The sequence below is a fragment of the Echiichthys vipera genome, assembly GCF_963691815.1.
Source record: "Echiichthys vipera genome assembly, chromosome: 16".
Classification (NCBI taxonomy): Eukaryota; Metazoa; Chordata; class Actinopteri; order Perciformes; family Trachinidae; genus Echiichthys; species Echiichthys vipera.
This window is the reverse complement of record NC_139841.1, coordinates 13,818,303-14,106,660: the sequence shown is the minus strand read 5'-3', so window position 1 is coordinate 14,106,660 and position 288,358 is coordinate 13,818,303. Positions and strand designations below refer to the sequence as shown.

Below are 288,358 nucleotides of genomic sequence, written 5' to 3'. Positions count from 1 at the left end.
GTTGAGGTGCTACAGTCTGTATTCAGAAACCGTGACTTTAAACGAGCCGTCAGGACTTCTGTATGGTTTTGATGTCACAACTATATATAGGTAGAAAGTGTCTGTAAATTGCTGTTACAGTCATTGCAATGACGGTGCAGACATGTGAAGAGTGCAGGTGTGGAAGACCCATAAATGCTGACCAATCATAGTAGACTAGGCCTTTTTGTGGCGCTGAAATGTGTTTCAGACAGAGTGAATACAGGTATATTCAGACAGTATGAGATGTTTTTTGAACATCAGGTCAGGTATTACAGCAGACAAAGGGCATACAAATGGACACTATGCGTTGTGTTATTGTTTGTTAATTTTATACTAATTGCAACAATTAAACAGCCAGAGGCGGAGTGGCCATTGGGACAACCGGAAGGTTCCCCGGTCGGCCGATAGCCAATAAGCTCATTTGAACCGGCCAGCAGACTGCCCTGTGCAGCCGTGTGATGTTCATGACCGGCCCATTGAGTTAAAACTCTCCAGAATCAAACACGTTCCTGTGAAAATCTCAGAAATCTCTGTAAACCGTAGATACAGAGAGACCAACCACTATATATAACACTTGTTGTGTCTCTACATCTCACTCTTGGTTGCTACAGTGTCACACTCATTAATCCAGCCTACTGATTTTTGTTTAGCCTCCTATCTTGATCTAATTATTTTTATTCAAACGTTACATAACTTTCATGACCACAAATATAAAATGGCCAACGATTGAATTTGTTTTTTTGATCATAAATTAATGTAGAATGGTCGGAGCAAAGCTTCATGGGAAATGCGTTTATCCAATGAACGAACAGGGATGAATGAGCGGCTGTCAAACAGAGAGGAGGCAGGCAGGGTTGAAGTAGTGGATTTTCTTACAGAGGATAAGGAATCGGATTTTAGTGTTTGATTTGCTCAGCTACACCTGATGGAGGGCAATAAGAGAAAGGAGAAAGGAGGGGCTGAAAAGGCCAGAATGAAGAAGAAGCAGATGCTGGAGGAGAGTGCATCAAAATGGTAAAAAAATCACAGATTTATTTTGAAACAACCAGGCGTCAACTAGTGATGCAGGTGAGTTGACAGGAAAACGGTTAGCTCAAGCTTTGAGATTGTTGTGAATTAGCAAAACATTTGATTTGAGTTCTTCATAGCTCCTCCTCAGTGGGGCGGTGTTGTCATATTACGGTCTGTACCGCAAGATTTACACACACACACACACACACACACACACCCACCCGGCCACCCCTGTCCTGGTGGAGGGGATGGGTTGGGCCTGTTGTGGGCCGGTGCAGTCAGAATTGTCCCGGTGGATTTTTGTGTCCCACTCCGCTCATGAAAACAGCAATATAGATTTTACACAAACTTTATTTTTAGAGCACATTATAAACGACCAAGGGTCAAAAAAAGTGCTGTACAGTTCAGCAACAAAATACAACACAACTAGAATAAAAAATATACACAAAATACAGTAGACGGGTGTCATGCTCAGCTTGAATTAAAAGCCATGGAAAACAGGTGGGTCTTCAATAAGGACTTAAAAAAGTCTCGGCCCCCTCTGGATTTCAGTCTGGTCCTGGGGACTTCCAGCAGCATTTGATCAGCGCTCTGGCTGGAGTGTGACAATGTAGGAGTTCAGTTAAGTAGAGCGGTGCCACAATGCACAATTATGCACAATTGTAAAGGATAGCCAAGGCTGCCTAAAAAATCAATCCATCTTTGGTGTATATCTGCACACATCTGTTCAAGGAGAAACCCTTCAAAATAACTTCATAAACTGATAAATAAAACAAATTTCATTTCATTACTCAGCAAGTGTCTCGCCTTGATACTGTGTGATGACACATGGGCCAAAAAAATTCAACAAGCAGTTCATCTGGCCAATTCAGCGTGTGTGTGAAAAGACATTTATTTTATTATTTCTGTCCTTTTTATCTGTCTGTACAGCTGCAGTGGCTTTGATAAGGAATGCGAGTGATGCCTTATGCAGCATTTTTCAACGGGTAATTGTGCGCTACCACTGAGGAATAGATAAGTATGAGTCAGGCAGAGTCTAGTGAGAAAGATTTATATGCTGGATGAGCCCATATCCTTTTATTACCAACTCAGATAGTCTTCTAAGCACATATGAAGTCTGTGTAACGTTCAGCTCTTTTGGTCCTTATTCCAAATGTCAAAAGGAGATGATGGAAAGGTTGTTGATACAGTGGACGAGCGTTTGCCTCAGCATATCTTACTCTCTTCCTTCTTCACATGTTTAGCATCCTAGTCGACTGATTATTCTTTTGTAACTGCCGCTATAAATCAGGCCTACAAGGTTAAAACATGCTTGTAGGGTTAATTGCTGGCATATACTGGCAAATGGCTGTAAAAATGGAGGGGAGTACATCTTAGCACTGGATAAACAAGGTCATCCTGATCTCTCCTTGTCTCTTTGGAAACTCAAGTGTCATTTTCAGGTCCTCTAATTGAGTGCAGAGATGATAAGGAGGAACAGGAGAAATAAGAACTGTCAGTGGTCCGGTCCAGCACGACTTAAGTAGTCTACTTCATGATATGAGGAGTAAAGTTTGATACATAGAATTACAGCAGGTGTTGTAATTAAAACTCTAGGACCCTGCAGACCTCGCATTAGCATGAGTCTTGGGTGTTCCGATCACAGCACACATTAGAACACATGGCTAATTTAGCAGACGCTGTGATGTAAGATTAAAGGAATGTCTGTAGTTATATTATATTTGTGAATTTGAGTAAATTCACAAAGTTCCTCTGTGTTTATATGACTTATACTTGACGCACCCGTAATGAATCTCTATGGGTTTTTCAAACATGAACAAAGCCAGTGAATGAGGACGTGCCTCCACATACACAGAGGACGTTAGTTGAGTAGGAAGTCCTTTATCTTGACCCAGGAAAAATTCATGTGCAAACTGCTCCCTTTTTCCGCACAGAAGAACTTCGATCACTCAAGACGCATGTCAATATCAGGTCTGAACACGGCCTGGGACCTTGCAAACATCTCGTAATTCAGGTCAACTGTTTAACTGCAGGTATCCATAGCAACAGTATTTGCTACAATAAGCTGCTTGTTGGTAGTTAAGCTAATAATAACTCGAAAAAAATGACTATAGCCATTGGTTTGATTGCTATGTCCACTTTAAAATGGTCAATATTTGTATGTTAACAATGGATCATGTGACTGTGTGAAAGTGGTTGCTTGTAGTGATGGACCCACAGAAAATGATCCCCCGTTTTAGCATCTTTTAGCAATCGATGCCGTTTTGAATACAGCTTATTTTCCCTGTGCAATGAGTGAGCATGGTGTTATACACACCACCGACATGTCAGGTCATAGAAAATACAGCTTTTCCATCTTCTTGTCCACTATCAGAACACCTCATGCGGTATCCTCACTTACTTAACACTGAAAGCCTACATTAAAAGGAACCGAACAAATTACAGAAATCCAGTTGATCCTGACACCAACTAAAACTGCCAGAAACATCAAAGTTCTTGCAGGAATACAGAGTTCACTCTAAGCCTTAGATGTAAAAAGAAAAAATGGAGACAATTCTGAAACAAATGTTGAAACATCACAAATTAAAGTGAGATCATATTTATTTTCTAACATCTCACATCTTTAGAAGACTGGCAGATGTCCAAAAGTCTTTAGATTGACATATTAGAGCAGCATCAAAAATCAAAACAAATAAGTTATGTGAATAGCCACTTCCGTCTTGCCTGTTCATAATGCTGTCACTGGTGACAATAATAACCACAATGCCCCAACCGAACATTAAATCACAATTTTATATGTAATCAAATCAAGTTCACATCTGCATTGATTGATTCCAGACTAAATTGCTGCCTGACATTAGCAATTTCATTAACTCACGATGGCAGGGAAAGATTGTGTGTGTGTGTGTGTGTGTGTGTGTGTGTGTGTGTGTGTGTGTGTGTGTGTGTGTGTGTGTGTGTGTGTGTGTGTGTGTGTGTGTGTGTGTGTGTGTGTGTGCGCGTGCGTGCCTGTGTGCATGCGTGTGTGCATGCGTGTGTGCATGCGTGTGTGCATGCGCTGAAAGCAGAACGGGAGAGCATGCAGGACAGGGGAAAAGTGACTCAGGCAAGTAGTTAGAGAGCAACATGAGGGCAAGGGAGTGATTTGTTTGTTTTACGGGACCTGAACGCATCGTAATTGATTCAGACATCTGAAGAGATGGCGGTAGAATAAAGGAAATTTGTGTTGATGAGGAAGGGTTTCCGTTCCAAAATGCAATTGATGTTTATTAAAAACAATATTACTCTATATTCATGACTTTATAGCAGAACATTAAGACGATTAAATCTTCAGTCTAATCTTTGTTGTGGGTAGGTATTGAGCTTATACAGCAAAGTCAACTGGTTTAACTCAGTGACAGAACAGGATGTGATGTGATGTTGATCTACTTTATGATTCGCAGTTTCTGGCTTTAGAAACATGCTGTACCAAGAGTGTCAGCATGGTTAAGGAAGTATATTTAAGGGGTAACTGAAGTGGCTTTGACAGATGTGGTCTGAACGCCAACGAGAGGATCTACTGCACATGCAGTGAGGGCACCTTGGCCCCAGACAGAGACACAGTGGTCTAATTAAGACATGTGGCAGAAAGGAAGAGAGCAGACTGGCAGAAGTCCCAGTGGTAAACAGGCTCTAGGATGAGACAGATGTAGAGATTTCCCCTGTGTCTGTCTGTCTGTCTATCTATTTCATAAACCCTCGGTTTAGTTCTACGCCCTGTTTACCACTGGCGAGACCAAGAGTCTGAGACTTATTTTGCATTCCTCTCTGCCTTGTCGCCATTTGTCTTAATTAGACCAATGTGTCTTTGTCTGGGACAAAGGTGCCCTCGGTCTTCACTAAATGCAGCCGCTATACCTGATGACTTAACATCTGTCCGACTCACAGCTACCTCCACATCCATCATAGATAAAGGGATATTTTGCCAATTTTAAACTATGTCATGGTAGTGAGCGCAGTGAGCACAGATCAACAGTGTTTGGCTTCCTTCCGCTGCGGAGCTCCCCACTGAGGTCCTTCAGAGGACACAAATATTTTGCGTCATCTGCCGGATTTCCGCTGCTCCAGTCCTCAGATAGGTCTGCCACAGTTGGATGCCAAACACCGGTCATCTGCACACATGACCCTCACTGCCTTGACATGGTTTAAAATCAGCAATGTTTCCTTTTAATGTGTTTGCACATTGTTGTTTCTCCATCATAGGTTGAGCTGAAAGGGCAGTTTTATTTAATAAGCATAGACCTGCTGTATGGTGTCAATGTTTATTTACACACTGCCTAACTGTTAGTTTAACCACTGACACAGCTCGATTTACACCTCTTTGAAGCTAAAGGTAATTTGTAGGCTGCAGTAACTGCACATTCACATGGCTTCGCACCAACTGGCTGATGCCACTTTAGTATGGGATCTCATGCCTTCAGAGAACCTTCTGGGGACTTGTACAAATGTAATCAGAATGCATTATTTGCACTATCATTGTTGAGTGTTTCATTTTACATAGAACAACTAAAAAAAAATAAAAAAAAAGTCTGCCAGAATGTGTAAATGTCCTTTTGAGAAAAAAAAGGTGTGTCCAACCCTGCTCCTGTAGAACCACACCCTGCACGATTTAGGTTTCTCCCTGCTGAAACACACCTGATTCTAATGATTTACAAACCTGTGACAATGATAACAAGCAGGGAGAAACCTAAAACATGTAGGGCAGTGGCTCTCAAGGAGCAGGGTTGGGCACCCCTGCTATGGAGCATCCAAAGATGGTCATGCTGGGGTTGAATGTCTCTGGAGTGGACTTTTGAGAGCCACTCAAAAATGACTGTCCAGAAACTGTGCAATGTGGGGCAGTACCAGGAAAGAGGTGCCAGTGATCCTTCAGCAGAGCAACATTTGTCACATTCAGGAGACACTGATGGGAAAATGCAGTTCAGTTTTGTTTTCGAGAGTAGTGCAGTGAAAGAATGATCATATGATTTAATATAATTCCTCTGTCTTCCACTTTCAGTTTCAGTTAAAAGCTTTATTTGTTTACTCACCCACTCCCCTTCTTTTGTGCACTCTTGCTAGTGCTATCTATTTGTCTTTCTCTGTCTTCCTCTCACTGACTTTTCTACTAGGTCCCAGTTCTTATCTATATCTGTTGAATGGGGGGATAAATATAGCCAGATGTTTTTTTTTTTAACAAGCATGCACCTGCACTGCAGTTACACATGCTTCTAATGTGCTACCCAGTGTTTTTTCACTAGGGTTCTGGAGTCAAGGTTTAAATTACTATTGACAGAATGACATGGGCAAGGGCTTCAGATTAAGTACCTTTTAATAGGTTTTTAACCTAAACCAGTCTCATCTGCCCACTCAGCCCTCCCTTGTTCCCTCATCAACCTCCCATTGTAAACAGAGGCCAGTCTTCAGCGCCTTGCTTTATGTGCCTGTGTTGTCTTAGCGTATGTCCGCTTCTTGTTGCCTGTCTAAAATCAACTTTTTTGCTCCTACTCTTACGACATAGCTGACCAATGAATCTGAGGAAGATAAACTTCATCTGTTTATTTTCTACTTTGCAGAGTTAAATTTAAAATGTTTCGTGAAGAAAATACCACTATGTGTAGAATTGGAAAATGTCTGACTGTGGCAACATGCGGTGCCAGAATCCAAAATAACACCGGCACAAATGTCTTTAACAGCACAGCATCTTAACTGTACATTACAGTGCAGTTGTATTACATTGAGACGAAGGGGCTGAAATTGACACAGACGAGATAAGATAATGCTTTATTCATCTGACAGTGGGGAAATTAGCACTGTATAATGTTTCTACATTAAAGCCTATGCTATTCTCACTAATACTGAAAGCTACTCAATATCCCTCTGAATTCAAATTAAAGATGGAAAATGTTTGAATCTCAGGTTAAACCTTTCTTCGCAGGGCTTCAGTACATCATGCAATATTACACGTTCACCAACACTCGAGCGCTGCCAGGGCCACACTTCTGTGGAAGCTATTGAAAGAGAAGTGCTCAGGAGTAAATGGCGAATTATTAGGATAGATAGAGAGTGCATTCTGCTTTACCCAGCCATATTTTCCGACCCACTGCTACTGACAAAAGCCCATTGCCTACCCCTGTGCATTTAGCCTGAACCACAGATCTGTGGTATGTACAGTATTCCTGTTTCTGTGAAGGTTATGATGAAAAAAAAAACACATTTGTTAGAAATCATTCCCTCAAACATGTGTAGAGACTCAGACGCCTAGATTGTATCCTTCGATACCGGCAGTGTGACAAACTGTAAAACACTCATAAACACACCTGCCGTCACTCTATTTATATTAAGTCCCATCACATCCCTGTCTTCCTGCAACCACACCAGGATGATAGCCCCCGGATATGAACGTCAACATCTTTTCTTTTTTTTTCACAATAATCAGAAAATAGACACAATGTAGAAAAAAAATGAGTGTGTGCCAAGAATCTCAGTCCAAAATTATTCTTATCTTTGAATAGGGGATTTGGAAGACTGACATCCCTGACACACTTGATTGTATGGTGTAATTATGATAACTTGAGTTGTGTCCTGTGAATCCTTTCATCTAATCTTGGCTCCAGTGGTGCCAAACAGTTAGCAGCTATTGTCTGCAGTGAACTGTTATCATCACAACTCTCTTGTATGTCTCCACAGCACAGTGAATACAAACTGGAGCTGTCCCCAACCACAAGTCATCATCTAGGTTTATGCTGCTACCACAAATGGCAGCGAATGAAACGTTACATTTAAATGTTTTTTATTGGGCTTCCCATACAGGAAGTATAATAAAAAGTCTTTTTTAGGTTTATGCTTGTATTTTGGGTTTCTACAAGAACATGTTTACTACTTTAATATTAAAAAAAAACACATTATTTTTCCTCAAACTGTCTTTCTGAATAAACCTGTATTCACCCTGAAATGCTCCATTTTAGCGCCTGTCTCTTTAAGCCCCCCCTGAAAATGCCCCATCTGCTCTGTTTGGTCAGCGTTTATAGGTCTTTGCATTGTTTTCTTGGCTCTTGGCGTCTCTGCACCGTCATTAGGGAATAAGCCATGGAATTATTTTAACAGCACTGTACTTTCTACCTACATGTTTATCTAGTATTGTGACATCACAACCGTACAGACGTCCTGACGGCTCATTTAAAGACACCGTTTCTAAATATGGGCTATGTGCATTTCTCTGTGGAATGATCATTTTGATACTTTCACAGAATTTATATAGCACCTCAACCTGCTTTCTAATAAAAAAAAGACATGGAAATATCACTTTTTACAATATGGGACCTCTAAAATCTTTCCTGGTACTTTATGATGGATGATGTCATATCTCTTACCAATGCAGAGTTCTTATTGCTGACTGGTGTTCAATCCTGAAATCTTTTTTAGGAGAATATTAACTAAAAAGAAACTGAAAAAAATACGTTGACAGTGCCTTTCGTGGTAATGCAGGTAGTCAGTTCAGGCTGCTTACATCCTCAACAACCTTCAAACAAAGTGAAGTTAAAAAAAAAGTCCCTAAAGCACCACTTACTGCTACTCATTGAACTTGTTGCTGTGAGCATACAATAATAATTGAGGCGAATAAGATGATTGTATCAACATTTCTATCAGATCAGATCTCCCTTTTTGGACTGTGGTGGATGGGCAATAAGAGAACAGTATTAATTTTGTAATGAGAAATCTGACTTCCGTGAACTGAATTTCCTAAAGGGCAGTCGGTCAACAGCTTTTTTTTTTCTGGGCCAAATTTACATTTCAATGGGCTTGGCAGAGGTCCTAGTTTCAGAGAGGTGAGACGATGAACACTAGAGATTTGCTTCTTCTGGTCTTTGCCCACATTTTATTAACAGCAAGCAAGAAACCGAGCACAGGATTAATTTTGTTCGGTCGGTGTTTGACCTTTTGTGGTTTAATTTAACTCTGTGAAGAAGTGTCCTTTTCATACACCTTCCAGGCTGATATATGTGAGGCAATTCAAAAGATACATGGCAGACAGTCTCTCTCTGCTTACCAACCCTAGAGCCCCATCTGCCACGGAAAAAATTGAACTAGTCAAGGCTTTTTAGACCTGGCATTAACGTGTGTCTTTGGTGATCAGATCATAAGTGGACAGCTCTGAATGTGTATATTCACGCCCTGGATTAGAATATGTCTCATGTGTCTTTGGTCTTGTGTCACTTGTGATCCGATCTCACTTCCCCACTCTAAATGCAGATTAACACATAAATCATTTCCATTTGCATAAACAACAACAAAAAAAATGAATGAAAGAAATGTTCCTGCCGCTTTTTGTAGGCAACCGTGGCTCACAGAAGTCCAGAGGGCCGAGGATAAGAGCAGGCGCGGACACATCACCGATCCATCAACGCAAGATTCACAAGATAGTTAGTGTGACTTGAGAAATACTTTCAAAATGCTATTGTTTAATGATACAAAAATGGCCAAAATATAGAGCTACCTAGAGATCAGATGTCATGGACAAAACCAGTGAATGTAGTACATAATTCTGCTTACAGATGAGTAGTCACCTTAGTGTGGCCTAGGACACTCACACGTACACACTGCAAAAAGCTATATGAACAATCAGATCTTAATGCATCCCGGGTGCATTCACAACTGTACTTAGAGCTGTCCTCTTGCGATGAGATCACTCAGGATGGATTTTAATTCCAGTTGTGAACAGGGCCCTAGAGAGATATGGAAGAGGATTTAAGTGCCATTCGCTGCTGAAAGACACTGACACAGAACTCAGGAAGAAGACTAGTGTTTACTGTGGAGAATATTTGCCGTTGGTAATGATGCTTGCAGGGAAAAGATGAAGGGCAGTCTTCTCTTCACTGCTGAGAGTAGCAGAGAAAGCTGTCAATGAATATATAATAGGCTGCTATTTGGGAGCTCAGCATAGCACAATAAGTATGAAGTTTGAGGTCAGCCGGTATGGATTTTCGTCCAAGATATAATCAATTTTTGTCAGTGCTGTCTCTGAAAGTCGGCGGTGTTATTGACAATAAGATTACCATTCAATGAACTCCTATTCTTACTTTCCATGTGATCTGATCTGGACCACATCCACACTAAAAGTACAAAAGTTTTACATCCACGCAAGCAATTTCAGAGGGTTCATCTTCCCTGTGCGTCATAAAACAATACGCTTAGCTATGTTTCAAATCTCAAATCACATATGTAGTTTGTTTTGTGTTAGACTCAGTGGTGGAGGGAAAATTCTGATCTTTTACTGTGAAAGTATTAATACATACATAATATTAGTACTACAATATAAAGATACTCAGTCACAAGTGAAGTTCTAGATTCAAAACCCTACTTAAGTATAAGTGCAGAACAGAAGGAAGTGACGCTTGTTACCTGTTATAAGGAGCTGATTCTGAACAAATGATTAAGGCTTTCTAGCACGTGTTTAGTCAATGAAATGTACACACAGCAGTACATATTTCACCACTTTTTTTTTTTTTTGGTGACATTTTAGGGGAAGCTGAGCGTCACTTGCAGTTTTAGAGCAACTGCCACTGGTACAGAAGTCTTAACAAAATTGTCGCCTGTGACTGATATATTATTATTTATGACATTATTAAAAGTTTTTATACTGATTCATCCATATGTAAGCAGTATTTTACTGCTGTAGTTGGTCAAGGTGGAACTAGTTTCAGTGTTATACAGTTAGCCAGTTTAGTCCAGTGGTTCCAAACCTAGGGGTCAGGACCACTCAAAAGGTTGTTTTGCTACACACATCTGTAGCTCTTTCTTTTCATTTTCTCTAATCTTTAGAGGATAAATCCCTTGTGGAACTGATAACACCTCATAAACCATTGAAATATCAGAACAAAGTCTGGTTTGATCTTTAATGATATATTTCATCTTTTTAAGCTTATTATATATTTTTAAAATCTTTATATGGAAAAGTACTGTCAGATGTCAGATATGTGTAGTGGAGTAAAAAATGCAATAATTTCCTCTAATCTGTATAGGGGGACAAGTACAGTATAAAGTCGAAATGTTCAAGTAAAGTAAAAGTAACTACTTTTTTTTTTTTACTGGAGTTCATTATAGTGATTGTACTAACATGTAGGTCATAAGATAACTGTAGTGTATGTGGGAGGTCATAATAAACTTCTGTACAAAGATTAATGTGGTATGAAATGTGTATCAAACTGACCACGATCATAGGTGACAAAGTATACTCACACTGTACAGTATGCTCATATCAATCTTTCACAGCATACAATAGATATGATGAATGAAGATGATCCATCTAATCTCTGACCACTCACAGCGAGAGCTGTGTCCGGATCCTCTGCAGTAAGTCGGATTCATTCCCAGTGGGGGTTGGCCTCTGCCAGGGTTTCGCTTTGTCTCCTGTTTGTGATTTTCATGGACAGGATATCAAGGCGTGGTTGTGGTGGGGAGGGGTTGCCGTTCGGTGGGCTGAGGATCTCGTCTCTGCTTTTTGCAGATGATGTGGTCCTGATGGCATCATCGGTCAGTGACCTTCAGCACTCACTGGATCGGTTCGCAGTCGAGTGTGAAACAGCTGGGATAAGGATCAGTACCCCAAAATCTGAGGCCATGGCTCTCAGCAGGTAACCGCTGGATTGCTTACTTTGGGTGGGGAATGAGTCCTTAGCCCAAGATAAGTAGTTGAAGTACCCCAGGATCTTGTTCACGGGATGATGGAGAATTGGAGCAGCGGGGGCGATATTGCAGTCGCTTTACCGCACCGTTGTGATGAAAAGTGAGCGGAGCTCTCGATCTACGAGTCAATCTTCGTTCCTACCCTCACCTATGGTCATGAAAGCTGGGTCATGACGAAGAGAACGAGGTCGCGGGTATAGGCGGCCGAAATGGTTTTTCTCAGGAGGGTGGCTGGAGTCTCCCTTATAGAGAGGGTGAGAAGTTTAGATATCCTTGAGGAACTCAGAGTAGGGCAGCTGCTCCTTTGCGTTGAAAGGAGCCACTTGAGGTGGTTTGGGCACCTGGTAAGGATGGTCCCTTGGCGCCTCCCTAGGGAGGTGTTCCAGTCAGGTCCAGCTGGGAGGGACTAGGTGGAGAGATTATATCTTGACACTTGCCTGAGAGCGCTTCCGGATCCCCCAGTTAGAGCTGGTTAATGTGGCCCGGGAAAGGGAAGTTTGGGGTCCCCTGCTAGAGCTGCTGCCCCCGCGACCCAATCCCGGATAAGAGGTTGAAAATAAGGAAATGAGAAGGATGATGAGAATGAACTGATAATGTCACTCTTCCAACATCAATGTGGACACAACGAACCAGACTGACCTCCAGTTCCACCAAAAAGGCAGTTATTTAATGCAGGCTTCAGTTTCTACAACGGGCCCCAGTAACTCAAGTCTCCATGTAAAATGTGATTCCTAAAGAAATATCTGACGTAATCAACTACATCAAAGACCCGACCTGTGATCTGTTATCCGCCGACAACAAGCATTTCAATAGAATAAAAGAGTGAGTCAGTTTCATACCTGCACCGTTTTTCATCCCAGAAAGGACTGCTGATTGCAATGCAGAGTGGCACCTGATTTCACCTGAGAATGCATCACATTGTGTTTTGGCATAGATTTCCTTTTCTCTAGTCCCAAATAAAGATAGAGAGAAGAAAGAGAAGGAAAAAGAAAGCCAGAAGAAATGGGAAGAAGGGTGGGGGGTAGTAGACGCACATGACAAGGATATTTTCCAGATATGGGAGAAAGACATAAAGAAAATATACCCCGCATTAGTGTTACATTAGGCTCATACTGTACCTCATTAGTCTGAATCTGCTTAATATCCAGCAAATGTACAGGAATTTGTCTTGATGTCAATGCTGCAGTGGCATTGACCATGGGAGCAGGCTTCCAGGGAGAAAGGAGCAAGGCTTTATATACAGTAAAGGATGAATACAATAATAAGAACACATTGTAATATAATGCATTTTATTACAATAACATAAGAAATTAAAAGAAACACAAGAATAAACTTCTCTCTACAGGTGAACACGATTGGCTTCAAAATTAAGTTTTTATAGCATTGTAGAAAGGCGTAACTTGCTTAAATATTCAATGTATTTTTTTATTAAATAATGCTGTGTCTAGATGGTAACCCTAGATTTCCCTTGACCAATCGAGGGCAATGCTTAACCTCAGCCATTTTCTAGACAGGACCACATGCATGGGTATTTTAACCGGGGAGGTGATCTTGGCCTTCCTGCAGGAACAAAGTGAGGGGATTTGTAAAGCTGCCAGGACATCTGTCTCACCTGCTCTTATTTTTCCTGAGAACCTTGCCAAGGCTTGGCACTTTTGCCTGAAATGCCTCGGCTCTATTCCCACTCCTGCATGCTTTGCCAAATTACCACTAGGAAATCCCACCTAACAAATTGACGTTGAAAGTGTTGACACAGCTTCCAGCAGAAAAAATAGTCCTGTGTAAATTGACTACGGTGTTGAAATCAATGTTAAGTCAATTTCCAATGATATATCATATATTGCCTGAGGTCATTTTATTTTACTGTTTTTTCATAATTACCAGCTGAGACAGTGATACTGGTATTGTTTTTGATCTGTGTGTGTGTGTGTGTGTGTGTGTGTGTGTGTGTGTGTGTGTGTGTGTGTGTGTGTGTGTGTGTGTGTGTGTGTGTTCTATAAAGTCCCCATGAGAAGCCTTTCACACAGAGACACACACATCCAACAGTGTGTGTGTGTGTGTGTGTGTGTGTGTGTGTGTGTGTGTGTGTGTGTGTGTGTGTGTGTGTGTGTGTGTGTGTGTGTGTGTGTGTGTGTGTGTGTGTGTGTGTGTGTGTGTGTGTGTGTGTGTGTGTATCTGTCTGTATCACCATGGCAAAATGTGGTCCTGGAGGCACCTACTCTAGCAGTAAGTATCACAGAAATAGTTTGGAGTATTTTGCCAGGTGTTTATGTCTGTCTTTCTGTAGACCAGATTTTGTCACCATGATAGAATCCCAACCTTAAAGACACATTCATGAAACTTTACAGGTGTGTAGATGAGATCAAAATGAAGGCAGTGTTCAAAGATGGATGTGGTTTGAGACAGGGTGCCAGAAGTAAAGAAAACAGGCCACTGAAAACAGTCCACTGAGTCATAAAATGTACTAAATATAGCCATGCATAAACACTTTGTTGCACTTGCACACCCTGATACACTTATTTAGTGCAGTGCAGCTACGGACAGCGCTGAGCTTTATCTTCTTTCCTTACTTTACCTTCTTTCTATTTTACAGCCAGCTGAGTGCCTTCAAGTGCATGCTTCAATTGTTTCACTCGTCTTAGTGGAGCTGCACAGCAGGGACATGTCTTCCCTGGTGATGTTAAAACCACTTACCAAACTTGCGCACTCTGTACACACAAGCACAGAACTTGGATAGCTATTAGTTTTAGTACTCCACTTATGTCATTTTAGCGCTCATTATGAATTAAGGTTTTCTGTCTTATCAAGCTCAGTACCTTTTCTAACTTTTGTCTTGAGTTGTTTTTTTGTTCCTTTTCGAATTTCTGTCTCTCTCTCTGGTACTTTGTCTATATGTGTATTTCCCTGTTTCCTTTCATCACTCTATCTGTCTGTGTCTTCGTTCATTTGTATTCGGAAGGAATACGAGAATATGCAGCCCAGTCCATCTAAATGTGATTCTGGATAGCTGCAATGTGTTTTTTATCTTAATGGTTTCAGCTAGATGTAATCTAGCTATGTAGCCTATTTTTAAGGGGCTTTTGTTGTCTTTCTCCATCTTCTCTTTGCGTTCCTATACAAGAAAGGCAATCAAACTCTGAAAGAACAAAGGGGTGAGGAACACTTGGGTTTTTGCCTTACTATGAGGACAGCAGCAGCAGCAACAACAGTAGAAATGTTGCTGTTCCTGTTTTTAGTGCACTTACACTCTCTCTTGGTGTGTGTTGCAATCTCTTGGCTGGCTCTCACATACAAACAGCCCTGATTCTCTGGACCCCACTCAGTGTAGAGCATCCATTGTTCCCCTAAAAAATAAACTCCTTCACATCCATCCTCTCAGGCTCCAAACTCTGGAACACGGGCAGAGCTGTCCAAACAATGGCCCTTGAATAACTGGGATGCTGGATGTGCAGACAGTTCCGCTGTAATTGGAAAATACCTCTAATGAGTGAGGCTGAATGCCTGACCATGGGCCACCAAGCCTGAAGCCTGGGAATTTGTATTGTCTTTCTCCTCTGAAGGTTTTGGATGGGACCATTTTGGCATTGTCTGTTCATGCCTGCTCGCATGTGGGGATTGGCTCTGAGAATATTCATATGGGAGTGAGGAGCATTCCCACAGTGCACATCCTATCCTTTGGTCTTGATTTGCATTCACTCTAAAGGCTCTCCTATTCACTGATCTGTTCTCTAGTTTCTGTGTGCATTCTAACTACCTTTCTTTGAATGCTCATGCAAAACAATTTTTTGACATTTTATCATAGACTTTTGATATGCCTTTTCTATTCCTCTCCCCCGTCCATGAATAGGCATACTTAAGGACAGCTTGCTGAGGTAATGCAGTTTTTTTGATAATGAGTTTCCAGTCAGTGGAACAGCCCAGACACATCTAATATCGCCTAATAAAAGGAGAGTGGTCGCTTCCCTCTGCAGGCAGTGCTATTCAGCTCATACTTCTTGGAGTGGTGGGTGAGGAATGCCTCTTAATTAGGGGCATTAAAAGTCCAAAGGGAACACTAAGGGCCCTAAGGGTGCCTTGTGTTCATGCTTCCTATTGGCTTCTGACCCTAAATATTGTATCGTCTCATACACTGTCTTTTGGCTGTCAAACGCTTAAAGCGAAAGATCAACCTTTACTCTTCCTCGCAATAGAATTTCATCCTCTCTATTCTATGGCTGTTTCTATCCCAACAGAGCAGCAGTGGTCTCCAGCTCACTGTGATATTAAACGCCAGCCTCTCCACGTTGAACAAAGAGTGAGGTCGCAACCTGTCTGAGTTTCATTCTGACTGGCAGGCATGATGGCACTGCTGGGTTACCACTTAATAGTAGAAACGTGTATTTGATCTGGCTTTTGACCAAACCAGCCATGTGTGCGCCCATAACAGCATAACCTCTCCCACCTAGAAGCAAAGCAATAACAGAGCTGTGACACTTAGCCCCTCTGTGTTTTCTACAAAGAGTAAGAATTTTCTGTTTTTCCTTTTCAATCTGATGACAGCTGTATTATCCTGTTCCCCTGCTGTGCTCGCTTTACAGTGTTATTGTATAAATATGCCCTGTTGTCCACTATTAAAATATTATGGTTGTAATAGTTCCTCTTGACAAATCAGCAGTGCCAGTGACTGAGTGAGGTGAGTTGAAAATCAGAGTCCCACAGCAAGAGAAGGTTTTCTACGACCAGCTGTGGTCTCCGGCAGACAGGACCACTGAGAGTTTAACAGCCGTGTCAGTGCTTAATTAGAGAGCCAGATCCAAAGGAAACAGCTCATGTTCCTTGTTAAACATGCTGAAGGCCATAAGCTCACTGTGCAGACTGTCTGGAGGTCAGCGGGTCACTCTGGGATGATGAACTTTTTCCCATACGTGCTTCCTGAGTTCGAATGAGGTAAGGGTCTATTAGTAGCATGTGTTATTATTCAGTGACTGAGACTTGATCTACACTGAATTGAGTGGGGAACAGAGCATTTCAGTGGAGCGCCACCGGGAGGATGTTGGATGGAGCAATTTCACTCCAGTACTGCTCATATCATGAATTATTGACAGATGACCAAGGATGACAGACAGATGACCCCAAGCTATTAAATGTAGCAAGGTCATATCTGGGTTTGAACTTGGAGCGATATTGAGCGGAGAAGCTTTAAGTGGGGGAGCGGAGGAAACGGACGGCTCTCATCAAATATAATCATGACCATTTGCAATCAGTCCTCCAACCCATACAATCACATAGGTTGTTAGTTCCCACCCTCTAATATGACCCATATAAATTGTTTCCTAAATTGGCGCTCCTACCAGGAGATCAAGTCCATACCTAAGTAAAGGTCTCAGTTTGGTTAGGATTATGCAACAAAACTACTTGGTTAGGTGTATGCACTCACTTTTCACTTTGTTATATGAACATCAAACTTTGTTTTATGTTGCCACTCAACCAGAACAAACTGCCCAAAATGTATGTTTACATTGGCTAATTTATGTTTGAAGTGCATATTTTAGTTGTAATTGTATTTGCTTTGGAGGATAGTTATTCACAGTTCAGGGAGAGTTTATGAAGTATGGGCAATGACAGAGAAACACGTGCTAACAAGCTACTGTTTTGCACATATTTTAGCTAAAGAGAGAACATGCTACAAACACACTCACACATTTCCCTCTCTGATACCACTCTTCGCTGTGGCTCCATGGCCCACAGGACAATTGTTGTGTGTAATGACCCGCTGTCCTGTTACTCTTGGCTGATCCCTTTCTACCATCCCCGGGGTGTTTTTTTTTGCCAGCCCGATCGAGCCTGTGCAGTCAATTGGATTCCCCGCCAGACAAACCCAGACAAAGTGTCATAAAACTTTAATCTGGGATGAACTGTCATTTTGGTTCTCTTCCAAAATCACCTTAATTTTTTAAGGACGTGTTTCAGTTGGTATGGATGTTGTCTATCTACATTTTATTTTAGGATAATGGATGCCACCGTCATGGATATTTTTAACATTATTCTCCCGAAACCTGATGTTTCTAATTTGTGTTAGGGGACTGGTCTGTCGAAAAAAAACTTGATTATTTAATTCCTGGCTGATTAGCCCAGATACCCTCTAATAAAAGGTTTGATGGATTTCTTTGAGCTGCATTACAATTTTTCTCAGTTGTTCTGGCTTAATTCTCAAATAACAGATTAAGTCATCAAAACAATATGGGAAATTCTTCACACAGTAAAAGCGTGCAACACGATTCTTCCCCTGTTGTCGATGAGAATTTGTGGCTGAATTGACTTGAGGAATTCTGCGCTCTAACTTTATTTTGTTCCTATACTCCTGCATGTACAGTAGTAGGTCTATGTTTTGTTTCCACAGTTTTTTGTTTGGTATCGATGTGCTACATACATTTTAAATTTTTTTCCTACTGTATGACTTTAGTGTAGCCAACAGTTTCATGGGACATCACAACTCTATGGCATTGCTGCCTTAATTTATTGTGTCAATAAATCAGACAATGCAAAGTTGTTTTGTTGCCACAATGACATCCATGCCAAAAAAAAATAAACCCAGCAATAATTCAGTAAAAATCAACAAATTTTGTCTCCTCACAGAATATAACACTAACATACATACTGTAAATTGTCATCTTCTTGGTGGTTGATTGTGATTTCTATTTCATTACTGTCACCTGGTAGAATGTATCATTTTGCATGTGATGGCTCAAATGATGAATGAATGTCTAGAAGGTGTGAAGAGTCTGACCATGTCATTGAGAAATCTGCACATATGAGCCAAACATGTGCAATTTGCTTGAATGAATGAGAAATTCTAATCTGAATGTTCAGAGATCTGAACTTCTTGAAAAAAAAATTCTCCTTTGAGAACAGAGCCAAAGCAAATGAGAAAAAATGGAATTACTCTTGAAATCAGCAAACCGAAGAGTTTTCATTTTGATAAATAGCAATCACTTAGCTAGAAGGACAATACTGTTTGGAAATTAGGAGATGAGGAACACATGTCCAGAGTCCACTGTCATTTTGACAAAACATCTAGACATTTTGACCATCTTGGTTTTAACAATGTCAGAAGAACATATCATTTTGGTGGCAATTAATTTTTAATTGACACAAAAACTTTGTTTTGATACTTGAATTAAAGTTTGTGGGTGAGTTACATATATACAATAAACATTTTGATAGCATGGAAATCCAGACCTACATCTATCCAGACGTAGGGTCTGACAACGAGTGATAGACCTTCACAACTCAAGGGGCGGCATGCATGCAATTGGATAGCACTATGACCGCCTACGACCAATCACAGCAATGAACAAGATGATGTATCTAACAGACTTCGACAGCGCATTATTGTCGTCATCGGTTACGACCCATAACAGAAAGTACGAACATCATTCGTGAGTCAGAATTTTCTGACATGGTTAATGAGCGCCAACAGTGCATGCCCAGAGGCAGCGGGAGATCTAATTGAAATTTGCTAGCAGTGCGTCTGGATTTTCGGGGTAGCCTGGAAATTTAGAGGTTCCAGTCATCGAGACACCTTGAAATTGATTAAAATGACCAAATATCTTGGAAATAATCTATGTTGTCCTGGAAAATTTGAATAGTATTTTAGCCCATCACTACATAAACCAGTCAGTAGGCATTTTGTTTGAAACTTGACATGTTGGTTGATTACACTGCACAGTATGACACTTTTAAGCAGGTTTACAGATGCACAGCTGAATGCTCCATTTTTATTTAGTTTCAATCTTTTATGCGTCAAGTCTTAATTTTCTATATCTTCTTAACAAAACTGATTACATGTGACAATACTAGGCCTACTGGCAAATCATATGAGCATGCACTGTCCTGTATTTTTTAATTTTTTTTAAACTCCTGGAAATGTCCTGGAAAACAACTGCTTAAGAAGAATGGGAACCCTGCATTTGAGAAAAACTTACAATTCAAATTGGTTCCTTGTTTTAAGCCATAAATACAGGAGGGAAAACAATTAGATTAGCCTATAGAAAATGGATCAAAAGACTAAATCTAACTTGCCTTACAGGACTTCTGTAATGTTTTTCATTCAGAAGAAAAAAAGGATTTTAGCCTAAAAAAATGTTACAAGGGAATATGAGGAGTGTCTGTGCCGCTGTGAACAGAGTGAAAGGGGCACTTCTTTAAAGGTTGGCAGGAGAAAGAAAATCACAAAGAAGAGAGAGTTAAGTTCATCACTGCATCATAGCCTGGAGGTTTGGGAATGCGTGCCAGCACCTCAGGTCTAAATTTGACAAAAGCAGCCAGGGGAGAGAGGATGTAGTACTAACTTGAGTGGGTATAAGAGGCTGACATGCTGCAGTGTTCTTGAGGAATGGAACAGGCTGAATTGAGTTCAAAATGTCAGCTAGGAGGTACTTCCAGTACAAATGGGAGATAACTCAATGACTAGAGCTAAAGAAAGAGCAGGGCAGAGTCCCTAGTGAGAAAGGATCTAATTTAATTCTCTAGTATTGTGCAAAAACACCATAATGGGACTCAAATAGTCTCAACTGAGAAGATGTTGAGCCTTGGATATTTTGTAGAAAACTGCAAATAGGGCAGACAGAGATTCAACTGGACGTTTTAAAAGACAGGGTTTGGGATTTTCTATATTTATCTTATTGTCAACAAATCCCATGAAAGGACCAAGACCAACATTCAATTCAATTTTATTTACAGTGCCAAATCATAACAAAAGTTATCTCAAGAGACTTTACTGTACTCATAAAGAGTTCAATTCAATTCAATTCAAAAAACTGTATTTGTCCCCGGGGGGCAATTCAGGGCCAGAGTAGGTAAAGACCACCATCTATGCCTTACTTATGATTTACAGAGAACCAACAATTCCCCCATGAGAAGCCACAAGTTGCACTATCTTTATTAAAAATAGTAATAATTATTATAGTTATTATATATAGTATTAATCCAGCAATCTTGTGTAGACAGAGGTGATGAAAACCTTCTCTTTAACAGGCAGGAACGTCAAACAGACCCAGCTCTATGGAGGGCAGCCATCTGTCTTGACCGTTTGGGGAGAAAGAAAAGGAGAGAGAAAGAGAGAAGAGACAAACAGACAGACAGTCCCAGAGATGCAAGCAACCACAAAATTAACAGTAACTAAAATAATATCTAGAGTAATGTGAATAGGACTTATAAGTTATGGCAGTTAACATAGTAGAATAGTAGAAACAACTACAGCTAAGGTGATAGCATCACATAACATCATCATTTTCTAAAACACCTAAAGAAAAACTTGAATATCAACAACTGTCACAGTTTGCCCTCTTTTAATTTCTACACATCACCTCCCAGTACTTTCCCACCGGCCCCTCCGTCTCCTCACCAGCCTGCCTGCCACGCCCTCCTCATTAGCTCAACCCTCCTCACCTGTTGCACTCAGCTGCCTCTGATCACCAATCAAGCCGGTACATAGACTCTCTTCACCGTTCACTCACTGCTAGATTTTCCCTCGTGCAAGAACCTCCAGCGATTAGCAGGCTGCCTACACAGCTTCGACCCCGACTGTCCTGTCCCGCCCGTTATCTTCCTTGATATCACCTGAGCCTTCTGTCCCTGACGACAACCTTCTTCCCATCCCTCCGGGTATCCCTCTGCCCCCTCCTTGGCTGTTTGGTGTATTCAACTCCCTGCACTGGCTATGACTCTCCTTTTGCCTGCCTCTCACTGCTAAATAAAGTTCATTACCAACTGAACCTACTGGTTCTGTGCTGCTATTGGGTCCTAACCTGTACCCATTACATAGATGCCATGATTCATACTGTATATATTTTTAAAGCTATTGTCAAAAATACTAGACTGATGTTCTAGACTGAGTATTATTAAATGTAAGATCCCTCATTTAAAATGTTATTTCCATAAGCCTGCAATTCTGCTCACTTAACCTAACTGAACATGTGTGAAAAGGATAAAGGAAAGGATCCTTTATCATCTCTGAGCACCAGAGATGATGAGCCGCCTTCTTAATATGGTGTGACTGTAACAGTGAGATTGGAAGGGAAGTTGATTAATAGAAATGCAGAAATTATTGCATATTACATCCGAGACGCTTTCTAAAGTAACTGGATTTGTGTCACAATCTGACAGGATGAAGGAGATAATTGTTTTTACGGCTGATGGTTAAAAAGTCACATATTTCTCATTATATATTTATATATATATATATATATATATATATATATATATATATATATATATACACTGCATTTTTTCCCATTTGTTCTTAACTTACATATTTGCTTTTTTTCCTTTCTCCATGGTCCCCAGTCTTGTTCTCCCTTTGCTACAGGGACCTCAGTGGAACCTGATGAAGCCTGTGTGTCCCTTTTGCTCCCTGATTTCTTGAACCGTTCAAAGCCACTGACTTCCATACTCCACCTTCATCTCAGTAAATGATTGAGGATATATTTCTTATCTGAAGCATTGTCTTCTTGGCAACACAAAACAAAGATGTTTTCAGTAGAATTTCATGGCAATCCATCCAATAGTTGTTGTGACACAAAAACAACATTTTAAATCAGCATCCATAGGGCAGGATGCAGTTTGTTGAAAAAAATCCCAGATCTGTCTGTTGTGGGTGCTGGCAGACAACAGGGTATAATCATTTCCAATTCTAAATGTAAATGTAATCAAAAGATAATGAAAACATCATCCGTATGACTCAATCTGCATTGTTGCATTAGTTTAACAGTGCGCTGAGAATAAAAATGGTGTTATTTTGTTTCAACTCATCATGAGTTATAAGCTGCTTTAACGAGAGCAGGAAACATTTTTTGGGTCAATTAGAGTATTTGTTGTTTCTGACAATAGTTGTTTCAGGATCTTAAATGCAAAGCCCAAGGCAAAGATGAATACCTTGGTTTTAACGCTGACAGATAACAGCATCTTAACGCGGATAGTCCTTGGAATGTACTTGCAAATACATAGGACCAATGAAAAGCCCCTACTACAATAGCTCTTATCTGCTCTGAGAACCAGGGCTGCATGCAGAAGTCTGCTGCAATGAGACCCTCCCACAAGAACAAGAGTGAAGGCACAAGAGCAGTCAAATCCTCTCCTCTGATCCCATTGATGTCCAAGCTTAACTCTAATTGAAGAGGTGCTCACTTGACAGAGCATGAGTCTGTCCTATATTACTCACTTAAACAGCAGCTCTCCTTGAGCTTGAAAAAAGATGTCCTCTACTCCCTGGTGTCCTGCAGTCAACTTTTAAAAAGATCAATTGTAATTTGGGCTGAATAACCTCAATGACTTCTGATAGATTGCTTGCACGGGCTCTCTGGGATCAAGGGATCAATGCGTTTTAGAAAATGAAATAGGCGAATGAGTGTTTATTGCCATGAAAGTGAAACACATACGCTGTTTTTGCTAGATCCCCACCGAGGCTGGCCTTGAGTTACAGCTGAATGAGTTCACTAGTAGCACAGTATAAGGGCTGCGTCATGTGTGGCTGTGGGAGTTTGTGCTGCCATTTGTTGATTTTGAGGTGCTGCCTGTCGACATTCATGGTGATTTGGTTAGGTTGTAACAAAGAGCAGCTAAGTGTGTGGAGCGCGTTGCTGTTTGGGATTTACTGATGCTTGTGGGTTTAGATTTACGATGAAACAAACCCTACAGCTCAGACAAAGAGCTGTTTTTTCCATGTTAATGGCCTGTGGGAGATGACAATATCAATCCAGTTACATTAAATACATGGACTGGCTCTGTATGTGAATGTGTATTTCTGTTCATATGCATGTACATGTCTATATATTTATTACACGTATTCCTTGAAAACATCAACTGGCTCCCTTTCTAAGCGACAGAATCAGTTTCCTTCGTTAGGTGGCTTCGGGCTCAGAATTAGAGATAGGATGAGGAGTTCAGACATCCGGAGGGAGCTCAGGTTAGAGCTGCTGCTCCTCCCATTCGAAAGCCACTTGAGGGAGTTCGGGCATCTGGTCATGATGCCTCCTGGGCGCCTCTCGTTAGAGGTTTTCCGGGCATATCCAGCCGATGGACCCAAAACATTTTTGAGAGATTATTTATCTTGTCTGACCTGGGGACGCCTCAGGGTTCTCCAGGAAGACCTGGAAAAGGTTACTGAGGAGAGGGATGTCTGGAATACCATGGTTAGCCTGCTACCTTCGCAACCTGGGACCATACAAGCAGATGAAAACAGATACTTACTCGACTTACTACTCGGTTTGGATTGGTCAATTACAGCATTCTACAGCCTGTTATTTTTTAATTGAACATGAATGAAAGACACACCATAGCTATGGTAATGAAATCCCCTTGAAATCATAATTTTGTATCAACTTATTGATTTCTTTAGCAAGTAACAATGTAATAACTATATGTTATTGTGCTGCATAGAGTAACAGGGTCTTATATCGTACTGTATCACAATGTCATGAAATAATATGCCATGTAGTGGTGTTGATCGTGTGTATTGATGTGTGGTGGGTGGTACATGTAGCTGCTATATGAGTATATTGAGTTTTTTGTGAGTTGTGTGTGTGTATATACATGCAGGTATTAATGTGCATATTGTATATATGTTTACTAGGGGTGGAACGATTTGTCCCGTCCCGTTTGGTGCACTTGTCACAGTTTGGGACATGTGTTTACCGTTCTGTTTGTGAGGTGCAATGTAGCGTAAGCCTTCATGACCGCTGTCCTATCTCGTAGCCATCTCAGCGCTACGTCTCAACGCGTCAAATCCCGCTGGGAGACATGCTCCATGCGCTCCCTGTAGGTGTGCACCCACAACACACGCTCCCGCTACACTCTTCTTTGCAGGTTTCAGAATCCTCTTGGCAACACCTCGCTAAGCTCCGCTCTGTTGTTGTTCTCAATCGTTTCTGTCTGGTCAAATCCGTGGTTAAATCACCACATGAACGTCTCTTTCTCTGAAAAAAAGAAAGGTTGTCACAGAAAACCGTCAGTTCACCAGAGAATGGACAGAGAAGTTTTTGTTTCTGTCTCTGTGAAGTCTGTGTTTACTCTGCAGCCATATCTGAGTGTAAAGAGGATAAGTTGATAAGGCATTTTAATAAAAATCATGCTACTCTGCATTTATGTTACGCTCATTTGTGTCAGTCCAGTTTCTGATGAATAAACTAATGTTTCATATGTACTTGTAAGCCTGGTAAAGTAACTAGTAACTGAAGTAATCAGATAAATGTAGTGGAGTAAAAAGTAGAATATTTCCACTGATTTGTAGTGGAGTAGAAGAATAAAGTAGCATGTAAATAAAATACTCAAGTAAAGGACAAGAGCCTCAAACTTGTACTTTAGTCCAATAATTGAGTGAAAACCTCTCGTTTACAGGTTTGTTCATTTAACAGGGATATTTTTTTGACAAGCTTGTTGCACTTTGAGGTCATGACTACTATTTTTATTGATACAATAAAGACAATATATGTACTCCTATGTCACTGCATTGTTTTACAATATCCATTAATGTGATGCTCATGTATAATGCATGAGGTGCCTGGTGTATGTTGTATGGATATGAGTATAGGGTATTGTATGTTTGTATGGTTCTTTGTCTTCTTTTTATCCCATCAATTTTTCATTAAATTCTAAAGACAAGTACACAAGAAAGAGTATATCAGCTGTACAGTCAGTGTGCTTCAAAGTGAAAGAGAACAGAGAGAAAAATAAATCAAAAGCCGAACAACATATAACGAGTAAATAAAGTAAATAAAACTAATAGCAAAGTTAAAGATCCACTCTGTGAAAACCTTAACTTCTCTAACCATAGACATTGTAAAATTTCACGTATCCAGCTATTATGAGTCAGTGGAGAAACATGTTTCCATTTAAGGAGAATGTTACACCTGGTGAGTAGGGTGGTAAAGGCCTCGTGTACTAATGGGCAGATTTTTAGAGAAAGGGAGCCCAAAAAGAGCAGTCAGGGGATTGGGTTCCACATTTGTGTTATGTTCAAAAATCGGCTAGCTTCGAGCATGTCCAGAACATGTGTGTGTGGTCGGCTGGGGACTTCTTACAACAGTTACAAGCATCACTGTGACTAGGGTATATCTTAGCCAGTTAAGTATTGGTGTAATGGGCTCTATGGAGCTGAGTATACCAGTTTTAGTTCTTTGTCTTCTTTGTATCCTGCCTCTACACTACTGTATTGTTTTGTACTGTATCATGTTGTATTGTGTATCAACATTATGCTGTAGCACATGGCTATTGGTATTCCGCCCACATCCCGCTTGAAAGAGGTGGGCTTTAGCAGAGCCGTTTGCACATGTATGAGCATGAGTGTGCGCACGTGTACGAGCACGAGCACGAGCCCTACGGCGGTAGCGGTATGTGCGCCTGTTCGGACATAGAAAATAGAACGACGGACCATGCCCGGACACTTAACAACAACAACAATGGCGGTGAAAGGTTCACGTTGGTGTGATGCGGAGGTGGAGTGTTTACTGCAGATTTGGTCGGATGAAAATATTCAAAAACAGTTGACAAGACGCACAAAAACTCCGAGGTCTGTGGAAAGATTTGTAAACAAAGCCACACACACGCGATCAATGCGTGTGACGTGTTACGGCGTGATGGCGTATGGACAGCAAGAAGCATTTGTGCGAGGCCCAGGCAGTGTGAGTACAAACGGGGCTGGGGCGCGGGGGGAGAGGGAGGGGGGACAAGTACCCTAAAGCCCAGGTCGCGGTGCGGAAGGACAGTGTGAGTGCGCCCTAATTGCCTGCACAAAGGTCAAAGTTGAAATCATTTTGACTTGAGCACAGGACTCGGTGGTAATTTCGAACCATGTCAGGCCAAGTGCAGCGCTTCCGCCTGGTTTCCCACAAACAACGGCACAGCCAGCACAGATTATGCACCGGTGGCTTTAGTCACAGTTTGCAGGCCGGCTTCTCGCTTGAACTTTGACCTTACCCATTAAATATAACTGTGCACACTCAGTGCTCAACTGTCTGATGTCCACAAATGCTGTGCCCAGTTTCGACCATTTATAGTGTAGTGCTGCAACGTCCTGAGATCTCAGCAATTATCATAACCGATAGAACAGATGGCCTTAGCAATGAAAAATTAAAGCCAAAATTGTAATTATTCTTAAAACAAAGATAGAGGTGACATATAAAAAAACACCCATATGAATAAGTTTTGGTCAAATTGGACTTTTAAGTATAAGGACTTGGGTTTTTTCTGTGTGACATTCAATCTCACTTACATATTCTTTCATGTCATGAAGTCAAAATAAATTGTAAGTCTCTGAACTTTTTTTAGCCTTATCAAAACACCAATTGACTAGGAAATAGATGATTGAATGAAATGAAATACAGGAATTGCACATGCTTAATGATGCATTCACACAACAAGCAACAATTTGAGTCTCTCTTTGTTCTGCCAAATGAACATAAATGTACAGCGCAGGAACACCAAATCCTCCCACATGAGGCAATTACAGTACTACAGAGAAATGTCTGTTGCTCCAGAGGTACATCGTTTACGTAACTTCATTTAACAACATCTCACCGGTGAGCAATTTTCATTGTTGCCTTCAGCTGGATAAAGAACTCCTGTACACAATGTACAAAAAGGCACTTAATCACCGGGACTAGATCAGTGGAATATGGAGTGACTCTGTGTGCTGCCAGCAGAGCCGACACTAGGGAGCAGGATAAAGGATGATGTATTTCTTCTTTGAGCCTCTCGGCGACTGATCCTTCTGAGAGGAAAGCACAGATGCAATCATGAGCTTGCTTATTTTCAGATAAAGTCACGGTAATAGAGTGTACATGCAGCCAATCATTAAATGACGCATGCTGCAAATCATGTTGCAGTGAAACAAACAACTCATCTCAGGATTAATGTCTTAAGGGATCAAGGGTTGTTAGCATGTGTGCAAGGCAGTCTTATCTAGCGTCACCTTAATTTCTGAATCTATGGATTCTTTGGGCATTTTATTCAATGGATTATTGGAGCATGGAACAACAATGGCTCTTCTTCTCTGCTTTAGATCTCAGCAGATACACCCCATGATACCCAAACTAGAGTCTCAAAGGGTTGTCCTCTTGCATCTATGTTTAGTCCTTTAGCATCTTTTTGTGGTGGTTTAGCTTTGTTTTTTAGGTTTAGATTTTTTTGTATCTTTGCATATATCTTTTTTTTTGCATTTATTCTTTATGTGTGTCTGTAGAAATGTTATTTAATCGTCCATGTTTTGTGAGTCAGGGCCCCTGACCATATAGGCCCCTGGGCCTGCACCCAGGAAAGCTCATTCAGTACTACATCCATGTTTTGTTATTATTGTATCTCAGATCCATTCCAACCATGGCCAGTGATGTTAAACTAGTGATGGAACCACCGGCCCATCGCATCTATTATTCAAAAAACCATGTGTTAGCAGCTTTTTCCAGGCTCATTAGACAGAGATCATACAAAGACTGAGGATACAATTTAAGTTGTGATCTGTCTTTTAATCAGTCAGGCAGTATGTATGCCACTGAGCTCTTCAACCATATAACACAGCCTGAGAGGGTAGGATATAAACAGATGTAGCCGTTTGCAGAGAGGCTGTCTTGCTTTGTCACACACCAGAACAAACTTCTGGCGTGCAAATCTCCCAATCAGAGCGGCAACGTTTTTAAAATTACTTTGCTGTCATTTCAGCAGAGACTCATTTTAATTAGAAGACATCTGATGAATCAGGATGATCAATGTTAAGCATTTGTAAATTGCAAATTTGATTCATTACATTTCAATTTGGAGGGGAGCAGACATAAGGCTTCTGTTGTAAGTCATTTTTTTTTTAAATAGTCTTTTTGTTCGATTTAGAGTGTGATGTTATAAACATACCACATCATACACACGGACATGCAGGATGCCACAAGGGAATGCAATAAATTATTCATCTGATTTATCAATGCCATGTTAACATACTTTACATGTTTAAAGGCTTAGCTGCCATTATAATGCTGTTTACCTAATGTTTACATCGTATGGCTAGATGATACACTACAAAATTAACAGGATTAATTAAAGTTGTATTGTGTATGATTCTAAGTGAACACATCTTTACAAAATTAATTAGAGATAGATATTATCAGGAATAGCAACTCGTTCTCCACAAGAAGTCTACTGTACAGCGCTAATTTTTTTAATTTTTATTATTTGACGGCACAGAGGTCCGGGGCTATTTCCAAAACATCCGGGGCTATAGCCTCGAATGCCCAGGTCTCTAGGACTACTATTTTTAAAATGAATATGAAAGAAAGCTTTTATTACTTAAGAGACATTGATTTGTACTGCATAATGTAGTATGTGCCACAAACCCATTAAATTATGACAAAAATAATAATAAAACAAATGCAATTATGTGTTATTTAAAGCTTTACTACTGACATAAGTCTTTATTATGAACAGATTAGAGCAACTGCTTGTAAGCATTCTACTCACTCTATTTTGTCCTACCTTTTTAGAACTGGGGTTATGTATTTTAATTGGTTGAGGTCTGGAGTGAAGGCACAGGCAATCAATTTTATTTTATTTATTGTTTCAAATCATGACAAAAGTTATCTCAGGGAACTTACCATATAGAGTAGGTATATACCCAATTCTTCTATTTACAGAGACCCAACAAGTCCCAGAGGCACCAGACAACGTACAACCTCATCTCACTGCCTACTGAAGCCAGATAGGATTAGTGCAGTTGTGTGACACCAAACAGGAATTTGTTCGCACTTAACTTTTTGGGGAAAAAATGACAGCCAGGGTTGGCCTGCCTCATCATGTACAGTACCTATGAACGGGGAAAAGGGGATGGTAGTTCTCATTTGCAAAAAAGGTCTTGTGGGAGGTCCTGCGAGCCATTGCTTCTGTTGCAATACAAAAAGGTAATTTACCTTGATGATTTGTCTACCGAGTTCTAGGATACGCATGTAAATGAAAACGGAATAAAGGTAAAGGAGCCTCTGGGAAGTTGTATGATGCAGAAAAGATACAAATGATGGAGGAATTATCTGCTTACTGCTTGGGCTGTGTGGGTTATAGACTGTGTTGCACATGCTCTTCGAAGCCCTTCCTGCCTCCTCAGACACTGGAGTTAGTGGGGTAATTAAGGGAAAAGCCCTAACGCCCCACTAGTCCTTTCTGGTACACTCCATCCTGTCATTTACCAGCTGGTAATTAATGAAGTGCTATGAAAGGGTTATCCACTCAAATCACTGGACACATAAATCAAAAATGGTTTATTTTCCCCATGGGATGCTGGCAATATCACCAGAGCCACTATTCAGCAAAGTAACTGGTTTGGATGTTTGGATGTTCCTGGAAGTGTACTTCAGTACAGCATTGTTTCTTTTTGCAAAGGGTGCATACATGCGCATGCATGAGCAAGCATGTACGCATGTGTTAGTGCCAAGGTGCATGTTTCTGTTGTGCAGGTCGGCACATACACATCTTCGTAGCACTTACTCTGCTCGGTTGCACAAAGGCAGGGCCCATTAACTAGATTCATTTGTGAGATTGGATGAGCACGGAAGGATGGATGAAGGGAGAGGGGACAGAAACCATGACAGCAAAGAGGGGGTGGAAGGATGTGACGGGCAAAGAGAATGATAGACAGCTGTGCAGGACAGTAAAGAGACTCGCAAGGAACAGAGGAAAAGAGAAAGAGAAAAAATGAAGACGGATGAAGAGAAATAGCAAGAGATGAGGACAGGCTCTTGGGAGAAAGAAACAGAAAGAGAGAGTGAAAACAGGTAGGCGGTAGAGGAAGATTAAAAAGTGAGACAGGAAGAAGGAAGGGGGATATGGATGTTGGATCTTCTTGCGGAGGATAATGGCTCCTCTCTCCTCTATTGCTCACCAAAGGGCACATAAGTGTCTGTTGGCACATTTGTATCAGAGTCAGGCCAGCTTAGACAATTTCATGGAGCTGAAGAAGATGATGATAATCCAGTTAAATTGAAAAATGAGAATGTCTATGGATCCTCGTTCATCCTGTAATTAATCCTTTCTTATATTCATGCAGCCAGATAGTTTATATGATTAGGATTGACTGAGGGTACTGAATACTTCCCTCAGTGATGCCCCGCTGAAATACTGCTCTGCCTTGTGATGTACAAATGAATGTTCTGTACATTCAAGGAAAACGGCCCTCCAGTGTTTAATGAAACAGTAAAATGGAGTGTCAACGGGACAGACAAAAGAGCTACTGAGGTTTCACCATGTGTTTGTGTGTGTGTGTGTGTGTGTGTGTGTGTGTGTGTGTGTGTGTGTGTGTGTGTGTGTGTGTGTGTGTGTGTGTGTGTGTGTGTGTGTGTGTGTGTGTGTGTGTATTTGTGTAAGTGGCCAAAGCAAAGGTAGTCAAGTATTGGTGGTAAAAATGTATTTGACCATCAGTTATACCCAATTGACTGTTTAGGGACTCCAGTATTCAGAAATATTAAAATATACCATTTTATAACAGGCAAAAATAACACTGTAGTGCATCGGTAAAAAATTCTGCATTGTAATTGCCCCTAATTGTCTGGGATTATTATAAAGTGGGCCATTTTGTAAAGGGGTGACTCGTGGGTATCCATAGAACCCATTTTCATCGATTATCCGGTCCAACTGGTTTGGACATTTGCGTTTTCACATATAGCTTCTCCTGGTAATGTCGTGATAAGTTCAGGGCTACTGTGAATATATAAAAGGGGCTCTAGTCGCTCCACTCATTTGTGCCCCAACGAAAACACAGAGGACATTTTCTAGATTTATGAGGGACAACAACTTCTTAGGAATGCAGCGCAAAGATTGCCAGTGGGTTATGCTTTTCTAAATCTTAAAACTGACATTTCCAAGGTCTGACCCTTCTGAAGGGTACATTTGTCTTTCTAAAAGCATTACACGCTATTGTGAGGCCACTGTGCTCTCCACCTCCAGTCATGTACTGCAATAATGGATGCCTCTTAAAAATGAAGCTTTTATAAATGCAGTCTTTCAATGTCTTCTCAACAAAGAATTAGACATTAAATTTAAGTGAGTGCTTATAGAGTGACCTCAGATAGTATTCAGACTCTTTACCTACTCCATTTGATAAGTTAGAGACTTAGGGCGCACTTACACTTGGTCCAGATGATCCGTGCCATGCTTTAGCGTGATTTTCCCCCCTTCCTCTTCCCTCACGGCCCAGGCCTGCTTGCACTTACATTACTTGAAATGATCCAGGGCCTCGGCTCGATTGCATCTTGCTTGTAGACATCATCACCCCTCTGAGTTTTTCTGTCGTCCAACTGCTTTTGAATGTTTCATATATAATATTTTATATTAAGTCGTCAGGGGGGAACAGTGGGATTGTGGTTAACACAGTTGCCTCACAGCAAGAGGGTTCCTGGTTCGACTCCCGGCTGGAGCCCTTCTGTGTGGAGTTTGCATGTTCTCCCCGTGTCTGTGTGGGTTTTCCCTGGGTTCTCCTGCTTCCTCCCACAGTCCTTAGACATGCCTGTGTTAATTGATGACTCTAAATTGCCCATAGGTGTGAATGTGAGTTTGAATGGTTGTCTGTCTTTGTTTGTCTCTATGTGCCCCGCCTCATGTCCGTCTGAGATCGGCTCCTGCCCCCCGCAATCCTGTTCGGTTGAAGATGGATGGATGGATGGATTAAATCTTGTGTAAACACTCCACCTCTGCATCAGACCACTGTGAACCCTTTGGCAGGATCTTTTTATATGTCCAACGCGGGGAATAGTCATATATAAATAGTCTCAGGACCGGTGTCAATGCCAGCGCTCGTACAGGTGCATCCGTTAACCAATCTTCACCATAATTTCCATCATAAACAAAGCTATACTGAGTCATTGCATATGAATAATGTGAAATGTTAAACAGTTCTTTAAAAGCATAAAAGATTGTATATCTTATGATCATAAGTTTGTAAAAGTGTGGAACCACCAGAACTCTTGCTGGACCTGGCCGAGAATGCAAACATCCACTTCAGTCCAGTACAAATATCTCTTAGTCCGATTATAATCTGATATAATAGAGCTGCTTATTCTTTGGTGTATTTACTAAGAGCAAATGGGTGTGTTGGTGTCATTTTTTATGATGCGACACAGAAAGAAAACAAATTTCCGACAGTGAAGGACAATGGCGATTTACGCAAAAACGCAATAAAAATGTCTAACCCGAGAGACAACAAGATTCAGTGGGACTTTCAGGGGACTCGGTTATTTGGGACCAAATTTCAAACCGGCTCCGTCAGCGCGGTGTAACCGTGTCATGTCTTCTCTTCTGTGCGCTCTTCCCAGCACCCCTTGCCTAATGATTATTTTATTTTCAAAAACAGCCAAAACATATGACTTCTTTGCTCATTCCTGTGAACACTCATCAGTTGAACACAAGCATGTAAACAAGCTGAATTTATAAGCTGAACTGAGGGAGAATAACATTGTTTATTTATTTATCAAGCCAAATTGAATTTCAAAATGAGGAGCTGAGAGGATGTGTTCCCATTGTCAAATAACAAAAATCATGAAGTCAAATGAAGCTGGTTGTTTTAAGCTTTAACAAAAACACCATGGCCACTAAGATGATGGATAAACTGAAGAAAGACCAGGAGCAGAGCCGCACGCACTCAAGCATCACATAAACGCTGCACTGTTTATTTGCACTCTGATGATTCCATTAATGTTAATTTAAGGGAGAAATCAAAAGAGGAAATGGAATATTTTAGAAAGCCCAGAGCAGGGCACATTTATCTGAACTCTGCTCATATGAATAAGTAATCAGGGAAGAGGTTAAGACAGGTTATTCTTGTGTGTATGGGTTGAATCTTTAACACCTCACACAGCAGACTGACAGATTTCTGAACTGATAATTGTATCAATAATATATGCCAATGTTGTTGGAGGAGTGCCTTGTATCTCCAATGAGTATGTCTTCTTTTTTTTAATGATTCAGAATACAAAGCCGTTGTGTTATTATGTATTACCTTCATTCCTCTTACTTCGTGCCATAAAGCGGGCCTTCATTTCCCCAGGAGTTCGTACGTAGAATTGCATAGTAAAAGCAAAGCTAAAAGGGAACCAATCTAAACATGAGGGCGTTACTTTTCTGTATCCATTACATTGTGCAATCAATATTTATAATGATAAATTAAAATCAAAAATGTATCTGTTGCCAGTTTAGAAATGTATTATTCTTTCTTATCAATAAGTAACTAAGGACAAGGTTAAAACATGATATTAATTCATTTATAGGATGGGTCGACAGATCGTCAGGCTGAATAATGATTATATATATATATATATATATACACACAGTATGTACCAATTTTGACAACCGCTGCGGACTGCTGACTGACAAATCTGTGAAAAACATTGAATTGTATTATTTTCTTCATGGTTTTTATTAAGAATCAAACACTTATGTATATGTTTAAATAATAAAGGAAGCAACTTTTAAGTACAGCGAACAACATTTTTTTAGCAGAATTACAGATAAAAAAACAGCAGCATGTAATTACTAATTGAATGTGTCCATTTTTAAATCTCTGTACCTTAATTTATCACTCATTCAACACCTTCTTCCACTTTCTCCCCTCTGCACCAGACAGGGCTAAGACCTCTTCAGCAATAATAAATAAAATAAAAAAAGAGACTACTGTTTTGATATCTTTCAGAATCTTAACCTTTAAACTTAACTTGTTATATAATAAATGTAGCAGGGGGTCGCAGCTATCAGGGATGTCACTTCTTGAACACAGCAGGTATTTCACAGCTTGAAGTGACCAGCTGTATGTCAACTGTCCCTTATTTCTCTGTTGAAAAAAAGGGGGAAAAGAATCTTGAAAATAGCACTGCCTTTGGAATGGAACTGATGCCATGCTGAACCTCTTATGATGATATTTAAAAAATAAATCCTATTTTTGTTAACTAGTCACCTGGTCAATTCACCTTCAATTGAAGACCCTTCACTGCCCACAAACCAGTTATTTTGAGAAATTTCAGTGTGGTACAGTTGCGTGGAAACCTTTTTTTTTCCCCGAATAGAATGTCATTGAGTTTGAGTCAGGCAGTGTTAGCCAGCTGTTCGACAGCAGATACACCAGGTTAGAAAACAGACGCACAGTGTGGTGAGTGGAAAGTAACTATATAGTTTTACTTAAATACATTCTATGCTTCATGCTGTACTTCCAGCATCTAAATCTTATGCTACGTTATACTTCGAATCCACTGCATCCAATACATTCACTGCAAAATCATTTTAACTTCACTGCATATATTTTTACAGTTGGAGCTACTAGTTACTTTAGGATCAAGATGAAAACCTTCTGTATGATAACCGATAAGATAAAATGCCTTGTTATACAGTAAATATAAGTATCCTGAAATACATTTAGAAAATATAACATTAGCTCCAATTTAAAAACAAATGAATAAATAAGATATAATAGAATAGAATAGAGATTCTTTGTGATCCCAAGCTGGGAAATTGCAGATGAATGCAACCTTTGCTCACATTCCTTATTTAGTGTATTTCACTCTGTTCTTCTGTATGACCACTCATTTAAATGTTGATAATGCCAAATTCTATGTGTGACACAGTGATCTAACCAAAAATGTATTCATGTGAATTAATTAATGAATATTTGTGCACGTTGTGTTGATTGAATGACCCACTGTCTCCATGCTGTGACCTTCACACAATCTCCTCCTTTTCTCTGTCACCAGTCACAGGTGCAGGCTTGCTGCACAGCTTCTGACATACTGCCCCAGAAAAATGTCCAAACCCAACAAGATACTTGATGTAGCATGTCAACTGAGTCTTTATAATCACTCTGTAGATGAGGAGCATAGTCGCCCTACTGGGCCAGCCAGCTGACTACCTCCTCTTTATTGGCCGATACACGGAGAAGTTCTTCAAGGAGGCAAAGCAATGGGATAACCCAAGATGGTGGCTGAAGGTATTTTAATCTGCTTTTCTCCCAAGATATGATCACCTAATCAGACAGTTCTTTTAAATAGTTAAAACATTAATGAAGATGTATCTGATATATTTGATTTTTCCTGTAGACTCCAAGGGAATACCAGCTGGCAACTGGCATTGACCCCATGATATTTAGGAGGTCTGTCAGATCCCTGAATGAGCTGATTACAGTGAGTGGTCCATTTCATGAGTAAAGAATGAATTCATCACAGTTTCCTCTGTTTTTGAGAGACATTAAACAGATAAACTGATCTTTTTTTTCTTTTCAAATCCAGTTCTACCCAGAGACACAGGAGTACATTGAAATGGAGGATTGCAGCGCTTTTGTGAGCCTTCTGAAATGTCTCCTACATCTGGATTCTTAGCAGAGGATTACTCCCGGGGAGACTCTAAAGCACCCATTCCTCTCCATGGCCCACCTAAAGGCTGAGATGGACACCAGCTTGTCGTAAGTGGCTTGGTTTTGGTTTTAGCCAGGTTGGACGGAGACATGATCGAATAAATGGATGGATTTATTGAACTGACTGATTCATTAATCGACTGTCATGTTTTATTTAGTGTGGACAACGCCTCCAAGTTGATGATGGTCTGCCAAACGGAGTACTGTATGTACATACTGTAAGGAGGAATGTAAAAACGATGCTGGGTTTCCAGTTCTCTCATGTTCCGGGGCTGCGGGCTCAGTCACTCCTTGCTCTTGTGACAGCATTTCAAATGTGGCCGCGAAAAACACTACACGCTCAGCTGAAGAGGAACCAGCTGATAGCCGAGAACCAGCCGGTAACGGTCCAGCTGAGGAGACATCAGTCACTAATGGGTCACCTGTCAAAGTGAAGAAGAGGGGACTGAACAGAATCAGAGAGTTCATCAGCTGGACCATTTTTGGATGGAAGAAGTGAATCTTCTGTGTTTGATCTCGAAAGGCTGAGATGGACACCATTTCAATGCATATATATGCAGGCTATGTCACAGACATGCACAAAATTTAGATATTTATACACTTAACTTTCTGTTTTGTCTGGACATTTCCTTGTCTCAAACACATATACTGTAAATCTCATCTCATCTCATCTTCATCCGCTTATCAGGGGTCAGGTCGCAGGGGCAGCAGCTTTAAATTACATTTGTAATGAAATTAAATTAATATTGTATTATTTCTGGTCATCAAAGGTTTACTCAATGTAGAAAGACAGGCAGCAAATGCGAGTGTGAGCAGCCGTTTCAACAAGGCAGCTACAGTACCATGCACTGCTCATGCAGGAAGTCTAACATGGCTGTAACTCTCACAGATTTGGACAAGGACAGATACAGTAGCAAGGAGTTGGCAACCAATGTAGTATAGTCTGAATTTCCTGCTGTCTTTCCCCTTCTCAGCACTTGCTTCACTGCCAGAGGACATGTCAAGCAGTTAATACGGCCTGCAAAACTGTCAATGCCAAACCATTTGGCATCGTAAACTCCTGCTTGTAAGTAATGGGAAATGCCTTATGGGCACTCCTAAAAAACAATCTCTAGTATCTTTATCTCATTCTTTCCTCCCCGCTCTCCGTTTAGTATTCAACTCTCTTTTCTCATTGTGTCATTGTCTCCCTTTTACTCTCGAAAAAAAATAAATAAATCACTTGAAAGTAGTAACCCACTTGGAGGGTTCAATCTTTAATATTTGACCAAATCTGCACCTGATATCTCTGCCAGGATAAGAGATAATGCACTTAATAGAATACCAGGTTTTCCGACACACCACAGAGCAAACCTGGGCTCTGCAGGAAGCTGCAGGCTGGTAATTAAGCTGGATAACTAAATAGCTATTAACCCCATGGTTTTTACTGTTACTTGCTAATATTAGAGCCTTTAATTGGACTCCTTAGGGTGTTTCCATGGCCTAATTCTATCTGTTCCATAGAAAGAGAGAAAGCACTTTGGTGTAGAGAGCTGTGTACCATGATAGCAAGCCTTTTAGGGGACTACATATTTAGTTTCAAGCTGATAATAATAGTAATAGGCACAGGGTTTTGTTTGCTTTCCATAGCCTATATTTTTTTCCTGTATTTCTCTGTTTTTCTCTTAAACCAATGTCACCTAAATAAATTTACAACATACACATTACACATATTCTTGTTAGCCTACCAGTACTTGTACTTCAGGGCTGCAGAACTCCTTTGGTTGTTGAATAGAGTGTAACTTTGTATTAGTCACTGCCTCACATACAGAGAGATTGCAAATTTGCAAGGATTGATCTTTTCTTTGAATCACTCCACCTGCTTAACAATAGTTGCCGATGTGTTTTATTGTCTTGCTGGCGAGACACAGCAGGCCTTCAAAGACAAGCGGCAAGCACTGACAAATACAAATTATAGGAATGACATGGACGACGGAATAGCAGGAGGTGTGAAGAGCAGATGAAAGAGGAATATTGAGAATAGAAGGAGGGCAGGGTGACTAGACCGTTGCTTCCATGATGTATTGCTTTGCTGTATCCCCTATGGTGCAGCTGTTTGTTATCTGTCACAGTACCAGCACCGTAGAACTGAAGGAGAGCAAGCAATGCTAACCAGCCCTCCCTGTGCTGGCACTTATGAACATTGAAGAATGGAAGCTCGTAAGACCACCCAGCACGTAAATTTCATACTGATACTAATAAGCATATGGGGAGAGAAGCGGCTGAAATTGGCTGCAAAGAATGAGGATGCTGCATTTAGGATAATTGGGGAAAGGGCAAGGGTGTATGATTTAACACGCCTCATGCCGAGCAAGAACAACCCTCGCTCATATTTGTGAAAATGCCTTAGTTTGTAAAACAAATTTTAAAAGTTTATGGAAAGTCGTGGGTTAAAGGTCATTATAAGATTCTATAATGGAAAACCACAAGTCAATCTCCTGAAGACCATAATTTGTTGATACAACTCAAAATCTTTACAGTATACCATGTGTTTGTGTGGGAACTGAAATCACTATCACAGATCGTCTGGGCACATCGGTACTACACTATACTCTGATTAGCATGGGAACATGAGAGATGCATATCTAGAGCTTGTAGATCTATACAACCTCCTGACCTCATTTGGCTTATTTAAGTGTCAAATTCCTCCTGTCGTTCATTTTAGACTCAAGAGAAACGAGAGGAAGGAGATGGTAGATGTTAAACTTCAGACATTCCTCTTTTTTTTACAGTGTCTGCATGCAGCAGCTCTGTAATGATATCAGATTTCATTAGAGGGCTGCAACTGGGCTGTAGCCACAGATTTAATCAAGCATATAACTATACTATTGCTACTAACAACAAATGGAAATGCGCCCTGTGATCAATATGCATGTCATTAAAGGAAAAATAATGCAGGTGCACACTGTAGCATTAGTTCAACGACCACCCTCGTACAGGCGTCTTAAGGCTGCATTCACACCAAATCAAGCGTTGCAGTGATTAGTGCAGGGATGTGCCACTTAAATGGCCCTTTTGTGTCTCCATTAGCCATCTCTTCACTACTGCGCCACTGCGAGCTAAGGCTTTTCTTTGAGCCAGCCGGCGTTAATGGCCCTGGGCTGCAAGCCGGGAGAAAAAAACCATTCGCCTTTCTACTAAATTCAAAAGCCACTGGCCTTGGCACGCACTAGCTCAACCGCTTTGTTGCAGTAGTGGAAAGGCAGATTCTGTGTTCCCCATGGTGCTAGCATTTAGCCATGCTTCTAGTATGCTGAAGTGATTGTCAATCTGCATTGACAGATTAAAAAAAAACACATTTACTTTCAATAGCTAACCAGGATGCAAGTCCTAACATTACAGTGGGTTTTAAACTGGTGCATAAGGCCAATATGAGTGATTATACTCCATTGTGTTTTGTCTGATTGCTGGGTATGTGATTGGCCATTGTAGTGTGATATTGGGTTGCATTTCTCCAAAAGAACTACTGTTTTTTTTTTGCTATCCTTGCAGTCCCCAGAATAAACACACTATACACATTCAAATGAATGGGAAATCTGGCATTTTCACCTCAGCTCCTAATTTGGTTTAATTGCAGCCTAAGGCAGTGTGTCCCATTGCCAGACCTATCTCCACAGTGTTGTGTCTGCACTGGAGAAAAGTCTGGCTGCACGAGTTAACATTCTGGACTAGGGGAAAAAAGGTCCTGGCTTGTTTTTATTTCTCAAACCAACGATAATTGTCCTTGGCAGCACGAAGTCCCAGATGCAGCGATGACGCTCTGGCAAAATAGATAGTGGATTTAGCGTAAGGAAGAGAGAATGCCATTTGAAATAGGTAGACAATGACAGGCTTTATACCAACAGTCTACACCCAGTTTGTCAGACTACTTATCACTTCATCTGTGAAAATTTGCATGCACATGCTCGGCAAATGAGCATTAGCCCACAGGAGTCTTTGATCAGAGAACTTGAGTTGCACTGCATAACTACTGTTCCATTTCAGAAAGTCAGACCTGTCTAATGGAGCTCTTTAGGCTTAGAAGGCAAAAATAACTTTGTACAGCTAAACTTAATCATAATCCCCATATGAACTGTAACTGGTCACACCAGCACAGGTCACCACTCTGGACTCTTGCAGCATCTCAGTAAAAGGTTAAGAAGGCAACGATCTCCAACTCCAGGCACAAGTGATATTAAGAATGGGCGAGTCCTCTTCCTACACAGCTACATTGTAGATAAATAGTAACAGAAAAAAATGTGGACGAGATCAGTGCAGTTATGCAAGTTGTTTTTAGTCTAAATACAGAAATAACAACTGTTAAATCGACATATTAACATCCCTGCAACCTTTACCACAGCTTCTGTGTCAACATGCAGCTATAAATCATGTACACAGTGAGGCTGAGCGAATTAATTGAAACCAAGTGGGAATTCAGTCCTATTATTAATCTTTCATCTCTTTTCCCACAAATCAAACAGAAACATAACATGCATCTAAAAGAGATTCTGATGTAAATGATCAAATATAAAAAGAATAAATCAGAAGCTGTCGTCGTACAGTGTTTCCAGACAGAATGCAAAGCACAGAGAAACAATGGCATACAAAATCAATGGAAAGACATGATTAGATGCAAATCTGATGTTTCGTCTTGCACAAAAAGTATGAATATTTATGAATCTGCTTCATGAACAAAGTTCAGTCAAAGGCTGAGCTGAACAAAAACACACTGGCTCCCCCACACAGAAACAGTGAGTTAGTCTGTTGCTGGCAAATCTCGGAACCCATCCACTTCCTGTTTGACAGCAGATAAGCCTCTGGGGCAACGGCTAACATTTTGGGCTTCCCGGTGTAGCCAGCAGATATCCGGGCCAAGACTTTCTCTTCCGAGTGGCGTTTTTTGTTTACGGTCTGATAAGCAACTTGAGACGGGATAATGGAGTTGGAGTTGAGAGATGCTGTCTCTAAAAACAGATATGTGCATGTGAATGCAGATAAATTACCTGCAGATAATCTACCTGCTGAGACTGCTCAAACATGATTGGTAAAATCTACTCAGATTACAAAATGGGAACCAGGTGACTTCTGCTACCCGAAACATGTCCCGTTGAATCTGTTTACAGAATCAGTTATGAGTTGCTAGCTGGCTGAATGTACATACAGTAGTGTGGCGTGAGTATAAACAAATGGTCCTACAGGTGCTAATAATGCAAGGGGAAAATTTACTTTCTGTCTGAACAAGATGCCAGAGCAATCTAAGGCTATGTTCAGACTGCAAGAAAATTTTGATTTGTATCTCAAATCAGATCTTTAAGACAGACTGTCTGCACTGTTATTAGCTAGTGATCGGATCATGTTTGTGTCCACATACTACCAACTTATCAACATGGGTTGCTGCGGTAACAATATGCCTCTGTAACTAGCTACGCTGGTGTCACAGCTTTCAGGTGCAGGAGCATGAGAAATGGAGGTCTATCATTTCGTCCTCGAATCAATCACGCTGTCTAGCTGCGGTGCAGAACTGTTGGCCGACTGTGTTCTCCTGCATGGCGTCCCCCATAGCGTTCAGCTAGTAGCAGCATGGATGCTATTCTGCATTTCTGTCACTCTGAATTTGAGATTGTTGTTATGTATCACATTGCGAGTGACGCAAAACAAACTTTGAAATCAGATTTGAGTGGCCAGAGTGTCCAGACTGAGACACACCTGTAGAACTACGATTGGACACAATTTGCAAAAATCCCATTTCATGTGGTTTTGTGCTGTCCAGACTTTCTAACATCAATCTGGATTCTATCTGGATATGCCAAAAGCATTTTTGGCCTGGCAGTTTGAGCAAGGCCTCAGATGTCATATTGCTCTTTGTCTCAAATTGTTTCCAGACTATATAGAAGCAATCTGCACATACTTGCCCAGTACTTTGTAGAGTATGTGTGAAGACAAGAATCTGACCTAAATGGTTATTATCAAAACAAATATAGTTCTAATTACAGCTCATTAATTACACTTCTCACAGCACAATTGTGTACCAGGCAGTGTGTATAATGATAAAAGATGTCACACACTGTTAGTGAAGCAGAGCGGGAGTGAAGGACTGTTTCTTGTAGTGTCACTGTGGGAAACTGGAGGAGAATTGATAATGTTTTCAGTGATGAATGGTAGCGCCAGCACACCTGCGGATCCTGTTAAGGAGCAAGGAGAGTGCTGTTGATCTAAATCATTGATGGCCCTTACTGATGGCTCACGCTAAGGTCCTATCGAGGAGACAAAAGGGTTCTTAACACAGAACACGTTTTCTATTAGGGCAGTCATTGTAACAAGGTGGGAGCAGGTGTAGGGATCTTTTTCGCTGCTTCGACCACTGTAACACTGACAGGGACAGACACCATTTTTAGAGGACAAGGAGAGAAACTTGTTTTGTGGATTCAAGCATTGCTGTTCACACCTCACATATTTCCGCTTTTCTAATGTTTACATACTGAACAATTTGTGTCTTACTTCTTTTGTAGTCTTACATGTCTTGAAGTTCTCCTTTACAGTTTAGTTTATGTGACAGTATAGCTGTCATGTTTTTATAGAAGTAGGAGTAGTGTGGCAATTTACGCAATATGTGATTAGCTTTCTTACCAAGGAGTAGATCAGTCTCACTCAGTAAAACATTAATTTGTTTAATATGTACAAAACGTAAGTATTCGTAAAATGACGAATATCGGAATTGTGCTCTGAACTGGCTGTAAACTAATTCTCCAACCTCATGTTGATGACAATACTTTTTTTCCATTTATAAAACTTACACTGTATGTATATAAACATCGTTATGTGTAAGCGGATGGGACATGGGCCAAACTAAAAAAAATCCTAGTATGCCTACTTGTCAGCTGTGATTGACTTGCAATTGGCTCGGGAGGGTCAGTGGTCGGGACTTCAATGCCGCCCAATAACTACTGCATAGATTCTGGCTCCAAATGCTCTATATTTAATGATCTACATATAAATGCTTTATATTTAACAGATAGATAGATAGATAGAGATAGAGAGGTATTTATCTTGTCATGTATCTCTCTGCAATAACAGTGAATATTGAACTATTACTTTAATCTATTTAAACCTAATGAAGGAATTTCCAGAATAACTAAACCATCTATCTAAACTAACTAAACAACCTTTATTTTACTAGACAAAGTGCTTCAAGTCTTGATTCTGGCTTCAATTTGGTCTATGCTTTATCTTTGGAACAGGAGCATTTATAAATGAAAGTGTATTTGTTTTAATTTAATGGGAAGACCCCATAGCTTTGCCCCTTGTAAAATATAACATAAACTTTATTGATCCCACAAGGGGAGATTTAAAAGAAAATGATCCGCATGTAGGACTAGATGGATACTCTGGTATTTGCAGGGGACAAGGACAGAGATCGACAAATAAATATCCAAACTGATAGCTTTTATGATGTTGTCAAGAATAAGGACAATGCGTTATTGCTACACTATGAATACATAGCAGCTACAGCAGTTCAATGTGCCTCAAATCTTACTGTGGAAACACATGCATGCTGTAAACACATACTCTCATCACTATAACATATGTAAAACAATTGAATGGTGGAACCGGCCATTATGGTAAGAGGAGGCATTCCACATACAGAAGTGGCACTTCTCTGGCCCTGCATAATTTTGGCTCTTCTGTCTGAATAGAGCAGCTTTTCTGACTACATAAACAAGTACTATAACTACTATTACTGTCATACAAATGTTACAAACTAGTTTAGGGGCTTAAAGTTATGGCTCTTATTACTAGTTATAACCTGGAGTGAGCTAAAGAGGAAAAACACACACAAGGATGGCTTTCATACTCCAGAGACAGTAAATCGAGATATGTTGGTTTACCAGTTAATGTGGCCAGCACTGGTCTTGACTCTTATGAGTGCCGTGCTCCATTGTTTTGCCTCGGTTCAGTTTAGGTTGTTGTTGGATAGATTCTCAAAACATTAGTGCCGGTGTCCATGGGCTGGAATGGTGTCGTGGGGTCTGAATAGCATCTTCAACATGGATGTATTAAGAGAACTGGATACAGCGTTCCAGGCAGGGTATTCATTACTTACTATTAAAACGTATTTTTTGGGCCCAGTGAGATCACGTGAATGATTCAGAAGTCGTAATTCTACTGTTTGGCCACTATGCCAAATTGGCATTAAAGACTGGTACACTTCCTGGGGACCTGGGCTTCAACAGCAAGCCTCTCCTTGCAGCATACATGTGCACCCCGTTAACCTGAAAGTTAGTCGCTCTGACAGTGATGTCAGCCATCACACCACATGAAAACAGCCCACAAGATATAAAGTGTAGAAAAGAAAGAAAAACACGGGGAATCTAACTCCGAACACAAATACGTAACAGATTTTAAGATATTTTAGAGTACAGGAGAGTCATTCAGAAGCACTTTAATTTAATGTAAGAAGTCGAATCCAACCATTTTTTTTTTCCAGAATTACATTTGCAGAATAGAAGAATAAATAAAGTTTCCTCAGGGTGACAGATGCTGGATTTACATTTATCAAAACAGAATTTCTCTCAACCCATGACAGACCAGTGACCTCTCCAGGGTGTTTCTCTGCATTCTGCCCAGTGCATGCTGGGATGAATAGATGGAGGGGTTCTTTTTCTTTATGCCCTGTTCTCTTTCTGTAGAGGGCAGGGGGGAATCTGCATTTTAAACAGAAGACTCTTTTTGTATAAAGAATACTTTATTTTTGCCTGTGCTGCTACAACAGAGTGTATGTGGATAGAGCAGTAGGATATGCTCAGAAATGTGACAAAAATGCAGTCTTTTGAAGAAAAAAAAAGTTTCAATAGAGTTGACTTGGTCTCTGAGGATAAGTGTGGGAGAAGCATTTTAATAAATCCTGTCTCCCATCCGCATAAATGAATAAGGAAACAAACAAAAAATCCCCAAAATGTATTCTTTGTATTTGCTTTGAACTTCGCCAGGAGATCTTAAGTAAAAGAACTTGAGGAATGACATGGCTTTTTGAGATTTTTAATAATATACTTGATGAACTCCAGTGTGTACAGTATGCATGTGCAATGTTGTATTGTGCTGTATACTGAGTAATTTATATGATGTTTACTGATCGTTTCTTAGGTGAAACTACACACAAATGTGTTCTTTTCTAAGGTGTGACAAGAAAAAGAACAAGTCAATTAAAGTTTCATCTGACAGAGTTGTAGTTGTTGAGGCAAAGCCCATCAGCTCCTGATCCAGAGGGGATCCCCTCCAAAGATCTTTCAGAGCTCATGTCAATTACTTTAACATTCACAAGAGATTTAACAAGGAATAGGATATGACATTGTAAGTTTAAAAACACTTACAAATGACTCGACAGATCTGTACTGGCTCTACAATGGTGGAATGAGCTCAACTGACATCATTACAACACCTCACATCTTCAGTCGCAGACTGAAACAAACTTTCTTCATCTCTTGTTCTTAAAATGTAGCACTTGATTCAGTGTTGCTCATTTAAATAATTATATATTTATGTATTTGGTTGAATGCACTTATTGTAAGTCAGTTTGGATCAAAGCACCAGCTGGATAAAGGTGTGTCAAAGGCCTAATTTAGTTTTTTTGAAGTGGGGTGTTAGAGGTAATTGGGTGAAGTACCTACAGTAGCTGACAGTAAGCACGATAGCAATTTGGAGAAGCAGACAGGAATAAAAAAAAATGTCGGCTGGACGGGGACAGCAATGTACTTTATCTCATCTCATTTCATCTCATCTTCATCCGCTTATCCGGGGTCGGGTCGCAGGGGCAGCAGCTTTAGCAGGGGGCCCCAAACTTCCCTTTCCCGGGCCACATTAACCAGCTCTAATTGGGGGATCCCGAGGCGTTCCCAGGCCAGTGTGGAGATATAATCTCTCCACCTGGTCCTTGGTCTTTCCTGAGGCCTCCTCCCAGCTGGACGTGCCTGAAACACCTCCATTGGGAGGCGCCCAGGGGGCATCCTTACTAGATGCCAGAACCACCTCAACTGGCTCCTTTCAACGCAAAGGAGCAGCGGCTCTACTCCGAGTTCCTCACGCCTTGTCACCAATCCTGTTTGTGATTTTCATGGGCAGGATATTGAGGCGTAGTCGTGGTGGGGAGGGGTTGCAATGTACTTCAGCCATTTAAAAATAAATAAATCCATCCATCTTCAACCATTTGTCCCTATCGCGGACACAGGGGTGGGGGACTGGAGCCGATCCCAGCTGACACCGGGCGTGAGGCAGGGTACACCCTGGACAGGACGCAAGTCTATCACAGGGCACATAGAGACAAACAGACACAGACAACCATTCACACTCACATTCCTACAGACAATTTAGAGTAATCAATTAACCTAACATAAAGAAAACCCATGGGAACCGGCCAGGATTCAATCCCGTACCCTCTTGCTGTTAGGAGACAGTTCTAACCACCGCGCTGCCCCATCTAAAATAAATGCTTAACAGACTAAAAGATGATCAGTAGTATTCCTATTAACAACCATCAAACTGCTACATTTCGTGTCCTCCCAACATGCAGGATTTCTCAATAATGTTTCATATTACTTCTCAAAAGGGTGATAGCGCATTCACAGATAAAGCCTCTAATCTTTGGTACAGTCTGCATATCTTAAAGCCAAATCTAAAATCCTAAATCCAAATCAGTTTTCCCAAAAATGGGCAAGGAGGGCGTAGCTAAAGCTAGTTGGGCAAAGTGAAGCCTGGACACTATGTTAGACGGCACCTACCTGTCACATAAAGCTGCATGCCGTTAATTAGGCATAATTTTAAGCCTTTATACAGTATAATTTATACGCTGTAAAATCTAATTCAAAATTATATCACAACTAAAAGTGGAAAACACACTCTCACTGACACACAAACACATACACAAAGTAGATATGACAAAGAGATTAGTGACTGCCATGCTGGTTTTTAACACCACAATGTTAATGGGAAAGCTCATAAAGTATAGCTGACAGTGTGAATACAAAATAAATTAAGGATTAACTGTGTTTTCAACAATTGCAAATGCTGTTTTCATAATCAAACATCCCACTTATCCACACAAGAATATTGGAATCACCCATCTTTGAGATTTGACAATATTTATTAACATCAGCAGTACAAGAAGTCTTCAGCCAACTTGGCACAAAATGCTACAACAAATACTAAAATATGTGGTTACAATGGCAGCCAACAAACTCAATTCAGTCCACGTCCACACTGGGCGATGGGTTGTGCTATACATGATATGATCTGACCAAAGAAAATGAGTGATCATTCTCCTGGAAAACACTTTTGAGGTGGGGAAACACTTCAGGTAAAATGTGCACAGCAGACGGAGATGAGTAAATTGATGTTTTAACATGCTGTTAATGTAAAACTGAATGACTTAAGTTTCTTTTTGCCAGCAGACACAATATTCAGATGCTACAATTATCATAATGTTGTGGCTATACGATACAAGAAGTCTAGCTGAGACTGGAGGCAGTGAAGTTGAAAAGTTTTAAGCATTCAGCACTACGACAGCAGAGCTAACCACTGATCGGAAAACAAATCTTTCATGTTATTTTCTTGTGGACCAGTGATGAACGACTGCTGAAATGGATCTGAGGAGGAAATGGAACCAGCAAGGGTGAATGGTCTTTTGTGGATGGAATGACTGATCAGCTAATTGATCATTTAATGTCCCCAGATGAGCCAGTGAATGTTGATAATCATTTACACAAACTATATGAAAAACAAGGAGTGGGCTGACTGTGTTATGCATTATACCAGTGTTTTCCTCATTGTAATGTTTTCATGCAGATTATCTCCGCAGCTCATCAAATGCTGTGCTTTTCTCCTATGTTTTCTAAGATGTCCTGAATATAGCAGTATAACGACGGGTACAACATCTTTGCATTTCAGAGATATACGTGCATTTTATTTACTTCAAGAAGAAAGCTCCTGCTTATACATTAATATAATTGGAGTCATCTGTTCCTTAGTGTTTCCCATCACATTCTGGGGGCTCCTGGACTTGAAGGGCATAAAACAGCCACATCATCTACTGAAGTATGTATCTGGGCCTACTGTTGAAAAATAAGGAAGCCCAAGCATTAAAGATCATATAGAAAACTATTTGAAATGGAAATGCAATAGTTGCAGCAGTAGATAAAGTGGATAAGATTAATTTGTGTATGTGAGTGCTCGTGCCCATGCACTCATTATATATTTCTTGCAGTCGAGTCATGAGGCAGCGGTACAACAAAGGAGAGCTGTGAATCATTAGTGACAGTGCACTAAGGTTAAGGAGACTGTCAGTCAAAGCGGACATAGAATAGTTAAGAAGCTCACGTGTGGGTGCCTGCATGTGGGTGGACACAGAGGCGTGTGCATGCATCTGCATTTGTAATAGAAGATTTAAATAGATAATTCACCTTGATGTCCCGGAGGCACTTAATGGCGATTCACAATAGTGCTACCAATAACGTTTTGCTATTAACAATTCCTGCTTTTTATGTGCACCCTCCACAGGGAGGTCTGAGTGGAGTGGTGCAGGGTCATGTACAGGTCTGCACTGCTAACTAATAAGGATTTCAGAGTCTGTTTTGAGGACATCTCATGAGGGTGGATAATTGGCGGGCTTGAACTCCCCCCAGTTAAAGGATCTTGCTACTCAGTTATCATGATGTTCACATTTTTTAAAATGAGTAGATAAAATGTAATATTTCAAGTATATTCCTAACTTTCGACTTTCAATATGCAGCAGGCGTTTTTTGACTGATTTTATGATGTATAGGCTATTTAACCTTGGGCATGGCAATCACAATCATCCTAGGTAAAGAAAACAGAACTCCAATAGCCTAATGAGCAAAACTGATAAAACTAGTAATTATTATTATGAAAAAATATATATTAGTCAGACATAGCAGCAGTTATAAATGATTGATGTATTTTGATGTACCGGTATCCATTTTCTAGCACCATATTATATGACGTTACTATTGTAACAACATGGACACTCTTTTTTTAGGACGTTTACTGTTTTATCTTTTTAATGGATCACGATAAAAGGCACTTCAATCGAATACAAACTTGATCACAGCTGTTTAAATAAAGTCAGAAGAAACTCAAATGTAGCCTATAGGAAGTTTGAAAATCGAACTTCAGAATAAAAGCACAAACTAAAATTTGCAGGTGGATCTGAATGAGGGTCAAATTGGTAGCCTATATATTGCGTGACTGTTAATATGATTACATACAGTATAGAGGGAAAGACAAATAAGCAACCAAATTAATAAATACTTTTTTTTTTTACTGTTTGATTTTTTACATCATTATTTTGTGGGCATAATCAAGACAATGTAGACGTATCTGAAAATGTATCCGCAGATTTATGTGTAGGCCATATCTAATAAAACAGTCCACCCAGACCTGTTAGACATTTTACTTTTTATTTTTGATATTTTCATTTAATTTCAGACAAATTTCCCATAAATACAAACAAAAACATGTATACATACACATACAACATACATATTGTGACAATAAACTTAACCATATCATTCTTTCCTCATTCCTCATTCTTCCCCTCTTCCTGGCAAATTACTTTTTTTGTGTTACCTGATAAATTATTTCTGCCTTTATAAATTATTTGTGCTTTGTTATATTCTACTAGATCCATGAACTTTTGACTCTAGAGACAGAGAGTTTGCATGCTCACAAAATCCTGCATTATGGATCTTTTTTTGTAGCATGTATAGTACTTGAGGGTGCTTTTGTAAGATTAAAAAAACAGTCAAAATGAAAAGTAAAAGTATAAATCTCCCACTGCATATTTGTTTTTATACAACTTGTCATTTATTCTAATAACTTGATTAACACCAGACATGTTGATCTATTTGATCTGAATCTAGTGTCAGCAAATTGTGCTTGTCAATTAAATGTGTCCAATATTTTGGAGAATTGGGAAAGTAAAGAAACAAGCCTGCAAGCAGTTTTCATTATTGCTTGGGAATTTGCCACTTATGAATGACAAGTTACAGACTACTCTACTTCTATTTCACTTAATTAATCTATCATTTGTTTATTTATATAGACCATTTAAACAATTAAATATATATGATATTTTTAGATTTAGGGACCAAAGACCCTAAACATTTTAGTGAAATTATGTTTGCGTAATTAGCCTACTTTTAATTTCTCAAATCCAGCGGCGAGGGTTTTATTTTGGTGAATAGTATCCGGAAGTGTAACAGGTCATTGTTGTTGACTTGCAGAGAAGTTGATCTCTGCTGCTCGCGACCACCGCACGCGCAGCTGCTTCCAGTTTCCAGCGCTCCAGACGCTACAGCGGAGAGGGGAGCTCGCGCTTCTTGCTCCAGAGATATTTAGACCTCGGGTGGACTTGAGCTAAGACAAACGTACGCAGTGTATCCATAAGTACCCCTACTTAGGTGTTAGTTACGAGCGCAGTTTTGCGGCACATAAACTACTCTAATGGTCTTAAGTGTTTTTGCCAGCACCTGTTTTTTTAATGTGTTTTATGTGTTTGCGCTCAACAGTGAGGTAGACTTATTCGGACACATTTTTACCGGAGTGTCGGTGTGAGATTTACCCCGTGGATGCGGCTGTCGGGGGTCGGTGTCTGAGCCCTGCGGGATCAGCCTGTCATAGGGCAGCATGGTTTCTCTGGTTCTTCACATTTGGATAAGGAATACTTCACCGGAGATGCTGCTGTTGCTGCAGATATTGTGTTTTTTACCTCTGACTGGAGCGGCTCCCTCTCTGACTACCGAGCAGCTGGACACGGGGGTGGTAAGTTTTCTGCCCTTTTTTCTACCTACTTACGGAGAAGGGGGGGTCGGAAGTTCTTCTATCTGCTAGCACCGCCAGTGAATATGGGGGTACGTGTGTGTGTGTGTGTGTGTGTGTGTGTGTGTGTGTGTGTGTGTGCGTGTGTGTGTGTGTGTGTGTTTCTATCATACCCCACCGTAGTGTGTGGCCGTGGGGTGGCGGGGGTTTCTCCCCTTTCTTACTTGGGATACTCTTGAACGTCCAGGAAAGAGCAAGTGCTGTCTTCTCCGAATACTTGCCCTGAATTTTAACACCTCTCTGCAGTCCAGCTCACGAGGCAGAGTGGCGGTATAAGCTACACTCTGCGTGATGAAAAATTAAAATGTGAGAAGGAACTTTATTTACCTGATCAGGAATCACCCCATTCAATTCCCCCCCCCCCCCCCCCCCCCCCAAATTGCTTGTAACAAATAGCCTAACATGTATGTAAATAGATTGGCCTCGGCTTTGTAACCTATTTCACAGTATGCTGATTTAAAACATAACCTGGGCGAATAAGATAACTGGAGCTGGCAGGGACATATTAAACCCACAAGACATTATATGTTATTTTATCAGGGCATTTCTCAGTAGTGCCTATGAAAGACCAGGCAAAATTGATGTGTTTAAAACAGAGGATCCCATACTGTAGTCTGGAGGAGCTGTAGAAGCAGCTATTCACTTTGCAGATCAGCCCATATATTTAATCAACAGTGAATATGATGTATTATCTTATATTCTCATGTGTTTTGTGTGAGTAATGGACGAAGCTCCACTGACTGTAAAGTATGGCTTTACATCATCATCATCATTATCGTCACATGTACAGCATTCAGTCACTGGTCGGGGGGAGGTCTTTTGTTACATGGGTGATACACTATGCTGTGTGCTGAATACGAAACATTCCTTTCAAAAGGTTGAAGTTCTTAGCTTGTAAAAGAACTTCATGACTTCATCCCCACTGAAAATGCATTTTTCTACAATTTCACTCAATCAGTTTTTGTTGCCGCTCATCCCAAGTTCTGTCTCCCTTTACTTCTACCCTCAAACTCTTCCTTTTGAAAACCACACTCCGGGATTAATCTTTGTCTTAAAGACTAGAGCAAGAGCACATAGATCAGTTTCTGTATGTTTGCTTATTTTTGGCATTAATGTTTTTTTGTCCACCTTGGGCAGTGTATTGTTCCTTTTTTGACAACTTAGATGACAGCTGCTTAAGTCGTAAGATTGTATTGATCATCATTTTTTTTTTAATCTAAGTCAGACCTTTAGTAGTATGTAGACAACCCAAGTTTGTGCAGAAGTTATCAGATTATTATCTGAGATATGGAGAACCAATACTTATTAAGCTTACATTGCCTACATTTTCTATCAGTGTCCCTCACTGCTGAGGCGGATGCCAACAACCTTGACATCTGGACATGGTCTGTTGCACCTCAACTCTGAATCAATTTTTTCTGCATTTCCAAAAGGTCACTTTAGCCACACTTGGCAGGATTTCCACACACTGTACACAGTCCTGCCTAGCTGTGAACTGTATCTTGGGCCACAAAGAACCAAAGCTTTGAAACGGGCTGTTACGTTAACCCAATAGCCCTCCTATCAATGAATTCTCATTTCCTTTTGTTTTCCAGATGCACTTGCCATATTTTCCAGCTTCATTGATAAGAAACAAACATTGAAAAAGCTTGTTTTCTTTTGTCTATGTCAGATTACTTCTATTTTCTTTCTTTCTAATAGTCACCATCCTAACTTTGCATCTCTTTCACTCTGAGATGATGAGTACAGTCACAAAAATGTAAGGTAAAGTAGAGGATTATAAGTGCAAGTTCAAAAATGTGTCTCTCTGTAGTTTTGTAGTTGATCAGACCTGTAATGAACAAGCTGTGGACAGTTGATGGATGTCAATGTCCTGATCAGCCAATGATTATTATTGGCCATTAATATCTTCCTTCTGTATTGCTGATTGTTAAGAATACTATAAAAGTTAAATAACTTTACAGTAAATGCTCCTTTGCGTTGAAAGGAGCCAGTTGAGGTGGTTCGGGCATCTAGTAAGGATGCCCCCTGGGTGCCTCCCTAGGGAGGTTTTCCAGGCACGTCCAGCTGGGAGGAGGCCTCGGGGAAGACCCAGGACTAGGTGAAGAGATTATATATCCACACTGGCCTGGGAACGCCATGAGATCCCCCAGTTAGAGCTGGTTAATGTGGCCCGGGGAAAGGGAAGTTTGGGGTCCCCTGCTAGAGCTGCTGCCTCCGCGACCCGACCCCGGATAAGCGGTTGAAGATGAGATGAGATAAGATGATAAATGTTGCACAAACAAAGTTCTTTTCTGGAAAGTTGGTTGAACTATGACATTACAAACACAACAGTATCAGCGGATGTAACAGCAGCATTTTTTCTCCATTTGCCAGAGAAAGTATGACAGAGAAGGTAATACTTAAAGTAGAAGCTTTCCTGAGTTTATAGATAGAGCTGTATGATAAACTCAGTCCAAAATGGCACTGCAGTTTCTGTTCAGCTTGTAGTCTGAGGGCCATTACTCTTGTTGTGATGTCTTGGATGCCCTGTCTCGTTTCATGTGCCAGTAAACGCAAAGCAAAAGTGCCAGTCCAGTGATGGATACAGACCTATAAATGTCCACATTTGTTCTATGGACTTTTGAGGCACTAAATATGCCTCTTTGTATGCAATAAAGGTTGCCATTTTCCCAGATCATTTCTGCTGAGGAAACCCTTTCAAACAATAATTTCTCACTTTGGCTGTCAAATTGGCAGGTATAGTCTGAACATTACTTTGACTTTTTGACAAAAATATATCTGTGCCATCTGCTAAAAGCCCCTGTGTTTTTTAATATATTTTTATGTTTTTTATCAAGCACTCATGTCCTGTAGTCTTGCATGGTGGCTATGTTGCGCATAGTTTCTTTCTTGTAGAAGAGTGGCTTTAGGGGCAGGATGATAATTAGAGTAGAAGGTAGAATAAGACATGCATTCCCCAGCACTACAGCTCTCACGCACTTTGAAAAAATAGGAGCATCTGTGAAGTTGGTACTTGCTGTACAATTATGCACCCTAAAAGGCAAAATGTAGAAACTTCCTGTTTCTAGAAAGCACAAAGACATGGAAGTGGCTTTCAAGTTTGTCATTTTGAACCCAACGTGACCATTTCCTATGAGTAAGCAGGTGCAATGATCTTTGTACTGTCTTCAGGTCCAGGACAGGCACTTCTTTTTTGAGTGCCCAGGAAATAGCTGGAATACAGAGTATTTCTTCTGTCCTCAAGATAAGGCACAGGGATAGGATGTATCTGAGAAGTTCCAGGGCAAGGATGTCCCCCTGCCTGCTTTTTACAGGCCACATGTGACTCCCTCATTCTGGAGTTCAGATGCAGTAGAGAGCAAGTACCACCCAGTTCTCATCCCAACTCCTCGCATACAGACTGTCAAGAACCCTTGGCGTCACTTGTCAATTGTTTTAATCAACCTTTAATAGCTTAATCGATCTATGGCTTCATATTAGTCGAATTTTCCGACTGGAATACAACCTAACCCTAGGGCTGCAGCTATCGAAGCCTTTTGTAATCGAGTATTCTACAGATTATTCCATCGATTAAGCGAGGATAAAAAAAAATTGCGTAAAAATATATTATAAATTGCGTTATTTAGCAAAACATATATATAATGTCTGGGGTAGGCCTATTTGATGTTGTAATCTAACAGGGGTGTGTGTGCGTGTGTGAGAGGGGGAGAGAGAGAGATGAGATGTGCTTGTGTGTTGAAGGCAATACACCTGCAGTTAACCATGAATAAGTTTACTATTGAAACCATTCAAAGTACTGCATAAAATTCACTGTGACAGGTTTCAAAGACAAATACATTAATTTAGAAAATGAATTAGAGATAGATATCATCTGGAAGAATCACATTTTAAATCCAAAGTATGGTATACGCTACACTACACATGCAATAGTATGAAAACACTTTGGCTTTCAAACATTGCCGGGAAAAGCAGAGCGAGACAAGAATAAAGCTGCATGCAAACTCTGTCCTGGACAGGTGCTGACACAGTGCTGTGGAGACAGGTCTGGCAATGTGAGAATATGGAAACAGTAATACGGCCAACACGTTTGCACGTCTTGCTTGACTGCGACCCAGTCAGCCATCCCTTGCATCTCCATTGTAAAATCAGCTAGTGCTACAATTGTAGTGCAAAAGTATTGATTCTTATCTTCTAAGATTCAGAACTTCCATAGAACACTGATTTATTTTGAAGGTTCTGAGAAGAAAACTGAGAAATAACTACAAGCCTAAATGTATCATTTTATTTATGTTAATAGCACTTTTATTTTTGAAAAACTACAACTGAAAGTAAGTTATACTAACATTTTTAAGTCACTGAGAATTTAATTATACTTAAAAAAATGTCCAAGTAAAGCATTAATAAATTACAGTTGGTCATAGATTGGCCTTTGTGTGTTTACATTGCAGTCGATACATTTTTCAAAAAATTAAGGATTTCATTCCATAATTTGCCACACTGCCTTTATTAGCTCACAGAGGACAGGAGTAGATCCTGAAGCATGTACTAATTACAATAAAATCGTTACGAACTGAGAATTGATTTGAACCAAGAATCGTTTTGAATCGGAAAAAAAAAAAGATTCTGAATTGAATTGTGACCCCAAGAATTGGCATTAAAGATAAACGGTGAGTCCGCACACCAGAATCCGTTCCAAATAGCGTTTTTAATGCACCATGTAACGTTTCGGGCCCCAGCTGTCTTCATCAGACATGTAGGGAGACACATCTTCTTAAAAGCACCTGTGACAAGTCACATGATCAATGCTCTCAAAACAGAAGTACAGAATGACCATGCAAATAAGTATACATATATACATAGACACACAAATACATAAATATACACTCCACAATTTACCCTCCCAAGAAATTTTAAAGTGCAAAAGTCATTTAAAGTGCATGAATCATATAGGTAAGAAGAGTGCTACAGGGCCTAAAGCAAAACCTAAACAACTTGTATATACATGTCATAAACATCAGGAAAACCGGCATGATGACATGCAATATCGAGGAGAGAAAAGATTTCCACGCCTATACTGATGTTTATGTAAAATGCATTGAAAGTACCCAAATCGAGCGAGCTGACAGGGAACTTGCAACGGAATTGGAAGTTTTCAAAATAAATCTCAACAAAGGGTTTATAGAAAATATATGGAAATTAGATTAAAATGATTATATCTACCCATGTCTGTTATAAATTCAAAAAAAAAAGAAAATATAGGTTTGCTCCATAATTCCTGACAATGACTGATATATTTGATGTCAGGACATCTCTGACTACGTATATGCTGAAAATCAAAAGTCTTTGTCAATTTAGAAACTTTCCAAAGTAAAAGACTCTAGCAGTGTATGATTCAACCTATACCCATGATCTTGTGTTAATAAAGAGAACAAAAAATACAATCAATCGTAACATTTAATTGCAGCACTTTCAGAATCACGATACTTAAAAATCCCAGTACATCTTTTATTCGACACCCAAGTATCGTGATACAGTGGTTCAGAATCAGGAGAGAAGCAAATCGTCCCAGCTCTACTGGGCAGCCCTGCACGTCACACTGTAATGCTCCACTACGGCAGCTCTTTTAAACAGGGAACACTTGGTTAATGCTGTGAATTCAAACAAAACTTTCTGATTAGATTTAGGAAAAGTTTGTGGGTGGGGTTGCGCATGGGCTATGAACAGCGCATCAACCGCTGTCTCCTGGGTGTAATGACCTGTTTTGTTTGACCCATCCACCATTCCAACCTACTTTCTACAGGACTTTGTGGCACTTACTCCTGGAGCATCCAATATTGTTGCAGATGGGTTTACAGTTGAAAGGCTGGTGTATTGCACACACACACGCACGCACGCACGCACGCACACACGCACACACACACACACACACACACACACACACACACACACACACACACACACACACGTACGTACGTACGTACGTACATGCAGCATTAGTTATTGTACAGGGAAGGCAGGCAATGTGTATCTCCTAGGGCTCTCTTAATCAGAATTGTGTGTGAGGAATGTGTTGTGTTGTCACTGTTGACTAATACCAAAGTTCAAACAATGCATGCTATTTGACGTCCTTGGAATGAGAACCGACTCTATTGCACTAAAATAAGTGATCATACCATATGCTGAAAAGCCCTGTTAGAGGGGAAGAGGAAGAGGATGAACTTGATTAAGGGAGATAATGTAATTTAGATATTCACTGTTCTCAATTACGTGAGATAAAGTCTTTTCCTTCTTTATTAATTGTAAAAACAGAGATTCTCATGTTTGATCCCTGATAGAAAAGACAATTTATCTAGACAATATAATCTAACTAGAGCTCCTAGTTCATCATGAAAGACAGATACAAAGTATCAGTGTAGACAGCCCTGAAGATGATTACTTGGTCAATGACTGATTTCTTGTCAGTGGGGTGCAGCAGGGAGCCAGAGGACACACAGAGAACATAAAAGGTGCCTCTAGAAGGGCTGTAAAGGACAGATATGATCAGACGATTGTACACATCATTCTTTTTCCACAACAGATATATTTGTGTGTAATCATCAGTGTGTGTGTGATGATAACTGCTATTCACTTGGGACTTGAAACACCAAAAACAAATCATCTTACCAGAAAACAGTCCTCTGATCTCTGTCTTTGCTCCTATCCAGTCCCATTACACTTTATTTCAGTGATGCTCCATCACCTGGCATTTAGTGGAGATTGTAAGTCCTATATATGGTGTGTGTCTTAGCAACCACACACTGAGTCCTTAAATAACTGAACCGCACACTAAAGCATAGATCGGAAGTATTCATTTTATAGCATTGCTGCTATCCAGGTTGATATATTGCTGCATGGAGACAATTTGCAATTTCAGCACTTGAAGGAACTGAGTCATAACAACTAAATCTGCTCCATGTTTTCTGCTCATCATATTATGTTTCTCGTGAGGAATATTTTCTTCACTGAAACAAAACTGCCAAGCCCCCCAAAGGAACTATTCACCTGAACATTCAGGGCAACCCTTATTATAAGTGAGAGTGAGTTAAAACAGATTAGCAGCTGATGAATTACCTAAATTACTGTATATCCAGCCTCCTGTGGAATTTTATACATTAAAATAGCACTACCGATCATCCACAAACCTCATGACTCTGCGAATGTGTGTGTGTGTGTGCGTACGCGCCTGGAAGGTCAATTGCACCCCACCAGTCTATTTCTCACTCTCATTTTGCTGTTTAATTTCTTCAATGAGAACCATCTGGCATTAATTCCTCTGGAGTGGTAGGCACTTCTGCTTCCAAATCTCCGCCAGTCACTCTCCCTCCCTGCTAAATAGCAAAATGAAAAGTTCTTTACAAAAGCTGTCATAAACAAATTGTTATCAGGAATATGTGGGAAGATGGGTTTTAAAAAGAGTCCCACACAGGGTCCTTCTTGTGATTTAATTCCTCAATTTGAAAAGGCTTTTATGATACAATTCTGATGCAATGTGCAATCATGTTGGTTTTATTTGTATGGTTAAAAATTGCAAGGTTGCCTGAAAGACAATAAGGACAAGGCTTACTAATACCTATTATATGTACAGTAATCAGGTCATTGGTGTTCTTTATTCTTAGCAGAATCATAATAATGACTCGAAGAGCATTCAGCGCCAAAATAGCTTCAAACATGCTCATGGACGAATATCCTTTCACTCTCTGCTGTTTTTTGTAATTGACTCTTCAAGTACCATTAATCCCCCACCCGACAATGGTTCAGGAATTTTAAGTGTGCAATGCAAGATGGAAAATATTCATTTTTAATAATTCATTTTTTGTTCTGAAGTGTATAATAGGGAAATGATTTCATTTCCAAGCCCCATTTATCTGGCTGCCAACTGGACCACTACCTCATTAGTACTGTGTTTGCCTGAAATTTGTGTACATTTCTTCAGCAGTATATCCAGTCCCTTCATTCTCAGTCTTTATCCTTCCATTTTACTCCTGCACTTCACGTAGGAGGCTTTCTTTCGACCAGCACATCATGGTTCTTCTGATTACACCCAGAGGCCAAGGAATAGAGGAGATTCAAAATGAAAATGGGATGCAGTAGCAGTCAAGGCAAAGAACGATGGAGGAATTTCTGCGCTGAAATAACTAAGTGACAAAGAAGCAAAAGCATGTGCTAAATGAAGAGGAGGGATATGTCTCAGCCAAGAACATGAAATATGAAATATTTTGTATATGGTTTATGTTTATGATATTTGTAAGAGATTGATTGATTGATTGATTTATTGATTGTTAGAAATAGCATAGGGATGGGTATCTTTAGGATTTTATCATTGCTACTACTCTTACAGAACGTTTTTGAATGTTGTCACTCCATTAAATAAGAATGGGAAGGGGCCTCTTACTAGAGATGTTCTGGTACCATTCTTCCTTCACGATCATGATTCTGAACACCTGAACTTGTGCATCGGCCGATACCAATCTAAAACCAGTGCATTAAACAATATTGCTTTCTTTTACTATCTAGTTTGACAGTCATGAAAGAAAAATAACATAAATAAACCACTTTAAAGTTTTTTGGACTAAATTACATGGTGTCGGATCGCTGCTAACTTGGTTAGGACTCCTTGGCGTCACTTTTGAACTCTGTGGAATTCCCTTTGTGGATTCAAACAAAACTTACTTTACATGGTTAGGTTTAGGCAACACAAATAATTGGTTTGTTTTAAGAAAAGATCGTTGTTTTGGTTAAAATACTTAAGTCCATGGTTTTAGTGGAGAACGTTACGGGGAAAAGTTAACTTAAGGTATGTACCCTACCTAAGAAAATGAAATCCTGTCCAGTCTATGGCTGAAACAACATTACAAAAAATGCAAGGCGGCAAAATCTCTGACTCGTTGGTTTGTTTAATTCCTATCTTGCTTGTTATGTGGCCTGTTCAGTGCAGGGAACATTGTTCCACACGGACCGTTTTTGCGGATGCACACCACTACATCCGGAAAGGCAGTGAATAAGTTTGGGATTATTTCACACTTAAAAAAGAAGCCAAAACAGTGCAATGTGTCCGCTGCAAACTAGAACTTTTATTCCACAACAGCCCGACATCGATGATTCAGCATCTGAGCTGAAAGCAGCCCGTTATTAACACCACTTCACCGAGCACCGCTGTTCCGGTTTTAGGAGGGTTGCTGCTGTAGTTACGGAGAAAAAGGAAGAGAATGGGTAACGTTAGCTGTCTTTGTGAATGCCTCTATGTTCAGTCGTGTTTTATACGTTGCTTTTTGTTACGGTAAACAAGAGCTCTTCCTGATGATATCTATCTCTAATTAATTTTGTAAATGAATCTATTTGTCTTTGAAACCTGTTTGAGTAAACCCGTGTGTCACGTAGAATTTTATGCACTATGAATTGTTTCAAAAGTAAACTTATTCATGGTAAATTGCGAGTGTATTGCCTTCAACACACCCACACATCTTGTGTGTGTCTCTCTCTCTCTCCCACTCAAGCACAAACACACAAACACACACACACACACACACACACACACACACACACACACACACACACACACACACACATCCTTGTTAGATTACCACACCAAATACGCCTACCCCAGACTAATATATTTTTTACGAAATAACGCAAATTAGACTACATTTTTATGCAAAATTATAAAAAAACGTTTTATCCCTTTACTCGATTAATCGATGAAATAATAGAATAGAGCAGAATACTCAATTACAAAAAGATTTGATAGCTGGAGCCCAAGTCCAGTTCTGTGCTGGTTTGACCCAGCTACCACCTCAAGCTGAGTTGGTAATGAGGTCTGCAGGAATGAGGTCTGCAGGAATATAAACCATACCAGAAAAACACTTTGGATGCTAGTTTCCATGTAAATCTGTTATTACACTCTCAGCCATCATTAGGATACTTTTACCCTATTGTCCCACTTCCATCAAGCTGTGTGACCTTCTGTCTGTAGAAATGCATTGTGGGACTTAAATTCAGGGCGAGGAGACTATTTCAGGAACAATGTTGTGCGGGAGAGGATTTGAATGTTGGAGAGAGTATATTTCTTCATGAAAATTTACAAAGAGCGGATGTTCAGCGTATAATATATAACATATTCTCAGCCCCTCAGGAAGCGGGAAGCCAGTCCTTCAACCTATCCAATCTGTCACCTCTGCCTTGTTAAGCATAAAAAAAGTTCTCCAGAGAAATGCAAGTTTCTGAGAAGAATGTCAGCATTACTGAGAAATTTATGATTTCCTCAGAAACCAATTCAACAAGGGTCTCAAGAGCCCTGACACCTCATTGGCTGCCACTGTAGCATGGTGGTTAGGGACTGATGTCTGGCAGCTGCAAGACTTCTGCGTGACGCTTTCAGACGACGACAACACATTGATTTCCAGATAAAGTTTGACAGCGTGAATTCAGAACTTGATTTATAGTAGCTGCCAATCCTCATGCTGACTTATGAGTACAATAAAATAGGATTGTAAAGGCTTGTGAGAGTGTTGGCCACATACTCAACTTTTACTTGAAGTACATCAGTTTGAAGCCCGAAGAACCAGCAAAGGTAATTTATTTTGATAAACCACAGAAGCCAGGTGTAAAAGGGACATGTACAAAAAAAACCCATAACCAATACCATACCGAAACTGGTATTTCAAAATGTGTTGTTTTCCCTTGTTTTATCACTTCCCTGTGTGTACGTGACTCTCATTTTATTCTTTTCATGCAAATCATTAATTTGAGTCTGCTAGAAACAGAGTTATTACCTTTCCAACATTTCATGACTGCAACTGAGATACAGTATGATCCAATGGTTGTTTAAAGGTGATGACACTATGGGCCCTATCTTATTAATCATTAACCAGCACAACCATAGCAAATTGGTAGGTCTTGAGCACATGGACTGTGTGGGCGTCTCTAAGTGCAAAAGGTCGTATCGCACATTTTAAAGGGTAAAAAAAAGTTTCCCTCTAAAACCATGGCAAAACCAGTGCAAAACCATCTGTCGGATATCGGGGGGGGGGGGGGGGGGGGGGGGTCTGTTTATGTCTGTGCATGAACAGACAGAATATAGAATTGTAAGAGATGTGTAGTTATTTAATAGCATCCTGTTGTCGTTTGCATCTGATTTAATCAAAGTAAATGGTCGTATAACAGCACTGCGTCACAATCAGAGGCTGCAGATTCATCACATATATCTGCTGACTTCAGATGAGTGCAGGGATTCAATGAACTGAAGAAGGTTGTCAAATGGTATAAAGCGACTGTGGATTACAGATACTGCACAAACCACTCATTTACTCATAAATAAATGCATACTGATTTACCAACATTGTTGCTTTAACCACATTATTTATTTATTTCTATACATCTAGGCTATTTGTTAAAGATTGTGTCATTCAAATTGTTTAATTACATTTGTTAAGGATTGTTTTATTATTTGTGCAACTTCTACTTTGGGTACCAAAATACCACACAGATGGGAAATGAACATTTTAAGGTCAGGGTCAGGACAAAGGCCACCCTGGAAGTGGGGCCCTATCGTGGTCACAACTAGCCATAGAAATTGCTGCTCTGTTGCTGATTGAGGACTTAGCCAATGCAATTCTGGGAAATTGTGTTTCACTGACAGACTGGAGAACCAGTTAGAGGCATTTTATATGCAAACAGTCCATGGAAGGCTTGTACATCCATCTCTGGAAATCAGGTTTGTGCACAAACTTCTAGATTTACAATTACTGAAATATATTAAACAGAACCATGCATATGCATGACTTTATGAATCTGATAACAATAATGTATATTTCTGCTTTTGTATGCACAGACATGGGCAGAACTGTTTTGAGCGTTGTGACTGTTTTCCTCAGCTGCATTCTCTCTCCCTCTGGCTCTTATTGGTTACATGACTTACTGTTACTGTGGGTTAGATGCAAGCTGGCTCTCTCTCAGGCTCTACATGTAGAAAACCCCAAATCAACTCAGTTTGGCCATTTTAACTATTTTAACTGGGGCATCCCGCCCCCTTCCAGTCACATACCCGCTCAAGGGTTTGGTTGCCAAAGCTATTCAAAGGACTGACCAGATCTTGTAATTATGGTGGTTTCTGAAGTTTTGCTGCTTGCTCCAGAGGCCCGTCAATTGAACTGGAGGAAACCCCAAAACAACAACAGAGTTTTTCTGAAGTATTCCTTCCTAAACTGGAAGAATTGTTATACATATTGTACCATTTGTACTGTATGTGTGTTTGTATGCCTGTGAGGATAGTAAAAAGGACTGTTGCTTCAAGAACCATACTGATTTCCACCTCTTACATTGGCACATATGTGATGGACACTGCTAGCATCTAGGTTTTTTTTTTAATTTCAAAGCGGAGGACAGTTTGTGCCAAAAATCGGAAAAAGGAAGAGAAACACTTTCTGAGGGAGCACTTGATGTGCTTTAGAATAAATTTCAACACCGAATGCCCTCAAAACGAAGGCACATTGGTCTCTTTATCTAAATGAGAAAGAAAGAAATCTTAGGAAAGAGGAAGAATGACAGAGAGACAAATTGCGCAACTGGGAGGGGTGTTTGGCCAACGTCTGTGAGTAATGTGTTTATTAGAGTTATGATAAAAGCTTGGATGCAATAAGTATTAAGGCATAAAAATCAGACTTTGTTACTGAGAGCAGAATCACTTTGTCCCAACGCACAATTCACAGCCCCATTAATTTGGAGAGTGACTGTTACATTCAAGATTGTATCTTGAGGTGGCTATTAACTCTGCAATTATTCATTGGCTAATTAGGTATTTGCAGTGTTTTTTTTTCTCTCTCCAGCCCATGGGAGACAAACAAAAATAATTATTTCTTCCTAAGTGACAATTATACTAATTACATTTCCTCCATGAAAGAACAAGTTATTTAGTGATCAGACTGTTTTTCCATGTACTGTAAACTCTACACAAATAAAGTATGAAAGACATCAAAGTTGGGGATCAGAACAGAGGTTTCCTTCCAACAGGCACTTATTTGGCTGAGCTGTGTTAGTTTAACCTATAATTTGGACCCTCTTCAAGTTCTTGGTCTCAGATTGGAGTAACACTCTTCTCAGTTCTGTATTTGTAGGAGTGGGAAAAATGATATTTTTTGTTGAGTCTACTTTGATTGATTGGTGCATCGGTGCAGAAAACTCAATCTGAATTCAAAGAGTGGCCCAAGCATCGGCTGGCAGGTAATCTACCGACCACCCTCCTCCGCCTGACCGTTGATTTTAATACATCCTCACAAAGTCACGTTTAACTGATACGGTGTAATGAATGTAATATTAATTAGGGGCAGCCATTGCTCTTGTTTGGTTTAATGAACTGCTCCTGAGAAGTGATGCTTCCAAGATTATTCTTCATTATTCCTTACTGACAAAAATATCATTCCAATTTAGCTTCAGAAACTATTCTAATAATTTAACAATTGCAATTTTACATTATTGGACTAAACCCATTCAGAGACTCACAATAGTGCTCCTGTTTCTCATGTTGATGAGTTTTTGGCTGAATTCAAATTTAATCCACCTCCAGAACAGAGCCTACAGCGGGTTCTTCTGGCTGAGTCTCTGCTGTCATTTTTGATTTTCTGGCAGTCCAAGTGGACACATTTTGGATTTTAAAAATTGAAGGGAAACAAAATTAGCTGGATAAGAGCCATACAGTATGCAAACTGGGCCATTGAAAGATCAAATATTTGAGAAATACAACATTCACATAACACATTTTTCACCTGGAGCTGGATGCCAAGCAGATAACCCCGGAGCAAGTTTTTTGTCTTTTGTCTATTTGTATTCACACATGCTGACTTCCCCATGTATGCAACCTTTACCACAAAGTTGGCTTTTGCTGTGTTTTTTAATCAAAGCACCGTACATTTAAAATCAAATCTTAAGGTATCTAGAGACTTATCTCTTCTAAAATACACAGTGTGCTTCTGTCCACTGTCTATTCAAAAGAAATCTGAGCATTTAACATGGGCTATGACTGCGTATTGATTTTATCTTTTGATGCTGACATTTATTAAAACTTGTAGATGCAAAACAAATCCTCAGATTTGACAGCATGTCTGGCTTTGACACTCACATTCATTATTATGGGCATGCAACTGGAGCTTTACTCAATGAGTAAATAGTACACAGTGGCCTACGCATCTCTGTGTTCAGAGAACAGAGTCTGCAGCTAGCAGTACAAGTGACACATTTTTATGGTTTACTTTTTTTAGGCGGCTTTTTGAATGCAGCATAAGGGAGCTATACAGTTCTACAGCTTATGATCAAACTAAATGATCAAATCAAATGTTAAGGTAACTAGTGCTGCATTCCAATCAATAAATTAACAATTTCACCATCAAAATCTTTTTTTTTTTATCAGTTAGACGGTGATATGTCCAACAAAAAAGTTATAGTCATTGCAACTCCAAGAGCCTAAGGTGTTATTTTCTTATTTTGACTGAACAAGTGCATTCAGTTTATATGATCTAAGTTAAAGAGAGGCTGCAAATGCTTTCATCAGAGAGGCTGGAACCTATACGTGTTGATATGTTGGAATGTTTGATGATGAACTCCTAAAAAGAAGTAACACAAATTGATTCATGTTCCCTCAGCCAACGAATTGCTGAACATTTCAAAACCACTTAATGTGCCTTGTATTCCTGTGTACGATAGAAGCTGAAGCCTTTATCAAAGTAAGTTGGAGTGCATTGGGACTTTTAATGTATTTTTATTGGTGTAAAATTGGAATGAAGGTGCATTTTTGCAACACTGCAGAGCCCACCACTAAGTGTGCATGCTTAAAGCTACTCTATTGTTTGAAGTGCTGCTGAGGTAAACTAAAACCCTGTAGCTCCACAAACTCAGTTATACTTCTTAGACTTCTATGGTTTCCCCACACTCCTATCTATTGGTCTTATCAGATTTTGTCAGCATGATAAAAAAACATATTCATTATATTCCAAGACCGTAGGGCTTCTCTCTTCTTTATCTGGCTTTCACAATCTTTGTTCCATGAACACTGGCTCAGTGTAAATCTTTACTTTTTTTATCCTTTGTGCAATGGACAGCAGATTCAGCAAGACAAGGAATTTGTGCCTAAGGCAATGATAGGAAACAATTATGTTATAGTTGTCTTTCTATACATACAGTATGTGTACTTGCCTATGTATGTATTGATGAAACAATTTGTTGTCAAATATTAAATTAATTACCCAACTATTTTGATAATAGATTTGAGTAATATCTCTTTACTGCTATATGTACAGTGTATCTTTCAGTTACGGACAAAAGAAGACAATTGAGGACTTTCGGAAACAGCGATCTGCATTTTTCACCATTTTCTGACATTGACCAAACAACAACTATAGACTAAATAATTGACGTATTAATCGACAATGGAAATTGTTATTTGCAACCCTAGTAATGTGTTGATTGTTGGGTTGATTGTTTAGTTAGTTTCGTTTTTGCTGTTTTTGTGGTCTTTGTTGCATAGATGAAGTTGATATTTATTGATTGTTATAGTTTGGCAGACTTTGACAGATGTCGTTTGGCTTCATGTGACAAGAATCAGCAGGGCTGTTCCCACGAGATAATTGATCTTTTAAGTGCCAATACAATATGTATTTGATTTTTGTAAGTAATAGAGTGTCATCATATTTTGTGATTCTTTTGTGTGATTTCTAGGTATATTTCTTTGCTATTGGACTATGCAGAATGATTCTGCTACTGTCAGCGATTTTCAATACCTTAAGTACATTGTAAAAGGGTGGAGTGAAAATATTTTTTGGTGACAGGTAGTGCATAAAAGTCTGTTTTTTTACCCCGTCCTGTGTGCACATACATGTGTTATTTCAGCTGTGCATTTTAAGTGCTGTTTTGCACTCTACGGACAACAGTTATCAAGCTGGAATGTTTTCTTTCTCGACCTCCACACTGTCATAAGTGTACCATGCGCTCCACTTGGATTCCTCTACTACTACTGACTAGAATTCTCCGGGTAAACAATTTCACACTTAGTTATGCAGTTGGACAGTGCTTTGCTAGCCAGGCATCTTATTACCATATAGCATCACAGCTTTATCCACAGGAGGTGAGTTGAAAACCCACACACTAACACCACTAGCCCAACTGGCATGGAGAAAGCCATAACATAAATTGGTTCATACACTTAGACATGGTCTGTGTCAGTTTGGAAGTGTGGTAATGTCAAAGCTACAGCCGTGTCAGATAGCAAGCAAGCAAACTCCCGCTGCACCCAATTTTGTCTGACTTTCCATTCTTCAGCCTTGGAGTTCAACTTAGTTGTGTGTGAACCACATACATAAAATATGGTACTTTCGGATCTGACAAATGATCCAACACTGAAGTGCCATAAGCCTGTATTCTAGTGAGTGGCCGGCAGGGGGCGGCACATGCGGTTGCAGAAAGACTTCGGGGTTGTATGCAAGTCAACGGGAAAATGACCTACTTCCCACTTGATCTGTCGCTACAATAAGACGCTTGCAAAGGTTTTTATTGTTTCTATCGTTAGTTTGATGCCTTTAACAATACCCAATGGTGTTAATTTTTACAGAATTCGGTCCCAGTTTGAGTGAAATAGACAACAGGGCTGGTATGTCCTGCCCCTGTAATACGGCTTCCAGTAGACCCCATTGGACCTCAGCTCCTGAAAAAATGTACACTGGTGTCTATTATCGTGGAACCATTTATTACTGATCCCAGTCATTATCTGTCCTGGATTACACATATGATGTCTGCAGAATTAAATGATAATTTTCCATGTTAAGAGTTTATAAGATTGTTCGGTGAAAGGCTCTGGAAAAAAGCGTAATGAGAATGACTACATTTCATGTCCCCTGTGTGTCATAACACTTTCCGCTGTAGGTTTCAGTGTCTGGCTGTGGAGGCATTAGCTGATCCACAGCGTGACTGTCGTTTCTTTGCAGCAGGCTTATTGCTATAGGTCCAGCACAGCTCCTCACAGCTTCACTTCCTAATGAAACAGCACATATCCAGGCAGCTCATGTCTTTCACACACACACACGCACACGCACAGGCACACACACACACACACACACACACACACACACACACACCAACTCCCTACCTCATCTTTTCTCCTGGTACTCATGTGTTCTCGGATAACTGGTGTCACAATAATGTTTTTCTGTGCAGGTTTCTAAGGAAAACGCTAATGTCCTTGTTGTATATGTTTGATTCTATGTATATTTTTCATGTTAGGGGGGTGTTGAGTTTTCATGTGCTGGAGGGTAAAACAGCTTGTGTGTGAAAATGAACCAACTAAAGTTTGAGGCCTTGTAGAGTAGAGAAGTTTGACAGGTAAGGAGCTGCTTTGTTGTCAGCGACACATGCACACATGAGGTATCACATACAGACACAGCATATACACATACAAAAAATATATCATACTATCTGATAAACATGCTTCTGCAAATTCCAGGTAAATAAATTTGAGATAAATACGTTTTATGGCTAGTTCTATTGTTTACCAGGCTGCTGCCATTGTTTATCAATCTAGAATTATAAAATCCAGCCTCAGGAGAACCTTTTCACACCAAAGGCCCAAGTCGGACATTATGCAGAGCGATGTTAATTATTTTAATGGAGAGTGAGGCTATGCTCTCCTGAGCAGCTGCAAGAACATAGTGCAGTTAACTGCATGACTTTCTGTGTGGCCTTGTGGAAAAAGTTAAACTAAGTATAACAATTCACAACTTGGCTAAAGAAGTACTCGTTTTAACTTTGTACCAAGTATTTTGACTCCCATGACATTGCAGATGAAATGATGTCAAGAATTTCACTGTAGACAAATGGTGAGTTTTGTTTTATGCACGTCAAAAAATGATTTGGTCCTTATTCATAAATCATCTTAAGCATAATAGTAGCTCCTAACTTAGAAGCTACTCACTTGCTGGCTTCTAAATAGCAACAGCAGATGTAGCCACATTATATCCTACATATTTGTTAATTCAGGTACATTTTATGAACTAAAAGATATAAAATACTCCAAAATACACAGAGCCTCAACCTGTGTACCGGACACAAAATATAATAAATTTAAAAAAGGCTCAAAATTCATTTACAAGTTTAATTTTTCTTACTTTGTTCTCATAACAGAGCACTGCAGGTGCTCAATTCTATGCCAGTGATAATCTGTGCTGATGGTAATTGTGAGCATTAGTACTAGTGACGCACGGGTTGCAGTTAATGTCTGCGGTCACAAAGGATTATTTTATTTTAATCCTTCTATCAGTTGGGTGGGTTCATAAAAAAAATAGCATTCTGTTTAATGTCGGATCGGTTATGGGCCGGTGAAATAATACATGATTAAAGAAAATATTAATTAACGCTACAGTCTATAAATGTAGCAGAGAGCATAGCTGCTGTCCGCTGCTGCAGCAGGCAGCTTCATTTTTCATCAGGCAAGTGTGTCGGTGTCCCCATAGAGAGAGACGCTATGTGCGCACCAGGAACCGCAGCTTCATTGAATATTTCAGAAGCTTAATGTTAAGTTCTGCTTCCTCTGTTAAGTTTAGAACTGTTTTAGTTTTACTACTTGAAGGTAGCTTTTGCACAGAGCCCTGAAAAGATGAACAGTAAACATTAATGTGACCACATGAATGTTGTCTGGTTTCCTTCAGTGGCACTATCACACAGAGCACTTCGCAAAGAGGACGTCCGCTGCTCCACGGAGCAGAAAACACTCATGCAGGGACTGGTATGGAAGAAGTGAAATGTGCGTCTCTAAGGTGGAGAAAATTTGGGTGGATGGTATGTGGGTTATATTATATTAGAGTAGCCTATACGAACCTAAGGACTTTTATTTTTCTTTCACTACTTGCATGGTGAAATCAGGATGGAGCCAGAATATGGACAGCAGCTGTGCTCCTCCGAATTTAATCCATGATCTTGCCGTCAGCCCAGATCCCACAACCGCGGAAGCTGGGCCAATCACAGCGGCTTCCTTCCAGTAGACAGGACGGCTCATTTTAGCACTAACCCAGCGTGCTTGGCACTGAGGCGCCTAGTAGCAGGGATGAAGATCCAAGGGCAGGGTGTAGCCGGTTTACCTGGTAGCCTACTGGTTTATGTTTGTCGGGTCAGTTGTGTTCTTGGAAGTAATCAAATACTATCAAAGGCCTACTATGATGCAAACAGCTTGTAAATAAATGAGAATGGATTCAATTGTATAATGTTGAGAAATAGATTAAGATTAACATAAGAAAAAAATATATGTAAACAGATGTCAAAGCAAACTGACAACTAAGATGTTTTCAAATCGCCCCAATTTTGTGTAATGGAAATTGGATTTTTCATGCTTCACCTACTTAATTTCGAAAGTGACTAAATGAATGAATGAAAATCCATAAACGACAAACTGAGCTGAGCCAAGTGAACCCTTTGTGAAAAAAACAGTATGAGAGCAAATCACAAACAAATCAATCAAAGAGCAATCTGCCTTGCAAGGTTAAAAGGCTGGTATTTAGTTGCACATGTACTTGACTAGTCCTTAGTCTATATAGCTCTTTGTTCCATGTTAAATAGTGACATTTACCTTATATTTAAAAATCTTTATTTGGATATGGCAACATACCTCCTACAGTATTTCTATCAAGAATTTACTGACAGAGTTCTTAAAACAGGCCAAGACCCAATACATTCAGTTACATTTTCAGGCAACATGACATCCTCAACAATAACAATGGGGTCAACCTTTCTCTTACCTGAAGACTGAGCATCTTTGTGAATAGATTTAAAGAGGGCATTCTTGGCTAGGAACTTATAGTGCTATTTATGAGTCCTCCTAGTGGTGAGATCAAATGCTTCATGAACACAGGCCCTGGAGTTTGGGACTTCTCCTCTTTATTCCTGTTGGGACTTCAGGAGGATGAAGACACCAGGTTAGAAAATCAGTATTGGGACTTTGTGCATTGTGATGCAGTGCATATCATCATTGTTGTCGTGCAGAATGGTAATGCTTTAGTTAATCGGAATCAGTGAAAACCCCTGTTTTGTGACTTGGCAGCTGATAAACAAACTAAAACAAAATATAGTATATATCATATTTTAATTTCAAAATTGTACCACAACATATCCAAACCAACAAAGCCATTTTTGTGTTAATAGTTTATTAGTTCTAAGGGGAAGGGAAATCCAGCATGCGAAGGGGTGTAAATTAGTGCGTGTCTTTTTTTATTTAAGACCAGTTGCCACCAGTTCTCACAGTGTCTGTGTTGTCATGTTAAGGCCCCATAGCTAAACCCTCTGGCCTATAAATTACATACAAGATCCATAAATACACTCATATATATTCCTACAGCTTGTTTGAACTTGGAAGCCGACAGAGATACCATCTCTCATAACTTCACACGAATGCAATACGAGCCAATAAAGCTATAAATAAAACTAAATAGAAAATTCATGCGCTGGATTTATTTTGACTGTCACGCATAAAACTTTGTGCATACAAAAATCAACTCACAAACTCCCCCTTTCTGACAAACACTTAAAAGTTAACATTATTCTTGGCAGTGGATTGGTTATGTTACAGTTGAACAGATCTGTCACACAATAAAGCATGTGTGTCTACTTATCTGTACGTGTGTGTAACTTCTGCATATTTCCACTTTATTGTGGCATATGGGATGAATGCTACAGCGGGAACACTGGGCAGTCGTTAGTCAATTCTTGTGTTTGTGGGGTTTGGCTGGGTGCCATGGCACATTACCGCCCATAGAGAGAGGAACTTCAAAGAGGGTTTTGGGGCTTGTTCCCTGAGTGGAGCCACTGAATCTTCTGCCTGTTAAAATAAACTCCAGTTACAGGGACGTGTCCTAATTGGCTCCAAACGCCGTCAGTTTGTTTATCTTTAAACCTAGGCTGACTTATTTTTACTGCGTGCACTCTGTGCGAATCCCCTCTGGAGCTCACATAAAATATGCCATTTGGTGGATAATTTTGTCCAATGTTCCTCAGAAGTCCACAAGACTCTGACAGCTGTGGAAAGACTGACACCTTTGTAGTGTGTGCTGTGCTCTCACCCAAACCCAATTCATAAACCCACACAAAGCAGCTCAGACACATACAATGGATTATTCTTGAATCCATATTGTGAGTGTTAAATTTTGCAAGTATGATAATGTATTCTTTTAAATATTTTATCAGCACTGTACTTTTCAATAATCTCACAGGAATGTATATCTGCCGCTAAAAAGGGAAGTTTCCTACTTGGTCTTCCAAAACAAACAGATGTGATGATGTCTAGGAAGGCACTTAGAGGGTTAGCAGCAACATCCTTTTCGTAAGCTGCAGGATTCATGAAAATGTTTTTGCAATAAAATTGTGTTCTGTAATTAAATGTTCATTGTTGAAGAGGAAAAAAATTCAGACCACAGGTTTTCCAATAAAAACAAAAATTAAACCCCTATCTCATGGAAATATATGACTCTCAATGGGAAGGACTTTATGGCACTTTATAAAAGTGTTGTTTCTAGTACACATTTGGAAGGCATTTACACCTGGAATCAGCACATTTAATGCGATTCATGGTGTTTCATGAGCTGGGTTGGTATGTTTATAGTACTGCCACGTTGTGCAGCCTTTCTGAGCTTTTCTTTGGTTTTGTTGCTTCAGTGGATTCAGATATAGAGGGGGAAGCCAGCCCCGCTCTTCTCAATGCATGGGGGTTAGTTTAGGACTGGGACTTTACATGAATCACTCTGCTTTACAAGTGTTCTAGTGAAAATAGTATTTCCACAATTTACATTTGATTTAAATGATGAATGGTCAACAGAAGAGGATGACGGGAAGGGAAAGAAGCTTGGATATTTCAGTGGAAACCTCCAGATGTGCTCATATGAATGTGGTAACGTGAGCTGCTGGGTCCAGCGCTTTGCGTCTCGCAACTGTAGTTTCATCAGCAAACGGTACGCTTGCCGACCACAGCCCGTTTGGGAGAGGTGGGCTTTTGTAAAGCACGTTTGCACATGTACCAGCACGAGCATGCGCACGTGTACGAGCACGAGGCCTACGGCGGTTCTGACGTCATTTTATGTGGCCTGTTCGGACAGAAAAAGAAGGACGGACCATGCGCGGACATTTAAAACAATGTCGGCGAAAGGTTCACATAGTTGTGATGCAGAGGTGGAATGTTTACTGCAGATTTGGTAAAAAAAAACACAAAGCCAAAACGTCAATCAATGGCTGTGACGTGTTACGGTGTGATGACGTATAGGCAGGCAAGAAGCATTCGCACCGAGGCCCAAATAGTGTGAGTACAAACGGGCCTGGGCCGCAGGGGGAGAGGGAGGGGGGAGACAAGTACCCTAAAGCATGGGGCATGGTACAGATGGACAGTGTGTCGATAGTAACAGTTACTGCCAAAACATGTCAACACCCTTGTTGCACAATAACAACAACATGACACAAAGTAGCATGCTAGTGTGCAGGGATATGTGTTTTTGTTGCGTGGCCACAGTCAAGTCCCAGTCCAGGGGCCAAATTAGGGCTGCAGCTATTTAATCTTTTTGTCACGAGCATTCTGCAGATTATTCCATTGATTAATCGGGTAATTGGATGGAAAAAATATTATAATTTTGTGTAAAAATGTTGTGTCCATATGATTTTACTATTATCTTCACACTGGGTTACACATATCGCAATTATTGTAATTATGTATCTGTCAATTTTATTGAGTAAAATAATACACTTTTACAGTAAATCAAATCATCACATCTGAGAAGCTGGAACCATTAAATCTTTGCTATTTTGCCTTGATAAATGACCTCATTACGAACCCAGACTGGACCTATGTACAAAGATGAGGTGACAGTGTGTGGGTATTTTTGGCTGGACCAATTAGTGTGGGCTTACCGGGGTGGTGATGGTGCTCGCAGTATGCTGGGGCCGCGACTAATTGTCGCTGTCTCCACGGACATCCCAAGCATGGACACGTCTTTGCAACTCCAGGTCAGTGTTTAAAGTTTTTTAAAAACTAAGCCTCTGAATTAAATGTGAGCAGGGGCCTTTACACGGTGAGATATCTCCCCCTTACTGGTTGTTATGGAAGGTGAACATGCTGTTCAGTCACAACCTAAGAGATCAAATCGATTATCAGAAACGTTGCAGCATTAGACTACTGCAGGTGCAGTGGACTGAAGCGTTACAGACAGCGAAGGAGTGACATGCAATAATATTCATATGTTGGCTTCAAAGCCACTATTCAGCAAGCAGATGGCACACACCACATCCTGCTGAAGCACTCAATCACCTCATTAGACAAGAACTTCCATCTAATGTGCTTATAATGGAACACATGGCTGACTTGATGTAAGGACACGTTCTGCTGGTTGTGCTTGCTTTAACACCAAGTTTCCACTTACAGCCGAATGTCACTGTTTAATAACACATATCTAACTCTCCGATATAATTCAAATATAATTCAATTTAGCGGACTCACGTATAGCAACAAAATGTGTGTGTGTGTGTGTGTGTGTGTGTGTGTGTGTGTGTGTGTGTGTGTGTGCCAGAGTGTGACAGCGAGGATTAAAAATACGGCTGGTAAGTGAATCATTTAATCCTTGGTTTAGAGACAGCTGGTTTTACAGAGAGTTGAGACATAGCCCCATGTCTGCTGACTGAGGGAGAGGGACAGAGAAAGACAGATAGTGAGAGAGAAGGAGGGAGAGATTTAATATTGGTTCGTCTCTCTTCTAGATCTTCGACACTAAGTGCCCTAGACATGCCTTGTTAATGGAGGCTGCCATTTCTTTAATCCTGTTAAATATGGAGCGGTGAAAGAGGGAGGGATGGAGGCATTGATGGAGAGTTGGTAATAGAGAGAAAGGCAGCAGTGCTGGAGGTAACTGACGGAGACACCGATGTAATGTAACACATATAATAATTCTCGAGCTCTGTACATATGACAGGGTGATCCAGCGGTTACAGAGGTTTAAAGAGACACACAACATTGCATATATTAGTCCTATTTAACATTTAACATTCCCATTCCAGTTTCAAACTAGTTATCATAGGGGAGCCATGTCAAATTGCCATCAGTGCCATGGTAAATAGACTGTACATGCTCAGCATTTTACAATGCCTTTCATTTACCCGTACACACACTGATTGTAGTGGAGCCTGCTATGAAAGGCTCAAACCTACCTTTGGGGGGCAATTTGGGGATCAGCATCTTGCTTTGTACCCTGCTGTATTTAAGCTGTATCCCACAAAAGGGAGTGCTGTCGTACTGAATATCATCACAGCTGGCACAAGTGTGATATTGCTTTTATACAACAGTTCTACAAGTACCCTGTATTAGTAACAAACGGAAAACAGATGATGATTTGTTTGCTTATTTAATCATGTGCCTCTCATTCATCACGTTTCTGCAAATCCTCTTTGTGGCAAAACAATCATAATCATATAAAACAGACCTTACAAAGTGCTTCCGCATCATATTAAATGATGGTTAACAGGGAGCTTGAATGTAGGTAGTAGGTAAGGAAAGTAAAAAAATGACACAGTTCATCGCTCATAAATAATTTAATGTAAAGTTTATCAATGCACCTATGGTTGATATTGTACATAATGCTGTGTGGGCTGTAAAAAGTAAATACACAATGAGTGAAATTGGAAAACAACCTGAAAACAAAGCTTACCTTCTCTGGACTTATAATCAATCTCATCATCATTTCACCCGCAGCTAACTCAGCTAAAACTGCTTGCACACCTGGTCTGAAGTATACGCTGGAGATCAAAATTAGAGAACAAATTATTAATACTTGATTTATTCTGAAATTGTGCGCTGATTGGGAGGCAATTGCAGTGGAGGTATTGCATGTTGCAGGAGGTTCACATAAACATTTGCATTCACCGTGCCATGCAGCTGTACAAGAGGCCCAACTCCTGCTGCAGACCCAAATCAAAGACAAATGTATTTATTTATTAAGATCTATTTAGAAAATTATCTAAATAGATCTTAATAAATAAATACATTTGTCTTTGATACCTGTTTGAGTAAACACGTGCGTCACATACAATTTTATGCACTCCTTTGAATTGTTTAAATAGTAAACTTATTCATGGTGAACTGCACGTGTATTCCCCCTCACACACACACACACACACACACACACACACACACCAAATAGGCCTACCACAGATATAATATATATTTTTGCAAAATATTGCAAATTAAAACCGTGCCCCCCACCAACCCCCATGCTTTGGGGCTCCTGCTTATTCAGTGTTCCTCTCAGTGTTTGTTTTAACTCTGTGCCATGTCCATATGAGCTTTTGAATGTGCTAATAATGTGTCGTTTACGAACGAGCCGGCTCTAAGAGCCAATTCTTTGTAGCGAGCGAGAAAAGCCGTCTCCTGTCGGGGAGAGCCGAATCCTCAAAGTTAGGCCTTTATGAAAACACTGAATTAAAAATTGCCTACCAACGCACCGGCCTTACAGATGTGAGGTGACCCACTTGGCAAGTTTTGTGGTGCTCTAAAAGGAAATTGAATCCTTGAGTAGAGGGTTGACTACTGTCATCTTTCCCTGTGAATCAAGAGAACAGTTGGGAATGTGGTGAAGATCTCTTGTCCCTGGAGGAAAGCAAGCCACTATGATCAGCGTGTAGCTTCTACACCTCTGTAAAAGTCCTTATGTGCACCATAAGTGCGTGTCATAACCTGCGTTTGCACCAAGGACAAACTACAGCATGTACTATACAGAAGGCAAAGTGGCTAACCGACCACCAACTGCTCTCAAGTGAGAATCTGCTTGAGGGCAGAGCTGGGAAATAAGCAAGAAAGTGCTCTGCTGACCCTTTCCACGCAGGAAGCCATCTGTTTCTGAAGCCCCCCTCAGGAAAATGATACTGTTACTATCTCAGCCAGCAATATCCACTACATCAACAGCTCCCCATCTTCTCTTAGCTCGGCAGGCCAAATAAGATTAAATGAAGTTATATCGACTGAAATACTGTCATGATTATGTAAATATTAGATTCTATTAATTAGTGGAATGGAGCACAGCCCCCCCCCCCCCCCCCCCCACACACACACACACACACACACACACACGTACAAAGATAATTGCAATTGCTTCCCTTCTCCGTTTTCCATTTTACTGTCTAGAAGGCACAGACAGTATAGATTCCCACTGTAGTGTAAGTGATCATTCGCTCTCTGGTGCCCATTTGTAAAGCAACATAAGAGCTTATATGTATCATCTCTGATGCTACATTTATTAGCTAATGACTGCAATATATCAGGTTCAGCGCGAGGGCACTATGCCTACTGAAGCATGTAAGCGTATGTATGTGTTCTGCTTACAATCAGCTTTCTCTTTGGCTAGACGCATTTTCAACTTACTCTATTGTTTTGTGTTCCAGCAAACACATTATCAGGGATTCTGTATGTAAATTCAAAATAGGTTGAAAGTGTTGGAGTCCGTGCAGAGCGAAGGTCTGCACATCTCTCAGATGAAACCTCTGCATTTCATCTGAAATTCTAAGAGTGCGCTTAACAACTAACAACGACCCAAATAATAGCAGCAGATGTCGGTAGCATGTAGACAGCCACAGAGTTTGGCAGAAAGTAGGGCCCAACTGATATGGGATTTTTGAGGACGATGCTGGTACTGTTTTTAGAGGGGAATAATTTATAGTAATATTAAATTAATAAAAAATAAAACCTTGCTTCATCAGAGATAGTGATCACACCGTCTAAAGTTTGGATCTGGGAAAAAAAATGTAAGCAATGGCATTAGAGCTCCAGATAAGTACAAACCATAGAAAAAACCCTCACTGTATTAATGCTGCATCAGCTGGAAACTTCACAGAGAAGTTAACTAATGAGTAAAGAAATAGTTTGATTTAAAACTTTATGTTTAAGTCTTGCAGCCAAAGACAGGAAAGGAGAAGGTCAACACAGCAGAAAAGGATGGTAGATGGCGCGACTTTGAGAGGCTGCATTGATTGTGAACTTATCACATTACACTGCAACTATATAACAAAATGCTGAAAAAGTTACGGGGAACTTAAAACAAAATTGAGAGATGCAATCCAAACTTTGAAGCCTCAGAGTGGTATTTGTCTTGCCCACTTGTTTTGCACTTGCATGCCCTTTTTGAAATTAGTTTATTATTTTTATATCGTACTGAAAGGAAATGTTGAGTGTTGTTGATGAAATAGCAGTTGATGAAAGAACAAGAAATTGGACTCGGTTTCTCTCATGTACAATAGCTTTTTCAAAGTGCAACATGATTTCTGTTTGCTGAAACGGTTGTAGTCTTGAGGAGTTTTAGATTTTTGTTCTTACCTATGAACAGAGTTATCCAATTAATTTCCAAGTATCTCAGTCTTTGGAAATCATAGTTTGAATATTGCTCAGCAATGCACGGATGCTCCTTCACGAAGCTTGACTCTTATTGGACTTCAGCTGAATTTTTATCTTAGAATAAAAATATACAAAGTCCAGTCTGTATTATAACTTGCAGTTATCTTTGATGAGTGTGATTATCCTAATGCGCATTATAAATGGATTTCATTTTATGTGAAATGAAAATGAAATTAGGCCGGATCTCCAATCCTTTCCTGAATGGTTGCTTGACATTGCAGTCCATTACCCATAATTCCTCCATTATGTTTTTCCCTTTTAAAGTGTCTTGCCCTCAATCTGTGGCCCACAGGCTGTGTCACATCTTTGTATCCCCTTCCGCCTCTCTATTTCACATCAAACCAGTTCTTATTTTATTTTATCTACCGTAGAGATGCTTTGCTGATACTACATTCCTGCTTAACATTTTCCTCACCACAATGTCCTTTTTTTCCTGGAACACTTTTTAAAAAAGGTCTTCTTTTGAGAAGCAAGTTCTAAGATGATTGAACTATTGGTGTGTTTAAACATGATACAATGCAATCTGATAGAGTATTCAACATTTTTTAAAGGAAGACGTTTAAAGAAAAATGAATGAAGACAAATTTCTTCCAGAACTTTAGATTTTTTATGATATGGTGCACTGTAAACTGTAGGCGATGTTGTTCTTACTCACAAGCAACCATAGCAATGCTCCTCCTCCTAATGCTATTACTAACATTACACTCCCGTCAATGTGAGTCGCACGGGTCTCGCAAGTCTATCGTTGACCATTTACAAGAGTGGAGACATTGTGCAGAAGTAGCAGAGCTTAGTCAACTGGTTCAAAACTTCAATACATTTTGACCAGACTGCGGGTCCAACTACGCATCGATGTAGTCTCATCTTTAACGTTAAAATTAGTTTCCATCTGTAAATCTTTACACCCCTTTTATATATACAGTGTTTTTCATTGTCAACCAATTCTAGAAATTAACACAGAGAAAATAGAGAATTAAAAAAAAAAAAAACTAAATCAGTACTGGGTGTTCATTATCAGTCTAACCACCTACAGCTCAACAACTCTAAGACGAAGGAGCTGGTCATTGATTTTGGGAGGTCCAGACCAAGACCGCGACCAGTCCTGCTAGAAGGAGCTGAGGTGAAGGCTGTGGACTCATACAAATACCTTGGGGTGTGGCCGGACAATAAACTGGACTGGACAACACACACCAGCCACCTGTACAGGAAGACACAAAGCAGGTTGTACTTCCTGAGGAGACTGCTGTGTTTCAACATCTGCAGCAAACTGCTGTGGATGTTTTACCAGTCTGTGGTCACCAGTGTCCCCTTCTTCATTGTGCTGTGCTGGGGGGGCAGTATATCCAAGAAGGACACCTCTAGACTGGATAAAGTGATCAGGCGGGCCAGGTGACGGTGGCAGAGAGGAGGACACTGGACAAACTTCTGGACATTATGGACAATGCCAGCCACCCCCTGCACCCCGTCATCAGCAGCCAGAGGAGCCTGTTCAGTGGAAGGCTGCTCCTGCCCAAGTGTAGGACCAACACGCTCAAGAACTCTACAACTCTCTACACTCGGGGGGGGGGGTGTAAAGAAGACAGAAGGGAAAGAGTGGGAGCCACTCACTGCGAAATTAATAATCTACTTTTACATACCTGGGCAGTTATCTTCTTTTCTTTGTGCAATAACTTTATCCACCACTTAAGTGCAATAATTGATTATTACTGCTCATTTCTGTCAGATGCTGTCATACATATTTTATCTTGTACATATCCTCTACATTTAACTTATCTGATTTGATTTTATTTTACCTGTATTCTTACATTTCCCTTATATTTATCTGACTAAGAGTTTATTGTTTACTGTTTATTGCTTTTAAAATATATATATATACAGGTATATACTTTCCGTATTTATTTAGCTAAGAGTTTATTGATTATCCTATACTTTATTTTTTTCATATACCTCCCTTGTGTATTTGTAAGCTGCTGGAAAATTCAATTTCATGCGGGAGTCATCCCAAAGGGATCAATTAAGAGAAGTCTAAGTCTCTAAGTCTAAATCAATCGCTGACCAAGCTCTACTGGACAAACTATGTAATTACATCCTTTCTAAATCACCCAAGCATTGTTCTTTGCATTATATGTTCTGTAAAAATAACATTTTCATACCGGCACATATCGGACCACATAAACGCCAATTCGGTATGTGATTATATCTTCTGTAATTGGCGGGTCTGGCTCTAATGAAAATCTTGTTCAAATTACTGTATAGCCTTCATGATGTCCACAGTGGAAGGAATTTCCATGATTTTACCTGCCTCTGCAAGATTCGCAATGCTTCTGTCTTCAAGATCAGATCCTGAAGTATTTTTCTTCTTGTGCTACAAGTTTATCCTTGGTTAGTTTTTTGGCATAAGGCGTGTTTTTATTTCGGTAAAATGTGGCCACTGGGAAAGTTTGAAGGCATGGCCTCTCAAATGTCCTGTCTCTCGGCATGTCTCCATTACAAAAAAGGACCCCAGAGGAATGTACTATAGTCCAGAGTTGACGTATCACTGTGAAGGAGTTTTGATCGTTGTGTAATCGTTGTGTAATCGTCGGAACGGCACTGCTGCACATCTTTTTTCCAAGTGAGAAAAAACAAATAGTTGCAGTTTGAATAATCTGGTTGACATTCAGACAGTTTTATGAGCACTTCAAGATCCAACCATTATTCAACTTTATATCGATCAACAAAGACAATGAAAACAAATAGTTTGTTATCATTTTGACATTCAAGATGGCTCGTTTGATTCACAACATCAACTCATGCACCAAGTAACATGAAAGAAAACACTCCACCTTAAAATTTCCAGTAGTTGTCAAAAAGTGTGTGTTAGTGTCAGTCAGCTCAGTATGGTGTGGGTGTGTGTGTGTGTGTGTGTGTGTGTGTGTGTGTGTGTGTGTGTGTGTGTGTGTGTGTGTGTGTGTGTGTGTGTGTGTGTGTGTGTGTGTGTGTGTGTGTGTGTGTGTGTGTGTGTGTGTGTGTGTGTGTGTGTGCGCCGGGAAAGGGAAAGTCAGGGGATGAAGAGACAGCTGTAGTTTGTGGTAGTAACTGTGTGTAGTGTTTCATATTTCCTGTCGCTGGTCACTGTATTGACACCTTTTTGACTGAACATCCACATCGAAGAGCTGTGCAACCACCCCTTTGCATTTTAGGAATACATTTTGGAAGCTATTGCAACTGGAGGACGACTCTATAGTTATCAGCCAGCAACGGTATGCTTTCAAAAGTGTTTCTCATTCTATTTGAAATTAACACCATTCATAGATCTTTCGAAAATGGGTCTGTGAAACATCAAAAGAGAGCAGAGGAATGATGGAAAGGTGCAAAAAGACAAATAATGTCTAGACAGGCATTAACACTTTTTGTTGTCTGCTTAATTTTTATGTAAGCACTCGCATCACCATTTCAGATGTCAGAAACTGAAAGTTTTCTGTGCATCTCAGTAAGATTTTATGTTGATGGCTGGCATTAATTGACAGAGTTCAGTGGACAAATATAATTTGACCCATTAAAATTCAAAAACGTTTGAAAGAATTCAAGTACAAGTTTTTCCTCTGATGGAACTAGTCAATGCAACCCATAGAGACAAATTTGAGCTTCAAATGGTTTCAAATGTTTCCCACAATTCCAGAACATTTCTGTGGATATGACAGATGCAAAATGTCTTATCTGAACACTACCTATAGTTTTTTAGCACATGACACTTGTTTAATATAACACTCTGCCTGTTAGGATTAGCTGTTACAGAGGTGTATCCACTGTAAAATATACTGTATTAGTACCAACCTTACCAGTTTTCTCCTGGTAAGGTTGATACCGACTCAAACCATCAACCTTTTCTTATTTTCCCCATTTCTAAACATTGAATTATGCGATTATATTATTTGTGTCTTTTTAAAGAAGCGAAAATATCAATATCATGGGGGCACCAATGGAAAAGTCAGGGGATTTAGATACATCACTGCATGCATAAGTGAAAGGTTGACCAGTTGCTGGCAGTAGGGGAAAATTCAGATAACCTTCTGAGGATCTTAAATATCAGAAGTCATGGCAATCCATGCAATAGTTGTTACTGTATATCACTCTGAACCATTAATGTCAGACTCACGATGGCAACAGAGGAACAGGGTCAGCATCAGTGGGATTTATCCTTTGCGGACCATTATGCACTGAAGGCTATTTTTGAGAGAAAAGATGTTTTCACTCTTCTCTCGAGTGACTTCAGCAAGAATTCGATAGACAGATGGTTCAACCAATCACCTGCCAAGTATTTTTTTTTACTTGCCCTCTTCCAAGCAGTTTCTAATGACAGCTTCTCGGATGGTTATCTGGCGTGTCAGGTTAGAGGGCCACAGCATCAAGAGAATCAATGGTAGACGACAGCATGGTTAAAAAAACACAAGCAGTGAAATGGAAAGTGATTAAAATAAAGGCATATGGTGAATGTAAATCGTAGTTAGAGTTGCTGTTATTTATTTTTTTAGCCCCTTGGAGGCAGAGGAACTCCACAGCAAGCTGAAGACACACACAAGTGTCAGCAAACACATCCATATTACACATCCAGCAGACTTAGCCTTAATTTTGACTCATGTTTGTGGCCACACCAAGAATAAAAATCATATATTAAGTCCTTCTTCTAAATATTCCTCCTCTGGTTTGGGCTCAAACTTTTTAGAAATATCTGGTACTTACTGTACTGTGAATGGCAGCTAGTTGCTACAGTCAATGCACACTGTCAGTGATCCAATGTTAGTAGTGGTGATTCAAGCTCTACACTTTGCCTCTGGAAAAAAAAACTGATGAAGATCCTCAGAAAAATGAAAATCAAGTCAAGAGAGCCCCAATAATATTCATCCAGCAGATCAAAGATGTGAACTTTCTGCACAGTACAGTCCCTACAACCATCCTCAGTTATTCTCTTTGTGCAGCATCTATACCCTCTAAAGCACACATATCATTAGATGAAGAGAGAGTTAGGCTCCTCTCTACAAGTTTCCATTCAACTTGTCCTTCATTCTTGCCCTCTCTGACATCATACTCCGAAGTGTGAATGTCACACACTCTCGCACACACTCTCACATACACACACGCACACACTATAGGAACATCCCGGATAAAGTGTGACCTGGGGGTCAACATATGCTGTTGGTGTAGTGCACACACAGCACTACTGTTTTAGTTTCTCACTCAACACTCTGTATCACACACTCGAGCCTTCTGGGACTAATACATCCATTTGGCATTTATTCCTTTTCTAGAGAATGAAGATATTAGTGTGTGAAAATGTATGTTTAGATGATCATGACAATAGCATCGATGTACCAGAAGGGAAAAAGGTCATTATGGAACACAAAGGAAAGTATATTAATTAATAAATGAAAAATGCAATCTGTGCAACAGCAGTACACTTAGACATAAGGGCCTTTGTGAGTTGTTGACCTTTACTTTTCCAGACTAAGCAATGAAGTAAAACTACCTCCATTCCGAGCAGAGGCATGGGAGTGAGAGAGCGATGGAAATGAGGGAGTTTAAAGTTCAAGTTTAGGCAGTTTATTATCATCTGCATTACAGTTTTTACAATGCATTTAAAGGCAGTGAAACGCTTGCGCCTTGACTCTCGAGATCACCATACAAGTTATCCAAGGTTCTGCACAATTATTCTAATTTATTTTATCTGAGAAAAGGCCTATAACAAGCAAAAGACTGATTTGATTTCAAGTCGGCAGCAGCACGCCATGCTGTTATGACCCGGATAGTTGGCCACCATGGATTCATAGTGAACCAAAATGTTGGGTTTTTTGTTTGAAAACGCAGTTCATTCAACTGCTCATGGCTATGGCAATCATTTTTATAGCACCACTCCCAGCATTCTCGGCTTCCCAGGGCCGCAGACTTGAACTCACTGCACCCTCTCTCCTTGCTGGGGAGGGGACGGTGCTCCAAGCATGACAACCCATCTGACCGTCCTGAAACACGGACATGGGTGTGATGTTTTGGCGGGATATTTGTTATATATTTTTAAAAATATGCATGTGAGTCTATTGATGGGACTTTTAATTTCATCTGGTGATTAATATAAGCAAAAGTATTGTGTATTCTATACTCATCGCTGTGTACAGTACCAAAAGTAGGCTGATTATCACTAGCAACAAGAAGAGAACTACACATCATGGATTTTGTGTCTCCTACTAAAAGTCACCGGCTGTGTTTTGATGGGTGTCTTACCTCTGTTCTACTTCTCTTAATTGGTGGTGTAATTTATTCATTTCCCCCTCATCCTCCACCTCCCTTGTCTCCTGATCTAACAGGTGTGGGTTGAGGCGAACTGCCATTTCACTGCGTTTTTAAAATAACAAACCAAACCGCATATCTGAATTTGCTGCTCATTATGCTGTTAGTGTTGCACTTTTTTGATGACGAAAGTGTAAGGTCAATTCTAAATTGGTAATTTCCACTGCACATCGATTTTCGGCACTGAGTAAGAGATTAAGTTTGAAACCACTGAGATACTGTAAGTCCTTCTTGAGCCTGTCTTGTTGTAGATCAGACCAGTCATCTGCAGGGTGTTAAATCACAGATGTGATGTGATCTACTGTAGTTGGCGCAGAGTCTTCTTTGACTGGAGAGTCTGGCTCTCTAGTCTTGTTTGTTTGTGAGAAGTGAGACAACGGTTGGAAATGTATCACAGAAAACAGATGATATCTCGGCTCAGTTTAATTCTCACGTATTTTTTTTCCGTGTTATCAAACATGTTTCTGTGCAGCCATCCCTGTATTTTACCTGCGATTTCTCTCTCCCGCTATTGCTTTTATGCTGTTTCTTTCTCTGTTTGCACAGGTAAGAGTAAATCCTTCATTTCTTGAGGAAATGGTGCTTGCTTTAAAAGTCTGCTGTTGGTTTAGGTTTTTATGAGCTCCTCAGTCAAACACACAAGCTGTCATTGCCTGCCTGTTATATCATCCCAGTGTAATGCTTTAAGTAAACGATTTTTCAGAATAAGCCGGTGATATAAAATGGAAAGCTGCTCCGACTGAGAATGATAGCATCGCTGCAGCTATTGCATACGCTCCCTGGGTGTTATGGGGAGAAACGTTTGGAGAAATCTCTGAAGCTAAGAGCAGAGATTTTGTGTTGATTAATGTGACACAGAAGGGCAAGGATTCTTTATGGACTTTTGGGTGCACTAGGAGATGCTTTTGAACACAACAGTCAATCTTTAATCTGCCAAACTGTGGGTATTTTTTTGGATATAAACATATCGTTTGTGTGCCATTTTTTGAATACCATATCACACAGAGTATTTAAATCTGGGCCTGGATTTTTTTTACCTAAAAATACAATAAAGTTTACAAGTGTGTGCTCATTGGCAGTGGTTGTATGGACAGCTGTAATAGTCGCTTTTGAATGACTCTTTTTAGTGTCCGGCATTACTGGGTCAGTCTGTTGAATGTCATAAGTGCTTTTGTGGAGGAAAAAGATTCATCGGGTAGTCATGCAGTAGCATTACGTAGTGCAACAGCAATGAATAAAAGAAATCGGACTCGAGTCGACAGATTGAACTACACAAAAGTAAACAAACTGCTCTCTCAAACTAGGACGCCTGCTTCTTGCCCCTTTAAAAAGAACAGTGACAGTCCTGTAATATCGTATTAAGCTTACCCCGCCTACCAATATAAGTGCTTAATCAATGCATTAAATTAATATTTTATCTTTATTAATATAAACTTTTGTCCACTACTGGTAATGCAGATAAGCTGTGTGGGGTTGTCGATAATCTGATAATGTGTCAAAACTCTAAAGGTTTTATACATTTACATGCGTCAACTCGAAGGGTTTGAAAATAATTCACCCGTCACAAGTAGACAAGGGCCAGCAGTGCACCCACCTGGATTGTAATGACTGCAATTATACCATTCATAACAATGCATCACCCTCTGAAGCAATATGTATAGCTGAGAATAGTATAGTTTTAGCTTAAGCTGCTCAGCTGCTGCTTTCTTGCAAACTGTTAGATCTAAATGTGTACAGGTATTCTGGTTGGCTCTTCTCCAAGCACATCTAATTATTTGATCAATCGAGAGCTGCTCATAAAGGTTACCTCTACACTTTGCTGTAAGGAGCGAGTTGTTTGATAGGTTTCCAAAAACATTTCAACTCCTAAGTCGGATCTTTAGAGAGTTTCCTTAATTATCTTACTGTGTATGTTAGTAAAAAAAACTATGGAAAAAGTTGTAGGATAAAGACGGCAGTCGTTCAACTTCAAATCCTGTCTGTACAGTGCTACTCGATATGAACCCCTTTTAGTTTGCTTTCTATAACGGTAGTACATTACTGCTTCAAAACCTTTCAACAGACAGGCAATAGGTCTGCCTTTGTCCCTGAGGCATTAAAGAACAATGTAAACAGTGAAGCGCCCACTGCTACTTCATCAGACTTTGCGAGACAGTGAGGTCGTGGGGTTAAACGTCTCCCGGTGACTCATTTCTTGTCAATAAGGCCGAGGTTGAAGGCACTCAGCAGCTGTTCATTGGAGAAAAACAGAGGAAGGTTTTGTCAGACGAGCAGGGAGGATGAAACAAATTGAGCTTTATATAGAAGCTGAAGGAATGGCAGTTTGAACTTTGACCTTTTGGGGGAAAGAGTATGTCCCATCTGACAGGATGTGTTGTTGCCTGATGTTGGAATGACTTAAATTAGTAACAGGATGGGGAGGGAATGTAGTTGAGTTAAATACAGAATGCTCTGTTCAAGCAACCTCGTCTCCTAAAAAATGAAGGTCCCATACAACTACACTGCATACTCAATTCCGTTTTGAAGGAAATATTTTTTCCGCTGTCGCTGTTTTAAATTTGTGGTTAACATTGTGAATCAAAACAAAACTACTTAATTATGTAAAGGCAACAAAACTACTTGGTTAGGTTAAGAAAAATGATGATTTGGGGTTAAAATCAGTTTTTTTGTAACGTAATTTATATTATATCTATCTATCTATCTATCTATCTATCTATCTATAATACGTAGACAAGTCAATGTTGACTTTTTGTTTCACATTGGAAATGACACAGACTTTAGCAGACTTTGATTAGAAACGTGTTTGTGATACCTTAAAGACAAACTTAATCCAGGAGTAAATATGTATCCCTCGAAAGGTAATTTTTTGGCGGACAGCTGGCAGCTGGCAGTCTTTCTCGACTTCTCTGGCGTTCTGTGTCTTTCTGCCTCAGTGTCCACGCTTTTTTTCTATTTGCTCATCTTTATGGTGAGTGCCACTCTTATTTTTCATGAGAATAGTCTAGTATATGTGAAGCATTGCTCAAACAGGCAAGGAGAAAAGCTGTCAGTCCACAGAGAGAGGCAGAAGTGAGAAACAAGAAAAACAATAGAAAAAGAATAATGAGATTAAAGGAAGGGAAGACATCTAATGTTGCTGTTTACCTGCTGTCATCCTCACTGTATAAAAGGATTACAGTGACCAGTCACACATTTCAGAGCAAACTAATTATATTTCACAGATAATGTAGCACAAAATAGAATAAACAAATCCTTGGATGATTTAATACCCTCTCTAATACAAGTAGACGATTTGTTCGAGTATGTGAGAGAGGCTTAGAATGTGTACATGCATTTTCAACTATGTTATAAAGAAGTAAGGATGAGATACAAACTGGATTTGCTGTTTACTGGAGTGCTATTGGAGCTTTATCAAAGACTACAAAATTGTGTTATAGACTCTTAACAAATTCAATGATTGGGGAGAGTTGGACAGGCGACTACATAAGTTCCAGTAATGTTTTTGGGTAGATAACTTAAGTAGCAATATTCTCTAATGCAGTGGTTCCTGTATATTAGGGGTGTGACGAGATATCCCATGAGATCTCGTGATATAAAAATGTGACACTATTTCTCGTTGAGGTAAAAAGTTGTCTCGCGATATCAATATGTAAGTGGATAAACGGCTACAGAGTGACAGATAAGACACAAACAATATGTAAACAGTTGGCACTGTAAGAAGATATCACCTTCAGCACCGTAACACAAACACTTAACACTTTCACGTCAACGATTGACAGCTGCTGGATAACCTGCCTTCACCAGCTGACTGACAGACATTTACTAAACAGAAACAGTTTTCATGTCTGCTCCATGGGAAGAAATCAACAGTGTCTAACTGATTCATTCACCTTATTTCTCCGCCCAGCACAGCGAGTAAGGAAGCCTGTGACACACACACAGACTGAGTTGATCAGTCAATACAGATACTGTTTACATGTTCAAAACACATGTAGGCCTACAGTGGGAGAAACCGCAGGTGTGGGTGAATGATAACATGGAAATGTATGTGTTCTGTGAGATGAGCGAGTGAAGGCCGTCACAACGCTTCTGAACATCCTGTGTGGGGCAAACAGTGACAGTATGGTGACATGCTGGGGCTGGCCATTTTGGATGGCGATGGAGCCATCCTTGCTTGGATGGAGCAAGTCTCCCAGTGTGCCGGTATTTGACAGAGCTGCTCTGCCAGTTACACGGTAGAGCCAAATTCCATACCGTTTCACAAATTCCTACCGGCGTACTCTCTATGCCACGTGTCAAACTGATCCAGTAAATGGCCGCAGTGGCTACAGGTTTTCATTCCAACCATGCAAGAACACACCTTTCTCTACTTACTCAATCACCTGAACTGCCTTCACACAGGTAGGGCCAGGTATGTTTTTGCTTGGTTGGACCGAAAACCTACAGCCACAGCAGCCCTTTACTGGATCAGTTTTACACCCCTACCGTTTATACCGTACGCCCCTAATTTGATGCTATAAAAACCGGTGGAAACTTTGTGATTGACAGCTGTGATCGACTTGAGATTGGCCGGACGAGTCTTCGAGGATGCCGCTCCACTGTCAACCTCTACTGCGCAGACTCTGGTTTAAAAAGCCAAAATGGCAGCACCTGTACCCAGGATATTTTGGCTCCATTTTTGTACAGTAGAAGGAAATGGAGACACACAGTCCATATTTATATACAGTCTATGTTCCTAACCTTTTTGACTTTCCACTTTTAGGCAAAACAATGTCTACTCACACCCCTGTCACAGGTTGCATATATAATGATGTTCCCCACCCAGATTGTACTCACATTTTGAGGCTAGAAGAGGTGGTACTATCCAGTATTTCAGATTAAAAGCAAACATCAGGGGATTGTTTTTCTCTTATTTTTTACTGCATCTTGATAATCATCTTGCGACCCCTCATTTTTCTTTTTTACCTTGCAACCCAAAAAGAAAATCCCATGGTACTCCTAGAGTATAATAAAAAAGCCTTTAATATTGCATGGCTGGCTCCTACACGTTTAGGTTAAAAGTCATTATGATTGCTTTAACTCACAAAAGTGTGGACGTGTGCACAATAAATATAATATATGGCAGGTACGCTGTAAGCAGTGGCATCACAGCTACAGTAAAAGAGATTTCTCATCTACTTTATCCCCATATTTAACCAGCTTTTCACTCAGCCCCCAGTGTGGCTGGTCTGAACAACCATAAACAATTTTTCTGTCTGCTGTTTTTGTGTAATGGCTTATTCATTATGCCTAAAAATACAGAAATGATAAATAAGCAGTTGCATACCCTATGGGCTTTTGTATTTGGCTGTGTACCACCTTTCAATACTGTAGCAGGGTTTTTTTACACCCACCTTGTGGAAAGCAGTGTATAATTAAGTGTGTGAAGCGGTTAACAATATATAGTGATGGGAAATATAGGGATGTTATATGAAAAAGAAGCTCTGCGTTCACTATTCCATTATTTAAAACTATTATAACATCTTTTTTAAAATGTAAAATCTGAAAAAAATGTTTGTTTAATCCATTTATTCTGTGTTGATTTATGTATTCCACGTTTTTCTGTACTGCTTCAGTTCAAAATTAAAACAACTGGGGGAGATCAAAGTGTCTCATTAAGAGGCAGATACGCATCCCTCAAAAAGTAGCAATATGTTAGACAAACACACTTTGAACGCACATTTCACAGTGAATGCAGAGTGAGTTTCAACCAAATAATTTTATGCTTTATCAAATTGCAAAGCAAATAAACACCATTTAGCATTATTCTGGTTTTCAACAAAGGTCTATTAACGTTCCCGTACAGGATGTGTGTCCCTATCTTAACATCATGCCACATCACGTCCATCCCTATCTCGTTTGTCTGTCTGTCTGTCTCTCAGACACTCGCTTACTGTATTTGTTCTTTTCTAAGATCTACTCTCCCCGTTGTCCGTCTGACTCCTTAACCTAAGAAAGATAAGCAGGGCCAGCTGACAAGAGCAGCTTTATGTTTCCGTCTCTCAACTGCTCTCTTCGATCACCCCCCTTTTCCACTCTGTTTCTTTTCTCTTTTCCATGTGCCTATGTTTTAGAGGAGACCGATTCAAATCATGTTCACTGACTAACCTCATGTTGAGATGTGCAGGAGCTACACTGAGTCAGTGAGGGAAGGCGAGCGAGAGCGAAGGATGGATCATCTTTGTCTTTGCAATTCAACTTTCTCTCATACTTGATCAATATGGCCAGCAAAAAGACATAATTCCACATAGAAAAATGACCCAGTCGATGTGTGCGAGAGACAAAACCAGCGATCTATTGACTAGATAAGTAAATGATACTGAACATGTGTCAATTATGGCATCAATAAAAGGAAACTGCTAATTTGTTCTCCAGAATATCCACTTGACCTTTAATGCTGTAAAATGGTTATCTCTTTTCTCTCTTTCTTTTTGTAAAAGTTTTAAGATGATTAAAACCCCCTTTCTCCCTAGTTACTCGTCAATTAAGTTTTGGGTAATGCAAAATATATGTCAGTGTTTCCTCTAGGATTTTTTTCCAGCAGTGGTGGCAGGTATAAAGAGGAAACCCTGTATTTTGAGAAATGCGGCTTCTGCAAAATCAGCCAATTTCACTTCGATGACCCCTTCTGTCTGCTTCTGTCAAGGAATCCATCCATCACTTGATTAAAGGATCCTGTTAAGGTGATTGGTCCTTCCTTGCTACCCACGACTCTTTTCATTGCTCGTGAAGAAGCCAGTCTATAGGTGCATGCACAATGAATTCTTAAGCCTTAACATTATTATGAATACCCATTATTCTGCCAGGACTTTGATCATTAAACTCTCAAAAAATGGACCCAAATGACCCAGAATGGACTATAAAACCACCTTCTTATAAACTGAAACACTTTTCTAGTTTTTAATTGTTTCTCTTTAATGATTACCACATTCCTATTTACATTTAAGATTATGAATGATGCATTAAATCTTTAATTTTAGTGTGGGTACTCTCTTTTTGTTGGCTCTAAAGGTGGCTGTAAAAAAGTTGTGTGTTTTTGTCCTTCAAATGAAACGGTAGTTGCAGTCAGCTTGTATTACGAAACTTGTTTTTACACTGGAAAAAAGTTGCTCACAGGAATAAAACCAATCCGACTCTACACACAACATTAAAGTCCATTCAAATCTCCTTAAAAGTTGGTATTAAAACACACACCGGAAGATGCAGCGGCTGTACCTGCCTTACACTGTTTCACTCTCCTGCCTCGTTCTGTAAGATCAACATGCCCCTGTGTGTGTGTGTGTGTGTGTGTGTGTGTGTGTGTGTGTGTGTGTGTGTGTGTGTGTGTGTGTGTGTGTGTGTGTGTGTGTGTGTGTGTGTGTGTGTGTGTGTGTGTGTGTGTGTGTGTGTGTGTGTGTGTGTGTGTGTGTGTGTGTGTGTGTGCGCGCGCATCTGTGTGCTTTTTCTTCTATTTTTGTTGTTGATGTTATTCATGCAGTTCATGCATGATTCACTCACTTTCTCTCTCTCTCTCTCTCTCTCTCTCTCTCTCGTGGTGTGTGAAATCATAGTCAGTGGTTTGGTTTGATGTTTACAAGGCTGTACAACAGAAGGCTCCCTTGAGGATGAGCAGATCTTAAGACACAAGAAGCCCTCCTCATCAGAGGTCTTCTTCCATCTCCCTCAGTGTCTTTCACCTCCCCGCTCCCCACACACACATCCTCTCTCGCCTTTTTTCTCCGTTGTTGGTCTCCTCTGAGTCAGGTGTTTTGTGGGGTTAAGTTCTGACTTTATTTTGCTTTTACACACTCCCCTGCATACATGCAGGCTGACACCTGTACTCACTGTACAGTCACCTTTCTGAGCAGCAGGCAGCCCTGGCAGTTAGATAGATGACAGAGTTAGGGATTCTTGACAGCCTAGAACAACGACCTTGGTGTGTGTGTCCACAAACACACAGCACAATGACATAGTGCTTTCTAATAAACAACTCTACCAGACGGAATGTTGATGTTACTCCAAATTATGTTCTTTGACAAAGTTTTTAATGTCTAGTGTCTGCTGTTTTTGTCTCAACCCCAACACTCTACACTAAACAAATATCAAACTCGTCGAACAGTGGCATTGAGTGTGAATTGTGCACTGCAGAAATGTTGTACTAAGTGATAACGTATAAAGCACAATTATTCCTGTTACTTCTGCATTTCTCTCGTAGAACCTTTTGGGTAAATATGACACATGAACCAGTTCTGGAGGCAGTTGTATACCTGTTTGTTGAGTCGGCTGTTCTTTGGTTCGGCTCTACAACCTAAACAACAAGTCCTTCAAAGAAACTTTTTATGGCAACCACAGCAAAGCAACTGACACAGGACAGCTTACTGCTGTACAAAGAAGGTAAATGATTGCTCAGAGAGAGTTGCAGTTGGCTTGGCAGAGAGTGTTTTCTAAAAACACGCATCTCATTTGAGGTACAAGAATATGGTAATACTGGAGTGTTAGACATCATTTTGTGCCATTGCCTCCTGTGCCTGCGTGTCTTAATAATGCATGATTAAAGAAGACTGGAGTCTCCGCCATCTGCGTCAGCCCCCTCGTGCTGCAGTTAATCGCAGATTTAGAAAGAATAAACTCACATGGGGCGACTTCAGTTCTTTCATCATATCGGGCCTTTTCCGTCTCTGCATGAGAACGAGATGTTTTCTCCCTCTTCACTCTACCTTCCCCTTTTCGTCTTATTTTAGAGTCTAAGGTAGTAAAATGTGGTCTTTAGTGTCATGCATTTTACTGCTAAACGTTTCCCAAGGAATCCATTAGCAGTGCCTTAGTGTCTGACACTTCATCTGTGGATTCATATGCTCACAGTGGTTTACAAATGCTGTTAAGTACTGTGTATTGTACATGTCTCTCCATACAGGCTGACACTGTCTACAGTACTAATACAAAAAACAGTAGTCTTTCATATTGATTACACCCTATCTAACAATAGCATGTTACCTACTAATTGTGATTTAATTAGAGTAGCAATGATCTTAAGTTTGAATGCAGTATCTGCACTCAAACTGTATTTTTTCTCTGTTACTTTTGCAACATCAACCAATCACATTGTGTTGTATACACTTTAGGATGAGGATTATAAAACAACACAGAGGCTGTGTAATCCGATGTTCAAACAAATGGCCACACATACCAAATCCACTCCTTCCATTGTTACCTTTCACAATAAAAGCCCTAGACATATACAGTATGTAACTGTTTACCAGAGGGAACTCAACTTTTGAATGAATTTTGCTAAAAGGGAACTCAATAAAATAGTTTACAGTAGCTTAGGTTATACGACAACTTAGACAGACTGCCAGATACTGCTCTGGGTCATGAGTATCCCAGTAATTGGTACTCTGCCTGGGCGAATTTATATTTTTATTGAACAAGTGGCGCAAATTGGTATCGCTGCCGCTATGAATTAGTTTTTACAAGAAATAGGTTGTTTATTTGTCATGCCCTTGGTGTGTTAAGGCCTTAGCTGGTTATTTTCCAATGTAGTATGTCTATAAATGTTCAGATGCTTTTCTGTGCCTCATGTAAAGCACATTAAAATTCATCTGTGTTTGAAAGGTGCGGCATACAGTAAATTGTTTTTTGCTGCTTTAAAACCAACAGAATAAGCACTTATGATTGATGTTCTTTTAGTGGTTTCAACACCGACGTGTCTGCAAAAATTGTTCAGTTGCAGTCAAATGTTCCACTAAGATGAACAGTACAAGCTTATCATGATTGTGTATTTTTTGTCCTCGTATTTATTTTGCATTTGTGTGAAGCAAAGTGTCTGTTTTCTGGATATGCAGACCCCAGATTATATAACACCCATGCTGTTCTTTTTCAGAACCATGTATTGTAAAAAAAAAAAAATAAATAAATAAACGTTTTATTTAGCGGTAGCAGGGTGGTGAGGTGAAATCATATTATTAATGGGGCTGGGATAATGTGTCTGTTGCCGCTGCAGGGGTGTTATTTTGTAGCTGACCCTGTGCTGCGACTGCCCTGTGGACGGGTTCAATATCGCCTGATATCATCACCTCTTTATGTACACCCTGCTGAAATGTTCAGTATGCTGACACGTCATTCAGTCACTGAAAAGTGGGTCGGGTGGTTTTTGAACCTTAAAGTGCTTAGCTAGAACCTCCAGCTCAGCATTACCAGCTTCAGAATCCAAATGCCTTTGACCAAGACCACACATACAGTATAACGTGTCAACTGCATCAGGCTAAGCCTTTGATTCAGTTCAGACTCCATAATCAGTGGTTTCTTTTCCTCCTTCCAGTTCTACTACAGCTACTACTGCATCTCTTCCTTTGATTCATTTTCTATTTTTCCTCATCTTTCTAACTTTTTAACTTCTGGATATGTGATACTGTACTTACAGTATGCCTCAATCCGAAACCTACCCTCATCCATGTTTTATATTGAAACCGGGTTTCAACCACCTGGTGTGAGCACAGGTGGACTCCAGTTTTATTACTAAATGAAAAGATCCCTGACATTTATAAGGGCATTGAAATAAAATATGGTGTGTGTATAAAAACAGGGAGTAATTATACATTATATATATATATATATATATATATATATATATATATAATAAAATGCAACCTTTATTTATGTTTTCATTTGCACCTGTGTTTTGCCTTTTCTTTCTATGACATGTCGAAAACATCAGCTGGGAAAAAGGATTTTATTTTAAGTTATGGGTTTTTGATTGGGCTCCCTTTTTGTCACTTTAATAAATGTGTGTACAAACATTCCATTCAGATATAAAGCTATAAAGATATATATATATATATATATATATATATATATAATGTGTGCACAGACACACAGTATCCACAGGTGGTAAACATGAACAGGTGTCAGACTTTCTCAGCAGCGTTTGGATACTTGGAGTCAATGACAAATTGAACTCTGTGTCTACTGTTTCCCTTTCAGGACTGGCTGAGTAAGTTTGGCTACCTCCCACCCCCTGACCCAGTCACTGGTCAGCTTCAGACCAAGGAGGCCCTGACCAAGGCCATCAAAGCCATGCAGAAGTATGGAGGGCTGAAGGAGACCGGAGTCTTAGGTATGTGTGTGTGTGTGTGTGTGTGTGTGTGTGTGTGTGTGTGTGTGTGTGTGTGTGTGTGTGTGTGTGTGTGTGTGTGTGTGTGTGTGTGTGTGTGTGTGTGTGTGTGTGTGTGTGTGTGTGTGTGTGTGTGTGTGTGTGTGTGTGTGTGTGTGTGTGTGTGTGTGATTGGAGGAGAGGATTTAGTTGGCACTTTGGTTGGATGGAGGCACTATGTGTGTGTTTACTTCATGATTACAGCATGTGAGAGTGAAAGGGTGATGTAAAGTGTCCTTTGGTTTCCCTACAATACAATGTGATCCGAGCTAAACAAACAAAATATGGTTATGAAAATTGCCACTGAGTTGAGTCAATAATAACCATTGAACATTAGAAAGGTAAAATGTTTCATCTCTTTCGTATTGGATTGCATGAGATTGCACCGTTGTCTACACTCCTTGAGACACCTTGTAAACATAATTCATACTACTGTCTCTCTCCCACACACACACGCACACACATATATACACACACACACACACACACACACACACACACACACACACACACACACACACACACACACACACACACACAGCAGAATGACAGTACTGCATTCTATGTGATTTATAATGGTATGTGTAAAAGCAGTATATTGATTTGTATACCTTCTACTATTCTCTAACACATCAGTTCTCGCACATACAGTACATATCGCCAGCATCAACCACACAAACACACACACACACACACACACAGACCCAACACAAATCTCTTCTACAAACAATATAATTCCTTATACATACCACTACGCCATCTCACATACACACAGCTGCAGAGGGTAGAAACCATGCTACTGTGTGTGAATGGTTTTAAGACAGTGATGGGTATGTGTTAGCAAGTCTAATTTATGAACAGCAGTGTGAGAGGGTATCGTACAGAGCATGTATGATTTATGGCCTGAACGGTCATTCATAACCTCCTGTACAGGCACGTATGCATATGAGCACATACAGTGTGAGTTACAGCTACTCAAACGGTTATTTGCAGACAGATGTTGAACCATACTGGGTGTCTATCCAGTAGGTTTATGTTCAACATAATCTGTATTCATGTGTTAAGTAACTTAAGTTTTCCAGCTGTCATAAAACTAAACTAATAAAGTTCTATTTACGGTGTTATGCTAATATTAGGTTGAAATTAATGTCCCCCCATAAGTCTGTCACAATTATCTCTCCTCTCCCCTTTAGACCAAGCCACACTGGGTCTAATGAAAACACCCAGATGTTCTCTGCCAGATGTTTCTGATGCGGAGGCGACAATGGGCCGCAGGAAACGAGGCTTGAACCCTCAGAACAAATGGAGTAAGAGGCATCTATCCTGGAGGTAGGGATAGATTAAATACACATCTACTAGACATTATAAGATTGCACTTCAAAAAGAACAAAATGATGTCAAGCTCACTCACCATTTACATCTTTAGTAATGCTGAAGGATGCTTCACAAAGATGAAATCATTAAGTCAATGGAAATGTATCCAATTCATTCAAACCGGCTGGAGGAAACAAAACACTGAAATTAAGGGTAAAATTCACTTTTAATACATTTTTGATTACAGATGTCCCATTCTCCGGAGTGCGATATCTTCAAAATGTCTTCAAATTTAGGCACGAATGTCCACTTTGGACTCAAGGATTAACTCATTAGATTTTGGTCAAAGGTCAAGGTCACTGTGACCTCACATAACACATTTTGGGCCATAGCTCAATAATTTTTATATCAGAAAAGTCAAAAGTCAGCTTAACTGTGACATCATAACATTCTGCCAATGTGCTTTTCTGGCCATTATTCAACAGCGTAAGTGAGGAATATCAATGTTTCACCCCAAAAAATACCCTTAATACCTTTTATTTAATTCCCTTAGTCTTCACAACAATAGGTGTTTTTACACAGGACAGCAAGCCAGCAATTTGGCTGCCTTTTTGCCGGGCTGGTCCGCGTATTCCGACAGATCGCTTTAAATTTCCCCAATGTGCTGGCTCGGACCGTACACATATTGGCGGCTCGATTTCCATGTAAATAGAGATTTGTGGCTTGCCGGCACATTGGGCGGAGGTGTCGATGACGGGAACTGTAATGCAAACCACAGTCAGGAGTTGTAAAAGCAGGAAATAGCTGATCACAACAAAAGACAGCAAGGCCAATTTTTTTTCATTGAAATTGACACTGGTGTTACAGGGCTAACTTCTTTTGATGTATATGTTGTACATAACACATTGTGCTTCACGTCACGTCACATGTTTACGCCACGCATATCCCAGCAAAATATTACGCCTTAGTTTCACATAGTAAGGACGGCAAATTGCCACCTTTGCCCAGCCGCCAATGTAACTGCTTTTCTGTATGAAAACACGTATAGATTATATGGATCTAAACACACATGGATGTAACTTGACTGAGTATGATCTTGTACAAATATGTAGGACAATGTTTCAGTGTTTGTGTGTCAGTAGTTTAATCTGTGACAAATGAGAACAGATCTATCTAAGCCTAACACAATTCTGTTCAGTCCAACATGGTACATCACATTAGTGTAATGCATGGAGCTAGAAGTCATAAATTATGACAGTTTCACAATTTTCTCCTCCATCTGTGCACACTGTGGTAGATTAAATTAGGTGAATCTTTCTCAAGACGAAAATGTTTTGGATCAATTTTGTCTCAGAGGAAGAGCATGAAATGCATTGAGTGGTTTCTGCACACAGACAGTAAAGTATCTCCAGGTCTATGCAATTTTACGCCGACACCTAGTGTGATTCCTAAAGATAAAAGGCTCCGTCACAGAGTCATTCTGCAGTGTATACTGTACATGATAAAATAACACGGTTACGTTAAGTGTAGCTAGGCCATCTGTCAGGGACACAGCTTAGTGTTAGGCAGCAGAGGAAGAGCCAGTGAAACATATGGTTGACCTGTGCTGATTCACACACACTATCGAGTGATTCAACAAGATGATCTAAGCTGGTGTGGCGCCTGTTTGTGTAATACTGTGCTGTATGTGTGCAAAGACAACAATCTGCACAGTAGATACATGCAGTAGATGCAATCACACAAGCACATGCAGAAAAAGACACAATACAATACAAATACACCCACAGTGTCCACTTCCACCAAGGGTTGGGTTTCACCCTATGGTCTCTCGCTCTCTCTGCTGGGGAGAGGTGTTTTGTAAAGGCTCAATGCTTCCCAGTCTGTTAGACATCAGACACAAGTCATGACAGTCTCACCACAACTTTTTGATAGACTCTCCCCACTGCTTCTCTTGTCCATTCATGGGCAGTGATCTCTCTCAAATTTCAGCAAACAGTGCTGTGACTGATGTGGGCAGTCAGTTTTGAACTAACTTATTTAATGGAAAGACTGAAGAATTATCTGCTTACCAACTGAAACAATGCATTGTACAGTCACTTCATGTTTACACACTGAACTGAGATGGTGAATCTGTTACAGGACAGCGTAGCATTGTCATTGTGGGCATTTTAGCGTTTAACAGTACAGCTTCCCTGAGCCGCTATCACAGCTGTACATTTGTGTCTTGCAGTGCATTTCAGCCACAAATGTCTACACGCACAAAGACAGTTTATCATTCTTATTCCAACACCAAGCACAGCTCTTTTAGCTTGTATTAAATGTTGATTGCCAGCGTTACAGTATTGGATGTAAGCTTTGACCTTGCAAAGTTTAAAACTATGAATGAAATAAAAATCTGCTAAATGTTATGATTACACCTTAGAAGAGCTTACAGCTGCAGAATGTATGAAATGTAGTCATGCTATTGAGACATTGTGTCAAATGCATAAAAAATAACCTTACAAAAAACAAGAAACAAACTGCGAAGGCCGTACTGTCATCTTTTTTTTTTGTTTTATTGTTCTCTTGTAAATTTTGAGCTGTGTTTTCACAAGTGTGAGTGGTTAAATTGCTTTAGTTTAGATGTGGAGTGGGGTGTTTACTGCTGACAGGTCAACACAGCGTCTCAGCTCAGTGGGGTGTTGCTATGCCAAGAGCTGCAGTGTGTACTTGGCAGCGGGAATACACCGAAACAGACAGGTAGGCTTTGAAAGTCTTGGCCATGCTTTTTGATGCCGAGATATCGTTTATCAAGAAAGTCAATTGCGTTTGTTTATACACAGCGCTGAAAATGCACATGAGCACAAATCAAAGTCAGCCATACTCTGTTTGGTGGACGAGTACTAGTTAAGCGAGTATTTATGTACCTGAGGAAAGACTTTATTTCAGCCATTCCAGCCAGAGGAGGCTAGTAGATTTAAAGTAGGAAAGAAGAAGAGCAACATGAAGCGAGATGCTGAGGGAAAGCAGGACATCAGGGCACTGGAGGATTGAAGAAACAGGTCGATAAGCAGGAGCGATGGGAAGGCTGTGTTAGCACGAGGGAGTGAGGGGGCTGGGGTCATTACTTTCAAAAGCAGGACAGAAAATAAAGTAGAGCTCGGACAGAGAGAAGATGGTGAAGTTGAGGCAGCAGGATGAAGATGAGTTGGAGAATGTTGAGTTGAGCTCCTCTCTGAGAAGAACAAAGACTTTTAGGATTTTAAGGTTCATGCTTATATTGTGGGTTTCTACTAGAACAAGTTTACATGCTTTAATGTTCAAAAACACATTATTTTTCTCATACTGTCTGTCTGAATGTACCTGTATTCACCCTCTGTCTGAAACGTGCTCTTTTAGTGCCTGTCTGTTTAAGCCCCTCTCCTAAAAAAAAATCTAGTCTGCTCTGATTGATCAGTATTTCCAGGTCTTTCTGCATCTGGGCTTTCTGCATCTGTAGCAGTACTTTCTACCTATATTTAGTGTAGTTGTGACATCACAAAAGTCCTGATGGCTTGTTTAAAGGCACAGCTTCTAAATACTGTCTGTGTGCATTTATCTGTGGATTGAGACTTTAGAACCCTGACAGTATTTATGTTGCACCTCCACCTGCCTTATAATAAAAAATACATGTAAATCTATTTTTTTTTCTACAACATGGGACCTTTGTAAAACATGTAACTGTCTCCTTTTTTAGTGAGATTACTCCTCCACACTGATTTGCAGCAGCAGAAGCAACAGATTAGACTGCAAGAGGGATGAGTCCAGAGGGATGGATCACCAGAGGCAGGATGGTTATAGTCTTTTCATGATAACAAATTAGCTGGTGGCTTTGTCCCTGTGGCATCGCCCTGTTGAAATAATCCCCCGTATCCACCCACTGGAAGCTTTCAGTCTGTATCAGACATTTCTTTGGGGTCAAGATATGATTGCATGGGTCTCTCAGGTCTCAGCTGACCTGTAAAACTAAGTGGCAGCAATCCAACATCATACTGCAGCGAAACTGCTATACAGAGTCAACATCTTCTTCAGGGGAACCAGCATGCACTGCTGTGAAGTTCTGATGTTTTATGAGTGGAACATTTTGCTTTGATTTATTTTTATCACTGGCTCTCTCTTTACTCTCTGCCCCACTCCATCCTGCCACTGCCAACCTACCCCTGCCCATCACACGCCTTACAATGCCTTCAACTTGGTCCCACTCGTCTTTGTGAAATAAGGCAGCCTGTCTTTTCAGTCCAGTGAAGCCACCTTTTCTACTCGCAGCTCTTGCAATTGTGTGCAGAGAAGCCAAGTAAAGATATACATTTCAAACTTTGCGTCTTGTGATTTCTCTTCAGCCTGGAGCTCCTGCCAAGAAACAGATGGTAAATTTATAGTGCTTTTATAATAAACACTTGTGGATTGACTTTAGATTCAATCATATGTTGGGGGGTTACCATATGGTGTGGTTTATTAATGTGGCAAATGTATGGTTGCTTGCTCCTTTTCTTTGTTAGATAGATAATTGTTGTACTATTCTGGTGCTTAACTATTTTGTGAGGTGGAAAATCATCACTCCCACACTCAAAAACACCCAATGTACACCTATAGACAATCTTTACCTTCTATTGTATGCTGTGCCTCTATTCAGTTGACTCCATGCAGAGAGAATTTATATTGTACTGTATATCCATATATACAGATAAAGTTCTGAGGTGTTGGTTGAATAGTGATGTCAACCACGGTGCGCTCAGATGCGGTTATCTTTTCTTTATTGACTCTATCTTAAAAATACAGCACAGTGTTTGCAACCACTGAGGCTTCTACAGTAGGTGTTGAGTTGAAGGACGTGTGGTCTGTAACAATAATATTACAAGAATTTAAGTATGCAGATGAACATAACTTAAACGGGTTATTACTATATCTATAAATGAATATGCCCTATCTGGATATTAGTGCACATATGCTTTATAAGCCTAATCAACAAATAAACAGTGAAATTAGATCAGTCCAGTTTCCAAGATACACAAGATACAGTACTCACAACAAAGAAAATATACAGCGCATTTAACTTGCAGTGTAAATGAACTTCCATTCACATGCAAAGTACAAAAGGCCATGCCTGTCCAGAACATACTTGCTGTGAGGCGACAATGGTAGCCACTCAGAAACCGCGTGAGTTGATCAGCTTGGGTTCTGTAAAATAGAACACAACCAATATGCTGTGAAAGGCTCAGTAAATGTCCCATTCAGTCAGAAATAACTGGTTTTACTCGTGGTTTGTCAGAGACGCACACAACTCACACCACTTGGATACAGAACAGTGCACTTTGAGCACTGTTCTGCCGACGGGCCTCTTGCTACGCCTATTTATTATTATTATGGCGGCTAAACGGAAGATTGGCGGTTTGAACCCCAGTTCCTCCAGTCTGCATATCGCAGTGTCCTTGGGCAAGACAATGAAATCCAAATTGTTTACAAAGGCTGTGCCATCGGTGTGTGAATGTGCGTCTGAATGATTAGATTAGACACTTTGAATGGCAGCCTCTGCTGTTATTATTATTATTATTAACAGTCAACTGCCTTTCTAGCATTGAAAATGTGTACATTGTCCATCTGTTTTTTTTTTTTTATAGGAAGCAGTATCCCAATATAAAATAGCAACATATTCTAATAAAACTGTTGAGATAATATTAACCTCTGTCAAGGGGGATATGTTTTATTACTTGAACTGACAGCAGGATTATGGAAAAATACTTTTTTACAAGAAACTTGGTGGAAAGATGTAGCATGGAACAAGAAAGAACCCATTACATTTTGGAGTGGTCCAGCATCATCAGTCATGTACACATTTTTTTTAATTCACTTTTGTTAGCATTTCAAGAAAGAGGGCATGTGGTGCTGGAATAATTGTAAAAATGTTTTCCTGACTGGGAAATTGCGCGCTGCATTAACATTGTGAGACAGAGTATGCCTTGGTGGAGCTCTGTGCTCTCCGAGTTCCCCTTCTAGTGGTAAAAGAGTCTGTAATAGCAAAACTAATTTCCTTCCTCATCACTTATTTACACATAGTTTGGCTAAAGACCTTGCAAAGATGGTTTCATAGACTTTCATATGTCAGATGAGATCTGAAACTCCCCACAGCCGTTTTATCTACATGGTATCTAGAACGTTTATTAGGTTATCTTATTAGTTTTAATCAATCATATTCATGTCATTATATCCATCGTCTTGACTGTTGGATAACTCATCTCTTCTCTTCCAATTCCACAGAAATGCAGCCTGTTGAAATTATATATTGAATGATGAATTATTATATATTTTTATGTAATGCTTTATTTCCTCTTCTTCCTGTCCCTCCATGATGTGTTTCACCATCATTACTTTTTTTGTATGGGGGATAGACGCTATTTATCCTAAATAATGCATTTCATGTTAATTACATTGCAAAACACTGCCCTCCTGTTATTGATTTAAAGGTAAAACGATTTGTCTCCAAACCATGTGTATAGATCCATTTAATAGCTTTCCTTTTCTTACAACTCAATAAATTGAAGATTTCCTTCTGAAGCAAGGGACATTAAGAGAGACTAACACGTTCACAAATCCAATTTCTGCTTTAAAATTAGTCAAGTAGCTTGTTAATTTCAAATTAAAAGCATGTTATGATCCTATGACGGCAGGGGATATGCAAAATTTGATTTCAGTATCAGTCGATTGTGTATCATGTCCCAGATTAATCTTACTACTGTGTTGGTTTTAAAAAGACCTCATTATACTTATCCCTCTTTCATACGTGTACATTCCCTTTAATTGTCCAGTAAAGAGTGTTAAAACAATCACAGAGTTAGCATCCATCAGCAAAGCATCCAACTCAAATACAATAAGTAGAATGTTCCTTTGGTTTAAACAAATGACATAAAATAAACCAGTCAGCAATATTACAATAGTAATGTCTCTTTTGATAATCAGGTTTCAATTTAATGACATAGATAGTATTAAACACATGAAAAAGTGTGACATTGACTTGCATATTTCAATCGAAATTTCACCTTTATCCCCATCAACCTGCAACAATGTCCCTTTTCCCTCTTTCTTCTATGTGCTATTTCCTCCTTTTCCATCCTCTGTTTGTCTGTAAAGCACCATTGCAAAAGATCCACTAAGTCTCTCCAGGACTGCGTGCTCAGTAGTGTCAGGGTGTGCTTTGATGTAAGCAGTTCTTTATGGAGGTATTATATTTGATTGATGTGGAAACGTCTGACAGTACACTCTGTTCTCAGATATTTATTTGTGAGTCAATGATGCACACTCAGAAGCTCTGCTGCCACTAAACAGCGAGCCAAAGTTGACTCCTGCTTTGTGCTGCAGCCAAAAACTCTTACATCTGCACTTTTTTCCCCTCCAAACTTTGCTGGCTCATGTGCTTATCACTTCCTAACTGCTCATCAGTCACAGCAATGAAATTTGAAGAAAATAAACAATCACGCCGTGATTACTCAGCCCTCAGCTTTGATCGGCCACAAGTTTATTCTTCCAGAGCTGAGCTGAGAAAATCATGCAATTATATGATTTGACCGCAACATTTAATTATCATTAACCATCAGGTTTTTGCTTTGACTCGGTTCCCACTGAGGTGACAACTGTTGAATGAATGAAAGTTCCACAAAAGTTACTCATTAAAGAACATACAGTTTATATATATATATATATATATATATATATATATATACAAATATGAAGCTAGAGTTAACATGCAATTAGCTTAGCATAGCATGTAGACTGGAAGCAGACAGAAACTGCTAGACTGACTCTCAAGAAATGATTCCAACATCTCATAATCTCCCTAACTCACACATCATATCTTTTTCAAACTCTAGAAATAAAATTGAATAAGTTGTGGATTTACAAAGAGTTTTGTGGTAAAAGTCATTCTTGGCCTGGTGCAGTAACTTCCTGGACTGTTGTCATCACAGTGGCCCTCATTTATCAATCTTGCGTGAAAACGGGCGCAGATCTGAGCGCAGAATTGGTCGTATGACAGGACACACGTGTGATTTATGAAACATAAGTAGCTGACCAATCCCAGCGTACGAATGAGCGGGCCTTGATAAATGCGGCGGCTGAATTCGATCGTCATTAACATGTTATGCCCTTAAATATTCCTGGTTCGGAGGCCTCGCCCACTGAGGTCAAACATTCGTTTTAAGAATCTGTTTTGATCTGTTCTTAATATGTGACTGCTTATGCTTAATGACAGCTTAGGTTTGTTAATTATTTTCAGCATGATTTTGCTGTGCTGCACCGCAAATACACAGGCTGAAATTTGCGTACACGATCTCAGGCCTGACGTGAGATTTGATCACAGCTCCCGCTCAATTCCAAATCGATAAATGCCGAAGTTTGCCAGGAAATGGTCGTACGCACGTTTTTCTGCCGTACGTTTGTTTGATAAATGAGGGCCAGTGAGTTTGCCAAGCAACTAGACAGACTCCAAGGCTATTACAATCAGGAGAGACTTCATTTGAGTGAACAATTATGGTTTGACACTTGCACAATAAAGATGATAATGAGAGAATGGTTTGGCGATTAGACCCCATCTTGGCGTCATCATATTTTAAAGGGGATCTGAGTGGATGAGAATAACGATTCAAATTGAAATGACAGCTGACAGAGAGGAGAACAAATTTTAATGTTGACAGCAAAGATTTGATTGGCTGATTAAAGATTGTGGCTAATTCTGGTTTAATTAAAAGAATAAACACCCCTAATCAGGCAGGAGAGAAGGAGAGGCAGGAGAAGAAGGAGAGTGAGTAACATTAGATATTGAAGGGTTACAGCAGACTAAAAATAAAGTCACACCATTTGGATACATAAATTCGGCAGCATGAATCGAAACGGAGCCAACTAGCCAGCACTGCGACAGAGCACATTGGCATTACATGTGCCTTCATCAAATCGCCTGAAAACAACAAGGCTGCTACAGTATAACCACACAGACCTCTACAAATATCAGACTGCTCGGTTATAACGCAGCTTAGCCAAACATGTCTCTGCCTCTAGATGAGAAGGATGGCACAGTGGAAATAATAAATTAGCAGCCAGTGGATTTCTTCTGGTCAGACATTGTTGAAACAGAGCAGCTAATATTGGGAGTGAGCAACAAGTGATCGGACTGCTGAGTCGCCCCTGCAGCTCCCTGCTGGGCTCAGCCCCAGCGTGAAGAGAGTAGAGAAATGTAAATGACAGCGAATTGCAGTAAAGACTCTCACACTGAGCTGAAATGGAAACTCTGTGCTGCAAGCATGTCTTGGTTTAATTAAAGGCATTGTTTTTAAAGGATTCTGCCATTTTACAGTTTTGCAAATAACATAATTAAAAAACCGAATACCTACCAAATCAACTAATATCCGAAAAACAAAATTGAAAACCAAATACCTACCAAATCAACAAATGTCCGAAACTGTACCCAAAATATTCGGTTCCAGCCTTAATGCAGACCTGTACCTGTACCCCAATGATAGAACACTGCGATTTTTCCTCTATTTCATTTTACGGTAAGTGCCATGATCAAAATGCATTGGAGAGATGTAGCAGTGAATATATCACAGAAAGCACAGAAAGAATAATTTCACTGTGTTAATTTGTTCGAGCATTTTTATTATCCTCAAATTCAATATTATTCAAGAAAAATGTTGTCATATTTTAGTCAGGACATTTTATTCAATTTACTGACAAAATAAGCGTATCATGTCAAGTAAAGTAATACATTAAGGTTGATATAAATATATCTGCTCGGCCCAACTGTCGTTATTGTTTTTGACAGGAGGAACGTGAATAATCTATACTGGTGTGGATTGACGGCAAACTGTTTAATAAACATCAGCTCAGAGGCAGTTGGTCTCTTGATTAAAACATAATCAATGAGGCTGTTAAAATCAAGGTGAGATTGACAAACTGACAAGATCCAAGCCATGCTCCGTGAGGTTAACCAAATATAAAGGAGGCACCACAGGGATATGACACCTGGTTCATTTCCTATGCACCTATGGTCTCCTAATGTAAACACAAGCGGCTTCGCGAGGCTCCTCAGTCATCTGAGATGCAGGGCAGGAATGTTCTGACCTTGACGGACCTGCGTACAATTACATACACACACAAGCTGACACGCATAATGGATGCACATGCATAGAGTGCACTCTGCCTCTCCATCTTTCTCTCTCATCAACATTCTCACACACACGCGCAGAAACACACACACACACACACACACACACACACACACACACAGAAAACCCACCATACACACAATCACCCACCCTCGTCCGTCTGAATTAGGACTAATAAGCAGGTGAATTGTCTGTGGAGGTTGAGCCATTTGCAGCAACCTTGGCTAACTGTGGTTAGCAGTGAGGGTCGGACACTCAGGCAGAATTAATAATGGGACTGTGTGGGCACGTTTTTTTTTTTTAACAAATCAATGCAAGAAAAAAAATCAATCATACTCCATGCACATCACAGGAGTTCTCCCCACAGAATAGGGGATTTGATGAGATTTTGAAGTGACTAGCTGCATACATTTTAATCTGAATGAGGTAAAACTCCTACTACTCATTGCTTCAGGCTAACATTGCTAATGCCGCCCATGTGTTTTGTGACAACATGTTGACATAGACATATTTGCTAATTACTATATTAATTAGATGCATTAGTTAACTCATTTGCATCACTGGGTGTGTTAAAGACACCATGCTAACAGCAGAACAAGAAGCAGCCCAAGCACTGACTGCAGTGAGTAGCAGGAGAAATATATAAGCTAATGAAAGCTGAAACTATGGAGAGAGATGTCAGATTCCTTTTATAAAAAATATCCATTACTGTTTTTTATACATGCTGATTTATACTGAATCACAAAGAGGGTTCATAGAACTAGTCTTCAGTGTTTTCTATATAGTAGTAGTAAAGACTATGAAGAGTTATCTTTCTGTCCACCTTTCAAATGTAAGTCCAATATCTCTCACCCTTTAGTTCTACTTTGTTCTCCACCAAACACTGAGACAAGTAGCTTGCTCTGCAGTAGCTAATCATGCTACTATGTTAACCAGCTAATCGCTAACTTTACCTGTCTGGGCTTTTTTTTGTCTAAAAACAGCTGCCTGATGTGGCTAGAAAGAAGGTCGATGAGGGTGAACCACAAATCTTACGTTGCAAGCGAGAAAACCAAAAGAATCAGCTGAAAGATGGTAAAGGCCAAGACACAAAAACCAACATCAAATAACTACTGGAGACAAAAAACAACTTTTGTGTAGCCTCACGTTGTCTGTGTCTCTGCCAAAAAGTTGCACGTGACCACACCACAAAGACTACAGCCAACTAACACATAGGCTCTGCGCCTGCGTTAGGGGAAATAATACCAGCTGTACTGGTAGTCTACATTCAGTCATTCAAACGGAAGAAACTAGAAGAGAGATAGGACGGACTTCTTCTTGACTTTAGTTAGCCAGTAGCACAAAAGAACACATATTTACCGTGCCTGAGCAAACAATAACAGAAAAATGACAAGCCATTTCTGCTAAAAAGAGCTTGAAAAAAAAGAATCTACCTGATATCACAAATTTGTTTTCGATCTAAAAACTTCTTGACTAAAGTTGTTTGTTTACTTTCATCAATTTCTGTTTCTCTTCCTCATGCACCGATTTTCTCAAGCTGAACTGTTTATCAGAGTAATTTTTCTCACCGATGAAACGACATAAAAACTGCCATCAAGGGCCAACTGGTGCCAACGTTGCAAAACACACAACAAAAACTTGTGCGTGACAGACGCTCACTAATGGCCCGACATGGAATGTTCTCGGCCAACAGTCAGCCTGGTGTGTCAGAGCCTTTGAATGCTCCACAGAGCTACTTCTCAGTGGGTTTATCTCTTCTAGTGACTGATTTCACATACAAATAATTTAGCGATCCATTATTAATATGAAAATATTGATTTTAGCTGCTTTAAGTTCCTACCTAATTAAATTAAAGACAGCTACATATTTGCTTCTCTGATGTAGAGTTTGTTTTCACACAAAAAAGGGAGGAAGATAAGGAAACTTTAAAAAAGAAAATGTGTTCCAATCACTCATATGGTTTACACACATACATCATATGGTGTCAGAAGGTGAATATATTGAAATAAGGAAGAGACCGAATAAACTTGAGAAAGAGTAAAAAATGAACAGTGATGGAGAGAAGAAAAACTATGTCTGTTTAGCTGTGTATTTGCATATTAGCATGCGTAGATGTGTTACGAGATCAGTTACCGAACATTGGGTAGATCAAAAGTAAGCTGTGAAAAATGAGAACAAATCTGAAACAAAGATAAAAACAAGCCAGTGTTTACTCGTACAAGTGTGCCTTGAGGAGTGATTAAAAGATTAAAGAGACCTCGCTGGTGTGAGCTCCTCTGGCTCGTGTTCAGAAGTTTGACTTTGACGGTAAGAGTCTGGTCCTGGGATGAAAGGTCAGAAATGCAGCTGGTGGCGTAAGTTTTTTTGACTTTTGACTTAGAAGTTATCAGTAAAATACGCTTACAGAAACAATTTATGTTCTAGGCAAATCGTTGTAATCAATGGAAAAAGGCATTTCTATTGGCAAGGAAAATGAAACAGGCCTTTTTTTTAAAGAAAAAACAACTTTTTAATACAGTACTATGAAAGGCACCAAAGGAGACATGTTTTTTGGTAGATTGGCTGAAAATAATAAGCATATTACTTCTAGACGTTTGTACAGAGAACATGGTGATACATGGTGTCTATTCAGAAAGGTAAATATGCTGAAACACGACACAGCTGAGAGTGAAGTTTTGGCACCTAATAATCCCTATGCCTTGACTTTCTTTCCTCTCTTATGTAACATATCTGTCTTCTCCCTTTCTTCTCTCAGAGTGAGGACCTTCCCTAAGGACTCTGCCTTACTGGGCAGGGACACTGTTCGAGCCTTGATGTACTACGCCTTGAAGGTCTGGAGTGACATTGCACCGCTAAACTTCCACGAGGTGGCCGGCAGCGATGCAGACATTCAAATCGACTTTACTAAGGCCGACCACGATGACGGATATCCCTTTGACGGGCCGGGGGGCACCGTGGCGCACGCTTTTTTCCCTGGCGAGAGGTTCACGGCTGGGGATACACACTTTGATGATGACGAGGCCTGGACCTTCAGATCTCCAGGTGAGCAACGTTGCTTGTAAGTGTCAAATCTTGCGCGCATGTGCTTGAATATACATGTATTATATTAGTTAGTGAAAGAGTGCGTGTCTGAATCACAAGAAGGGTAAAGCTGGAAAGTTGCTTGTGGAGATTGGATGTGACTGATATTCTAGGAAACATCTCACCAAAGGATTTCTGAGAGACTCCCAGAGTACTAAAAAATGAGGAGATTGAAACAGTCGGTGTCTAGGAAACTCAAAGAAAATGCCAAAGAGCCTGAAAACTGTTTTGAACTTCCACGCTCACCAAGACTTCTATATCCGAAACTAGAACGCTGACTGTATTTTGGAGCCAAGCTGTGCTTCTAGCCTTTAATCAGGCTCCAGATTCTATAATTAATATTTCATTTGTTAGAACTATGAATATAACATACAACGGCTTCAGAGACAGGACTCAGTAGTGACTAAAGCCGTGTTGGTTGTTATCACAAGCTTATTAGGATGCTTAAAAGGTATCCCTTCATTTCCTCTAATTGCCATAAACAAACAATCTACTCCAGTACTCCTATGATAGCCATTAATTTTTGTTTAAGCAATACTTTCTTCCATTGATCCCATTTGATTGTTAAATTATGCCATGGGGCTTTTACAGGAATCGAATGCTTTCAAAATTTTAATGCTTGTGAAGTGGGAAAAAAAGACAAAAGCACCCTATTTTGAGTGATTTAAGTAATTTTACCTGACAACAAAATGTTACCTTTGATTTATGGCAAAAAAAAAGCTGAACAGCAAATATCTCTGGCAGACCTTGAAGTAGATGCTGAGTGATTGGGGACAAAATGACACAGTGAGGAGATTTCTGTACAGATATGTGCGCAGTATAATTTTTCTCGTCTTACTCTTTGCAAGAAAGCTAATAAAAGTATTTCCTAAAATGCCAAACTTTTCCTTTTTTTATAAAGGATGTGATTACTTCACATAACAACCCATACAGATTAGGTACACCATGTCAAGTGAGCCACAGTTCTTCATGGCACATACTACTCTCATGATTGTGACTAAAACCTCAGGCTGAAAAAATAAGCTCCTCTGGGGTTAACATGCTCACGATGCTGTCCTACTCCCCTGTGATGGAGCTTTAAGCTCGCAGCGGGGATGTAGATGACACTGAATGTACCAGCTGGTAAGTCTATAATGCAGCCAGGACTTGTGTTCATTTCTATTCTTTTTCTTTTGCCGTGGAAAAGCTGTGAACCATATGTTACAGCAGCTCAATCTGCTCCAATTAGATGATCTCACTGCCGGCCGCAGCAGTGGCGGTACATGACGTCATGATGCTGTAGTAGTTTACAGAAACATCTGCATAGATAGGGCTTTGATTAATGGGCACAGGGCAGTGAAGGAGGGATGGGTCAGAGGTGGGCTCTTGTCTTCTTGACCCCAATCTCTTTCTCTCAAAAATTTCCACATAATGACAAATGATGAATTTAAACCAAAATGAAACTTTGACAATTATCAGTGCGAATAATCGGGAGGCTGCCGCTTAGTTTGCGGTCATAATTTGAATTGACAGATGGAAGACAGCCCTTGTGTTCAAAACACAGCCTTCACTGCAAGTGAGAGTGATAAGATGCTGATGGTGAATCATCCCACCTTGTTAAATGTTGCTGTTTTCAAATCTTTCATTCGCCACAATTAAGGGACAAATGATTTCAATTGTAAATAAGGCATCGGCCTCTTCCTCTTTAGCTGCGCTCTCTAAAGGCATTTAACCCCTCTATTTCATATGGTCAATCGATGCCAATAAAAACAACCCTGCAGCTGTATACTGCTGACTTTGAGTTTGTAACATTCTTTCTCATAACAGATTAAGCATTTAGGTGACTGTAGATATAGATAGTATATGAGACACAGCATTATTTGTGTGCTATAAAAATAGTTTTTGATCCTCTCCTTGAAAGTTTGACCTCGCGATCTTTGTCATAGTCTTACTTTGCGACTGTGTCTACTCAAATGCCTTCACCAATTTGGGACTTCACAATGAGATGCGCCTGTGTGTTGATTGTTGCTCATTGTTGCAAACGAAAAAAAAGGTCTTAATTAAATTCGGACCACTGATGTGACAGTGACATCTCCTGTTTTGTATAGCAGCCATACAGTCTACTCAGTAGCTCAAGGGATCACTTTTTCTAGACCTGCCAACTTGCCTAATTTAACACTGAATATTCACAAAAGGAGTCGATGCAGACTTTAATTCGTCTCAATTAATTTTTGACAGGACAGTATAGCTTTGTATCCACTTAGCCTTGGGCAGGCCAAAATCAAAGAGAGGGGAAGGCTCTCCAAACACATACGAATTCACTGAAAAGGAAGAGTTATATTAAATAACTGAGTCTGGCCAATGTATTGGCATAGGGGATATAACCAGCCAATTATTTGCCTATAGCCCAGGGGATAAGTAATACAATTTGCAGTACAGAGATTTTATCACCCAATAATGTAATGGTTTCCTGAAAATATAATAACTCCTGGAAATGTAATAAAATTTGCATATAAAGTTGAACTCCGTAAGGATTGAGATACCTTGTTTCTAGCGGCCTCTTTGGCAGTAAAATGTAATTGCAGGTGAGCCTGTTCTTTCAGTCCTCCATCTTGTCATGTTCACAGTCACTGTGTGTTGACTTTTTTAGTTTTTTTGCTCTTTTATAAACTTTATTGAAACACATTCACCAATCTACTTCCAGCCCGTCCCCTATATGTTACCCTCTTAAATCCATACACACACACGTTCCTATTACACTTCTGCCCTTACTACAATCCCGACTCAGAAGTTGGAAGTTCACCAAGTGAACGCAGCAGCGTAACTGTTATTGATGATCTGGGCTGATAGACCAACCATTGTCAGCAGTTTCACTAACATGGCGGCTTATTTACATCTTGCGAGGGAATGTCGCCACAGACATGGATACTGGAATACTCAGCAAAAAGGCAAGTAGGAGTTCTTTCATTAGTGGGTCATATCATCAGTCATCATTGTTTTAACTCACCCTTTTTGATAGATAGTAACTTAAAAACATTAACAACATTAAATTAATTCAAATATTAAGGAGTACAACTTAACCTAATCTAAAATGAAATAACATAAAATAATATGATAACTTAACCAATACTAAATAAAATGTCTTGATTGGTATTATTTTTACCAATAATGTCATACCTTTCAGTTTTTTTCTCCAAAAAGATGATGTCATTATTTTGACAGATAATGTAATAATGTTGTTTTGTTTTTTTCTAAAGTTAGATTTCGGGCCTATTGAGTGCTACAGTGATGCCAAAGATATCATTGAGGTTAAATAAGAAGTTAGAAGTTTTCCAACGATATACAACGTTACACAGTACATGTTTTGGTCGACACTCTCTTATTACCAAATGTAGATTACTATAACTCCGTAAAATATGAATGAGTGCTCAAAAATTTGACTTATATTTTAGTTTTAGATCTTGGAGCCTAGATGGAGTTCAATAAACTTTGATAAATATTTCAAATTGCATAAATCTTATTATCATTTCTCTCGGCACATTTTTCAAGGATTCAAGTCCATTCCACCTCATCAATATAAACATCATGATCAGCTTCCCATTTGAGTTTTAGCAAGTAGGGGGGTTGGTGTCTGAGCCGCAGTGAAACATGGAATTAAATTAAGCCTTCACTGTACATTCCAGTCGTCTAGTATGTATGGGTAATGGCTTCCTTAATCTAGGGTAGAACATGTAGGAAGGAATTATGTTGGTCAACTGTGGCTGCAGAAATTCCTAAAATTGATTTTAAGGGAGCTTATGAAATAATTTATTCCTGTCTCAAAAAAAGATAAATTGCTTGCTTGACTAATTCTTCCATTAAAACCGGGAACCCTTAATGTAATCCCCGACCCTTTGCACTACGTTAAACTCTTAGAATCAATATTTGTCTAAGGTTTCTAAAATGCTGACCGTCAGTTGAAGCTGCCATCTCTCGTCTTATTTCACCGTCAAATGGGAAGCGTGCGATACTTGCCATTGCCACAATTGTGTTTTCCTGAAACTTTGCTCACAGCTTTGTGTCATCAGTTAAATAATGAAAAGGAGGATGAATATAATGAAGCACCTGTGATTTAAACTACAAGTAGGGCGGGGGGGCTGCTGGTATTGCGGTATCATCATGATTTCAACTACAAGAACAAGTTAATTAAGGTTCACGTATTAAGTGACGTGTTGTTTCATCCCATCACTTTTAACATGTTGTTTCCTGCTTTTAAATGTTGTTAACCTATTATATACCTAATCTATCCTGATAGAAATATTGATTCTGGAGTGGCAGAAGGTAATGCAAGGTCACAGCACTACAAGGATTTGCATCAAACGAAAAGAATAGCCCTCGGCAAGTTGTGCTCCTGCTTCTTTCCATCTACCTTATGGTACACTGTCCTCATTAAACTTTTAGTCGAACGCTGCAGGCTATGTTTGTAGCATTCTGGATACATCATGCTATATCCAAGGTAGAGGTACCCCTGAATATTTACTGTGTCAAAGTGATGATTTGTTTTTTAATACAATACCTTATCATACCCTTAACCAGTTCTGTGAGTTGGATGTGTGTTTCTTATCATGCAGTAATATCATTTTGCTTCTGCTTGTTTGCTCTGAGCCTCTCTTTCTCTCTCTTTTTCCTGCTCTCTGTCTTTCTACCACGGATGTCTAACACACTGAGTCTTGTTCATCCACCCAAATCCCTCCGCTCTGACTTTGTCCGCAGGCATTAGGATTTTTTTTCTGTCAGCCTCAGATGGACTGTAAATACGATGACATGGTACCTACTTTCTTCTAAATCCTTGTTCTCTCTCCCAGATGATCCTTCCTTTTATCAACCTTCCCTCTCTGCGCCATATGCTCCAGTAGATTAGAGTTGGCATTTAGCTTTGGAATATCCCAGGTGTTGTAAGCACAAGTGCATGTCTCCAATTGTCCTTTGTCTTTAGACACAGCAGGGCACTGAGATGTGCCCAAGTCGAGGACCAACACAAGGTTAACAGAATACAGACTTGAGCCTAGCCACCAAGGAACTCAAAGCAAGCTGTGCTTGACACGCTAGCACTCACATTTTTTCAAATCTAAATCTTTAAACCAGAGGTTTTGTCTTGCTTAGCAGAGCCATACAAGGACTTTTTGGAGGCTTTGCCTCTTCTTTTTTAGTTGAACATCGAGGGAAATGTGCTTTAATAGCCTGCAGCCTCTTTAGGTGTCTTTCCACACTCAGGTTTTGATTGGCAGCCCAGGGGCTCAGGCAGTATTACCATAGTTATCTCACTACACCACATGCCTAACAGCACTCACAGCCACCCGAGCTGTCTGTCACGCCTCTTAACCTGCAACCTATGGAGTTCACTCATAAAAGGGATAAACATGCAAACAGGGGTTGTATTGGTTCTGCAAAAGTCACAAACTTTAAGCAGCAAGGTGATCTCTGTAAAAGCTAAAGCTGAGATAATAGTGGTTAATCTCAAAGTAATCGATTTATAAAAAGTACTTATACTGATTATTGTTTTGTTAAAACCTTTATCATCATTGTCTCATTATACCCCTGTTTACTATAAATGCCTCGCTTTCTTTTTTGTATGTTGTTTCCTCTCAGGGACCCAAAAGGGTGTCTACTCATCTAGAAATTTTGAGAGCGTGGAAAGAGAAGCTGTGTCTATGACTTTGAGTGTTCATTTTTTCTTGTTAAGTAATTAACTATTGTGCTGGACCTCAACAATCTTAGGGAAGGAAAATATGCTGTGTGCAGCATTCTGTAGCTCCGGATTTGATTTAATTGACTGCTTACAAACAACTCCAGTTTAAAAGATGAGGCGAGTGAGTACGTCTTACTTCTTTATTCCTCTTCCAAGTTCAAATCGATGTTGTTACAAATGGAAGTACATGTGACATTTATTTAATAAAGATGCTATAAACCCATAATAAAAGTTCTCCAATCACCTTTTAGAAGCAAAGCTTTAACTTGAGTTTAAAATGGTGCCAATCATGATATCTCCCAATGTCAACAGAAGTAAAGTATGTGTATCCTCCCTGTGATCCTGTTTCATTATAACTGGGCCAGTCTTTTTCTGCAATCCTAAAAAACCTGATGATGATTTCAATGTTTCTCTCTCTCTTTCCATCTCCTTCAGACTCTCACGGGATGGATCTGTTTGCGGTTGCAGTCCATGAGTTCGGTCACGCCATCGGCCTGGTCCACACCTCAGCCATAGAGTCCATCATGAGACCGTACTACCAGGGTCCTGTAGGAGACCCTCTGAAATATGACCTACCCTATGAAGACAAGGTCCGCGTCTGGCAGCTCTATGGTACGAGGGAACATCAATCCACTGCTGTGTATGTGTGTATGGGTGTTTGTGTGTTTGTCTGTGTGAGAGACAGAAAGAGAAAGAGCAATTGCTCTGTAAGGTTATTGATTAATGAAAACACGGATTGAGTTAATTGGACCTCTTTATGGCATATGACCTTATCACACCATTGACTGATATAGAGAGTAGCAGTGTGCGGGGGAAGAGACTAATGATCATGAAGACGAGAACGAAGTGCAGGAAAGAATGCTGAAGGCCAGGACTATGAAGGAGGGAGATTAATTAAATAAAAAAGAGCGAAGACACTCAGACAAAACTAAATGGAAGCATTTCATACTGTATATTGTCCGGGTTATATTGTGGTGCAATAAAATAAGGCACTTGCTATTTTCACCCGGGTGTCATTAACCAACAATGATATTTGTACTGTTTTGCCTAACCCTAACCATATAGTGTTGATGGCTAAATCTAACCAAACTGCAAAAATAACAAATCAACTAAATTTGAAGACGCTGTAAGCTTTATGTGGGATTTGGACCATGAACTGAATAAAATATGGAAGTAGCCTCTCCGTAGAGGTCCGTTCTCTCAACATGATCCAAGCGTACTCGCCTACGGGAGTCACCATCGTGTCAGACTTTCGTCTCATTTCCTCTTACCAAAAAAGAGCATTGAGGTGACGTTGGGTGGAGGGAGATACGTCTGTCTATCTGTCTGACGTAAACCTCTGAGGAGAAGTGAGGGCCAGAGGCTAGCTGTCACTCAAGAGGCCGTGCCCCTAATTATTCAAATTTAACCTCCAATAAAATAAAAATTAGTCTGGTACAAAAGAAATCATCCCCCTCAGTGTAGGCATAGATATGACCTAAGCATACAGACTAGAAGGTTTTCTTTTGTACCAGGCCTTAAATAGGTTTAATCATGCTGTTAAAATGGCCTATTTAACATGGGAGTCAATGAGAAATGACTCTATTATGAAACCTGCCCCTAGTGGCCACTCTCCAAACTGCAATTTTTGGCACTTCCGTATTGGGTCAATCAGGAAGTCGCTGTGGTGGGGGCTTGATTTGGTCCCATGACTTTTTGGTAAAAGTCCAGTCCTTTACTTTCAGGCATACACCAATCTGTGTCGCTCTTTATACTACTAGAATGCGGCGGGTGAGGGGTTGGGTGTAGATAGCCGGATTGCTGCCACAAGGCTATTCTCACCTGGGTGCCAATACACACTCCAATTAAATAAATAATTATGCAAAAGAAGAGAAACTGAGCCAACAAATCAGAATCAAGCACACTTTGTATTGGTTAGTTTTTTTATTTATAGATTGCTTGTTGGCAAAGCCATCTGTCAATGAATTGCTGTGTCTTTTGAGTGTCCATTTGATCACATATCCATAGGTGTCAGAGACTCGGTGTCCCACACAGTCCGACCAGGCAACCCCTCCCAGACAGCCGAACCTCCTGTCCTGCTGGACCTTCCTGAAAACAGATCCACTCTCCTGTAAGTGGAGGATTACTTTACTATTCTGGTTGTCAAACATCCATCCTTGATAGCTCAGCTGAAGAAGATTGATTAAGAAAAGATCACCATAGGGTTCATTCTCTGTGGGCCATTTAAATCAGCACATCACAATCAGTAGGAATCTTGAGCCAAGGACCATTAAAATCTTCACAAAATTAAATTATAATATGTACAGTAGACCAAAGGCTTAGACAGAACAACAGACTCACCAGAAATTTGCAGCAGCGTGTCAGTCAGACTACACAGCACATGAACCTTAATTGAATTTTGAGTGATGACCTGGATTCCGCAGTCCCTTTTTTGTTATCTCACATGACACCTCACATCAGGAACCATGCTGTCGTGTTACGGTATCTCTCCTCCCCACCAGGAAAAATCATATTAGTCTTGTCTTTATATTTCTGGGCCTGTGGCTTGTGTATGTCTGAATACTGTTAGAATTTACATCAAATACCAGGGCAATTAAGACATGTAGTATATCCCTATTCAGCACAGTACATTTGTGCACATTTACAGTATGCACTGAACAATAACATCTTTGTATTTTTGCTAACTTGCCATATTATACTTGTTATACTTTATGTTAATTATTATCAGGCATAAATAGAGGCTGATTGCTTTGCAAGTGAGTTAACTGTACTCAGAAGGTCTCTTGAATTAATAGGATTAAGAGAGGGCAGCTTGCTTCTGTAGTGATCAAACTGTGTTTCAAACTACGCTGACAACAATACCCACTTCTTTCTGACCTGCATGCGTACACATTCAAATACTATGCAGCAGTTCTAAACTAAACCGGCACCCCTCTTTCCCCTCACTTGATTTGGCCTCCCACTGCCCTCATTATTCATTTTTCCTCACCTCCGTCTGGATATGAAGCTGGATTACGCTTGACAAGGGTCACAAACGCTGACCACTAGGCAGCAGTGTCGTGTTAATAGAGCTCTGAATGGAGATCTTTGTTGATAATGTGAGGGCCAACTCACAGTGGCAGCCCTGTGGCGCTAATGGCTTCATCATTGGCAGGCCGGCCACGTCAGTACTTTAAATCACTTATTAGCCCAGAGAATAAATGCACTGGGTGACCTCACCTTGTCAGTGTGATACCGTGTCACCTAATGTTAAGCCTGTTTTATTGAAGGAAAAACATGTGCATGCATGCACACATTCAGGCTCTCTCAGTAAGTGGGTGAAATCACCAAAAAAATGTTTATGCAAATGGTTTACAATGGTTTGGGTTCTTTTCTGTGAACTGCACAACTTACAACTAGCCTCAAACACTCAATGTTTTGAATATGAAGGTGATGTCTGCCTTATTTATTGAACACATGCAACATTTCTTTCCTCCTTCCTCCAACCTTTCCTCTCTCAGGCTTGAGCGAGATGCCCCCGACAGATGCGCCAGTCACTTTGATGCCGTGGCCCAAATACGAGGGGAGGCCTTCTTTTTCAAAGGTATTCAAGCCTTAAAAGGAGGGAGTGAACAAGTGAAACTGACAGACAGACAGATAAATAGAGAGTGGCAGTGAGAGAAGATGGAAAAAGTGGTGAATGGAGGGGAGATAACGTGAACGAGTAAGGGACAGGGTCCGGGCAGAGTGGTGGCTTCAGCGATCAATACAAAGCCAAGTCATGTGTAGCTCCAAGGGCACATATCACATGCTCGCACACCGTTACATAATTTGTGGTCTAAACAAAATGGTCCTTTAGGGCCCAGACTGTTTTGCTGTATGTGCTAAGTTTGAAATTGATCTTTTTTGGCTTACTGGCCAGCGTGGCAAGCGATCTTTCATTAGCGAAAACATGTTAAATATAGTCATGTTGAAAATGATTTCGCATAACATGACAGTACATGATGTTTATTGGCTAAGGTTTCTCTTTCTGATAATTAGTTAGACCTCTCCACCTAAGCACAAGCCCAACTGCCTTCATACCCAATACTCTTTTTCATAGAAAAAAACAAAATAATGACTTTAAAAGTAATTGTTGGCGCTTTAGTTCATCTGTTCACCCTATGGATGTGAAAGAGGACCAGGGATCTGTAATTTGATTACTACTAGATATCATGAAAAAGTTCTGAGTTCTAACCTGTTCCTGTCCGTCATAGGGAAGTACTTTTGGCGGCTAACTCGAGAGAGGCACTTGGTGTCACTTCGTCCGGCTCAGATACATCGCTTCTGGAGGGGCCTCCCAACTAATCTGGACAGTGTGGATGCTGTGTATGAGAGGCCTGGGGACCACAAGATAGTCTTTTTCAAAGGTAAATATCCCTGTCTGATTTCAACTTTCTCTTGTATGTGTCTGTATGGATTTAATTGACTGAGAAGGTATATCTTTTACTTCGTCCACCCTCCTCAGGTCTGAAATACTGGGTATTTAAAGATAATAACGTGGAGGAGGGCTACCCTCGTCCAATCAGTGACTTTGGCCTACCCTTGGAAGGAGTGGATGCAGCCTTTGTTTGGCTACACAACGACAAAACCTACTTCTTCAAGGACAACCACTACTGGCGCTACGATGACCACCTGAGACATATGGATATGGGCTACCCTAAAGACAGCACGCTTTGGAAGGGGCTGCCACCACAACTGGACGATGCCATGAGGTGGTCTGATGGTGAGTATCCATAAAAATCAACACTTTGCCTGTCTTTACTTTTTATTTTACTGCAGCTGAATGACATGGTTGATAATGACTATTGACTTGTGTGCTTGGTGTAATTTTATGAGAAGATTCAGTAAATGAATGCCACAGAGAGTTTATCTTTTCATCTTTATACTCTATGAAAACAGTTACGTGGGTTTTACAATAAACCAAAATTTAAAGACAACAAAGACAGTTCCCCGTCAGTGGAAAACCACTCAAACTCAGAACACTGGTTTATAAAGGCTTATGTGGCTCTTAAGGGAACTGTGAAAAGTTTTGGGGGAAAATGTTGTCATTTGAAAACTAGGAGTTCGCAAAACACATTTTATATGGAAAATACCAATAAACTGTTTGTGTGGAATTTGGCAGACGTTATTTAAGCCTGCAGCTGTGGTTGGCATCTCCACTTCTAAAGAATACAAACAAATAGCTTGGCTTATCTGAGCAAGGATATATATTCCTATCCTTATTGATACCTGCAGCGAAAATCTAATGATCATTCTTAACAAATAACTTCATCAGTGAAGTATTTTATCATTCAAGTGAACACTATACACTAAACTGCAGACACAAGGTCCACACAAAAACTCATATGCCGTAGATATATACTGTAGGCTCTTGGCAAACAACATGTGTACATCCACAAAAACAACCAACAATAACCGGTGACCCATAAAAAGTTAGCTGAGGTTTATGGAAAATGTACGGCTGTGAGTTTTCCTTTAGAGACCAAGTTTCCAGGCAACAAACTTTTTAGATTACAGACACTGAGTCAGTCTACCAGAAAGAGATTGTAAAACTTGCATCTCGGCTTGCCAACAACAGCCTTGACCTTTCCACTGCAAACACAGTGGAAAGCACTGTTATGAATCCACAAGCCGGTCTCCTCTTATTAATCCATGCTGCCACTGTGAGCTCAGTGGAGTTAGTCGGATTCATGGGGAGCGCGCTGTGTGTAAAAGAAAACACTAAAACAGGATGACATGATTGCTAATCTAAGCAAGAAGTCTAACAGATAATCTTCCTCTTGCATTAACCTCAAGGCAATCAATGTCTTGCAATTGGTTCTGATCCGGTCCTACAGATCAGCTGTCTGATGCGACTCTGCCTTATCCTGCTCCAAGATAAAACCAAAGTTTGTTATTTAAGAAGTACAGCAGAGCAGTCAGATTGCCAGTCAGACCCAAATATCAGAGCAACAGAAAACCTAATGAAAGAAACTGCTGGTTTTCCCCCCTTTTGGGCAGCCTTGCATTTTACACACTGCTGTCTGACATACAGCTTTAGTGCATCAGTTTTCACACTAATTGCCGACGCATCAGTTACCTCCCCGCAGCTAGCCTCCTCAGTCGGCTCTCCTATCAACCATGGAAATAAGCAGACGGTGACGAATTTGAGCTATTCAAACTGGTAACATATCTACATTGTATGTGTGTTATTAGTTTAGCTAGCTCTTTTCTTGGCAGTCTGCAATATCTGTTTGATCCTATTTTCATTTGACTCGCTCTTCTTATGTCGGCCTTGAATTGTGCAACCATCCCATGACTGAGTAAAAGTCCATTTTACCTGCATGCTCAATGCAGCACACCCATGCAGAAATGTATTTTCTAGATTTAAAGCTGTGTGAATCAGTATTATATATTCTATTAACAATGGATTAAATGAGCCCTTGTCATGTGAAAGGTGTCCATGTTGGTGACAAACCCAAAGAGAATATCACCAGATATTATATCTGGTGACATTATTTTATTGTATTTTATTTTATATATATATATATATAATATCACCTCTCAGCTCTATGGAGCCTTTTAGCATCTTTATTCATTCCCAAGGGGATATTGAATCTTTTTTCACTCTTTTATTTTAGATATTACAATCTGAAATACACATATGACCTACACACACACACACACACACACACACTCACACACACACACACACACACACATCAAATGGAGAGATGTCAGAGCAGCCCATGAAAGGGCACTCCAAGCAGTTGGGGTTTCGGTGCCTTGCTGGCCCATAGGGGGATAAAGATGTAGATTTTTCTCCTAGGAGTTTGCTGAGAGTTGCTTGATCTGTAAACGTACAACTGTTTCCTAAAACACCATGTCAGTAAATGACTCTACAAACAAATCATTTCAGGTTGGAACAGTGTGTGTGTGTGTGTGTGTGTGTGTGTGTGTGTGTGTGTGTGTGTGTGTGTGTGTGTGTGTGTGTGTGTGTGTGTGTGTGTGTGTGTGTGTGTGTGTGTGTGTGTGTGTGTGTGTGTGTGTGTGTTGGCTGTGACTAAAATGCACAAAAGAAGAAGCAGAGATGGTCATTAATAAAACTTTTTGATTCATGCCATCATGTAAGCCTTTGTTTTTTTAATTGACACACAAAAATGATTATTAAAATATAATGCAGTGATCATTAGCGTGTGTCTATATTCTTAAGCATAAGCATATGACAGCAATTAAAATCACTGTTTTACAAATTTCCCAAGTTGTCTCTGCTTATCTGAGTAGCATCCGTCCTCACACAGCCTGCAGCCTGCAGTATTTGAGCAGTCAAGACTTCGGTCTTTCTAAGAGTGTCCTGCTGATCTGTTGTCTCTGAGTGGTGGCACATGAGGAATGTTTCACTGTGGCAGCATGGGCGCTGCCGTCTGTTCGGATGTAATTAAACTGGTTCCAGAATATGATTGTGAAACACATCAGGGAATAAGTGACAGATGGACGACATGAGTATTGTTATCTGCTAACTGCCGCAAATTGGCTCATGGCTTTTATGGAATATGGTCAACCACTGACCCAAGTAACTGTAACTGTACCTTGAAAAAGTCAACACTGATGACCTTTCAAACATTATTCAGCCAATCAAGATTGCTTAAACAGTGTAAAGAATAATAAAGGCTAAATTCAGATTTTTTTTTAAGTGGGGTTCTGTGAGGTATGTAGCCATAGTCAGTGTACCTACAGTATATGACACTCATCATTGGAGTAGAAGGGAGGACAAAAGTCACTAAACCTATGTACTGGTGTGGACGGGGGAAGCAGCTAAATGTCTTTTAGCCGCCAAAAAAGCCCAATACGTGAAAAGTTGTATGCTATATTTCAAATATTTTCATGGCCTTGTCGTCAGACAGTCCTGCTTAAGTTTACACGGGGCTATATAACCCATGATTATGCTCTTTTCAAAGCCACCAGACTCCATTAACAAAAAAAGGTGATTTTACCCACCAGAACACGGGAGTTGCTGGTCTATCGCCGCTACGATTGGTTAGATTTGTTAGTTCCTAGCCCTTTAAACAACAAAGACACAAAATAACACAAAGAAACTAATTAAAACAAGGCTGCCTGATGGCAAGGTCAAGTGGTGAAATATTTTGAATATACCTTACACTTAAACTGATATTACATTTTTTTTTTTTTTTTACATTTAGCTGTTGTCCCCATCCCTGTAGCTTCTGTGCCTGTCCTCCTCCCTGGGTGTTACTTTGATTTTGTGACATACTTTACTGTGCGACATGCGGGAAGCAACACATTTGTAGTACTGTCACTGATTTATACGGATGGCTTATCTGTGGCACACACTAATTCAGGTTTGAGAGCTATGACACACGTTTTACCTGCCTTTGTTGAATGTTTCTAATTAACAAGCTGAGGTGGTTGGATGGAAGTGGTTCGATATAATACAAGAACATGCACAGAATATTCAGTGTGTCAATACAGTGTTAATAGGAACATTAAATGAAAACACTGAACTTACCCTCGTAAAAAAAAAAAATATGATTCCCTCCATGTATTTATAATGTCATATGTGTGTTTAATGTCCAACTCGTCAATATAAATTAAACCAATCATTAAAGGACGCCCAAGGCGATGTTCACTCGCAACAACCCAGTGCGTGTGCGTGTGCGTGTGCGTGTGGGTGTGGGTGTGCGCGTGCGTACGTGTGTGTGTGTGTGTGTGTGTGTGTCCTCATTATTGGAGCATGTTGTGCCTGGCTCTGCCATGTCAGTAATCTTTATTGACTATGTGCATCTGTGCCTGTAAAGCATTCTGGTCTTTTACCACCTATAAAGCGTCTGTAGTGCCTTATATAAAACCCTATTATGTATGTAGAGTGAAAATATCAGTGTGTATGTGAGCTCACAGCTGGCCTTGTGTAATTATGTGTGGCATTAGCGTGACATTATCCATTATGAGGAGTGATTATTAGTGTGTGCTGAGAAATGATTTAAAAATAATAATAATAATTGCAGCGTACCACTTAGAACTGTACTGTATAAACTAAACTTTTTCTTTCTCCCCTCACAATTACAACTTGATACACTAGTGGAGGGTAAAAGTAGGGGGTATATAAGTTAAGTTATTCAATTAGGCAGCTCAATGAAAGTCTGAAGTTTCTTATTGATGCAGAAATGGATACTAAGGATATTTACACACCAATGACATATTCTTTCATTGCTTTGATGATTAAAAAAAAAAGCTTCATCATATACGAATGACATAGGTTTAACCCTAAAAGTCGTTTTGATGCCTAACCCTAACTCTCCCCTTTTGTTTCCTAAACTTAACCGTCATGGTCCACTTGAGGTCGCTGTTTCACGGCGTTAAATAGAATGTCATATTCTGTGAGATATCATACAAATTGTTGTGCATAACTTTTCATAACATATCATACAAACCTGTTGATGCGATGATGTTGTGTCATGGCACACCCAGCAGCATGTACGCATTAGGTTGTGAGAGAATTAAAGTTTACTTAGTGCCCAAGTTATGCTAATAAGAGATTTTGAGAGACGTATGAATAGAAGAATGACAAAAATACAGCTTTTGGCCTTTGGAGATTGAAAGGGTTAGAAATGTATATCTTTTGATATCAATCTTAGTTTAAGTGGTAATGGAATAATTCAGTTTAATGACTGAAAGATCTCAGAGATAATCTCATGTATTTTTATCATTCTGTCTGAAAAAATTATGATATCTCCTTGGTTTGGTATTTCCATTTACTAGACATGGGCCTTAGATGTGTAGTCGGTCCCTGGGCGCTGGATCCTTATCCTAAGCAGTTACAGTAGGTCAGATGCTGAGGACATATGGCCTTCCCACAGGGATTAATAATGTTTACTTTAACTTGCATTGTTTTGGCAGCCTTTACCAAGCAAAAGCCCGTTTAAGGAATGCCTCCACCCGTTGGTTGTACAGATTAGGCTTTGATAAAGCACTTGAAGATGTTCGAAACTGGCACAAAAACAACTAATTAGCAGCAGGTACACGCTTATTTCAGGTTACTCCCAATGGAAGCGAGCAACATCACCTCTTTCCCCTGCAGCAGCTCCCAGCTGATTGTGAGGAAGCTCTGTTTCTTGTCAGTTGTTTAGAGGTCTGTGTTGTGTCTGAGCTTTGCCAGCTTCAGAGGTCCTGCTCCAAGCACTTTGATGTGTTTTATGTGTCTGTGGGAGAGAACAGGCAAAAAGCAAAAGAGTGGACAGTCACAACAAAATCACCAATTATATGTAAAGACATAGAAATGCATGGACCGGTACCTATGTATGTAAGTATATACACAAGCAAATTTACCTGTGCATACACTTTTGGCCACATCAAAGCCTTTAGGCTGATTCCAGAAGCCTAGGATAAAGAGAGAAAAGTGAGATTGAGGAGGAGAGAAAAAATAAGAAGGCATGGTGACAATTCATGATGCACAGTGAGTGAGAAGAGTGCAAAGTAAAGCCAGAGGCTATTGACAATTCACAAGTTTAAAAGACGGATAAGAGATATGGGGAAAGGAGGAGAACAATGTTATGCTGAGAAGAACGCAGGAGGGGAAGTAACAATTATATTTATAGGAAGCTGCAAATGAACATCCATATTGTTTGTCATCCATTTGTTTTTTCTCATCAATCATGCTAATATAATTAGAATGTTTGCTGTATTGTAATACTTAATTTCCCTCCTTGTTGGTCTTTTGCCTGCCTCAAGGGCAAAGGCAAAGTGAAGTATTGTAGTCTGTTGTTCTAGTATTTCAAAACATACCAACCCTCTGCCTTCTGTCTCTGAAGGCTCGTCCTATTTCTTCAAGGGGAAGGAATACTGGCGAGTGCCAAGCAGCAACATGGAAGTGGAGGCAGGATACCCCCGCCTCATCTCTAAAGACTGGCTGCTGTGCACCGAGATGCAGTCGGACTCTCCGGACACAGAGTCCAAAAACACAGAGACGAGAGTCAACGTGCACCATCACCCAGACCACGCAGAGAATGGATACGAGGTGTGCTCCTGCACCTCTGACACCGCCTCGCCTTTGGGCGTCCACCCCACCCCATCTCCTCTGTGGCTGCTGCCACCTCTCTGGACGCTCTCGCTGGCCCTCCACTCTGAACTGCTATGATGCCAAAGCACGGGACTAAGTTCTCAAGCTGGGTGCAAAGGGAATTCTCTTTGTTGGAGGGCCAGTGGACACTCAGTCTAAATACAAACTGGAACATTTTGTTCATATAAATATCAACTGGTATGTTTTTGCTATTATTTTGCTGTTATTTATTTCACATGCCATTTGATGGTCATCTAAAGCGCCTTGCAGTATGAATAGGACTTAAAGTTATCATTGATAAAACTGGGGTATATTTCTAGTGGTCATCAATCCACTGACAAGGATAATGCTAGCACCTTGCTTAACAAACTAAGTTACACAGAAGCATAAGTCAGTTTCTTCTTGAATGTGAAATATGTTCACATAATATACAACACCATTCCAACAGCATAGCACCCATAATATAGATATATACTGTACATATATGTGTGTATGTATATGTATACACACATATATATATCAATGGATTGTCAGCAGTTGAATGTCATCCTAAGATGTTTATAGGCAGTAGACAGGTTTAAATGTACATTTTTACCTTGGAGGTAATAGTTTGACATTTTGGGAAATTAACAATATAATATAAATATTAAATAAGTTCGTTTCTTCTTGAATGTGAAATATGTTCACATAATATACAACACCATTCAAACAGCATAGCACCCATAATATAGATATATACATATATGTGTGTGTATATGTATATATATATATATATATTTATATATATTAATGGATTGTCAACAGTTGAATGTCACCCTAAGATGTTTATAAGCAGTAGACAGGTTTAAATGTACATTTTTACCTTAGAGGAATAGTTTGACATTTTGGAAATTAAATATGTTTATTCATTCTCTTGTTGAGGGTTAGATGGGAAGATCATTACCACTCTCAAATCTTGTAAAAATCAAGCGACAGCTAGCAATTGCTAGCTTAGGTTAGCATTGACACTGGAAACAGGGAAATCTGGCTTTTGTAAGTGTTGGACTTACCCTGCTTCATGTCTTAAGGGTGATAAGCCATCCAGGGCTATAGCCTTGTTCTTACCTTACAGAAATGAGAATGAAATGTATCTTTTCATCTTAGTTCCAGCAAGAAAGTAAAAAATATTCAAGATGTTGAACTATTTTTTTAAAATAGTTTCTGGCAAGTAGAACTTTCTGCCAGACTGCTTACTGCCTCCCGGCATTCTCCACAGTCAAATGCTTAAGTTTAACTTTAGGTCAGTTATAGTTAAGGTTTGGGTTATTATTGAGGCTGAGGTTTGGGCCTAGAGAAAGAGACAGTACCTAAACTCAGCCTGACAGGAAGAGCTGCCTGCAAAACTCAAACCAGGGTAAAGAATGGTATCTGCGATACAGATACTGTAGTTAGACATGTGAGTGACATCTAGGCAGACAAGTGAAAAGTACCCTGAAATGTAGTGGAGAATAGATAGTTAGGTTTACAGATGAATGGCTCCATAGGGTATTGACAGGAGGACAAATGAATGGTATTCTGGGCTGTAGACAGGTGGATGAATGGCACCTTGGGCTGTAAACAGGTAGACAGGTGAATACCATCTGATAAAGGGCACCCAGTGCTGTGGGAGGTTTGACAAGTGAAGACTTCCTATTCCTAAGCCTGCATTGACACCAAATTAGGCGTAGCAGCGATTAGCGCAGGGTTGTGCTGCGGATATTCCCTTAAATGGCCTATATGTGTCTCCCTTAGCCACGTTTCCACCAAACACTTTGGTATAGTACCTTTTAGAACAGGACGTATCCCGTGCAGACATGTACCTCCACACATTTCCTCCTGCAGTGCTCAGATGTGTGACAGAAGCCATGCGCTGAGACGAGCTGAAAATCCTTTTCTGCTCCATGTAGTTTTTGCTGTCTTTCCTCTTGGCCAAGCAGAGGAAAAGACATTCCACACCAATGGTGGACTACAGTGTTTCTATCTCTGCCCTTTATTATTGGATCAGTGTGCTTGGTACTTCAACAGACTAGTAATGGAAATACAGGACTGACTGAAGCGATTCTATTGGTACAATTTACAACCTTTGACAATAAAAAGGCAAAAACTACTGTTCTAATGTGTAACAAAGGAATTGAAAATCCAAAATGAACTGAACCGAACTGCTGGATGGAAATAGGGCTATTGTGTTCACTATGGTGATAGCATTTAGCCATGATGCTAGTATGCCGGGTCCTACGAGTGATTGTCCGCATGACAGATTACGATAACGATTAATTGCGAGACTACACATGAAACATAAGGTTACTCTTCATTGTGCTTTGTGTCTGACCACCGCAGTGTGATGTCAGGTTGCAATTTTCCAAAAGTTTATTGCACGTTTCTTTTTCTGACATCCCTTGCAGCCCTCACCCAACGCAGCCTAAACCCACTACCAACATTCAAATAAATGGGAAGACTTGGTGTGAATGCAGCCTTACCTGCACTACGTACTCTTTGAAGAACTGCTGCTCTCGTATCGTCATGAACTCATCATTTTCAACCCCATAACACAAGCATTCCCTGCCATTATCAGAGGCATTATTGTTTTTGTTGTATTTTTTGGTAAAAATAATAATAATAATAATAATAATGTGGATAGATTGTGATTCCATGTTGCTTTGATCAGTTCAAGGAGCCGTTTTTCGTTCACCGCTGGATGATTTCCTTAGTTTATCTCTGGTGACGTTGTTAGCAGACCACACAAGACAGCAACCAGACTTGTTCTTGCTGATATATTTACCTACAAATATAGACACAGATATATTTGAGTTGAGATGTTCCATGGTTACTTCAAAACCGAGAGGACTGTGTATATTTCAAGGTGTGTTTTCTAATGTAAAATATTTTTTTAGAAAAATAAAAGAATGCGAATGACTTTAGTGGCTAACTGTGATCACATTCATTTGTATGGACGGAGACGGATTATTTTGAGTTCTCTGTGTTGCAGCTGTGTGGGTGTGAGTATGTAATTATTTAGTGTCATTGAAAAGGAGCCCAGCCTGGAAGCCAGATGAAGGTAACATGACAGCTTGCAGAGCTGCTCTGCATCTCTCTGATGTTTTTAAGCATGTTTCCTCTTGTAATGGCCACTTCTGCTCATCAGGAATGCAAACCACATCATGTCAATCAAACCACACACTCACTCTTTGTGGCTTTATGAACAGATTTGCTGGCAGAGGATTTTATATACCTACAATTATTTTTCACGGAAGTACATCATAGAAGTAACGGCACCTGATCCAAAAATATTCAGCAGCTCAGATATTGCTTAGTTGGAGAACAAAGTGAGCTGTAGGGGGTAAGTGCTTAACAACATTGCATACCATAAGAACCCTATGACAGGCACATACTTTCAAAATAAAAGCAATCAACCAAGAGGCTACACAGATGACCACCTCCAGGATACGCACAACTAAAATTTCATTCTGTTTTGAGTTTAAAAATCAACCATTATAATATATAATAATGACCCACTGGCTTGATTGTCTATTTTTCTGTTTACAATTGCACAAACACAATTACCATTGAGTTTTGTTGTAATAGGTTGTACTCCTGTTGTGCTTTACAATATACATTTTTTCCAACTCTTAATTTATTATCATGTTAGTTTAAAATGAATCCATTGTTATTCCTCCTGCATCTCCCTTTGTCACGCTTTGCAGGCCGGGGTTTGACATCACTAAGAGCAGCAATTTTTCTTCCCTGCTCTTGACACACTTGAGTGGTGTTAATTAACTGGTGTGGCTCGACGGCCCCCGGGAGAGCACCTGCTCCCCGGGGGCAAATGCAGCACGATGGGTCACTTTTCAGCAGTTTGTCCAACTTGTGCTATTTGAGCTGCTACTTTAACCAAACCTAATTGTTTGTTTTAATTGTTAAATAGTTATTGCTTTTACAAAACTTCTATTCTTATCAGCAGTTGCACACTCACTGAATTTAATTAACATATCACACCCTGACTTGGTCTTGATTGGCACTGCTTTCTAACATTTGTGCGAAATGTTTCCAGCCAGGCAGGTTTGCATCATTAAAATGAAGACTTCTCTGTCTCCAGAGGCTGTGAACTGTGACTGCTTCATGTTTTAGAGCCCACAGCATAATACCAACTGATTACTTTACAAACACACACACACACACACACACACAATATACAAATAATGTATTCAGCTTTTTACTATTTCATATTTCATAGGAAAAAATTAGCCATAATTATGTTATGCAATCAACATCTGGCTTGAGATCTCAACGAAACCACTAATAAAGCTGTGATGATGAGGTTTGGGTTTTAGCAAACAAAACGGGGGAAGAAATATAAATATATATTGAAATAAATACACATCAGATTAAACAGGCAGATGTAAAAAGACTTGGAATGCCTTGACAAGCATCTGGAGGAAATATAATGAGGCAGAATATTTTTTTAATTACAAAATAATTGTCTTCCGCCTACAATTTTCATCTGAAGAATGCGTCCACTATAGCCTGGGAACCAGATGAATCTGCCAAGCTCAAGTTGCATTTGCTACCTCTGACCTCCCTCTTATTCAGACAGATTTCCAGCCGTTGATAACTCTCCTTGAAAATTGAAAACGAACTGAAAGGTTCTGGTACAGTTATGTTTCCAGAGTGTTTTGACTGGGGTGGCCCAAGTTGGAATAACATTAATTTACCATTTCTGTATCCACTATTCTTATCAGCTTTAACCCTTTGAGACCCACCATAGTCAATTTTTTTTTATCTGTTTAGGGGATACAAAATGTAACCATTTTCTTTACAACCACATAGAAATTGTAGAAGAAAAAATCACCCACACCCAGTTCATGCAATTCTAACTGTTTAGGGGCGTCTGTATGCATGGTATATGTATACAGAGGTCCCTAAACAGTCTGGGAATTTCATGAATTGATGAATTGATGCTATTTTCCCCAAACTGCATGGGCTTATCATAAGGTGGGCATGTCTTTGAAGTGGAGACTCGTGGGTCCCCAAAAAAAACATTTTAATTTGTATATATTGAGGGGAGAGGTTAGAGCCTCCTTTGAAAATGGCCTTGCCGGTTTTTTCCTTGTCAAAGTTGTGCCTAACTTTGGAGCGTTTATCACCCCCTTCCCGACAAGCTAGCAAAACATGTCTCTTACTGGAACAGCATCTGTAATGCCCAAAGAATTCAGGGGCGGTCTGTGCCACCCTAGGCCTTTAGAAACACCCCTGGTCTGGTGAGGCCAGGATATTGCCCCTTGGCAGACAGATGCACAAACCAATACCACAGTAAGCTGAACTGCAATGCCAGTAGCCTCTGTTGAAGGACTGAGACAAGCAGCGTTTATATGTAATTCTGTGTGTCCATGCACAAAAGTACAACTGCTCCCACAGTCACTGCACTGTGGAGAAGCGCTGCTGTCAAGAGCCCGGCTTCAAGTTGATGCATGGCAGTGAGATTGAGGGGAGGGTTCGCAGAAGGAGCCTGCATGGCGAGAGACTCATTTGGCAGACATGTCAGACTGGGCTCTGGCAGAACTCTACCATCACATTCCTCAGAAGGTTGCACTGAATTCACCTCTCCTGCTCAAATATGCTGGGGAACTCGGCAGGAAATGTGTACCCGGTCATTTCTACTCAGTACAAAGTTTGAGCAAAAGCATTGCCTCCTCTCTTGTTATCTGGTGTGACAGTGATAGTGTTGGACACAGGGAGGTTCACCTTGCTGGGAGAAATGGGCTAGTGTTGCAAAAATAAACACAGGGTACAAGCTATTCAAAGAAAAAAAATGTAAATAAGTGTGTGAGATAGACTGTCAAAATATACAGTATATAATGATTTTCTTCCATTTTTGTTTTTCAAAGATATTTTTGTTTTACAGCTAATGTCAGTGAGTTCCTCATTATTATGCTATAGTTATGCTGAAGAATAGAGGGGATACTCAGGTTGATCTTATTATGACACATAGGCAAAGTGAGCAACAGAATTTTAAAAAAGCGGACTCAGGGCATCTGATTAAAGCAGAGATTCCCCTGATCTCACTGGATGTCTGGCCTTTGTCTGTCAAACAAACTGACACATTTTATCAGGTGATGCCTGTGAAATGCCCCTGAGGCCCATAATACGGTTGAGAGAGATAAAACACAAACATGACTTTCTAAAGCCTACTGTTCTCATTTATTATCCAACAGGTAACAAGTTGAACGTGACTCATTAATGCATTCAAATCAAACAAGATGTGCTGCTTTGCATGGAAAACACTTTAGAGGTGTGCAAGCTTCTAGATAAAAGCTGCTACAGTTGGAGATTAGAATAATCAGCAGCTCTGAAGGTGAGTCCTACTGCATATAGATATTGTAGCTTTTTGTGGCCCAAGTGATGTCACTTGGGGTTTGATGGAAGTTAGCCTACACAAATTTGATGCTAGAGGCATGAGGATATATTAGCCACTACTAGCAAAACCCCAAAATGACCAAACAGGCAGTTGTGAGTCATTGTGGGTAATGTAGGCACCGTGTTTGGCAGAGTAGAAGAATATGTGGAATAAAAAAAATAAAAATATATATCTCTGGTTCTGCTAAATTGATTTTTCTACCTTGCTTTTCTGGTACTGTCCATTGTCAGCCTGTCAGTGTTACAGGAGTACAATGTGAAAATCATTGTTCTTTTAAGCACTTTGTGTTCTTAAAATGAGTGTTACTGAGAACATTTGACATGACATGACCACATGCCTGACTCCATAAGAAAAGTGCTCCTTGTGTCCTTATGTAGCAGAACCAGGATAGACAGGTTAGAAATATATGAGACAAATTAATGAAAATACCTGTTAGCCTCTTAGTCACTGAAGTAGGTTAAGGGTTGACCAAGCGGCAACCTCCGGTGCTAAAAGTGCAGCCAATGAGGATGAAACTGCAGTTCTTCAAATGGCCACTTGAGGCTGGCTTCAAAAGTGAATCAATCCCCATAGACCCCATGTTAAAATGTTCAACTACAGCAGAAATAAACACGTTGACAGCCTGGTACAAAGGAAATACGGTTTTGTTCTCTATAGCTAATTTCCCTTTATTTGACAACTTTACAGGGAATCATTTTTATATGACTCACCTTTTTAAATCATGTTAAGGCTTAAAGCTATGTAATATTATGGCCGTGAAGCTTTGAGCTAAAGGTGGTTGCCATCACAGGTGGCTAGCATAGATTTTAGGCTTCATTCGATCCACCTCAGCTCCATCCACACTCCGCCTCTTTGCCCGTTTTTGGATTAGCTGGGGGCAGGTAGAGTCAGGCACTGCTAAAATAGCGATGGTCAGAGCCACCCACATTGAGCTTCATTTTGGCTCTGTGGGTGACGTCCCAGGGATTGCATCAATATTTTATACAGTCTCAAGGGTTAATGAGAAAATTCAGCGGTTTTGAAAGAATTTATCAGGGTTTTCCTCCACTCTGCTATTGTAATATGTTACTAGTCTGCATTGTGTCAATACTGATACATTTAACGACTTGTGTTTCCAGTGGGAGTTAGAGCTCCTTCATGCTTTAGAAAATCTTTATATGCAGTCTATGAATACCAACGTCTCCCCTGAGTCCAAGCGTCGCCCAGTTGTAATAGAGTGTATTGAGTTTCCTCAGCTTCTCAGTTTAATTATCTAGCATGACCTATTGGTGGGGATCACACACTTGAGCATAGCCATCCCAGTATGCAGACAAAACTATTATGCTGATCAAGTCTTAAAAGTTAATTTCAGTGCGGAGATGGGTTTGAAAAAGCAGTGACCTTCATGGCAACATTTGTCTCTATCCATCTACATGAAAGAGTTGGCTACCATTCAGCTGTGCACCTTTTTCACCAAGTGTGTAGTATAAGGCTGGGTGTTAGGCCGAACAGATGAGCAGGGCACAGCGCCACAACGCTTGGAATTAGCTAAGTGGAAAGGAGGGGCCTTGAAGGAGACGGCTGCCCTCTAGCCTTTGGTCAAGGAGATTAAGTTATTCGTTGTAAACATGATTTAAAAAAAAAAACAAGGCATGTAGGTCAAAGTGGTTTACAATGAGAAGAAGCAACAGAATAGAGCTATAAAGAAAATAATATGTTTTAAAAAGAATATGAGTGTGCACATTATTGAATTTTTGTATTGGTTTGCCTGCGAGAGAAAAAGTAAACACAGTTTGATCAGATGGCCTAAAATGAAAGCTGCATGAAGACAAGATGACGAGTCTTTACAAAAATGGCAACACACATTCACATGCTTTCGTTCATTGTTTCGCTCAATTGTGAGAAATTGGGTTGATGTCATTCTTTTTACTGTATCCTAAAACTATAAACTAAAAAGCAAATCTAACCTCTAAAGTTCTGCCCCTCACCCTGTGGCGACCATGCTTTGAGATAAGTCTTCATAATGTCCCCAAAGAGCTTGCACACACACACACACACACACACACACACACACACACACACACACACACACACACACACACACACACACACACACACACACAATGTACCCTTCATTTATACTGAACATATTGATATACTGCAAAATATGATGATGAATTGTATAAATTGAATATGAGGCCAATTGGGCTCTTGTGAAGGAAAACATCATTTAAAATTCTAAGACGTACAGTAATGACATTACTTTGTATGCATAAGTAAGAGTGTGTGCATAGTTGTCCTTGAGTGACCATTAGTACTGTTAAACTTGCCTAAAAATGCATTACACATTGTGCTCTGATGAAACGGGTCATTATGCCCTTGCATGGACATGATGAGATGTAATACCTCTGTGTATGTGCACCTTTGTGTGATTACCAAGAGTGGATACATGTGTCAGTCAAAATACAGATAATGTGTGTTATGATAGTCCTTTTAAACTGCAGTTGAACAGTCACTTACATTAAGTTTGCATGCAGTGTGTTAGTATATCATAACACTGCTGGCTCTGAAGTCTCTCTAACTAGAGTGAATACCTGAAGGCCTTTCGCCAACTGTCACCACCAGAGGCTTAATGTGGGTCAGTAAGAATCAATCGATCATTCTGAGTGAACCACAGAGCAAAGCTAAAATATTAAAAAACCAGAGCAAACCCCTGCAGAGTGGACACCTGTGATGGTGGCTGGCGGGCTGCTTAAAGCAAAATACACCAACTGCTCCATTAAGTCAAACTCTCTGACAGTAAAGCACACTGAAAACTGGTAGAGTTAAAAACTGAATAAAAGAAGTGGACATGGCTTCTTTCTAATGGTCAGCAGGGGGGCAAAAATACATCTGATTGTATAGAAGTCTATGAAAAAAAGGATCCTACTTTTCACTCAATTTATTACCACAGTTAACATTTCCTAATGAGTTCATGGTCTCAGTTGCAGTTTCAAGTATTCTTCAGTGCAGCATGGTGTTCATTTTGTAAATGATTGTCCCATTTAGAGTAAAATACATGGAGGGCATGGGTACTTTGTGATTGAAAAGTCACATCCACTAATCAGAATAGAGACTTAGCAATGTGTAGCCATGGTATTTAGATACCTGTGAACTTGTTTTGTGGTGTTGTCCGTGTTTGTGGTGTTATTTGTCTGTACTAAAAGACACTCAGGTTGGCTGGTCATTTTTTTCTAGCCTAAATTAGCATCACAGTTTATATCACAGTTAATGTAAATGGCAGATGCACCAAGCTAGCTAGCTAGCCTACCATTTGCTAACTCCTAACCTGCATTTCCACCTTTTCATCCAAATAGAGTTGCTTCTGAGGCTGGTTTCACAAACATATTTCAGGCTGGTCTTTAGTGTTAGGCCAGACTCACAGTAGTTTGCTGTAAGATTAGTCTAGACATTTAGACTATTTTAAGCCTAAAAAGTTAGCCACCCTGCCGTCAGACTAACTATGGACGTATGGAGCCATCACGTTCTACTGAAAATATGAAAAATACCATAAGCATATGTGAAAATTGCACATGAATATCCCCTCACGTGGTAACTTCCACTGGGAAGCTCGTAGAATATTTTGATTTTAACACTGTTACAACACTGTCTTTGAGCTAGTAAGGAAGATTATGTGCTTCACATAAGGGTAGACCAAGCTTATGTAGCTAAAAAAGAAATATTAGCTATCTCTTTTTGTCCTTTGTCCCACTATTAATGCTAAATCGAGCATATAATTTATCATTTGTGTTTTGATAAATCCTCTCCTTGCTGTAGCAGATGAATTAGGCAGTCTAAAATGGTTTTCCCCAAGTAACAGGTCAGGATCTGTGGGGCCCCGATGTTTCATTTCACTACGACAACAAAAGCACTTGAACACAACACACTGGTCATTTCCAGTTCACAAATCGAAAGGACCATCTTTTCCATTGCACGTGCATGTTATTTGGATGAATTTATCCTTTTGACGTCTTCCTCATGTCTGAATTGCACTTCGTAAGTCAATGTCTATCTTTGGGAAACCAGCCCCTGGCTTCACAACTTGAAGCTGTAAAATTGTAGTCCACAAACCAATTGATGACGTCATGGTGGCTACATCCACTTCTTTTACACAGTCCATGGTAAACTCATACATTTTTTACATGAACACATTCAACCATCAACCTAGCTGTCTGTTGTCAGCCGTGCATCATTATGCGGACCTGCACAGCATCGTGAATGTAGCCTGATTCTTGGCTCAGGAAAGCCAATATGATTAATTCATGATAGCAGCACCAGTTGGACAAGTCTGCACCAGTACCCTGCTGCCATCTCACTTGATATCAGCTAAGACACAATAGCTCTTTTATATTAGAACGCCAGTGAGAGTGAGCATTGAGTGGCATGTTTCAAGGTGATCCTATTGATTCTCCCACTATGTGAAAAAAACATCTGAAAATGTAATTCACCCCTATAAGTAACATTCCTTTAAATAATCAATGTCTAATAATATTTCCACTACAACTCAACTCCCAAAAAGAGTTTTTTTAACAACCTATTTCAGTGTTTAGACGACATTTCTTTAGATACCATTGTTGTAGATTATTCCATATTTAAGGAAATGGACATCCAAAGACGAGATAAAATTAAATGACATAATGACTTGATAATTTATCTCCATGACATTTTCAAAATAATGATTAAAAACAATGAGCAACGTGACCACATCAAGAGGCCCTCTTATAGACCTCTACCACCCTCCTCTGGCACTTTGATATACAGAAAGTGTATAAACAGGTGAACTGTCTATTAAAATGTGTTAAAGGGATCTGGCCATCAGGATCTAAATTTATGACACAACTTGGATACAAGGATGCACAGTAAAAAGCTTCATAGCCTCTGCCAAAAATGCAATGAACAAGTATGTAATCAACTGCATATCGCTATAAAACTCCTGCTGGAATTGCGTGATATGAATTCATATCTCTCTAAACTGTAAAAAGACTTACTTCTCAGGGATAACCTATGTTACTAAAGCTAGCTGTATTTGTTCAACCAAATACAAACAAAAATACATTTGATTGGATTTAGCCTGTGCGAGACTGATCGGCTACAATGGTATGGTCTACATTGATAACAGTTAAGCAGGTGGTCTGAGTTGTTTATATTTCTGTAACATACAGTTATGTTGCAGGCATGAAACTAGTAATGAATAAGTTATGAAGCTGTCACACCTGTTCAAAACCAACTGGAATTATGGCTGACATCCTACATGAGGTAAGGTGTCTGGGCCAAATGGGGAAAGAAATCCGAATGTGTCTACGGTCAGTACAAAAGGAAGTGAAAGATAAAGAATAAAGTGAAGGCAGACATCTTGATATTTCACCCTTACTGATGCAGTTACACTAGAAATGGTACATTTCTATTTCCCTCCAGGCCTACACATATTGATATAAAATAATGTTTGACTGATGTGAGTGATTTCTTTTGTGAGTTTTCCCAAGAATTGCATTTGGTTTGTTTTTAACAGATAATAGTGGGCCCATCATTTTGGCTATTTTGAAAGTCACCATTCTCCAATGTGGGCCTGGAGGTCTCTTCTGCTGCAGCCTTCTTCTTCTCATCTGCCTTGTTTTAAAGGGACTCTATTTTTCTGTTAGCATTCAGTATTGATCCTGATGTCCTCCAGCCTAAAAACAGCCTGCTCGGAGGAATTAAAGGTGATTAAATAGCCATTACACAACTTACACAATGCTGGACACTGTCACAATATATATATATACACACAAGCCTTCAAGATGTTGCATCTCTTTCCTGTTTTTGTACATTTTTAATGTTCGTACATCCCTCTCCTCTTCTGTATTTTTATAGCATTTGTTCAAACATTTTTTTCTAATGTTTTCTGTTTCTTTCAGTTGCCTCATTAAAAAGCAGCAGTGAAAAGTGTCAAGGTTGTCTCTGTAGTATTTTATATAAAAAGCAATTTGCATGTAAAACAAGAAATAACTCTAACCACTGTCGCCCACCCACGTGGCTCGCACCTGCACTTTACCTTTACAAGGCAGTTAAATTATCCTATTTTTGTTGTGTTTTATCTTCACATTCTCTGTCGATTTTAAGTGTGTTGTTATGAATGTGTGGTTTTATGTCTGCCCCATAGAGTAGCCTTTCATGTCGTTGTATCTACTCACAATGACAATATTGTCAATTCTGATTCTGATAGAAACACTATTTTATAATATGTTATTATTATTATTATCATTTAATTGTAAAACATATCAGCGCGCTGAGAGCATGAGTATGTTGTTTCTACTGAATATGTTTGATCACTGAAATGTAGCCTACTGGGCTTCTTTTTTTTTTTTATCATTTTGACAGTTTGTCTTCATTTTTCCAGGCCTACACTCGCAAACATGCACACTCGGAAAATATTAAAAGACTGTTTTCCATTTTCAAGTAGTCTATAACCAAGCCAAAACAGATGTCTAAACCATAGGTGTAAACACTTTTTTTGTCTCAACTCATTTTATGACTGAGGACCCTGGTGATCTGACGTCAAACCTACAGCTGTAGTTGCTCTGCGCATGCGCTTTGATGCAGAAGCTAGACGCCAGTCTGCTTTGTCGGGACCATCGATGCTACGACTTTCGACGAGTCAACTGCGAATAGCAAAAATACTAAGGGGGATATTCACAGTCTTTTCTGACTATTAGACGCCATTGGCTTGTTTTAGGTTCCCAGCCAGCGCGTGTGTCGCCGTGTGTACGCTTCAGACGACACAAGTGAGCCTCCTCTGTATATAAACAAAACGCAGCGAGCTGGTTTTTAAGGTGGCGCCGCCGAGGCAGCTGCTGCAACGAGACTCGTCCGACTCTCGTTTGTTTAAGTTCGCTAACTTCGTGTAGGTCGCGTCGTCGGCGATGGGAATCACCCTGCAGCTTTGTTAGGAGTTCAACTCCAATAGGTGTGCGTGCGAACATGAGAGAAGAGGGCAGTTTGTTGTCAGGAAGGCAGCTCAGGGCAAGCGAGAGAGGGGGTGAACATCCCTGCTGCTGCCCCCACTTGACAGAGGAGAAAGGAGCACTCGCTATCGAGAAGGGTGACCTGAGGCCTCCTGGTCATCTGTCCGCCCGTGAGCAGTAGAAAACCAAGACATTGGGACAATATGGAGACGGTGGGGAAATTTGAGTTCAGTCGGAAGGACCTGATAGGACATGGCGCATTTGCTGTCGTCTTCAAAGGCAGGCACCGAGAGGTGTGTATTTTCCTTTTCTACTATTTTAAAATATAAACTATTGCAAAACTAGACGAAATGAAAGATTGGTTTGAATGGTTTGGCTGTTTAGTTGGGCACGAATCGCATTTTATTTCGCGTCCGGTGTGTTTGTTTTTATGGTACGGCCTTAAGAGGCCCGGGAGCCCAAACAGGATGTGCCTTAAAATAACAGGCAGTTAATGGATACAATGCTGAACTGGCTTTTAAATGCACACGGCAGCCTTTCTCAATGCATGGATGATCATTGTATGAGGGTGTTTTATTTATTTATTATTCTTTTTCAATTTAGAAATCTTTATTTCAGATTAAGAACAAGCAGACAATCAGCAAAAATAAATATTCATGCAAAAAAGACCAGTGTGGAAATGATACATATACAAAATACATCTAACAATAGCCCCAATAGGTTAAACAGGGGCCCTAGAATTCATCAAGATATGTCAATGGCCAATGATTCCAAGTACACGTTGAATTCAGCCATCAAAATGCCAATGTTGGGGAAAGATTTAGATACTTTTACTCTGTGAATATGCAATTTACCAAATGAAAGTATAGCATTTGTCATGTGACTTAAAGATGTGTTACAGTACATCCAAATCCAGTGAGATAGCCTTTGGCACAACTTCTATATCGTGAACAGTCCTTTTATGATGGCGTTTATATTTCAACTGGTTATTCTGATGATGCACATCCTTAATCCTGGAAAGTGAAATATAGAGCAGCAGACAGGTATTGTTCACATTTAAAGGCTTCATATCGAGACGTTAATGAACATGTTGGAACATGTCCTACGCCTGGAATGAATGAGTTTAACTTATATTGACTTTGCAGTAATTTGATTACACACTGGTAATACAATGTATTACATCTGCTGAGACGTATAAGGGTAAATGTAGGCATGTTGCCTCTTTGTTGCTTCATTAGTAAATTGGCACACAGACTGATTTCATTCATAATAGAGGTTAGTGACAATACATGCGTAATACAACACATTCAATCATGCTGTAAGGTCAGAAAATGCACTGACAGGGAATTGTGTTGTAGGAATGAAAGACTCACTGACCAATTGCTCTGCAAAACTGACTCAGAAACCAGCCCTGATTGCTGATTACAGTCTCAACAGGTGTTACATAAATTCCATTAGGAAACCCTTGTAAACTACAGCACAAAGGAGCAAAGCTCATGGACCAGCATATGGAAATTAAATAGCCAAGTATTATACATGTGCTAGAATCTGTGATTTTGACAAATAGACTTTGCAGAGACATGATGAAAATTTAATTTAATTTGCTGTACACACTGACGCGTACTGACACTTGTACTGTAGTGCAAAGGCAGTAGATATTCTTATTCCATACAAAGACACACGCACTGCACATGCTGATTGGGTTCATACATTCAATTCATACATTACTTTTTAATGCAATCAGAACACTGGGATCTTAAACGCAACACAAAATGAACCAATACCACAAATCTTTGCATGTAATCTATACTAGAGATGCACCGATCCATTATTTCCCGAGCCAATCCGATACCAATACTTGGGCTGAGTGCATCGTCTGATATACGATCCAATACTACTGTTGAATGAATGAACCGTATACCTTGCCATGTGAGTAAATGCATCAGGCACAGATATAAATGTACTTAATATTATTTATTAACAAATAACAAAGTGTGCATCAGCAGCAAAAATAAATAAATAACACTTCCATGTCAAGTGCACTGCAAACAGATATTTTCAAATGTGATATAAAACCCTAACAGGTGTTGCCAACATAGAATTGTCTAGATCGCTGTAACTGTACTGCTGTGTATGATATTAATAAAAAATAAATGACTATCTAGCTAATTAGTCAACATCTACTCTATACAGTATCACAAAACAAATTGCGATACTCAAATGTACAGATATTTTCTCACACCCCTCATGCTGCATTGCATTTGTTTTTATAAACCCCCAAAATTATTGTAATTGTAATGTGTCCTTCTAGAAACATGACTGGGAGGTGGCAGTAAAGTGCATCAACAAGAAGAACTTGGCCAAATCCCAGACACTGTTGGGGAAAGAGATCAAAATCCTCAAGGTAAGCCAGAAGCTATCAAAACACTATTTACCAAGAGTTCGCTGGTGCCCAGTTATTGTCAGGTTATTATACTGTATATGTTCTCATAAGGAACACACAATGTGTAGGTTTTTTTTTTTAGACCAAATTAGACCTACGCAAAAACAACACTTTCTGTCCTCTCAGCAGTTGCAAATCTCAGGTTAACTCTGAGCTGAACTCTGAACTCTGAGCTGTTTCTCTTAAGAAATGTGTCCCCTTGATATTTCAAAGTCTTATAAAGGGTTTATTTGATCATTTGGCTTTTGGTGTGGTAATACAACATTTTGCTGTAGTGAACATTTTAATACCTAGAGCTGAAAAAGTGCCATATGTTAGGGTGAAATATGCACAACGCTTATCTCAACATGATCATCTGGCTGAACATGGAGATGTCATAGGGAAAGTAAATGTTGTTAGGTGTCTTGTGGATGACAGGGGTCTCTAAGTGAACTGTTCAAGTCAAGTTGGACATCTCATTAATGTTAAACATCTATAAAGAAATAAAGCGTACTCCATCTAGATGTTTATTTTCTTTCTCCAGGAGCTGAAACATGAGAACATTGTTGCTTTACTGGACTTTCAGGTATGTAGCACTACACTCACAAATGATATCTAGATCATGTTAAGAACAGGCTGATTTCACAGTGTCGAGGCCTCTGTTTATGTACAGAATTATCACACCTCTTATCATCCCAGTTCCCCTGTCAGTCTATGCTCGCGAAATAGAACAGATGGGTTGCTGGATGTGTCTGTTCCTCATGACCCACTTCTGTCTCATGCAGCTTGAACAGTTTTTTTTTTTTTTTTGTTAAATGAGGCTTAGCTATATTTGTTAGTTCTAAAAACCGTTTCATTTGTATCTTGTTCAGGCATGTTGTCCTCTGCTCTTTTATGTACAGCAAATCCTCGTAAAGTTTCAGTAAATACTTCTGCCGGCTTGTTTTCAGTCATGTCAGCGCGCGTGTTTACATTCTGTCCACATTCACATGGGCTGTTGTGGATTAAGGCTTTCTGGGAGGTGTAGTGTCTTAAAGTGTCATTCCAGCGTACTTGCATTCCATGGTCTTTTTTGGCATGAATATAAATCAAATAAGCCATCAAGATAATCTTTTCTTCGTTTATTACCTATTCACAGAGAAATCCTGGACAGTGAGTAGCTTGGGGCGGAGCGCTGAACCATACAAAATGGCTTTTTTTAACTGCTGACCAAACTGACTGACTAACCACACCTCTACAGTAGCATAGCAGTCCCTACACACATAACCAAGCACCAACAACGTAGTTAGCAAACCCGTTAGTAAACACCGTACCCCCGGTAAAATTGGAGTAGATAACTAGATAACTCCTTCAGTACCCCGATTAATCGTGCATTGTAAACAGCCTTCCCGGGTTACTATCGGTTTTTCGCGTCTGCGCATGCTCCGTCAGTTAGAACTACCCCTACTCGCTCCGCGGCAGTGGCTTTCGACCTGGAAATAGAATAAACCAGGAAGCATACCTCAAAACAATGAGAAAAAAATAACAACTATAGAGCATTACCTTTAAACCGAGGGATGACTTCGCCATGTACAGTAGCATCACTACCAAGAAGACCTGTTTCGGTGGTAATTCTATTCAAAAGTCGTCCGTTTTCCTCACGCTTGTGAATTTGACAAAGGTGAACCGAAAAATAAAGCTGCATTCCGACCAGCTGTATGTTGGCAGAGTGCCACCTACTGTACCGGAGGTCGAGTTACTCAGTCATTTTTCCATACCCTTTCATGAATACGAAGGGAACTTGAATAATCCGATTTTTCCCTTAACCGGGGTAAGGCCATTTTCGGGTTATTGCTGTGCATGTAAACGCACTGACTGTTGTTAGTAGGTGTTAGTGGGTTTTTGTTGCCACCTTTTCCAGACACAAGCCTGGTGCCTTAGGGCGTACATTAGGTGTTATGTTCCCATACAACCTGTTCATGCCTACATGTGCGGATGGAAATCTCAGTATTAACCTCTTAGTTCTGTGTCACACTAGACAGGTGTTACATTGTAAGGTGATGAATACAAATCAAAAGGCACAGCGATGTTCTTGCCTGCAGCCTAGTCACCAGTCTGAAGCTTACTGTGTGACAACACCTGCCAGATAGTTTAGACAGCACGAGCCCCCTGCCCTGACTTAAATATACATCTTATTTCCCCAGGTTTCTTTTGTCTTTTTGGTTCATCTGATTTTAAATCATCATCTTGCGTACACATTATTGTTAATATAACATATGACAACACTACAGTATTGCACATTGAGTGTGTTGCAGAGAATGTTGACATGCATCCTATTGCATTACTACAGTTGTAATGCATTCCTGAGATATTTAGCTTTTTCATGAACTGACCCTAGATTTGTTTTGTTAATTTAAGTTGACGTTTCACCCTTTACCCTTTATCTTTTTTTGTCAAAGGCCTTAGTCTTAAGTAAAAATAAGATTACAAAACAGTCATGACCAAAATGCTGAGCCATGCTAGCTGCTGCAGCACAGTCTGTGTAGTCTGTATTGATGGCAGATAGGGGTTTAACTGCTTTATCCAAGAGGTCTTCGTCATTAGCTTTAAGAAAAGTATTTGCGACTGGTTCGAATGCCTCTGCCCATGCAGAACTCTAAAAAATATTCTCCTTTCTTATCTTTAGACTGGCTCACTGTGGCACCTCTCTCTGTGCATGGAGGATAGTCAGAGCTGGGCTCTAAGATTGCAGGTCTGTTGTTGATGCAGAGCAGACAGTGTAGATGTTCTGTGTAGGGGATCCTACCATCCAGCTATCTAATTAAGTCCGGAGGAAACTCAAACCAAACCAAACACTGGACACAAGAGAAATGCATTTACTTTGCTTTTCACATCTTATTTGATTGTGTCATCCAAAGTGACTTCAGAATTGGTTTGAGTCGATTCATATTGTTCTTAGACATCCCCAGAGTTACAGGAAAACACAAGTGTGACAGACACAGCAGCAAAATATTTCAGTTCTTATTTCTTAACAGGTTTTGAGCAAGAGCAAAATCACCAAACATTCTCTTGTTCCAGTTTTGCAAAAAGGATTTGCTGCTTTTCTCTACCATTGTAAGACAATGAGCAAGTGTAAGCAATTGGCATATTGAATGATAATGACATAATTGTTAGTTGCGGCCCTAATATAAAGTTTTATTGTAGTACACACTTAACTCGTAGAGAAACAGAGTGCGTCTGTGCTGTCGTCATTGAGGATACTCCCCCCTGCGAAACCGCACAGGAAATAGTTGCCACAACAAAAGTGACCTGCCGTTCTCAGTATTATAAGCAAGTCATAGCACAGAAGATCAAGATAAGCCGTCAAAACAATGCCAGACCTTATATCTAACAGAAGTTTGGTGCCACATTTCTGTTCAGACAGCCGGAAGAAGCCAGATGGTCGTGTCTCTGACTGGAACTGACTGGTTGGCTTGTTGGTTGCCGTCCAGCTTCAGTAAAGCCAAAGACAACCAAGTTTAAAAGGCCTGACTCAGCTGAACTATAGAAAACAGTCTGGCCTCTGACTGGGGGATTCAACAAGATACTGCGACGGGGTCAGAGTAAAAGACTGCAGTCATCTGTTGCCATGTGATAAGAGGGCTGTTTCAAGATAGATAATAGATGTTCGAAAAATTGTTGCATTATCAAAATAAAATCCAAGGTGTCAGTAAATGAATAGCTATTTATTGTTTGTTGGTGTTGTGAGAGCTTATGAGTTCAAAGTTTTAGGCTGTCGACTGTTTAATTTTTCATCACCGGAGGTTGCCCCTTGTTTTACCCATTGCTTTATAAGATTTACATCAATAGCCCGTTTTACTAAATGAAGGTTTATGCAGACTTTTACTGTGCATTGTTTTTCTTTCCCAACATTCATGCAGCTTTTTTATCCTAGCAGTTAGTCCTCAGTTTTTCTGCAACCCTAAAAGCAGTTGTATATTTCTCCAATCTAGATCACCAGCTTAGTTTGCTCCAGCATGGTGGGTGAGCAAAAGTGCCACCTGCTCCTTCCTTTGTCCGTCACTGACATGTGTTTGTTTACTCCACCACTCTTATCTCTTCTCTCTTTAGGAAACTGCCAGCTCAGTGTACCTGGTAATGGAGGTAAGCTCGCTGTGATGTTTTGGCTTTGTTTGCTCAGCGTTGTTTTGTCTCACCTCTGACAGGGCTGGGGCTATAATTAACTGTGTCCAAAGAAGGGAGGGTTGAGAACCAGTCAACATCTAAATGCTGCTAGCTTTTTGCTGGGGCTAATATTGCCCTGATGAAGAGCCATGGTAGAATGATAGAATAATGTTGGTGAATTTTACAACGACTACTTTACAGATACTTTGATCTTGGACTTTTGTCTCCATCAGGGTAAAGGGAAACAACACAGAACTCATATCTCATGAGTCATGTTCAGCATGAGTGTTATTATGGTTTCGTTCTTTTTGAACCAGTTTAAGAGCTTCATACATATTGATCATTGCGGCAAGGTGTGGCGAATAAATGTCTGTTGTGTTAGCTCTTTTTGTTATGACAGCATAATTGCCCATTTCATTATTTTAAAGTGTGTCTTATGCTATTTGTATTGATTTTGCCTGCTTGTTCTGTTATTGTGTGTTGTCAAGAAAAGCTTGCTCAGATCAAGGATGCCTGGGCTTTGGGTATTGCAGATACCAACTACTGATTCAGTGCCGGTGTTTAATTAATAAGCTTGTTTGTCTCGCTGTGAGTAAGTGACTGGGATCATCTTTTTATGTGTAAGGCAACATCAGGGTCAATTAAAACATTTATTTTCTAACTTTGTAAAAGTAAATGTAACAAATAAATAAATAAATAGATATACATTTTCTGAATTATTATTTATTATTAAAATAATAGATTTTGCACCTGCAACCTGGTTAAAAGATCTTCCAAATAAACAGGAATTAAAATTCCAGTATATAGTATTTTAACGTAGAATTGAATTGAATAGAGCTGCCCAGTTGTTTCTGATACCCAATTCAGCTCTTTGAGACAATATCGTCACAATATCTGATATCAGTGTTGGTGCATCCCAAGTTCAGAAGCATAACATAACATAAATGTCAGCACGCAAAACTGGCAGACATTGCTCGTTGTTTATATTGAATGCTGAGAACTGCAGAAAAATGTGAAAATCTTAGAATGTGACTCATAAGCAGAGAAGTGATTTATTTTTATGCTTTCTGTGCATCCCCTTTAGCTTCCAGGGGTTGGAAGTCCTCATAAAGTAATAAAAGAACAACATCACACTTTACAGTATTAATTAAAAGACAGAACCGTGACTTTGGGTAAATGGTGTGTCTGTTTGAAGGATCTGCCTCAAATACATGTGACATTCACAGTTTACATCATTTCAACGATAATGATGACATAATGTTCAAGTTGTTTGGTATTTTTCCACAGAGAGTTTTATTTAGAGTGCTCTAAAGGTCATATGATATGTCACCCCAATAAAAAATAAAACGATATTCAGTGATTAACATAAGCAGAACATTGATGTAAAGTAGAATTGAAAGGGACAACGGATACATTTCTCAAAGTCGTTCTGGTCATTATCCTAATTATTTCATGCCTCCCTCTGTTTAAAAGGAAATGACTTGTGAGGCCGCCTTTCGGAGCCCCGCCTTTCCTAACACACCTTCATTTCCTGGGTTCATATTGATGCTCGGAATGAGATCAATCTGTGAACACCTCACTCTGATCTCTTTTTGCTTTCTAGTCCTGGGTGATGTAAGACACTAATCCACATCAGCCCTTACGTGTTTCTTAATGTTATTCCTTTTCATCTCCCTCTCTTTCATTTCCTCCCACCCCCTCACCCCTCACTCCTGTCTCTCTTTCTTATCCCAGTACTGCAACGGGGGTGACCTTGCTGACTACTTACACTGTAAGTGCAACATTTAATTTGCTAAAAGCTCCAGGTGTTCTCAGTAGAAAAATCAATTGAATTGATGGTGAAATGTCGTCTTTGTTGCTCGATGAAAGGAAAGGGAGAGTCCTTGCTTGATGAAAAACCTTTTTCTATTGTCTAAAAGCCAAGATCATAAATCATCACACTCGCAATGTCCTACAGTAGAGTCTTCTTACATTTCTAGATTGAAAGCATTTTAGCAAATATCCTAGTACTAGAATAGTGATCTCTGGAAAGGAACTGCCAGTAAGATAGTACTTAAAAAGTAGTAGAAGAGGGGAGAATTACTTTTCAGCTCTGTAAAATCCGTCAAGAAGATTGAACGTGTGCAAATAAAAGGGAACAACTATACAGTGAAATATGTGCCCTAATGCTGCCATTCAGGTCCCAACACTGCTTTTTTTTAAGCTTTTGACACACAAAAGTGTCGGCCGTCAGCCAATATCACGCCGTCGGTGAGTGTCTGCCGGCCCGTTTTTTGCGGTGTCCCACACCATTGGCACTAGTGGGTTGCTTTTTGGTTGATTCAGCATGTTAAATCAACAGCTTAGACCGTTTTTGAGAGAAATTCAATTATGATTGGCTGTTCAGCTTAAGCAAGTCAGCGCACGAGAAGAGGGAAAATGAGGAAAGTAAGTAAAGTCCAATACTTGTGTGTCTAAAACAAACATTTTTTTTTAACCATTGAGGTCTTTAGCGGAAACTGTCTGTAATTGTGTGTTATTGTTTGCTATCACGGAGAAAATTGTTATTAATGTTCTAGCCGGCTGACTAGCATCTTCAATCCATCCTGACGGTCTCGGGTTTCCCTCCTTGCCGCCTGCTGGCATGGAGATGTATTTCCTCATGCAGGTGTAGAACATATGTGCTAGTGTATTCAAGTGCTTCAACTTTTGGTTTTTGAACGACCAAACGCTTAAAATAGACTTTGACATGCAATGTTACAAAACCACAAAGAAACTCTGCTGTATTCCCTTGCCTTCACACATACAATATGTGAGGACATACATACTGTATATTGACATTTTGAGTCAATTATGAATCATGTTGTTAAAATAAAGCCTACAATTCTGTTCAGGTTGACCACACCTCATAGACAGCACTGCAGAGCTTTCAATAGCCAGTGCACTCAACTCATCTGAGGTGGATCTTTGTCTGTCAATGTGGGAAATATAAACATAAGCCTCGAGCTGTCTGCAGCCTAATTATAGACGCTAGCTGTTAACTTTGTCTGCCAGGTACTGAGAGTTCAAATAGAGAAGTTATTCTAGAAACAGTGTTTTTTGAATCCACTGCCCACTGTGGTCTGTGAAGAAAACTTTTTTCCTGGCCTTATTCAATCCTGAGTCTGGCTCTAAAAATCTGTTGGAAGGGAGGTGGAGCCAGAGAAACATTCAAGACAAGGAAGGGACTCTCACATAGAACCATAGTGTACCAACGTGAGATGAGGGAGATGATTGGAGGGAATGAAGAGACAGGGATTAGGAGGTGGCAGAGGGACTATGTGAGAGAACATAGAATAGAATACATGTTACAGATATTTTTAGATGTAAAATGAGATGTTCTCTTTTGTGTAACATGATCTGACTCCAAGATGTGTAAGGATTTGCATAGATTAGAAAATCTAGATTAGAGGGTCATTCAGTCCCTATCTGTCTACTATACCCCTACAGTTTCCTCCATCAGTAATTAATTTTAAATCCAGTTGACACCTGTCATACTAAAGTGTAACTGCAGTCAATTAACCTTGTTTCTTTGCAGCCAAAGGCACGCTGAGCGAGGACACTATTCGGGTTTTCCTGCAGCAGATTGCAGGGGCCATGAGGGTCCTGCACGGAAAAGGCATAATCCACAGGGACCTCAAGCCCCAGAACATTCTGCTCTCCTACCCGCCGGGACGCAAGTCACACTCCAACAACACCTGCATCAAGATTGGTAGGTTCGATTGCGTGAGAGTCTGCGACACTGGCTGGCATTGCAACCAATTTTGCTTTGTTCACTTCTTGAGATTTTCAATGTTAAACAGATTGTAAATGTAGCAGTGCTCTTACCGAGCAGTTTCTATCTATCTAAGTATTTAAAGAAAATAAAAAGAGCAACATTCGATATTTCAGACATGCAGCCAAAGCTTGTTGTTTTATATTGGGTTTTAATAAGAAAGCACTCGAACCCTTTATACAGAAGCAAAAAAGCTAATTGAGTCTCATGAAGCAGCAAATGGAAATCCCAATGCTGTGATCAAGCTCTTTACAGACAGTTTTATTGCAACAGGACCTAATAAAGATTTCCCAAAGGCAATTGATTCCACCAAGATAATAAGATTAAACTGATTAGAGGAAATTAATTAGAAATAGAGTATTTATATAATTTCACATTTTCCTTCCCCAGTGTTAATAATCTTCCTCTGAAAAAAATACAAAGGAAGAGAGAACACATTCACAGGCCCTGTTCACACCTGGCATTAACACGTGTCTTGAGTGATCCGGTCACAAGTGGACAGCTGGAAGTACAGGCGTGGATGCACCATAAACGTTGATGTTGGTTTAACAAGTACCCCTAATGGAAAGCATCATGACAAGTTCAGAGATTGAGTGTTTGTTGTTCAGCTTTGTGGAAACTCTGCTAATCCTTAAGCCTGTTAACTCCGGTTCCTCTGGAGGGAATTGATCGCCTTGTGGGAGTGAAGTCTGAGGCTCCCAGTCACTGCAGAATGTTAATATCCTCACCACTGGGGGAAAACTTGCACAGTCACACTAACAGACAGACAGCCAGCCATGCAGGTGCTGACACACGCGCATCCACAGGGGCAAAGGGATTGCTGAAGTGTGCCTTGACTTTAAATAGGCTGCGTGTGTGTGTGTGTGTGCGCGCGATCTACATCTCAGCCATTATTATTGTTATTATGATGTACAAGTATAATATATGTATCTATTGGTTCCAAAAATTGAAAAAAATAAGTTTTGCAACCATCTGCAGTTTTTTGTTGTTTATCTCATTTGACCAGTTTGTGAGTCTCATCATCTGCACATTTTCTCTCAACAGCTGACTTTGGCTTTGCCAGGTACCTTCAGAACAACATGATGGCAGCGACCCTCTGCGGATCCCCTATGTACATGGTAATCACTCTATGTGGGTTTTCAATAGATATGATGGAGAAATAATTGGCCATCCTACTCCAATGTTTTGCCCAAGCAATTCAGATTTAATAACTTAAGTGTTTTCATTCCAACCAGGAGTTAACAGTCTGTAATGAGCAGAGAAAGTAAATAAATGTGGATGCTTTGAATGTGTCTCAGAAGGTGTAATTGCGGCACATAACATATCTTGATTATCAGTTCACATAAACTTAACTTGATAATGGCTCAGTCGCTCTTTTAGTCATTGTTCTTGTGAAAAAGCAGAGCTCAGAGCTAGTTCTTTTAATTTTACAGTGTTCATCTCATTGACTGATCATCAAAGAATTCACCAAAAGTGTTACCATCTCACTATTTTTTTCCTCACAAGGCTCCTGAGGTTATTATGTCCCAAAACTATGATGCCAAGGCTGACTTGTGGAGTATAGGAACCATTGTGTTTCAGTGCCTGACTGGGAAGGCTCCTTTTCAGGTAAACGCAATATTACAATGCATGTTTCTTTGCGATCTGACCTGCTTCACACATATGCCACTTTTACACAGAGATTCTGCAATACTACCATTGAGAAGATCTGCCATTTTCCGGCTATGCTTTTTTAAAAACTGAACCAAGTCTCACATTGCCAAACCATACTCCAGTTCTGCAGTAGGCTCTGGCTTGAGTTAACATTCTGGTATGGGGGGACATCCGGTAAGCCAGAATCCACTAAACCAAACAACGCAACAGCATAATGCTGCCACAGTATGGGATTTTTAAATAGCATGCCGGCATTCTGGAAGCAACATTGGTGTCTAGCATATAGTCTTGCCATGTCAGCTGTCCCTTTTCCACTATTTTTTTCCACTATCTCTGCTGCTGGCTATACGGCTCTGTCCCCCCATTCTGTGTGTGCACCTTTTTTATCGCGCAACATTCCAACATTGAACAGGCTGGTATTACCTACTGTCATTTACGGATGAGCCAGTGTTAAAACATTCTCCAACAGCCACTTCCCGGCTGAATTACTGCAGTACTTCCTCTCCTCTACATTCCTCATCCCTCTCTTCACTTTTCATAATCCACGCTATACACTTGTTTGTCTACCGTCTTGTCAGAGAGGTTTCAGGCTAAACGTAATGTCAACGAGTATTTAGCCTAATTTCCTGTGAAATACGTTTTTTTTAAAAATATTCACAGTTTGTTATGGTTGTCGGTGACATTATTTTGTAGGCTGGCTGCTTATCTGGTATCTTCAATAGCATTTACATGACATCTACTGTATTTTGCCAAGTTAAGAGCATGTGAACAAAATGCACGTAAGTGTGCTTGTCATTTTTCTCCAAGCCCCAACCACAGCGATTTCCTGGTTAATACGAAAGTGTCAAAAATTGCAGTTCACTGAGTGGCCACTAGGCAGGTTACTTAATAGAGCACTTTCTCATTGACTCCCATGTTAAATAGCCCGTTTTTCACAGCATAATTAAACCTATTTAAGGCCTGGTACAAAAAAACATTCTAGTCTGTATGTTAAGGTCATATCTCCATGACAACACTGGCTAGGCTAATATTTATTTTATTGGAGGTTCAATTTCTGAATAATTAGGTGAGTAAGCTGAGAGAACAGACCTCGATGGAGAGGCTACGTCCTTTTTTTATACAGTCTACGTTTTGCGCACAATAATAAAAGTTAAGCAAATATTTGAATGTGATTAAAGGGATGAAAACACATGCAGTAATTTCAAAAAGTAACAAAATGAGGTGCATTAAAACAAAACTATGCTGAATGTACCTTTAACCTGTTTTCGTCGTTGTCTGTTGAAAGTATTCAAACAGTCTCTTATCTCCAGTTCATGTGAAAGATGAGGTGGAACCCAAAAACAAAAATGATGCTGTGAAAGATGAAACGCTTAACTTCTTAGAAACCCCCTTATCTTAAGTAGTTCAGCAGCATTCCTGAAACTACCGGAGTAGCTTCACTCTTGGCTTCATCGACCGGCATGTTAAATAGTGTACGTCTTGTGTACACAAGTGATTGGAACAGCCGGTTTTTGGTTTAATCTGTGGAACGGCAGCACACTGTGCTATAAACGTGTATGACTTTGTCTACAAACATGTTTTCAACTATTTCTCTGACCCTCTCGTCTTTAGGCTAGCAGTCCCCAAGACCTCCGGCTGTTCTATGAGAAAAACAAGACTCTCAGCCCCAAGTAAGGAGTTACAGGGAAATTAAGACAACTCTACTTTTCATGAGACATGCATTTATTTTTAAGATCTTGTTTATATGAAATGAGAAACCTTGCTGTGATACAGGTTCAGCATAGATTCACCACTGAAAAGTACAGCTCTGACCTAAACTCTTTAGAGATACCCCATTGTCTTTGAACATGTTTTTTGTGCCGCTACGGTCCAATTAATCTGATATTTAGATCAGTCGCCAAAAGTAGTCTTCTACAGAGATGCTGCCATGCCAGCAGGTTACTTTTAACAATGGAACAGCAGTTGCTTCACAACATTGTTAGAGATAACAAGCCCCCAACAAATCTCCATCAACCTATTATTTTACAGCACAATTTCTATAAAATGTTTACATTTCAGTTTATCACCTCTGTCTTATAAAACCACACTAATTGTGAAAGACACCATATGTTTTTGGTTATCATTGCATTATTATTATTATTATTATTACTACTAGTATCATTATCTCATATCTATAATTTTGGTTCCGGTATAAAGCCAAGTTTACTCTCTAAAATGCTCCGCGGCATCACACACACTGATTGTGGTATTAATCGTCCGCAGCATCCCTAGAGAGACGTCAAGCAATCTGAGGCACCTGCTGCTGGGTCTGCTGCAGCGCAACCACAAGGACCGCATGGACTTTGGTCAGTGAACATTAAATCCAGTAAAATGAATGAAACCCTAGACTACATGGTGTGATACATACCATCACTGATTACTGACTAATAGAACATTTTACAAATACTTCACTAGTCACATTTCCAAGTCAACAGAATATATATTCTAACAAATATTCCTGTGTATGTCTGTATCTCTGTGTGTACGTTGCTAAAATTTCGCTCCTCTTCACTACTGTACCTCCTACTAATTGTTTTCCTTCGTGTGTTGTTTGTAGATGAGTTTTTTTGTCATCCTTTCCTGGAGGCTAGCTCATCTATGAAAAAGAGTAAGTAAGAATAAACAATACACTTTTTGAAAGAGCTTGGTTTGATATAATTGTCAGTAATACGTAAGTGCAGGACCATATCTGTGTTTTATCAGAATGTCTTGATTTGTAATGTCTTGCACCCTTGAGTGTAATAAACATTACATTTTCAGTAACCATACCACATTCTCGAGAGCAAAATACTGACCTCTTTTCAAAATAAAATATAACCCAAATAACTTTTATTCCATTACAGGGCTGGATCTAGTAGTAGAGCCAGCCACATAATGATGCAAACATGACGAAACAAGTTATTATATCAAATTATCTTTTGTCACCATGGACCATGGAGTTCTGACATATGTGCCTTGTGAGCTTTTCCTTGTAGGGACACTTTCATTCATCATTTTAATGTTTTTCACCAACCACCTTGTACATATATTGTCTAACTTACAAATGTGTTGCATTTTGTTACAGCAACTCCTACTGTGCCCATGACCTGCTTCCCAAGCTCAGCATCAGCGAGCTCTTGTAGCAGCTCTTCCACCTCTCACCTCGCTTCACCACCGGTTTGTTTATTGTTCTTGTATTATTTCCTCCTTGTTTCTCTGTTTGTACCAAAATTATGAGGCTGTTTTTAAATGTGAAGTCATGGAAACTAACCAAGTCACCACCTCTGCGGCCTTCCCACACTGTTTATTCTTTCATGATTTATTTTGTGCTTTCTTTCTTAGTTTATGTACTACCTTCTGTCTCTGCAGCAGTCTCTTGCTGAGGTTCAGCACATGCGTGCCAAAGCTTTGGCCTCCCCTACCCAGGAGGCCGCTGGTTTTCTCCTCAAGGACTCATCTGGAGGCGGCGGCAGCAGCAAGAACTCCTCGTCCTGTGACACAGATGACTTTGTCATGGTGCCTGCTCATTTCACCAGTAAGACCCCCCCTCACTTAAATGTCAACTCTAGCTCTGCATAGTTCTAGCCTTGGCTCCAGCTCTACCGAAGTATTTGAAGTCCTCTTTTATTTATTCATAGACTGGAGCTCTAGTCTAGCTAGACATCCATTCTCTGACATTCTTTCAATCTCTGTTTCTAATGATTTTCTTGGTTTTCCAGCGGGTGAGCTGACATGTGAGAGTAAAGTGCTGCAGGACAGCTTGATGAACAGCGGGTAAGACGCAAGGATTGCTTATTAATAGAGCGGCATCACCTGTAGTACACTAAGGCTACATCCACATTTTTCATTTTAACAAACTATGTGAATTTTTAAACAAATGTGATAGTGTGAATGCAGCTTTATTAAACGTAGTTGTCTGACAGAATACAACTGGTAAAGGTGGATAAATGACTATCCGTAATTAATTTTTAAGTAAACGTGAAAGCATTTGTTGTATACCTTTTCAAAATGGCACCTAGATGAAATTCCTGAAGAAGTGTCTCCTCTTCTGTGTCCCTTCTCGTCTTTAATCAGTTCTCTTCTGGCTTCTGCTGGTCTGTGTAGCCAAGTCAAAACTCCTCCGCACTCGCCTTCCTGCAGTGGGTCTCCAAGTCCCGTCAGGTAACAGCACAAAGCTGAACAGCTGTGTAGCTCAAAAGGGCATTACATTGTATGGAAATGGATAGCGGTAAAAGAAGAACAAGCAGCAATGGCTAAAGTAGCTAGTGGAGTAGATTAAAGTCCCTTATATCTGGTAAATTGATAAATGTATTTCATTAACTTCAGATCATTTTATGTCATCCGTACACACAATGTAATGTTTGATTTTACATTAAATACATTGCACAAGTTTGGCAGTGTTGTCCTTAAGAGAAAGAAATATCCCTATCTGTTGTTCTGAATATTGTGCAAAGTGTTAAACTTGTGTCGTGTCCACTCACACACACTTTTTGTTTCCCTCGTCACTCTCTGTTCTTCTCACTTGTGTTGGCAGACCCAGTGAGTTCTCGGGAATTAACTATGAAAACCACGTTCAGTCATTGCCTATCCCAGTCCCCACCCAGGTCCGGAACTACCAGCGCCTGGAGCAGAACCTTCATTCTCCCAAACAGGATGGCTCTCCACGGTCTGTGACCCCTAACCCACATATACACACATGTATTTAAAGATATCTTAAAGTGATCGGAGGGGCTCATGAACTTTGTATTACTAGGCTGTCGACACCAGTGCGTCGTTGCAGCAGCGGAAGCTCGTTGGGCTTCGCTCGGACCGGGCCTTCACCGCCCTACGGACAGGTTACGGTCACCACCAATCGCAGGCTTTCCCTGGGAGGCGCCAGACCATTCCAGTTCTCCCCTCAAGGTAGCTTAGAGGCTAATCTTCACTTTGTAAACCACTTTCACATATGCACATATGCACATATTTGTGTGCATGTAAACATGTTTCAAGATTGACCCAAAATGCAAGTATGAACTTGAAAATGAGCATGATATGTCCCCTTTTATTTTTATAGACCAAATGGTAAATTGATAAATGAAAACAAAGCAGAGCAATTCATTATAAAGGAAGTAGTGCAGCCCTAGAAATCCTAGTGGTTTGTTGTAGATGGTGTTACCCAAAAAATGTTTCTCTGAGTCAACCTGGTCAGTAGTTGTGAGAAAATGAACCAACCTCATATGTACAGTACACAAACACCCTCCTTCTCACCACCAATTGCTCTCTACCCGTCTGTGCCTCATGCTGGCACGGCCCCTTAGCTGTCTGGACATCCAGCAGGGCAGCGTGGGAGTTAGGCAAGACTTGGCCATCTCTGCTGTCTCTTGGTGGATTCTTTATTTTATTGTCCTGTCTGACAATTCATGTTTGCGATGCCACCAGCTGTCTAAAAAGCAGAAACATTCTGACCTCCTTCTTCTGTCCCACAGCTCCTCAGCACATTGAACCCCGGCCTACTTCTCAGCAACACCCACAGGCGACGGGGCTAGGCACGCGACTTCACAGTGCCCCCTGTTTGTTGGAGTGCGCCAGTGGTGGTGGCAGGCAAAAGATCAGGAAGCAGCACTCGGACCCGGTGGGGGCACCCTCAGCAGGCCTGATGACTCTCCGCCCTCTACACTCTTCCCCACGACTCAGTGAGCTGATGCAGCGTAGCCCCCTACCTACCATCCTGGGCTCACCTTCCAGGGTGAGTGAGAGTCTGTATGTGTGTTTAAGAGAGATAGAGAAGAATGTGTGTGTGTGTTCAATTCTCTGGAGATACACAGAACAAGAAAAAACTACCAAGCAGTTTAAACAAACCTCTGGTACCTCTCTCCTCTCCCTCTTGTCTCTCTCTTCAGGCCATACCTCCATTTGAATTCCCCAAGCCTCCCAGCCCTCCGAACCTTATGACCTTTCTGACACAACAGGGTTTGGTCATCGGCTCCCCTGGCAGCCGGACTGCTCCATCTGAGCTCAGAGACGCAGGACAACAAGCGCTTACACAGGTCACCCAGCCTGTCCAGTGCATCCACAGACTGAATGATGATTCCAAAGCCTTTGGAAGGTGAGGTTATTGTTTTTGCTATTGTTTTGTATTATTATGTACTGTGTATACAGGAGGAATTGTCTACCTAGGAGGGATTATGTAAGTTCTTAAATATAGCAGTACATGAATGAAAGTACTGCGCAGCTGGTAAAAATATGTGTTAGACGAGGATGTTTGCCTAATTTATCAGACTTTCTTTTCTGCCATGTTCTCCACTCTTTTATCTGTTCCCTGTCTCTTTGGTGCAGGTCACAAAGCGCAGGTCGTCTGTCTGACATGCTGCTGATGGCTGCATTCGGACCAGGTGGACCTGTGGGTGACCGAGGCAGCACAGAGAACCTGACCTCTGAAAAAGCCATAGACATTATAGGTAGGCACATTTGTCTATTGACATTAACAAATGTGTATGTAATTTAGGATTTTTTTCAATTAACATGGCTCATTACTACAGTGTGACAGTAATATATCGCAAGAGAATAGAATGTGATACCATAGTATTCCAAATAAATCTTTTAATTCTGCAATTCACAAGGAGAGCTTCCTTGAAATAAACTCTTAACAGTTTGTGGTATTGGAAAATGAAAATTGGCAATGATATATATAATCCATCGGCAATCACCAGAATAAATTATTTTCTCTGCTTGAGAGACCTGCACTGGCATGAGTATTTCACTCCCCCTCTACCACCCCTAGTATGAGTGTTTTCTGCTCACAGAGCGCTCTGTGCGAAAGAGCCACTGAAGGAAGCCAAATACCGCTCATCTGTTCACATGAACTTTCACCACCGTGCGTTTCGTGCAAAGTATGCAGAACTAAACATTAAGCTTCTGAAATAATCATTGAAAACTGCTGTTCCTGGTGCATCAATGCACCCACACCATCTCTCTTAAAGGTGTCACCGACACACTTGCCTGATAAAAAATGATCAGCTGCAGCAGCAGACGGCAGCTCAGCAGGCTTCTCTCTGCTGCATTTACAGAATGTAATTAATATTTTCCTTAATGATGTTTTATTTCACAAACCTGCAACCTCTTAATCAGTTATTTCTTATGAATCCATCCACCCGATAGATGGGACGGTGGGTTCGATGGCAGGCAGTTGGGAGAGATGGGAGGGCAGTTCTGTCTGCGGTGCCCGTTGCAAAGTCCAGTTGAAAATCAGTAAAAGTATCCCTCTTTAATGTTTAGCTTAATGCAGCTTCATTGAAAAATCCCTTGTGTAGCAGTCACTACCAGCTCTGCCCTCTTGTCCAAATATGGTCACTCCTGGCGGCTCCAAGATACCAAGATGGCAACAGCCAAATGCCAAACACCTGGCTTCAAAACAGTAGTCCACAAACCAATGGATGACATGGAGGCTTCATCCATTCTTTTTCTTTTCTTTTTTTTTTACTGTCTATGATACAGCCCTATCTTCAATCATTGCTCTTTTCTGCCCTCTAGTGCCCCCTGGTGGTGGGGTAGGCGTTGCACCTGGCTCCATCAGCCCAACACAGGTGGTTTTCACTGTGGGCTCTCCCCCCAGTGTCAGCACCCCACCTAATACCTCCAGACAGAGGAAATACTCAGGTAGCACACACGCATCCTAACAGCACTAAATACAAGGCATTTGCCTTTACATCAATTCTGCAGCGAGTGGGAATCAAATTCACTTACGCAGCAGCATTAGTATTATGCTTTCACATCATACAACACAGTGCACTGGCAAGCTATTACTTTCATTTTCCATGATGCGGAAACTTAATTAAATTTCATGGAGGTAAGAATAAAAGGTTGATTTTCTTTTCTTTTTGATGAAGCCCAACTGTGGATAGATGTAGTTACATTTAGGGAGTAATAACCCAGATGATTTAGTTTTTCAGAACACACTATTTTCTGATTGGCAGTGTTTATGAAGAGAAAGATTCCTGTAGCTGCTGGTAGATGTTGATCATTAACTGTAACACATCTCCATCCAATACAGTGGTCGGCAACAAATGCAGATGTCAAAAACAACAGGCAGTATTGTTACAAATGTAATCCACACCTTTTATTTCAATTTATTTATAGACAGCTTTCTTGTAGATTTTGCCATTTATTGTAGAGTAATGAAAATGCCTGCCATTTAATGAAAAACTTTGTTTTTTATAAAAAAAGGATGTATTAAATTTTGCCATTTCTTTTTCTGACTCCTCCAGGCTCATTCACTTCAATCAGTCCTGCAGGCTCCTTCACAAGCCGCTACCCCCCGACAGTCCCCTATCTGGATGGCTTCGAGGCTCCTTCCAGTCCTCGCTACAGTTTCAACGACCCTATCACAGCCAACATGGGCGGTCATGTTACCTTTGAGGCTCCTGAGCTGCCTGAGGAGACGCTGATGGAGGTGAAAAAAACTTTCATACAGAGCGTCTTTGTGTACCTTGAAAAATGCTACATAAATGTATGAATGCATTATTATCATTTTATTATAGCTCTGGAAAGTAGTGAAAAAGAAGTTAGATCCCGTGTATTTTATGTATTTATGCAGGGGTTCATTTCACAAAACCTTGAACTGAATAATCCCTCTAGATAGTGTGTAGCCTTTAAGAAAAAAACAACAAGAGATAATTCTGCAGTTCAAGTGTTTTTAGCTCAAATCATCGTGGCAAAACAGCCTGAGGTGTCTGAGCATGGAATAATGAAATGCATCGAATGATCTGCCTCCTGTTAATGTTTGCATTCATTTCACCCATGCAACCTGAATGCAAAATCAGTCTGGTGTCCTCTGGTGTTTGAAATTCTATCACTAAACCCTTTCCCTTTCCTTCTTTCTCTGTCTCTCTTTGCTTCCTGTCTCTCGTCGGAGCGCAGCAGGAGCACACAGACACTGTGCAGAGCCTGCGTTTCACGTTGGATTTCGCCCGCTGTCTGATGGAGGTGGCCGGAGCCCGTGGGATCGCGGTGTGGGGGGAGCAGGGGGAAATATCTCATCCCTCCCTCCTTCAGCAGCAGAGCCTGGTGGCAGATCAGATAAGCTCACTGAGCCGAGAGTGGAGGTAAGGCCATATCCAATATAGCTGCAAATCTTCATCGATGGTGATGATATGTTTTATCCAGCTTGGATAGAAATGCACCACCATGTTTAGTGAAAAATAACCTTATTATAGATAAACTGTTTTTTTTTGTTTGTTTTTTTTAATTGGGCAAATTGGCAAAAAATATTTGTCAAGTCTGAATTTTTACGTTGCCGTTTTTAGAGCCTTCTCAGGACTATTGACTGGATTATGTGAAAATGTATGCTGCTGGGTATGACACAAGATTTGTAAGTTTGAATGCATTTTTGCCCCAGAGCAAACAAAGGCAAGCTGACACAAGCCTGAGGGGTGGAGTTGGAGGGTAAGAGAAAGAATAGGAGGAGATATTCTTAACATTTGGGCAAAACACACTGCAGATGAGTTTGATAATGGGGAGCATGTTGTTCAACGGGATAGGCTTTGATCTAACCTGTAATCCTCAGGACTCAAAGTGATAAGGATGGTTGGTCAGAGATATTTTCCGCACCATAGCCAGTGGTTGCATTCATTATTTTCTCACATGTGATTGTGACATCTGCTTTACAAATGTATTACACAGCTTTGTTGAATACTTGATTCTGAATGGTCAATTACGGAATTCAGTTAACTGTTGTTTCCGCTGACCGCTGCTATGAATAACAGACTGTTGCTATGGACGCAGTTCCGATCATAGACTCCGGAGGAACATTTTTAAATCAATATTTTGTGTCAAATCGATTTTCTTTTGCAAGTAAAGCGAGCGGGTCATTATTTTGAATTAAACCCCTTAATCTGCATCATTCTGTAAGGGTTTACTTCACAATAATGGCCCGCATCCTCTCCATTATTTCACTATCTTTCATTATCCCTGTTTGTGAATTTGTGGGGGGGGGGGAATCCAGGCCTTGAAATTTTTTGAAAATAGACATACAATACAGTAAATGGACATGGTGTGTTAACGTTAGTAAATAGGCTGTGATCCGTCTCTGTCTCTCTATATATTGTTTTACTGTGCTGTCTTGGAGAAGTCAACATAGTCTTCCATCACTGTAACACAGAACAGAGAGAAGTGTTCACACACAAAAGCCTCTCTCTCTTTTTAACTGTTATCTGTGAGCTTCTGTGAAGCCTGCCACTTCTTGTTATGAAAGTTTGCAGTGTTACAGGTTTTCATCTTGGTCCTTGTCTCAAATGCCTTGTTGGTTCCTTGAATTTGAGGGAATTTTATGTTTAAGAAGGTGTGGGAACCCAGATAATTGAACGTCGCCGACATTGTATTGGTTGTATTTGATGTCTCATTTATCAATTCATAGTTGAGTTTTACATACTGTGTGTGTGTGTGTCTGTCTCCTCAGTCATGCAGAACAGCTGGTTCTCTACCTTAAGACTGCAGAACTCTTGTCCACTGCCTTACACACAGCCATGGAGCGAGTTAAACAGGGCAAACTCTACCCATCATCTACAGTCAAACAAAGTATGAGCCATTTAATTTTGTAAGGGGGGGGGGGGGGGGGGGGTCTTGTTATGGCATCTAATATGTATATGAAACAGAATTTATTGGCACCATATTAAAATACATTTCTGCCCGTATACAGTAGTGAAGAGGCTGAATGAGCTTTACAAGTCCAGTGTGGCATCCTGTCGCTCACTCAGCACACGTCTGGAGCGCTTCTTTTCCAGGAAGCACCGTCTAATGGACCAAATCACCTCCATCACAGCTGAGCGGCTGCTGTTCAGCCACACAGTGCAGATGGTAAGCCTGGAGCATAATTAAACTGTTGGAAAGAAGGAAATGATGGCATAATCATTCAGATACTGTATGTGTGGGCCTCCAGCAAAATAATTAGCCCAAGCATTTATTACCAACCTAAGTGCAGGTGTGGCAAAAATATCTCCTTTGAAACCAAGGCTCCAAGCATTTGCTTTCAAATTATTGCTTTAAGGTCAGGAATATTGTAAGGCCACTAAAGTCTGTGGGTGCTAATAGAGTGCTATATAAATGGCTAAAAGGTAATGCCCTATGTTTGTATTCATCCGTCCCAGCAGCTTTGTAATGATAATTTAATCAAGACTAAAAGCAAAGGTATATTAACTTGAGTGTCCTGGTGTAATCTCAGGTTCAGACTGCTGCACTGGACGAGATGTTCCACCAGGGGGAAGCATCAGTCCTGCGTTACCACAAGGCTCTCCTGCTGATGGAGGGCCTGTCTCTGCTGCTCACTGAACAGGATGATATCCTCAGTGTTAGCAAATGTAAGTATGTCTGTTAGCTCATTCACAAAGAGAAGGGATGTCTTCACTCTTCCTCTCTGCACCTGAACCATAGTGCAGCTAAAAGTCATCCCTATATAATATCTTAAAGGTCCCATATTGTTAAACATTTTCATATCTTCTTTTTTTTTATTGTAAAGCAAGGTTATGGTGGTCTATAAATGGTTTGAAAATATCAAAACGTTTAATCCACAGAGAAATACTGTACTACTAATAATGTGCATTTTAAACGAGCCATCAGGACTTCCATAAGGTTGTGATGTCACTGTTCTGTACTGTACATAGAAGTGTCGCTACAGTGGTTACACTCATTCCCCAGTTGCTATGACCGTGTAGAGACACTGAGAGTGCAGATGTGGAAGACCCAGAAACGCTGACCAATCAGAGCAGACTGGGCTTTTGCAGAAGTGGGGCTCAAAGAGAAAGACGCCAAACCCGAGCGTTTCAGACAGAGGGTGAATATAGGTATATCCTGACAGTCAGTATGAGTTGTAATAGAAACCCAAAATACAAGTATGAACTTTAATACATAATATGGGACCTTTAAAAACAATTTGGTGCTTAAATTTTCCCTTAATTTAGAATTTTCTTCCTGTACAGTGATAAAAGTAATATTATGGCCTGGGCAGGTTGCCAGTTTCCCACAGAGCTAATATACATGGATAAATCCACTCTAAATTGTATTGCATGCTAACACAGCATGGGCACAACTTGTTATGCTTACCCACCAACTGTCTTTTCTGCTCTGCATCTGCAGGTAAGGAGTGCATCGAACGGCGCCTCACAGCTTTGCAGTCAGGACTCTGTGTCTGAGAGTCCTCCACTGTTTCTTGGAGTGCACATAATGATGTCAGTCGTTTGCACCCTGCACATTACCAACGAACCAAATCAGCAACCACATCTCATGGTTTTCACTGAGAAATGTTTTAGTTTTCACAAGAAAACCTACAAGGCTTTAGTTTTCACAGAAGCTTCAGGGTTCCTGCTCCCTAAAGGCTCTCTATTCATCTCAAGTTCTGGACAGTGGCGCAACTTCCCCGACACTAAACTCAAAGCACTCGTGCTGTGAAAGAATGTCAGTGGTCTTGTCTATGTGGGAGGACTTTGGCACTGAAAATTGTGTTTTTTGCCAAGAAGAAGATTCCCCTCACTATACTTGTACACCCGCAGGAGCTATTATTGCCAAGTAGTCACATACCCACATGCATTTCTTATCTAAACATAAACACAGATGGACAAATAGGTGTGCTATGTTTTGCAATAGGCAACTTTATTGACAAAATGTTATCTTTTACCCAAGATCAGTAGCTGGAGGGAAAGTGCAGTATCTTCTGTACACCAGTAAGGACGTATGCAGAGGATGTGATGATCATTTTCATCAAGTGTATGGTTGTCTTACACCCCTTTTTTGCTTTCCCGGGTTTATTTCTTTCTGATATTTATCTAACTGTTACTTGCTTTGCTGAATGGGAGTTTAAATAGCCATGCTTGGTGGCCAGAAGCCCATGCAAGCGCTATTTCAAAACTGTTGCCAAAATGTAGTTTGGTTTTGCATTACGTTTTTATTTAAGACTCACTGTAGGGTAACTATGCTGGTTTGGAGAGAAGAAGAAAAATATTGCGTTTGACATTGAGAAAGTATAGAATTGGTGAAGTGTCAAAAACCATGCTTCATTATTGAAACAATGATATAATAGGGATTTTAATATTAAAATGGTGGCGGCAATAGGCAGAACATGGGTCCAGAAAACACTCACTACCCCACTGCTAAATGCCAAATCTAGCTTTTAATTCATCTGTTAGCATCCCTGATCACAATTGATGCTGCAATAACCTGGGATTTATTCTTCAGGTACTCAGAAGGCTGCTGTTGCTGGTCATTTCTTCACACGATTCCATATTCTGTCTGAATATATGTTGTCAATCAATCATGTCAGAGATTAGCAGGTATAATCAAATTTGAATGTATTGCTGAAAGGAGAGAAACAGCGCTAATATTAGCCAAATGTTACTGAAATTAGGTATACCGCGGGGGTTAACGTCTGAATGTTTTTGCACTGTTGAAGTACTGTATAGGGCAAGCTTGAGTGGAACATGCAAAAAAGTGTCCATTTTTTTGTAAACACATTTTCTTATTTAGAGATTTCTATTCCATACTTCTATTGCAGCTTTAGTTGTGATATATTTGCTGTCAAAAGAGGACGTTATGAGACCTTTAATAGGAAAAAGGAAAAGAAAAATTGCTTTACACTGAAAAACGTTTGCATTGGTTTTGTTGTGTTTGGTTTCAGAGTAGTCAGTGGGTGGCGATTGTGTTTGATTTTTAAAAGTGACCTGTTGATTTGGAGTGCTAGTTGAAAATGTGTAATTTTGCCTGAAATATGTGTGTACTGTTGATCTTGGCCATACATCCCAACAGGACACCTTTGCTCCCCTAAGTTGTGGGTCAATGGGAAGGGTCAACTTCTACTTTGGTTGCTGTCAAAGAGAAGTTTGTGTGCATGCGTGCATGTGTGAAGTGATGTTGTTTGATGTCTTGACGGACAGTGGGGTTTGTTGCATACAGAACTAAGGTAACAGAACTAATTAAGATGGTGACTAGGTGTGAATTTTAGAGAGAAGATAGTTTATACTGAGATTTTTGAAGTGAGTATAGTAGCACTGTCAGAAGAACAGAATGGAGGAAAGGCTTTTCTCAGTGAATATTTTTCTAAATATACATTGTGTATTTGCTTTGTGGCCTTTTTGTCTTTTGCCAGATGACGTCTTTGACATTTTTATAGGTATTACTCTACAGAGAGCATTCAGCACATGTTTTAATGTATGTTTGTTTTAAGTGTTCATTCCTAATATCAACTCATCCACGGGCTCTCTGCCTCTTACACATGCTGTGCTGTTCAGTGGCAAAGTAAAGATACAGATAGGGGAAAGTGATGACGTTTTACCTTTATCATACAATTGATGCATGTGTCACTTTTTATTGTTCCCTACAATCATTGCTCTCAACCATGATGATGAGTATCTGGGTAGGAGTGAAAAGATAAGGATAATTTGTGCAGCAGAAATAATTAAAGCCGGTTAGTGAAGGAAGTACGGAGACAGTCCCCTATGCCAAGTGTCCTTGAGCAAAATACTGACTCCCAACCAGCTTCAGGGCTAAAAAATCACATTAAGGTAAAATCAAGTGTTATGTGTGCAGTACCCATAAAAGATGTTATTGATTTGGATTATTCGTATTGTATGTTTGCTAAGAACCTACATGAATGTTTTAATTTTGTGTTTTCACTTTACTCATTCTGTTTTACCTGTAAATATTGTAAATTAAGTTATTGTTGTTGTTGTATATATGACGCTGCAGCCTGCAGGCATGGGGAGAACAGTACCATACCATCTACACATTTCCAAAGAATAGGCCTTCTGCTGATCTTCCACATTGTCTCTTACTGTTGCAAAAGCATTTTATTGTTGTCATATCTTTGACAGACACATTATCTCAGTGTCCCTTTGTGTGATGTAACCTTTACTCTTTGAGGTGCAACATGAATAAAGCGAAAGGAAAGGTAATTCAGATGAAGTGAGTTTCCTCTGCTGCCATGACACCTCGGATATGGAGGTACACATTTTATGATGTTACACACCTGAATTTCAGTTCAATTTTATTTATAGTGCCAAATCATAACAAAAGTTATCTCAGGACACTTTACAAACTAGGTACAGACCACACTCTATGACTTATTTATGATTTACATAGACCCAACAATTCCCCCGTAGAGTACGGTGGCAACGAAAACCTTCCCTTTAACAGGCAGGAACTTCAGACAGACCCAGCTCTATGGAGGACGGCCATCTGTCTTGACCGGTTGGGGAGGAAGAAAAGGAAAGAGAAGGAGTGAACAGATGGACAGAGAGAGACAAAGACATTGTGAATCTGAACTTACTCATCACTAACCTCACCACGCTCATCTTTGAAGAATCCAGAATACAATTTAATAAACCACATGTTTTCCTCATTAGTACCCACAGCTGTGGAATAGGGAAACCTACCTACTGCCCTGCTGCAACTGCTGATCAAGTCAACCTGCTGCTGAGACCAATCAAAATCGGGGACTTAACATTAAGCTGCATAGAACCTTATGGGGGCATTGGCAATTCATTACAAGTTGCATGTGTAACAATACAGCTGGTCATGTGTTTTGTTTCGTTTCCTCACATTCCATTAAGCGACTGGTTTCCCTTAAGTCCAGTTCCCAGTTGCATTGCCAATGGACAAATGCAATATATATAACATTTAGCATTATGGATGTCAGTATTTGTGTGGCCTCTAACACCTGTCTTCCCCTCTTCGCAACTTGATCGTTAACCTTTTTTGTTTTCGTTTCCATTATGTTTTGTAGTTGTCAAACTGTTTAAATCATTTCCAGGCCCGTAATAAGCTCTCCACCACTCAAACGGCTGTGTTTAAATGCGTCACCAACACCGCAGCCAATCCTGGCCAAAGAGGCGGGACTTAAAGGCAATTCACCTGAGAGCGTCAACTAGCTAAATGTTGGTTGTCACGGCAACGGTGTGTGTGAGTGAAGCGCATGTCAAATGAGTGCGAAATGCAAGCTAGCCTACTTGAGCTGTTTACGAGCAACCAGACTTTGGCAAACAGTTAAGGTGGCTGTTGAATGATAAAAATGTCACGTTAGGTTCACTTGTCCACTGTCACTGGGAAATAATGGTAAGAGTGAGTTAACGTTGCAGTTAGTTCGTGCGGAAACAAGTCGTCGTCAAATGAAGCTAAGTTAGAATGGTTCGTTAGCTAAATGAGCCAACGCTATGTCAAGTCATAACCTTCCTCCGGTGCGGCATTTGCCACAATGGACTCGAGTCGGGCGCCTCGGAAAGCCGGGCTCCCCACGGCGTTTACCGGCGAACCAACTACTACAGCCGCTGCCTGCCGTCCCGCCGGCGGACAGAGGGTCGTGTAGAGCAGCAGAGGTGTCCTGTCACAGCAGCGACACGACGGACCCCCGCGTCGCTTCAATGCAGAAAAATATCCAGTTCCTTCAGCAACAACACAAGGAAACTCTTGAGAAACTACATGCAGAGATAGAGTATCTCAGACGGGAGAATAAAGGTTAGAGAATGGATGTTGTTTCTACCCATTACTAAATAGCCTACTTTAATGGAGACCACTTGAATGTGACCAAATAATTTGGCATACTCATAAATGATGATTCACTTTGAGAGACCAGTAAGTGTATGCTGCTTTGCTGGGTTAGTCACAATATTATGTTATATCTGTGGAGGTAAATGTGGTGCATAACTAATTTGTAGTTGTAGAAAAGAGTCTCGCTTGTGAAACAGTACATTTGTAGTCACACACAGAGAAAAAATCCTTCAGGAGTTGCAAACTTGTAGATTTTTCCCTCTCCCACAAACTACAGTTACACCTTCTCAAATACTTAAATCACCGTCGCACAAATAACTTTCTACGAGCCACAAATTATTAGTCACACACTGACATTTTTGCTACATTCTTTGCAGTAAATATGGTGCAAAACATATTCACACACCTGTATGAAATAATGGGAAGTAATGGACAAAGTGTGCACATCTGCAAATCAGCATGTGAATGCGTACAATGAGAGTTGCTCTCCTGTAGAATATTTTCTCACATATACATATATTTTTTTTCTTGGATAATTTTCTGGTGCAAATGCAAGTCAATAAGTACAACTTACAAAAGTAAGAATGATGTGTATATATTTTTCCCTTTGAGGAAATTGCAGTGTCATGGTGTTCACAGATTTGGACACGTGGCTCAGAAGAATTCATAAGAATCCAGGTCACATTTCCCATTTGCAAGGAGTGAACTCAGTAACCTGTTGTTGTGTCCACGCACCCTTTATGTAATGAATTTAAGTTAATGACAAAGACCTGACTGTCTCCTGATAAGGAGCTGAAAAGAGACATTCAATCTAGGTACCACGGTCGCCTAGCAACTCCAGGGTTTTGATGGTCTCTCGGTGGGAGGTGGACCGAGATCCAGTGTCACCTTACTGAACAGGTCACATGCCGGTCCATTTAAATGCATCTCACCCCCGACCAGGAGACTCCCCAGTCATCTGTCTTCGCCCCGTCACAGCAGCCAGACCCCTATGGAAACATGGGCTGTTTGTCGGGACTGTGTTACAAGATTGTGTCTCTCATGTGCCTCCCTACGGTATGTTGCCCGCTAAAATTCTGCTAATATGGATGTTGCAGAGTTGCAGTATAAGATGATAATGGAGCATCCCAAGTCAAGTAGAAAAGGTAAGATGTAATCCTGATTATGTTTATTTCACCCTGTAATTCCCTGACAATGTTCTTGCAGGTATGGGATAATTCAAAGTAGTGGGCAATATAGTTAAAATCCTCTATTACAGTTGATGTAATTTTCCTTTTCTGATATTTATATATTAGGGCTGGGCAATTTGGCCAAAATCTTCCATCCCAATATAGGTAATTTCTGATAATGATATATCACGATAAAGAATATTTTTCTCATAGTTCAGTAAATAGTCTACATGACATAACCCTGGTAAAGCCTATTTATTACATTAAAATTTAATTAATTAATACAAATGAAATGTGATGAGCATTTTTCAATTTTTTTTTCAATATGTGTATATATACACATATATATATATAAAACAAACCAATCATTAAAGGAATGCTACCTTGGTATAAAATCACAATAATCATATTGCCCAACATTAGTTCAAAGGCATCCTAGAAAGGCTATGTTCTAGTTGCTATCCCAAGCTAGGCCAATTTGGTAAACACAGTCTGCCTAATAACATTTAGGGCACAGCAGTTAACAATTTATAACTATCTTCATAATGGGTCCTCTTTCTTCTAGGAATGGTACACAATCGACGAGGCATTAGACCACCCACTCAGGGAAGTGAAGCCCGTACAGGACTCTACCTAGAGGAGCAGCTGCAGGACACTCGACCCTCACAGGACCAAGCTCTAAGGTGGATTTCCATCAAGCGACATCTGGTTCTCATCATAGACTGTGATTCTCATTCAGGATGTCACCTGCCTACCCACCTCAATACTGATGTAGTGTGATAAGATTTTTAGGAAATATTTCTGTTGTTTTAGAAGATATTCATACAAAAATATCATAACATAATATGGCTATAGTGACAAAACAGGTAGCAGCCTTCATTATTACTTACACACAGCTATTATATATGTATTGTCCAACTGTAAAGGAAATTATAACAAAGCACTGATAAGAAATTAAAATTTGGTTAAAACATGTTGATGTAAAGTTGAGATGAGACAAAATTAAGCAATATTGAGGACATTTCAGGTAAAACATAAAGTATAATATTCCGCAGCACATAAAGCATTTGAGATTTCATGTTAAATGGCATTAACAAGAACATTAATCCCACTAAGACAATGTGAAAGACATCGTGCATTGGTATACCACAGCTACAGCATGTGAAGAAGCAAAACACAGGTTCAAAAAGGTGTGTGTGGTATATGTTTGTCATGCTTCAAATGTCAAATGCAAAGTGCATGGTCAGTATGTATTTAATTTGTTAAATACCGTTCCTGTAGGTGTAGCAACTAGGCAAAACTTACAGTGTGTATGTTACTTTTAATTGATATTTTCTCACTGACTACTGGGGAGCAGCATTGGAGAGGGCAGTGAAATTCTGGGATCTCCCAGACAGGACCATGGCCCAGAGGTGAAGGGGGGCCTCATCACCTCATTACAGCCTCTACGAATTCACAGCAATCCCTCCCATCCACCACGCGCTCCCACGCTACAGGAGTGTGAGGTCATCATCCGGCAGCTCTACAATGCTAACAGTTTGCAGTCTCAGGAAGTAAGTGTCCATCACCAGACAATGTTGGTCAAAGTACAGTTGTGTACAGCATTATGGAATTTGAAAGTACAGTATTTATTATTCTCATAAATATTTCTGTGGAAATGTTTCATGACTTTATGATAACTCTGTGTCTTTTAGATTATACGTGTGAAGGCATTGTTGAGAGATATTGTTTTGAGCAAGAAAATCACCCCAGAAAACTACATTCTGACCAAGGCCTACCTTGTTGATGGTACCCGGTAAACTGACAGGGAATATTTTATAAATTCACCCACATTCATTATACCTTGAAAAAAAACTAGCACAGTTCTAATAAGAGTTTCTCTTTGTTTTTACTGCTCAGCAAATCTTCAGAAGAAAATAAATTTCCCAAACTTGGTCTTCAAACATTTCCGGAAAAAGCGTATGTAAATCTGTCGCTCCCTGTGCCTCTATGCAACAGGTTGCTCAAACCTCCATAATAATGCATTGACTGCCTCTTGTAATATGTCAAAAAGCCACCTTGGCCCTTCTCAGTTAAATCTATATATTTCCATTCCCAGGTCTGGACCCTCTCTGGGGTCCGGGGTGGTTCTCCCAGCCCTTAAACAGAGCCTCAGCTCCACCATTGCAGAGAGACAGAGGAGGACCCGTGCTGTGCAACGAGACCGTTTGAAAAGGACGGTGCAGTGACAGGATCAAAAGTACCATGGCTTTTCACGGTTCCTCTGAAAAACCTTAGCCACAAAGTGTACAGTGAGTGTACAATTAAAGCTATCTATAAGAAGTATTTACTGTATGTCCTATGATTAGATTTTTTTAAGATGACTATATTGAGAACTGAAATGTACTCAGGAAGGACAGATAATATAAAAGATTAAAACAAAAAGAAGAGGAACTTGTGTCTTTGTACTCAGAATGGTAAATTTATTAATTTATTTTTTACCAAACAATGCATTTTAGACATTTTAACTATTAAAGTTCAACTTATTTAACACAACACTGGGTGTCAGATTTTAGTTTCATTTTCACTGCGCATTTGTTGTAATTCTGCCAAAATGATGGTGGGATTTTTGTATTTCAGAGAACTTTATAGAACTAATCACCTGTCACTTTTAAAATGACTAAGTATTCCAAACTTCTATCAGTGCAAACAACCAAAGTTAAGCCTCTAAAAGCTTACGCAATGAATGAGTGAAGGAACTACCAAGCTCATTTCTCAGGAGCGTTTTGTATTTGGTTTGTATTTACATTGTATGGAGCAGTGTCATGCTTTAATTGGCCAGTGTGTTAACCAGTCATACACCTTCAGTACAACTAAGCACAACAGTACAAAACTCTATTAAATTGTTTTAACACAAAACAGCACTGTTCTGTATTTCCTACTGACTCTTCCTGTTATTTTACAGAACATGTTCAGCGTTGGCAAACGTTTATCAGTGAGATCAACAAATTTAGAAGCACCTGGCCTAATTTCCTAACATAAATCAAAACCTGGCTTATAGTTGTGCAACAACATGGGGCAGGTAAAGAACTGCACGCAACCAGACGGGATAGGCGATTCTCGGCTTGAACCTGGCTTAGCATACTCCACCTCTGAAACCTTTAAGAGGAAATTGATAATCAAATGATTATACAGCAATCTGGTGTGTTGATCTTAGCAAACAATTTAAAGTTCAATTCCGGCGCAAAATCATCCTATGGTCTTTTTTGGCACTTACATACAACAAATAAGCCATCGAGACAGTTTTTTTTTCATGCAACAACTATTTACGGAGAAATCTGGGAGAGTCACTAACAGCTTGTCGTGGCTAACACTGATTAGCTCGGGGCAGCACGATGAAGGCATTAAAACAGCTTTTTTAACCACTTATACTGCTCAGAATAACACCAAACATCTACAGTAGCATGATAAGAGTCCCTACGCATAAAACAAAGCATCAACAACATAGTTGGCGAACCTGGAGTTTATTAAAAGGGTGTTTTGATAGACTTACCTACTGGCCCCTGTACCAGCTCCTCTCGTAGTAAACGCCATTCAAGTGGATTACCAAAGTCAATCCAAAAGGAAGGAGCCCATTGATGCTTCATTTTATGTGTAGGGACTCTTATCATGCTACTGCAGAGGTTTGGTGTTATTTTGAGCAGTATAAGTGATTAATAAAGCAGTTTTAATGCCTTCACCGTACTGCTGCAAGCTAATCAGTGTTAGCCATGTCGAGCTGTTAGTGACTCTCACTGATTTCTTCGTAAATAGTTGTTGCACGAAAAAAACTGTCTCGATGGCTTGTTTAATTTATGTAAGTGCCGAAAAAGACCATGGGATGATTTTTCGCCGGAATTCCACTTTAATACTCATGTCCATTTTTCAGAGGAGGATAGAATGAATGATGGAAGTTACTGAATTCACTTCTTGTGAAGGCGCCACAATAAATCATATCTTAAATGGCATCTTACAATGCCGGCGCTCTTCTCTGAAATTACATATACACTTTGTCAGCAACTTCTCATGCAGTAACTGACTTTACCATTTGTCTCAATGATATTAGATGAAGGGGATGGCTGACCCAGCAGGTTTAAAAATGACCACTCAGCAACTCGGTTCAAAGCTCAACTTCCACGCATTCTACAACTTCACATAATTAAGCCTCTATATGTGCACCTGTAGCTTTACTGCATAGTTTTGTCTACCTTTCCAAAGACAATGAAAACAAAGTAAATTATTGGCATAATAGTTACAAGTAGTGCAAATGGAAAAGTCTTTAATATTGACGTATAATATTGCAATCGAGAAAATGTTTTTACATGCAGACAAATTGCATCATTGCAATTCCTGAGCAGTCATGTGTTTTCTCTTGGTGATTTAAAGCTTTCACAATGCTGTTCCCTCATGAAGGGCAGCCCATAAGGCACCCTAACCACCGCAGTGATAGCCAGGGGGTAATGGTTAGAAAAGCAATCCTGTGCTTCAGGGGCACTGTTTTATGCTCCTAGGCGTTTCTGTAAAATCAGAGGTGTGAGCAAGATACCCCAATGTCCCTGGGCAGGAAATGTCAAATTATCTTTGAATGCATTTGTGCTCAGGCCCAGATGTGCTGAAGGCTACATTTGTGCTTGACAGTTCTGTGTCTGTCGCTTTGTATGACCTTTTGCCTCCCTGCAACAGCTTGAGAAAAAGTATTACACTTCACTGTCATGTTTAAATAAAAGACAGAAGGTGTCTTTTGTGTGAATCCACTAGATGGTGGTGTTTCAGAAGAAACTCTTCAGTGTGTGTCAATTCAATGGAAGCCTGTGTTTCACAAAAGGTTACATGCAGGTATGTCATAACTTACCATAGCCTCATTTTCAAAATCTCACAGAAACAGAAATGTATGTAGTTCATACTCGGCATGTAATTTGTATGTATATGCCATCTTTTATATGTCCAAAGTATGAACTCCTAAAAAATGATTCATAATAAATGGTTATTACCTTGTGGTAACAAAATTGGAATTGACAAAACAAAGAATATACCAATAGAATGGTTAAGCCAACGTTATTTTTGCACAGAGTTAAGCAGTACGTGTCCCTAAATATCAGCGATTTCACTTAATACTTCTGAGGAGGAAGATGCCTTGCTTGTTTTTGTCTTTCCAATTTGTTGCATCACTGCGTCTTTGTGGAAATGTGGGAATTGGCAGGCATTAGCCATCAAGACCCAGTGGGTGCAAATCTATTAACATTCAGACAGCGCTGCAGTGATGAGAGCTGGTCCGGGCCAGCTGCAGCCTCATGAGCCATGATCACTGAAACCTCAATAACCAGAGGAACGGAGCTATATCTTTATATATTTTACTTTTATCAATGAGCAGAAGTTGTCCTGCCACATTGGACGGCTTGTCGTGCTCAACCAGTGTTTTCTATCACATTCTTTGGTTTGTATAACTCTTTATTAAAGGCTTCTTTTGTGGCACTACCCCCGGCATTTAAATTCACCCTCTCCCTTTCAGCATATTGTGTCATGGATAGGTCCGGGAGCTCCAAATCGATGTGTCACAGTGCTGTGCCAGATAATACTTATTATGAGATTGAATGGAGGGGAAGTGGGAGAACAACAGGAAATTAGAATAGGGAAATATAAAAAACTTCTTTACTGGAGGCATGAATAGCTGTTGACTGAGCAAATAAACTGTACCCCAAATGTGTTGTCAGATATGATTGGGTATAAAACTTTCCTCAGTTATAAGAATTACATCTTTAGTCACTTATTATTCATTATACAGTAATGCAAGTGAAATTAAACTCTGTTTAATCTGTCCAGGAAACGCACTTGAGGACTGGAACTCCAATTATCTTAGCTGTTTGACCATAACATCTCAAATGGCCTTTATTCTGAGATGTCTAGATCTTTACAGTGGTGGAAAGTAACTATGTACTTGTAGGAATTATAGTTCTGGCATTAATACACCTTCCTTATTCTCATTGCAAATTACCTAATTTAAAATGCAAATATTCGACCTTTTACTCTACTGTATTTAGCCTACTTGAATGTTAGATTTACAACTTACTTTGCAGAATATATGATTAGTTAAGCATTAAGTAAAAATGTACAACCCCCAAAGCAACTAGGCTACATCAGCAAAAATATTACTTGCATAATGCCTCAGTATTAACAATCCAATAATATAACAATAAGGAACACTCACCTGCATACTGAGTACTTTTAGATGTACATTGTTTATTTTGCTAATAACACTTGTTTCAATTTAAATATTTGAAATGCAGGACATTTACATTTACTAATTTTGCATTGGGGCATTGCTACTTTTAGTTGTATCATGATATTGTTAGTGAGGCTATAGAATAAGTAAAAATAGGTTTATAATGTATATATATTACTTGTTTCGTACATTTTTAAACTGCACTTTACATTGTTTCAAAAAATAAAAAGACTAACAGCAGAACAACAACATAGGCTCGTGCCTATAAATAGGCCGGGTTGTTTGCCCGGCGATGATGACATCACTGTTTTATCGTTTGTCAAACAAAATGTTCCGCAGCTGTGTCATGGAAACATGATTGACACCGTTCTGGGGGTTGGTGGGTGGGTGGGGGTTAGGGGGCGTCCGTGTCTCGTCACCCGCCCACCCCCTTTCCTCCTCCCACCTCCCCCTCCAGGCGTCAGTGACGTGCAGATAGAAAGCGGGACCTGCCCTCCCGTCGCCATTTTTCGGTCTCGTACTCGCACTTCTGGTGGCTCGGGTGAGGAGGGGGGGACGAGCAGAAATAAGGGAAAGTATCAAATAAAGAAGCCGGTATCCCTCTTGAGCAGCCGAGGAATACACGCGAGAGCCACAGCGTAACGTACTGGCACCTGAGAGATGCACGCGCAGGAGACGAGCCGCTGCTGTGAAATCATTTTTTGTGTGAAGACGTGTTGCGGGCCGCCATTTTTTTGCCGTGCTGCCTCAAAAGTCTGCTCCGACTCGAGAAAGGGGATTCAAAAACGCATTTCCGTGACGTGTGCCTTACCGTGAGATCGAGAAGATACAAAGTAATCATTTCGTGTCCGACCCGCGCGGCTAACTGGCGACCTTTTTGCCGACATGAGGATTTATCAGATGAAAAACTGAGGCCACCGTTTCCGTTCCCAGAACTGACACTGACTGGAGGAGATACATTATTTGAAAGAGAAGCCTGGTGTGTTCTCGGAAGGCGGAACGAAAAGGGAAGCTTCATTGATAATTTGTTGCTCTCCGTCGATGTTTGTCTGTCGTAAGTTTTTTAGTTTTTCTGTTTTAGCCGCTCAAACAATCCCTCAGCCATTGACCTGCTGAACACAGGAACCACATTATGTTCCAAAGTTGGGTCAAGCCAGTCGCAGCCTGTCTCTGAAAACATCAGGTTGTTGGTTTTTTTTTTTAAATCATTTGTCTCCGGAGTCTGCAGTATTTGTGCAGAAACCTAAAAAAAAAAAACGGGCGACGAATGCCCTGCCCTGTATCTTTCCAAATCCTCCAATGTTGCTGTGATTGGCCAATTCCAACCACGCATACACGTTTTTAACTTATTGTCTAGGCTGTTTTGTGATCTTTTTTTCCTCATTTGTAGACTGATATTAACTTATTTTTGAAACAGAAATGTCAACTGCTCGGTTTGATTCATCCGATCGGTCCGCCTGGTATTTTGGACCCGTCTCACGACAAGAGGCACAGAATAGGTTACAAGGACAGAGACATGGCATGTTTCTAGTTCGAGACTCTTCGACCTGCCCCGGCGACTACGTGCTGTCAGTGTCTGAGAACTCCAAAGTGTCTCACTATATCATCAACTCTTTGCCAAGCAAGAGATTTAAGATAGGCGACCAAGAATTTGAGCACCTCCCTGCTCTGCTGGAGTTCTACAAAATCCACTACCTGGATACCACCACGCTGATAGAGCCAGCCCCCAGGTAGGAACCTTACCCCTCCCCTCACTGCCATGATTGTAAGATGTACACCTTAATAAAGCACCATAACACTTGGGCCTCATAGATGTGGAATACCACCAAGGACTGGGTAATTTAGGCTAAATAGGTTGTCTATTTTTATCAGAACTAACCCACTTTCAGACAGATCTCACCTACCTTGCTTATATGCCTACCACCACACGTCCTGTTTTATTCTTTCAGTAAGGCTGTTTGAGGTCATGATGTAAACGATCATCCCAGAGTCTGGTAAAGTCTATGGCATAAATGTTTATGCATTCTATTAACAATGTTTGCTTACAGCCATAGCTCTAACTAGATATTATATTTTTATTCTTCAGCAATAACTAACTATATAATTGCATTTGTTTATTTCATTTAAGCCTTTTTGCCAACTACATTTGTAAACATTCATGTACACGTGCTCCTTGTAGGGATATATGTAAATCAGCTTTTATTGAACACAGTTCAACAACAAACAAACAAAAAAAGATATATATTTATGCAGTGTCCGAGGGAAAGTTGTCCCTGATTTTATTCGTCCAATGTTTCTGGGGTTTCATTGGCCATTGTGTCTCTTCCTTGGCCTCATTATTATATCATCTCTCAAGGTACCCAAGCACAGTGAGCGCTCCCATCCAGCCCATTGGTGGCCCAGAGGAGAACCTGGAGTATGTGCGGACTCTATACGACTTCACTGGCAGTGATGCAGAGGACCTTCCCTTCAAGAAGGGGGAGATCCTTATCATCCTGGAGAAGCCGGAGGAGCAGTGGTGGAGCGCCAAGAGTAAAGAGGGACGTGTCGGGATGATCCCTGTGCCCTATGTGGAGAAATTGGTACGACCTTCGCCTCATCCTGGCCAGCCTTCCCATGGATCTCGTAACTCCAACAGCTATGGAATCCCTGAGCCCTCCCACGCCCTCGTCCACGCCTATGCCCAGCCCCAGACACCGACGCCAATGCCCCCTGGCACACCTGGAGCAGTCATCACCCCTCTACCGTCCACGCAGAACGGCCCTGTCATGGCGAAGGCCATCCAGAAACGAGTGCCATGCGCCTATGACAAAACAGCTCTTGCTTTAGAGGTATTGTAAATCTAAAAAATGTGTTGTCTTTCATCCCTTTTGTGTTTCCCTCCCCTCCCTTCCTTCCTCTCTTCCTAAGGGATACAATCGACTTCATTGGCTGTTTAAAATGCTTTAATATTGCTGATTTTGTTAGAGGTTCAGTGTTGTAGTCAACAATACTTGGTCTTTATGAAGTCTTAATCTTTTTGAGTTCTGGGGACATGTTAATTTACACCCTTGAACTAACTTACTACAGTTCAAATAATGTAACATTACCAAGCACAAACATATTCACATTACACGTCAGGTGATAAATCCATCTTATGGATTGTCACACAGTATATGAGATTTCTCTTTCAGCACTACCTGTGATTTGTAATGCAGAATCATGCAGTAAATCTCCACGCTAAGTTTCAGTATTTTGCTGCCCTCTTTGGCTACAAGTTTCAAGCCTGTCTGTCCTCTGACCTCTGTCTTGGTCATAGTCAGAATAATGTTCTGTTGAACGTGTAATCACACACAGGGTCCACCTGAACATCACTGCAGTAGGGCGAGAAGTCAAACCAGTGGTACCAGTCATGAAAAACAATCTTTTCAGGGAGTTTTAAAGGGCAACACTACCTAAATTAAGAATTTAAATGTTTTATTTCCATGGCCTAGGAAAGTTCAATCAATATTTGTGAACATGTGCTACTCTTAGAGCCGGAGAGTCAGAGAAGTAAGTTTCAAACTTGTGATCATAGAGAAAGAATGGGAGACAGGTTTTTAAAGCATGTGGGTATTTTTGAGTCTCTGTTGACCAATTACAGGAGATAATGGGGCAAAAATTATTTTTTGCTCCAACTTTATGAAAATGTCTTAAAATTGGACATACCTCAAAGAACACAGCACAAATTAATAATGCAGTTAAAAGTACAGGCAAGAAATTGTCAGTTTCACACCTAAAGTGCAATATTTCTAGTACTATACCGTTTTTCATTGAAACTGCAGGAGTCAGTAGCGAGGAATGAGAAGGGGGCACCAGTGCTGCTTAGGGTTACCACAGCAATCTTGTTAGTCTTATGTGTGAACGTGTCTTCAGATAACTTGCAGCTCTTCTACAATCACCCAACATTTATGACTGTGCTCTTTGTCAGAAGATTCATAACCCAACAGCTGCCGTTTAAGACCCTTTCTGTGTGTGGTTGTTGTCAATGCTGATTCAGTGGGGAATGTCTTCCACATTCATTATTTGATGTCAGATAAGTGTTTGATATTTGTGTAGTTTGGCTAATGGACACCATGGTGTTTTTTTTCTTCTTGAAATGATAAATGCATAATACACTTTAGAAGCTTTTAATTGAAGGTGAGCGGGAACTTTGGGACACAATATTGTCATCAGTCTCACCAATATCCGTTGATGGAGGGGAGAGGAGCCCCAATTCAACCAGTTGCCCATGGCTTGCAGTGGCTCAGACTCAATCTTCCTGCTAGCCAGCTAGCTGCTAAACACACAGCAGCTCTATTGCTTGATTGCATTTCTGTAACATGTCGAAGCATGTCATGAATAATGTACACCTCACGCATATACCAGGGCTCCAAAATGCTCCGCTCTCATAGCAGACTGAGCTGTAGTGATGCCCCCAGGGGAGAGATGAAAATTAAATGTATCTTGGCCGATCTCTGCTGCCATTCACTGACATCAGTGTGCCAGTGGATATAGGAAGTGAATGAGCTTGCTACAGCTGGGTGCAGTGATATACGTCATCCCTTTGACTCTGAAATGAAGTGTAAATTTGGACCATGAGCAAACCTGGTGAATGGTATTCATGCTAAAGGTTAGACAGCTCCCTCTAACAACATTAGTCGTGTCCTCTTTCTCCCCTGTGTTCCTTTTTACAATCGACATCTGCAGTCACCTCAGGAAACGCTCAACACCTCATTCAGACTGACACTGTGACACCGATTGAATGGGTCAACAAGACATGTCAGCTGGCCTGGGTATGCGCCCATCACTTCCAGTCTTATGTCAACAGCTGCACTGAGTTGAGATGGAAACTTCTATTAAACTAAAGGTTAATTTGACCGGCTCTTCAAAGCGAGGACAATAGAGAATGAGTGAGTGCTCACAAATGGGCTGCGAGCATTAGAGAACTGAAATTGAAACATGACTTTATTTGGCACTTGTGCAATTCTGTGTAATCGTATAGTGAAGTGTACAAAGCTACAGTTGCAGACCGGATCTTGTTTACAGGCAACTAAGATTAACCTATTAGTTTGGTCTCTTACTGTATGAAAGGGTCAAACACTTACTAAATGTGTGTTCAGACTTGTGTAAAACAGTGTTGGCTAGTAGAAAAAAGAATTTGTCTTCACGGACGTCTTTCTACTCTATAGCACCCTTTGATTAACTAAGAATATCCTAAGAACTCATTTTGATCCATTCTGATGGTTTCTACAGTTGTGTTCAGTATGCTTGTGAGCCATAGTGTACCAAGCTCCCATCAGTTGTTTTTTTTTGTTTTTTTAATTCATCACTATTACTCATAGTAACCAAGACAAGCTAATTGAAACTCATTCTTTGTTAGCCATTAAATCCTGCATTAGCGGGCATTCACAACAGAGCAGGTAGTCCGACGAGATGGCTGTGTGGAGAAGTTTAGACAGGCTCAACTTTTTAGAGAAGCACAACCCGCCGACGCGCTGTGGTGACCAGTGCGATCAGACTTGTCACAGTTCTTCTGAGGCAGTGTAAGAGTCCTGTACAGTCAACAGTAAACATCCTGCCTCTATCACCGCCCCAAGAAAGATTTAAACTGAGGTTAAAAAAAAAAACGAAGCACAAGCACTTAACAGCACAGGAGTTTGTGCAACAGCTGATTTATTTCCTGCAACAAGCTTCAGCACAAAGTTCAGGCCAAAGGCCAACTGGTCTCCTTTTTTAAAACACTAGAACCTGTTCTATCTCTCATGTGGGCAAAATGCTGAGAGGTTATAAAGATTGCACCCTGTCAATGTGCATCAGTGAACAGGGTTGTGAGAAAAATTCACAGTTTCTTTTTCATCGTCATATTTCACATGCGCATTACCACACCTCAAATGTGTTGCTGTTGTGAATTTCCATAATTTGCTAACCCTGGGAATGAAGAGCTGATGCTGAGATTTCTTGCTGTTACTGCAACAGTTTGATAAATGACTGATAGTACTACTAGTGTCACTTTGTTTTCACTGGGCAAAAGTAACAAGCTAGTACTACTACTTGTCCATGTTAAGGCTGCAACAGGCACAATACTAGCTCTAATATCTACTGTGCTGAATAACAGAACGTAAGGGTTCAACCAGTTGAAAGAAGTTGATACTGCAAAAGCTAAATTTAGATTTAGTATATGTTTTTTATTGCTTTTTCTTTCAATTAGCAATCATTTAGAAAGTAAGATGCTATTGTCATTGTATTTACTGTGTATATTGTCCCTTAAGACTAGGAATTGGATAATGGTGACATTCATAGGGGTTTTCTCAATGCATATATACTGAATTGTGGTGCAGGTACAATTGCTGCCCTTCTGAGATGCCTATATACTTGACTCCCCTTCACATCAGGCCTGGCTTAAAACCGGAGCAGTGAAAAAAAAACCTGACTCAGTTGCATCTGTTCTGGACTGTCATAAATCCATTGTCTGTCTGCAACAATTCTACACTTGAATGTATTAATTTCTTCACAAAATGTATACTAATCTTGCAATAGCTTGGTTTTTCTCTGTCGGTATTGTGTATTAACGCTGCACTGCAGATATATGAAAACCACCAAGCCCAAACAGATGGGACCTACGTAGATTAAGCACATCACAGTCTTTATTTCTGTTTTTTTTGTAACTGTACTTAGAAATATTGAGTAATCAGTGTTGTAATTACTTTGAAAGAAGAAAGCTACCAGAAACCCTAGACACCAGTCTCTAGAAAGAACTCTGTGGAAACCCTAGTATTTCCTGTGGTGTTTCTGATTTACCGGCCTAAAAAAAAGCTTTGCACCGAAACACACATACCATACCTCGTCTCATCATGTCTCTGCTATCTGTCTCTGTCTTCGGCTCAGAGTAGGTCATGGCTTTCAGCAAAACCCCTTTAGTTTTTTTACTGTGGCTATTTTGGGGCCCCTGGGGTTCAAGAAGCAGAAGCTATGAGTCATAATTTATTCACTTCAGAGACATGCAGTTCCCAACAAATGCTCAGGTTATCTCGTCATTGTGTTTAGGGTTTGATATTCAGACTTGTTTTATACATGGTACTAGTGTGCTTCATTACTGTGTGTTCTTGATGGTTAGTTATGTTTTTATTTGATTGTGCTATAGTTTTTTTTCAGTAAATTTGATATATTAGGATTTATTTTATTCTAGTTACAAAAGATACATTCTAGGTTACAAGAGACATAGACAAACATTAGACATACTTATACCATCTTAATTCAAGTGCATCCCTAACAACCAATCTCTTTTGAATGCAGCAACATTGAAGGCATTCAACACTTAAAAATTGAAATTGAAACAAAACTATTGAAATGGAAACACTTCTGTTTTTCACTTCAAGTCTTGTTTTTGTCTTTATTGATGTAAGTGATGGCAATCTCGTTTCACTACATCATGATTCATTCAGCCAAATGTTTTCCTTAATGTATTTTCTTCACATGTTCCACTGAAGCTTTTTTTATGACTAAGTAGCATTCTTGTCATTCCAGAATGACGTAAAGGATTATTGTTCCAGATAATCTCTAGGACTAGGTGTCCTTGAAGCTTCATTCTCAAGTTAAAGCTACATATTGTGCCCTCTCATACACACTTCAATCATGGTTTTTACGATTGAGATTTTTCCCTTCTAATCCAGATAAAGAGCATATGGCTTTAACAGATTGGGGTCACATTCAATGTCACAAACCCATCTGAGCGACAGTTCTGTGCTCCCCTGCCGTCTGTTCAAACCACAGTGTGTATTTATACATCAGTTGTTCTGGATGTTGTGTAAGCACACACATGCGTACAGTTTGGAGCAGCTTTTAAAGTAATCAATGGTCATGTGTCAAATGCATTTTCTTGGGCTGTTTAAATGAACCCTTTGACTTTTGCCTGCATGATGTAACTACATTGATTATGTCACAGTGAATGGAGTAGTGCAGCATGTTTGGGAGTTGTGCTCATCTCTTAGTAGAAATTGTGATGGTAACTGGTGGTGAATGTGAAATTAACTCTTTTGGTTATTTCATTCTAGTTTTACCCAAAGTGAAGGAAGTGTCAGGATGTTAAAGTGTTATAGAGTGTAAACTGTGATAACCTGGGCTGCATAAGCGACATTCATGCCATATTAGCTAAACAAATAGTACATGCATTCTTTATACTGTAAGGCATTTTGGTTAAATGTAAAGCCTTTGTAGTGGGATTCTAAAACTCGCTCAGATTTACTGCAAACAAGTCCTGCTCCTCCTGTAACTCACCCTCCTGTCCTTTTGCCCTCAGGTCGGTGACATCGTCAAGGTTACACGAATGAACATCAGTGGTCAGTGGGAGGGAGAGGTGAACGGACGGAGGGGTCTCTTCCCATTCACCCATGTTAAAATCATAGACCCCCAAAATCCGGATGAGAGTGACTGACCCAAGAGTTTCGACTGGACCTTCTCTTCAGTATCGACCCGTTCCTGAATCGGCTGGCTGTCTCCACCTTTCCCGCCAGTGTCACCACGGTTACATGCTTGCCTGCTTGGGGCTGTACCACGATAGCGACCCCTCTGTTGTTACCAAGCGTTGCAAGGCTTTCTGACTGTTTACAGCTTTGGACATTGGATCCAAACAAAAAACGGATCCCACATCTCCCAGATCCTATTCCTATGACTTGGTTCCAGGCTGGGCAGTGTGTTTTTTTGCATTAGTGTCCTTTTCATTTCCAGATCACTGGGCATCAGTGTGAGTGTGTATATGTGTGTTTGTGTATATGTATAAGTGCGTGTGTGTGTATGTGTGTGTTCACAAAATATATTTACCACATTACATCACATGTCTGTTTTTTTTTTTACTTTTATTTCTCAGAATATTTGTTATGATTGAAGTCTTGGGGACTTTAGAAAGTGTTGGTGTGTTTGTTTTTGTTGATGTGAGGATTTTTGTACGAAGTAGGGAACCGCAATATCCCTACGGACTTGGGAGAGCACTGAGGAAATGGTGAGCTTAACAGCCAGTCAAAATGTTATATCTCCAAACAATCAAGTCACTGTTGTACCTTAACCATCTCAAACACACACACGCACGCACGCACGCACACACACATACACACACACACACACACGTATTGGCCATGAGTTATTCAGGTTTTTGATATGTATGTGATGTGTGACTGGAGTCAGGAGGAAGCAGGAGAGATGGGTTTGCGGATGATCTAGTTGTTCTGTGACACTAGAGATCCCATGATCACATCCGCTCTTCAACCTGACACAAGTCTGGCTGACAACTTATTTATCTGTTGTTAATAATAAGACATGGCACGGTCATATGTGATTTCATTTTTTTTTGTGCCACATGATCAACAATAGTTTGTTTTTTGTGACTTGGAGAAGATGTATGGTAGAGGGGTATTCTGCATGTCCACTTGGTACCTGTCTTTACTGTCCTTCACATTACTTTGAACTAAAAAGGACATTGCTTAAAGATTAGCAGGTTTTCAGTGCCAACAGAAACAAGCACTAGAAGATATATTTCAACTTTCTGCATAGGAGCGTCAAGCTTCGAATAGGTTTTAAAAAGTCAAGTGGCAAAGGCAGTAGCCCTTGCCAGCACTTCCGACAAGCACCTGACTACAAGGCTATCTATAAACGCATTGTCACAGTGTGGGCACAAGAACTGAAGGCTTTTCCACTGAGGCGATAAACTCCACTCTCAGTGGTATAGGTCAGGGAAGAAGGAAAATGTTTCAGCAAGCCAATGAGAATCCCATCAATGCCTTTTTTTCAGAGAGTAAGATAAATGCATCTTTTAGCGCATGACATCCCCTCTCTAACCTAATGTTTTTAATTCGACGTTACTCCTGGCATTTTAGGATTTCAACCAGCTTTATTCCTTAAATATGTGGTCTGTGCACATTTCTCTCTCTCTCTTTATGCAAACAGACTCTTATCATAGAGGAAGCGTCTTTGTTCCTACCGTGCTGCAGCCAATTTGACCAGTAGGAGCCGCGGATTAAACAGTTGTGCAAACAGTGCTGACCCCTATATTTCTGCTGTAAAAATGAACCATTTCTCCGCCTAGTGTTTTTCCATTCAAATCAATGCTCAGCCATTCACTCAGAGTAATATTGTGCAGCTTTTAGTTGTCTCCCAATTTCATTTTGTTTTATTTTGTCAGTTTATAGTCTATTAAATCAAGCATTTTTTGTTAACGTGAGTGATGTTATTAAACAAAAGTACCTACGGTGACATTTACAAAAGGGAAAAATGCCTGCTGGTTGCCTCTGTGCATGACCTCTTGGCTGGGGAGATGGTTTTACCTGGCCAAATGCTGCTTAATGTCATTCATTTCCTTATTAAATAAAGGTTTCTCTTATTTGAATCCCCCCTGGTTCGTGCCGATGAACCAGTGTGGGTTTTCCTCATCAAACTTAATGAAATCTACTAATTAAGCAATACACCCTAATTATTCCCTTTCTTGAGGTGAACTTGCTTTTCTCATGCTTCTGAGTTGTTTTTGTAATGGCATTAACAGTATTACTGTGCTCTCTTCTCATATTCTAGGAAAGCCTGTCTTTTACTTAAGAATTGAAAATTGTGCCTTTTTATTTTCTTATACCATTTACATGTGTTAATATTTCCCATGGTTAACACCTGTGCTGGTATTGACCCTTTATGTACAGAACAAGTAAATAAAATTTACGTCTACTTCTTTAAGTTGCTCCGTGTGGTGTCTGTCCTCCGCTGTGTATGCATGTAGGAACAGATGGGTGGGCGTGGAGGTGTTGTCACAGGTTGTGTATCTGGAGCACAGGACAGTTGCTCTTGCTCTAATTTTTGACAGTTCCAGTTTTGATTCTGGCTGCGCCCAGGAGAAAGGAAGCAATTATGAATTTTAATGAAGTGCTAATAAAAGAGTCAGCTGACCTAGAGATGGGAAATAGAAAACTTTTCAAGGGCAATGTCTCAGATGGCCATGTTCTGTGGCTGTTTGTTCAGCACCTCTCCAACCAGGTACACATAACAAACGTATGAGCCAATGTCCTAAAAATGGTAATATGATGTCATACATGCAGTTAGAGAGATGTAACACCTGTTGAAGATGTCCTGGCTGATATAGTTTATAATTATCCCTTATATGTAATAATATTTCTTTTTACTACAAGAGATGATCATGTTGTTTAAAACTGTTCTACAGAAAAAGCATGGTCTTATTGCCACACTGTCATGCCCTTGTAGGTACAGTCCTTATTAAAGCAAAATTATTTTTCATTGTACAGCAAAGCACTGGATTTTTGGTTCCAGAAAGAAAAATAATTGAAACTCTGGGTCAGTAACCATGGTACTTAGGACTAGCTAAAGTTATCGCTTTTATACCCAGTATAAGTTGTATATCAGTCATTTATTTGAGCAGCTGTTTTTGCCCTCACATTCAAATATTAAACCTCTGCATGTCCATTTTCAATAATGCCGTGACTCTGCAGACTTTGTTAGAGCAGTTAAACTTAAATGTTTTTGCCCAATTTTGGTGTAAAAATTGCTATGAAGCCTTAGACACATAGGATCAATGAATAATTATCTCTATCACTCATGTGATTGGTAGCACTGGTGAAACTCATTTGATTTCATATTGGGGATAACATTTTAATATTATTGAGCAAGATTTAAATAGGCTGAACGTGTTTCAGCAGCATCTCAGTGTCTGTGTGGATTGATTACGTTTACTGAAGCAGCTACTGTATTACCTGCATATCACCTAAGTTGATATTCTTACAATCATTTTTGATTTGATTTGATTTAAACATATTTCAAACATGTAAAAAAAGAAGAAAACAAAACAAAGGGGCATACAGAAGATATTAATATTACACAACTAGAAAGCATAGATACACGAATAACGTTTTTTTCCCCTTTTTTCCCCTTTAAGACAGCCCGAAAGGAAAGAAGTATACACTTAATGTCTCTATGTCTTTCATCTAGGTAACTTTTTTTTTTTTTTTTTTTAATCTTCAGCTATATTTTTAAATAGGAATTAATAGACAACTCTGCATAAAACAACTTGCTATAACTTATGGACACCTTTTCCTGCTCAGACTCACGCTCTTTTATTTCAAGATAAATGTGCTCAGTCTGCATACATGCATTAATATCTCTACATCCACTGGATTAAAATGGAGGCTCAGCCTTTTACTTACTGTACTCGTTGCCATGGTGAATCGTAGTATGGGAGCGCTGTTGATGATGGCTTTTTATGTTCTGCTTCAACGTACTTAGAGTTGATTGAACTGACTGAGCAGCTGCTCTGGAAGCGAAAACTCAGAATTTCCCATCTCAGGATTAGTCAACTCAGAGTTCAGGATAAGATTCAGAGTTTGTTCAGCTTTATATCTGAAATAGGGCTTCTGGGGATGGAATTGTGATGTATAAAAGGGTGCTTATGAGAAACAGCTTTAGCTAAATGTAAGATTTCAATCATTCACAATAAGTGGGACTTTATTGAAGCATATGCTAGATTACGCAACTGTTACCAAATGAGCCATGGACACACATGCCTCTATACTAAATTTATAATGACTGTAGAATGCTACCATCAAACACAGATAGCAATGGTTCTCATTCCACAAAGCATGTCCGAGACGGCCCACTCATTGATGATGTAGCAGCCTAGAAAACTTGATTATCCATCTTCACAATATCATCATCCATCCAACACCCCATTCACTACTCTAAAGGTTAAAAGAGGATGAAAAGATAACACAAGCGCTTGAACTTTAACATTTTTAAATTAAACTATTCCATGTTTCAGAATACTGTTTATTTAGTTCACTCTGGCCTTTGCCCTTGGACATTTTGTTCTTTGTGTGCATGTGCCAGGTTAAATTGTCATTAAAGCCAATCGATGTATCGCTCTGGACTGTGTGGGGGTTGCAGTTAAAATGACCATGACGAATGAAACTTAGTTGAGTCTTACCTCTCCTCAGGGCACAGTGTGTGTGTGTGTGTGTGTGTGTGTGTGTGTGTGTGTGTGTGTGTGTGTGTGTGTGTGTGTGTGTGTGTGTGTGTGTGTGTGTGTGTGTGTGTGTGTGTGTGTGTGTGTGTGTGTGTGTGTGTGTGTGTGTGTGTGTGTGTGTGTGTGTGTAAATGGATGTGCGGCACAGTCGATGACTGCACAGCCCATTACCAACACCACCCTCCAACTATGTGACGGCAACTGCCATGCTGTAGAATCTTTGTTGTCTAAAAATAAGAAAATAAACATAAAAATATTTTTTAAAACTACTGTAAACATCATGAATCAATTTACCGACAATTACGGCCCTTAAAAGGTCTTAAACACCTTTTTTTACATACAGTACTACGCCATTTTTTACACTCCTTTCATCATACTTTTTTTTTTTTTTTTAACTTTTTTTTGACATATTATACTGTGTTCTACTAGAACATCTTTACATACTTCATAGTTCAAAAAAAGTTGCGCTATCTAACAATCAATGTATAGTAAATGTAGATTCAAGTGTGTCGTGTAAATCTTTCGGCTCTGACAGTGGTGAGAGAATCAACTCACTGCAATCAGGTGTGTGAGGCAATGATGGGCTGTGATTCAGCCAAGTTTTCATGTACCCTGAGTCTCCTGTGCTCTGTGCTGACTCATTATCTCACCATCTCCCTGTGGCTTCTCAAGTTGTCGTGTATCTATAAACACCAACTCAGAACTTTGTGTCTTTGATGTCAATTGTCTTTTTTCCCAGTTTATTACCATGGGTGCTGAAGAGTTAGCTGTGACTCCAGCCTTTTAGATTATCAAAGGACTCCCGGGCAGTCTTGGCCTTTCATTTCGTGTTTTCTCCTGGACAATTGTGTATGGGGGTCAGCTGCTTGGCATCAATGGTTGAGTTAATCATTTTAGTGCTTTATTTCATTAAGGAAGCCGTGGCTCTATGGGATAACTTTGAGACTACCCTGGGTACGCACATACTGAGCCCGGGTACCATGTACAAAAGAGATAAATTAATATCTGATATCTTAATATCTTTAAAAGATCATTTATCATTAGTTTTGCAGTTTTCAAGCCTTTTACTAGATAGGATAGACAGGAAATGGGGTGAGAGAGAAAGGGGGAGACACACAGCAAAGGGCCGCCACTGCCTCGAGGACCTTGAGCGTCTTTGTATGGGGCAACTGCTCTAACCACTCAGCCACTGGCAGCCCCTTATTGTCCAGAATTTGATAGAATATCTGCTGGGGCTATATCACTGCTGTACTAGTATGTTATAACCAAGGCACTTCAACAAAAACCTTTATTTTGGAAAAAGAGGAAAAGAGTGAGCAACATTAGAGAACAGTCACCATTGTGTCAGAAAATAAGATTTCAACAATGTTTTCTTGGGCCTATAGGATTAAAAAATGAATAGGACGTGTAGAGGCCCCTGCTTTGAATGACTCCAGCACATCTGCACACACAGGACATCGTTAGTTTCCCACACTGCTCTGGTTTGATCTTGGTCCATTATTGCAGTCTCATCCACAGTTCGGTAACTGTAGTGGGTTTCTCAGACATTACTTTGTTGCCAAGGATTTTCCAGAGATTCTCTATGGGGTTCAGATCTGGACTCTGGGCTTCCATTTCATTGTATCAATATTTTTAGCTTCAAGTAACTTCGTAACCCGTTTTTCAGTGTAACAGGGGGCATTGTCTTGTCTGTCAAAATTGTCACATAAACCTTTGCATTCACCCTGCCATGTAGCTGTACAAGAGGCCCAACTCCTGCTGCAGAAGACATACCTCAAACCATGACACTTCCTCCTCCAAATTTAGCTGACTTCTTTGCACACTTTGGGTTCAGTCTGTCCCCAGTCCTACCCCAAACATAAGGTTTCCCATCAGAAACAAATTAATTGAGCTTACTCTCATCACTGAAGTGAACTCTGGACCAGTTCTCCCCTGTCCATACAACATGCTCCTCAGCATTTTTATTCTTTCTGCTGAGGAGAGGTTTGGTCACTGCAGAGTGGACTTTCAGTCCAAATTGTCTTGAACGACGAGTCGCTGTGTGCTGAGACTGATCCTTGCCCTGTTCAGCACTGAACTGGAGAGCAACTCCAGCTGCAGTGTTGAACCGATTCCCCATTGAGAAGCTTTTACATGGATGACTGGCCTTTCTGAGAGACTTGAATTAATCTGTGTCCTTTTAAAGTTTTAATATTCTTAAAATCACAGACCTGGAACACTCAACCGCTCTCTGATGGCTGAGAGGGTCATCCCTTTGGCCTTGATCTTGACAACCTGCTGTCTCAGGGTTTAAGTCACCTTAGAACAGCTGCCATCTTGCAAAGTAACAAGGACAGCTGCCGGATAAATAGGCTCACCATGTGCCAGATTAACACCGATAACTGGGAGGTATCTGAAAGTGTACTCTAATTTGGAAAATAAAGGTTTTTGTTGAAGTGCCTTGGTTATTTTAAAAACAACTAGTAGAGCAGTGGTATAGCTACAACGTATATATTCTCTCACATTCTGAACAAAAAATAACTTTCAGAATGAAGTATTAATAATTTGTTCTGTAATTTTGATCTCCACTGTATAATTTCCCTTCTATCAGACAAGAATCTCTGCCCTCCTCATGGTGAAAATGAGAGGGGTGTTTGACCACAATATAAGTGGCCAACACGCAGCCAAACTCCTTAGGTTATGTCAGAAACATCAGAAACGAGTAGACTCATTGTCACACCATGTGGAGGTCTTGCCAAGTCTTAATAATGCCCCGCCCCTGGGCAATAATCCCACTTTTTTGTCCTTAAATCATTTGGGGATGGACACTGGTGCACCGTCTAGGCATTTGTTGATTCAGGAGCAGCAGGTCAAATGACCCATTTTTGATCTTCACCGCAATGGATGGGAAACCTTTGGGTGTGGGTAGGGTTGAGAAGGTCACCTGCCCGATTTTCATTCGCAATGGCAATCACATGGAAGGGGCTACGTTTTTTTCTTATTGATGCACCTCAGTTACACCTCATTCTGGGACACCCATAGCTCGAGGAACCACAACCAAATTTTTTCTAACACCTATCTGGAGCATGTGTCTCATGTTAAGGGGGTTCTCCAGAAGTTGTTGAAGCATCAGCTCTTTGATAACAGTCAAGTTCCTGGGATACAGTGTGGCACAGGGCGGTGTCATAATGGACCTAAGCAAGGTCAAAGCGGTGCAGGAGTGGCCTCAACCTGACTCTGTCAAACAGGTTCAGCACTTTTTAGGGTTCCCAAATTTGTATTTATCTGTGTATCTATAAACGAACTCTGTGTGTCTTTTGCTATGTTCACACTGCAGGTCTTAATGCACAATTCCGATTTATTGCTCAAATCCAATTTTTTGTTTGGTTCACATTACGTCTTTAAATGTGGCCTGTTTGTGTGAACAGCTCACGCTCCTGAAGTGACTTGCATGTGCAGTTGATTGTTGATGACGTCACGCCACAACGGTGTTTATAGGAGTGAACATTGGAACCGGACTTTATGGCTTAATGCTAAAAAAACAGTGTGTGGCGGCACCCCAAATACTAATGAGGTGTAAAACTTCAATATCCCTCCACTGGCTGCCTGCTTCACTGCTGTCCTCCATGTTTGTTTTGATTCTGTTCCGGTTGTACACCTTTGTTTTTTCAATCAACTTTATTTGTCATTCATTTAAAAAATGATGCAGCACGTGTCAGAATGACGTTAAAGTCGCATTAAATGCGACCTGGCTGTTCAGATTGCAGTTGCATTAAAAAAAATCAGATACGTATCTGATTCAGTACCAGATTTAAAGGTGGCCTGATTCTGATTCGAAAATGTGAGATTCAATGCGACTTGTGCTGTTCACACTGTCAAAAGAAAATCAGATATGGGTCAAATGAGCGAAAAAAATGAGATTCAGGTCACTTGGAACTGCAGTGTGAATATAGCCTAGGATGACAATTGTCTGTTTCCCAGTGTATAACGAGGGCTGCTGGAGAGTTTGCTGTAACTCCAGCCTTTTGGGTTATCAAAGGTCTCCTGAGAGCCTTTGCCTTTCATTTTGTCTTTTCCGGGTCTCCTGGAAAATTTTGGTTCAGAGTCAGCTGCTTGGCAGCGGTGGTTTAGTTAATCATTTAAGTGCTTTATTTCATTCAGGGAGCCTGTAGTGGCTCTATATGGTTTTGTTGTTTTTATCTCCTCTTTCCAATCTATCGCTATTGCAATTTTGTGTTAATCACTCTGGGATAACTTTGAGATTCCCCTGGGTGGTGATGAGGTATTAAAATGTATGGAAAGGGTCTTCATTTAAAAAAAAAAAACGGTATTAAATTGAACTTCATGACTCCTGCATATATCCTGATATCACATTGTATAGAACAGACAAGAATGTTGGTTGACTCTAGTAAAAGGCTTAACTGAACGTTTACACACCTTCGGAGCTGGAATTACAACTCAAGCACACTAATTGACCTCATCTGTAGTCTATATTTCATTTTATAGTGAGGTGAGAGGAATCTGGGATGGGCTACGTCGGTGACCCAGATGACCCATGCTACTCCAAGACCTGGAGGTTAAATTGACTATCCTGTAATCAGAATGTCACACTTTAATTTCTTTACAGACCTGATGTTAATGAAGCATCCTTTTGAAACACAGAGACTGAAACCATATCTGCTCCAGGTTTAGTATCATTCACAATTTTGCCTCACTCTCAATGCATCTTTGTTTTTACAGTGATGTTCAAAAAGTGTGTCACACAAAGACACGTCAGTTGATGTGCTCTAGAAAATTCATTTGCACTGTCTGCTCCCTGATGCTGTATAAATGTCCCAGATATGTATGTCTCTCTCTCTCTCTCTCTCTCTCTCTCTCTCTCTCTCTCTCTCTCTTTCTCTCGTAAAACATTTACAGCACAGACGTTCCTGCCTTCTGCTGGGGAAACTATGCCAGACTATGATGGTAATTCCACACTAGCTGTCTGCCATCGCTTCATCAGGTCAAACTCACTGCTCTTGGACAGTTTCATTGCTCCATATTCTTGTGCTCTTTCTTGCCCCTAAAGATGCTTTTGTTTGCCAAAAACTGGTGCCGTCCATGGGACAGTTGTTTTTTAACAACAACTGAATGTTACTGGTTGTATTGGTCATTTTAAAGGTATTTGAACATATAAATAGTACTGGGTTGTCCAAGATCACTCACTCATTCATTCATCTTCAACTGCTTGTCCCTATTGCAGTCAGAGGCTGGAGCTAATCCCAGCTGACATCGGGCATGAGGCGGGGTACACCCTGGACAGGACGCCAGTCTATCACAGTGCGCATAGAGACACACAGAGACAACTATTTCAAACTCACATTCACACCTACAGGCAATTTTAGATTTAACAATTAATCTAACACTTGGCCAAGATCTGTTATAAATATTAAAGTAATTTTTAGACTGACAAAAATTTTTAATTCCCATCGTAGGAGCTACAGTCACTTTTTTTGGCAAGTGGAAAAGTGCATTTTATTGATTGTATTGCCTATTAAACTGCATTTTAGGTACTACAGTGGACTGGGCAGGCTTTCAGCTGTCAGATATAAGCCTCATGAATGATATCTGGTAATTTAAAAGGCATAACTAGCATTTCACTGACCAGGTAAAATCTGCAATCACTTTTTTGGCAAGTAGAAAACTGCTTTTTATGGGTTGTAGCCCTATTGCAACACAGTTTCACAGGCTGCATGCACTGCTGCAGAAGGCAATCAGTGTTTGGCGGTGGATCACTTTTTGGCACTGCAGTAGCTGTCTGTGTAATGCTTATGCGGAAAAGATTCAAATTAAGTTGTTAAAGACATACTTGGTGTTCTTGTGATATTTAATCGTTGAATTCCCAGTTGAGGTAGTTTTTCCAGGACATTTTTGACACATTGGATCCATCAATTGGATTAATTGACATTAAACTTTGTACAGACATTTTAGGGCCCAAGAGGATGAATTCTAATGGCGAAGGATTCACTTTTCCAGTGGAGCATCTCTATCTATCTATGACATGGAATTTCATGGTTAACCAGAAAATGCACCAATATAACTTTTTTTTAGTATCACCATGAGGTTGACATCTGTGGTTTTAAATGAAATTTCTCAAAAACTATTGGACAAATTGCCCTGAAATGTTAAGAAATCTTCACGTTCCCGACAGGGAGTAGTAATGAGTAATGAAACTAATGAGAGCCCCTTGCACCTCAGCTGAATCTTCTTGAATGCTAATTAGTAGATGTTAGCATGCTAACACGCTAAACTAAGATGGTGAACACAGCAAGCATGCCTGCCAAACATTAAACGCCAAAGGTTATTGTCATCGTGAGCATGTTAGCATGCTGATGCATTTTTGCCCAAAACTGTTCCTAATTGTGGCTGTGGATCAAAGGTGTTCAGCATGACCCATGACAAGAATCACAGCTAATCTGATTCGAGTCCTTTTTGGGTGGTATCTTCGTGGTTAAATGCACATTTATTGTAGGCTAATTTTCTTCAGTGTAATTAAGTGTAATATGATGTAATCTCTTATTCTAATCAAAAACATTCCTGAATGTCACACAAAATTACTCATTGTTGTTCATCTCTATTTACTATGATAAAACTTTCCTCGGCACCAAAATAAAATTTAGAGTTTTTTCGAGGCGACCAATACTGATCTGATGTGACTTGTCTGATATTACTCTTTCTATATGACTTTTTTTTCACCCAGTTAAAATTACATTCTGTTATACATTATGTTCTGGTTATTTTTTTATACTATATTGTGTTTCTACTATATTGTTTTTAAGGCAAGTCGGCTGTGGATGAGCAAAAAAAACCAACAATAAAACCCACAAATCAATACAAATACATATTCAATATCACACTTATTTCCTAGATGACCAGATACAGCAGAATATATATACTGCGTCTCAAAAACACAAAACATATCTACTTCTCAGACAACTGAGCAAGCAAAGTTTACTACAAGTGTAAACCTTTTAAAAGCAGCAACAAATTGGTCAAATCTTAAACAGAAATTACAATCTCAGTATATAATGTATAAAGTATATAAACACAGGATTGAATCGAATAGATCGGCACCATTGTCAAAGATACCCGAACCAAGCTATGACCTCCACATACAGTAGAAGCTCTTGGAAATATATGACATTTTATACACAATTATACACTCTTTTACCATGTGCTAGTCTCTCAGTCAGTTATCCACTCATAATGGCAACATCGCGTCATTATTGCAAAGGGTCAAAGTTCACCATAAAGAGTAAGAGAAAAGTGGGTATTGGCTCCAATCTGCTGCATGGCTTTGCTGATGAGGATGGTGGTAGTAGCCATGTTGTTGGGGGTTGTGTTCAGTTGTGGCGGATGGATGAGGCGAAGAGTGGACGAGGGTGTTCGTTGCATCTACGTCATTGGGAGGCAGAGGATATCTGGCATACTCTAAAGATCTAGAGAAAATTGAAAGTGACATGGAGGTTACATGTCATGGATCATCATTTTGCATTTTATTTTTCTGTACTGTCAACGTGTCATTGGATTTCATCTCTTCCTGGGTATCTTAAATCATACCTGTAGGGCTGGTATGGCACGGATGCAGGCACCATCTGTTCTTCACAACTGTAGTCATACTCCTGCAGCTCCAGGGGCTCAGTATGTAGACTCTCAGATGGGTCCTGCTGCGCAGAACAGGCTGAAAGGTCACACCCCTTCAATGGCTGCTGCTGTGTTGAAGCCTGGTCCATCCCTGCCTCGATTGTCTGAGAGGTGGAGGGCATCCTCTGCAGGCCTGAGAGGGAAATACAATGTTTAATTGGACTGGCACATTGATTTAAAGGAATACCATCACTTAATAATTACGAAAACTTACCTGGAGGACTGTTGCAAATAGAGTTTCTGTCCAGTGTGGCTCTCTTTGCAGGAGGGCTTCTGTTTGAACGACATCTATAGGACAAATTGAACATTTTAATTACACTCTTGTGCCCTTTCTAATTTCATTCTTCACTGTTGTGTTGTGTTTGCATTGGCCTAAAACTATAACAAAAATGTATAACAGACATGTTTTTTAAACTACATATGATGATAAGATGCATTCAAAAAATAGATGATTTCATATTAACAGTTTTAATTATCCTTACCTTTTGCTGTGAGAATGGGTGCCTCCCTCCCTAAATCCCTTAGCGAAAGGGTTGTGGTCTATCTTCAATTTGGTGATCTTAAAAAGTATGAAACGATTGCTGTCAGACTGTTGGTTGTGCAGTTCCAATCATCACATTTGTCTTGGGTTAATGGTTTGAAAAATTGCTGTACAGGTTCATACCTTTGGGTTTTGGTAAGCGGTCACTGCAGTGAAGGTCGTCTCTGGGAAGGAGAAGGTCTGAAATGGGCCCCAGCGGACAGTGTAGGGACTGTCTGCCTGCGTTATGTGAATCCTGGGGTAGTAGCGATGCATGGAGTGCAGGATGATCTGGTGGGTAAAAAGAGTAGAGTGAGCAAAACACAGAGAGTAATGTGGATACATACTAACAAAGCATGATGGTTTTAACTCTGTAAGGTGGTGTCTCACATGGCCATGCTGGTCCAAGGTGTTGTTGGTGAGCTTCATCTTGTGAAAAGACAATGGCTGCTTCATCCAATGACATCCTGGGGCAGGGGAGTCCGGGTGCATGTATGTCCGACACATGGGCTGGGGCTCTGCCTTCCCCGCGACCTCCCACTGCTCCTTTTTCCACTGCAGAGAAACGAGAGAGGGAAGGATGCAAGGTTACCAAGTGTGATACCTGAGGACATATCTGATTAAACAGACGTCTTCATGAGGCGTCAACTATGTTTTTTCCATCACATAATGGCCAATGCAGTGCAAGAGATAGGGTTTTGGTTTAAAATTAAAGCACTTTTGAAGCATTCAAGGTGTATTTCCAGTTTTCCCAACGCCTTACAACTGTGTTAAATGAAATATGTATCTAGAGACCATCCAATATATACAGTTCACTGATTATTGTGCTTCGTGATCACATTAAATTAGGTATTGTAATATAAACAACCAAAATTGTTTCATGGCAGCATTCTACAGAAGGAACACACAACAAAGTTTCATGTTTCAAACTGTTCAAATGTATTTATAATAGACCTGGCATCCCATGTAACCTTCTACAATGGTTACGGTGTTTCAATTTTATTTTGTTCAAAAAAGTCAAGAAAATGCATAGTTTATATTGTGTTGAAAAAAATAAAACACTATAATATGTTGAAAAAAATAGAAAAACATGCCTAAAACAACCATAGCATAGTTTGTTCAAAAAAGGAAAGATAAATCATAGTCTAGTGTGACCAATAGAGTAAATATAATTCAAAGTATAATATTTTGAAAAATTACAAATATCAGTAGGTAGGTGTGTACAAAACAGTTTGTTCAAAGAGGTCAAGAAAAGTCATAGCATTGTGTTGAAAAAATCTCCAAAAATTCAGTGTAAAATGTCAAAACAAAATGCAAAAATCAGCCATAGTTTGTTTAAAAAAGCAAATAAAAGTCTTGGTATAGTGTCGAGAAAAATCCCAAAAAATCATTGCCTAGTATGTGGAAAAAACCTACTATAACTTTAAAGCAGTTTCGAGCATTTCAAACAAAATGCAAGTACTTTTCTAACTTTGAAAACGCCATATTTGAAATAAAGTGTTTTCAAAGATTGCCAGCACCTGAAGGAACCCTGAAGAGAGCTGTGTGCACGAAAACGTCTTTGTTCACAGGATTTAAGCCGTTATTGTTCACATGGCGTTAAAATATTCAGGTGGTTTCTATTGTTTTTGGTCATGTATTCCAATATTTTTTTGTAAGTAAAATGTTAAAAAAAAAAATCCCTGTTTCTACAAATTCACCACGACCCCAAGAAACCAAACACCCTTAATGCTCTACTACAGCACTTTCCCTTTATCATGTACCTCTTTCAAGTGTGTGCTAAAAGCAATATCTGTGACCAAATGGGCCACAGCAGTTGGCGTAAGAGCTGTTGAATGTATGGATGGCTTGGTGCTCCTCATCCACCGATTGTGAATAAGGAGGCATGCTAATTGATTGGGCCTCCAGCCGAGAGTGCACAAACAGGAAGCAATGAAAGGCTCTGATATGCAGCGGTGAATGGCCCAGAGTGGGCAGGCCAGTGTCTGGCTGCAGACTGCTGCATTTTACATACTGCAATCTGCTGGTTTTAATCCCACCATACACCATTCAGTGTGTGTTGCATATGCATTTACCTTGTATTTGAAGCTGTCTGCAGGAACCATATCCACCATGACGACATAATTTGCATAAGGTTGGAGCCCAGATAGACGGATGCTGCAATGTGGAAACATTCTCCTGAAAGAAATAGACAAAGTCACGAGTCAGTGAACGGTTTTAAACATTTTGTGAAATACATGCATCGAAAGTCTCTGCTCTGTAACCTAAGCATGGGGAATTTCTTGTACGTTTTGGTCCATGTGATAAATGATACAAAGCACCACTGTTTTTTTTTTTAGAAAGCAGAGTGGAGGATTTCAGTTACCTTCCGTGTTTTGTTATTATCATCTCTGTTCCAATGCTGTGAAAGGACTTCCAGAGAGGAGCATTCTCCAGGGTCAACCTGATGCAGCCCTGCTGGTATGAGTCAGCTGCCGGAGGGGAGAGGGGCATGCTCCGATTGGATTTGGAGTCTGTGGAGAAAACACACAAAAGCAGTTTTGCAAAATTAGGTCGATTTATAGAACATATGACTGATTTTTAGAAGTTGTTTATACTAGTAAAAATTAAATATATATTCTCACAAATAACTGCAGAACCTTAGACATTATATAATAGATTAGAATCGTTTTGTTAGTTCCCACATTATCTTCAAATCAATATAAACATCACAGAAGAAATGTGTTGTGTTTGTGGATGAAAGTCAAGCAAATGAAACATCTTTTTAATAGATCATGGTCAAATGCATTTTGCATTACCTTTCAGCCCAAAAGGAACAAATCATTCCAGTCCAGTATCACATTGCACATGCTTTCTCATAGAGCATAGTTAGAACTAATGAGATCAAACTTACCAGAGATGTGTTGCATGGTATTATGTCCTTGACACCAACATAGAAGTCTTGTGACCAAGTGCTGCTTTCAGATGTACTAATACTGAAGTTAAATGCACCAGGGGTCTCTATCCTTGAAAAGTCTGAGCCTTGAACTTGATTGGTCATCACTGAGAAGGGTGGGGTCTGAACAGTCAAAGGGGGTGTAGTCAGAGCAGAGTGAGGGGGCAGGTGAGAATACCTGATGTGTGATCTGTTGCCATACTATGGGCCCGTGGGTAACAACAGTCGCCATGGAAGATTTCTTTAGATTGTATTATTGTTGGGGCCATTTTCAGCAAAATCAAACTTAAGTCATCAAACAGTCACTGACGCACCAGGAGTAGGTGGTTTAGAAATAAGTCCACTGTCTGTGCCAAGGTTCTGAGTTTCTTATGATGTATTATAAATCAAGCAAACAAAGGAACAAACAAATCATGGCTCCCGCTGCCTCTCTTGCTCTGGTAAAAAAAAAAAAAAACATGGGCCCTAACCCAACGCACACACATAACCTAAACAAAAAACTAATGATGCAAAAACAAATTGAGTTAAATTAAGAAAATTATGCAACTAATCCAATAACTAGAAAAGGAAAATACATAATCTAATCTAAATAAAGCAAACATCCAGAATAATCATTTTGAAAATTATATGAAAGATAATCCCTCAAATGGGAACACGTAATACCTTTGTGTATCCATTCTTGATTTGCTCTACATAATCGGTTTGGCCTGGTTGTTGTTGTTGTTGTTTTTGTTCTTATAATGATGATTTTTATACAGACCTTTGGGGATTCAAAAACAACAAAAATGTTTTCTATGACTTTGTAGATACCACAAAAACAATATTTTCCCTGGAACTTGACTGTGATGATCCTGCAGCGCTCACCTATACACTGTGTATGTACTAGGTCTGAAATTCATGAGAGATTCGCTCTCCTTCAGACCAAGTTGAAGGACGGTGAACTGAATTTCAAAGTGCCCCGGGGGGATGGAGGAGCAGACAGGTTCCTTCCTGGCAGCTCTGGTTGTGTATTGAGAACAAATCGGGAGATTACAGAGGTGTCTGGAGTTGTGGTGTAGCCTTGAAAATGCTGATAATCCTATGAGGCCATTTGGCCCAGCCCCTCCACCCCATTCTACCTCCACTACCCTGAGAGGAGAGCGGGCTCTCTGATGGAGCCAGCAGTTAGCAGCCCGTTAACATGAAAGACTGATGGGAGGAAGGGAAGAGCAGCACTTTAGAGGACAATGATCAAAGTTTACAGCCCGGTGGAGTTTAATCCTACATGAATTTCATCTGGGAACATTTTATATTCTAGTGGAGGTCTAAAATATACCAAATATGTCAGACTGAATCTGGGGGAAATGTGTATAAAGTAATTCACAGAACATCCTAAATATTTCTATTTGGTGGAATGGTTCAACCGTATTAAAAATGGATTGTAGGGGTTTGAATGTTTCCTTCAGTGCAAACATCCAGCTTCAGTGAAGAGTTGGAAGAAGCTGATACAGAATATGATAGTAAGACAGGGTGGAATTTTGAAACCATAAAGCTATTTAAGGAAAAAAGGAACAACAACTAAGGGGTTACAACTGTGCCATTGTTAAACAAATGAAAGTATGAGGTTATGATTGTTGAAGAATAGTATAAAGGTGAACTCAACAGCTATGACTTGCTTTTGCCCTAAGTTGTTGTTCTGAAATGCACTCTTTGACAAGATAAATGAAAACAAACTGGCTTTAAATACTCTCAGCCAACCAGAAAACTCAAAGATAGTTCTCATTCTTGAGGTCATTTTTTAAGTTTGTTTTACCGACTGTTTTCTATGTACAACGTAAATATACTGCCTCCTTCAGAGGTCCCATATTGTAAAAAGTGAGATTTCCATGGCTTGATGTCTAGGTCTTGCTCTTGGTGCTATATAAATACTGTGAAAGTATCAAAACGCCCAGTCCAAAGAGAAATGCACACAGCCCATATTCAGAAACTGTGTCTTTAAACCAGTCATCAGGACTTCTGTACGGCTGTGATGTCACAACTATACTATAAATAATGTAGGTAGAAAGTGCTGTTACAGTGCCATTACAGTTATTTCTCAGTTGCAACGATGGTGCAGAGACGCAGAGAGTGCAGATGCAGAAGATCCGGAAACACTGACCAATCAGAGCACACTGGGATTTTTCAGGAGGGGGGCTTAAAGAGACAGGCACTAAAAAGGAGGGTTTCAGACAAATGTCGAACACAGACAGACAGTATGAGAAAAAGTATTTGTTTCTGACAACATTAAAGCATGTAAACATGTTCTAGTAACAACCCAAGTATGAACCTGAAAATGAGCAAAATATGGGACCTTTAAATGTTTGTGTGAGGGTATATCGTATATTGGGAGAGTTGTGGCTGAGGATGTACATACTGTAAAGTATTTTTATTCACCTGACCCACCTCTCTTGATTTTACAGCACTCTTTGAAAGAGCGGCTCGCTGCCTTTGTGAGGCCTTTACGCTCCAACCGCAGGCGTGTTGAAACACTTCTCTGCTTGATTCAACTTTGGGCTTGAAGATGGAATTCAGTCAGCTCTTGCCTGAGGCGAGTGTCACCTCTGCAACTATGCTACAAAGTCAAGTTCGTGTGGAAAAAGATATCACTAACATCTGCTTCTGCTAATGGTATTTCAGCATGATTGGGCAGTGCTGTAATGGGAATGCAAATGAAGTTCTGTCAATGTTTTGCATAGGATTTTCAGTCATTTCATCCACAGTTTTATCCAGCGATTTGCAATGAATCCAACCGTAGAGTAAACTGCAGATCATCCGATATGTGTTAAATGTTAGTATATCTGCTGCATTACATTTATTTCTGTAATGCATCAGTTCTGCTGCAGAAAAAATAACCCATGGCACAGGAAATGTTGTGGTTTCAAGAGTTTCGAAAAGTTGGTCTCAGCTGCAGCAGAAAAGATGCAGTGCATGACCCTGGCGGTGGCAGTTAAGAGATGTGGCTCTTGCAACGTGTTCACCGCTTCGGATAAAGTGGGATGTCGAGTTGGAGGTATGAATAATCTGACCTACTATCCAGGCATGTCATTTCAAATCCAGGGAAAGGGAAGTGTGTGTTTGTATGGGGAGGGCAAATCCATAACATCTTCTTTCCTTAAATAAAAAAACAACCTCCTCCAGTGCAAAGTGGGTGGAGCAGACTGCATTGTGGCTGCACGTAATACAGAATCCAAAGCAGCATAATCCAAGATCCAGTTTCTGACTGTTTTATCATCCCCAGAAATGACAGCATGTCTTACTTAGTCTTTAGGTGAGGCTTGTTGATCAGGTGAAGCCAAGTTGTTGCAATGCTTTCATTTAAAGAGGATCCCCAAAATAGACCTAGAATGTAGACATATTCGCTTTCACTGTACCATTACGATAGTTTAACACACTTCAACATTAGAGCTAGGAAGAAATGTTTAGAAACTACAATAAACTTTCCCTAAAGCTTTATTTGCCAATACTGCCACCTACTGGATATTTTACCAAAAATATGCTGTATATGAATGATCCATTTACTCAGCTTTTTTCCCAGTATAGTCACATTTGCCTTGTGCTGTTGTCGTCTCTTCTACAAATTAATGATTGTATCCAAATACTTCAGCAATCAGCCTTCATCCTCAACAGTTGTCTATGAACAGTGCCCTGAAAAAGATAAAAATCGAACATTGGGATGGAAATGTAGAATTTGAGATAAGAAAAGTCTTAGAACAAGAAAGGAAGACAATGCAGATAAGTAGAAAAATACATACAGATAACAGGAAACAACAACAAACTTAGCTACATATAATACACTACTGGCCTAAACCAGTGTGCGTAAATGTAAGTGCAAAACCCTTGCACATTTATGATCATCTAAATCAAAGTTTGTTTGTTTGTGATGAATATTTATACATAGATTAGTATGTATGAGGAATAAATATAAGCAAATATGATGTGAAATAAACCTATGAATTATTAAAATGATTATAGACATGTTTAACAACACACGCTCCCACATATATATGATGTGATAAATACCAGGTAACAGCATACTAAAACGAATATGATGATACCCTAAAACTGAAAAAAAAAAAGACTTTTTATCTAATACAATACTTAATCTTGGACATATTTAAAAACAAACTGTAGAGGGATTTTTTAAGAAATGCCTTTAGGAAAAGCAGAACTTTCTACTGACCATAATTCCATGGTCTGCTGAGCACGCTGACACATGCAGTTTGGAAAATGAGCTTTTCTGCACCTAATATAATGACACAGAGAACTCTCTCTGATGGGGCTTTAACGAGACATAATGCTATTTTACTGGCGCCAAAATAATAAAGGAGGATGGTAATGTCATTGCCAAAGAAGTACTCAATTACAGCAAAGGATAAAGACATATTTACACTTATTCAGTTTCTCCTTCACACTCTTATCATTTGAGCATAGAGGTGTTTTGTCTAGCATAGAAATGCTTAAAGTTGGCAAATGACACAATTATTCTAGCTTTTGTGGAGTACTCAGCTCGATATAATACTTTGAGGAAATCCCTTGGGATGGCGCGGTAACGCATCAATCACACAATACTTTACTTTAAGCTGGTGTACACATCACAGGCCTATTTTATCTTATGCATTTAAATATGTTAATCCTGAAACCGACCCTGATACATGACCATTTAACAGGGAAATATTTGAAATAAATAAAATATAAGCACTGTAAAAGTCTGATCAAGGACATTTTAGAACCCAAAGTTTTTCATGTAAAGGGAAAAACGACTCTTTGACTTTTAGTGTGAAAAAGTGTGACAAATTAAACCAAATTAAAAAGGAATTGATGGAAAGAGAGAAGCTAATGAAATTATTAAAACTGAAAAAATAGAGGAGGAAGAAGAGGAGACAAGTCAAGAGAGTCAGTGAACGCAGACGAGAAAGGGATGAGGGATGAGGAAGAAGCCTTAAAGAGAAGAGAGTTGAAGAGGCAGCAAAAGATAAAGAGATAGATTGGAAGGACATTTCTTCATCTGGAAGAAAGACAATAATAAAAGAAGGACACCTACAAAGTAAGGATGCAGAGCTTAGAGCAGATCGGTGTGTTTCAGAAGTCCTAAAGTAGAATATATAAAACTTAAAACACAGGTCAGAAACTGAAGTGGCTGTAGATCTAAGAAAAACTGAGAAATGGTCTATGGGAGACCCAGGGGAACACACTTTAGTCAAACTCTCTGGGCAGAACCCCACAGACATTTAAAGAGACGAGAGGAGATCAGAGCTGAGACCCCTGCAGATACACTGTGTCAGCGGGCTGGGGAGAAGTCTGTGTGAGCGGAACACTGAGAAGGCTTTAACCCATCTGAACCCAAGTCATTTATATGTCCTGGTCAATGACACGGTGATGAAACATGACTCTGAAACCACTTGGAAAACATTATGGAAAACATCTGAAATCAGAATACTAATACGGTATTTATGTGAATTACATTAGTAGGGTTATGCTTGACCTGACCTCACAAGCTGCATCCACTCCTACAACCCTGCTGGGGCACCAACTCGCGTGCAAATGTTATTTCCTCACCAGCAGAGGGCAGCAGAGTGTCAACAAATGGTATTTACAGGTAAATGTACAGTAGCTTTGACTTTTCTGTATAGTTGCAGAGGTTTTAAGAATGAATTAAAATTGCGTGTCTACATTATTTTTTTATTTTTTTTCTCAGTATGAGCTTATAATTACAATTCACTTTCACTCATGAGGATTGTTGCAATTTAGACTCTGACCAGAAGAATGCTTTGCACATCTATTTCATGAGACAGGTTCATAGGAAAGGGACGAGTAGGTCAAAAGCTGCAAACCATCTCCAAGACACAAAAATGCATTTTTTTGTGATTTTTCGGTCACACAAAGACCTTCATCATGCTGATGATTTGTGACAGTGAGAAGCCACACTGGAGCAGGTTGTCCAGTAATTGGAAGATCAGCGGTTTCATCCCTGGCTCCTCCAGCCAGGCTCCTCTTGGCAAGACACTGCATGCTCCAATAGGGCAGCATAAATACAAACATCAACTCACTGTAACACAATCTCTAATAATATGGAGCTAGAAAACACCCTGTATAGTAACAATCATATATGCTTTGTTAAATGGGTAGATTACGATAAAATGAATGTTTAAATACCCAGAGGCCAAAATGCATTATCAAGGTTACATTTGTCCTACATGAACATTGAGAAATCGACAAATACATTTAAACCTTTATAAAAAATACAACACAGCCTCGCAAAATTCCAATGTGCAAACCCTTTATCAATGATTAAATAACAATAGTCAAATGTACCATTACACTATCAAGAATGCATGCATTAAAGATCCAGAGTCTGTGACTCTGTAATCAGAAACACCTGCATGTGTTGACTGAGAGAGGAAAGTGCAGCACCTGAAGGAAACAATCACAAAAACACCCAGATACAAAGTCCAATTCAAACCCAGGGCCTTGCTGCTTTATGCAACACGACATTTATTTATTTATTTTACATGATGTGAATAATTCATGAAGAACATAGTTGCTGAAAAATCAGACCTGTGTTTAAAAAACAGAGCTGAGACGTTTTTCCACCACAACAGGTGGTCCATCTCACACTTTACATCCTGCCGCATCCTCTCAAAACCATCCCGCTACACATTCTACGTTTTTGCAGGAAATTGTTCCGCTGGTGAATATTTCAGCTTCAGACTGATTGATTGTCTCTGCCCGGCCCTGCTGTTGATAATGGGCGCGGTCGGCCTTCAGGTGTCATTTCCGGTTAAAGAAAGGGGATCCATGCCCAGCCAACAGTGTCTCGCGTATTTAAATAAATCTTCATATTTGTACTATGGCTGAACGCACTCCTGTCTGTCTTGGTTTAGTCATGCTTGCTTGCAGAGGGTGTTAGAAATGTGGGGTTTAAAACTTGTGGTTAGCGCATTTATACATGGATTTTATGTGCTGAACTTGAGAATACTTTATTTTCCTGATAAAAAAATATTCACACATCAGCTACAAAAAGGAGAAACAAACTATTTTGGTGCCGTTATTGCTTAGAGTCCTCTGCAGTAAAACCTTCACAGTTCACAGAACACTGGTGTTCCTCCATTTGACCAGAGTAAAAAAACAATCTAAAAAAACATACCGACCGGTTTGCCATCTTCTAAACCTTTTATACCCTGTGATCTTATGTCAGTGGCCAATCTGGGACGATCCCTGGAATTAGTGCCTCTTTGACCCAGGTGGCATCCATCTCCCCTCAATATGAGCTAAATGTTACTCACTACATTTTTTCACAACAAATTTCCATAAAACTGCAGGTCTCTTAGGTCTTTTAAATCAGGACTAAAGACTTTTCTGTTTACAGCCAACTTCCAGTAAATAATTTGAACTGATTGTAATGCACCTTAATCTCTTATTACATGTAACTGACAATCTAATCTGCAAAATCCTCTTCAGAATTGCCCTCTTTTATTTATTTCATTTGAATGTCATTATAAATGTGATTTAAATGTAATTTTATGTGTTTCTTTTTAATGTTTTTAATGTTCCGTGTGAAACACTTTGAATTGCCTTGCTGTTGAATTGTTCTATATAAATAAACTTGACTTGACTTAAATATTGATCAAAAGAACCCCTTCAAAAGTGACTTCATAATTAAACATACATATTGCTATTGAAGTTAATAAACAAATAAACATCCACCTCTTTAGAACATCACAGCATGTAAGTATGGATGTTTACATGCTTTAAAATGATTTTTTCCCCCCTCTTGTATTCTGGGTTTCTATTAGAACATGTTTACATGCTTTAATGTTTAAAAAACACATTCATTTTCTCATAATGTCTGTCTGAAATTCCCTGTATTCACCGGCTGTGTGTTAAACTCTCCGTTCAGTATCTCAGCATACAAACCAAGTGACTCAAGGCAATTACATATTGGGAAAATCGTCTCTATGACACCATGTGAAGTCTACAGAGGTTTTACCTTCCTTTACCACTTAGTGTTCCTACATTTAAAAAAGTGACTACTCAGGCTTTCCTCCCAGGGTTCCGACGCTGTTCCTTGTCAGGTGTTTAAGGGTCCTTGTTGTGTATTCTGCACCTGTGCCGGCTTCAGGGGTCCTGCTCCGAGATCCTTTGATGTGTGCGTGAGGACAGGGGGAATGCAAAATGGACAGCCACTACAACAGCTGCTCCTCTCACCCCCCCCCCCCCCACCCCCATGGCCACCACCTCCCTGTCTACGGAAAGCTGTCCTGAACCCCCCCCCCCCCCCCCCCCCAGCTACCAACGGTACAAAGAGAGTGGGAGAGTGTGTGACAACATGGTTCAGAATTCATATATCAATGCAGTTCTTCTCTCTCTCTCTCTCTCTCTCTCTCTCTCTCTCTCTCTCTCTCTCTCTCTCTCTCTCTCTCTCTCTCTCTCTCTCTCGCACATGCACACACACAGATTTTGAAAAGACAAGAAATGCCAAGTATTACCCAAACTGTGTGTTGTATAGGCCCATCCCAGTGTTGGTTCAGACCAACTTTCTTTGACCTTGACTTGCCATAGTTGTCCCCACACAGTATACCTATGCAGAGAAAGATTATTACAACACTCTGGATGATTCAGGTTGAGCCTTCAAATAAAATGGTTAAAATAATCTGGCAAAATAAATGAGTAAGTTTGTTCAGGAGTAAGTGACACGACATGACAGTCATGGCAGTCCATGACTTAGTAACATACAGTAGTTAGACTGATAATCTTTAAAAAGATAACATTAACTTTTGGTGAGTGAAAGTCTCCCCCTACATAGGTGCTGTTTATACTATGTCACCAGACTTCTTTCTTTGCGCCTGATATAACTACTACAGCCACTCGAGGGGGCTGCCTCACATTTCTTTGGTGTCGGATTATCATGTTGGACCTTAATGTAGCCTTGTCGCCCTGTGCCCAGGTTACTTTGACCAGTATGCTGTTATCATAACCGATAGAAATGATTGAAATCACTGGAAAAAAGGCCCAAGTTGAAATAAACAGAATTTTCCTTTAACACATCGTATGAACAGCTGTGGGGAAACAGTTTCTACTTCATGGATTACGTACTTAATGCTAAATTGCTTCTTTACCTTTGCCACTGTCTCTGGAGATGAAATTTTCCTTTTCTTCTCTGGATCCGTTTGTCTTTTTCTGTTTGTTGGTTGCTTTTGTTCTCTGGCTTCAGATTCTTCAGTTTGCTTGTTTCCATCTGTCTATTAATCTGTCAATTTCTGTCCAATTATTTCTCCTCTTCCTGTTAACCATCCCACTGCAACTGCTCGGCTTTCCAAGCAGCTGGTCTACTCTTGAATATGTTAGGTAGCGAGAGATTGATTGGTTCTGCCTGGCCCAACTGGAGACTTAAGCACTGAAAGTGTCGTGTGGCAACTATAGAAGCAGCTCTATGAATTATTTAGACTATTTGATCATAGTCATTGAATTTGTACTTTTTATCTCCACTAACATTTCAATATTACTTGATTAAACACATGTAACTGGCTGGTTAATCGTGTCTTGGCAAACAGGACATACAGCCAGGAAGTGACCTGTCCATGCTGTATTTGCCTGTGGGTGCAGGTGTTCCCCTGGTGGCTGCTGAGCCACACAAGTTAATTAACACCATTCGAGTGTGTCAAAAGGAAGGAAGGAAAACTGCTGCTCCTGGCAGAAATGGCAGTTGACTGACTTTTTAAACTTTTAAACTTAATTTCACCCCAAAACAGAATGAAGTTTTTTGGGGCGGAATCATTTTTGTTGGGTGTTCATCTGCAGCCTTTGGGTAGAATAAACCTCCACACAAACACAAACACACCGACATTACTTAAAGTTCCACTCCAGACACATTTTAAAGTATGCAATAACAATTCTGCTATGATTTAATATTTGGTTTTCCCAAATAGGAAGTTCAGAAAAACTCAGAGAAGGGGCTGAATTCACATCTACTCGTTCTCCCTCGTTAAGAATTTCTGGATCTGGCATTGTCCCGCCCACCGCTGCTCATGCTCATGCTAGCTTGTGACTCTTTCGGTGACATTCTAGCCTCTCCCAAAGGTTGCAAATAGCAGTGCGCATCAAGATAGCTAGACACGAAAAGATACAGCCAGGCCTACAAGTTTGATAGGTTTCAGGAAACGGCGGGTCAACAGGGCAGCAGAGCCCCTTGGGCGGATGGCTGTCTCATGGAGCCTTGCGGGTGGATGGCTCCACATGGAGCCCAGAGTGTCTGCTTGCAGAACTCTATGAGCTTGCGATCTGTAACTATAGTTCACCGTCCCTCAGTCAGACCCAGACTCCAATAAGAAATATGTTGTGCACGAAAATCGATGACTAGCAGACACAACAGAATGGTAAGTTTAGTAGGCATCTTTTACTTGTTTCTGTAGTTTGTTAGCTTGTAACTGACAGCGGCTGACAGCTACGACACCAGTGATTCCTCTCCCTTTACTGACAATCCCCTCTGCACTGTACTGTTCAGCTGTTGAAATGTGGATAATAGAAAAGAGGACATGATAAAAATTGAGGTGTCGCTGATAACTATGTCGCTCAGAGCGTTAAGCCTAACGAGCAGCGGTGGGTGGTTTTCCGAGTTAATTTTCCCCTGGATTCACCTTTCAGCTACTGCCTGAGTCTTTGAGGAAAAAAACGTTGAGCCTGCAGTCTGAGAAGTCACATCTCAGTGCAAAAAAATACTGCCAGCTTCCCTGCACGTCACCTCAGCGGCTAATGCTATGTGACCGGTACCACTCGCTGCCACTGTCAGTAATCAAACTCCCTGTCCCAAATTTATTTTAGGGTTAATGCGACTGTTTCAGTGAGAGCGGCTTACAATTCTCTGGGTTTGGGAAGCACGGCATCTTACATCAACAGTGTGAGAAGAGAACTGAGAAACAATTCAATCGGTGGTGACTGAAAGCGACCATATAACCCACTAAACATTAGACATTGGACAGTATTGTCCAATAATGTCTATATTTGATCTGTCGGTCCATGAAAATTCTGGATATCTATTTGACGTCCAAACTAGGTCGCCTTTTTGGACGCCCAACCATAACCCAACTTGGGCGTCATATTGACATTCATCAATTGACCTTTGAGCTGGGTACATTTTTTTGGACGTCATGTGGACATCTATAACAGGTGCAGGAAATGTACATGATGTTTTTTTTTTTTTTGGTATGTTACATTTTCCTGATTTTCTTTAACTGGTTTATTTTGAACAATCAAGTTATTTATTTATGCATATATGTATTTTTTGCATTTATCAGGTTTCTTTTTGGAAAAAAAAATTCATGGTAGCCTGTCCACCTCACTATCACAGTCAAATACTACTGAGCCAGAAAATGCAGGTCAGGAGCAACAAGCTAATGTTAGCTGCCAGCAGCAAACAACCTGTTGCTATATCTGCTGTTGCTGAGCTGTGGCTCAGGTGGTAGAGCGAGTTGGCCAATGCTTGGAGGGTTCGATCCCCGCCCTGCCTTGTGGCATGATCGTTAGTTGGTGTCTGAATGCTGTATGTTTGAGGTGGTGGTCGGAGGGACCGTAGGCGCTGAATGGCAGCCATAAGGTCTGTGACCCATGTTATTATAGAAGTGGTCTAAAATTTGATGTTGAAAAGCAATATAAATAGTCCTTACACAGAGGTCCCACGGACGTTTCGTAAACGTCGAAAAAGTTGTTTCCTGGCATTACGAAACAACCCCTTCAGTGGAATGAAATTGGACGTCCAAAAATGACATAGAAATTACGTCACTCTGACGTCACATTGCGCAGTGGGAAGTACTTAAAATAATCTCCAAAGTCATGTGACCACAGTTAGCCAATAAAGTCCTTCAGATTGTTTTTAATTTTTCTACAAAAATATTTTACATTAGAAAACACAGCTTAAAATATACACAGTCCACTCAGTTATGCAATAATGGCAGAACCATTCAACTCAGATGTATCAGTCAATAGGTAAATATATCTTTACAGCAAGAATAAATCCAGGGGCCAGGGTGTTCTCTTAAGAAAGGAGCTAGGGGTGATGAAATTGTCCAACGGTCAAACAGCTCTATAAATTTATGACCTGATCAAAGCAATGTGTAAAATACATTGGAATCATTTATTATTTCATCTGAATTTGATATATAAGATACAAGAAAACCAAGTGCAGGGAATGCTTCTGAACCAGAGGTGGAAATGATGAACCTGTGGGAGTGCGCACATGAGCAGAAGTTCCTCGCTTCAGAGTACAGCTGAGGGAAGGAAAGTCCATCCACCTACTCATCATCCATCCTTACGGCTCTGACATGAAGAAGTTTGCACACTGAATGTTAGGTGGATGGAAATTGTTAGTAATGAGCACAGCATAGTAAACTAAAATTACTTTTATAACTTCAAATGTCCCTATTACTATGTGTAATGATGGGTTCTGTGGATTATCCAGAGTAACACTGACATTGTTTTTGCTAAGAAGCACAACTTAATTGTTTTTCAAAAGTAGATTTTCAGTGTGTTGAACAGCACAAATAAATTCATTTCACCTCCACTTAGTATTGAGGAGCAGAACCTACATACAAGTCAAACCATCTACACGGATAGATACCACTAGAGGTAAGTGGGAAAATGTGTTGTTTTTTTTTTGGCAATTTAGAAGTAATTCTAGTGAACCAACCCTGTAATAAAGCATCTGCTGTAATTTCATAAAACAGGAAACAGTGTGTATGTTGGCACATTTCTGCACCTGCCTAAATCCCAGGATTCCTTTAACATATGTCTGTATGTGAGGCATTGCAGCTGTAAATCTGCACATGGAGTCAAATAATAACTGTTGGACCTCAAGGAATACATTTTTATAACATATATTTCCTTGCAGAGTTGAAGCAGTTTAACCACTCAGTAAAAAACCTTGTGAAGCATCTATGGGTTGATGCCTATAATGATGGCTACTTTAGCTGACAGTGCCCACCAAATGACATGTAAAATAAATAACAGCAAAATTAGCGCAAAAGGATACCAAAAGATATAATAACAAAACAAAGAAACTCCAGTTTTTGCTTCCACTGAGTATCCACTGGCCCCCCACCAAAGAGCTCAGGAACTGAGGGGTCCCATGCTTTGGCATCATAGCAGTTCAGAACGGAGGGCCAGCGAGAGCGTCCAGAGAGGTGGCAGCAGCCACAGAGGAGATGGGGAGGGGCGGGCGCCCAAAGGCGAGGCGGTGTCAGAGGTGCAGGAGCACACCTCGTATCCATTCTCTGCGTGGTCTGGGTGATGGTGCACGTTGACTCTCGTCTCCGTGTTTTTGGGCTCTGTGTCCGGAGAGTCCGACTGCATCTCGGTGCACAGCAGCCAGTCTTTAGAGATGAGGCGGGGGTATCCTGCCTCCACTTCCATGTCGCTGCTTGGCACTCGCCAGTATTCCTTCCCCTTGAAGAAATAGGACGAGCCTACGAAAAAAGAGAGGGAGAGAGAGGGCAGAGGGTTGGTATTAGAATCATACAATGCAAGACTATGTGCTTTAGTCTCTACACAAGGAACAGAATTGTCTTTGTTTTTCTTTTTCGGTTGTGGAATACACAACAAACAGAGAACATACGTAACATCAAAGGCCATTTCATGAATCAGTGATCCAGGGTGCAGAGTGTTTATGCTTAGTACCCTCACACTGTTATTAACAGACCCCACAGTACACCTTTTTGAGAGGGGGAGGGAATAATGTGAAACAGCGTGGGATTAAAGATACATATCGGTGTGTACGACCATAAATCCACTGTGAAGAATCATATAATTTTATTCCTTCAGTGCAATCCCACACAAGAGAGTTTTGGAGAGGAGAGTGCAGAACGATTTCTAGAGCATATCATTTCAGATTTTGGATAAAGGATGTTTTTTTTCCCCCTTTTCAAAAGTATCTGACTGTGCCATGTTTTTCAAATTAGACCCTGATTTTAAATGCTACACACAAAAGCACTCACACTTTAAAAAAAAGACATGATGTTCATTCTTACTCTTTAGAAAAGAGTATGATCAATTCTTCATCGTTTCCTCTTGACGTGTCACAGACTTGAATCAATCACATGTGTAAGTATTAGTGTACTCACACAAGACTGGTCTTAAGTCGTATAACTAAAAAACCAACAACCTGATAAGTAGTTGCTGTGCGTGCTGTGAATATAAGGTAGGCTCAGTTATCTCCATATGAAGGCTAGAAGGACACTCAGAGAACGCAGACCTCCGCCAAGGGTATGCCCTTTCTCACAATGTTAACCAAAGTGATTTAGGATCTACTCCAGAATTTAATGGGTTCTTTCTTGGCCCAGGCTACACCCTTCCACCTAGGTTCATGAAAATTGAGCCAGTAGATTTTTTTCCTGCTGACAGGCAGACAAAAAAACAACAAACCGAACCAAAAAATATAACCTCCTTGGCAGTGTTAATAATAGCAAAGCTGACACACATCAGTGTTACCACTCACCATTTGTTGTCACATGCTTTTATTTTTTCGGTTGCTACTGTGGGGCCGCAATGATTTAACAGGGGACTAAACGAAATTTAAAGTGGCATATGTATCCTGTATAATGTTCTTAAAGATGTTGAAGGCAAGAACTTCAGTGCCGCTAGATGCACGATTGAGCACCCACGTGGGAAGAGAATGGATAATTGAGCACCCGCGGGAGCATACATAAACACTCCTTGAATTGAAGTCTTTGGGGGAAAAATAGGGTTGATTTTTTTTTGCTGTTAAGGGGAAGTGATTATCATCAGAAGAATCCAAAAACATTATGCCTTAATGATATTGTTAGTTTTGTTGCAATGAAATTATACTTTTTACTCAAACTACAAACGGAAAAGAGTTTATGTAGTTTTGTGGGGTCTTCATGCCAGCCCAGTACACAGAAACACCTAATGGGCATTCTTGACACCATAATTGCATTGTGCCAGTCGATCTGGACGACCCCTACTGCACCTGTCATTTGACTTCAGGGTACTTACGTTAATTAAAGTTTTCGAAATACTAAGCAGACTCTGGCAGTACAAAACCAAAAAATTAAACGATGTGCACAGGTAAATAGGTATTTACTGTATACTAGTTGAATATTTTCGCCACATGCTCTTTTTGTTCTTGTCCGAGTCAAATGTGATATCTAGTTTGAATATAAAACTTGACTGTATGTATTGTTTGAACATCTGCTCATAATAGGACAAAAAAAACAACAGAATTTTGAATTTGGTTCACCAACTCAAATCGAGTTTCCTGAATTGGTAAACTGGAAGGCCACCAACTCCCACAAGGCTGTTGACTGAGACAAACAAGAGAGAAGTAAACAGTTGATAGTTTTGTGGCTCATTCATTTTTTGGTGACTGAAATGAATAAGAGGCGAGAGAGAGCTTGGGGGAATTGAAAAAATGCTCCCTCATTGTTAACCGTAGAGTAAATGTTCTTTGGGATTCAATACGTCTCATCTTATTCTGTCATAGAGTTATGCGCCTTGCATTCATCTGAGTGTTGAAGAGAAAACAGGAACGAAGGATAGATAATGATTAAAGCATTCAGTTTACTTCTGAATGGTGCAGTCAAGGACCTGTACCCCGAATGGAGTATTTTTTTCGCAAAGAATATTTGTGAGCAATAAAACTGAGCATCACTTGGCATTGCCTGCATGGCTCTTTAACCTACAGTGAGCTGAAAAAACATAATTGCCCCCTTAGAGATTTCTTCAGTTCTTGCTTTTTTATCACACTTAAATGTTTCAGATCATCAAACTCATTTTAATATCAGACAAACATATCCTGACTAACTACAAAATGCAGTTTTTAAATGATGGCTTTGTTTATTAAGGGAAAAAAAGCTATCCAAACCAACCTGGCCGCACAACTTTAGTATCGTTTTTGCCGACCATCCACACGCAGCCGACGTTACCGGAACCTGACAACGGTATTTTTTGTAACCAGGTCCCAGAGTGGGAAGATTTGGGTACGCCCCCCCCCCCCCCCCGTGACGTTGTCATCTGGACGTTGAAACCGCATCCTTTGTTAACGATGCCCTCTTCTCCCCACCTCGGACCTCTGACCCCCACGGTGTCACATAACAACAACAGTACTGCTGCATGGAGAGAGACACGGACCAATAGACTGAACTGTACTCTGAGCGACATGCATGGGAATGAATTAGGCCAACCACAGATTTCTCCCTTTTTCCGGATGGTCTGATTAAGTCTCTAAATTAGTCGCTATTAGCTTTTAATAAATAAAGTTGCCAAGAAGGTCACATAAAGTAACGCGCCAGTACCCGCCTGTGAGGGCTTTGGGACGGGGAAGGGGCTCACTGCAGCACCCGCTGCTGGTTGAATACAGTAACTACAGAATGCTTCATGCATCAGAAGCTCCAAAACACCACAAAAGTCTCCAATAAAAATGGCATCCATGGGATAGTTCCAAGGTGAAAACCACTGCTGACCAAAAAGAACACAACGACCCGTCCGACATTTGCCAAAAAAAAACATCTTGATGATCACCAAAACTTATGGTAAAATATTCTGTGGACTTACGAGTCAAAAGTAGAACTTTAAACTCCTGATTGAGATGCTGTGGTATGACCTTAAACAGGCTGTTCATACCGGAAAAACCTCCAATGTGGCTGAATCAAAATAATTCTGCCACAAGTCTGGGCCAGAATTCGTCCACAGCGTTGTGAAAGACTCATTGCCAGTTCTAGTAAATGCTTGATTGCAGTTGTTGCTGCCAGGAGTGGCACAACTAATTATTAGGTTTAGGGGGCAATTACTTTTTCACTTCCCTTTTAGGCCCAGGTTGGTGTTGTAGCTTGTTTCCCTTAATAAACAAAATCCTCATTTAAAAACTGCATTTTGTATTTACTCAGGTTAGCTTTGTTTGATATGAATAACTATGTGACTATCTCAAGCATGCAAGTGTGCCAAAAAAGCAGGAACAGAAAAAAATTGCAAGGACTTTTTCACAGCACTGTACAAAGAAGAGTGAGAACTCCTGGCTTTACATCTTTTTATCCACGCTTTGGCCTTGATAACAAATGCCAACAAATGGCAGACACAATCGCTGATCTTTCGTTTTTACAACCTAGACCTAGTGGAGTTGATTCTCTGCGTATAATCATGAGAATATATTCAGGCTGGGCTGCAGCTTGTTGGAATAGCAATAAGATGTGCTCTATAGTGATGTGTACACAGACACACAAATTCTACCTATAAATCTTGAAGGACTTGTTTCTCTCAGTCCAGTACCTTAACCATAAATACAAGTCCCAAAACAGCTCACTGAAGCACTTTGAAATTAGGATAAACCGTATAGTCTATATATTATCTTTACTTTCCCCAAACCCCCTCATTCTCTAAGTCGAATACTAAATTTAATCCTCTCAAAGTTAGAAGTCCAAGAGTACACATACTAACAAACTCTCCTTTTCCATCTATCACTATTATTGGAAGTACAAGTACAAGTCCTAGAGCTGTCCAAAGTGGTAAACAAATTTACAAGCACATCACCACTGACTAACACCTGAATCAGATGGTTTTCAGATTATCTGAGTGAAAATGAATCGATGGCTTAACAAATGATGACACTTAAACAGGAGTCTGATTCATTGAATATGGTGACAGTAATTTGCATCTGAAAAGAGTTAATTTATTGTGCAATATTTTCTAGAGCCTAAACATAATTTGAGAGGGGGATCAGATTTATTTATCATAAAAATGTGTTCTATTAATTCATTACTGAAACATAAGAAAACTCAACAAATCACATGAAAAGATCTTTCCCTCAAACACATTCATTTTTAAATACTGAAGATGTAAATCCAAATATTGTTTCACTTCAAACAAATGATCAGTAATCTCCTCCAGCAGCTGGGGACTCAACAGGAGTAAATAGTGGATTTATGGCGACTATTTTCAGCTGTGGACTAATACATGCTACTTGCAAGACTGTGTTTGTGGGCTTTATTCAGAATAAACTACAGTGCCCATGTTAATGGTAATGAGGGAACTGCTGTCATCCAGTGCAACAATGTAGCTCATTGATGTTATTTTCAATAGTTTTGTACAACAATGGGGCTCTATGATACAGAGAAATTAGCTGTAGCAGGCTTGAGCTGTGTAGCAGAGCTAATCATTCCACTTGCCAGTACTGGGCATTGTTTACCATTACTTGCTATTATAACTGTACTAATATTTTATTACTAGTCTCTTCACATTTTACTATTATGTTATTTACTGTTTTATTTGTGGAGTTTGCATGTTCTCCCCGTGTCTGTGTGGGTTCTCTCCGGCTTCCTGCCACGGTCCAAAGATATGCACGTGTTAGGTTCATTGATGACTCTAAATTGCCTGTAGGTGTAAATGTGAGTGTGAATTGTTGTCTGTCTCTGTTCGTCTCTATGTGTCCTGTGATAGACTGCCGTCCTGTCCAGGGTGGACCCCGCCTCACGCCCGATATCAACTGGGATTGGCTCCAGCCCCTCCGCAACCCCGACAGGGACAAGCGGTTGAAGATGGATGGATGGATGGACTATTTTATTTTTGTCAATACTGTTAACTGTTTATAATGTATTATTATTAGTTTTCCACTGGGATTGGTGAGTTATGTGCAACATAAGCACCCTCTGCTGGGTTAAAGGGGTGTATCTGTTAATCCACATTTGCGTTTTGTTTTTTGGCAAAAGGTATATTTGGTATGGTATGGTATATTTACTGCATGTTGTATGTTAAAGAGGGCTTTCAGGTTACCTTGCAAAGCAGACAAATTCTTGCGATATCACACGATATCACACAATATCACTAGAGAAACACGTTCACATGTCACACAAAAATCCATCTGGTCAAGCTTCACGTAATGTGTTTGAGTTTCAGCTAAAAGTCCGCTGACAAATAGGCGTCCTGTTTTGAGCTACTGGCAGTAGAGGGAGGAGTGCCGACACTCATTCAAAACAATAATGGCAGCTCCTAAAGAGATTAGCTTATATGCTGCAATAGTCTCACTCTTAAGATAACTGGAGAGTTCTTCTTTAGTGAAAGAAGAGAACGGCACTGAAGGCTTTTCTTCTTGAAGTACCATTGTTGTTTGTGGTAGAGTTTCTGTGTCAGTTGTCAGTTACTTTGCTAGCTTAGTTGTAGTTTCATAAGAAATCTCTGTAGTGTAACTTGCTATCCAAGTTAGCTCAGCTAAATGATTTCTTCCTTTGTTTTAGTATTTTCTGGAGCCCATCACTCTGATGTTGCCTGAGATTTTAAACCCTTGAGTCCAAAATCACTACATGAATCACTTCCTGACTTTATCGTAACAGATGTTGTAGCTTTGACTCTACTAATGTGACACCAATACAATTACGGCGACCGACTTGTCTATTTGATCTTCCTCTACAGTTTAAAGATAATCTTCATGCCTGATAAATTTCATTTTCCACTCCCTTTACCTTTGTCTCGCTATGACTAAAAGGCAAAATTATTCCTGGGTGCCATACTGATGCTAGCAGCCATGATTATCATCATCATTACAGCTACACTTATGCCCTTTATACCCCTTTTTTTCCTCCACAGCAACTATTCTCAATGGTTTTACAGCCTTTCTCTGCCTCTATGATTTCCCTGTCCTGTCTGATCTTTCCTCTGAGCCAAGTCATCTATCTTTCTAACATCTCTTCTTTTCCTTCTCTTGTCTTGTCTTTATTATCTCCTTCTTCAGGTGTCCCCATATCTCCTCCTGTCTGGATTCTCCTTTTCACATATCCCTCTCCTTCTTTCTGTTCTATTTTCATAATGAGGTGTCACCGTATCTACTCTCTCTCTCTTGCTGTCATATCGCTCTTTTCTCCCTCCCCACGTCTGTTTCCCCTGTCTTTTCTTGCTCTATTCATTCTGAGCTTGTGAAACAAACAGAAAACAGGCTTTGAGGTATCTCCAGTTCCCATGGCCCATGGATTGTCTGTGTGTGCCGGTTTCCAAGTGTACCCTTCCAGGCTCTGTGGCGATAATAGCCGCAGGTGAAGGGGAGTCGGGACTGTGCGTTTGGCCTCTTCTCACACACCCACACATCAAAGAGCTTGGAGGAAGACCGAATACCTGACAGAGAAAGAGCCTCCTTGTGTTCATATACTGTAGGGGGAGATTACGGTCATCCAGGCTCCCACTGAGAGTGACCTCAAATATCAGGACTCAGTGGCTCTGGGGATATTTTTTAAATCAAAAAATGCCCTAACATTCATAGTCCAATACACAGACACACACAACAGCCTAACATAAAAAAACATGTTGCACAAAGTTTCTCAAATAGTGTCAGACCACTTTACACCTCTCATTAACATGCGCATGGGATTGAATGACTGTCATGCTTTGATGGAAGCAGGCATTGTGACCTTGACGCTCAGCTGCTACAGTGGAGCTGCTCACTGCGATTACACTGGGCGAGCTCCAAAGTTTCCACTGTGTGAATGTGTAGCAAAAAAAAGAACATGTGTGCTACGTCAAAATAACAGATTAAAGGCTAAAAAAAATAGTATGATGGATGAAAAAAAACAAACAATCAAATGCAAATGCACCTCTAATCTACATACTGAAGCTATGCCAACAAAAAATGTGCATGGATAACCAGAAGACTGCCAAAATAAACCAACTTCAGTAAAATAATAATAAATGTCATAGCAGAATGTACTTTATGAATGATGTCAAATCTTACATTGTAATTTAATTGAAATGTCTTATCTATGAGCAATATAAGTTGATTTAAACTACATTAAATTTGAATTCAAACTACTCTAGATGAAATAAGATAACATCAACATCAATTCAATCACGAATTCTTTAAGCTTTTGCACGTCTTAAAAAAATATGCTTGCTAACAAGTGGCTAAATGAGACTACAGAGGTCGTTGGAGACATTAAACATCATCATGCTGAGCATGCGAAATCAGCCGGAAGCCAGTGGTGGTAACGTTGTCATGTGTCATGTGACAGTGCTGCTGTTTAGCTTATAGCCTAACGTAAGATTTACTTCTGGCAATTGCATTTTACACAGAAGATTATAAACTCTATGTTAATTTTTTCATTATATTGGTTATCATAAGCTTTTGTTCAGCGCTTAGTTTCCGCAATAATCCAAAACCTAATGGGAAAATCCCATTGACTTTTTGTCGGGTGAACCAGGACGATGCTAAATGGGTTAACCTACAAAAATACTGCATTCCTGCCACACTCTGGCACAATTTGTTATACCATGCTAGTGGCTCTGTGGGGTGCTTTGAGTGAAATGCTCACACCAGCATGCTAACATGCTCACACTCATAGTGCTAGCATACTAACATTTAGCAGGTAGAATGGTTAGAATGATTACCATCTTAAAGCCGTTTCACACCAACCACAGATTTTCTCACGGAAATGTATGAAAACTGTTGAATGGATCAACCAACAAATAAATAAATAAGTAAATATATGTGCAAAAGGCCAATTAACTAGGGCTGAAGTGCCCTGGACACCTGGCAGGAGTGGACATGCATAAGAGTGGAGACGAAAGAAAAATGAATCAGTTACAATCATTTGTGTGTGTGTGTGTGTGTGTGTGTGTGTGCACGCACCTGTGAGACCTAACTGTACGCAGCCATGTTTACTGTCACTCAAGCTTATTTATATGTTGAAACATAATCAGAAATGATAGGCTATATAATTATATGATTTGGATCTGAGATGAACCTTTCTTCAGGCAAACTGGTCAGTTCTCTTTATTAATCTTAAGCAACGTGACTGCGGCCCACCTGCGGAGGTCTCGGACACGCATGGCCTCAGTGACCCACAGTTGCCTTTTTTTGAAAGTGGAACAGGACAATACGGACAATTTGCATGAAGATTTCCCGCCATCTTGCATCCTACTGGTGATTAACAGTTATTAGTTTAGCTTGTTAGCATTCTAACATTATCATTAAACAGATTAGTATCTAGTCAAGTTTTGAGCAGATAGAAAATCTGAAATGGTGATGGTGCTGGATGAAAAGGGACTCAAAAAAGTAATTACACCTCATCCTGAGGGAGACATGAGGGGACATGTGTGTGTATACAATTTCGTGGCAATCCATCTATGAGTTGTTAAGGCATTTTACTCAAAACCACAAATGTCTACCTTATGTTTGTGCCAGATGTAAGGGATCATCAAAGTCATTAGACTTCATCCTCAGGGAACCATGAATGTTCAACCATTAAGTCATGCTGTTAACATGGATAAAAAGACACATATTCAAGTAATTCCAACTAGTTCAGTGTTTTACTACTCCAGGGAAGTTGGCTCAGAATTTGTAATCTGATTGTGAAACTTGATCCAAGACTTGAAGCTGCATGTTTGCTAACTTGCATAATTGTCCCATCTCTGCCTCATATTTCTCTTGTAATTCATTTCTCTTTGAGGATTTCCCCTGAGAAGGATATTGCACAGCCTTGCCTTTGGCACCAACAAATACCAGCAGCTACCAGTGGTCTGATGCTCGGGTGGAGTGTTACAACTCTATTTTTCTCTGAGAAATGTAATCATTTATCGCTGGAAGAAACAGACAGTGGTGATTCATCATTTATAAGTTATATATAATCAATCACTATGTCTTTATAATCAATTTTTAATAAAGATAGAAGAGGTCAAAATATGTCACTGGCTTCATTCTACACACAGTTTTACTCGGGGTGATAGATTACTTTTGGGGATATGGTTTGGATCATGCATTTTGTGAAATATTGAAAAAGTAGCAACGCAGCTTTATTATCACACATGCATTATTTGAAGTTCTTTAGAGAAGATTTCATATTACTGAAACAGTGAAAGACAGAGAGACATCTGCTTTATGTCTGCTTTTGTATTTTATCGAAAAACACTTTGTTACGCTCAAGAAAGGTGTTATATAATTTAACTTTTAGCCTACTTGCTTTACTTTCAGCACAGGAGAGAGCAGGTAAGTGTAAAATACATTGATCACACTTTAGGTAACTCAGTATTTTAAATAAACCCATTGTAACAAACTAGTCTGTGTGATGTATCATCTGAGCCCTTCTGAAGGCAAAAGCCGGCCGATTTCTGCTGTTGTAATGGGGGTTTCAGACATTGTTACACGATCTGATAAACATAAACCTAAAAAGTGTATTTCTGGAGTATTTGCATTCCATGGTCTTTTTCGACCTGAAAATACATCTAATAATCGAGACAGTTTTTTCATTGATCACCTATTAACAGAGAAATCCCAGACAGTCGCTAACAGCCAGTCATGGCTAACACTGAGTAACTTGGGGCGGCGCGCTAAACCATCCAAAACAGCTTTTTTTAACCCCTAATATTGCTCAAAATAGCACTAAACCTCTGCAGTAGCATGATAAGAGTCCATACACATAAAAAAAGCACCAACAACGTAGTAAGCGAACCCAGAGTTTATTAAAAAAGACTGCTTTTCAATGCTACAAGCCCTAGTAGGTGGCTTCATCCATATTGACAGGCAGCCAAAACAAGTCGATTACTGAACGCAGGTTCAGTTAAAGGAGGAAAGTATTGAACTGAACTCTAGTGCACCTCCACCTCCAGTCTCAAACTTTGGGTAGTGACAAAGAATGAGATGATGGATCTCCTGGTCAAAATTACATTTCTCTTCAGAGTGATTGGTTTTACTCATTACTCGTTATGCAATAGTTTGAAGAGCACAAAGGATCTAAATTACACTGCCTCTTTTTGTGTCTTGTGCACAGCCCATTAGGAGAGGGCAGAACCGGCTGCTCCTGAGGTATTATATCTTCCAACATGCCAGCGAGTTCCTGGAAATTCACTAGCAGGAGCAAGAGGAAGATTCGGGCCTGAAAAAAACAACCGTGGTCCCAATAGGCAGCTAGAAAATTGTCTTTTTTTCAAGCCAAGCATAACTGTGGATTAAATCTCATCTATTTGTGTGTGTGTGTGTGGTGTGTGTGTGTGTGTTTTTAAAGTCCATGTAAATGATGGAAGAAGAAAGTGTTTTAAAGGCTACTCACCATCAGACCACCTCATGGCATCGTCCAGTTGTGGTGGCAGCCCCTTCCAAAGCGTGCTGTCTTTAGGGTAGCCCATATCCATATGTCTCAGGTGGTCATCGTAGCGCCAGTAGTGGTTGTCCTTGAAGAAGTAGGTTTTGTCGTTGTGTAGCCAAACAAAGGCTGCATCCACTCCTTCCAAGGGTAGGCCAAAGTCACTGATTGGACGAGGGTAGCCCTCCTCCACGTTATTATCTTTAAATACCCAGTATTTCAGACCTGAGGAGGGTGGACGAAGTAAAAGATATAGTTGTATACATCACACATAGCATACAGTTCTACCCTACAGATGATACATTTGAACAGATGAGAGATCTGAAATATATGTCAAGGACACTCGTGAAATAAAACACTCATATGATTGTTACACAGCAAAGGGAGAAAGTTCTCTGCCAGGAAAGCTGTTATACATTTTATACAAAATAGGAAACATGCCCTTGTTTCTGCACCCATGTTTTATGATGTTTTATACCCAATTTATTAATCTTCTGCATTCTCACAGAGAGAAAAAAGCCACAATTTCCTTCAAAGTCTCACTAAGAAAGGTGTGAAGAGTCTCTTTTCATCTTGCCTCTTTATAGTGTGGATGAATCACATTTAAAAAACATCTGCAAGATATCAGAAGTTTATTTTAAAAAGGAAACTTTAACTCTACTTCTAACTTTTTACTTGTGAAAGAACGGGAGAAGAAAGAAAATGCAAGAAAATCAAATCCTGTGTGCAAATACTCACTGAAACTATTGAACCAGACTAACGTTTAAGACTGCTTTTAAGACCAAAATCTGATAGATATTGAAATGTAGAAATGTTTTGGCACTGTACCTTTGAAAAAGACTATCTTGTGGTCCCCAGGCCTCTCATACACAGCATCCACACTTTCCAGATTAGTTGGGAGGCCCCTCCAGAAGCGATGGATCTGAGCCGGACGAAGGGACACCAGGTGCTTCTCTCTTGTTAGTCGCCAGAAGTACTTTCCTATGAGGAACAGGATCAGCACTATTCAGGATGCTGACAACAAATAATATTGGCTGGGGTGGCCATTATTATTCATTAGTTTTCCCCAAGGGGAAACTTGCAAGTTTAAAAAATTTAAATTAATGTTTTATTAAACAGTTATTTATTTAGGGAAGTTTCACTGAGGACACCTCATTTGCAGGAACGCCCTGACCATATACACACGGTTACACATTCACAATTACTTAATTTAGTTGTTTCCTGTCCTGTGCAGTTTGTCTTTTGTCTTCACATTCAGCAGAGTTTATCCATTGGGGTCTGTCTTTAACATATGTGGCAGGCCGTCACACTATGTTACGGGCCAACTAGAAATAGACTAGAACAAAATCTGCATCTTGCATCTGAAAACAACATTCAATAGGCAAAATGATATGTATATAAAAATGAGTTATGTGTCAGATAAAGTTCAGCATACTTTGGCTAACACTTCTGCTGTTAAGGGTATGTGAGTCTTTGTTTCTGTTGTCAGTGGGAAGCTAGCGGTTATTCCTCCTGAGGGCAAGCATGAAAGCCTGATGTAATGTTTGGACTGCAGTCTCGGCAAGGCTCAACCGGCTCAGACAGATGTCTGCATCTACTCCACTCTCATCTTCATCCTCTCTCCTTTTTTAAAATTTGCTTTCATTTCCATTCGTTTAGCTAATTTATTTTTATGTTTTTCCAACACACAGCTCTCTAGCTTTGTGTCTTTCTCCCTTTGTGACTCCGTACCTTTGAAAAAGAAGGCCTCCCCTCGTATCTGGGCCACTGCATCAAAGTGACTGGTGCATCTGTCTGGGGCATCTCGCGCCAGCCTGAGATGTGAGGAAAGAAGGAGAGAAGATTGTGAAAAGGAGGAAAAAAAATAACCTCTTATGCAAAACTGGACACTAAATCTTTGAACAGCACAGACAATGTTTCTGCGCTCTGATGAGTTACCTATCTTTTAAAATTATTGAGCACATATTTATAAAAGTGACGTTTATTTGTCAAAAAAAATCCATTACTTGTTTTCTTTGTGTTGTTTAGATATGTGTTGATCCTTTTCAAGATCTTTTTATGCCTCTACATTTTGTTCACAAATTTCTTTTCATCCACTACAAATGGGTGCTGTGCATGAATCAGTAAAACCAGGCTAAACAAGAGAGGATGTGCTATCAGGCTGATACGGTGAGGTCCCTTGTGCATTTATCTCCGGGGCTTTTAAGTGATTTAAAGCACTGGCGTGGCCTGCCTGCCAATGATGAAGCCATTAGCACCACAGGGCTGAGAATGAAAGCCCGCCAAGCCTTATATTGCCAACAAAGGTCTCTATTCATAGCTCTATTAACTCTACACCACTGCCTAGTGGTCAGCAACGGTGCCCCTGTCAGGCCTAATCCAGCTTTTTCACGCATCATGACCAGATGCCATAAGTGGGAAAAGATTAATAAAGGAAGTCCGGGAGAAAAAGATGGTTACCTATCCCATCGCTGCCTGCTTTGCTTAGCCCTTCTTCTTAGGTTACATCCACCCCACTATTGTTTCTGACAGTAATACATCAGTCAGTGAGGTAAAGGTGCTGGAAAACATAGATTGGGAGTTGTTGCAAAACAAATACTGTAACATATTAGAGGGGCATCAGAAGCATTACCCAACGCCAGGGAAAGCCATGGCAATGGGAAAGGAGCAGCCACAAGACAGATGAAATCACAGGAGGTACGTTTTGTAACCAGGACGAGCTTACTGATATGGCTGACGGACTGACAGTGACCGATAAGAACAATCAAGAAGTGAACATGAGTGTCTACAGTATGTCATCAAGTCCAAAAGTCTGTTTCCACCCATCCAGACTAAAACGCAACTCTGGAGTTTTCATACCAAATCAGGGTCAGCAGTGTTTCCAGAAGTCCCTGTTTAAGGGGCTTGGAGAACTGTGGACGCTACGTGTAAAAGCAGATGCATTTTAAAACGAAAAGATATTAGTGTGAAATGAACAAAATTAAGCCTAATTATCCTTGATAATCTGAAAAACTACAAGCTGATAGCCACTTGCAGGAATAACTTCATTAGGCGGACGGGCTCCCAAGCTCACTCTCAGCCTCTTCGCTAATTCGCTTTTTTGGCACCTGATGACTTCATATCAAGCAACAAAACAACTCTTTTTACAATAAATGAGTCCTGCATCGACTCATTACATTGTTTCTCAGTGGACGTGGGGAAAAAAAGTAAGAAAATGAATGAAAAACAATTGCAATATAATTAGGCTGATGTACAGGGAACCATCTTAAAAAAAAGAAATCTCTTTATAATGAGATCCAATAGTTGCCCTGCAATAAATTCCACCTGTGTGAGAACTATTAGTGCAGTATTCCTTTGAAAGTAGCTGAACCTCTATCATTGCCCTAACTTTAACATGGCCAGTTTTATGGCTGTGTAAACATGCCTAGTTAAGGAAGTTGTATCATCTTGAAACAGGAAAATATAGTGAGCATAAAAAATGTTTATGTGGCTTTTTTTCAGAGGTTTAAAAGCATGTCCCCCAATGTCAACTGAATCCATAAGTCAAAGAAGGAGCATTTGTCCTAATAACACGTGTCCTGAGTCCCTTTTGGTGCCAAAATTGTATAGCGCCATCCCATTTTTAATGACATTCCTCTCAGCTGCACTCCTCTGGCCCTTACAGCACAGGCAGTGTCATGTTGAATGGGGGTTTACATGATTTAATGAGTGAAGGCTGGAACACACCACTGTTCACAAAATAGATTAAAAAAGTGATGCATGATCCCTGCGTTTGATCTAAAAGCAGGGTCGTAGAGATAGATGCTGAGGTATTATTGAAGAGGCCAAAGGGGAATTTTAATGCGGTATAGTACTACAACAGTAGATTTTTTTTTTGTTGTTGTTGTTGCACGTGAAAGATTCAAAGTATCTTTAAATCTTCTACTTACAGGAGAGTGGATCTGTTTTCAGGAAGGTCCAGCAAGACAGGAGGTTCAGCCGTTTGGGAGGGGTTACCTGGTCGGTTTGTGTGGGACACTGAGTCTCTGACACCTACAAAGACGTCAAATGTCAACTCAAATAAACATGAAACATATGTAATAACATTATTTGATTATTAGTTATTTGCTCTACTCATGTTTGTTTTTTGCAATCTTACTATTTTCCTATATGTACCATTGTATAAGATGGCACACACTGCGTAATTATCCCTTCTTTTTTGTTTGTTGTATTTCTTTGTTCACTCGCACACTCCTCTTCTTCATCATTCTCTCCCCTCACTGCCATTAACTAAATTTATTAGAAATATTTCCTAAAGTGCATGGTGTGATAAAGTCACATGTCATATTGAGGTCCAATTAACTCGTCCACGTTTTCATTAAATCAATATCCTTGCTCTAAAGAGCTACAGAGTATTAGGAGGCCTCTATATCTTCAGTCTTTTGACGACTGTTTCCACCACTGCACCGAGAAACACAATTACAGCAGAGGCTCTTGAGTCATGGTCAGTGGAGAAGAGAAATATTCTGTGAAAGTAGTAGCTTACAGACACACACACACACACACACACACACACACACACACACACACACACACACACACACACACACACACACACACACACACACACACACACACACACACACACACACACACACACACACACACACACACACACACACCAACATACACACCAACACACTGCTGTAAACAAAAGTATATGTCCAGTAGATAATGACATAGGCTTACTGTAATGTGGAGAACAGTATTTTGGAAATAATTGGAAAGGCTGACTGAAAGAAAAAAAATCAACAGTGACTTCCCTTTATAATTACGTGGCCACTTGGTTCCATTTCCCAATAGAATCTTCTCCAGTCCCAATCAATTACCAAAATACAATTTTTCAAATGTGTGCACTTTTTGTCACACTTGAGGCAGACTTATTAATGGAAATTCTAATGGAAAAGGAACTAAATGAATGCACCCCTTTCTCTCAAACACAACACACACATAGCAGTGGATTGATGTTCCTTCGTACCGTAGAGCTGCCAGACGCGGACCTTGTCTTCATAGGGTAGGTCGTATTTCAGAGGGTCTCCTACAGGACCCTGGTAGTATGGTCTCATGATGGACTCTATGGCTGAGGTGTGGACCAGGCCGATGGCGTGACCAAACTCATGGACTGCAACCGCAAACAGATCCATCCCGTGAGAGTCTGTAGGAGACACACACACACACGGAGAGAGCGAGAGAGAGAGAGAGAGATCATTAAACAAAATAAGAGTTTACATCATGGTGGGAAGATAAAATACAGAAATCACAAGAAAAGGAAAGATATTGATAAAGTATAAACACAATCCAAAGGCCAAACAATACATTGTATATCGCTCTATAGCAAAACTAACATAAAACTGTGGTTACCTCTCAATTTATCTATTTTAATATACTAGGTGGGTAATACATTCTCAATCAAGATTACATTGAACAGTATGGATTATATTCCTTTCATAATGAAGCAAAAACCTCAGAAATATCTAGAAAACCTGATCCATCTGAGTTTAATGTAGACACTGCTCAGCATTGTGTGAGAGGAGAACATACATTACTATTGAGACTATATTTAGTTTAGTTACAGTGGAGTTATGGAGTCATGGTGAGTTAAATGTCATATCCATCAGAACTGTATGGCTTAATAGACATGTGTCTGGAACTAGTTGTAGTAATTTGTGAATGGGTTACTGGTAAACCGCTTTTTGACCATGACCAATAGCAGGGTTCAAACTGTTAAACATGCTAAATGCATTGTTCAATATACTGTGAGTTTGACAGGGCATGACAGATTTTTAGTACATGGCTTTTGAAAGAGTGGCAACAGTCACCAATGTGACCGCCTTACTCTGTGTCCTTAGTTGACCCAATCAGACCCCTGTCCGGATATTTTATGCTTTTTCAGCTCATCTGCCTTAAGAGGCGTGACGGGCAGCTCTGGTGGCTGAGTGCTGTTAGGCGTGTGGTGTAGTGAGATAACTATGGTAAAACTGCCCGAGTCCCTCAAAACCTTATGTGTGGAGACACACCTGGAGAGGCTGCAGGCTGTTTAAGCATCCTTCCCTCTATGCTCAGCAAGAAAAAAAGAAAAGGCAAAGCATCCAGAACTCTTTGTCTGACTCTGCCGAGCAAGACAAAACCTAGGGCTTGGAGATTTAGATTTCGGAAAAAAAATATAGAGAGCTAGCATGTCGAGCCAAGCTACCTTAGAGTTCCTTGGTGGCTAGGCTGAAGTCTGCATTCAGTTAACCTTGTGTTGGCCTCAGCTTGGGACGTGCACTCGGGCTTACAGTACCCAACTGGGGTATTCAGGAGGCAAATGCCAACTCTAATCTACAGGAGCACATGGTGCAGAGAGGAGAGGTGAACAAAAGGAAGGAGAGAAAGAGAGAACAGGGGCTCAGCAGAGTATGAACCATGTCATCGTATTCACGGTCCATGGGAGGCTGACAGAATGAACGTAACGCCCGTGGACAAAGTAGGAGCGGAGAGAATCGGATGAAGCAGATTCATTTAGGAAGACCGAGAGAGATAGAGAGACAGAGGACTTTTGTGTAGCTCCACAGAGGATTGAATTCCTTTATTTTTAGGGGTTCAATTTTTGTTCCGCTGGATTCACCAGTGAGCCATTAAGCAGGTTTTTATCAACCTAAATGCTTTCATTGCATGATGCTAAAGATTGGGATTACTTCATGTACTAGACCTCTAAAACTCATCCCATCTTCCATTCCTCAAGTCTTCAAAAAGTTCACAGGATGAAATGGCTTTGATCTTAAGAGGACCTTTGAAAGACGTAATTCTGGCTACCGCAAAAACATCACACAACCCTTAGTGGATGCCCTGAAGTTCGCCTTGTAGGCAAACTTCAGGGTTTGTGAAAGACTCAGTCAACATGAGTCAGGAGTAACTTTGACAGCCTGGGAAATTACTGTATATAAGGATAACATTTGAAGACCTGACAACTTTATCCATACCAATACTATAACTGAATCCCCAAAAGGTCTCATCAGATGGGATGATGATTTATGCAACAGCTGAGGACACACTGCTGCTCACAGCCAACATCCAGTTCACCATTGACCAGTCAATTCCAGACCAGTCAAATAATTCAGTAACCAGAGATCGTTGCTGACAACTTCCCCATTCTTCAAAATATTAACCACTCCAGGCCTCAAGAAGCTTGCATCCAACATCATTAACTCCTTCATACACATCATCTAAACTCTCCCTTCCAGGAAGCAACTTGGAACAATTTGAGTCAAAACAGCCAAGCACAAGAGCAGCTTCTTCCCCCGAGTAGCACCACTCATCATAACATCTGCCGTCCCCCAAACTGGCAAACATAATGGACAACTGTAATGCTGCCGTTGTCTCTGGGCAACAAAACATTGTCCTTAATCAACTACGTTACAGTTGAAAAAAATAAATCCTATTTGACATTCTTACAAATAATAGATGGCCAGAATTGGTTCTGCTTTTTATTGTGTCTCCTAAACACAATATATCAAGTTGTATGTTGTTGCTTGTTGTATTAAATCATTTTGTTTTCTGTGATCAAACTTATTCCAACTGCATTTCAATATATAAACACCTATTTCTAGTGCAGTATTCTCTTAAGTCTTATTCATGTGTATTGTTCTTATAACTATGGAATCTACTATGGGCAAATATATTTTGCCACTCAGTCTCCTCTTCACTTCCCTTTCTCATGGCAAAGACAATCTTTATTATCCTATTAGTATACACGAGTGGTAATGAGAAATTGGCAAGTTAATGAAAAATTGGCAAAATGCTAAATGAATAATGGGTCAAGAACAACATTGTGTAACACATAATTAATCAGTTTATATTGTGGTCGCCTCATATGTTTTCAACTGTGTTGCAAATCCTGAGCTAAATATTCAACATGTCGTTTTTTTCCTCTCTCTGGCTTCAACAGCTTCCTCCCAGGTTCTCAAAAATAACATGTGATTTAAGGGCAAATATTTCTCCATGTTGTACATATCTCACACTTTTGTTGAAAAATATCTGGCTGTGTAGGGATATACAGTATATGACACAATAAGAGCTATTGTATCAGCTCTTATACAGTATGATGAGATCCCCTTGGTTTATATAGACCTACATACCTCCAGGTTCTCCAGGTAAGCATAATTTGTTGTGCAGGGAATACAGCTCGGTCAGATGCTCCATTTATGATGTAACCATTCTAGCCTCTAGTACTTGGCTAAACTTAAGGACAAAATGCAGTTAGCTCAAAAATTTGCCTTTACATTTGACGGGAATCCTTATAATAAAGTGGCCTATGATCACAGCACCTTTGCTTGTGTTTATTTATCTAAAGGTGCATATTGATCTTGCAATTGCATGTATTATGACATCATTGTCAGTGTTTTCTTTTTACTTCAAGTTAATGACTGAATAATAATTACAAGGATTGCCCTAGTCTTTAAATATAACATATCAGAGTATAGAAAACTCAGATAGACGATAGATACACATTATCTGTTACTTATTTGAAACAAAAGTAATGGCATAAAAAAAAGTGTTTCAGCACACATTTTTTGTTGTTGCTAGAACAGGCCACAAGAATATAATCCCTTCCTGATATCTCCTGCATGTTCAGTGAGCCCTAACAGAGCTCTGTGTTTACATGTTTATCCACTGGTGGTACATGAACACAGCTCAGTCTTATACTGTGTAAACTCACTGATACTGCAAGTCTGCGCCCTGGCACAGTTGTTCAAATTTAACTAGAGTGACCCCAAGCAACCTCATGGCTGTGTTGCCTTGTACTTCATCCAAACTCAGTATATGCAATTTTAACAACATATGTAGTCTTTATAGACTATGGTAGAACTATTGATCATGTCATATTTACTTCATTTTGGAGGAAAGGTAAATCAAAAATATGTTAAAGTGTAACTCTGGCAAAAAACCAACTACGGTCTTTTGCGGCATAAATAAATATCAAATAAGCCATTGGGACAAGCTTTTTGGTTAATCACCTATTAACAGAGAAATCGCAGACAGTCGCTAACAGGTAGACACGGCACACTGAGTAGCTCGGGGCGGAGCTCTGAACCGTCCAAAACAGCTTTTTTTGCCCACTAATAATGCTCAAAATAGCACCAAAACCTCAAAGAACTGAACACCAGTGCATTCGGTAATTGACTTGTGTATCTGCAGGGACTGTTATCATACTACTGCAGATGTTTTGGTGCTATTTTGAGCAATATTAGTGGATGGTCTGTCAATAGGTGATCACCCAAAAAACTTGTCTCGATGGCTTATTTGAAGTATATTCATGCCGAAAGAGAGGGTTCGTTTTAAGCCGGTGTTACACTTTAAGTTAGGGTGCTTTAGTGGATAAGGTCATTTATTAGAGCACTATTTCACTCCGCTTTCCTCTCGTCCGTACCTGTTCTAACTTTTTGGTTTGTTTATTGCTTCTGGATTCTGATCCGGCTGCTATTTTCTGTGTCTGCAGCATGATTTGCAGTTTTTTTTGTATTGTACTTGAATAATTTGTTATTGTTTGCTCTGATACAACCAGCATCAGTCTAGAAATGTGGGTGTGTGAAACCCAGGGAAAGGACAACATGTGATGTGACAAAGGATGGGTCTAAAGACAAACTTTAACGTTAGACTTTTAGTAATGCTCTCTATAATTAACGTGTGACAACAAGATGTAGCCTAGAGAGTTTAAAATCCTATAATTCCCCCCATACATCCATATTTAAGTATTTATCATCTCTCATAGAGGAACACATCCTCACATAGACATCAACAGTACACACAATAAGGCATGTGCACCACAGCAAGCACAGACACTGTAAAAATGTCATGAAAAATTCACCTGCTTAATGACTCCTTTGTTTAAGTCAGGATAATCAGTTTGCAACAGCAGATTGCTGGCAGAGTGCTAATTAATAGAAGCAATCTTTAGCCTGTCAAAGCAAAAACAGCACTTCCACACATCTACTAATTTGATCTAGCCAAAATTTTGCCCTCTCCTGATGGACACCAGGACCATCAGTCACACAGCGGGAGAGAACTGGTCCGCTAAATGTGGTGCTTAATATTCCACGATTCAGCATCATCATGCACGTTAGGAGATGGCCTTGGCGGACTCAGATTTAGGGTCCCGCTGAGAACAATGAGGAAGGGGAAGGGGGAAGGGAATTAGCAAAGGCAATTACTCAGCTAGGGATTTGTGTGATAAGATTCATTTTTCTAAAGACGATTACAAAGCTCTACAATCTGCTGAAGCACCAACATTCACTTTTCACCCTCTGGGCTGACCTAACAAGTTTACATCTTCTCAAGGGATTAGCATGCTTTTTGAACAAAAAAAATAAAAATGCTAAGAACAACAATTTATGAATCTGATAGCTTATGGGAGCAGAGCTGAGCCATGCAGGACTTAACGTCTGCCATACTTACGGACAGAATGACACATAGGAGCAGTGATATTGACATCAGCTGTGCCTTAGAGACAAGTTGATGATACTGGGGGAGGATATTGTTAGATAGCAGCAAGGTGAGGCTGGCAGAGTGTGACTTGAAGAAATTAAGAGTTGTTTAATTAACTTTTTTCCCCACGCCTCAGTGCGCCAGTCTGGCAGCTTTAAAGTGGGAGAGAAAGCAAACTCAACAGCTTAACAAAGCGTTATAATCCAGAGGGAAGCTGAATACTCCAACACCACAGAAGAAGAGAGAATTCTACCAGGTCTATGGCTATCTTTAGGGAGCTGATTAAAGACACTTGAGGAGAGTTTTTTTGTCTACAGAAGATTTAGTGGTTCAAAATAGCAGCCTGTGCTTGTTTTACAGATGAAAAAAGTATGATGCACTGAATGTGAATTTCACCCGAAGGGGATTCATCAGAGTGGAAGAAAGAAGCATCCTTGAAAACAGGAATGCAGGTATATAAACAAGGTATGATGAGTCACAGAATCTACTTATGTTTGTTCCCACATCGAAGGCCACTTTACTGTAAAAACACAATGGGAACCATCCAGGGGCAGACTAAAAGTGCCGGAGGGGCAAGAGCGAAGGAAAAAAAAATGGCATTATTGCATGTGGTTGGCCACCAGCACGCAGAAAGTTTTCGACCATTAAGTGCAGCCTATATGCATCACATTTTCTCAATTTAAAGGCCAACCTAGAGAGTGCGTTATCACATTTTCTCTCCTGGATGGGCGCCCTAGAGGGCATGCCATCATGTTTTCTCCATGCCCCCACCACAGTGACTTCCTGGCCAGAAGTCGGTAGACTGCAGTGTACTGCATTTCTCCTGTCGCTCACTCAAATACGGCCAACCGTTCAATGTGGATCGCCGAACACTCAACACCCTCAATCGCCGCCATTTTGACTACTTAGCGGAAGAGGCGGTACTTAATTCAAACTTGAAAAAGGCGGAGCAACATCGCAACGTAGCGGCAACAACTGGATTCACGTTATAAATGTAAAAAGAGGATCACAGGGATTTTTGGCGGTGTGATGAGTCAGATGAGTCGTTGGAAAGAAACTTTTGGAAATATAAACAGAAGAAGAAATAGAATCGTCATTTCCGGTAAGTGCAGGGCAGTAGTGTGTGATTTCAGACAGCACTTACTGGGGAAATTGAGTATATTGATCGTGTGTGTACATAGGGCACACGGATGTCAGTACACTCACTGCAGTGCGCAATTTGGGGCACAGCAAAAGTCTGACAAGATGGCGACTGCCGTAGGCGGGTATGATTGGGTCAATTTGAGAGAATGGACCTCGGCAGAGAGGCTACGCCCATTTCTTTTATACAGTCTAAGGTTTTCTCCAATGAAAGGCATCCTAGAGGGCATTTCATCACGTTTTCTCCACTGGAAGGGCAGCTTTGGGCTTAGATGGCAGTCTAAGCCTTCTCCACCAAAGGGGCATCCACAAGGGCAATTTTCATTGTTCTTTTCGCACCAAAGGGGGTCCACCAGTCGTACCACCATCAGTGATCTCTCTGAATTATTCATGGCTGGCAAAATCATTATCATCTTTAAAATTAGCACTTAAAAAACACATCAAGGGCATTTACTCTGTGGTTCATACTGTTTTTAGGTTTAGTTTGAGAAATGTTACTGGTTAATTCTTCAGTATAAATGTCTTGAATACAATTTTTTACTGCAGCTTAATGGTTGTTATTACCTGTCTTCTGGAAAGCACTTTGATGGTGGCAGACTGTTATGGCACAGGTTGAAATAAACGACAGTCTTTAAGACGAGGTCACATTTCTGACTGCTCCCTCCTTCATCGCCATGCTCCCATTAACCAAACCTACATCTATGCAGCTGTTCAACTCAGGCTACTCTTCAGCCTCGTCTGCTTGTCCTGCCACTGCTGCGGCCTAGAGGGAGGTCTAATTGAAGCAGATTGAGCTGCTGTCATGTAACATATGGCTCACAGCCCTGACAGCGTAAAACAAAGGAGGGAGACCCACAGAGGTCCTGGCCCCATCACAGACTCACCAGCTGGATGAGACGGACGCGCGCGCACACACACACACACACACACACACACACACACACACACACACACACACACACACACACACACACACACACACACACACACACACACACACACACACACACACACACACACACACACACACACACACACACACACACACACACACACACACACACACACACACACACACACACACACACACACACACAGCTCCTTCCTTCAGGTTGCAGTTTAATCTAAAACACGGGGTCAAAAGCACCATGATATTCTGAATCGGTCTACAGACCTTTGTTTTGGACACCAGTTAAACAGAATGAAACCATGTTCATTTGGCACAACCTGTTTCAGACTCCAGATTCGTGCGACAGAGATTTTAAATTGCACTAAATATGTGTCGTTTTCTTCTGTGACAGCTATCACATTCTTTCTAATGAAGAAAACAAAGTTATGTCATGAACATCTGGGTTGTCGGATCCCAATTACCCCTGATTAAATCCACAATTTCTTTTTGGCTGACAGTTGGGAGCGATGGGATTTATTTGAACACACCAAATTCAGTTGTGAAGAGCCTAATGCTAAATCAAATTCATCCTTCAGATCTTTGATATCAGACAAGCGACTGAACTTTTGGTCTCAGATAATATCAGCTTTTTTTTTTGCAACATTTAGTGCTGCTTATTGTGTGTGACAACGGATACTGTCTGCACACGAAGATGAAGAAGATTCTTTATTGGAATGTTTTAAGCACAAATGTGTCATCTGCATTTCACCCATCTTGTACAATGAGCAGTGGGCAGCTACAGTGCAATGGGAATAACCTATATAATAAATATACACTTTCAACAAGCTAACTTACACATTTTCTATGACATCCAGAAACAAAAAATGCAAGATTGATCCCCAGAATTCACCCTGGGAATGGCCACGCAAATGTCAACTTTTTCAGCATGCACCAATATCACATAAAGCACTGGTGTGTGAACTGTAACGGAGCTCTGTGTTTTACGGTGCAATGCACAAGATAATGTACACATAACACTGGAAATCACACAGCACGTAGAACTACTGTCAGTGCATCCGTGTGGCAAAATCACTTCTATTCAAAGTGCAAATGCTTCATAAGATACTGCTTGCACCCTCGCAGATTGCTCTATATTTTGTCAGGTTTTGTCATGAATTCATCTTTCATCCAGGAAGTGCTCTATTTGGGATGTCGGAAAAGGGTGAGGTGAGAAAGAGGTAGGAATAGGAAGAAGCTGCCATGCCAAAAAATTCTGTATCTACTGGAAGGGGAAAAAAGGCTTCACTTGGAAACAGAGGAGGAGTAATGGTAACCCCACATATCACACACTTTTGGCAACCCTTCGTGTCTTGACTGCAAGGACTTTTAAGCAGGTGGTGGTATAAACGGCATGGCGGTAAAAATTACTCTTCCCCTGCTTAGATACTATTTGCAGTTCTATAGAAACAAAGGCAAAGTACTGGCATGAATTACCCCCAAACAGCAGATATTAAAAAAAAAACCTATGTCAATTTCTTCATTTTTTGAACATTTCTTTGCCATAGAGTTGACATTATTCAAACATCAAAGCAGACAACACCAAATTCCCTTTTCGTACACAAAAAACCCACAATGCATTTCAGTTTGTACACTGTGGATGTAGGCATATTTCTTTTGCCTTTTCTTCTTTCAACAATATTTGTAACTTTCTGAAACAATCCGACAAGGCCACCCCCTTCTCGCAGCGATCGGTCGGGTGTGCGCAGGTGAGATTTGTAGTTCGATCAGTTCTGTTACTCTTTGCACACACCCGAGTGCAACAATATGAATGTGTTTGAAGAGAGACTGTGTGTCATGTTCCACATTTGTACACTGTGAACCCTACAATGTGTCTATGCCCTAACAGCAGCTGGACAAGTGATATTAAAACATTTTTGCCCGGCTTTACTGTGAGATAAAACCAATAAACTACATTTCTAATAAACATTTTTACTAATGTGCTTAGCTTATCAGCCTATTTGTCACTTCAAAATTACATAAACTGTATGTTAATATCCACTTTAGTATGGGGATAAATTTACACTCTCAGAATCTAGTCATTTCAGTTCTATGTTTGCAACACCGATTAGGGTTTTATATTGCCTTTTAAAATATCTATTTGCAGTGCACTTTACATGGAAGTGTTATTTATTTATTTTTGTTTTCTTTTTTCTTTTTATTGGTTAATTAATAATATTAAGTACATTTATATATGTGTTAATTTGTTACCTTTTTTAACAAGGCTAAATGTTTATGTCAAGCTTGAGGCCTTAACTCACATTGAAAGGTATACGTTTCAATTATTCAACACTAGTATTGGATCGGGTATCGGCCAATACGCTCAGCCCAGGTATCAGAAAAAATGGATTGGTGCATCTCTAAAAATAAGTCTATAGTCTATTTTGAGGTGTTTTTCCCGTGTGTAAAAATCCACACATACGTGCTCATTTTGGTGAAAGTTCTAAAGTAGACCTTCACTTGGGATTGTCTTGTCATATTTATATACACTTTCATGCATTACTTGTTTTTTGAACTTAGTTTGGAAACTTGTGAGAGAGGTTTTAACCAAATAAAAAAAAGTCATGTTTCCCTCTCTACTCTTTCCCTGCTGTTAATCCATCTTTCAAAACTAAGGGATGAATGGAGCAACTGAGCAGAGGAGAGCGGAAGGGCATTTTAAGTTCAGTCATCCGGATGAAAGGGAGACTAACGAAAGCAAGTCAGAGAAAAGAAGAGTTAATGATTTATGCTGTCATTTGTGTGACCGCGCTGAGACAGCCCCCGCCTGACGATGCGTTCAGTGCGACTCGATCACTCCATCCGCTCATTTCATCCGGATGACTTAACTTATAATGCTCCCTTGCCCTTTTCTGCTCGCCACCTTCCTTTTTTTCTTCTTTTTTTTTTAAAGCAAAGGACAGCGGGGAGGATTGAGGATGATGCTGAGTGACAACACCGCCAAGGTTTAGAGAACGTGATAATTTGGTCACATTTTTGAGAAATGGCTCTGCTGTGCCACTGATGATTTCATTTGCACCAGAGTGAACACACACACACACAAACACACACACACACACACATGCACACGCACACGCACACGCACACACACCAAAGATTCTCAAATTCACAATTATTCATTAGATAACAAGGACACAGAGTGCAAAGAGGAGGCGAGTGAATGATGCTGTCTGCAGAGAGGACAGATATTCTATATTCTATTCTATTGTGAATGAGTGAATGCATGGAAGACTAAATGTGTTTGGGTAACTTTCCCTTTCTAAAGCCAATACACCAAAGCACTGTGTCGTGTTTTCCAGAGCTGTCAAAGAATAACAGATATTTCTAATATAAGCTTGTTTGTTTTTTGATTGGCAGGGCTGACTGAATTTCATTTAGAGCCTCTGTCATGCTGTCCTCACTTCAAACTCGCAGTTCTCCCTCAGTGGGTAATCAAGCTCTTTCAAAACTATTTGATGAAAGTAATTTGGCGAGATCATTCAGGATAACACTGCATAAAGCAATCTATTAGCCCACACAGTTCAAAGCAAAAACCCACTGAATGAAAATGCTTCACTGGAATGGGCCGAAAACAGCCTTGGTCCATGACTGTAATAACAGACTATATATTTATTACACTGTTATAATATGTTCGAATGAAGTTCGGATGAAGTTGGATGGATGGTCTTCTAAATACCGTATTTACATAGTAGTTGTTAGTAGTATAATTTATTTATTTCTCTCTGTTTATCTATATTATTAGGAATTCTTATGAAGGGAGCAACTATGACACAAACCAATTACCCCCAGGTTTCAATAAGCTATTTGTAATGGATTGGATATATAAAGCGCCTTTCTCTGTACTCAAGGTGCTTTCCAGAGTCCAGGTTCCATTCACTCACACAGACATAGATGGTGGTGGTAAATTACAATAGTAGTCACAGCTGCCCTGGGGAAGACTGACAGAAGTGGGGCTGCTAATCAGGCTGCTAATCAGCCCCTATGGCCCCTCCGACCAAGGTTGGGGAAGTGGCTTGCCTAAGGACACAACAACCACGACACAAGTAGGGCAGGGTGGGGATCAAACCCGCCGACCCTTAAGACATTGGCCGACCCGCTCTACCAACTGAGCCACAGCCGCCCCGATTCTGATTCTGAAAAATGAATACAACAGATAATAATTAACCTAGCTGAAGTTAATAAGCCAGGAGCCTTAGAATTAGGCCTCAGTTCACCGAAATCAAAATGTGGTGAGAAAAAAAATTGAAATGAAATCTCAACATTGGAGCTGCAACTAATGCATATACATGAATCTATTAATATATTATCAATCATTTTAATTGTCCCTGAAATTAAAGGCTATTTGATCCATGAAAACTAGTAAGCAGACAATTAGTTGAAAGAGTAATGGATACATTATTGGAATAGCTTAAAATAATTAATAAATGGTTCAAAATTGTTAGAGAAAAGTTAGTGGATAAACATTGACAATCTTAGTATTATTTTAGTAAATAATAAAACCATTGAAATTGTCCCATTCCCAGACCAAAAAGCTTTAAACTCTAAAACCCAAATTCTCTTTCGGATATGAACATAGCTGGAAATATGTAACATGTATACACATTTATATAAACGCACTACTGTGCAAGGCACTGTGGTTTAATAAAACAGCTTGCAACGTTGCTCACCTGGAGATCTGAAGGTCCAGGCCTCGTCATCATCAAAGTGTGTATCCCCAGCCGTGAACCTCTCGCCAGGGAAAAAAGCGTGCGCCACGGTGCCCCCCGGCCCGTCAAAGGGATATCCGTCATCGTGGTCGGCCTTAGTAAAGTCGATTTGTATGTCTGCATCGCTGCCGGCCACCTCGTGGAAGTTTAGCGGTGCGATGTCACTCCAGACCTTCAAGGCGTAGTACATCAAGGCTCGAACAGTGTCCCTGCCCAGTAAGGCAGAGTCCTTAGGGAAGGTCCTCACTCTGAGAGAAGAAAGGGAGGGAGGGAATCGGTCACATATAAGAAGAAGAGAGAAAATGGGGTGAGGAGGAGGAGAAGAGTTGAGAGGACAAGGAAGGAGAAGAGACAAGAGGTGGCTGATGAAGGAAGTGAACAGGGGACTTGACAGAGGAAGAAAGTAAAAGTAGGGACAAGAGAGGAGAGTTGGGCAAAGTGAGAGGAGAAAAAAAACGATGATGGACAAGAAACTAGCGGAAATGAAAAGGTAAATGATAGGAGGGAAGGGTATGAGAAGAGGAATATGTCAAGTGTAAGGGTGACACGTCAGAGATGAACATGAAAATGGGAAAGGGACAAGAAAGGTGTCGAAAAGATATCACTGAGCATAGGAGAAAGAAAGAAGTAAGGGAAAAACGAAGCAGTAGATACTGGCAGGAAAAGGGCAGGATGGAGAGATGGCTCTGAATTGTATAAAACACAAAAGCAAGCATTTGCCACTAGGACAGACCTGCACGAAAAAAAAAAGTTTGCATATTGTATGTGATTCCATCGGTTTTTGGATTTCATGGTTAGATGCTCACACATACTGGTAATAAATTGAGAATACAATGCGCATTTGAAGAGATTATGGCTTAAGCTTTCAGGAACAACTCATCGGCTTTCCCTTTTCCCCTCTTATTCAAATTTTCTTCCTTCCTCTCATCACACTGAGCATCCCTCAAGCAATTTCTATCCGTCAGCGACAGTAGACACAGGACGAGAATAAACAGGAGAAGCATCAGACGTCATGCTACGCTTGTCTGCCCCCTCTCCCTTTAAATCTCCACTCCTACATTCCCTTGTCGTGTCTCTTCTCGATCCCTTTGTTTTCTCTCCTTCCGTCAGTCTTTGCCTCTTCCTACTCCTCTCACGCCGCTGTATTGAACAGCTGGATATTATCGACAATCTTGATCTCTTTTTGAACAACGCGTCTCGCATCAAACAAGGCCAGGTGCACGAACATGGATATTGATTGAAATATTGATTATCACTGGCAGACCTTTAAACTACAAAGCAAGATGAACCTTGTATATCGACTGAATTCCACAAGCACAGACAAAAGTTATTCCTAGAGTCTGAAAGGAGAACATACCGGACGATTAAAATAAAATAGACACAAATTGTTCAAAGACAACCTTGGGAGAACACATAGCTGCAACAAAACACAAATGGCCATCTGTCAAAAACACCTGCGTTTCTCATTCGTGCTGCAGTTTGTATGGAAGATGGGACACAATGGCAAAGTTAGGTAACATGGTGAATGGAGAGATAGTGAGCAACAAGGACTATAGAGTCTGTAGGGAGAGTTGAAGGTGAGTGCACTTCAGCTGAGCTGTGACTTTTAATATCTGTGGATAAACCGGCTTAAAAATTAATTGTCTATTACTCAAGGGATGCCACACTTTGCTTTGTGTTTGGTCAGTGTTTTAAGCTGTTCTCATTTTCTCCAGCAAACATTTGTTGAACTCAATTTTAGTTATCAAAATTTAGACCTTTTAAAATAATCTCAACCAGATCAAATAGTTCCTACTAAGCATGACATCAGAATATTGAATGACTCTAGTTCATTAAGGAGCAATGACCCATAAAAAGAGTGATGCTCACAAGGCTATTAAAGAGATTCAGTGAATGTTTTTCCACTGGATGCTAATGGCTAATGTTTGAGAGAACAGCTGTGCTTGCATTTAATTGCAGAGTGAATTTTAAATGACCTTTTGAAATGTCGTAAAAACAAATGTGATGTGTGTGATGTTTCCATCAACTGGTTTGGACCAAGTTTTGGACCAAGTGGAGCATAGTTTTGTGTCAGAAGTAGGCACTAGACACACTTTGTATGATGTAACCCTCCAGTAAACCGAGAAGAAGAAGCAGAGGTAGCTAACCAGATACAAAACAAGTTCACTTGGCCATCAAACCCATCTATGAGAAAAAAATGGAGGTCTTTCAATTGTTCTTCCATGACAGCTAGTATTGGTCATATTTCATGCATGAGACAAAGATAGGTAAAGTGAACATCCGAAAAGATGTCTAGAGTTCTTCCAATACCAGTATCGAAAATGTCTCAGGTACTGCCTAAAATGCTGGTATTGGTATAAGTGAGTACCCAAGTCTGCAATGATCCGGATGTAAATTAGAAAGAAATCTAATTCAAAAGTAATTTTTAATTTCTATTTCAGTTAAGACTAACTGTCAAACTAGATAATAAAATAAATTATGTGGCATTCATTCTGTGTACATATTTGTTCATGTTTTACAAAGGGTTTAACCAGAGCCAGGCCATACACAATGATAGCAGTCATATCACAGCCGTATATATCAATGCACTGGTATCGTTTTTGAATCTGGTATTCACAAATAAGCAAGTTCAGGTATCAGAATCAGTATAGAGAAGGAAAAAATTGTATTGGAAGCAAAAAACACCTCAAGCTGAAATAAAAATGTTTTTGCACAAACAGATTTTGCCGTTTCCATCCATATTTTCTGATGCGATGCTTTAAAATGCACATGACAATATGCAAATGGGAACAAGTCTGATGGGTCTTGAAGTTATAATCCTTAAGATTTTCATTAAATCGAGGGAAACAAAGCATTAAGCATTGCAGAAGGAGCAGCCAAAATCACACACACACACACACACACACACACACACACACACACACACACACACACACACACACACACACACACACACACACACACACACACACACACACACACACACACACACACACACACACACACACACACACACACACACACACACACAAACGGCAACCAATGCCTTCCAATGTGCTCCGCTGTTGTGTCGTGTTGTCACACTGTGTGTAGAACCAAATCAAATCAGTAGTTGCTTATGGCAGGAAGGAAAAGCAGCAGAATTATTGACTGACTTTTTTATTGAAACAGCACAGGTTTGACTGGCTGCACAGTAAACAGATACACCACTTTTACTTCACAAAGAAGCTACTCAAGGGGTGTTTTCTGCTTTATGTTAAAGCTGAAACCTTAATGATTTAAACTTTAAACTCAAAATCACAGTGTAATAGTCCTCCCCTTTACGGTGCATATGCAAATCCCACTCCCCAACAATAGTAACTCGAAAAACCTTACTTTGTTGGATTTTTTTAGACCAACTGCACCTGCTATGGGACTTGCCAAGCCCAGCTGTGCCATTGTAAACATTTGGGTTACAAATAGGTTGAGAGACAGAAGTTCTTTTTTTACAAACAATCTTGTTCATAAAAAGCCCTTTGTCATTCTCATTCGTTCTTTTATTGAAGCTGGAAAGTCGAGTTCCTGCCAAACAAATCATTTGTTTGACACTTGTTTCCATTCATACACAGATTCTTCATGATTAAGGACCTTTTATGAGATCTGGTGCCTCATCTGTCTGAAGCTTTCCTCCCACTGTTTTCTTTTGCTCTTGTTTCGGCCTAGGTGCTCTGATCCTGGTGTAGGTACACCAGCGGTTCATAATGATCCTTTCTAAGGTTTATTTTTTTTCTGTTTTTTTTTTTTTTTTCTTTTCTTATTAATGTTAAGCTCTTTGTTCTGGCATGGTTAAAAAAGATTAAAAAAAGATGTATGCAATTTTACCAATAACATCATTTTCAAGGGATACTGGGCTGTTCATCATCAAAGTCCCCCTCCAGACCAATTTTACAGTATGTAAAAAACATTTTGCTATAATTAATATTTAGTTTAACATGGTTTCCCTACATTAAAGTAAAGTAATAAAACCCAAATCTTTGAGAAGGGTCTGTAAAGCACTACTCTTTCTCCCTCACTGCATGAGATAGGTTGACCAGTGACTGATGGAGATGGCTAAAAACATCGTCGAGATTCAGCCACACATGTTTGAGCCTCACACCAGGTTCCGACAGGAAACGGAAGCACCGGGAAGTGCTGCTCATGCGGTTTGGACAAGACACTGGGGCAGCTTTGTGGCCAGGGAAGGTCTGCATTTGGCTCGCAATAGCTTAGGTTATCCTTTGTGAACTCTGAACCCAGCGTCAGTCAGATCTAGACTCAGATGAGGAGTCTGTGGTGCACCAAAACCGGCAAATAGCAGAGGTATCAGAATGTTAAGTGTAGCATCTTTTATTTGCTTATGTTGTTTGTTAGCTTGTAACGACACTGCCATGATAACGGTGTACATAACATAATACCTATAGGTTTCTTTTCTGGCTTTTGCATATTAGACAGTGAGTGGCTTATGAATTTGGGATGTACCGAATCTAGCTTGTCCAGAATATGTTTGAATCTCCGATTCAGTAGATGAATGTGAAAACACCTCTCTAATTCTCATTGTTAGATTGCAACAAACGGATATTTCTATTAGTGCTAATCTTTGCAAATAATTTTCGATTGTTTCGTCTATGAAATGTCAGAAAATAGTGAAAAATATGAGAATGTGTTTCCCAAAGCTAAGATAACGTCCTCAAATGTCTTGTTATGATCACAACACAAAGATATTCAGTTTACTGTTTTCTTAAAAGAAATTGCTCAAAAATGATTAAAACATTATCCTACAGGTTGATGATTAACTTAATAATAATAATTGATTAATTGATTAATTGATTGATTGATTGACTAATATTTGCAGCTCTACTCTATTGTGTCAAACAAGTCAGTATAGTAAATGTAAGACATTTTAGGCGACATAAACAGAAGAAAAACACCTTTCTGAGTGGACTTGGCATTTCAAGCATTTCCCAGTGTGGACTTTAAAAGGAATTAAAATTAAAATGTGTTAATAGACAGTACCTAAAGACTACAGAGTCTGAGGTGATCTCAGCTTGGTGAAATAAGAAGACAGATGGTTTGTGTATACTGATTACTGGGACTGGCTCTGTCCACTTGTGACCACCCTGACATCTCATCACAAGGGTCTGGTAAATTTATGGTAAATGCTTACCATAAACTCTATATAAAGATGGATGGCTAGCCAGCTTCCTGAAAGTAAAATCAAAACATATTGAGTGCTCCTTGGTGTCTGGCTGCAATATAGGTCATAAACGATGCCCCCCTCCCGTTGTTATCCCAAAGATGGTAGTTCTTATCACGCTGATGTTTGATCAAGTGTTTGTTTTTCTTATACATTTCATTTTAATTAATTGTTTTATGCTATAAAGATGGGTTGATCATGATTGACAGCTGTGATAGACGTGATCGGTCATGTAGGTGTATGAATGTCACTTTGGCGACTCTCTCCATCGCCCGATCCCTGCTGCACTGACTCTGACTCCAACATTACAACATGGCGGCGCCTGTATTCGGGATATTTTGGCTTCACTTTCGCAAGCATCATCCATCTTCATAGTCTATGATGCTCACTGACAACTCACTTACGTATAAGGTATAATTTAAGTGAGCAAAGTGACACTGAATGGGAGTGTTTGCCATTGTGTGTCAGAGAAAAATTGCACCGATGTTGAATAGGAGACTCAACTTTGGTTAGAATAAAACAATTTAAGATTATATGGTTAATCTTTTTATTAATTTCACTAGGTGACACCCCGGTATATCTCATAAGAACATACTGAACTGTCAAATCTGCAGAGAAACAAAAGGATGATGTAGGTAAGAATAAGGTAATGAGGAAGGATAAGGAAAGAGAGACCTATATGAGGGAGAATGAGCAGAAGATGGAGTAAAAAGCAGACACACAGACACTCTCTCTAACCTATGTCAGAAATATTTCTGACAACTCCCCATGGCTGCATCTTACACAGTTCTAACTTTAGTCAGAATCAGGGTTTGTTCTTCGTGCGAATGACGAGTTCATAAGTTGCAGCGTTTCTCCAGGCTACTGCACTCAGAGGGATCAGTGATCACACAGACACATCTCCATCTCTGACAGAGTATCTGATGTCTCCTTTTCCTCACCCGCCAAAAATGTACCTCATTACAAAAGCTCTTTAAAAATGGCTTGTGTGACAGACTTGTAAGGCAGTACAGGGATGTCAGTATGAGAGAGAGAGCGATCGCGATGATACATGGGCATAAGTGGGGGAGGGCATTTATATTCATGGCTTAATTATCACCTTGCGTTTTTATGCCTTCGCCAACCAGTCAAGTTGCTGTTTACATCCAAACTGTCTAGACTTACATATTTTATGTAATGAAGACTCTGAAGGAATTCATGTCAATCAGAAGTCCAGCAGCACCGACATCTAGTTAGTTCATCCTTGACTCTAAGTGGACATTTGTGCCAAATTGGAATAACATCCTTGAAGGAGCTCCTGAGTTATCGCATTCACAAGGATGCAACAGACATGTGGTCTTAGGGACTTTGATCTTTGACCTCCAACATCGAATCAGTTCATCACTGAGTCCAAGTGCATATTTGTGCCAAATTTGAAGAAATTCACTGCAGGGGTTCCTGAGATATCGCATTCACAACAATTGGATTGACGGACAAACAACCAGAAAATCTTTACTTCAACTTACATGAGCAAATGACAGGTGATGCCATCATGCCTTCCGTGATAAATGAGAGACTAATCCTGTGCTTCACCCTACCAAAAATTACATTTACTGGCAGGGAACTGACAATGACAATGAATGATAAGGTATTTTCATTGTTATACCAAATATCTATTTTTATATCAAAAGCAATGTTATTTACTGCCTAAGCTTTGATTAAGGTCCATTTTTAGTGTCCTTTTTTTATCAGAGTATTATAAATACACCTTGGAAGCCCCGAGAGGCAAGGTAATTAGTTTTTTTGTGGGCAATATACATTGTCAATTGTTAATCAAAACATAAATAATTTTTCCCACCAACATTGGAAAGAAGGATATGTTATTTGCTGTTAAGACCTGCTTGCTAGAGAAGCCTGTATGTAGCCTGAGAGGCGTATTCCTGAGCAACAAACTGGCTACTTGAAAGCACTTGCTGCTGCTTTATGCAAGATTATAGCTGTGAGTGCTTCTTTCAAATGGATTATAATGGCAGGACAGTGAGAGGATTTTAGTGAGCCACTGAAATTATAACTGTAAAACTACAAAAGTAGCGAGGACAAAACTGGGATTTGAAAAGTGTGTATGTGTGTGCGGATGTCCCATGGCTACCCAGTGAAACTCTGTCAGCATCAATATTACACAATTCTGCAAAACCCCAATTCTTACTATCTGTAGTATCTGTGCGTGGCAGTTTGGGTAAAGGTTCTGCACTTAACATTCAAAACATTAATATAGCTGCAAACAAATATTTGCAATGGAAAGATATAGTGAAATAATGGTTCTGAGTAGAGACTCCCCTTCTGTATGAGTTTGACCGTGACAAAGCACCAGTATTTGACGAGTGGAAGAACCCAAACCAAACAAAGTATAAACATGAATTTTCTCACATGGCTCAAACCAGGTCTCCCATGTTTTACCACTCATCCATCATAACCTTTATAACCATGAACTTTGCTGGCCGAATAGCTGCTTCTACAACCATATACATTTTAGGCCATACCGCCCAGTCCTATCTGCAACCCATCTTGCTTCTTCTACCACATATTAGGAAGAAGTGATTTACCACACTTTGAAATTAGTTGGAGAGGCAGAGGGCTGATTAAGTTTGACTCCGCTCTCGACCTATTTAATTCCATGGCACGATTTCCACCGTCATTTGACAAATGAGTAAGGCTTAGGTGTCGGTAAATGTGTCTGCATGCATGCTACATTAGTATGAGCTTAAGCTGATATGGAAAGACAGAAACGTTTGCACACACACAAAATCTCCAATAACATTTTACCTGTTTGACTTGTAATTTCCACATTATTCTTATATGTCTTTCTACAAGCAGAGCTATGATTCAGAAGAAGAGAAGCAGAGGGATAAAAGAGAGGGATGGATGGAGGAAGAGAAACAGATGAGGAAAAACTCTAAGACTCTTTTGCTGTCCCCCGCCTTCAGTCTCTCAGCAGGCTCTTACCTCCTGTGGCTCTGCTGCTCCACGGAGACATGAGCTGACATCAAAAGTGATGCTAAAATGTACATGCACGCACTAAGACACACGCGCACGCACACGCACGCACGCACGCACGCACACGCACACACACGCACACACACACACACACACACACACACACACACACACACACACATACACACACACACACACACACATACACACACACACACACACACACAATATAATCAACTCCTGTGCTGCGCTACCCTCCGTAGACATAAGCGGATTGCCCTGAATATTGAAAGTTCATATGCAGATGTTGATTCATATGCTCATATGCGTTTGTATAGATGCACATATGTAGCGCCACAAAAGCACATTCACATTTGCTGACAAAGACACGGGCCCATGCTGTGTTTTTACCAAATACTCCTCATACCTCCTCACACACACACGCACGCACCCATGCAAACGCACACACACACACACACACACACACACACACACACACACACACACACACACACACACACACACACACACACACACACACACACACACACACACACACACACACACACACACACACACACACACACACACACACACACACACGCGTTATGTCATTCACGCTGAAGATGAAAGACATTAAATTAAAAGGCTCTGCATGAGTCCACCCATTCTCCACAAATCTTTCGCTCCCCTTTCTCAGTTTATCCTGACTATCACAGTGACCAACTCTGTGATGGAGATGTGGAATCTGGAGAAAAATGTAATGGCCCCATAATAAGATAACACTCAATAACATTTATAGTTATTCTTTAAGTTCCACCAAGCAATTTCACAGGTTGGTGGCCTCAAATGGAAGCAGGACTTCAATACCCTGGAATTATGTAGTGTGATGTCAATAAACTCATCTGGGAGGCAGAACTGCTTTGTGATACATACACAATGATGGATTCATGATTTGGCTAATAATAGAGGCATCTCTCTCTCTCTCTTTCTCTCTTCATATATATATATATACATATATACATATGAATGAAGCTCAATGCCTGCTTCCCTGACTAAGACGATTGCAGCATCCTATTACTGAAGGTAGCAGTCACACCACCAAGTCAGTTACACTTCAGGGATATCAATTTGTCCATTTAGGAAGCACAAGTCAATTTTGCATGCTTTGGTGCAAATTAAAGTGCGCAATGGAGAGGCAAAAGCAAGACAACTCACAAAAAACATGTGGTGGCCAGAGACAGTTGGTCGTTGTCACTACTAGTAGAATGAGTCCATACCTGCAGCCCAATCAGGTTGCACAGGTAGTCTATCTGCTCCAGGTTGGCGCATCCATACATGCGATTGCAAGACAGTTTTGCTGCATCTCCCAGCACAGTCTCAAGAACATGGAGGAGGTACTAGGAGAACGGCCCTCACACGAGGAGAGCTGGACAGGGTCGTAGAAGGGCATCAACCCAGCAGCTTGACCGGTATCTGCTCTTTTGTGCAAGGAGGAACAGGAGGAGCACGGCTAGAGCCCTACAAAATTACCTCCAACCTGCTAACGTGTCTTCATCTCCAGAGAGCATGAAGCAGGGCCATTACTAGCTGACATTAAAGAACAATTAAACCTTGCCTGAGTGAACCAAATTCCTGGTTCCTCTCTCCATAGTTCTCTAGTAGATTGTTTGGATGGTCTGAAGAACTTTTTTCCGGTTTGCAACCTCTACTTGAGCTATGTTTACAGGCAGATTCACATTTCTTTTCGTGTCATCTCAAAAGTTGACTCAAAATTAACTTGGCAATTTAATGGAAACCTGGCTATTGTGACCATGTTAGCACAGTGACATTAGCATTTAGTTGCTGTAGCCTCATAGAGCTTCTAGTGTGGCTGTAGACTCTTGCGGTAGGTTCAGTAACTAGGAAATAGATTATCTTGCTCCTTAGCTGAAGATAAAACATGTCATAGATTAACCCTTGGGGGCACAATTATTACCTCTCAGTGAAAAGTAATCAACAGAAAAATCAAATTAATTCAACTTGCTTAATTTGGAAATTTAGAAGGTATTGGTCAAAAACACACACTTATCCAAATTTCATAGGTGTCAAAGAAACAAAAGAATGAAAACAGTGTGTCATGCAGTGGTATGCCTGGCCATTACTGCTTGCAGCTTTATATTATTACATCTTATAGTCCCAGAGCTATTTCTAGGACTATAACATACCGGTGCCTATGGTTACAGCTGTGGCATTTCAACACTCACTAACAACGGTGAGCCATGGCAATGATTAGCACTTGGACCCCTGCTGCTGAGTTATGACCAGGGCTACGCTTAATATTCTCATTAACAACCGCCTTCTACTTTAAATATGTTTTTTAAATATTGTTTTGAAATAACCCCCTGTGGGTAAGGATTGCTTGGTTTTACAAAAAGAATGTAGTTGAACTTTAGGTTATGTTTATTTAATAATAATAGTCTTAACACACTCCACAAAATGTTAAGAGCATGATACCTCTGTGGGCTGGCATCTAAGACGGACTGGCATGATAATTAATTCTGTTCATGTTCTTATATCGCTTATTCTTGTACTCACTTCACTGACTTCATTAGAAAAGATGACGAGTCTAAAGAGATGTATGAGAGTTGATGATTTTTCAATCCAGCACTTAGTCAGTAAAACCCACCCACTGTATCAGACTAAATAGATGCGGAAATAAAAGATGCAATCTCCCTCCTCATGTTTGCTTCTTGTTTTCTCTCCTGCCTCTCCGCTATCCTCATGCCCATCTTTTCTCTCCTCTGCTCAGCTCGCTTCACCTATCTGTTTGAGTTATCAGTGGGACTGCTAATGACTGCCAGGCTGTCTGCTGTGATAATGGGCTAACAATATGAGATAATGAGCTAACAGTGGGCTGTTATACAACTGGGCTGTAACATATTTGGCTGAGTGCAATGTGCCGTATGGGTGTGTGTAAGAGAAAGAGAAAAGAGGTAAAAAGAAGTTAAATTGGGGATTAAGGGCTCAGCCCTGGCACAAAGGCTCCCAGACGTCATCACAAAAAATAATTTACTTAGATTTCTATTGCAGAAAAAACATATAACTTAAATCCGAGTCCCTGAAAGGAGTGTCTCCTAAGCCTTTTCCCCTCCCTTTATGAAATAACAGTAACTCCCCACATCTGCACATTTCCAGAACATAATGAAGCACAGTAGAGTGTGAAGCACCAGTCAGCTGAACATTGTCAATCATGCCGAGGTGAGCTAAATCACGAATGAGTGTATGAGACTTTGCTTCTCATTGTAAGTTAATAATACTCTAATTGAACTATCTATACTTAATGGTGCAGACCTTTGCAAGATCAGGGGCTCCCATAACACTGCAGGAACCAGAAGTCAAATTTTCTGTGAGTTTCTGAATAAAAGCCAGAGTTCTATTCTATTAACATTTTTTTAGTGCTTGAAGTGAACTAAGGACTTCGCTACACATATTTGCACTTTGCTCCTTTTTGCAAAGCTATTCATTTATTTTTTTTAACCAGAGTGTGGGAACATAGGCATGATTTCTTAGTTAAGGCTAATCATCCAAATCATTGTGGCATGTGTACAGACTCAAAGGAACCATACAGTGCTGTTTGACAAGAGCAAGACTGAACTCTGTTAACTGAGTTACTGATTAGGTTGTTAATATGACAGTTGCCTTATTAGGACTCAACTGTGTATACCAATCACTAAACATACTCTCAATAATGAACAGTGTTCTGCGTAAAAAGCAGTGTCAAGACCAATCACAGATAAAGAGTGACCTTTTGTTTTTTTGTGCCAGCTTCCAGCCTTTCTGAGGGCTGAATAGAAACTCTCAGACCTTGGAGTACACACAAATTGTGTAATGTCCTTTGTTTATCTTGAATATAATGGTTTCCTCCTCAGTAGCAAGATGTTAAAAAAATCCCCCAAAAATCTACTTGTTCTGACTTGTTCTGAGAAAAAGAAAACTCCATGTGATGATTAATAAAACATCAATAAAGCAATTTATTTATACACATTACCTTCTTGGCTGTACAATGCAATAATTAAAATTAATATATTGATATATAATATGTATGTTGCAGTGATATAAATAGTTGTACTTTTCTTTAATCTGACTGAATGCTAACATTTGATATCGCTGTCAGATTGCATCTGACTCATTCGATTTTTCACGCATTGTCTCTATTCTGCTAACCCTTGTTCAGCCACATAATCTAATCAAGCAGAGATACCATAAAATATTAGATGATAAAAATAATTTCCAAAACCAAGCAGTGAGGAAATCACTATGCAAGGGCCATCAGATGAAAAAAACGGAAGCGGAAAGCACGATCGGAGAGTTACAGAAGCGGCCTATCTATGCAGAATATCAATGCTTTGTTATGGTACTTTACTGAAACATACTGCACCGTATGGAAAGCTCTATGGCTCTAAAGGCAGACACACAGTCCACAACTGTTCCAGCTCACCCTTCTACAAATGTGAGTGTTGTGAAAACAAAGGGGCTTCACTGGACTGACGACAAACCTGTCTTATTTCAGAGTGAAGTGAGCTGACGGGAGCGCAGTGTATGATTGGCAGCAGTACAAAGAAGAGAAAGAAAGCTAAAGCCCAGCAGGAGGAAGGCATACAGGCCTGTGTGTATGTGCACATACTGTATTGTAGGTATGTGTGTGTTGGCTCTCCTGATTTCTAAAATGATGCACATATTCATATTTCTAGCGTACACACACAGACACACACACACACACACACACACACACACACACACACACACACACACACACACACACACACACACACACACACACACACACACACACACACACACACACACACACACACACACACACACACACACACACACACACACACACACACACACACACACACGCAGCATGCTCATTGTTGAATAAGCCCTGATGGCTTGTATGAATTCCGCTGTGTAACATTATATGCTGTGGTTTCTCAGGTGGTCATGAATCCATATTCTTCCATCATGGGAAAACTACAAAACTTTACAGTGTCTGCTCTTCACAGGACTTTTTTCTTGCACCACCTGTAGGCTTCAAAAGTGGCTCTAAAAAGAATCTGTATCCCACTTCTTGTGGAGGACCAACCGCTTTTCTCATCTCGGATTCACAGCAGTTGAAACTGATTCCAACGGTGAGATGGTATCATGGCAAAAAGCCTTTCAAAACCAAGTTTTGGAATTCATATATTGTAGAAACCCCTCAAAGCACTGCTGCAGTATCATCCACTTCTCTTTGGTTGATTGTCATGTCAAGTGTATTTCAAACAATCCTCTCTTTTCCAATAGATGACTTAATGCACTTCTTCTGGCAGAGCATTTGAGAAATGTGCATGTGATGACTGGAGACAGTAGTAATGTATTCAACCCCTTTTCTCTTTCATATTGCTGATTCTGGGATATGTTATGGGTTATGTACTGTAGGTTAGGTAACAATAGGGCTTTGGCTTCAGTCTGATTCTTTTTTGGTTATTGATTGTGCCGATTAGATTGTGTGAAATGGATCAGTGTAAGCATGAATTATGATGATTTTTTTTCTGTTGCATATTCACACCAATTTGTTATGTTTTTTTTCTTTAAAATGTATAACAAAATAAAAATGCATTTATTAATTCATTTATCCATCCAACCCCACAATCCGTTCTTGTACAACCAGTCCGCACACTCTACCTCTCCCCCTGACTTGTCTTTTTAAGGGATACATTTTTCCTCCCGGATTACGATCACTGATTCAAACACCTTATTTACATTGTGAAATGCCACAAAACTGCTTGTTTAGGTTTGGGAAAAGATTGAGGTTTGGTTTAAAATAAGTATGTTTGTTGTATAACAAAACATAATAAGTTTTGTGGGACATGAACCTCCTTTCTGGGGTGAAGCTCTGTGTTTTTTCAACCCATCCATCCACCAACCCACCCTGATCGCCTGCCCTCTGCGTTCTTACAATTGATTAGAAACATTTTTTGATCCAAGAGAAGAAAAAAAACATTTTTCTCACATGAATTGAGAATGCAGTTGTATGAGAATCTAAGGCTCATCTGTATTTTATAAAGGCCGGAAGGTTCTGAACATTTTGAACTGAATTATGTTACTATGTATACTTTGTTTTTGCAGTGACTCCATTGGAATCTGTTCAAATGAAGATAGTCTAAATATACAGGTTTATATATATATATATATATATATATATATAGTGGACTTTTCCTTTAATTACAGTAGAACTACATGAACCTAGACTGGACTTAGAATAGATCTAATTAATGTATATAAAAATCAATTCATTAACTTTCTGTACCTTGTTGCAATAATGATTTGGCAAGTAGCACATTTTAATAACTTAAAACAACATTCTATTTTCTAAGTTTAATGAGGCTTCTGAGTCTTGTACATCTTCTGAGAGGACAGAACAGTCGTGTTTGTTGTTTATTAAAGGTCTCTCTAATCGGCTTGCCACTTTCACAAAAGGCCTTTGCTCTGAGCAAGAATTGATCCGGAGAGCAAAAGATTTCCGGCTAGAGGAAGGGTCCTCTAATTTAATCTATCAAAGGATGCACAGTTTGTGAGGGGGGTGGCAGGGGGGAGTTCTGATTTATTGCTGACTGCACTGCACTAATGTCATGTACTGGACTGTCCAGAAGGGCATTAAGGCTAAGACAAACAGATGAGCTGATATGAAACAAATAAATGGCGAAACACAAACTCAACAAACTCAACTGGATGATTATTCTTTAATCAACCCTGGAGTGCCCAACTAATATGACCACGGTATGTTTATGTATCGTGTAAGTAGTGTGACCTACTGCACAACCTAAATGGCTCATGTTTTTTTTTCATCTGTAAATGACACTGTCAATATGGTGTCTATCTATCCTTTTATTTCATTACTCCTACCTCCAGGAGAGATGCCTCTTATCCCATTTATTCTGAGGAGTTTGGCTTCGTTTCCTGCGGCCCATTGTCACCTCGGCCTCCGACACATCTGGCAGAGAACATCTGGGGGTTGTCATTAGGCCCAGTGTGGCTTGGTCTAAAGGTGAGGAGGAGGAGAGGAGTTGGTGGTTTTCTTGATTATATCATTCACTGTTCCGTATATTTTTCCTCAATCTAGCCAAAGTACTAACTGACCCATGTGTATTCCCCAAACAAACACAGGCACATACCTAAGACTCCAGTCTCCTGAAGCCCTCCATACTTCTGCATGGCTTTGATGGCCTTGGTCAGGGCCTCCTTGGTCTGAAGCTGACCAGTGACTGGGTCAGGGGGTGGGAGGTAGCCAAACTTACTCAGCCAGTCCTGAAAGGGAAACAGTAGACACAGAGTTCAAGAGTCATCCTAAGCATTTCAAGGACTCCAAGTATCCAAACGCTGCTGAGAAAGTCTGACACCTGTTCATGTTTACTGCCTTTGGATACTGTGCACATATGAACATTCAGGCTGTGTGAGAGCTTCGGCAAAGAAGCAATTCTAAGTTTGTTTGTTGAAAATTATTATCATTTGCGAGTCAATGTCAATGTCCTAAAGTAAATTACACTTCCCGAGGTGTTATTTCAAGCTGTGCATGTGTGTGTGTGTGTGTGTGTGTGTGTGTGTGTGTGTGCGTGTGTGCGCGCATGTTGACAGAAAAGACAGGAAACAGAACCAGAGGGATGACATGCAGTGCGTTGTGATTACATGTTATGTATTTTAGACTTCATGCTCTTGCTCTTCTTGTATATCTCCTTTGTTATTATCCTTAGAGCTACACATAGTAAGGGACATTAGCCCCTTTCACACATGCATTGCAAACGTGAAATTATTTACGCATTACTCGACAGTGCTGTATGAGAGAATGCAAATGTTTGAATACATTGGATCGGACATTAAAGAGACTTCACCAGTCCTTGTAATGCCTGATTGAGCCCACATATGAATAGAGAAACTCATCATTGTCCGGAGTTCATGTGAGAAAAAACAGCTTAAATTTGCCCGGCAGAGTGTCGCTGATTGAACTTAGCTGTTTCATCAGCATCACAGAAAATCAATAGCCAGACACAGACATCTATTTAAAATTCATTTGATTTGAATTTTATACAAATGTCAAAAAGCGTGGGGGTATGCATGCTCTCTCCATGTCTACGTGGATTCTCTTCGGGTTCTCTGGCTTCCTCCCACAGTCCAAAGACATGCATGTGTTAGAGTAATTGATGATTCTAAATTGCCTGTAGACGTGAATGTGAGCGTGAATGGTTGTCTGTCTCCGTTTGTCTTTATGTGCCCTGCGAAAGATTGGCCTCATGTCCGCGGTGTACCCCTGCCTCACACCCAATGTCAGCTGGGACTAGCTCCAGCCCCCCGCGACCCTAGGGATGGTAAGATCGTGAAGGATTAGAACGTGTCGACGATCTGCCAAAGCAAAAGATCTTAGTATCGTCTGTAGGGCACATTCTATCCATTGCTGTTCTATGCTCAGGTATTTTTTTCCTCAGCCAAATCACACTATTGGCTAGTCCCCCTCATGCACCACCCTAAAGACATGCTGATCAACCAATCATAGTGAACTAAAGGCAGTGACAAGGACTTCTCATTCCCCATCATGTTTAATTCAGAGTGTAGTGGGAAGTCTCATGGCTGAAAATGAAAACGAAACTGTGTCCTAACAGCACGCGAGCCTAAGACAATCGCGTCGCATCAACGCTGTCTATCTACACTTATTCATAGAATTTGTGGAACAAGCTGTGAAAAATGTGCCTAAAAAAACAGTTACATGTCCCGTGCAACCACGGACTCCTAATGTGTTTAACAAGGAGGCAGCGCTGTCACTTCCCAGCGGCCGCCTTCTGCCCAAACCTCACACACAATCACACACAGTCACACACGGTGTGCATATCTGATGGTTACACAACAAACCTTTTCAACCACCTAAAGACACAGCATCTAAACAGTCTACTGAGAGTGAAATTGCAAAGAGACCAGTCACACAGCAGCCAGCAGAGGCAACAGTTAGCTTTTTGTTAAATGTCCATTGTACTTGGCACAATTTGGTAAAATTGCACAAACTGAGCCTAAATGCTCCGTTATATATTTGTTCTCTTTTAGGGCTATAGTTTTACATAGGGTAATATGTAGAAAAAACGTGATAAAGTTGTTTTTCTCATGTCACCCACCCCTACGCGACCTCTTCAGGGAAATGCAGGTGCAGATTTTGTGTTTTACATGTGTATGACATGAACTCAAATCATCATATGGCTGAGTCAAAGAGAAACAGTACAGCAAAAATAGAACAGTATAGAAATTTTAACAACATAACTCTGTTTCCATTTGAGATCAATAAAATTGCTGCTAAACGGAAAAGCCCAGCTGACTTTTTTTCTTTTGCTTTTGGTATGTGTCTGATCTGACTCGTGAATGCATCTGAGCTTCAACTTGAGTGTTGCTCTTTTCTCTCTTGCCTTTTCTCCCCTAAGACCTTTCTGTCTTGTTTCTCTCTTCCCCTCATCTGTCTCCACATAACTAAAGCCTCCTCCTTCCTCCTCATGATCTGGTAGCCAATAAGGTGGTGACACAGAGCGATAGCAAGGCATCCCTTCTGTATTGCCAATGCTGGGAAAATCCCATTAACTGAGTGATTTAACTTAGTGATTTAACTCCAGTGAAGCTCTGGGTTTGCTGATATTTGCCTCCTCATCCTTCGCTTTGCCATCCCTGCAGAGGAGTACCAGGATGAGGAAAACAATGATTTACAACAAAGGACACAAATTATGATCACTCACTCCTTTTCAACCGTTTATCCGGGATCGGGTCGCGGGGGCAGCAGCTCTAGCAGGGGATCCCAAACTTCCCTTTCCCGTCCCACATTAACCAGCTCTAACTGGGGGATCCTGAGGCATTCCCAGGTAAGTGTGGAGATCTAATCTCTCCACCTAGTCCTGGGTCTTCCCTGAGGCCTCCTCCCAGCTGGGTGTGCCTGGAACACCACCCTAGGGAGGCGCACAGATGGCATCCTTACCAGATGATCGAACCACCTCAACGGGCTCCTTTCGACGCAAAGGAATAGCAGCTCAGTTCCTCAAGGATAGCCAAACTTCTCACCCCTTCTCTAAGGGAGACTCCAGCCACCCTCCTGAGAAAACCCATTATGATGTTTTTTTTCAAAGGTTTGCCAGTTAGGATTTCCATCAATAGTAACAACAACAGCACCAACATCACTAAAATATGTCATAGGGTGCAAGAAACATGAGCGGCCAGAGAAATTGTTAGAAATATTTTTTTAAAATAAAATCCCAGGTTGACCAAATTTATGTGGAGAGAATAGTAATGATTATTACCCGCATGAGTTGTTTCCACATCCATCACAGTTAACAGCTTGTCTCTGTGTCCCCAAACCATCCTGCACACCAATTCTAAGCAGGTTTGAGTATGTAGTATTGGAAAATTACTCAAATTAATTAGTCCAACAAGACTATGTTTATAAAATATGGTTGATTTCTGAGTTTGCTGTTTATGGACACTCCACCGTGCAATGCACGAAGACAATGGAGAAGCTGATTGTAGCTGAATGAAATAAATTCATAAATAACTCAATGGTGGTGAGAGAGAGGGTTTCCAGGAAAATATTTGAAAAAAAAGTATTACATCTTAAGAAAATATTTTTCATTGTATTTTTGTCACAGTGCTAACCTATGCCCAGTTGCTCACTGGCCGGATACATACTAGCACATGCAGTTCTATCATTGATTCAATCCTGCTGACACAATAGCGCTTAAATCCTAGTTGTGTTGCTAAATTGTGTAGGCAGGTCATTGTAGCTGAGTTATGTAACCATTCTAACCTACTTACAAGTGTTTCAGTATGCATACTGTGGCTATTCACATTGATTGAATAATGATTACATTTATATCAAATTCATTTATTGGCTATATGCAACTTCAATTTGCAAAATGCCTGTTGCATGAACTCCATATTTCCTGCTGGTGATGGGTCCAAATTGCCAAACAGGAAGTGAGCGCTTCCAATGGGCTTTTTAGTGGAGGGAACTCAGACTGTGCCATTTTGAGTAGAGTCAAGAGGGGGGGTTGTCAGGGAGTGCATAGAACAGTTTGACTATGCACTAACTTTGGTAAAGAGGACCTTCCTGTTAGCAAGGGGCAGAAGCTCCTCAGTAGTTCATTGTTGGAGTTGAAGATGGTTCAGTCCAGGTGCAGACCCGTCTGCGTGATTGTGTTAAATGAACATCTGATATTGTCTTATACCGTATATCGATTGCAGGCCACTTAATTTAAACTAATAAAATTTGTATCATGGCAGACTTTGTGAATATCGGCAAATATCATATTATAGTCCAAATAAATGATAAAATACATGTTGAAACATTTGATTTACATCCTCATCAACAGTATAGTACATAGGATGATAGTATGTAGAACATACTATGTGACGTCCTGGTTCAACTTAGACCTTTGACCTAATAATTTCTTAGGCGAGTATGATGTTATAACACTCATAACACATACAAATATCTATAAAAAAGACAGAATATATGTGTGCTGTGTGCTTGTGTGAATGTGCATGCAGCCTTATAGAATAGACAAGGTTTATTTTCATCTCTGTAAGCAAAGGAGTGGAAGTGATGGATGGCATCTGTGCTGTCTACACAACTGCAACTCCCTGTTTTCATACTAAACTCACTACATCAAAGTTTTTTGTGGAGCCAGCAACTAATTCAAACCCTGACATCGTAGCTCATGAGGGAGGTGGGGGCGTGTTGTAAAGCCTGCCAGCGAGTTCTGTAACATGCTGAACACTGCTAAATTACATACAGGGATGTCCCTACGTTTAGGTGAGAATGTGGTTTTAGAAGACTGCACACAAATCATCATCAGAGTTCAAACAAGGGAAACAAAAGAAATCAAAGATTCCTGTAAAAGGAGAACAATTACACACTTACACACCAAGCCAATTACAATTGTAATTGCCTTTCTGGCATTTTTACACTTTTCTTTTGTAATCTTAAAATGCTTCTAAGAAGCGTATGGCACACTTAAATGTACACCTGGTGTTGAAACTCATAAATATTAAATTCTGATATTTATGATAAAAGTCTGACAAATCATTTTATTTGGTCCGAATAAAATGACTTGCCCAGCTTCCTGCCTGTCATTCGTTGCATCGTCCCTTTAAGTTGCCTACGCCTGTCACCGCTCGAGACTTGCGCGCCTCTCTGCAGAGCGGTAGGGTGGTCTGTGGGAGGTAGCACGGAACGGCGAAGAAATGATGCGTCATGAGGCAAGATGCAGGTTAACATCGGCTCTGCTTTCCAGTGATGGCTAATGCAGCTTCATCTGGAGCTAAAAAGATTAGATGGTTGCAGAGATTTTAGTTTGTCTAATCCTAGAACGAAGCATTACATAGAATAACGCAAAATTCAGATGCTATCAGTAACTATAGCTCGATAATACTATGTTATTTGTGTAAGGAAGACTAGCGTCAGCACTAACATTGGTAGTGTAAACAAACCAGCCATTTTACTTGAGCTGCTCACTTTCTTATCGCACACGTTGGAGAAGCGTCAGAGGTCAGGCAGTTGAAGAGGGTGGGACTTTGGAGGGAGGCAGAGTTGTTCATGTTCAGTTGTTTACTACGTGCTGTGTGAAATACCAGAAAGGTAAGAATTTCTTTAAAGTAAAAGAGTGAGAGTGGGAGGAAAAACGGAATCTGGCCTGACAACAAATTCATCCTCGCCAACTCTCTGATTAACAATGAGAGGTCAGAAAGAGACGATTCGTATTTTATCACTCATTAACACACACACAGTTAATCACAGATGCAAACAAACACACACACACAGACACACACACACAGACACACACACACGCACACACACTGAATGCAGAAGAAATATGTATATATATATCACCGTACTAACTTCCAAATGAGAAGCGTTTTTTTAAAGACTTTGATGCCACAGCGGTTTGACTCAACAACTGCAGTGACGTTTTGATTGCTATGTTGTGTTCTGCATTAAATAAAATATGCAGGCTGTTTTACTTTCTTATGCCAGAGTTGTAAAACAGAAATAAAAGAGAGTCTTGAATGGCACAGTGTAAAGTTCAACTACTGCTTCAAGTGGCAAACAAAAAAACCTATTTGTTCTTTTTATGTGTTCTCTCAATTATGATAATTTATTCAGGAAGCTGAGAGTATGTGAAAGAAAGATGGATGACAGCAGACAAATAAAAGTTTCCTGTCAAAAAAACTATCAAGATTTTAAGGTCATTGGAACAAAACTTGCAGAGAGCATTCCCTTTAAATTTCATGTCTTCATATGTTTTGAATAACCCCTACATTAACTCTATAGCTTCTAGACACTAACACATTCAATATGTAATATGGCTATCCAGTTGCATAAAATCTCAGGGCCACCAGAAGCTGAACAGTATAACTGGACCAACTATCAAACATGGCAGTGAAAGAAGTGTTCCAAATTGGTGGTACAGCTGCATTTCTTTCCCTGCCATGTTTGACAGTTGGCTGAGTCTTCCTGTTCAGCTCCATAACAGCTTCTTGAAAGAAATTCAGCAGCATCATAAAACTCAATTGGGTTGTTAGTAATAACCCAGTAATAAAAAAAAGTTATTACTTGATGAAATTTTAAATTGAAGTTTAAACTTCTGGTGCAACAAAATTGAAGTGTAACTTCAACCCCAGGTTTGAGCCTGACTCCACCCTCTGCATAATTTTGAAAAATGCAACAAAGCGTGCAAGTTGCTTGGACATGCATATGAAGATGGACAACGTGGCTCCAGCCTAGGGTAGAGGGCATTCCAACCAGTCGTCTGTACCTCAGCATTGAATTTGCAAGGTTCAGGCTGATTTAAAACAGTGGGGGTGTGTTGAGCCATTTTCAACCCATAAAACGCCCATTTTTAGAATTTTAGTGAAAAATGTCAATATCAACACCAGCGTTGATGTGTTTCATCACTGTACAATCATATGATTTCATTTACAGCTCAAAACATATGGCAGTACCTCTTTAAATTTAATCTAGATTTAGAGTTAAAACTCAACTGTAAATTGAATTGTTCTTAAGTTTAATGATTTTCTATCTGTGTGCTTTCTTTCTGCAGTCAACTCAGAGCATTGGCTCTTCTGCAGTCTGGCAGCCCTGAAGTTGGTATTCAATGACTTCAGCAGAGCAAATTCTTGCTGACACAGGGTCTTGACCCAATGTCCCAACTCAGGCCCAGGGGGTCCTTACCCCTTGGCCTACTTGCTGCTCAAATGACCTGTGCAGTCCTTGAATTAACATTCAGTTTGGATTTGTTTGGTCAAACGAACCAAACTAAAACAAAGAAAAATGTTCTGGTAGAATTAAGTGGAACTGCTTAGAGGAAGTCACACGCAATTTTGTCTGAAGACTAAATCCAACACAGCAATACTGTATGGGCATCCCGATACAGTATTCATATACCTTGTGTCTGCCATTTTCCAATTTTAAAAAAGGTGGGTTCACCTAATATTTCCCATACAATATCTACTCATGGCTGTAAATACTTATTCAAATGATTTTATGGTAATGTCACAGTAACTCTCATTTGATTGATGGATTTTTTTTTAAAGTAACTCATTTGCAAGTTCATTCCAATGCAATGAATATTAAAGCATTGAACCAAAACTTGAGTAGCCCACTGTTCCAGCTTATTTATGATCCTGTGAAGCCATGAACCATCTGCAAAAATAAAGGGCCTCCGGCTCTCATTCCAAGCAAAGCGTTTGGTGTTGAACAGTTCGACATTTTGGGGAATATGGTTGTTTTCTTATCATTACCACTCTTCAAGGCTGTCCATTAAGTATGAAGCTCTGCCAGCAGCTGAGTTACTTAGCTCCGTCCAAAGACAGGAAACAGGGAAACAACCAGCCTGGCTCTGTCCATAGGTTAGTATTTGACACATTGTAGGATGTATGCTCAATTTATACAAAATGGAAGAGGGGAAAAAATTAGTTTTTATGTGCTGGACTATTTTTCATGTTCAGCACCATTAAGTTCCTGGGGCCACATGGATACAACTCAGATAGATTCATAACTAAAACTGTGTGTACACACATATATATACAGATATTGTCAGATATATAAAGTCCTGCGTTCAACTGCTTTTGTTTTATAAGTCTCAATCATTTTGGAGCTGAGCGCATGTGCACAAGCCTTATTCCCACTTCAACCATCAGTCTGCACATCAAAAAATTGTGCCGTGCCTGGCCATTCATTAGTCCTGTCCATGAGAAATGTGTTGCATTGATGAAGTTCTCCAATAACAGAAATCATTATGCGCAGATGTGGCTATTTGTCCATTATGTAACCTTACCACTAAGTCATCAAATTTTCTGCAACTATCATCATACAATCTCCATCATCATTTTAATTAAACGTCAGAATGTTGATCAATGATTCATTCATAGCACTCATGTTAAAACAGACTTTACAAAGTGCTGTTGCAATTTTGGTTAATTCACATTATGTAGTCTACATGTCAGTCAAATCTGATCAAAACAATCCCTTTACTGTCCTGATGAGGTGATTAGCTGGGTTTTTGAGTGTTAAACTAAAAAGAAGATATATTCTTTCCAGAATTGAATGCCGATTTTTGCTTAGTTATTCATTAACATTTAATGTCTCAGATACATACTTGAACTTCTACTTGCACATAACCCCATCAATTTTTTTTCCAAATTACTCCTTCCTTTACATTTTTACTGTCATGTTTGTGAAAACTGTCATTAGTGGTGTCCCTCCAGTGCTCTGCAAAACAACATACCTGTGGTTTATTTCCTCTTTTAGCTGTATCATTTGACTACTGGCAGCTGTGCGGCATTTAATCAATCTGAGGAACACTTTTCATCAATGTCAATAAGCTGACATTTATCATTCGCCGTATACTTCGAGGGAGAAAGGACTGTGCTGATGCACTCCACTGTGGTGCAATCAGACAGCCTCCTAAATCAAACTCGCCTGTTGATGTACCACCAATAGCAACAACAGTCAATTTTCCTCAGCATGTAACCCCAGCAGATTTAGCTCTCTGTCTCGAGGCATCCTTTCCAACAAATGTGTTGATCAATGTGCGCTCTACTTTTTCCATGTTCGAGTCCCTTGTTTGGGCGATATGAACATATATAACATGAGACATGAGAAATGTCAGTTCATAGAGGTTTTACTGTTCATACTGATGTAGCAACAGGAAATCTTAAAAGCATTGATTTTGAGATTGTCAATCCCTTTTAACCCGAGTCTTAGAGTCTTTTGGTTAATAACATTTCCATTTACATTCATTTTCATGGGGTTCTTCCAGTGAATAGTAAACACTGTTAGCAGCAGTTTCAGACGTGCGAGGCAGCTTGCAAATGTGATAAAGACAATTTCTGTGTTTTGTTTTTGCAGGCTTGTCACAAAATTAAATAACTCCAAAATGACAGACAGACAAAAACAAAAATAAAGATAATGTAAAAAAAAAAGATTTTGTGGACTGGATGTTACACTTTATATGACAGCATATCAACATGTCCTCAGACCTAACGTAATGCAGTAGTAGTTTTAAACATGTAGTTACAGTGTAAACAGTTGCAGTTTGGTTAGATTTAGGCAACAACACTATTTAGGTTTAGGAAAAGATTGCAGTTTGGGTTAAAATAAGTACAGTTGATAACTTGTAGCATAACATAGGTATGTTTCTTTAAAATCAGTCAGCTCTGACTTTTGATTTCACAGGGGAACTCCAACAGTAATCTCCTGCGAGAAAGTCCTTGTTTATTCTCTCTTTATACTACGTCACCTCACCTCCACCTCTGCTCCCATCATCATTGCTAAAGTCATTATGACCATGAATGTGGATCGTAGAAGCTGCTTGTAGAAACAACCTATGGGGTCCTTTTTTGGTGGGGGCAGTCTCCTACAAACACACGTCTGCACACAACCAATGTTGCAAATGTGGGTGTAAAGCACAGTTAATCACATCATTTTGAACTGAAGAATACAGTACCTTCTTTTTTAAGGTGCAACTCATTAACACAAGTATGCAAACTCACACTCGTGTACTGACCCAAGAGCTCATGCATACACATTACACAAATTTATACCCAAAATAAAACAATAATTGAGAGGACAGAACACATTCTGCACACATTTTGCTTTCACTTTTATCACAAATACACACATAATTGAGCCATTGAGTGGGTATCATAAGGTCTGACTTACTCCCACTGTGTGCTGCAGTATCTCGTTGTGAAGGATAATTTATCTCTCTATAATCCTTAACCCTGGTTCCTGTAATCCTTTAATACAGTAAAGTCTGGAGGAGAAAAGAAGCTACAAATGCATAAAACATATTTAGACTGAAATAATACAGATAGAAAGAGAGTATAGCACCTACAAATACTCCTAACAGATTATTTAGACTGTATGGTATTTATAGTTAATCACAGTATGATATACTGCATTTCTTGTATTGCAAGCGATGGGAAGCAGCAACGTCTGACAGAAATGAAATAATAATATTAATCATTTGTCTCCCATCAGCAAGAGAGTGAGTGAACTGCTAACTGCCTTTCTGCAACAAAGCCGATAGTCCAAGCCCAGGGTAAAATGGATTTGAGGTAGAAAGCCAAGCTTCATGTGTGTGAGACATTGATTAATGTGGGCACAGATTTGAAGCATTGCTGAATTGCAGATGCACCAGTGCAGCGTTTGAAACAGGATGGTTGAGATGGAGAGGCAGTGTGTGGGTGTGTGAGTTTGAGGAAGACATTGTTTGGTTACATGTGATTTAATCCATTTTGCCTCCAGGTTATTTGTTAATGCAAAGACATTTTAGACGTGTCTCTATTCACGTTTCACATCCCCCACCAAAGCCAGTTGTAAAGAATAGCCCACTAAGACTTATCCAGATTAAGAAGGGTATACAGTCCAATGGAAATCACACTTAGTCATTTCATTTTGCAGTCAAAATTAATGGTATGGTATGGTTAAAGATATTGTTAATAGTTTTTTTGTACTTAAAAAGGGAGAATTTAAAAGTCTCTGGGGAAATATCAAAGTGGTCCTTTTTCGTCTCAGCTGGCTGTAGGGGCGTGTTGGTGTCTTTGTTTGATTGATTATCTCTAGCACAGAAGACAGGAAAATCAAAGAACAAACTTGCACTACTAGCTTACAAACTACAGCCAGACAGTGTGGTGTTAGCAGTGGTATTGAAGCGTATGGACCACAAGTGATAATTTCAGATAAATGTGCATGCTTTTTAATGTAGCTGGGCAGGAAATTAGCTATCTAACCTTCAGTCCACTTTTCTTTGGTGAATGGTTGTACATTGACCTTTCAGCAAGCTAAAACTAAATTCCCCCTACAAGACTTTCAGTGTAGTCATTAGTTTGCTGTACTGTTCACACTGCACAACTTGCTTTTTTTGTTATTGTGTTTTCACACTTCCTGACTGACCGGCAACAGGGGATCACACACTGCAAGCTGCGACCTGTTCTCATTGCAACTTGTCACATATTGGGTGGCTCAACTTACAGTTGAAAGCCTAGTGCGTATGAAACCGATGCTCAAGGGTTCCTTGTTCATTGGTATTAGTAGAGTGATGTGACAACGTATCCGTCAGCAGCAGCTTCTCCTCCAGACAGGAGCTGAGCTTCACCTAGCTAATGAGCTGGTCCCCGGGAAAGCAGGGTCCGTCTGTAGCTGCAAATACAGTTAAGTCCCTATTGTTACGGGTGCCCCATCCTCCTGGTTTCCCTTAAGCCCATGTCTTGCACTTTCACGGAGACCCTGACCTCCAGATATTTAGCCTACTAGATATATGAATTGGTTCTGCGAGACACCAGTGAAAGGCTTGGCTCGGGTTTTTGAGCACTTAACACATTGCAGTAGAGCGTCTCCACACGATCCCCGAGTCAATCCTGATCTGCCACTGACCTGGGGCTTTTGTCGGGGAGCTCCAACATCTCTCTGCTAGTGGGAAATCAGTGCTAAAGTCATGTAGTAGGTACTTTCCATAACGTGCAGAACAAGAGGTGTTCATAAGTTAGACTTTACAAAAATATAGCAGGAAAGCCAATGTGGGTTATCGTTCAAAGTCTGTGGATTGTGTGTTATGTAGCAGGGTGTCTGTGTGTGTGACCATGAAATGATTTGATTGGCTGTATGGAAATAATTTCTCTACCAGAGCTGACAGTATTTTGATGAATGAATGCAGCAAAAGGTGACAAAAATATTTAATATTAATTTATCCCTAGTGAGATCTTTTCCCTCAAAGGAGAATGCAGAGCACGGTCACTGGACTTGAAAAGCTGAGTTAACATGCCGTCTGTCCCACTATTTTACCGATGTGATGGAGAAGATGCTAAAGAACAGTAGCCATGTTTCTATTGTGCTGCTGTTTTAGGGTACACAGAGATCATTATGAAAAACCTGGGAATACTTTTGTGGACATAAGTCGCTTCAAAATGAAAACTGCATCTTAAAAAATAAGCTTAATTAATGTTGAACTAAACTAACTAAAGGTAAAGGTTTCCGCCACGTTATAGCAACGTTATAGCAACTTTATTGTAACTCTTCTTAAGGGCGTTTTCACAATTTCACACACAGCAGCTCCTTCAAATATTCACTCATCTCTCAGTGTTGAGTTTCAGTAGAGTTGCCGGTCAGAAGTCGCTGTTTTTTAACTTTGACCTGAAAATAAAAACTGCATTTCATGTTTGAAAATTAAGTCATTATCGTAACAATTTACAGCATCCAGTTTGAATAATATCATACTACCAGACTACAAAACTGCAATATCAGTCTCAGACAAAATCTTTCATTATTATCTGTCAATCCTGTGACATCACATCCTTTTTCTGGTCCTTTCAGCCTGTCAGCTGAAACAGACACACGCAAAATTAGTTCCACAACTATGGTATCACCACGGCAACATCTCTCAAAAGCAGAATCAGTTGTGCCCCTTTGCATGTGGTCCCCTCTGTCCAACAATATCTCCCTGTTTAGCCCCGATGAACAGCTGCTAAGCCCCTTCATCTTCAGCCCCACTGACAGGAAATGAGTCACTGGGAGACATTTAACCTTACGACCTCTCTGACTCTCAAAGGGTCATGAAGTAGCGCAGTCCATTATAGTGTTTACATTGTTCCTTACTACCTCAACCTCCTGGACCCTTAAAAGGTTATGAACCTAGGGAAGGATAAACAGTTTGAAAGGGTGAATTCATTTGAAAAGTGAGTCCTGCGGCATTAAAAGTTTCGAGATACCATTATGTGAATCCATTAATTAATGCCAATTAAGGATGAAGCTTTCCCTTTCCTCTTGGGTGCTCTTTGCTGACGACAGAATGTGAAGACTTGTTTTTTTCTTGTGGAAAAAAGATGAGGAGCCATTCAAAGCAGAAAATGTTACATTTCATGCACACAATGCAAGCACTATAAAGGATATGGACTTTAAAACATCCATTTAGTCTATGTCCCCACAGTGCATAAAGGGAGAATACTGTTGTAACCTCAAATACCCTTCGATTTTTTATTTATTTTCCCATTCAGAACAGCGTAAGTGACCCTCAATCATTATTGTACCACAATGTTGCAACTGGGCTATAACTATTCAATATCCAATGGTGATAACTCTAGATTACCCTTCTAAGAATAAGCAGCATTTGTTAATTTCAGCTTGTTCTAGGCATTATTGTGCACACTGAATCAGGAACCTATTCCTATTTAAATCTGCACACATTTTGAGGCTTACCTTTTACTTACTTTTATTATACAAACCCTTCATAAAATAAGATCCGTTTGTCAGAAAGACTTTCTACAACCTGAAAGCATGAAAGACTTTCAAAAAATATAGAGTAGTCCTCTCAGCCATCTCCCTGTACCCAATCAAGCTTTTCTGGGGTGACTCAAAACTTTTGAATGGTAGCGTATATTTCGCCTGAATGCCTGAATAGTTGACAGCAACAGAATTAAAAGGTAGAACACAGTTAACTATCATATTGTCCTGGCTATGAGATGATATTTTTCCTGGAAACTACGTCTGAAAAAAGTGAGGGTTATATTTTAAATAAGAGAAGACATTTACATGTTCCCAACTGCATTATATGTTCCCTTTTCTCTGTGAATGCATTAGTATCGGTCCCTGTATCTGAGAGTGAGCCTGGAACGTTAAGAGAGTGTTGCATTATGGGTTGTTTGTAGAACTTAATTTTGCTAGACTCAGATTCTGTTTATTGTGGGGTTTTTACTTCCAAACCTGTTACCCCACAACTTTTTTTTGCTGCCACAGAGGAAATATATTTCAGTGCAAACCTGTCAAAAGCATATACCAATATCTTTCCTGCAGAAATGGACTGGGAAGCAAACCATCACTCAAGCAGCCAGGAATTACTGTAGTCATGAAATACCATGATGATGAGCTCAAAAGGAGTTTGAAGATTTGTGATCGTATGAGTATGAGGCTTATCCCTGGACTTGTAGTATCTCTAGAAAAAGTATCTCTAGACAAAAAGGTGTTAGAAGTGTGTCTCATAATATTCACGCCATATAACCATATATTATGTCCCACATCAAGCAATCCTATGCTTCTTATGTGGCCCTCAACTGAGGAAATTTTCTCTCAACCAAATTTTTTATCAGAACATCCTTGGGCGCAACGATACAATCATTATTCAGAGCAGTTGTAGCAGCTTTCCATTTTATATCGCCGGCTTATTAAAAAAAAGATGGTTTACTTAAAGTATTACACTGGGATGATGTAGGCTCTGAGGAATGGAACCTTTCTTAAGTGTGTTTGACTGAGAAGCTCCTGAAACCATTCTTATGACAAAAAAAAGAACAATTCACTGAAGAAATAAAGGTTTTAGTCTCATTTGTGCCAACAGATAAGATCAGATAAGTGGGAGAGTATAGGGGGATAGAAAGAGAGAGAAATTGGGGGTGACATGCAGCCTGAATGACACATCTAATCGAACAGGAAATTGAGGCTGGATTGCCAGGTGGTAAAAGATCAAGAATTAATCAGAAATCATCCATCTACTCAGATGCTTTTCCCTCACCTTTCCTCTCACTGCTTTAAACTGAACATCACCTCTTTCTTCTCCTTCTTCTTCTTATGTTTCCATGCATGTGTGTATTTCAGAGTTTACAGCTTGTACTCAATTGTTTGAAATCTTCCAAGCGGAGCTAAATTGAGTTTAGTCTAGTTTAGATTTATGTTTTCATCATCAAGTGTTTAGTCATGTGTATTCGCAGCTAACTGAGTGTACTATTGGAACAATCGGGCTACTATTTTTTGTGCACATACAACTGTATGCTCAAGGACCTCCCGTGGTGAAAAAATCATTAACTGAGTGCAAATTTTTTTTCTTAACAACTAATCAACAACCGCTTCAAGTTTCTCACTTTGAATCCGAGCACCTGCAGAATGATTTCATGTATTATATGATCTACTAAAGTTAGGCATGATACAAGATGATTCAATCCCTGATTTTGTTATCTTTCCCACCATCTTCACTGTAAGGAAGCTGGGAGGAACAACTCAGTCAGTGCGTTTACATGCAGTTTAAAAACCCGATTATATTTGGGTTAAGGGCATACTTCAGTTTCTCAAACACCATGTAAACACCGTACCCCGGGTAAAATCTGAGTTCTCATACCCCTGTTAACAGACCTAGATAACTCCTTCAGTACCCCGATTATTCGTAAACACCCTCCCAAAGCTATGATTGGGATATGCTCCTGCGCATGCTGCCTCGGTTATAACTCCCCTTCCCCAATCCGCGGCAGTAGCTTTTGACCTGGAAATAGAATAAATCAGGAAGCAACAGCACTGAAACAATGTGAAAAAACCAACAACAATAGAGAATTACCTTTAGTACCTTTACCATGGCAAGTAACATCACTACCAAAAAAAACAGTTTCTGTCGTAATTCTGTCCGCAATTCGTCCATTTTCGCTTGTGATTTTGACAAAAGTGAATTGGGAAAAAAAGCTTTATTCTGACCAGCTGAATGTTTGCAGAGCGCCACCTACTGTACCGGAGGTCGAGTTACTCACGAAATGTTCCAAACTGACCCCCTTTCATGTATACAGGGTGAACTTCAATAATTTGATTATTCCCTTAACAGGGGAAAGACCATTTTCACACTGTAAACACACTGGGTGGGATTCTACTTGTTTTTGTTTGGGAGGGGAGAGGGAGACAATCCTGGCAAAAATCTGCACCCTACTAAGTAGCACTTCCTAGTTAAATGTCACATCTGGACATTTATTATAAATACATATGATCTTAAATAGGCCCTGAATTAGATACTGTATTAGGTACTTGGTAAATGATTAAGGGACAGCATCTGGTTGAATTAAGCTAGGCATGTATCAGTTTGCATTGGTCACTTGTGTTAATACATTTATAAAGAATTGAACTTCATTAGTGTGACAAAATGTCCAAGTTGTGCATTGTTTAATTGAAACAGAAAGAACAAGAACATAACCTTTATCATGCACAGTAGAAAAGCAGTAAACTAAAGAAGTCTGTATCATTTTCAAAGAACCTTGTGTTTAAAAGCTGAACTGAGGTTAGAAGGTAAAGCCACTGCAATTGAACTGGACTCATGAGTCATGAGTAAAATATCATTAACCAGTTTTGTGAGTGTTGTTTTGGTGACCATGACCAAAACCTCACCTAAAAAAGGGCAAACCAACATGCTCAACTCTAAAATGTAACAAAAAAGTTATGTTGTGGCAACTCAAAATCAAATCAAACTTGCAGAGAAATGTCCAAACATAATTCTCAATAATCTTTGATTTTCACAGCAGCAATATGTTTGAGCCCTTGCGCCTCATTATTATCTGACAGGACTGACACATTATCACTTTAGACATTAACATGTAGAGATCAGCCGAAGAGTACAATTATCTATACCCAGAAATACAAGAAAAATAGAAGTTTTTAAATCGAATTGCCATCGATTTGACCAAGTGAATGATTAACAAACAGATGGTGTTTGAAATGTTCCTGCCTGTTACAGTAAATGTTGATCCTACACTGCTCACATTGGTTAACTACTATAGTGTTGGCAGGCAGCAGCAGGCTTGCATTTGTGCTTTCATTATTGATTTTGTACACTGCCTATTGCTTCAATTATCCATTGAAATTATGCCATGATTTTGAGTAATTAACTTGACTAATGGGAATATTTGACTTCATTATTCTATGTAACATCAAGACAGAATCTATCATTTGACTGATATGGAAATGGAATTTATATGATGATGGTGGAAGAGCTATCAATTAGTGACTTGTGCATCAGCCAAAAACAAAGTTGTATTTATTTTATGTGTAGGGCTTTCACAACATTATTCTCTCCACTGTCTTTTGCCAGAAGCCTTTTTTGAGACTTCTTTAACTATAATTACCAGTGAAAAGCAGGAAACCCAACAAATTCTATTATTCAGTGAAAATAGAAAAAAATTAACCAATGAGCCTATGTTACTTAATTGATCCACTGTACACCCACGTTAAACCATTTTTACAGCATAATTAAACCTATTTAAGGTCTGGTACAAAATCTAGTCTGTATGTTTAGGTCATATCTCCATGGCAACACTGATGTATCATGCAATTGGTAGAATTGCATTTCAATTGCAATACCCTGCATTTCTGGGGGTATTTTTTCACTCCTGCATTTACAATGTGCATATACCTGTACAGTAAGGGGGCACAAGTATGACTTGTGGAAAGGAAAGAGTACATTCTGATGGACGTGCCTTTTGCTGTCACCCTGTTCCCATTCAGTTAGGGAATAATTTCCTTGACACTTGGGAGGAAAATCTGTACTAATTTGCAAGTTTGTGTTTGAGAGCGTGACAACAGGGATTACGATGTGACTGTAAGTGAATCATCTAATCCCCAGGTTAGGAACAGCTAGTTGTACAGAGAGCCGAGACTACTGTCTATTCCTGGAGGCAGCGAGGTGGAAGGTGGAGACACAGAAATGTTAGGAGAAAGAGGTAGAGACAGAAAAGAGACAAGAATACAAAGAGGAAATTACATGGAGAGAGAGCGGGAGAGAGAGAGGGTAGCAAGAGAAAGAAAGAGTGAGACAAAAGAAGAGAGGGAGAGAGAACAGAACCCGACAGAATTGAGATGGAGAGAGGAAGAAGAGAACAACAATGGGGGGGGGGGATGTGAACAGAAGTTTAAGGGAATAGGGAAGGAGGTTATTAGGAGAAATCAGGTTGAAGCAGGACATTTCAGAGCATATATACATGTACCCCAATAAGATAAGCCTTGTTAATCAAGCATTTGTTAACAGTTTTAAGAGTAAACAGTGCATGCTGTTCACATTACCACAGCAAACCTCATCCATCAGTTTCTCCGTGTATTTTACAGTGTGTGTGTGTGTGTGTGTTGGAATCACTCAAGACAACAGAACACAACGGATCAAATAATAAAAAGGCACATTCACATATTGTTTGCAATGATGCAAACAATGACCGACCTTCTGTTTCTGACAATATGACAGAAGGTTTTTTTTATAGGGACTTCTGCTGCGACTGTTATTCACTGCCTTGTTTGCCATGAGCAACATTTCCTTCATCTGTGACAGCAGAAACTCACCTCCATTTTTGAGAAGGGGAACAAGATTTACCAGTAACCTGTTTCACACAGGTATTGCAGAAAGAATGGGGGTCCACGGTCGCGCCAACTTCACTTTTTCACACTGGAACCATAGGATAGGATAGGGGGGGACCAGAGAAGGGACCATTTCAAGCCCCCCAAACTCTTCAACAGTGTATCACTTAGAGATCAGACACAAGACGGACAGCCAGAGGCTCATTCAGTGGAGACTGTGTAGTACCGTTTAGAAAAAGTGCTGTTAGCCACTCAGCACTCTCAGGGCAAACTCACACTGTCCGTACAGTGCCCCGTGCTTTAGGGTACTTGTCCCCCCCTCCCTTTCCTGCTCTGTAGCGGGGTTTGCCAGTGGGGTTATTAGGTATTCCGTTAGAGGATAACCTTTGTCACCTAGAAGAACCATACCAAGATGTTAATCATCTGATACCTTGTTTGATTCAATGCAATTTATCGAGGGTAGCCACTTACCGAGGAGATGGCTTTGGCTCTGCAGTGCGCCTTCCTGCAGCCACGCGCCAGCACAGCTGTTTTGGCCACCACGTTTAAAAGTGATAGCTTGGCATCACAAATCACCTGTACATTTATCGAGTGGTAGATTTTGCGATTGATGAATGTGTAATCATTCATGGATGGTGCCTTCAGACGCACATGAGTACAATCAATTGCTCCAACCACAATTTTTGTTTTTTTTATTCGTTTTAAGAATCTGTTTTGATCTGTTCTTAACATTTGACTGCTTATGCTTAATGACAGCTACGGTTTGTTAATTATTTTCAGCCAGATTTTGCTGTGCTGCACCACAAATCCACAGGCTCAAATTTGCGTACAGGATCTCAGACCTGACGTGAGATTTGATCGTAGCTCCCGCTCACGTCCAAATTGATAAATGCCGAAGTTTGCGTGGAAATGGTTGTACACACGTTTTTCTGAGTACATTCGTTTGATAAAGGAGGGCCATTGTGATGCGGCACGACCTCGTTTAGTTGACGTTGCAAGGTCCGTCCTTCTTTTTTTCTATGTCCGAACAGGAGGTACGGTTGCACACACACTGGTCAAACGAACTAGACTTTAGCCGTGAAACGTGCTTGGGCACGGTACGGATAGACAGTGTGAGTGTGCCCTCAGTTTCAGCATCACAGGAATGGTATTCAGTACCAGGGGACACCAGAAACATCAGTTCTTACCTTTCCTATTCAGGACAGCTCAAAATATGGATTATTAATAAGCAGTTAGGTGTACATTCAAATGCTTCCCTTGCTGACTGCTTGGTCACAATCGTGTCCTGTCTGCCTGTCTCTTATGCGCTCATGTCCTATGTTAGTGTCTAAATCAATGTGTTTGTCATGCTTGTTTGTGCTCTATGCTGCATGTGTGCTTTTATGTTGGTGCGTTTGTCCTGTTTTAATCCACTGCATAATGTTACAATGTCCACAGCGTTTAATGTCTTGTGTATGCTGGGTGTTATTGTATGTTTATTTTATTATCTATTTACCTCTGTCCGTAAACTTGTTCTTACTATGTTGTTTTTTAAATATTTGCTTATACATGCATTTTATTTCTGTTACTTTAGGTTGCCTTTTGAATATCTGGCCGGGGACTACAGATGTAAACTAGCCTCTTACAGCTTGACTGTTGATTAGTGTGCAATGTCCCTGGAATAAACCAATAAATATATAAATACATTTCAATGTTTCTGTAAGTTATTGATAACTCACTCTGAGCACTGCTTTGTCGGCCTGTGAGTCGACACTACTGCGAGTAGTCCTGCCCTACCAGCTGTCCCTTAAACACAGACATCAATTTTGCTGCGGTTCTGTGACTACCACCACTGCGCGGCTTAAAGGCGGAGCAGCTCTGTCCCCGTTCTGTCTTCGTACTACGGACACGAGACAGATTAAAGATGCAACGAACCATAAAGACAAAATAAAAAAATAAATAGAAAACCTTTCTAAAATGTAGCACTTGAAGCTCTTGCACCTTTTGTGTGGTATCTTCATGGTTGCACGTATTGTAAGTCGCTTTCGATAAAAGCATCAGCTAAACAAATGTAATATGATGTAAATCCCATTATGAACAGGCTGTGTGAAAGGGGCTAGTGGTATCCTTGTGCACATTTAAGTCCTATCAGCTCTGCATTTTCTCCACTTCTTTGGCAAATCCAGCAAAGCCTTATGGGACACACACATACAACCCTGCAAATACTGCACGTTTATTTACCAAATATTTGACCAATACTTATTTTTCTGTAAGACAAAATCCTGTTTCAATTATCTAAATGTATATGTCGGGCTATAGATCTTTTCAAAATAAGAGTACAGATGGATGGATGGAAAGAAAGAAAAGGATGCAAAAGAGAAAAGGGACTTTAAACATGTCAGCAAGAGATTAAAGATAAACAAAATGATGGAGCCAATTTAGGACACCCCCCCATAACTGGAGCTTCATTTAACGGGCATACGTCTCAGTGTCTGCAGCAAGGGGAAAAAGCCCCAAAGCCCTCTTTGAAGTTCTTTTCTCTGTGGGCGCTCATGTGGCGTGGCACCCAGCCAAAGCCCATAGACACAAGGATTGAATAAAGCTCACTCAGTGTCCCCTGATAGTGAAGATAACGGAGAAGACACACAAATACATGCACAAACATACACACACACACACACACACACACACACACACACACACACACACACACCTGAAGGATTTTGACTTCCCTAGAGTTGATCTTTGTTCTTTTACGTGTACGTTATTGTGCATATGCCAGAGGTTTAGGCAGTTCCAAAATTAGAAAAACAAACAAACAAACAAACAAACATGTCCATCATAATTGTCTTAGAAGGCATATATTTGCTAAGGCAGGGGTGGGTTGTTTTTTTTAGCACTGTGCTGAAGGTGAGTTGGAGATGTGCAGGTATGAAATTCTGAAAGCAACTTGCTCTTTCGGAAATCTCAAACTACATCATAACGAAAGGTCATTCACTATTACATAATTGTTTTTCTGTCAAAAACTCAGTTCATCAATATCACATGTAGATGTTTTTTCCATCTCTTTGGCCTTTACAGGTATTAAAAAAACATCAATCAAATCCGTTTTATGGAAACCAGGGACAATGGTAGAATATTATTCTGCTCACGTGTATGCTCACTTTAACAATAATAATAATAATAAATAAATAAATCTTATTTTACGATCATGTGTAGGTATTTCAAGAAGGCATCTTTTGTAACTGAAACTTTAAGAGTTCAAAGCTGTGGGGGGGGGGGGGGGGGGGCTTGGGGTTACATGAGCATGTATTAACGGTTTGTCCTTGTATGCCGTTCATAAAGCCCACACGAAAGCCATGATATAGCTGCCATGTGTTACTATAGCGATCCTTAGAAAGAATAATATGTCTCTCTGGAGTTAGCTGAGGAATTCCAGCAACTGGCGTGTCTACAGTAAGCATGTACATACTAATATATAAATACATACATGTGCATGCGTGTGTTCATTTCTATATGTGTTTGACTCTATATTTAAACTAAAACCTAAAATAGCATGATCCTATGCAGCGAGATTAGTCAAGACTGCAGTTCACACAATCAGCTGCTCACAGTCATAAGTAGCACTCAGAATTTATCAGACTCTTAGTGGCTCATTATAAACACTTGATAGGATGCTGAGTATCAACACTGGACTAAAAGAAAGTGGGTTTAATTGTCAGTGATAGTTGTATGGAGACAATCTTAACCCTTCTGCCACCCACTCTATCACTCTGGGTCTTGCCCTTCCCGTCTAATTCTCTTCATTTTACTTGGACCTTGAGAGAAATAACATCATGAACACATAATGGTTTTGAAGTTGACTCCACAGATGATAAGCCATCATCCTCAACCATTCCCCTTTCCTTTTTGCCATCACCCGCTCTCCTTGAACTTGTTAGGAAATGACAAACTGTGAGATCACCAGTGTGGCAGAGAAGCACACACTCAATCATGCATACACACATTTCATAGCACACACACACAGAACCGCATGTATTAGAATTCTGCCAATTTCTGCAAGCAATTACAGAGTAGCTTTGTTGTTGCTTTGGGGTTCTCTTGATCGTACTATTAAAGCAGTCTATTGGCAGTTCAGTTGGCAGGGCTATGGATTATTTCAGGCTTCAACATGCGAGCTAGTGCAGCACCAGAAACCACAGTAATTACAAGATCTGGTCGGCCCTTTGAATAGCAATGGCAACCAAAACCTCGAAACTGGTTGAAGACAAGAAGGAGAGGCAGGGCTCCTCGGGTTAAAATAGAACTGTCCACATGGAGTTGATTTGAGGTTTTCTATATGGGGAGCCGAGGAGTGGGTCTGCTCAAGTAATGAAGTCAGTTCAAGCCATTGGAAAAAACACCATCGCGTGCAGTTCTGTTGTGGCAAAGAGCACTCACTTGCCCACAATATTAACTCCATCACTACTGTAAAATCAAACAAAAATAGGGTTAGATCTACTGTGACTGTCTACAAATGGAAATTTGAGATATCTACATTTTTCTTTTGAAATGAAAAGCAAATAAAGCGAATAAAGCAAGAGTACCAGGGGCCGGTTTCACAAATATATTTTAGACTGGTCTGTAGTGTTAGGCCAGTTTTTTTCTCTTAGCTCGGTCTAAAGCAAGTAAGACGGTTTCACAAAAATGTATTTTAAGGCAAAGACTTCCTGACTAATCCTGAGCCTGACTGATGAGTTAGTTGAAGTACTGAGTCCTGACACTTTAAAAAGCCTCAGCATCTCAGTCGGGTCTGCACTGTGTTGAGCTTTTGTATTGTTAAACTGGCTTCTCCCAGTAAAATGCCCTGTTGAATTCTTTCAAGAGACAAACATTTATGTGATGAAAAAGTTACTTATTTTTTTTATATATGTCCCCTTTAAGTCATGAATCTTCCAAATGTATCTGGTGTTGCCGTTGACTAAAAACATTGAGCGAAAATGTTGCACCTGCAACACATCAGTCCCACACTACCATGCTGTAGTGGCAGGTGATATAGTGTCAGGGCCTTTAAGATGAAATGGCCTCTAAGGATATTATGAACTTGGACAGCCTCCTCAGAAACGTACAACTCCCTGGAGAACTGTTACACTTAACAAAAGTGCGATGACAGATTGGACAGAAGCGGATTGAAGGACTGGTTTGCTTCCACAATATTCCCCTCGTCCAAGGAAGCTGTGAATGTGCTACATATTACATGCTGACCTGTCTCCTGTGCTCTCTGTCAATCATAACACAATAATATCATTTATACTATTGTGCAGTCATCTCCAACTTGTCGACAATGAAAAAAAAGTATCCTTGTCCTGGATATAAGCCCCATGACACAGTGCTACAGACAGAAAGGTCACACAGCTTGATGGAAGTGGGACAGCAGAGCTAAAAGTATCCTAATGATCCATCATGGCACTGCAAGGAAGATAAATAGTAATAATAATTAATACAAGTTAAGTAGCATTTTCTGCCCTTCTGCTTATCTGCAGTCAGGTCACAGCTGTTGATGACAATTCCTTAAAAATCTATCCATCTGACATAAAGAAGTGATCTCTCTCCCTAAATCGCTACACTGACGCATTCAAGAAAAAGTAATCCCAATGATATATTTTCTGTCTTTTCATTTCACATATGTTTCCTTTCTTGACCTTGTATGGTTGATTACTTATATCTGCAGAGCAATTCCTCCATCGTATTTTTCCTTCACTGTCACAGCATCCAGTTTTCTCTTTGAGCCCCCTCCACCACTGGGCCCTCTGGGTGTAATCAGAAGAACCCATGACGTGCTGATATAAGGAAGCCTCCTATCTGGATTGAAAGAAGAAAATTGAAGGAAGGAGACTAAAAGACTGAGGGGGGAGAATACGATACTGGTGAAATGCGCACTCATAAGAAGCAAAGACAGAGCTAATGAGGTGGGGTGGGGGTGGTGGTGTGGGTTGGGAGGTGGGGGTTGGTACTGGTGCCAAACAGGCTAGTTGCATGAGAACTCAGTATTACAGGAAGGGAGACTAAGTGGACTGATGGCGTTAGTAGGCGGAGGGAAGCGTCTAGCAGGGTTCGGTGGACACAAGACCAGATGGTATTCTCATAGAGCAAAACAAATGAGAATAAGAAGCAGACTGGTAGAGTGTGGTCGTCTCATCAGGAATACATTGCACACTTGTTTTATCTCTTACAACACATAGCAAAATGACAGAAATACAATTTTTCTCTCACTGAAAGACATTAAATTCAACACAGACTTCTTCAAGGTCAGTTTAAACAGGATTAAATAGTATTTAAGGTGTTTCTATCAGCAGCTGATCTGGTCCTGACTTTATCTTCTGACAGCTGCTAAAGCAAGTACAGCACTGCTTCCCAAAAGTCCCCTAAGGAACTCAGTCGTTCTGTATTACTGCAGAAAACAGCCATCAGGAGTTAAAATTATATGATGAGTGAAAAAAAAAGTGCAGATTACGTTTTAGCTGTTATGTAGCAGTTCCCTAAAATGCTGATATTGCAAATTGGTGCTCTGCAGTCGTATACTGGGCTGGATAACAGCAAAACTACAGTCTGGATGCCTCGGAGCTGTGCTTAAGTTTGTGGTTTTGCTAATTATGGTCGAAGTGTACAGTAGTTACAAGCAGCGACGGATACAAGCAACGCTCAAGCTCGACGAAAAGCCAATTGATACAGCACAGTGGCTCTGAAGTGTAATGGGACTGGGGAGCAGCAGAGCTGGGTATCAGGACACGCTTCTGTGGGTAGACGGTTGTTTTTGTGGACCTGGTCCCAAATGTATAGCACTTATGAACACAACTGGGCTGAGATGGGAGAACCCACTCAAACCCTTAACAACCAATTATCCACCTGCTCTCAACAGCTGAGGACAATTTCATCAATGCCGGGGAAGTCTTATTTAAAAGTCAATCAGGCAGTCGCAGGGGAGGAGTGTGTGCACGGGTGCTCATCTGTCCATCTGTCTGTCCAAACCCTTTGGTTATCCTAGACATCTTTAACATCAGACCAACAACCTAAGAAAATAATATAATTTTGTAAACAAGACCAGTTATCTCACTCAGGTGAGGGATCCTTTTTCGGTACAAGGGAAAAATTCGTCACAGACGTCACAGTGAATTCTGAGGAACGGGCCATTTCATTATTTTTCCACGATCTTGTGGACAGAACAGCTAATAAATCAAAAAATAATTGGCAGATCAATCAATAATAACAACTAGAGACCATCTTGTGATGGGCTCACACCAGCTGCTATGCCAAATCGAGCCAGGGGCAAATATATCCCATTCCCTACCCCCCCACTTCCGCTGCCCTCACTCGGACCACACCCATCTTCATACTTTGCCTTCATTTTAATCTCAGTTACACACCTGTAAAGTTTCAGGACTGTATGTTGCACGGTTGGGGCACTCCTGCGGTGACAAAATGTATCCACAGACATACAGATCCACATATAAACATCTGGCAAAATACTCAAATCTGACTCTGTGGTAGTTCCAGCTACAGTACGTGTTTCCAAACACACATACACACACACACACACACACACACACACACACACACAAACAATTACAACAAATTACTCTATTATGGAACATGCCCCTAGTGTCCATTTGGTGAACTGCAGTTTTGGGAACTTCCATATTGGATCACCCAGGAATTCGCTGTGGCAGGGTCTTGAAGGTGACCACTCCAGGTCAAAAATAAAGTTACACATTAAGGTTGAAACCAATCTAAATTTGATTGAAAAGGGAAAGCTATTTAGAAAAAAAATCTGTAATTTTTCAATCTTAAACCTGGAAAACCAAGAAATCCTTTAAACCTACGTAAAGCAACAATTTGGATATTAACACCAAATGTTGTGAAATGTGAAAGGTTTGTTTGTGCTGCAAATATTTTCAAGAATAAACATTCAGCACACTGCAGGTTCATAGGGGGCATGATTATGTGAACACATGGCTGATGAGCACAGTTGAATCAGCAATAAACAGTAGTTGGTAAATCAAACCAGGAGCAAAACAGCAGTGAATTTTGCAGTGAACTTCTGCCCACATTGCTCTGTTTCTGCTGCATGGATAAGAAGCCAAGTGTTTTCTTGCACACTCAAACATGGCTGGATGAGGGATAATACATCAAGACAGCTTTAAGGATTGCCTGACCAAACACAAGCTCATTGGCTTCCAACCACCCAACATGTTGAATCTCCAGTGAAAAAAAATCAAGATTAAAGCAGCTACTTTTAACACAACAAAATGTAGCATGACCAATAATATAATAATTATTTTTATTGTATATTTCTTTTAAAGACAAATGTGCCATCTGCTTGCCCAAGGAAGTGTCCTCTCAGCTTGTTATCATCTACCCCTGAGAAGAAATGTGTAGATGACTCAGTGCTCCTCTATGTGCACTCAAGTCCTGCACAACACCAATAAAGTAGCGGAATTGAGAAGGGATTCTTGTCTGCATCTAAGAGTATCTAAGACCAAGGAAATGAATGGGTGTCCTCTGGCAGCATGCATGCACAGAGACCCAATGCGTGCTCCAGTATCAGCAACGTCTTTGATAATAGGGTTCAACCTCAAGCTTGTCTACCAAAAAAAGGAGACAGAGAAAGACACTGAAGAGACAGAAGTTGGATGAGCTGCACTGCATGCAAATGAGAAATGAATGCTGATATTAGAGCCATTAAAGCAAACAATTAATTTAGATGTAGTCTCAAGAGTTTCTAATTAGCAGTCTTGTGTGCAGGAGGTCTAATCATTAAACTCCAAATACAGCGCTGAAATACATTGTGGGTGTTATCTATGGATACACATGTCTAATATTAGCTTTAATTCAATAACTAATAAAGCATCCATGCACAAATACAATTAGGTGAATACTCATACTTAAGTTATTTATTTGCTCATTATTTCACTATTATCCTTTACTACTAAATTAAACTGCTAAAAAGTACTAGATCCACAGCTCACACTGTTTATATGTTAATATTGTGTCATTAAAACGGTCATAAATTGCCTGTGTTATTTAATTGGATCAGCAAAATCTGCTACTCCAGCAGATTTTTAAGCAACCCTATTTTAAACCCAGTAATTGTTTGAACTTGGCATCGGATTGCATATTGGAGAGGCATAACTGAGGAGAGGAAATAGCCAATAAGGTCTTATGGCTTGGTTTGTCACTGTGCTGGAAGTGAGCCCCGTTTGCCATTAATCAGTGTAGGGTATATACTATGTCAGCATGCTGTGGAGGAGGTCGATATTACGCCAAAGCAAATACATTTACATTTATTTATTGTGAGCCATTACAGTGATTTGCTTTGGAGAGCAGGCTCCTATTTAATTTTTTCAGCAAATTCAAACTGCAACGCCAGTGCATTTGGATTTTTCCTGTGTTTAAATTCAGATCAAGTATGGAGAGGACAGCATTTACTTTGAAGATTCAAGAGTGGGGTAAAGTGCTCCTTTCTAAGAGAGGGGTCTAGCAAGAAAACACACACTGTGGTGCAGGGTATGTCCAGACAGTGGTGGTATATGAAGTGGTAAAAACTTCCAAACCCCACAATGTCCAAAAGTGCAATAGGCTATGAAGCAAGAACTTCCCATCCCCATGTAGAAAAAGGGCAGAAAACTTACCACCCCCGTGTCCAGCTGCTCGGTAGTCAGAGAGGGAGCCGCTCCAGTCAGAGGTAAAAAACACAATATCTGCAGCAACAGCAGCATCTCCGGTGAAGTATTCCTTATCCAAATGTGAAGAACCAGAGAAACCATGCTGCCCTATGACAGGCTGATCCCGCAGGGCTCAGACACCGACCCCCGACAGCCGCATCCACGGGGTAAATCTCACACCGACACTCCGGTAAAAATGTGTCCGAATAAGTCTACCTCACTGTTGAGCGCAAACACATAAAACACATTAAAAAAAAAAACCGGTGGCGGTTAGGATTTCTAAGTTTGTTTTTGCCACAAAACGGCACTTGCAACTATCACCTACGTGCTCATAATCAGATGCAAAAGGTGTATTCTTGTCATATATCAAGTCCAAACAGAGGTGATATCCCTGCAGCAAGAAGCGCGAGCTCCCCACCTCCTCCCTGCTGCTCGTGCAGTCTCCAGCACTGGGAAATGAAAGCAGCTGCGTGCGGTTTTACTCCCGAGCAGCGGCAGACCGCGCGTTGACGCACGCAGAGCGAATGAGTATTTGGCCCGGAGGATTCAGGGGAAAGGAGGGAGGGAGGGAGGTAGGGGAGCTGAGCGCTTTTATTGCCCACTTGAACGCTAACGAAATTCACAAGTCGCCTCGTGCGTAATTCTAGAGTCTGGGTAGAGACCATAGACACATGAAACAATTGGTCTGTGTTGCTCTGTCACAGTTGTGTGAGAATTATGTCAGTGTTGAGTGGGTTTGACATGCCTTGGAGTGAATCCAGTTTTGAACAATCTTTGTTGCAACGTGGAGCTGAAAGTTAGGGTACAGGTATAGCATTGCTGGATTACAGCCTTTGGGTGCCTTGAGGCAAAAAGGAAATGCGGGCTCCTGATTGACACCTCAACAACATATGCACTATGTGAGCTAAATATAAATATAAACAATGAACGTCATCAGTTGGTCAACAGCTTTGGTGCACGTTGAAATATCTCTGCTATTATTGGGCGGATTGTGGTAGAATTTGGCACAAACATTCATGCATCCCTCAGGATGAACTGTGATCATTTTGGTGACCTAACTTTTCACGTAGAACACAATCAGGTCAAAGCATGCTGAACTAAGATGGTGACACTGGTACTCATTAAACCTACTTAAGGAGTTACTGCACACCTAAATAGGGAAGCCCTAATGAGTCATACATACCTACATTTTATTTCCTCAGCTTTCCTGTGATAACATTTCCCCCATTTTCTCCTGATAACGATATAATTCATTTGAGAGATCTCCTCCCTGCACTGGTATTTATGTTGTTGTAATAGAATATTGTTGACAATAAAGTTTGTTAAAAAAATCCTTTCTAGTTAATGAGGACATCAGGCTCACTTAGATTGTGCCTCTGATAAAGCCTTCTTAGATGACGCACACTAATGTGTACATTATCTCTAATAGCAAGACATAAAGCTATTTCAGGCCTTGGTTGAAGAGATGTGATGCCATGATCGATATTCTCCTGCTCCTCTGACATTGCTTCACTGAAGGATGTTCACTGCAGTTATTTAATAGACTACACGATCATTTTGTTTTTTCCAGATCTGAAATGAATTATCTCGTTATCCCAGGAAATCAGAGAAAATAAAATAAAGCCTTTTTAGGGCTTCTGTACTTAAACATGTTTTTTGAGCTGTAAACTAAATGATATGACTGTTCTTTGATGAAACACATTAATGTTGGTGTGACAGCATTTCATGGGTTGAAATACGCCCCCTACTGCTTAAAATCAACCCTAACTTTGCAAGTACAATGTTGAGTCGACCGGATGGGACATTTCTATGTCAGCAAATTTAAAAATGTGAATGCCCTCTAATCCAAAGTGGGCAGCCCCCTTCACCTTGCCCTCTCTGACTCATTCCGGACCAGCTTAATCGAGTCCAAGTCCAAGACCAGGTCCAAGGGCAGTCGAGAGAGAGGTCATACTCGATTACTACTATTACTAATACTACTACTACTACTACTACTACTACTACTAATAATAATAATAATAATAATAATAATAATAATTCTAATACTACTCCCGGTACTGCAATAATAGTAATAATACCGACTTTCAATTAAAATCTGGACACCGGGTTAAATTACACCCAATTAAGTATACATGTACATATGAGCAGAAGCTAGGTCACTGAAGCAGAGAAACACTTGCAAAACGGCATGTCTCTGAAATGCAAAGATGTTTAATTTTGTACCCCTCATTACACTTCTATTTTCACCATATTTGAGAAAACATCAGAGGAAAGCACAAAACAATTTGCTGAGCTGCAGAGATAATTATTACATGAAACAGTGGTATCACCCCACTGCTTTCTTCTTCTGAGAAAAGACACATGTACTTATTTATTTCTTTTGTGTTGCATAATATTTAAATCCACCAGGTAATTAAGGAACATATTGCAAGGACTACCAATCAGAAGAGCTGCATGCCCTTGTAGCATATTAACCATTTAATGGACCAACTGGTGGTTGATGCTCCAGTACATTAAAGGTCCCCTATTGTAAAAAGTTCTTTGTTGATTATAAAGAAGGTCAAGGTGCCATATAAATACTGTGAAAGTATCAGAGCGCTCAATCCACAGAGAAATGCACACAGCCCGTATTCAGGAACTGTAGCTTTAAACA

At 40.1% G+C, this 288,358-nt stretch overlaps 6 protein-coding genes across 6 annotated transcripts; 4 read left to right on the top strand and 2 right to left on the bottom strand.

Annotated features, from left to right (window-relative positions):
- Positions 1-50,756: 50,756 nt before the first annotated feature.
- On the top strand, positions 50,757-127,417 carry LOC310958451 (matrix metalloproteinase-17-like; the record flags this gene model as incomplete). The annotated part of the gene is made up of 10 exons (XM_083929405.1): positions 50,757-50,974; positions 95,826-95,958; positions 97,188-97,323; positions 110,233-110,519; positions 116,701-116,877; positions 118,273-118,375; positions 119,766-119,848; positions 120,501-120,653; positions 120,752-121,009; positions 127,092-127,417. Exons 1-10 carry the CDS (start codon positions 50,840-50,842, stop codon positions 127,415-127,417), a joined length of 1,791 nt encoding a protein of 596 aa, XP_083785531.1. The 5' UTR covers positions 50,757-50,839.
- Positions 127,418-140,374: 12,957 nt separating this feature from the next.
- On the top strand, positions 140,375-167,596 carry ulk1b (unc-51 like autophagy activating kinase 1). Its single transcript, XM_083930371.1, has 27 exons — positions 140,375-141,021; positions 143,040-143,132; positions 143,695-143,736; positions 147,240-147,272; positions 149,028-149,064; positions 150,850-151,023; positions 152,131-152,204; positions 152,593-152,694; positions 154,351-154,409; positions 155,002-155,084; positions 155,336-155,386; positions 155,843-155,934; positions 156,127-156,292; positions 156,477-156,531; positions 156,832-156,918; positions 157,292-157,423; positions 157,511-157,659; positions 158,223-158,482; positions 158,637-158,842; positions 159,073-159,194; positions 160,267-160,392; positions 161,001-161,185; positions 161,653-161,837; positions 163,190-163,308; positions 163,430-163,587; positions 163,952-164,087; positions 164,863-167,596. Exons 1-27 carry the CDS (start codon positions 140,932-140,934, stop codon positions 164,916-164,918), a joined length of 3,072 nt encoding a protein of 1,023 aa, XP_083786497.1. The 5' UTR covers positions 140,375-140,931; the 3' UTR covers positions 164,919-167,596.
- A 1,330-nt stretch (positions 167,597-168,926) lies between these two features.
- Positions 168,927-172,657, top strand: ccdc74b (coiled-coil domain containing 74B; the record flags this gene model as incomplete). Its single annotated transcript, XM_083930002.1, has 7 exons — positions 168,927-169,227; positions 170,358-170,405; positions 170,995-171,112; positions 171,787-171,982; positions 172,124-172,224; positions 172,329-172,388; positions 172,528-172,657. 7 exons carry the CDS (start codon positions 168,927-168,929, stop codon positions 172,655-172,657), a joined length of 954 nt encoding a protein of 317 aa, XP_083786128.1.
- A 4,554-nt stretch (positions 172,658-177,211) lies between these two features.
- crkl (v-crk avian sarcoma virus CT10 oncogene homolog-like) lies at positions 177,212-187,367 on the top strand. Its single transcript, XM_083929817.1, has 3 exons — positions 177,212-178,397; positions 179,024-179,498; positions 184,964-187,367. The coding sequence occupies exons 1-3, from the start codon at positions 178,087-178,089 to the stop codon at positions 185,096-185,098; spliced, it is 921 nt and encodes a 306-aa protein (XP_083785943.1). The 5' UTR covers positions 177,212-178,086; the 3' UTR covers positions 185,099-187,367.
- Positions 187,368-197,208: 9,841 nt separating this feature from the next.
- LOC310958962 (T-box-containing protein TBX6L-like) lies at positions 197,209-200,345 on the bottom strand (the record flags this gene model as incomplete). The annotated part of the gene is made up of 7 exons (XM_083930125.1): positions 197,209-197,465; positions 197,547-197,620; positions 197,815-197,891; positions 197,997-198,143; positions 198,243-198,407; positions 199,928-200,030; positions 200,218-200,345. The coding sequence occupies 7 exons, from the start codon at positions 200,343-200,345 to the stop codon at positions 197,209-197,211; spliced, it is 951 nt and encodes a 316-aa protein (XP_083786251.1).
- A 13,588-nt stretch (positions 200,346-213,933) lies between these two features.
- LOC310959177 (matrix metalloproteinase-17-like) lies at positions 213,934-286,116 on the bottom strand (the record flags this gene model as incomplete). The annotated part of the gene is made up of 10 exons (XM_083930428.1): positions 285,673-286,116; positions 257,544-257,676; positions 257,275-257,410; positions 242,118-242,404; positions 229,879-230,055; positions 228,791-228,893; positions 226,593-226,675; positions 225,690-225,842; positions 224,829-225,086; positions 213,934-214,259 (listed from the first exon to the last, which is right to left on the bottom strand). Exons 1-10 carry the CDS (start codon positions 285,805-285,807, stop codon positions 213,934-213,936), a joined length of 1,791 nt encoding a protein of 596 aa, XP_083786554.1. The 5' UTR covers positions 285,808-286,116.
- Positions 286,117-288,358: the final 2,242 nt, after the last annotated feature.

Excerpts from the sequence above, each read along its gene's own strand:
- ulk1b (XM_083930371.1), top strand. The coding sequence starts at position 140,932 with ATGGAGACGGTGGGGAAATTTGAGTTCAGTCGGAAGGACCTGATAGGA. Across the intron at positions 152,205-152,592 it reads GCGGATCCCCTATGTACATG|GCTCCTGAGGTTATTATGTC; the intron begins GTAATCACTCTA and ends TTTCCTCACAAG. Across the intron at positions 158,483-158,636 it reads TCCTGGGCTCACCTTCCAGG|GCCATACCTCCATTTGAATT; the intron begins GTGAGTGAGAGT and ends CTCTCTCTTCAG.
- crkl (XM_083929817.1), top strand. The coding sequence starts at position 178,087 with ATGTCAACTGCTCGGTTTGATTCATCCGATCGGTCCGCCTGGTATTTT. Across the intron at positions 178,398-179,023 it reads CTGATAGAGCCAGCCCCCAG|GTACCCAAGCACAGTGAGCG; the intron begins GTAGGAACCTTA and ends TCATCTCTCAAG. Across the intron at positions 179,499-184,963 it reads AAACAGCTCTTGCTTTAGAG|GTCGGTGACATCGTCAAGGT; the intron begins GTATTGTAAATC and ends TTTTGCCCTCAG.